Here is a 204,267-nt window from a genome sequence, read left to right on the forward strand (position 1 = left end):
GCAAGAAAAGGTTTTTTTGTTTGTTTTTTTTAAACTGGTGACTGAAGGCTGAAGACACCAGTGGCAAATGAAGCATGACAACCTTGTGTCAAAAATCAGGGGTTCAAACTCTAGACACTACCCATTTTATTTGGGAGGCAAGGCACGATGAGGTATGCAGCTGTCCATCAGAAGGTGCTCTTCTGTATTTATTTTTACCTATCATGGATTTCATCGATAATACAAATAATGAAATAAATACGGTTAAGAGCAAGGCAACACTTTTTATTTTTATTTAAAAAGGCCTTGATGGCAGGAATATAGTGTAAAAATCATTGGAAAAACTAAAAGGCATTGATACATATTAGAATATACACTTTTTACATAAATTACATTTATTTATTTATTCTGTCATTTGAGGTTCTGATTCAGTATTGAGGTCTAATAGTTAATAGGTCCTGGAATCTGGACGTTTAGACCACCATAGTCTAACATGTACATGGGCCATTGCTGAAAGAGAGAGAGAAAGAAAAATGCTGTTAGGACAAAATACTCTGCAAAAACATGCATTGATCAAGTTTCTGTCACACTCACACAAGGGCAAGTCTTCCAATTTCCAAGTAAGATTTTCTTTTTAAATAAAATAAAACACCATAAAACCTACTCAAAATAACTTCTAAATATATTAATATTTTTGCTTTATTTAAAAAAAATTATGCTTGAAATAATAATTGCTAATAAATAACTAAGGCCAGTTCCTTAGCTAGAATAGATCCATGAATCTCCACTGATGTCGGTTCTTGTTTTTACATCTTTGAGTTTCTACTTCAAGGAAATTTTAGCTTCACACCGCTCCCAAAATAGTCACCTTTTCATACATATAAAAAACAAAACAAAGAGCCATCATACAACATAATGGCCAAAGCACATGGAAAGCTGGAGCACATTAACAGCGCTTCCCTGAGTTTGACAGGGCTGGTTTATGAAATAATGCAGCTGGTTATGAGTTGGGGACTTTTTTAGATCTTTCAGATGTGTGTCTGGAACCTGTGAAGTATCTTCACAGGCTGAGTACCCTGCACTCCGTGACATAACCCTTGCCACAGAGTGCTCCTTGCTTGGTGCTGACGGGAGCAGAAGCGTGTGGGACGCATGCAAGGGAGAAAGGGGACTACATTGTAACTTTCTCCTCCCAGAGGCAGATCCTGGAAAGTGCTGCCCTCAAGTCTATTGGAGCCGAAAGGGCTGAGAGTGCTCTGCACCTTGCAGGATTGAGTCACCACCAATGCCAAAAGAAAGCTCCATGCGGTTGCGAGGCGGGTCAGGCATTGGAATGGCTGCTCTCGGTGGTGTGTTCGCCTCTCAGGGCAGGACACTAAGTCATTCCTGCCCTGGCCACCACTACCTTCCCCTCGGCAGCATTGGTATATCGCGGAGAAGGCTTCACTGATTGACACTGGCAGAGGCCAGCCCATGGCAGCCCTGCAGAGCATGCTGAACTGGTGCAGGGGAGATGCCGAGTGGCCTCTCTGCTCTGCTTATGAGCCAGCTCTTCCCAGAGGCAACAGAGGGACAGCGGTTCAAAAGCGAGCGTTCCCCTTCTTTACGAGACTGGGTGTCGTCATTCTAAGTTAGGGGTTTATAGCATTCTAGGGCCAGCGAAGGAAAGAGATGAAGGGTGGTAGGGGAAGAACCCTGAGCTAGACAGAGATGCAGTAACTTGGTTGACGTTTAGAAGGCTTTACCACAAGTGAGATCTGATTTGTTGATGATGTGGACTCCATATTGGAAGAGGAAGAAGAGGAAGAGGACGATGAGGATGATATCAAGTTCCCTTCAGAGATCCTCTTCCGCTTTCGTTTGGGAACACTGTTGTCTTTTTCTGAAGGGGAGGATGGGAAAGAAATGGGTTATCTGAATGGCTGTTTCTCTAGCTTAGGAATGGAAGCAAACACCACACCCAGTCCCTTTCAAGGCCCAGGGCGTAGGGCATACTGGTTTCACACAAAAGACATCTCCAGAGGCTTTTCCCTTGCCTCCACCAGCCAGGAAAAAGAGAACACACCCTTTCCCTCTGCCCCCTGGGCCTAGCTTCCTCGTTCTTATATATCCTGCTCAACCCTGTGATAGGCACGGACTTGTCACCCTTTCCAGGCTGCTGCTTCACCTTGTCATGGTCAGACTTGAGTTCTCTATTCACAGGATACTTCTTAGGGCATTAGAGGTCATTTAGGTCACTGTGCCCCTCTGATCCATCGCCTTCCTGCTTTGAGACTGCCAACCTGGAAGCTAACGCGTGCCAGTCGCGTCGGTGACTTTAGTGAAATGGAGCCGCGTCCAGTAGGACTTGGATTGAGAGCACGGGCTCCTCTCAAGCACAGTACGTGATTTCATCTTTGCATAGTAAAAAAACTACTAGGGCTCAGATTTTCAAAGCCATCTTGAGGGATTTATTCAGCAACAGCCATTAAAATTAATGAGAAGGGCATTCAAATCCCCTCGGCGACTGAAAATCTTAAGTCTAAAACTACAGCCCGTTTCCCTTTCATATACAGCCTCAGGAAAACTGCTGAAGAGAAGCCAAACCTGCGAGTTTTCCTTCCTGGATAAACCCCAGACTTTGTCTCAGGCCCCAGCTGGAGGAGGAGATGGAGAGGATTAAGACGACAAACATCAACCTAACTAGCCTGCTCTATTTCCTTTTAAACCCTGGAGTCTGGTCTCCTGTGTATTTTTGTGCCACAATCTGTATGTTTTGCTTTGCAGTTTGTGCCACTGGAAGGAGAGCTTTCGCATGGAGCTTACCTGTTTGTTTGGCCTCAGTGCAGATTTCAGCAAACGGTCTGTGTAAGAAACAAGGTGGAGATTAGCGATTGTGAACGGTTAGGGCACAGATGTTCTTTATCCCTTACAGATCTAACCATCTCCTAGTGAGGTTTCCTCTGTCTCGTGTGTTTGGAGGCAGACCAGACCTTTGAGACTGTACTAGGGCACGGGACTGTCTCCTCTGGCAGCCAGCCCAGAATGCTCCCCATCTAGGGTGGAGCACACAGCAAACCGAGTCCTCTGCACAGAGCATTATTAGCCTTAGGAAAATGACCTGAAAATTGCTCATCTGGACATCTAAGAAATTCTTTGCTTTGCTCCTTGTTGGGCTCCGGGATCCCACAGCAACCCCTTGGGCACTTATCTTCCCAGTGGCCACCAGAGGGGATAAGGAGAAGAGGTCAAAGTTCAAGGCCAGAGAGTGTATTTCCTGGTCATGCTCCGTCCAGCCCTGCACTGGAGCAGATGCCTGCCATTTTTGCAAGCAGCATCGGGATGAAGGAGCCGAGTCCACGAGAGAAGGCTGGCTCCCCAGGCAGTATTCCTGGGGCGTGCGCCCTCCTGGCATATGGGTAAGGTCCTGGCCAAGTGTGCTGAACAGACCGCAGACTCTGAATCCCTCCCCTTCCCCTTTGGAACAGCAGGTAGGCGAGACGTCGGACTGCAAAACGCACTGTACAGGATGGCGCTCTTGGTACCAGCAGGACTTCAGACCCACTGCTAACAGTGTGTGGATACAGCTTGCAGCTGGCCAGGAGCCTTCAACAATGAACTGGCAGAAACCAGATCCTTCAGCAGCCTTTCCATGCAGCCACCGTCCACTCTCATGTATTCAGCCCCACGGGCATCAGGTCCCCCCACATAGCTCTAGGGTGGCACCAGGCTTCTCAGGGGAGATAAGCAGAACACAGTCCAACCTCCACCCCAGAGTCCTTCCCCACCCCACACAGGTACCAGCAGCAGCTGCATCTCAGAGGACTCCTCTCTGAAAGGAGTTCCCCAACAGCGCCCGGAGTATCTGACATTCTGACAACAGCATCCACCCCAAGAAAGACTCTTCTCAGCCTCTGTGAAAAACACCAGGCAAAAAGGAAACATTTGGAAGCCCATTCGGATTCCTCCTTAGACAACTGGAGCTACAGGTTGCCACAGAAAAAACCCAGAAGGCCAACACAGACCAAAATACTTAACTCAGACTCCCAGACTACCCAGGATCAATCCTCTTTGGATCATCCACCCACAAATCCAGCAATGAAAGAGAGGAGGAATAGATCATCTTTCCCACCCAGCTCCCTAAGGGAGGAGAACCTCCATGGGTGAAACCAGGGCAACCAGAAGAGGAGATACACAAATGTCTGTTTACACACCTCACCTGTTCAATACAATATTAAAGAGAGAACTTAGTACTCTACACATCCAACCTGAAACCACTCCAGAACCAGAGACAGTCAGAAACGTCTGAGGTCTGAGTCCAAGGTTTGGCATGCCTCCCAAGCACCACAAAGACAAAGCAAAGTTCACTGCAAGAACGTTGGGCTTGAAGGGTTCAAGAAAGGAAATTAGCAGGTAAGAGACATATTAGAAACAGGCTCCAAAATTCTTCCAGGATTCGTAATTATGTAGACCAGTGGGGCTCAACCTATGGTACATTTAGCAGAGATTGTACATCAAATGGTTGATCAGAATAAGAATCCACTAACTACTCCGAGTAAAATTGCAACCTTGGCACACTGTTCTTTTGAGTTTTAGATATATGGTAGGGCTGCAAATCTGAGACTTGCCGAGACAATACCAGCTGATTCTAAATGGACCAGCCCAAAGTATTTTCAGTGCTTCGGTCAATCTTTAGCTACAAGGACACGAACAAAATATAACCCTCATCTTCTTTCTGTGATCCAAGACCTCTTGATTCCAAATGGCAGGGGCACAGGGATCCCCTGGGTTCACCCAAAGGGGTCATATAACATCTCTCATGAAATCCTGAGTTACATTGGTCATCATAATCATTGAGAGATGTATGTATGGGAAATATGTGAGCAGTTAGATACAGTATATAGTAAAAATTAGGTTCTGTAGGTTTGTGAGTTAAGGTAGGTTACCAAAGGATGGTCCACATACTCCAGGCAAGCAGGGGGGAAAGAGATGTGTATCTCACTCTGGCTGGTCATATGCAAATTGAGTATTGTATGGTTCATAATGGATGCCCATTTACCATCTGGGCAAAATGCTAATCAATAGGTAAGAGGGGACTGGAGACAAAAACAAAACCAGCAGGATTTATCCTGTTCTGGAGTAAGACAATGAGCTTTTGAAACTCTATCCGAGATGCAGCTGAACCCCAGGAATTCCTTCAGTCTGTCCGGATAACCCACCAGCGGGCTTGGTCTTCTGAGATGGGATCTCAGCCAGACTGGTTGAAAACACTGGGGAAAAGACGTGAGGCAAGCTGTCTTCTAAGAGACAGTGGAATGCCTTGATAGGTAAGTCAAGGCTCTAGAAAACAGGTTATGATTTTGTTTTATATGTAACCACTTGTTTCCAATAGTCTCACTCTCTATCATTTGTATCTCTGTTCTTTACTCGTCAACTTATTCTGGTTATCACTTTCTGTATAACTAAGCACTGCGTGTTAAGTAGAGGGTGATCCTGAGAAGCCGGTGTGTGCTCTTCCTTTAGGAGTAGCGAATCAGAGTTCTGAGAGAGTTCAGGGGAATGGGGTTGAACACTCCAGAGGGATGCTCAGAGGACTCAGGGGTTGGCGTGTGCCTATTGCTAACCAGAGAGGGCGAGGCCTGTGCTGTCAGAGGCTGGTAGTTTCAGGGAGCTGACCCCAGGCAGGCTCACACTAAGGGCAGGTGGTGGCGAGAGGCCTCACAACCCTGACTACCCCTCGGAAGTGTCCCTCTAGCTCAGTGCAGAGGGGCCATATCACCCTAACAAAGCTTTTCATTAACAGTGTTCTTTATACATTACAATGTGATCAACTGCCTAATGAAAACATCAGCAGTCCGTTCATTGGGCCAGATCATCGTGTTAATTGGTATCGCTCCCCTGAAATTTAGCCAGTTGTTTGCTAGAGACGAGGACACGCTGCCTTATCTTGTTTCCTAAGAAGATGAATTGGACCCCAACCATTCCATAGCCTGGCAGGATTCCTCACGTAGCTGAGAGACCTGAACAGTCTTACAAATGTAAACCAGAAGATACTATGGACCAGATCCTCAGCCAGTGTAAACTGTTGCAGCTTCATTGCAACCCATGGAACTATGCCAATTTACGCCAGATGGGGATTCTGGACTTACATGTTTAGAAAAGACCCCGGAAGTACAGGAGCTATTGAGACTTACTGGAGTTGGTTTATAATCACCATCCGGATGTGCTCTCGTGCTTTCAGGATCTTCTCCAGCCGGTGGATGTCATAGGTGTTGGGGTTTCTAAAAGGGATATCATCTGGCAGACCAGTAACTTCAACAGCATCAGGACTATCCCTGATCAATTTGTATGGCACCAAGACTGGCCGGTTCAATCCCAAAGCCTCTCCTGCAACAGCAGAATAGAGGCCAATGTGACAAGTGAACAGTAAGTGGAGGCCTTTGAACCCTGAGGGAGTATTTCAAAAGCAAAATTATGGATTCTCACTGTACTCAGTGCAATTTTCCTAGACATTTCATATTTTGCTTAATAAACTGTTTTCAAAGTGTAAATACCAAACCACTTACTGAAGAGAATGGATTTGCTATTCAAGGAAGGAAAAGACATCCCCTGGGGGAACTTTGAAAGCTTTCCAATGTCTAGGATTGGCAGAATTCGATTTTTATTTTTCATAATTTGATGGATAATAGAAATGTTTGTTTTTAAGCATTTTAAAGATTTTTATTGATTTAGATGTTCAGCTGTTTGAAATTATGGTGGGTATCAGACAACAAATCTTTAATGACAGTAAATACTGAGATTCAAAAGGTTAAAGCTTTATAACCATTAAAACACCAATTGTCAATATCACATGTCAAAATATACAAAATAAATATCCTTCAATCAAACTCAAATAAGTTCTCAAGCAGCCTTTTTCTTACTTTGCTTATCTGTACATTTTGATTATTATTGATGGAAATATTTTTTCTTCTGTGTGTAATGAAATCAACATTTACTGATAAAAATCAAATCTTTGCAAGCGTACCGATGTCTCAGCTTCTTCCCTAGAAGTCAGGAATTCACACAAGGAAAATACACCCAGGGCCTTTTTTTAGGGCTCACTGGCCAAACCAATCAATTGCAGGTTTAAGAGTCAGAGGCACATTATAATGGTAGTGCCTAGAGTTTTGGAAGTCAAGAAGATTGGCTTCACTATGGGATTTCAACATTACTGGGATATTGCTTTAAATGAGCTCCTGGAGAAGTCATACTTCTGAATATCCACACTCAAACTTCTTGCAAGGAGAGAAAAAGAACATTTATTGGCTCTATCAGATTAAGTTACAACCCCTCTTTTCTTTTCACTAACCCAGCCTTAGTAAGGGATACTAATTCCTTACGAGATGATGAAATTGCTTCATGTCTGTCTGTCCTATTTATTGTCAGTTTCCATGGTCCCTGTTAAGCAATCTTGTTATTAGGCACAGTTGGGGCTATTATGAAATACATGTAATAAAGCATTTACATACACATCCCATATCTGTATCTGTAGGTATCATCTAAATACTCACAGTTATAACATAACCTGATGCACCAGGGATGCCCACACCCTCAAAGAATGTGGGTAAGGTGTTCTGGTCCTGATCAAGTTATGTGAAAAGTGACAGCCCACAGTTGCAATATATGCCACCTCATCAGCATTTACTGATAATCCCTCTTATACCTTCTCCATCTCCAGAGACACGAAGAGGTCCCAGGGGAGCACTGGGTGTTTAAAAACCCCAAGGCTATACTTTGACGATGCAAGCGCTGCAGGTTAAAGTTTTGTTTTCTTTTCATGAAGATCATCTTAACCAACTGTTCCAAGTCCCACTGGACATTTGCTGTTGGGTATGGCTTGTTCAGGGAATGCACTAGCTCCTGTATTGAAGGGACTCAGTTACACCGGCTCAGAGCCAACGTCCATCTAGTAGGGAGTTTTGTCCCGGATGCGTCAGAGGAAGATGTAAAACACCAGAGTGGACAGCTATGGAATAATCTGGTAATCTGGGGCTATGCACCGTTTTGTGGCTGGAACTGGATAATACAAAGCAAAACTGGAATTTGGACTCTCTGGCCCTGATTCTGATCCCACATACAACAGTGGTACACCAGCATATTCCCACTGACTCTTGTGGAGTTACTCCTGGATCTACACTTTATTCGGCTGAGCAGAGTCAAGCCCTCTGTCTCTCAATCTAACTCATGCAATAAGCACATTACATAAATGGACGAGGAGCAATAACTATACAGCATAGGTCCTGGAAATTGGGATGCTACTGCACCCCCTGGCTTGAAGTGGTTTCCCTTATATACAGGGTTGATTGTTTGGTTCAATGGCTCTTAGCACCCCCCACTATAAAAATAGTTCCAGCACCCCAACTATGCAGTGGAACAATACTTATTCAGCAAAGAAGTGTTAGTTTTACATCTGGAACTTCTCCAGCAACAGACAGACTGTGTGTGCATGAGAGAGAGGAGGGAGTGGAATGGTGGGGATCACCCACAGCCATTGCAATGAGAGAAGAGTCCCCCTTGCATTCTCTTTTTCATAGGCGGCTGGAGCATTTGTAACATGAACCTCTATGCTCCCTCTCCCTCCCATGACTCAGTAAGGATCACTTCCCCCCCCCACCCCACCCCCAACCCTTCTATGCAGCTGTTGTTCAATAGCTGGTTCTTCCTGCTGGAAACCAACAGACTGACTCAGTAACCTAATATTTTCCTCTACATGGAACATCTGCACAGCTTCTTTATTCCTTGCTGGGATTAGAACAGCTTCTGAGCTTGACACTGAGCAGTTTGCAGAGTGGCAGATGAAGCACGCTGCCGTCATACCATTGGCCAAGCTACAATTCCGCATCCGGCGAACGACCTATACAACTGGGTCACTTGAGTGCGTAACCATTACATTCAGGAACCCGACACCTAAAGCAGACGCGGTCATTAGCTCCGCTGGCCGAGTCCATCTGTGGATCCTGCAGAGTGATAGCTACCGTGGAGCACGGCACAAGGCAACGTGGCTTTTCCAAACTGCTTTGTGCCCACATCGGTTACACTGCAATACTTGTTGTTTCATGCAAAAGGACTAAATATAACAAGATTAAAGTATTATAATTACTTCTAATAACCACATCCTGAACTGAATACATATTGAGGCTAACGGACAAAGGGGAAGCAAGTATCAGAAGTTTCTAACAGGTTTAGGATCACGAGCCCCACTGAAAGTCAAGTCACTTCTACATATTTACAGAAGATAAAACAGTCTGAAAGCCAAGGAACGTGTTAGCCCAGGCCATGGTTATTACTAAGTATAACTCTAAGGCTCTGTACAGAAATACAGGGCTCTTCCGCTGAGTCACCCTAGACACGGGTGCTAACATCCAGCCTTCATAGTCAGGGTAATTACGGCTGAGTCATGCTGGCAGGTGGATCCAATCAGCATTAACCAGGATACAAAGGGGGATAAGGGGTGTGGGGGGAGTATTTTGTTAAGTTCAAGAAAACAAGCCATCTAGTACAGTGGAGGTGCTAGAGGGACCGTTTGGAGCCAGCCAAACTCAGGCGGAGGTTTATGTTGTGCTATATTTAAGTTGGCCATAAAGGCAATCACCAGGTAGGAGGGGAGACTTGGAAACTAGGATGTGTGGCCCAGATCCTCAGAGGTATTTAGGTTCCTGAATTTAGGAACCTAAATACCTTTGAGGCCTGAGCACATGACCTTAGCCCATTCTTATGGCGTTAATCATAAACTGCACTGTCAGTTTGTCACATTGTGATGACCAAGGAATCTGTCTACGTGCAATTTATGGATTCTACGTGATGCTATGAACTCTCTCTGTATGTACCTATGTCAAACTACAAACTCCATTTGAACTGTAAGCTGTGTGCCTTCTGTGCCATCTCTAACTTCAAGGGGTGGTGACAGGGGGCTAACAATGCAGGGTCGTTAAACCTTGATAATGTCCTATTCAAATGGAAGCACTCTTGGACAAAGAGCTGACTACCACCCAGGGCAAACCAGTTTTTCAAGTCTTGGCTCCAGAAGGGTAGTGATTAAGCAACAGATCCCCTGGGGGGGTGAGGGAGGGGGTGAGGGGTTGCAGCTGACCAGAGGGTCACATGGAAAAGGAGACAGGAAGTTATAAAAGGAGCAGGCCTGCTAAGTTGGAGGCAGCACCTTTCTTTCACTGACCAGAATAGGAAAGAAGCATAGGGTAGAGGAGTGTAGTCCAGGAGAGGGACTGACCAAATCCCAAGGAACACTGAAGAGTGGTGAGGAAACTCAGGCATGGAATTACAGGTTTTAGATCTGTATCTCTCTTGGAACGGTGATTGTTTTTTTAGTAAGCCCTTTGCCAAGCCCATGCCTGTTTGCTTCAACTATTGAGACAGGTTTCAGAGTGGTAGCCGTATTAGTCTGTATCAGCAAAAACAAAGTGGGTTTTAGCCCACGAAAGTTTATGCCCAAATAAATTTGTTAGTCTCTAAGGTGCCACAAGGACTCCTCGTTGTTTTTTCAATTAGTATGTGTCCCTGGAGGGATAAACAATCAACCAGAATGCTCACAAGACTGGAGATCTGGGGGTCAGCGCTTGTCCTGGGGGGTCACAGCTAGGTCACAGGGTCCCTCTTCCAGAAGGGGTATCAGAGAGTCTGTCCCTAGGGGGTATACCAGAGAGGCAGGAACCAGAGTTTGTGTCTGAAGCTTATCCAGTGACAAAGGGGTGCTCAAAAACATATTGGCCCAAACACAGCAGCCTGGTAAGTGCCCACCAGGGGGAGCACGATCAGGGCTGTGACACACGTCCTACTGAAATTTTAAATGAAACAATCCAACTACATGGGCCGTTCGACTGCTGCGAGACACATTGTTCTATCAAACTTGAAGGCCCTTTTGGCCCCCTCGTATGGATCTGCAGATTTCTTCTCTGAACATCTGGACTGAATTTTTGTTTACACTGAACGTCAAAACCAAATGGGAAGGGAGGAGCCGGGGTATTCCCCATGTAAACCCAAACACTGGATAGTTCTGGCTTTCCTGGTCTGTAGGGCAGGAACGAGAACATCAAAAGAGGGAAATGTGTTTCGGGCGATTAGCCCTTGCCCTTTCTACTGCTTGGCACTCTCACTTTCTTGGCATTACCGCTGTTATTTTTGTTTCTCTCTTGGGGGATGGGGGGTGGAAGGGAGGCGGGGGATGTTCGGCTCCAGAACAGGAGGTCGAAGCAGCATTTTTGTTGCTGGCAAATAGGCTCCAGGACTGAGCATTTTCAAGCTATCAGAGCAGGCAGGTCATAGCAGACAGCCAGAGTAGGTCTGTTTGCTTGATCACAGCATGGGAGTTGAGAAATCACCATAGCGCGATTCGGTAAATCCCTGCCCTCGATGGGCTAAGAGTTGACACTCAATACAGCGTACAGGGCCTTGCATGATGTTTGAGAAATAACTGTAGAGTGGTTATGCAAATCAGACACCCAGCACCACAGGGGGGGGGGGAATAGCTATTCACGGTTATGCGCCAGTAACTGTACTACATCCCCGCTCTGAGACAATTCCACTGCTGAATGTTGTACAGAAAGCTGCAGGGTTTGGGTTTTTTGTTTATTCCTACTGCATGTTTGCAAGGGATTGAGGTGGAAGTACATGGATTATGGGACACAGACTGTCTGCAAACCGTATGTTCAAATACCATCTTCCGTCAGCTCCTTGGCCTACTTCTCTGCCACTGGTCCACGTGCGTTTTCCCAAAATGTACCTTGGGTCTGGAGTTTTGGCACATCGTGATTGAGCCTTGCTGTGCAGCAAAGGGCAGCAGAGGTGGGGTGCATGTCATGCTCCCAGGAGTTAGGAGACAGGTGCATTTGCTGGGCACCCCACTGTTTATTCCAGCTTGTCACGTCTTAAAAATGCATCAGCGGCTGATGCAAAACTAAAGAAGTTCTATTGCCTGGACATATTTCTCCCCACCCCTTAAAGACTGAGATGTAGGCAAGAAGGTCACAGTCCCCCACAAGTACTCCTGTTCTTTTTGCGGATACAGACTAACATGGCTGCTACTCTGAAAACAGTCCCAGCTGTCAGTCACTGGTGAGATGAGGAATGTCTCTAGAGCTGAGCTGAAACATGGGGCAGTGAGAAGAAACCTGTACCCCAGCAAGCTGCCATGTGCTCGGTCCATAAATAGAGAACTTCAGCCTAATTAATTTTAAACTCTAGCTGCTCTCAGTAAGAAACGGCAAAGAGGCAACTCACCGTATTTTTCATTGAAAAGCTCTTTCACTTGCTCTCGGAGAATCACCTTTTCTCCAAGCCTGTTTGCATCGTCCTCGTCTGCAAAGAGAGCATACAGGGATCAAGTAGCCCACTTAGTTCCCCCCGCCAGCATAATCGATAACAAAGAAAGGTCCAGAGAACATGTAATTTCACTGCCACACAGCTGCTACATCCCAGACGTAACAGATTTCAAACTGCACTGTTCCTTGCCTTGCACCTTGTGTTCTCTTTCATACCTGTGCGGAGTGGGTGTAAAACGCTGTCAAATCTGCATTTGCCACGCACTTACAGGAACAATAGCATTTCACATCCACTTTGCAAGGCTGTAAATGACAACACAGTAAGCAAAGCAATGGAGATGCAGGCCCTTAGAGTCCCAAGTACTCCCACAAGGGATATAAAAGAGTGAGCGCGCACTTTGATAACCAGGCTCTTAAGTACAGGGTTGTTTTATAAATACATCAGATGATCAGCCTGGCCTTTCTAACCTTTTTCAATTATCCTCATCATGCCAAACTTCATTTTTCTTTATTCTTTCATTTTATTGACAGAGTCACTTATTTAGACTTTGCTGCTATTCAGCATCCTTAGGGAGGTTCAGAGAAACACAATTGAATCCAGAATGTGATCTCTGCAATGCTTTCCCAGCCCTGAGACTTACAGGTCCTGGTGATAAATCAGCGGTCTTTTCCATTCCTCTCTATATTCAAACAAACAGTGAATAGTTTCACACAAACACTCTCTCTCTCCCCTCCGCCCCCAAAATCAGAAGATAGTTCTTGCATTTATAAAACCCAGATGATCAATGAACTGGGCTGGGTATCTTTTAAGATTACATAGTCATTTACTTCAGCTGCTTACTTGCTGGCTACCTAGTGGAAAGCATAGTCCAGTATTCCTAATAGAGAGTCATCTTCTTGAAATTAACTTCTCTATCTGTCCACAGTTAAATTACTCCTGGAAGACATTTGCTGTCTCGACAAGTGCAGAATCTGAGGGGAGGACGGCTGGGGATCACAAGGCTAGATGAACATGGTTCAGTGGCACATACATTTCCACACACACAAAGCCTGCTGATGTATGAACCATCCTTTCTGTTTCTAACATGGTTAACAGTTCAGGGTAGGATATGGTGATCTGTGCATGTGATAGAGCCAAGTGGTCCAGGGAGCTGAAGTAGGAAGGGGGGGTTATTTCAAAAACAGTAATATAGACACTGTGTTAGCACAGGAGTGGCCACAGGGCCATCTTCATATTCCCTCTCCCCAAGAGTCCTGTTGTTCTGGCTGAGGTAAGATTTAATACACATTTTAGCCTCATTACTGGATTGTAAAATATGTTTTTTGTTATGGTACTTTGCACAAGGCTGTGTTTGTCTAGGGTTGATAAGTTGGGACAGGGGCTTTCAGTGATATCCAAAGAGAAACAGTACACTTGCAAACAGGACTAGAATACATTCTGGGCTGATCCCGAGGTATAGGAGCAGCCCAACGGCTGGCTGTTACAAAGAGTGGGCAGAGTTTGCTCAACCCTTCATTTCCCTGGCCCACAGAAATGGCATTTTCAGGGTCCGGGAATGAAGCTCCTTTGAAGTACTCTTCTCGAGCAGCCCTTTCTGGCTAATCCAGCTGAATGTGGGGCTGCATGGAAGGGAACAATATCAGAAGACCCTGTTCCCTGTTATCTCCCTCCAATAATATCTTTGTGAAACAGATTCTTCCTAGTTATCAATTAAGATTGGGAATTGCCTTAATATTTAAGCGAGGAGAGTCAGCTTCCTGTTAGTGTCTGAAAGACTGAATACTCTGGTAGGAAAAAAACAAAACAAAAACACAGTATTGAAAGGAAAGCATATTGTGTCCTGCACATGTACATATTCATCTGACTACACAGCCATGGTGCACAGATATTGACAGTTTATTTGATCACTGCTGTTTGTTTAACTTCAGCAGCAATATGCTCGCAGCCTCACTTCAGGAAAGCATTTCAGCACATGTTGAAGTGCTTTATTGAATCAGGGCCTGAGTTGCTTTAGCTTAGCATCGGCTTCAGAGCCCTGGGTTTTGTTCTTGTAGAACTATTGTCCAGTGTGCTTGGCTTTCTCAGTTTGTTTGCCAACCACCTCAGAGTTGGTGTCTTCGATACTGCCAATACCAGACATTCAAAAATCCTGAGTTAGGCCTCCAAAGTCATGAGATTTGCTTAACAACCGTGAGATTATATTTTATTTTTTTGGTTCTTTTTCTTTGTCTTCGGTTTCTGCACCTTTAGGATGCACTTAACCTTGGAAATGCGACCTGAGTGTTCTCTAAAACCAGGAGGGTTAGAAACGTACTTTTTAAATGAAAGCTGAGATTCTCATGCCTCCAGAAGTTGGGGCTTTAAGTAAAACAGAAAATCGCGTGAGATTCGCAACAGAATCTCAAGAGTTAGCAATACAGCATCCTCATTCCTGACTACCTCATGCGGGTAACCTGAAGCCTCAGGGCACAGCCTCATAAAAGCTTCTCCTCTGAGCTGCTGAGATTGGAAGACAATAGCTCTGTATGCCAGACATTGAACTCAGAAAGCAGGAGTTTGTTTTAAAAGAAGCCTGAGGACAAGCAGCAGTTCGTATTCAGTGACCACAATGAAGAAGCTTGAAAGGAACGTGCCAAAAATTGGCCACAAGGAACTGATTTCAAGAAAGAAAATAAGAATTTCTCTTTTGCTCTCCAATTACAGTAGGCATGTGTTTTAGCCAGGGCTGTAGTAGGCTCATCAACGGTAACACCTGCACATCCCTTTCTACTCCCTCTGTGACTTTCCTGTTATTTATGCTGTTTCCTGGGCATACGGATGTATAGATGGTAGCAGACAAAGAAAGAAATATCAAAACCAAGTGGTTTTTTGTTGTCTAACTTTACAGCATTTTGATTTCTCTGGATTTAAAATGCTGAAGCTTTTGCCCTTTCGCTAATCTTCCAAGTGACTATCAAAGGAAAAAGATCTGAACTTGTTGTCTATCCTGGGGCTGCTTTGGTGATGGTGAGAGGCTCCTAAGTTGGTACCAGGTGACTCAAACTAGACTACCACAAGTCGGGGAAATTCAAACTGAGCATGCACAACAGAGAAGCCAGAGAGGAAGTACAGAAGAATGCAGGGCTTTCACTAAACTGTGCTTTCTTTTCGTAAAGTTTCTTTTTACAACATAGAGTCACCAGTACTGGGCTTCGAAGCAATCACTATTTCTCATTCAGGTCTGCAGACGGCTCTAACCGGACATTTTTCAGGGCACAATGTTCATTCTGTAGGTGTAACTGGGCAGGAGAGAACTTGATTTGGCTTTTTACGTATTTGATATTGTAATACACCTCTACCCCGATAGAACGCTGTCCTCGGGAGCCAAAAAATCTTACCGCATTATAGGTGAAACCGCGTAATATCGAACTTGCTTTGATCCACCGGAGCGCGCTGCCCCCGCTCCCCGGAGCGCTGCTTTACCACGTTATATCCGAATTAGTGTTATATCGGGGTAGAGATGTATAATTGACTCAAGAAAACCACTAGCATTACACTCTGATGTACCGATCCTGTACAGCAAAGCATTGTTATACAAACCTTCATGGCACTGCGCTGTACTATTGTTTTTAATGGACTTTTTAAAAATAAAACAAATAAAGATGGTGGCCAAAATATTTCATTCCTCGAGTGGCTGCCTAAGGCTAGGATTCCAAATCTACAGGCAGGCACTGAAATAAAATAGTTATCCAGCTTCATGATGCTTTGTTGATTTGGCCCATGTGCAGACATGGAGAGTCTAATTTTAGTTTTAGTTTAGCCGACTGGATAGAGTAGCTCAGGAGAGGATAATGTAATATGTGAGGGAGCCTTTCACCTCCACTTGACTTGAATTCAACCCAGGTCAGCAGTGAGTACCACCGAATGGTTGTTTGGTGCCCTACATAAAGTGAGTTGATCGGTTCAGGTCCAGTTCCTGGTGCGCAAATGTCTGTGTTATTTACAAATGAACACCCCCACAAGGAGTATCCTGCTTGGTGGGCTCAGCAGAGGACTGAATTGGGCAGGGAGAATAAACTTCCTCTCACACACCTATGGCTGGGTCCCTTCTGGTCGGGGCGGAGGGAGAAGCTTGCCCTGTTGCTTTTTATCGGTCTGTGGAGAAACAGGACTTTCCGTGAAGTGGTGTTAATTTAGCACCTTATACCTGCACTAAATACACCCAAAAAAGGAAGGGAAAAAAGTCTAGAACACAAAGAATACCTATGTGAACTGAGTCAATTATCAACACAATACCACCAGGGTAAGTGGAATCTGCTGGCAAACTTCATTAGGCCCAAATTAACAAACCAATGGAACTTAAAACGCTCTACATATGTTTCCTGAGTGTAATTAGAAATATGTAGGAGCATGTAATTAACATGTAGATGTGTGGGGCCAGATTCCCACTTGGGAAATAAATGTAGCTGCACTGATGCCCATTGAGAAATGCCTTACTGTATAATACACAAAAATTATGCAAGTTCTTGTTTATGGTAGTCCATTATCACATACATTAAGTCAATGGAGCTGTGCCAAATTTATACCAGCTGAGGACATGGCGCAGCATATGCAATCATTTATTTAAGTACATAAGTACTAGCATAATTTGTGTGAGCTGCACAATAAGACTTCTCAATAATTAATCACTTGGATGACATCAATGAGCTAAGCATAGATAAGCCAGGTCAGTTTGCCTAGAGCTGAACTGGCATTGATACCTAGAAACTACAATAACTGGTGCTTGGAAATGCATATCATAATTACAAAATATTTGTTAAATGCATCTTGTATTCGTTCAGCTCTTGGTGCCATGGGGGAAACAGTGCAAGGGAGGGGAAAAAACACCTGCAACTTTGGGGTGTTTTCACAGTTTCGATCCCTTATTAACAACACAAATACATTTCTTGTCTGCTACCATCTACAATACATCAACTGAGCTACGTACCATTCAAAGCAGCGTAAGCTTTTTCCAGTGATGTTATCCGTCTAGGGGCTACAGCACAAGTTAAAAGGAGAGAGAAAGAGAGAGAGAGAGAGCAATGAGTGCTGTTTCTCAGTAGTTCCTTTGCACAATATTCAAAAACAGCACAAATCCCAGTACCGCATTGTAAATGACAATATGAACCTTCTCTGGTCTCTAACCTCATTGGTGGAAAGATCTCATCAGCAGATAAATATTGCTATGAGAACTTCATAAACATGATCAGGTGGCATAAACCAGGCCCCAGTTCAGCACAGTATTTAAGCACGTGAATAGTCCCACTGACTTCAACAGAACTACTCAACTGCATGAAGCAAAGTCTTAAAGACATTGTTGGAATTTGGGCTGTGTTGATTACAGGACCCCTTTCTCAACATGTTTCAGTTGTTTTGATACACTGAAGGAAGAAGCCCTCTAACCCAGGATGCAATTAACTTTAAACATTAAACATATATTCCTTACACTGAATATGCATGGAGTGAAACTGACCCTGTGTGGAGGGCCACCCCAAGGGCTACGGTCTTCAACCTTAGCTTGTGGTCTTGGGTGAGAAATGGTGCCGAGAACTGCACAGGGCTGAATTATACACTGGGTGCACAGTACCCTTATTTGCTCGTTCTCTTTCCGAGCTTAGCCAGGATGGAAGGACTCATTTATATTCCAAGGAAGCCTGCCACAGGCATTCAGGGGAGATATTGCAAACCACTCAATCACCTGCAAACATGCCACATAATCACTTCTGAAGTATATGTGACATCACGTGAAACACATACACAGAGGAAACCAAAATCTCCCTGTATGGGGAGCAGAATGTCCGAAGTCCTTAAATGTAAATATGGCTAAAAAAAGGAGAATAAACGTCATAGGGGGAACTTATACAGGCAAAGGATGAAGGGTGAAAGGAAGATTCTGAGAACTGCCTTTCTTAGCCAGTGCTGTGAAGAGTATAATAGAGAGATTAGAGTCCTGCATGAGCTTTGATTTCCTGCCAGACTCAGCTTCCAGGCTGCAGTGGGGAGAAAAGAGCAGGATAAAGGGGCAAACGTTGTACCTTGCTAGAGAAAAGGGGCTCTGCAGTGCATTTATTAGGTGGCAGGGTGAGAGCGAGACCTGAAATTGACTACTGAAAAAGCAGTGGAGGTTGCAGCGAGGAAAATGCTACGGCTAAAGCTGATGAAAAGTAAACAGGATAATTGTGTTAGTTCTGTAGCAATGGGGAGGAAAAGAGAGAAAAAGGGACCCCTAAGGAGATGCTGGCTCTAGTCACCATCTATGCAATGACAAGTGATATCAAAAAGGAATGAATTTCCTGGGGAAAACCAACAGCAACAGAGCTAGGACCAGAATTCGCATTACGGTACAAACAAAAATGAAGCAGATCATTATGATAAAGCTGACAGTTCCATGGGGAGAGGAATGTGAGGTGCCGTGGCAAACAAGCTAATGAGGAAAGTCTGATCAAGCTATGGTAATCAGAGGCTGGAGGTGATGGTGACTGGAGATGGATAGAGAAGTACCCAGCGTGAATACGGTTACAGAGAAAGACCAGCATTCTGGGCACTGAAGAATTGTGAGAGGCGGGAGGAGACACACACAGAGAGAGAATTCACTAAGGGGAGATACAAATAGTCTGTTAGGTTCTCATAAAAGCAAACATTTCAAACAAAAGCTTAAGAGAACCGGCACTGAAATAAATGAGATAAAACAGAAAACAATAATATTTTTATATTCCTCATACTGAATGCATAAGTCTCTATAATCTTGTGCCCAGCCATTTACAGTACAGACTCTTATTTAGCTCAGTGGAGTCAAATCAAACAGAAAAAGAACGGTTACTCACCTTCTCGTAACTGTTCTTCGAGATGTGTTGCTCATGTCCATTCCAACTAGGAGTGTGTGCGCCGTGTGCACAGTCATCGGAAAGGTTTTTCCCCTGGCAGCACCCGTCGGGTCAGCGGGAGCGGCACCTTCATGGTGCTCAATATATGACCCAGCCGACCCGGCGCGTCCTCAGTTCCTTCTTGCCGGCTACTCCGACAGAGGGGAAGGTGGGCAGGTTTGGAATGGATATGAGCAACACATCTCGAAGAACAGTTACAAGAAGGTGACTAACCGTTCTTTCTTCTTCGAGTGCTTGCTCATATCGATTCCCATTAGGCGACTCCCAAGCCTTACCTAGGTGGTGGGGTCGGAGTTATGGAATCGCTGATTAGAGCACTGCTCTGCTGACAGCTGCATCATCTCTGGTGTGCTGGACGATGGCGTAACGAGAGGTGAACGTATGCACCAAGGACCAAGTTGCTGCCCTGCAGATTTCTTGTATCGGGACCTGGGCCAGGAACGCCGCTGATGAGGCCTGAGCCCTCGTGGAGTGTGCCATAAGTGCCAGAGATGGGATTTTGACTAACTCGCAGCACATGCAGATGCAGGACGTGATCCAGGAAGATATTCTTTGCGATGAGACCGGGAGGCCTTTCATCCAGTTCGCCACCGCTATGAACAACTGGTTAGACTTTCTGAACGAATTCATGTGCTTGATGTAGAAGGCTGGTGCCTGCCGAACATCCAGGGAGTGCAGCCTCTGCTCACGGTTACTGGCATGAGGCTTAGGAAAGAAAAACGGGCAGGTATAGGTCTTAACTCGTGTGAAAAAAATGACACAACTTTAGGAAGAAAGGCCGGGTGAGGCCTAAGTTGCACCTTATCCTTGTGGATGACCGTGTAAGGTGGGTCAGAGGTGAGGGCCTTCAACTCAGACACCCTGCGTGCTGAGGTAATGGCTACCAGAAGAGCTACTCTGTACAATAGATAGAGGAGGGAGCAAGTCGCTTGCTGTTCAAACAGGGGCCCCATTAGTTTGGAGAGGACCAAGTTCAGGTCCCACGCAGGAACTGGCTGTCTAATCTGGGGGTGGAGATATTCCAGGCCCTTGAGAAAATGTCCCACCAGGGGTTGGCAGATACGGCATGTCCGGACGCCCCCTGGGTGGAAGGTCGAGAGAGCAGCGAGGTGTACCTTGATGGACGATGCTGCCAGGCCTTGTTGATTTAGGTGCAGGAGGTACTCTAGGATGAGTGGGATAGGCACCTGTATTGGAAGTGTGTCATGCTGGGCACACCAGCAAGTGAACCTTTTCCACTTAGCTAGATAAGTGGCCCTGACGGATGGTTTCCTGCTGCCAAGTAGGACCTCCCATACAGGTTCCGAGCACAGAAGTTCCATGGGGTTTAACCATGAAGCTTCCAAGCCGTGAGATGGAGGGCCTTGAGGTCTGGGTGGAGCAGGCAACCATGGTCCTGAGTAATCAGGTTGGGGTTGAGTGGCAACGCAATTGGGGCAACCACTGACAGTTCCAAGAGTGTGGTGTACCAGTGTTGTCGAGGCCATGCCGGGGCCACCAGGATTACCTCTACTCTGTCCCTGCGGACCTTGAGAAGAACCTTGTGCACTAGAGGGAACGGGGGAAAGTCATACAACAGGCCGTCTCCTCAGGGTAGCAGAAACACATCCGTGACCGAGCCTGGGCTGTGATTCTGGAAGGAGCAGAACATCGGGCACTTCCTGTTGCTGCAGTTGGCAAACAGGTCGACCTGAGGAAACCCCCACCTTTGGAAAATGAGGTGCATGCGGAAGGACCTGCTAAGGTGGTCTGCTAGGTTGTTCTGAACTCCTGGTAGATAGGACGCTTCCAGGTGAATGGAGGGTGCTATGCAGCCGGAGGGCTTCTCGACACAACGGGGAGGAACGGGCTCCACCCTGCTTGTTGATGTAAAACATGGCAGTGGTGTTGTCCATCCTCACTGCCACGCACTGGCCTTGCAGCCGGGCCATGCTAGGCGTACTGCCCTGAGCTCCCTGATGTTGACATGAAGAGAGAGCTCGTCTCAAGACCATAGGCCCTGAGTTTGCAGATCTCCCAAACGCGCACCCCAACGCAGAGCTGTCGCGTCCATTACTGGGAACAAGGAGGGCTTGCGGGACCGAAGTCAACGGTGCTGGCTCCAAAGTTTTCGGCACTGGGGGTTCCTCCCTGGAACGCGCCCCATTGGCCAGTTCCGAGAGGTTGGGCCCCGAAGTTGGGGAACCACTCCTCCCCTGTTTCCGGTGCTGTTTCTGACCCGGGGAATGGGACTGGTGCCAAGTCGTCTCCGACTGTTTCCGCACCGGAGAGCGGCGGTGCTGCGGGTCTCTTCCAGAGTCCTTCCGCGGTGCCATCTCCGCCGCTGCCAGGACACTACGCACCGATGCACTCGGGGCTGGGTCCTGCCGCGCCGATGCTGATTGCAGTCTAAGTGCCGCCTCCATGAGGAGCTGCTTCAGTCTAAAGTCCTGCTCCTTCTTCATTCTCGAGTGAAACCCTATGCAAATCCTGCACTTATCTGCCTGATGAGTTTCCCCCCAGACACTTTAAGCAAGCGTCGTGGGGGTCACCCGTTGGCATAGGCTTGTTGCAGGACTTGCAAGGTTTGAATGGAACCTCCCACTCTTGACAGTGAACTATTAAGACTATACTAATTAATAACTAACTAAACTAACTAAGGAAAACAAACACTAAGTAAATAGAGCTAGGGAAACATGGAGAGTTTACTGAGCAAGACACCACAGTTCCAACGGCTGTCACTGGCGGTAAAAAGGAACTGAGGAGGCGCCGGGTCGGCAAGGTCATATATAGAGCGCTATGGAGGCGCCACTCCAGGTGGCTCCACAGCCGACCTGATGGGTGCTGCTAGGGGAAAACTTTCCAACGACTGCACGCGGTGCGGGCACGCCTGACTGGAATGGATATGAGCAATCACTCAAAGCAGCTTGGGCTTTGTAACCAGCCGATGCAAATCACAACATTTCTGTGCAGAATGTCTCAGTTTGACGTGAAGCAGGGGACTCCATGTTCACTTTTGCCGATTATGGAGAAACCAGATGCAGATAATTTATCCCCTACTAATATCTGTGTTTATGTTGCCTGGTGCTATACACGGAGGAGGAAGGTGCTACTCCTCAGTGTAAATAATGGATTCACACTCTGGCCCTTCATTTTGTCCCATTTTAATTCCAAACCACTACTTAGTGTTTTACTCCATTAACGAGTTTAAATGACTCCTTGTTGCTGCCGCCCCTATCATGAATGTGTAAACAGTGGCATTACATCATAGAATCGTAGGGCTGGAAGCGACCTCAAAAGGTCATCTAGTCCAGTCCCCTGCACTCAGGGGTTCTCAAACTGGGGGTTGGGAACCCCTGAGGGGGTCGTGAGGTTATTACATGGGGGGGTCAGGAGCTTTCAACCTCCACCTCAAACTCCGCTTTGCTTCCAGCATTTATAATGGTGTTAAATATATAAAAAAGTGTTTTAATTTATAAGGGTGTGGGGGGAGTTGCACTCAGAGACTTGATATGTGAAAGGGGCCACCAGTACAAAAGTTTGAGAACCACTGATATTCTAGACCATCCCTGACAGGTGTTTGTCTAACCTGCTCTTAAAAATCTCCAATGATGGAGATTCTACAACCACCCTAAGCAATTTATTCCAGTGCTTAACCACCCTGACAGTTAGGAAGTTTTTCCTAATGTCCAACCTAAACTGCCTTTGCTGCAATTTAAGCTCATTGCTTCTTGTCCTATCCTCAGAGTTTGAGAACATTTTCTCTCTCTCCTCTTTGTGACAACGTTTTATGTACTTAAAAATGGTTATGTTCCCTCTCAGTCTCCTCTTCTCCAAATTAAATAAACCCAATTTTTTATATCTTCCCTTATAGGTCATGTTTTCTAGACCTTTACTCATTTTTGTTGCTCAGCAAATTAACTCATTTGAACTAAATGGGCTTCCATCCAACTTCTCCCCTACGAACGATGCTTCCTGGGCCCTATATGGCTCATTGCGTTTGTATGGGCAAGGCCAGATTCTGATCTCCGTGACCCCAGTGTAAATCTGAAGTAACTGCACTGAAGTTACCCAACATTTTCACCGGTGTAACCAAGAACAGAATTCAGATCACTGACCCTATACTTCTTGTTTATATATTTTCTCTAGGCTGTACATGGTTTATGTCACATAACTTCTTTTCACAAATTATACTCTCTCTAAACACTTGATAGCTTATTTGGACTCCCTCTTTTCAAATACTGACAAGCCCCCAATTGACAGAGCTCAAAGTGTGGCTTACCCGGGGTCGTATCAAGAGGAATTATTAACCCCGTTCTTACCTGTGAGATTCCTATTTATACAGTCCAACATCACCACTTAATGAGCTCCAATATAATTTGCTACTGATCACCCCCTCCTCGAGCCTTCTCAGTGTTACTAATGGTCGTTGTTTATTAATGGCATCACAACCACACTTTGAGGCCCCAGGTGAGATCGGTGCACCCCACTGTGTTTATGGTGCCAGGCGCTGTGCATGCAGAAAATAAGAGCCAAGTCCCTGCTCCGACGATCGTACCGTGTAACGAGACAAGACAAAGTGTGGGTGGACGGGAGGATCTGCACCCCCATTTTACAGATGGGAACTCAGACACTAGGAGAACAACAAAAGGTGGAAGATTAAGCAGTCCCTCCCACACATCTTTATCTTGAACCGTCCTGCTATTCCTGCTGCACCCTCCCTCCCCCTGCTCAGCAGAATCATCGCACTCGGTTTGCACACCCAATTTACGTGGCTTTCAGACCAGCTCGTAGCACTGTCTAACTTCACCACTGAGTCTGGCCCAGAGGTTTCCATGGGAGTTCGATCTGCTTACACCAGGGCTGCATTTGGCCCAGTACGTGTAGCGAGGTGACAGTGAGAAAACGTTGAGAATTAGAGTGCAAGTAAGCAGAGCAATGAGAAAAAGAGGGGCTAGAGCTTTCAAATTCTACCAAGAAAGCAAAAAGAAAAAGGGAATGAACGTGGTATGGGCCAAGTTACTTGTGCAACTGACAATCAGTCAAGGTAATTGGCCAAGGGACCAGACTTAACCTCCCTACTTGAAGGTAACCAGTCATTGGATCATAGGTAGTTTAGACAGGAGCTAATATGGAGAAATATACAACAGTGTTTTCCCACCTTGGACGTGAATGGATACCCTACCTCACAGCAGCCCCTCATCAGGGGAGCAGAACATCCCCACTTTCAATAAACTAGGGAAGCACTAATAGATGCCAGTGGAAATGGGTTTAGCTGCTCTGAGCACTGAATCCCAATTCAACAATTCATGTAAACCATTCCAGCATGAAAGTTACGACTGAGACACTTAATCATGAGCAGCTAATGTTCAGCCTTGGAAACGAAGCAATGGTTCCCTGGCTAATGCTCCCAGTCCATTTGAAAGGCGAGTGCAGAATGTTAATTATTCCTTGCCCACTAACCCTTAGTTTCTGAACAGTTACAAATTTGATTTGCCCCTCGGTTGTGATTTTCTGCCTATTAAGCTTTCCTCACTGCACTAACTCAAGCAAGATCCTCACGTGCCAGGGGCTACAAAAAAGTCACCCATCATAATCTAGAAGACAGCCTCACGGTTTCGTCCTCTGATGCGAATTTACAGGCACAAGTGAGGGCCTATAATAGGCTAGAAGTGTTGCCTGAAACCTTAGCGGATCTTCAGCCAGCTGACAAAGTGTTATGTGGGTTCTGCTGACTGAACAAGGAAGATGACTCACTAGTCCACCTGCATATAAGGTAGCTGGGAGTGACTCTTGGAGGGAGAGAGGATCTATGGTGTGGACTGAACACTTCTGAGGGAGGAGCCTGTAAGAGCAGCCAACCCTGGCGAGAAGCCTTGAGCTAAACTTTTGTTTATTGCTGAACTCTTTCATTAACAAATCAAAACTCCAGAAAGGCAGTGAATTTCGACTCTGCATACAGATATGCAGCTGTCCAGCTACATGACTATGCCCACAAGACAGGTAGCTGGATGTCTACATACCCTCCTCTGTGCTCACAGTTATTTGCAGGCACAAAAGGGAAGACCCTTTCGAGACCAGGTCAAAGCTTCACAGTAGATACTTTTTCTGCATTGTACATCTGCATAGACTGTAAGTTCCTTTAGGATCATGACTTCATCTCTATCTTGCATAGCATCAGGGACACCATGAGTACTTAACCAATATAATATCAATAATCTTACTATGGTGGAATGTACCACTGGGACATTCTAACCCCTGCTGATTAGGTAGCAACATCTACAACGGACAGCAGAATAAGCTAGAAGGCATTGAATGAGCAGATGGACATAATATTCTAAAGTTAAATGTTACAGCAATGCAAACTGGCAAGTTACATTTAGGGGAAACATTTAATGCATGTTATTCAGAGAAGGTAGCATGGACTCTGCAAGTATCCAGCTTTTTAGGAATACTGATTTCAAAGAAACATAAAAAGGAGGAAGTATTTGTTTTGGTGGAAAGAAAACCAGCCAAAGACACTTCCAACATTTCAGATGAACACTTCATTTTTTGTTTGTTTGATTTGAAAGCTTGATTAAAATAGAAAAAGAAAGATAATTAAGGTCCCGGTCCTACAAACACATATGCTGAACTTCAAGCGTTTGAGTCAGCTCGCTGAAGTCAATGCAACTGCTCTTAAACATATGAACATACACCTCTACCCTGATATAACGCTGTCCTCGGGAGCCAAAAAAATCTTACCGCGTTATAGGTGAAACCATGTTATATCAAACTTGCTTTGATCCGCCGGAGTGCGCAGCCCTGCCCCGCCCCCGGAGCACTGCTTTACCGCATTCTATCCGAATTCATGTTATATCGGGTCGCATTATATTGGGGTAGAGGTGTACAACCCAAAAGGATCTCCTGGCTCATCAAATCCAGCCTGCTCGTGTTGCAAGCAATCCCATTATACAATCTGATTCAGGAATGTATCAAACTCCTTAAAATTAGTTAGGTTGTATGACCCCACTACTTCTAATGCGGGCAGTTGCAGAACCTCATTCCTCTGATGGTTAGAAACCTTCTTCTAATTTCCAGCCTGAATTTATTCGTGACCAGTTCATACCCATTTATTCTTGGGCCAACACTGTCCTTTAGCAAGCTCCTCTCCCCTTGCACAGTTTACCCCCTTGGTTATTTGAAGGTAAGCACGTGTGTAAATGCTTGCAAGACTGGGACCTAGGTGAAAGAATATTTGCTGTGGGGTGACCAGTGATAATGCTGTCACTCTGGAAATAATTGGAGGATTTGTGTTCTCTGAAGAACATGGCAGAATACGAGATTCTGGCAAGGAAAAGGGGAGGTGATCATTGAAACAAGACAAAAGAAAAAATTAACGGAGGGCGTTAGCTGGTAATCACGTTATTACCTTCTGATACTTGTGAGGCCACTGCACATGCAAGTGAAAGAGAAAAGGAAAAACAACAAAGGCAAAAGAAAAGACAAGTTCAACGGGCTGGGATGAAGACTCAGTGTTTAAAAAAGGCTTTGAAGTTGCACAACAATTTACATGATCTGTTTGATTTTCCACCTTCAGACTACATCAGTAATAGCTTTAACATTTTATTATATATATTCATCGGGGGGGGGGGGGGGGGGAGTTAAGATAAGAAAGATTCCTCCTCCTTCTGCTACTCTTCCCGTTCGGTACCAGGACTGGGAGGGTAAGATAGAGCACTTGGGTCTGAACTTCAGACAGCAAAGGGAGAAATAGAAATAAATGTCCCTGAAATATGTTATGGTCGGGTCAATGTAAGATCAAGTGCGTTTCCCTGTTTGTTAGGAGTTTCGAATGGGAAATGTGCCACATCAAAGTCTGGTGGAGGATTGCAAAAAAGGATGCCTGGATGTGTGTTTTTTTTAATTAAAGAACACCGCCTGCCCTACTTTATTAATTGGAATATGGGAAATAATCTGTCAGTATGGTGGGGAGTTTTGGGAATAGGACAGATGGGGCTGGTGTGCATTTTCAATCAAAGCATATAAAAATTAACATACAGAAAGATTTTTTTTTTTTTTGAGCTAGATTACTTACACTTGATTTTTTTTTCAAAGGCTCGAATTAAGCCTGTTTGTATCTCTGTGCCTCAGGAAAGAAGAAAAGAAAGACAATTTATAGTGTTTATAGTGCTGGAATTTCAACCCCCTCCTCTTCCATCTCTTTTTATTTTAATACTGAAAGATCATTCCAGCCTAAAAAGGCCTCCAAAGGACTTTTCTCTGAACAGATAACATCAGCGGATTGAAAAGCAATCAGAAAATTAAAATTAAAAAACCTGAAAGTAAAGTTTGTTATTAAATACTTATTTTGAGGCGCTGCCCATAGGGCTATATCCAGCTAGATGGGATTCCTTTCCAGGGTAGCTATTGAGGTACCAAACCCTACTGCTGATACTGAAGCCCTATTTTGATGGCTTACTTGAGAGTTAAGTAGCATATAAAAGATTTGTGCAGACCTATAGTTACAAGCCAGGACATAGAGACTCAGCCGGTGTCTCTCTACCTCAGTGGCGGTAGAAGACTTCACTATTTTGGAGGTGAGATTTTCAAAAGAGCTGGTCTGACTTTGCTCCTGCAGGTAAAACTCTCAGTGACCTCAAGGGGAGCAGAGACAGGCCAGTCTATCTACGATACTTATTTGACCCATTACCAGAGTAGTTGAGCACCCCCAAATCTTTAATGTATTTATCTTCACACACCCCTGTAGGCAGGGCAGTGCTAATACCCCCATTGTACAGATGGGGAACTGAGGCAAAGCGACTTGCCAAGGTAACACAGGACTCTGGGGCAGAGCAAAGAATTGAATCCAGGTCTCCCAAGTGCCAGGCTGCTGTTCTAACAACTGGACCATCTGTCCAACCTTGTGCCCATTTGAAAATCCCACACTTTGATCACAAGGTTGCTGCAGGAACAACAATAATTAACACTTGTTCATTAGTGCCAAGGTGACTTAGTCCCATTCAGTACATAAGAATGGCCAAACTGGGTCAGACCAATGGTCCATCTAGCCCGGTACCCGGTTTCTAACAGCGGCTAGTGCCAGATTCTATAGAGGGAATGAACAGAACAGGGCAATTATCAAGTGATCCATCCCCCATCGTACAGTCCCAACTTTTGGCAGTCAGAGGTTTAGGAACACACCGAGCATGGGGCTGCAGCTCTGACCATCTTGGCTAATAGTCATTCTTCATATTTGAGTTTCTTCAGAATTCTTGGTTGACTATCATTTGGTCCGATGACTTATTACCATTCATTTATCAATTTGGGACAAAACCTCTTCTAATCACACCTCAATCTGGGACAGTTCCTCAGATCTGTCACCTAAAAAGAATGGCTCAGGTGTGGGAATCTCCCTCACATCCTCTGCAGTGAAGATGAATGTAAAGAATTCATTTAGCTTCTCTGCAACAGCCTGGTCTTCCTTGAGTGCTCCATTAGCACCTTGATCATACAGCGGCGCCAGTGATTGTTTGGCAGGCTTCTTGCTTCTGACTTACTTAAAAAAATTGCTGTTAGTTTGTCTCTCTTCTGCTAGTTTCTCTTTAAATTCTTTTTTGGCCTGCCTAATTATACTTTTACATTTGACTTGCCTGAGTTTAAGCTCCTTTCTATTTCCTCAGTAGGATTTGGCTTCCAATTTTTAAAGGGTGCCTTTTTGCCTCTCACTGTCTGTGTTTACTCTGTTCAGATAGAGAGGCATTTTTGGGTCCTCTGTTTTGTTTTTTTTTAATTTGGGGATATACATTTAGTTTGCACCTCCATTATGGTGTTTTAAAATAGTTTCCATGCAGCTTGCAGGCATTTCACTCTTGTGACTGTTCCTTTGAATTTCCATCGAACTACTGTGGTGTATTTCTTTGCTATTTCCCCCCCTACAAAGATGTTAAATTGAATTACATTATGCTTGCTGTTACTGAGCCATTCAGTAATATTCACGTCTAGGACCAGATCCTGTGCCCCACTTAGGACTAAATCAAGAATTGCCTCTCCCCTTGTGGACTGCAGAACTAAGTGCTCCAAGAAGCAGTCCTTTATGCTGTCTAGAAATTTTATCTCCTGTTACTACTGTCACCCGAAACTATTCAATAAAGAAATAATTTTAGATACGGGTTTCCACCAACCATTTATAGCCTTGGTTTAATTTATGCTCTTCATCTCAGCTGGATGATGAAAACAGGCTACTCAGGGCTTGTCTTCACTACAGGGGTAAGTCGACCTAAGTTATGTAGTTTAGGTCGACTTATCCCGGTGCCTTCACTGCACTGCACTGATGGGAGACGCTCTCCAGTCAACTTCCTTTACTCTTCTCGGAGTGCTGGAGAACCGGGGTCGACTGGAGAGTGCTCTGCTGTTGATTTAGCGGGTCTTCACTAGACCTGCTAAATCCACACCTGTTGCATCGAAGCAGCGTTGATCCTCCTGTAGTGAAGACAAGCCCTCAGTTTCACTTCTGTTTAGAGACAGTTTCACTGGACTTCCTAGCTTTCAGGCACTTCCCCAATGCTGTTGTGTTTGGGGAACAAACACTGAAAAAGGATGTTTAAATAAAAGCAAAAGAAAAACTGATTTTGATTTTTTTTTTTTAAATGTCAAGGAACCATTCTGTTCTTAGCTTTTAATAAAACCTGTTTTTTGTACAAGAAGCTGGGATTAAATGAACGTGACAGTATCCCTTGAATTTTAATTTTTTCTCTATTTTTTTTTTAAAGTTTCCAATTGTATGACAGATGAAAGATGATTAAAGCAAAAGCAATGAATATGCAAATGTGTATGTATGTGTAATAAAAGGGATAACAAAATACAGATTATTACAGTTAGTGCAAAAATACATTTTTCTTTATAAAAAATGCTCTTTTTGATTTAAGAGCTATTTTAGTGAGAAAACTTGCATTTTGGTCAAAAATTTTCAGGTTGTTGAAATAACCGGGTTCCCCCACCCCCCGGTGTCTTTGACAAAAAACACAAAACCTTCTACTACAAAGTCAGACAATAATTAAAAGTGTTATTCAAGGAAACTAACACTTTCTTCCCCCCTCTCCCCAACCTCTACAGAGTACGTAGCATTTCCAATGCGGCCGGCAGGTTGAACTGTTAATACTTCAGCTCTGATCTGCTCCCCACTAATGGTCTGATTTGATTTGAGTCAGAGCTGTTCTAACTGTAAACACACAGGTTTTCCATTAATTTATAGTGTAAAGAAATACTGGGCCAGGATTCACCTCTCAATCTCATGCCAATATTATGTCCCTGCACCTTCATTGAAATTAAGGCCTGTTTCACCAGATCCAGCGACGTGACCGGTCTAGGAACTCAATGCCTGTTACTGCAGTGGAGAGGGTGCTTTATAAGTGATACACTTTTCAATTAAATTAAGGCCTGATGGAAAGGCTATGGAAGTCAATTGTAGCCTTTCCATTGACTTAAGTGGGCCATAGCTTTGGCTCCATTGGATTAAGAGGGTCTTAAGTATTGCACAAGCCTTGTGCTTAGCAAGGGTGTATTTCACCCAGCTACACCAATCGTTAAACTCACGGCTCTCACCTCCTTGCCACTCCCATCACGGGTTCCTAAATGTTTTCCTCTCTATTGCATTTGCCATCTGCAAGCAATGCTGGCCAGGCAGACAGAAAGCAGTCAACAAAGGAGGCAGCATTTTGTCATTTCTATGCATGGCCGATCAGCAGTTGTAAATACTTTTTTAAAAATAAAGTAGCTGGGTGTTTAACTGCAAACTAGGTCTTTCTCCTACTTCTCTGAACTGCGGGTAGTTTAAAAACCGGGCAGGAGACTGAACTATTCCAATAGTGAACAGGAAAGGATTGGGAGAAATTCCTGCAAGATATTTTCTGTGATACCACCTCCCAAGTGCTTTTACATGTGGGCTTTGACTTCTGAAAGTTTGTCACAACTAAAACAAAGCTGGTCCCCAACAGGCCCACCTATGGCCAAGAAGCTACGATATTTTCTACGTCACCACTAGCAGGTGTTGACACCAGAGAGGCAGTGCTGAGAAGTCCAAGGCTGACCTTGAAAAGACAGGAGGATGGGAAATCAACTTGTGCTAAATCAAGAAGGGGCAAAGCTGAGATGGGAACTTCACAGGCGAGCCCATGTGAGTATTAATTCATTACGGGTTCAAATAGAGAAAAGCAACGAACATTGTTTGGGGCGGTGGATTAAATTCTGAAAGACAGAATACAGCTGATGACTTAAAATCAATAAAGCGTAATCTCTGTGTTACAGAAAGCAACTGAGATGATTCCCAGATAGAGTTCCAGAGGATCTTTAATTGCACATACAGCAAACAAATCTCACCTCTTTCTAGTCTCCTTCAAATATATAGTTTGATGTCTGTCCATACTTCCCTTTGACATATTCTAGCTACTTACAAAACAGCTTCATGGAGGAAAAACACCAACACATTCTTCAGTATATAATTCCTCTAGCTGGATGTCATTCTAATTGGAACACTGACTCCAGGATGTTTGAACTACCCACCCATTGCTTTGCATTCATCCATTTCCCACACCACTGTAAAGAAGAGTTGTGACTATGTACTGCAAAGGAGGGAGGAAGTTGGTAGCCAAAAATTAAAGAGATCTGCAGTGAACGCTGGATGTTCGTTACCAAATTCAGCCAAGTCTTTGGGCAGAGTAAAACGCTTCACTTCAGTAAGGACAAAGTTTGAAACCAAGAATCCCCAAATGTTACTCCTTTAGGAGAGGTAATGGGCCGATTGCTCCTTAGGCCAGGTCTTGTCTAGGCTTAGGATTTAGCAAATGATGGCCTGCGATGCAGCCACACCAACCTGCGAGTGCAGGCTTGGAAAGTCCTATTTTGCACCAACTGGGCTCACTGCTGCTTGAAGCCAGTGTAAGCTCAACTAGTACAAACTGCAGCTTTCCTTCTGTACACTTGGGGCTTTTTCACCAGGACAGATTATCCCAGTTGCTGGCCATCAATGGCTGAATCAGGGCCGATGCCAAGTACAGAAAAAGCCCTGCTGTTTGTAAAAAGGCTCTGAGGGAAACTTAAAAAAGGACCAGAACTAGATCCCAAGCAGGGGTTAATAGTCTCCAACTGGGCCTTGTCACAGCTGGGGGGCTAGACAAGTGCCACCCTTGAGAGAACAAAACCCAGTTGTTCCAGGAGAACAACTGAAAAAAAACAGAGGGGCTGTCTTGAAGGTGGAACTTTTTTTTTTTTTTTTTTTTTTAAATAGCTTAAAAATACAAAAGAAGAGACAGTACACAGACCTATTGAGGAGTCAGGTGACAAAGAGTGAAATACCCCCGCTGCACTCATTCAGTTTTACAGCTGGAGCAAGGAGCAGATCTGCCATAGGAACCTGCTCCATTCCTGGCAGATGGTCCCTGGCTTTGAGGTTCAAAGCCCCTCGAACGCTTCCCATCATGGGTGCCTAGGGATTTTTATAACGGGCGCACAGAAAGGGGAGGAATAAGCTTGGTTTCCAAGTTTAACGATCCCTTCATATGGGATTTCCTGTGGCTTGTTTGTTTCTATTTTTCCTTTCAAGTTTCATGCCAAATAACAGAAATAACTGACACACAGTGGTGGGTGAGAAGTGAGCTCTTTCTGGTGCTACGACATCCTCTCTAGACTGGTTAATCCAGCTACTGTTTTATCACACTCGAAGAGTTGCACTTTGTATTCAGCCAGCACAGCACCACCTAGGACACGTCTATCCTGCAATTCGACACCCGTGGCTGGCCTGGGCCAGCTGATTCAGGCTCACGGGGCTAAGGGGCTGTTTAATTGCAAGGTAGCCATTTGGGCTCCGGGATCCTCCCACCTTGCAAGGTTCTACAACCTGGGCTCCAGCCAGAGCCTGAACATCTACACCACAAATAAACAGCTCTTTAGCCCAAGCTCTGCACGTCCGAGTCGGCTGGCCCGGGCCAGCCGCAGGTGTTTAATTGCAGGGGGGAGAAACAGGAACTCTGGGCAATACTCATTATATTAAGTTCCAGTCTTTTGTGGTCTTCCTCCACCATACACACAGTTACTCCACATACGTGTCCATGAACAGGGGATACTCCATTTCCTTTTTGCTGCTTAATGCTTCATGCAAGTAGATAACAGTCCTTCAGACCGTGCAAGCAACCCACAGATGAAGCTAGGACCCTCTTTTGTTTTTATGACAGATCCTGTGTTTATCAAGGAGCAATGATCATTCACTCCCATCCAAGAAACTTCTCTACTGCATCTGCCAGCTAATAGTAACAGATATTTAAGAGGGTCCTTGTGATAACTATAAAGGGAAGGGTAACAGCCCTCCTGTGTACCATACTATAATCCCTCCTGGTCAGAGACACCAAAATCCTTTTACCTGTAAAGGGTTAAAAAGCTCAGGTAACCTGGCTGACACCTGACCCAAAGGACCAATAAGGGGACAAGATACTTTAAAATCTTGGTGGGGGGAAGGCTTTTGTTTGTGCTCTTTGTTTTGGTGGTTGTTCGCTCTTGGGACTAAGAGGGACCAGACATCAATCCATGCTCTCCAAATCTTTCTGAATAAGTCTCTCATATTTCAAACTTGTAAGTAAACAGCCAGGCAAGGTGTGTTAGTTTTATCTTTGTTTTCTCAACTTGTAAATGTACCTTTTGCTAGACTGTTTATCTCTGTTTGCTGTAACTTTGAACCTAAGGCTAGAGGGGGTTCCTTTGGGCTCTTTAAGTTTGATTACCATGTAAAGTTATTTTCCATCCTGATTTTACAGAGATGATTTTTACCTTTCTTTCTTTCTTAGCCTTCCTTTTAAGAACCTGATTGATTTTTCCTTGTTCTAAGATCCAAGGGGATTGATCTGGACTCACTAGGAATTGGTGGGGGGAAAGGAAAGGGGGGGAATGATTAATTCCTCCTTGTTCTAAGATCCAAGGGGTTTTGGATCAGTGTTCACCAGGGAATTGGTGGAAGAGTCTCTCAAGGCTACCCAGGGAAGGGAGCTAGCCCTTGGGAGTGGTGGCAGCAGACCAGATCTAAGCTGGTAGTTAAGCTTAGAAGTTTTCATGAAGGCCCTCACATCTGTACCCTAAAGTTCAGAGTGGGGAAGGAGCCTTGACATCCTAGATCTGCATTTTAAAAATGCAGGAAGTTTCAAGGAAATACCACCAGCATAAATGTGGGAATTAGGAGTCAGCTGTCCTCATCCGGGTGCCATGAATTCCACCAGATTCACCAAACAAGCAAGGCTTGGACCACATTCAATGCGAAATTGGGGCAACAGCAACTTTCTCCACACTGGTGAAGGGAGTGCATTATTAGAGCCATGTAACCTCCGAACTGACAATACACTCTTAGTCATTGCCCTGCTTAGGCAAATGGGCATCTCCTCTTACCAGGTTTGGGGATGAGTCCTTGAAAAGGCCTGGAAAATAGAAGGAGAAAAGAATACTTAGAATGAAGCCAAGCCAGAAAGCAGGCATGCCTACACTGGTGGTTGTTGTGAACAGCAATTATACTTGTTAGTCATTATTTGAGAGTTAGTGACGAGGCCCCAGTGAGGATCAGGGCCCCGTTGCGATGGATGCTGTACAAACATATAAGCTCATCAGAGCAGGGACCATATCTTCCTACTTCATCTGAAGCACAATGCAAGAGAAGCAGTGTGGCCCAATGGAAAAAAAAGCACTGGACTGGGCTTCAGGAGGTTGGGTGCTCTTCCCAGCTCTGTTACCGATGCACTGTGACACACTGGACAAGCTGCTTCTCGTCTCTTTCCACTCCCTCCCTTCATCTGTCTTATCTTTTTAGACAGTGAACTCATCAGGGCCAGGACCGGCTCTCACTATGTGTATGCGCAGGACCTAGCACGATGGGACCCTGGGATCTCAGTTGGGCTTCTGGGCACTACACTCGAAGAGCTTCACAAGGGAGGTCAGCATCATTATCTCCACTTTGCAGATGGGGAAACTGAGACAAAGGGAGGTGAACCAATTTATGCAAGGTCACCCAGTGACAGAGCTGGGAAAAGAACCCAGGGTCTCCCCAGGCCAGTGCCCTAGTCATTAAGCCACCCTGCCTGCACTCTCAGGAGTTAGCCACAGCCCACTGAAGTCAACGTTAATCTTTCCATTGTTTTCTGCAGGCTTTGGATCAGGCCCTTGTTGCACAGTGTCTGACCAACTCATCGGAGAGGGGTTAAAAAAAAAAAACACAAGGAACAAACAAATTCAGTTATACCCTTCCCGAAGCTGCCACTAGCCCCAGCCATTGCCGATTGGCTGATTTCCTGGAAGCCACACAGCTGGAGCAACACAACCCAACTGACCCAGCACAGCTTGTTGTAATAATCCCCCCCCACATGCACACACAACACAGCACAACACTTAAGAGGGAGCACCCCTCAGTGCTTTCTCATTAGAGACTTGGCACCCTGCGGTGACAGGAGACAAAGGGTGACTTTTCATTCCTGTGATATTTACACCCAGGTACTTATTTTTAATATGATCTGCCCCCGCCCTGACAGACAGCAACTGAACAGAAAGGAAGAAGAGGAAAAGGAGGGGAAACCTATATTTTATAGCCCACTTCTTTCCATCAAATTGTTAACTGCCAGCTTAATTGTTGTCTCTCAGCAGGATGGAAGCCTGTGTCATTAGAGTGTATTTATAGCTTTCCCTTGAGGGGGACTGGCAGCACATGTGATGGATTCAGCCTCAGAGACGTAAGCTCAGGCACATGCAGTGGTCACTGGCACTGGGACCATGTTGTGGGTTCCCGCCCCCCCCCCAGGCTGCATGGCAAACAGCCCTTAGGGAAACATACCTTGTCACTGTGAACTTGATTTTGTCAGCCACAGCTAATATTCTCTCCAGGTTCTGAGAACCAAAAGTGCACGGTTTCCTGAACGGAATTCCAGGGGGGAGCCCCTCAATAATCACAGACCCTGGGTTGCTTTTAATCCGTTTGTATGGCACTTGCACTGGGTACTTGATTCCCAAGGCCTCGCCTGGAAGAAAAACAAACCATAGATGCATCTCATATTTAGGATTCAAGCAGGATTTCAGATATCAGGTCCGGCCTCAACTCCTGTTATTCCACACATGTGCAAAATCTCCCCACCTCCCCCCACCCAAAGTGCACGATCGAGTACAGAACCAAATGTGTGAGCTGCTTAATGGAGCATGTCAATCTTTAGATCAAGGACCAACATTTTCAGGGCCATCACCATGGGGACGATCAGAATGGAATGGTCCTGAGGCAAGTAGTGAACGCACAGAGCCGCAGTGAAGAGCTGATGAAGCAAAGGAGAGACAATTAGGGAGCTAAGCTACATTAAAAAAAAAAAAAAGAAGAAGAAAAGGGAAAAAGATAAAGGGCATCCTAAGCTGGTGATCAGCCAGTACGGTAGGAAGGATGGAAAGGTAAGTGCAAGTCACTCAGGGACATTATTTGGGGCAATTTCCATTCCATTTTCCTACCCCCATGTCCATCCGCTGGAGTAAGACCAGCAGCTTCCTCCCAAGAAAATGCGATCACACGTTGGATGGGAGAGAGCGGCTACATTGGGTAGACTCCTTGGACTATGCTCCAAGGGAGGAAGGAAGGCCCAATGGTTAGGGCACTAGCCTGCCACTTGGGAAACCTCCGTTCAGGTCTCTGCTCCACCACAGACCTTCCATGTGGGCTTGGCAATCACTAACTCCTCTGTCTCAGTTCCCAATCTATAGATAATAGCACAGAGGTGTTGGCGGTGGTGCTCAGATAGTCTAGCAAGGGGGGCCAAGTAAGCATCACAGACACATCCCCAAGGAAACACACAGGTAGACAGAAAGGACCTGCCTCCCAAATGCCCTACTCAGTGGCTGATACTCTTCGTTTATAGTCATTCCAGTCCTCCCCTCCCCTACACACTCCTTCCCTCCACCCCTAGCACCAGGAGTTCAGACGCATCTTTCTAGCTCTACAACCCTCTGCTAATGAAATTCCCATCTTCATCCTTCAAGGTGGGGGGGAGTGGGGGTTGAATCTGTCTAGGAACTGCAAGCAGCATTAACAAATGACGCATGCTCCCGATCACACGAATCTTTCCTGCTGAGTAAGTCGTCTACACTACCAAAGCCTTCAACAAAAGCCACTTATCCGCCCCCTCAGAGAACAGAACCACCATTCCGTTTTAATCCATGCGCAAGTGCCATGTCCCACATGTGACCCTCAGAACAACAACTGCTCGAAATGAAAAGGGGGAAGCCGTATGAAACCACCCAGGGAGAGGTGATCAAAACAGAAATTCAGAGGAACAGGGAGATAGGAAAGGGAGAAGACACAGAGAAGGGAAAGATTCAGGGGAAAAAAGAAAATCACCCTGATCTCTCACCGTATTTCTTGTTGAACAGATCTTGGACTTGCTCCCTTAGAGTGTTAGCAATATCTATTCTCGAAAGCCTGGCGTCATAATTTTCTGTAAAGTAAAGAAACAATTATGGACTTTGGCTGTTCAATTAAAAGGCACTCTGTGACTTTTAAGTAATACAATTTTCTAATTATAGGAAAGTTCTCATCTAGCAATTAACCAGTCCCTAGAGTAGGCCATTCACACTCCTTAAAAACCAAAATAGTTTCAACAGAAATAGATATTTTTCTCCTATTCTCTAAGAATGCTGAGCAAGAACTGCATTAAATCCGAGATTCAATCATCGTAATTACTGACATTACACAAAATAACATAAACCTCAAGCCACGCTCTGCAAGAGGCAGGAAGCGTTCTGAACTGGTGCTCTAAGAGGATGCGTTTTGCAGAAAAGATCCTGAAGAAGTGAGGGACCTGGTTACTGCAGTCAGCCATGGTGCTCAGGAATTAGCTAACCAAAGAGGCAGGGATGTTGTGGACAACTCGGACAGATGTCTCCCCTGGAGAGGATGGAGCTGTAGAAAATTTGGATCATGGGTTACACCAATTTACTCCAAATGAGGATCTGGCCCTTGGTGTCCAGGACCCTCTGTACTGCTTCTTACTCATCCTTTATGTGCCATTCGAGCAGGCCTGACATGTCCATAGGAGAATTAGGATGTATTGAAATCTTTACATTAAGACCTAAGTGAGTCTCCCATTCAGGCCACATGCATCTGTTGTGATGATGTGCAAACTGATGGGGACCCTTTTATTAGAGCTGAACAGGCACTGGTGGAGAGCCACTGTCCAGGACAGCAGCCATGTAGGTAACAGCTATTGCTGGTGCAAGAGTCCCCATGGACTGCTCCCCAAACCTCTACCAGACGACTGTGCAGATTTACCAGCATTCCCTTGCACTGGCAATGAGAAACGGACCAATATTGTCAGCAATATCCTAGACACTTTGTCACCTTCTACACTAGCTAACAGGGGAAGAGTTTATCTTGGAGGGTTGACTCTGTTTAGACCAGAGCAGTGATAAGTCAGCCACGGGAAAACTCAGAAAGTCCCAGCACCACCACCAAACAGTTCCTTTGTGAGGGCTGCTCAGGCTGCATCTACACTATGAGCTAGGGGCGTGATTCTCCTGCTCACGCGCACACATACTTGCGGTGGCTCTCATCAAGCTAATGCAACTATAAAGAGCGGCGTGGCCACGATAACACAGGTAGCAGCCGCTACGGCATAGCTTAGGTACGTAGTCGGCACAGCTAAAGCCATGCCTTCCCTGCCACGTCCCTCAATGAGTACCTTGGGTGTCCAAGTGCCAAACCAGACCACCGTAAGGTATACTATTAGCTCCATTCATACTCTGACTACCCCACTAATGCATCCGCCTACTTATACCAAGTCTGAGTTCGGATTGGCACGAAAGATTCAGACAGCATGTTAGAGGGCAGGAATGTTTGGCACTTCTTCTAGGAAAAGCAAATGGGCACACCGGTTGCTTACACTGAGTCTAAATTTGGCTGCGTGTGTATCTAATTCCAAGTCATTCTTCATTCTAGGTCCGCTCCACAGTCAATAGGGGTCTTTCCACTGATTTCAACAACCCCTGGGCCAGGCCCTTCACCTGCAAAGGTCCGTGCGCTTTGCCGAGAAATAACATATAGAGAGTAATAATAAAATAAATAATAATATATGGAGATATCCGATCTCCTAGAACTGGAAGGGACCCTGAAAGGTCATCAAGTCCAGCCCCCTGCCTTCACTAGTAGGACCAAGTACTGATTTTTGCCCCAGATCCCTAAGTGGCCCCCTCAAGGATTGAACTCACAACCCTGGGTTTAGCAGGCCAATGCTCAAACCACTGAGCTATCCCTCCCCATTATGTTCTTATGCCTGCCAAGCCTTTAAATCACACTGCTGCCTGGGACCTTTGCTACATTCATCTCCTCAACGCCAATACTTCCATGCCATTACATGAACCGTGTGTTCTGTCTTCTGCGTGATGGATTGCTAGCGCTCACCGGGGCAGCCAGGAGGAAGAATGCTCTTGTGGTGAAGGTACCACCCTGGGATTCAGTTATCTGCCCCACTGCAGGCTGTGTGTCTGACAAGTCATTGTTATGTCTGGGCCTCATTTTCCACATCTGGGAAATGGGGTGATAACACTTCCCTCCCTCCCGGCAGTGTTGTGCAGATATATACATTAGTGACGGTGGCATGCCCCAATACTGTGCTGATGGGGGCCATACTAGTACCTAGACAGACAGGCATTGGCTATATGCTGTAAATGCCACTATACAAAGATATATTAACAAGAGGTGTAGTACTGCCCTCTCATCTCCCCATAGCCATAGCCAAGTACATTCCAACCCCCCTCTGTGGGTTTATAGAAGACTGACATGGAAAAGCTCTTTTAAATGCACTTCAGACTCAGGAGATCTTTCCAGATGCTGCCCACTCTTACCTTGAAAGCCCTGTCTCTTCACAGCGTCATCGACAAGGGAGTCACTGGAGTCTCTCTCGCTGGCTGCAAAGACAAGGGACACAGCCGGAAGCGTTAGGACTACCTGTGCAACTGAAGCAATAACAAACAAGGCTCTAATTTTCAGAGCGGCTGGGTGTCCACCGCTCCCAGTGCACTGAATGTGTTCACAGCACTCTGAGAAGTCAGGCCTAAAAGACTACAGAGGTAGGGGAAGGAATGCAGTGCTTTGGAAACTGTTCTGATTCCTTTCACGCTTCATTATTGATGCCCGGGTTATCTGTAAGTTTCAGAATCCTACCCATAGCTCCTGGGCTGTCAGAGGTAGTCTCCTTCACTCCCTCAGCAAGAAGCTCTGGTCTGGAAAACATTGAAAAAACAAGATGAAGCGTGAGTGAGGATCCATTCCTGTAAACCTTCGAGTTCTTACTACTACGATCTGTCCCCTAGGATAACACTCGTGCCCACAAACCCAACACACACATCTGGCTAATGCAATTTTAAACCTCTTGCAGTACAACAAGGCAAGCTTAAAAATCATTTTCATGCCAGAAGAGTCTTCAGAGAGCCAGTGTAACACCCTATGGGATAAGATTAAGTTCAGAGCTGCTGAGCATCTTCTATTGCATGCAAGTACAACGCAGTTCCGCTCCGTAGACAATGCAGTGCAGAAAATTTTATTTATAATAAAAAATGAACCAGGATAGGACACTGGTTCCTGTTACAAACCCCACATACAGGTGTTTAGAGTTATACTACAGAGAAGTAGATTTGAAGGAGTGGGACAGGTGATAAGACAAATCACAAATGCCAAACCTGCTGTCAGTTTGCAGATCAAGTATTGGTTGGATGCCTACCAAATTCTGTGCCCAACTTTTATTTTCCATTTCAGCTGCCATCCAGCCTTGCCTCCACTAGTCCCCTCATCTGCGAGGGAGAGGTTGTGCCCAAGAGCAGATTAACACATGTCTAGCAGCCAGAACATAAGCACTAATACCACTTCCTTAGCAAGCCAGAGGCTCCAGAATTTGAAATCATTCTGAGAAAGACAGTAAAAGGTGTTCGAGGCATAAATACCAGACATCTCTTGAACTCTGACCCTAAAAATCTGTAACTGGGCAGGACCAGAGAACGTGTTCCAACATCTCCTCTGTGCCCCCTCTCATCCAGTCAAGCTTAGATGTCTTATCAATTTATTTCATCTGGTTGGGGAAATAAAACACAATCTTCAATTGGATTTCTACAAAGCTAAAGGCCTGCAATTATACCACCTACAGCTGTGATTAAATCAGGTCATCTAAGATAAGAAGAGCTAGGTTGGATTAGCACTTAGATGGGAGACCTCCACCTAGGGGAGTTAGATGCCAGCCTGCTATGGAAATTAATGGGGGTTATAAAATCTAATTCCCCTCGGTGGCTTTGAAAATCTTAGGTGCTGCAGGAAGTTTTGTTGCTGATGCAGTAAAGCGATTTCCTCCATTTAATTCCACACTGCTATAATGTCCTGGCATGGTGTTACGGAGCATTCAATTGCTGGAGGTGCGGCCTGTCACGAGATGTAAAACCAAGCCTCTGCCCATTTGTGGTCACGGACTATCCTGTGGTGCTTTCCTCAGCATTGACCTCAGCATTTATGGACAAAATTATAACTGCAGTTTCTACTGGGTACAGAATTCTTCTCTCCTTCCTGGCCTACGCGGTTGTGCCGTGTTGCTGTTGGCTGCTTTAACAGTTGCTCTATTTTAGTTGTGGCTAAAAACCGATGCATGTGTATGTCACAGTCCCCCCACCCTCAAAACACATCCTTGTTACTAGTGGAGATGGAACCTGGGATGTTCAGCACTAAAAGCAGAGTCTTCTACTGTCAGAGCCAAAGAAACAACTCCATCAGCTGGCAGTAACAGCAGGCCTTTATCCAATATATGCACCAGCCACTAAATGGAAACCTAACATACTCAGCCAGCAGGTTATACATATATACAAATAGTTTTATACGATCAGTCTGTACACGGCTTTGTTGTAATTCTGGAGGAAAGGCCTTATATAAACACAAGACTGTCACATAGCCTCACATCCTACAAATTCAAATGCATCAAGCCACACTTCCAGGGAAGTTCTGCAGTCAGCGCTTCCCTCCAGGCAATGACTTTGGACTCCAATAGCAATGACCTACGTAGCACTTGACCCAGAGACTTGAAGGTGGCAAGTTTGTATCCTATTACAAATCCTCTGAGCCAGGCAGTGCCACCCTTCCCCCCCGCAAAGCGCATGAGGAGGAGGTCAATGATATCATCGCTTCCTTTGAGCAATTGTTCAAACAAAGCAACCATCTGATCGCTTTCATAGGGAACATTCATTGCAGAAGATTAAGCTCCGGATGTGTTCCAGGTAATTTATGGAACACAGGTCTCTTCTTTAGAAGTAAAAGCACAAACAGTAGCATAAGGTGCAGCCTCCCTGAGAGATTTGCAGATACTATACCAATAAGAGGTTAACCAGACTTGCCTTACCTCTTAATGACAAACTGGATGCTGTTGCTAGCTTGCAGTATCTTTTTCAGCTTTGCAATCCCAAAGCAGTTAGGACGCCGGAGTAAGATGCCTTCAGGCAAACCCACCACAAACAGGTCTTCTGGGTACATCAGGAACTTGGCGTAGGGGACTTTGACAGGCTCCGAAATTCCTATGGCTTTAGCTGAGTAAGGATCAAGTCTCATTAGTTCATTTGGCCTTCAAGTTGGGCCCAAGTAAAACTGACATCACACCCTATGTTTTGGGGGGAGATATACACACACACACACTCTCTCTCTCTCTCTCTCTCCCTCCTGGGTGTGTCTTTATGAACCTGAGTCATACAGACTGTAGAGCACCCTATGGAAAGAAGAGAAAAATCTACTAAACGATCCTGGGTTTTCTTCTGAATTTGCTTGTTAAACGTAACATGTAACCTGCCTCTCAACAATGTATTTGTTCCTGAAAACGTTGGGAGACACTCTCTTAAAGCAACAGGGACCCCCATGTCTGTATCCCCATAGCTCTCCCTCTCTCTGCAATTGCCCGATTTCCGGAACAGAAGGAGGAATTGCACACAGAATCACCATATTGTGACAGTTCTGTAGTGCAAATTTAACCCCCTGGAGGGGTGTATTACAGGCCTCTCCCTGGGCCATCTTGACCAACACACTAGCTTTTGAACTGGGGACTGCCACAGCTAAATGCACAAACTGCTACAACTTGAGCTCGAGAGCTCAGGCTCCCCACCTGGGGCTGTCACAGACTCTTATCCTCTGCAGATTAGCACAGAGCTGCCCATATCACATGCACTCACCACTGGGTTACACAGGCCAAGCCATGGCTATACACAGTCAAGAACCAAGTTCTAGAGTGGTCTTAGGTAACTTTCTACTGTTATAGAGGTGGTCTGGGAGAACTTAATGCTGGTGAAAGGCACTGGATTGACAGGCCTGGTGACTGGAATCCTCCGTGTATCTTAAACATGCCCTACCAAGACGCCTTAACTTTGATGTGGAGGGACAACTTTGAAGGGCAAGAGCGCAGCTCCCGGCCACTCCACTGAAGCTAGCACCAAGGGTGGTAGTTAGTGACAACACTTGCAGTGCTTTCGTGATGAGGACACTCGTCCACTAGGAACCAGACTGAGGACACAAGCTCAAGATTCAAAAGCGCTTGGCTCACAGCAGCTCCCCCTCATTGTTCTCTGTGGAGAAAGTGGGGATTTCTCCATTGTATTCATTGGGAGCTCAGCTCTTTTGAAAATCCAGCCAACAGGCTGCTGAACAGCCATCAGAGAGCAACAGCTTTTGGTCAAAAAGAAAAAAAATCAGACCCTGGGCTGAACATGAGCTAGCAATTTGGAGTTGACAGGCTCTGCTCATTGCCAAACCTGGGAGTAATCCAGTTCCCACTGGAAACCTATTGTGAAGTCTAACGCTCTTTAATAAACTAGCATCACCAGGAACAGAACCTCTCTACAGATCAGTTCAGTCTTGCAGAACAATGGCAAACCAATTTGTTTCAACCATCCTAGAAAGCGCTTCCTGTTTTAAAGATGCCTTCTGATCTAGAGCCGCCCACACTTAATGTGGAACTGATATGCTTTCTAAATACGTATGAAAACCCCATTACCCCACCATCACCCACCACAAATAACCCCAACAACCCATTTTAAGATCCTAATTCAATCCACAGAATGGAAGGTTTAGCCTTAACATGACAAATAAGTACGTTTTTAAACACATTTGAAATCCCATTTCCTCTTTCTTTTAACTGCCAAGACCTCAGCTCAGTGAAGGGTGTTTCTCCAGCAAAACTTGCCCGTAGCAGCTTAAGGGTTGCAGCTCCCCTGCTCTGCTTCTGGTGTTTGTGACATCAGCCCTTGTGGGAAGTTCACAAAACCTTGAATTCTGGTTGTGACAGGCCCAGAAAACTTTGTTTATTCTCAAAAGGTTCTTGTAATTTTCCATGTCCCTTTCTGTTCTGCAGTTGTGTGTGCGCGCGTGCGCCCCACGTTCACCCTGAACTCAATCAAGATCCGCAGACCAGGGCCCTATTTTACTGAGTGGGGGACACTGTGGAAGTGAATGCCATTTTCCCAGGAGAAGTGGGAAGCACTTTTGAAAATCTGGACTCAAATGAGTTTCTCAAGGATGCACGGTGTAAGAATGGAATCCAGGTTTCCTGGTCTCAGTCCAGTACACTATCCACTGGACCACCCTGCTGTACTCCACGGATGACCTTTTACAATCCCCCCTGCCCCACAATACCTTGGCACACTCCAGAGCAATCTTATTGAAAAGGCTTCCTAACATTTTCAAACAGAAAAGGAAAATACTCCAGCCCTTTTCCACTGTGGTAGAAAGTCTGTGGGTCACTGAGGCAATTCCTGGGCAGGAAGTAGCCAGCTAGAGAGATTTTTTTCAGGAAATCAAGAGGAAGAGTTGCAATAGCAAGGTCTGGTGAGAATCCCAATGCATTTGTAAGTCCAGCAGATAGCAAATGAACAAATTAGACTTCACGTTCAGTCAACAAGCGGTTTGGAAATAGTAGGTGACAGCTCTGAACAATTAGCTAAATTCTTAGCTCCCTAAGGCAGAGACCGGCGCTCAGCATTAAGAATGATGGCTAATGAACATCTTACCGTATCGCGTGTTGAACAAAGTTTCAACTTGTTTCCTCAAATGACTTAAAACGTCACCTAGGCCATCTGGAAAACAAGAGAAACACACTGACAAATAAACCATCTCTAACCCCAGGGACGTACAGTAAAGCTGTCGGGACAGCCCTATTCTCCACTGACCTGGAGAGGCCCTCTTAAAACCTCTGCTCCTTTAAAGCCAGTGCCATTCCTTGCAGCAGCTGCCACCAAACTCCATCCGCACCAGGAATGGGGGAGCGACATCATGAAGAGTCACTGGCAAGCCCCACAGCTGACAAAAGATCAAGTGACTCTTGTGACCAGTGAAGCTGATCTCAGCTCCCAGGCAAGATGGGTTTTCCCAGTCTCCTTCAGCCCTAAGGCAACATCGGAGACTCGGTGCTATAGGTTGACGGGCCAGATGTTTTTCAGAGGCGGCAGTATTGTGTCAGATCATAGCGTGCATTGCATGATGTGAATGGAATCACAGAGGGGTAGGAAGGATTCCTCAATTCCATTGTTTTGCATCTGTCTCATTCTTGATGGTGATATAATTTATTTCTCCCGTGCGGTTTTATTTATTTTTCTATATATTGATATCCTTTCATCTCCCTGCGTCACACCCAGTGGGAAGTGTCATGATTTTCATTCATATCGGCTCTCTATTTTCACAAGTTTCTTTCCGTACATGCTACTATTCGATCTCGTCATATTTATGTTGTTATCCACTCAGCCCAATACTTTTGGTTCAGCTGAGTTCCTCTTGCTGACTAATGGCAGCAGAACAAAAGTACCATAAGCTCAGGCACAAACACGGGTAATTGTTTGTTTAAAAATGTCTCATCCACACAGTATCAGGTTAAAAATTAAAAAATCAGATAAAAGTCAATTTACCAACAATGTAACTATTTAAGAGAGGTTAAAAGATGGGCTCTGTCCTTTAATTTTTAGCCATATAGTCCACACAGTCAACCTATGGCACTCATTCCCATGGGATGAAAAGTATAACTGGGTTCAAAAAAGAATGAGATAAGCTCATGGAGGATATTAGCCAAGATGGCCAGGGATGCAACCCTATGCTCCAGGTGCCCCTAAACCTCCAACTTCCAGAAGCAGTGACTGGACGACAGGGGATGGATCACTCGAAATTGTCCTATTCTGTTCATTCCCTCTGAAGCATCTGTCACAGGCCACTTTCAAAAGATAGGATACTGGGCTAGATGGACCATTGGTCTGACCCAGTATGGCTGTTCTTATGCAGGAAAACATCAGTTTTGGAGATAATTAGAAAGGAACAATGGGATCAAAATGAACCCATTCAAAAAGATGCAGTGTCATATATTTATTATTCTAGTTTGTATTACAGGTCCCAACTGAGATCAGGGCACCATTGTGCTGGTGCTGTACATACACAGAGCAGACGCAATCTCTGTCCCAGAATGTTTACAATCTAAATAGCCAAGACCGACAAAGGATGGGAGGAGAAGCAGAGGCATGGAGGGGAAGTGGTTTGCCCAAGGTTACACAGTAGGTCAGGGCCAATCCAGGACTAGAACACAGGTCTCCTGACTCACTCATTGGTGCTGTACCTACTAGACGATGCTGCCTCTCTGACAAATAATATTATTATATAGACTAGAATAAACTGTATGGATAATTATCAAGTCCTCAAGAATTAACACCGCCATTATCAGGAAAATAAAAAGGGGTGACCTTCGATACAAGGCACACGTGGCCTGAATCCAAGTTCACACCACTCTCCCATTGTTCTGTAATCTCTCCGTTTTCAATCTCTCTCCCTTCACTCCAACACAACACGACTCATTGTTTGGACCACTTAGAGATAAACAGGCCTATGACACAACACTGAAACAACACTGAGAAATTGTGCTCCGAACCCTGAAGAGTTGTTTCCATTTTTGTTGTTCATTTAGTCTCTGGTCCAGCGGCAGTCAGGAAGGCATTCCCCGCCTTCACTACTAACATCCACGCTACTCTGTGGCCAGATGAACAGCTGACTGGGATGGCCAATATTTCTCACTTTGGGGAGCTGCTAATTCAGGGCTTGCTCCTGCATCATTTAAGTCAACGGGAGCTTTGCTACTAACCTCAGCGAGCACACAATCAAGCTCTTAGTGACATGACTTGGACAGACTACCAATAGTAAAGGATTTAATCATCACTGCAATTTATACTTAAAAAATAACCCCCAAACCTGCAGCTGATACCATAGGCGCTGAGTCCACGAAAAAATATTGATGGGTGCTCAGCACCCACCAGCAGCTCCCTGTGGCCCCGCCCTGCCCCCCTGCTCCAGCTTACCTCCACCTCCGCCGCGAGTGCGCCGCTGCGTCCTGCTTCTCCCCCGTTCCTCCCAGCGCTTGCGCTGCAAAACAGCTGATTCACGGGGTAGGGAGGGAGGGGGGAGGAGGGGGAATGCGGCGCGCTGGGGGAAGAGGCGGGGCCGGGGCGGGGATTTGGGGAAGGGATCCAATAGGGGCAAGGAGGGGGCGGAGTTAGGGTGGGGACCTTGGGTGGGGTTGGAATGGGGGCGGGGCCAGGTACAGAGATGGGGTGGAGTTGGGGCGGGGCCAGGGGCGGGAAAAGGGGTGGGAGGAGCAGGCACCCACCGATACCAGAGAAAGTTGGCGCCTATGGCAAGTAAATTTGCTGGGATCAATTCTCAGCTGGTGCAAACTGAAGCGATTTCACGAACGTCAATGGAGTGATGTTGATATACAACCAATCGGGATAGATCTGATGATCTAGTCATTGAAATACAAAGATGCGCTTCTGAACAGGGTGGCTGGGAAGCTAGTTACCTTGCCAAGAATTTAGATGGTCCACCCAATGCAGTCTGTCTACAGCCATATGTTTTCTCTTGTTTTATACTCAGATTGGGAGCTCGCTGGGGCAGTGACTGTCTTTTTGTTCTGTGTTTGTACAGCACTAGCAAAATAGGGTCCTGGTCCCTGACTGGGCCCTTTGATCATACAAATCATGATAAATAATAAAATAAAATACAGCTGTTTTAATCAGGCTTTAAACAAACCTGAGATTATCAGAGGATAAGCTGGCCCACTTTTATTACAAATTCACTCTTACCTTCCATCGGCTTTTCTTCGTGTCTTAAGTCCTGGCTGGGCTCTTTATCTGAAACTGGAAGGAAAGCAAAGGTTTAGCAGTTTCTCTTGCATAAATCAGTCAACGTTCCCCAAGACGCCTCAAGGAGCAGGCATGAGAATTTGCTTGGGGCTAGAATGAGGGATGAAGATACAGCCAGATGCGCTAGCTAGCTAAATGGAGTATCTTCCTCCTATGCTGGGAAAAACAGTCCAGTGTATAGCCAGCATTTCCCAGAGAACAGAACCCACAAAGCAGAGAAGTTTGGGGACTGCCTCCCCACCCCCACTTCAGTCAACAGAGCACAAAGCGGAGTGACACAGGACATGCCTTCTGGTCCATCTTTCTGACAGTCTGTAAGGGCACTGTCTGGTCCCCAGCGAGCAAGGGGTTTATCTCGGCTCAGATTCACATCTCCTTTCACAGGTCCCCAGAGCAAAGGCTATAAGAGGGGCTATTTAGGCTGTAGGGAGCTGCCTTTGGGGAAGGTCAGAAGAGGTCTAGGTTGAATCCGGGCCACAACCTTTTCTCGTTAGTCTCTCTCGATTACACTAAATGATTCTGCTTTCATGTTACAAACATTAACCCTCAAGGAAAGGCCCTTGCTGACCGTGCTTTTAATTCAACTGTTTTCTCATCTTAGTTTGCCTTTCACACAGTGCTCATTACGATTCCTTCTGGCTTCTGCAAATTGCCAGCCACATGTGCCATGAAAACCAGGGGGCCTTCCCTCCCAGCAGCATGTCTTCTCCACCTAATGGGGCTTATGGCATGGGATCTTACATCCATTTCGCCCCGTGGAATGTCCTTGAACAAAGTCACTTCCCCTCTGTCCCTCTGATTCCTCTCTATCTGTTGCCTATTTCGTTATTACGGTTATTTATTATTGCAGCACCTAGGAGCCCCGTGGTGCTAGGCGCTGTACAACCACCACAAAAAACCATACTCCCTGCTCCAAAGAGCTTACATCTATTTTTAGTTGACGAGTCCACTGGGCAGGAACTGTCCCTTACTCTGTGCAGCACCTAGTACAGTGGGATACCAGTCTTGGCATTATTGTAATATAAATAATAACAATGACAATATTTAAATATGCCATGGGGGGAAAAAAATAAACAAATATTTGACACACTTTGCCTCTGAATTATCAAACGTGTTTTCTATTGGACACAGTTAAGGTGGCTTCAGAGCAACAAGGCTACATGTTTAGGCCAAGACTTAGTGACAGAAGCCTCTTCAGCTCCTATTTCCATATTTGTGCTCCTAAATGAGTGACCCAATTTCAGTAGTGACGACCACCCAGCAGTTCTTACTGGTCAGTAGGAGTTGCTGGGTGCTTGGCAATTTTGAAAGGTCAGAACACTTACTGATGTGTAAAACTGTGGAATTAGGACCCTGACTTTAGGCTCCTATTACTGTAAAGCTTGGCCTGAAATTTGTACTCCATTTCTTTTTGGATGTTTGTAGGATTTCCGAGCTTTCTAATTCCAAGCAGTTTATTATTTTTGTTATTACCTGTTACTGTTTCTAGCATGTAGTTGGAATCGTCTGAAGTCATGCGGCTGGTCACTGGGTCGTGCATTTCATCGGAACCGGGGGATCGGTCTGTGAACAAAGCACCAAAGACAGTTCTGACAGCCCAGTCACTGTCCCTGGAAGCAGACTTCAGAGCTTTATGGTCCATCCACAAGAATTCATGAAAAACTAACCTACCCAACATGAGCCTCTGCATGTTGCTTTGATAAAGGATGCACTTACACAGTCACAAGGGCACATAGGACCAGAAGCAGAACTACTCACACTGGTCCACAACCTCAAAAGTATTTAGGCATCTAATTCCCATTGAAATGGGAGTTAAACGCCTAAATATCTTTGAGGATCTGGGCCACAGTGTCTGGAATGTTTTGATGACACCTCTGCTATCTTTCTCCTATACACTTTAACACTTGTAAGAGGACATCAGAAACATCTATAAAACCCTCTCCACCTTCCCAAATTGGGGAAAATAGCATCATCTGCAAAAGTTTCCTCATAAGCTCACAAAGGGTGAAGACCAAAAATGGCTTCATGATGACTTAATATCTAGACGTCCAATTCTGGCTTAAAAATTTAAGGAGGCATTCTTTTATGGAGTGAGGCAGCGAGTTGGTGGAATGGTCTACCTGAGGAGCGGGCGGTGGAGTCAAGCAGCATTAATTTTTCTTAGACGTATGCCCTCTTAATTTAAGCCTGTCTCCTCTAGTGTTGGCCTCTCCAATGCCCTCAAAGAGACCTCCAAATTTAATTTTAAAATAAACCTTTAGCTACTTTAAATACTTCAGTCACATCACTACTTAATCACCTCCTCTCAGGATAAATAATCCAAATTTCATCAATGTTTCCTCCACCATTTTATTCATCATCTTCCTGGCCCTAAACTGTACTCCCTCTAATTTAACTATACTGGCCTTCCATTTTTATTACCTTATGTGGACTCTGAACTCCAAGTGTCATCTAATCAGGGCTCAAAAACTAGGATAACTCAGTTTCCTTAAATTTATATAAAATACACCTATTAATGCCAGCCATTAGCCTTCTTCTCCTCTTGTTACATGGCAAGCTGAAAATGTTTGCTCTAGCAATATACCCCGGATCCTTTTCCCTTCCTCTCTATTAACTATGGGATAGAGTCCGCTCTCATTAAACTGGTGTAAAATCCAGAGTGACTCCATTAACTTCAATGGCGTTGCATCAGATTAACACAGGTGGCTCTAATTCAGAACCATCTGAAGTACAGCTAGCGTGGGCGTTATTTCTCCCAAGAGCGTCACCTCCCAGTTGGACACATTCAAAGTCATGCTCTTGCTCTAATTCCCTCAAGGTTACTATGTTTAATGTATATTTAATGCTTGTAAAACACATTGAAAGTCCACCTTACTAATCAACTCTTAAGATGTTCCTACCATTTGGTGCACTACCTAGCTAAGGTAACAACTCTATAAATACCAGCCCAAGGAATAGCCTTCCTCAGGAAAGCTTGTAATCTCTCCTCTTTACTCTCCAGAACCCAGTGTTTTCAATGCTGCTGTCCCCATTATGGCCTGTGACCACTGGCTCCTCAACAACTCTAGGACCCAACGCAAGAAAGCACTTGGGCCCAGATCCTCAAAGGTATTTAGGTGCCTATCTCCCACTGAAATTAATCTGCGTTAGGTGCCTAGGATCTGGGCCTTGGGCAAGTGCTTAGGTCCCAGTGATTTCAATGGGATTCAAGCATGTGTTTAGCCGCCCCTCCTGAACAGGGATGCTTTCCTGAACTGGTGCCCTGGTCAGGAATATAAACATTTGAGATTTGAGATCTTCCAACCTTATACAACAGACAGGAAACAAATTAGGTGAAGTTTGTGGTCTTGCCTTCAGAAACTATTTACCCACTTTGCTGTGGAGGATCCCAACACTGACTGTTAGCCCATCAGCTTTTCCGAGTGATCCTCTCCCCAAAGGTCAGTGGCTCATGAATGCACTCTGGGTCCAATCCTGCATGTCTCCTTTCAGCCCGTTCTCCACCGTCTACTCCAAAACGACATGCTTATTGTGCTGGATCACACCTGACCCAACTTGCGTTGTCTACCTGCCCCCTTCCCCTGACCCAACTGATCCATCTAATTCACTCATGCACACGTTCCCCAAAACAACACTCAATAGGCCGGGATAGCCAAACACCAGGGCTAAAGAAAAGATGGGAGACCACGTTCTGCTCTCAGTTCCACAGATATAAATCCATGGTAACCCCCATAAAGCCAAAGGGGTTAATCTGGAATTACAGCTGTGTACCAGATTGCCCCCTTGTGTCAGGACACAGCTTTTCAGGGGTTCTTCCTTTCTAACACCACAATGGTCTGGTACTTCTGTGGCCTAGCCCTCTGGCCAGATCAGCTCTCCATCTAGTCCCCTTCCGGCATTAACAGAAAAGAAGCCATATCTGAACTCAAAATAGCCACTTGGGCATTAAAGACCATAACTATATCTTCACAGAGCAAATCCTATCAAGGAGAGAGGCCTGGTCAGGCCAGGTTACTTGGGTTAGGACAAGGAGAGTGAGCCTTCCCTGTCCCGGGCTTCATCCAGAACTGGACCCTTGGAAAAGCCGCCAGCCTTTTTTATCTGGCCTGATGGGCCCTCATTGACCTCAGTCTGCTGCCAGCCCTGTTAAGTTCCAGAGGACTAAGTCTCACTGGTTCTGCCTGGGGAACCCACTCTAGGTAATCCCTGGAGATCTGAAGTCATTGCTCTTCCCTCCAGCAGGACACCTTCTTAGGGTGGGTCATGGCAAGACAGGGGGCAGCAAATGTGTGGTTCACCCTACCAGAGTGACTGAACAATTCTAGACCCTGCTACGTTTAGTACTGTGTGTGTGTGTGTGTGTGTGTGTGTGTGTGTGTGTGTGTGTGTGTGTGTGTGTGTGTGTGTGAGAGAGACAGAGAGAGAGAAACAAGACTATCTAGCATATGTGCATCACTGATTGCTCACTGGCAGCTTGGTAGCCTTACAACTGGTTGCTTGGAGCTACTATTTATTCACTTGTACAATGATAAGCCCTAGCCAGATGCAGGCTGCAGAGACGTCACCAGTGGTCCTACAGGGCATATCAGCTAATGAGAGACAGAAGCGACGGTAGAACACCAGCTTTTAATAGGCTCATGATCCAATTACACCCTCAGGAGCCAATGCACAGTGCTATAGAAACGCGGAGGCCACAATTTAAAGGGATCAGCCTAACAGCATTTTTTTCACACTGGTGCATCCACCCCATAGGTGTTCATCTCCAGAATAAATCGACAGAGACCATTTAAAGTGAGGTCACTTTAAAATCCCTTCTAGACCCACTCCATATTCTTCTCCAACAGGCTGCAACCACTGTTTCCAATTTGCTCCCTCTAAAAGCAAGGTGGTCTATGGCTTTCTTTGCACAGGGCTGGGAGTCAGAAAATCTGGATTCTACTCTCAGTCCTACCATGGATTTGATACGTGACCTGGGACAAATAATTTAACTTTGTGTGTGTCAGTTCCCACCTTTGTAAATGGGGACAGGGAAACTCACTGGGGCTCGGGTGGAGAGCACAGGGACAGAGGAAGGCAATGGTCACCTATCATCTCAGTGCTTCTGGCTTATCACCTAAAGAGCAGTGTTAGCATCCGCTCCAGAAGAGTCTGTTCCCAGCCTGCCTGGCCAGAGGTGGGACAGGGACAGGGTGAAAGGCATAAAATGAACTGACACAGAACAAGCCCTTGGAAAAACAAAGCCCTGTGTTATCCCAAAGGCCTTCCCAAGAAATCAGCTAACTTCTGATGCACAGCTGGAATTTGACTTTTGAAAGGGATTTGGGGGCGAAATCATCCTAAAAGAAAGTGAGATGAGGAGACATCCCAATTTCCTGCAACCTGCCTTTCCCAAAGCAAAACCTTCACGCAGTGCAATCTAAGGCCAATGTTCTTTGCCTAGATATTTCTGAGCAATTCAAAAGTTTTATATTTTACCTGGAACGGTGATTTGAATGATGTCCAGCTCATCTGGCTCTATTTTGATATGTCTGATCCCACTCAGTTCTGCTGAGGTACCTAGCAAGAGAAAAAAGTAGTCGGAGGCATGAAACACAGTAACTGGCCACTAATTATCAGTGCACGGGAAGGAAAAATCCTCATTGCCCGCATGTTAGATTCTAGACAGTAACCTATGGCTAATAACAATGCTTAGCACTTCACCCATAGGTCTCAAAGCACATTGCACATGTAGGTAACCATCACTAACCCCATTGTATAGATAGGAAAACTGAGGCAGAGAAAGGATAAGGCTTTGTCTATATGAGAAAACTGCACCAGTTTAATTTAAATCACTTTCTAAACTGATTTAGTTAAATGATCAAACCCCTATACAGATGTTCTGATTTCAGTTTAAGAATGGCTTATTTCACTTCATCTTAAACCGATTCCTAATAGATTTAAACCAAAGGCTACGTCCTCACTACGGGGGAGGTCAATTTAAGATATTCAAATTCAGCTACGCGAGTAGCATGGCTGAATTCGACGTATCGGAGCCAACTTACCCCGCTGTGAGGACGGCAGCAAATAGACTTCCGCGGCTCCCTGTCGACGGCGCTTACTCCCACCTCCGCTGGTGGAATAGAAGCGTCGATTCGGGGATCGATTGTCGCGTCCCGACGAGACGCAATAATTCGATCCCCGAGAGATCGATTTCTACCCGCCGATTCAGGCGGGTAGTGTAGACCTGCCCAAACTGAAGTAGGCCTGGTTTAAAACCACAATAAGAGTGTGTTCATAGCCTGTTGCACCAGTTTAACTATTCTGGTTTAAAATGCTACAGGAAACAAACTAGGGCAACTTCTTCTGGTAGAGAAGGCCTCAGTAAATAGGGCTCCAATTCAGCAGCACATTTAAGCACGTGTTTAAGTCCCATTATCGTCAAATTTCAGAGTAGCAGAGTAGCAGCCATGTTAGTCTGTATCCGCAAAAAGAACAGGAGTACTTGTGGCACCTTAGAGACTAACAAATTTATTAGGACTACAGCCCACTTCCGAAGAAGTGGGCTGTAGTCCACGAAAGCTTATGCTCTAATAAATTTGTTAGTCTCTAAGGTGCCACAAGTACTCCTGTTCTATTATCGTCAAAGTGTTCTGTTGCATCAAGGCCTGCCCGAAAGGCCATAGGACGAGTATCTCTGCTTCCCTGTCTGTGAAATGGGGAAAATACTTACTCACTTATCTGCCTCCAAGGGGTATTGTGACGATCAATTCACGTCAAAAAGATTTCAGAGATGTGTCTAAAGGAAGCTCTCTAGAAAGGATCCTTGACTGTAATTCACTCTTCCCACTAGTATATCAGAGCCACAGTCTGTAGGCTGTCAGGGCACAGAACGAGCCTGGTCTATTTTCTCAGGCTTTTTCCCACCTTTATTCAGCTTACTCTCCTGGGTAGGTATTCTTGTTGTTATTATCTTTTGTATTTGTTTTTAAATAATGATGCATTCCCACTCAGATGGGCTCATTTTAAAGAGGGAGTATGTGTGTGTGTGTGTGTGTGTGTGTGTGTGTGCGCGCGCGCGCGTATGTACAAGACACACAACATCCCTCATACAGAGATTCACAGAATTGTTTATTGCACATCAAAATACACAATATAGAAGGCATTGTCCTCCCCATGACATATCTCTTCCTATAAGCTATTCAACAGAAGCATTCAGAGATTCCAAGCCCCACACAATGGAAAGTATAATACACTATGGGGAGCCGTGATAGGCAGCAATGTTTGCTACACTTTTGTCATTTGTATTGAAAGGTTTCATTACAACAGCCATAACTGCAGCACATTGCTGGGAGAGTGTGCACTCAGCAAATGCATTTCATGTGGCATGTCATCATCTCAGCCAAAGAACTGGAGAGTTTATCTGCTTCCCGGGGAAATCTGATATTTATTAGAAGGTACTAGGCCCTTTTTTTTTTTTTTTTTGGTCCCTCACCATTACACTTTTTCAGTAGAAAGCAGCAATTATTTCTTGCTCACCTGGTTCACAGTCTTCAGAAACACTACTCTTCTCAGACCTGACAAGGAGAAGCAGACAGGAGACATGGTAAAGGAACGATCAATGGATAGCTTAAAAAACAAACAAACAAACATGCTTATATACAGTGCAGCAAATAGACAAAAGAGGGGCATTTTCAAGGGACTGATAAAAAAAAATAGCTCCAACTTCAATACTTCCTCTGCATAAGGAAAAAATAAAGATCCCACCCTGACGATCCTAGCAGCAGAGCACTCCCGGGCTCCAGTTGAAAGAATTCATGACAGCTCTCAGGGTTTCTGGTGTCAGTAAACCATTGCAAATTCCCTTCTTTAAGGCTTATACAACTCGCCAGCAAATCAGAACATTAGAATACATTTCATAAGGAAGTGAGACACACCCCAGGATGGCATGGTGTGGCACAGACTGTTTGTCTTGCATGAGTTTTGGATGGGCAATGCCACTTAACTTACCAGTGTGACACGTTTCTGCAGTAGAGATTTTCACTGGAGTAATTACATATGTGCCGCTACTGCAGAGGAAATGTTTGAAAATGTTCTTAAGATAGATGGGTCTCAAATCAAGCTCAGTTTCCCCCCTTAACAGTGCTATTATATATCTGAACTTCTGGGAAGATTCAGGTACCATCCTGCACATCTGAAACCCTGCAAACATTTCAAGCATTGCCATGAATGAGATCAATCTTCTGGCCAGTGACCTACTGGAGGCTAAAGCATGCGTTGTCTTGGGTTTTTAAGTAACCAAGCCCCCCTGGGTTCTGAGTCCCCACTCAGTCACATCAGTGCAAACCAGGAGTAAATCCACAGATGTCAATGAAGTAACATCGATGTAAAGAAAGAGGAGAACCTCACTGAGTTTTAACAACAAACCTCAGGTCTACACCGCAAACTTGCATCAGCACAGCTGTCCCCGTTAGCGATTCTGGTGAAGATGCTTTAAGCTGATGGGAGAGAGTGCTAGGTCTTCTGCCCAGAACTCGTCGTTTGACTGAATCTGCACCGACCGAAGACAACGAGAGTGGCACCATTGACTTCCATGGGAACAGAGTGAAGCCAGCCAGGAATGCTTTTGAAAATCCCTCTCTAAGGATGTAAGGATTTATATGGAGAGCAAGGCTACCCACAGCTATTCGAATACATGCTAAATATTACAAAAACCAAACAAGAGTTTTTGGAAGGGATGTAAACCCTTGGGCTTCAGGGCGTTCGGCAACCTGTTCCCCATCTGTAAAATGGGGATAGCAGCACTGTCCTGCCTCCCTGGGGTGTTGTGAAAATGAACAGTAACAATTTCAGGTACTATCGTAACGAGGGCTGCGTAAGCATCCATCTAGACAGAACAGCCAAACCCTGATTAACATCAGCGGTGCAAGATCAGGTCCTAATTTGCACTACCCATTATGCTCTCATTTAGCAAAGACTATGCATAGTCAAGTAGACAATAGAGCTTTTCCATCTATGCAATATACCTACCTATACAATATACCTATATAATAGTATTCCAATATAAGCAAAGGCCCAATCCAGTGCCCACTGAAGTCAATAAAACCCTTTAATTGACTTTAATGAGTGAGCCCTATATTTATATATCAATTCTTAATTTCAACAACTTATTACCAGTATAATCAATTCATACAGTGTATCACTTCCTTTAGCAATATACATACATTGTGCAATCCAATACCACAACTGAAATTACAGACTCCCCAGTTGCAATTGTTCATCTGAGGCCTGATTCAGCAAAACACTTAAGCATATGTTTAAGTGTTTTACTGAAGAGGAACATGATCGCTCCGAGGCTTAAAGTTCAGCATGTGCCTATATACCTTGATGAATACTTGCCAAAGCGCTGTGACATTGTGATGTTGGATTCTGCTTGTAAGAGGCAACCTTTGCCTGAGCCATATTTCTTAAACCTGGGGCGGCAGTCAAAGAAGTGGACTCCTTTGCAAGTTCTAGCACTTGAACAAGAAGAGCAAAGGCCTGACAATTTTCACAGTTTTTGAAGACTCCCTCTTGCTCCAGAGACTTTTTCCCAAGTTTTTTGCTTGGCTGAGACTAGTGCAAGAGTATCCATCCCACAAATGTATGCGAAATGGCACGATACAGAGCATGAACCAAATTCCACTCTAAGCTCTGTCCGCTTCCCAGCGCTTGTTGCCTTAAAGTCAATATCATCACACAAATCTACTCCTGGTCTCAGGCACTGAAGAATACGGAGAATGTGACTGTCAGGTGTTAAGAATTTTGGATCAATACATTCCTTGTGCTAAAATACTCTGTGATAGTTCCGCGCTCAGCATGTGACAGCCAGCTCTGGACAAAGAGGAATTGATTCAACAGCAGCCTTTTCAGTCACGTGTTCCACATGTTTACTTATTTCCCCATTAGACCCTCACCAAAGCAACAAGTTTATCCATTCTTGGAAAATACAGCCTTGTCCGCATGCGACGGCTGTCAGCTTGACCTATGCACCAGGGGCTGCCGGGCTACAGCATGAACTGCAATTGACCAAGCTAAAAAGCCAAGGGTCTGTAGCCGGGGGCTGTAACAGACTCATATTATTTATGAATCTGTAACACATAGAAGCGGGTGGGTCACATCACACAGTTTAGTAAAAACAATGCAAAAGGCCGTGTCTCTTCTCTCTGTTTTAAGAGAATCTTAATTAGGTTTAGCTTTCATCTGCTCCTAATCAACTTCAGCAAATAAAATAGAATACCACCTAGCTCTTGTATTTAAATAAGCCTGGTTTAAACTAAAATAAGAATGTGGACACAACAGCCTTTGGGGCCAGTTTAAGTGAATTTGATTTTAAAATCCCGCTTTCAGTTAAACTGGATCAACTCAGCATGCCCTAAGTACACCAAGCAGCACTCACTAGTCGAGCGTATGTGTCCTGTACAGGGCATCATCGTTATTACTTGTGACACAGCAATTCACAGGCAGGGCCAGTCCCTGCCCTCAGCCGTAGTTATTTAATCTCAGGATATTTGTAAAGACCTTTTTCCTGTGGGATTCACTATCCATCACAAAATTAAACAGGATGTTGCAACCAGTGCCAAACGCCCCAAGGCCTTCAGGGCTAGAATGGTATTAACCTCAGTGGGTACGTCTACACCACACACTAAGCTCAGGTTTGACCCCCAAGCGCCCCTTCCATGCACACACAAAGCAGTCTGACTCGGGTCAACAAGCACTCAGGGCCTGGTCCTAGAGCAGAGGTGGGCAAACTACCGCCCGTGGGCCACACCCGGCCCGCGGGACCCTCCTACCCAGCCCCCGAGCTCCTGGCCCGGGAGGCTAGCCCCCGGCCCCTCCCACACAGCCTCAGCGCGCCGCACTGCTGGTGCAACGCTCTGGGCAGCGCAGCTGCAGAGCCGCAGCCTGACCCAGTGCTCTGTGCTGCGCAGTGGGGTGGCTGGAGTCGCGCACCAGCCACCGGTGCTCCAGGCAGCGCGGTAAGGGGGCAGGAGGGGTTTGATAGAGGGCCGGGGAGTTTGGGGTGGTGGGCAGGGGTGTGGATAGGGGTCGGGGCGGTCAGAGGGCAGGGAACAGGGGGTTGAATGAGTGTAGGGGTCCCGGGGGGGGGGGCAGTCAGGAAGGAGGGGGGGTTGGATGGGGGAACGGGGGGCAGTCAGGGGCAGGGGTTTCAGGGGCGGTCAGGGGACAGGGAGGGGGGCATGTGTGTAGATGGGGCAGGAGTCCTGGGGGGGGGGGCGTCAGGGGGCGAGAGCAGGGGGCGGGGGCCAGGCCACGCCTGGCTGTTTGGGGTGGCACAGCCTCCCCTAACCGGCCCTCCATACAATTTCCGAAACCCGATGCGGCCCTCAGGCCAAAAAGTTTGCCTGCCCCATCCTAGAGTCTTGCTGGGGGGAGAGCAGAGCCCCACTCCCGCTGAGACTGGGGTCCAAGCCTTATCATGCTGCAGTGCGGATGCAGCTCAAGCTGCAGACCCAAGTCAGGAGGTCTGCATAGTGAAGTATGAACGTGTTGGCATGGAAACACCGCGTCCACCAGCCCAGCTCCCACAGGCCTGGGGTTAGCCCCAGAGCACCATGGGAGTTTTGCCCTGGGCTTCACTGGGACCAGGATTTCACCTGGCAAAGCTGGTTGGGCATGTGGGAGGAGGGAAGTGGGAGTCGGCTGATCCCCCAAACGGGGTGTCACAGAATAGCCCCTATCCCTTGGCACACCCCGGGGGCTGTGGAAGGAATCACACCCCTCTGGGGTAACACCAGCACCCAGAGCGCTGCTCTTCACTCAGGGCTGCAGCTACATACCGCCGTGTACCTGGCGTCTCAGCAACATTAAGCTGGTCACACACCAGAACATCTCTCCCCTTGCCGTCTGTTGTCACACGTCACTACATTTACACTTCGTTCATACAGAGTTAATACCTAATCAATAGGTGTTATAAGAATATCACAGGCATACGTCATGTGTGTTACACGTGGTTACACATGCATCACTTGAAGGCTTGATAGATCGTTATAAACTATTGACCTCACAGACTTTAAGGACAGAATGAACCTCCGTGAACCAATGAACCACCAGGATCATCTAGTCTGACCTCCTGCACATTGCAGGCCACAGATGCTTGCCCACCCACTCCTGGCCTCTTGCTGAGTTACAAGTCCTCAAATCATGATTTAAAGACTTCAAGTCACAGAGAATCCACCATTTACACTAGTTTAAACTTGCAAGTGACCCGTGCCTCATGCTGCAGAGGAAGGTAAAAAATCCCCAGGGTCTCTGCCAATCTGACTTGGGGGGGGGAAACTTCCTTCCCGGCCCCAAATATGGCAATCAGTTGGATCCTGAGTATGTGGGCAATACTCAACAGCCAGACACCTGGGAAAGAATTCTCAGAGCCCTCCTCATCTAGCATCCCATCATCTGCTGGCCTCTATGAATTTGATTAGACATTTGTCAAAACACCTATCACTCAGTTACGAATGTACCCTTCTTATCAAGTGTGACCTGTTAGACTGCAGTCTGATGGTGAATTTTTAGACTTACTTTAGGCATCTTAGATAATTCAGGAAGGAAATCTTCTAGCTTGTTTGCACACAGTCGTGATCTGACCCCTTTTGTTCAAACTCAGTGGTTTTGATCTCTTTTTTTTTTGGTATCAGCTCACAATATCGGGATGTTCTGATTTCTCTAGTGGTTTGCCAACGGCAGTAAGGGTGGGCACACCATCGAAAGTGAAAAATGAGCCCCTTGGTTTTCATTATTGTGCCAAAACAAAGCACTTGCAGTTACCACATTACCAGCAACACCATTTGGTGCCTTCCATCTCACTCCCCTTACTCATGTGCTTTCCAGATTTCAGACAGCTGCTAACAGAGGATTGCAGAGTACGCTCCAAACTCACAGCATGACAAATATACACACACACACACACACACACACACACACACACAGCTTCCACTTGCAGCAACCGCGTCTCTGGAAATAATCTTTCCAGTGACAACAGTGTGCTCAGCACTGCACAAGTGACAAAAGAGGATACAGTCCCTGCCCTGAGGAGTTTGCAATCTAAACAGACAGGCAGCACAAACTGGACACTACACCACACTGAAAGGCTCAGACATGGACCTAATTTGGGGGCAAATCCTGAAGTTCTTATTCAGTTTTCACTCAGGCAAAAAACTCACTTCCTTTGACTCCCACATCTGGTCCTGAGTGCTTACGGTAAGCGATATTAAACCATCTCTCTTATCTTACACAGACACGCACGCGCGGAAGCGCTTGGGCTAACTGAGTGCATACTTTTCACTTTTTGTTTTAATGTTCTCTTCCCCCCTGGATTTCCCAGCATTGCTGTGACTAACAGCGACTCCCTCACTAGCCTCGTGCAGTAAAAGCCTGACAAATGAAGGCCGATTAGACTTTCTCGCTTACAGCTTTAATAGTAACGTCAACCCTACTGCACCAGGTTAAAAAAAAAAAAAAAAAATCCTACGCATTTGAAATGGGAAGGTTTCCAGCTCCCTTGCTGCATAGCATTTGAAACCAATGAAAGACACAATATATATCAGAGAGGCTATGATCAGTGCTTCCACAGAGCAAGACTCTCACCCTCATTGTGAGCAGAACCTCACTCCACCAGCGGTTCAGGTGGACCCCAGTGGGGCTGCACATGGGCTGAGGGGGTCACAATCTAGCCTCTATCATTACGGAGGAAACTGCTTAGGTGGAGATGAAAGCCACATACCTGTTATTAGCCTGAGAAGTCCCTGCCAGGTCTAGCACTGCCATTCTGTGTGGTTCTGGAGAGATTTCCCCCGATGGGCTGGAGGGCTCCAGCTTGGTAGGATCTTTGGTAAATTTACTTCCTGGTCCCAGTTCCGCAGCAAGGTTTGGTAATGAAAAGCACAACCAGAATTAACCACAGAAGAATTTGAATGCTAGCAGCACAGCTCACTAAACTACACGTCGGTCCTTTCCTGGATTACAAAGCTAGTCAGCAGCTTGTGATGCAGAAAGAGTGAGTGCCTGGGTTACGCATAAAGGGTTTGTCAATACAGCAATCAGAGGGTGTGACTTGGACAGAACGAGCTAGCTTTAAGCTAGCTTCAGTCCCGGACCAGAGGGCACTTCAGTGTGGGCTGAACAAGCCTGTCTGGAACCCTGGGTAATTACTCACAGGGCTAGCCTGCACTGAAGCAAGTGCTGCTGGATCTGAGCGGGCCTGATTAAAGTGAGCTCGGGTAGGTCTACTCAAGCAGCAGTCGCCCTGTGACTGCAGTACAGACAACCCAAAGATACAGGGACACCTTCTCTCGGTTACACTGTAGCATTAGTATGATCTAGCACAGGAAATTCTGCTTGGTAATTGCCTTCTCGCCATTCTAGGAGAAAAGTCCTTCCAGCAAGAAGAGATGCAGATGGGCACCTTTGCATTTGAGCCAGACCTCCTCGCACAGGGATGGCTAGTTAGGGTAATACTACTGAATGCAGCGAAAGGCTTGAGGGGAAAAAATCCTCAGGAAACGTTTTATGGAGGCAGTTTCTCTAGTGTTGGCCGGGAGCAGGACGGTTCCGGTGGCGGGGAGGCAGGGGACTGCATTGAGGATGACTGCCATTTACACATGCCTCTCTCGATGGATCTTCTTTTACCAGGCCTTCCTATTGTTTTTGGTCCTCCATGTCTCCTCTTTCAATTCACCGGGATTCCTCACTTCTCCGGGGGCAAGTACCTAGAAGATGAATTCAGTTCCCAGGTGCCGGTATGCTGGGCTCCACCCTCTTCCCTTCCCGGTGAATTGTTTGATATTCTTGTTGCATAGCCTCAGGTGGCCCGAATTCCTGAGCACAGGAGTCAGGTTGGGAGGGGCCCAGTGTGCATTGCGTTGAACAATCTGACACAGTACGGCCAGTTCAGAGCTTAGCACAGATACAAGTGGGCGCCCTGTAGGGAGGCAAGGCACAGAGCAACCACCAGCCACACAAATTGACCTACAGGCCAGTGGTATCCTGTAGGCTGCTACTTGGCCAAAGGCATCACATTCTACTTCGAATAAAAGTGTTTTCTAATCTGTACGTGGTGAGAGAAGAGGCGGCGGGGGGAGGGGGGGCGAAGGGGATCAGCACCATGGCCTGAGCATATAAAATCTGCCCCTTGTGCGTGAGAGAGAAGGGGCGTGACAAATTGAGACAAGGAGAAAAATAAGCATTTAGCGGCCATGAAAACCTTCTCTCTTTGCCCTTCCCCTGCTCCTCAGTAATCAAGCTCCAGCAATGATCTTAGAGATGAAAAGAGCACTACGAAGACAGCAAAGGAAATGAAAATCAGGTGCTAGAGAGCAGGTGAATGGAGACTGGAGGATTAGCTAGATCTGGGGGAAGGAGGGAGCAGAATTATTCTGACAAGCTGCACAAACCAGGCAGGTGTCTCATTATCATCTGTAATACTTGAACTTTACTCAGCTCTAAGTCACATTGCAGCTACCTCCTTTTGAAGCGTGTACAATCGATGGCAATGTAAAGTCCCTTTTCCTTTAGGCTCCGGCATGTAAAGGAGGGCAAGGTTTCGCAACGGGAACACCAAGCAGCATGGAGCATTAAAGATGCTTCCCACAGTTCAACTGGGTCCTTCCCGTGCACCAAAATCTTGCTCTTGTTACAATGAAGCTGCCCAGGGAGCCGCAAAAATAGGTTTCCTAGGAGCGGTGGGTTTTTAATTAAATGTTGAGCAAAACTGCAGTGGAAACCTTGGGATACTTTGTAGATGGTAACTTAAAGTGCAGCTCCGTTCCGACAAAGCGTAAAGTAAAAATGGCACCTCCTTACTCAGCAGACTCAGTTCTTTTGTGTATTCAGATCTGCTAACTTTTTGCTTCTGTTAGCCTTGCAGAGATCACACAGATTGGAGGGAGTAAGCTGGAATGTGTTCCAATCCTGTGCAACAACAATGGAATTGTTTCCTAATTTCCAGTCAGTTACACGTCCGCAAACCCCACTGTAGGCAAAGGGGTTTCGTGGGTGCGAGGGAGGGCTTACCAGCAACATAACAAGGTTGTACAGGTGCCATTGAAGGGTTAATGTGGCTTGTAGAACCTTTATAACTGGCGATAAAAGCACCCAGCTTGACTCTCAGATCCCAGCCTTAGTTAGAGAAAATAAGTTTTCACTTGTAAACTGAGCCCATTGGGTCTGAAATCATTGGCAGACAAACACATGACCAGATGGTGCCATTTTTACAGTAACTTTTCAGATATACATCAGGTTAAGATAGGAAAAAGCCACTGGAGCAATCTTTTGGGTGTCTTTTCATAGTATTTTGAAAGGAGCGCTCAGATCTTACTAATATATGCCTCGTTTTATTTGCTAAAAGTTGCTTGAAATGGTGTCTTTCATATTACACTGTTCGCAGTACAAGTAAAAAGGAGCAAAAGACAAAGCCAAGTAGTTAAATTGAAGTAGTTGGGTATTTATATGCAAGGGAGAGAGAATAACTTATAAATGGGAATCCACAGTGTGTGTCTTCTGCCTTGTAAGTACAATTCAAATATTCCATGGCTTTCTAGGGGTGAAATTTACCTTGTGCACAAAGCCAGTTCATGGCCTATGCACGACTTAAGTCTCACTTCAGCCCTATTTGAAGGGCTAAACTTAGACTTAAGTGGTGCATAGGTCCTATGCATGGAGTGAATTTTCTTCTACTTGTGTATATTATGTAAATAAGGTTTTATCTTTGGTGAACACAACTACATATGCCCTTCACTTATGGCTATTTAAATGATTACATCATTTTTACTCTATTTCTGTGTGTTCTCTTTCACTTCACAGACAATAAATCAAAGAATGTTATTAACATACCTGTAAAAATTCTCTCATCAAACATCCTAGAAGGGGGAAAAGAAAAGAAACAGGAGCATCTAGTGAATGAATTTCAGATATCGTTTATTAACAATATATTGAGTAAGAATCGTGTTGCGTTTATTTGTTCCTTTTCCTTGAAAAAAAACAACCACCCTGTATTTTCTTATGCAAATCGAACAACTAACAACATGTGTCTTTCATCTAAAGCACCTTAACATCTGCTTCTAAGTCATGCTCTCCATTTTACTAACTGTATTAAATAAAACTGTTACTTTCTGGCTTTAGCAGAAGGCTATGGGGCCAAGACAGTTCAAGACGGCTTTTAATTCTGCTATTCAGTCTAGTCCATTTACCATTATGGCAGGAATATTTGCAATCTTGTCCATCTTTTGTAAATATGTAATTTTGGGACCATTGTTAAGTTTCCTATAAAAACTCATCTTAATAAAGTGTTCACTAAGCTCAGTCCAACAGCTCTTATGCGAGCAGAAAGAAAGAAACTTCCATAAGAGCAGCTATCAATAGACCACTAAATGACTAAATTTAGGACTGAAGAATGTTTCTCACTGTCGGCAATTCACCTTATGCCCACGACCTAAAAGAATTTAGGTTTCTCTCTGAATACCAGGATGCTGAGGTTTCTCTCTGAACACTAAGATGCTGACCTAGCAAATCATTTAAGATCGTGCATAACTTTAAGCATGTGAGTAACTACTTACTTACAGGCACGGGGCCTGATTCTTTGTTCTAAGGCTCTGATCCAACAAAGTACCTAAGCATGTGCTTAACTTTAAGCCAACAATGCCAGCCTCCATTGCCCACCTGTTATATTTATATTTTCCAACAAGCACCTTCATGCTTTGTCCCACGTTACCCGCTCACACTTCAGAGCAGCTCCTCCAAAACATCTGCAAAGCCACCTCCCAATCCTCCTTCAAATCCCTCTTTAAAACTCTCCTTTGTCATGATACCCACAATAAAACCTAACAAAGGTTAGGCCACTGGTGTGCTGGGACCACTACCTAGAATGCTGACTAATATGGTGTCATCTTTTCCTTGCACTCTCCCATCCACCTGTAACCATCTGCTGTCTCTTGTCTTAGATGGGAAACGATTTGGGGCAGAAACTGTCTTTTTATTCTCTGTTCGTACAGCATCTTGCACAGTGGGGTCCTGTTCCGTGATTGGGGCTCCTAGGCACTATTGCAATACAAATAAAAGGATAATAAATAAATAAATAAATAAATAAATAAATAAAAGCAGCCTTGCTGGATTGGGGCCTGACTTTGCAGTGTTTTACACCCCATTTGCACTCATTTTGCATTGGTGTAAATGCTACAAGGTGCAAGGCAATGGAGACCCAAGCCCCTTGACTCCATGGGATTACACACACACTTAAAGTTAGGCACGTGTTTAAGAACTTCGTTGAGTCAGGGATGGGATGTTTTGTTTTTCCTTCTTGCTCTAATTTCCAATAGCCTGAGCTTCACTTTCTGTCATTCTTTCAACCTTCTACCAATGCATTGGAAACTACCGGCCTTCGTTCAGAACGACATGTTACGATTAGAGCTGGTTGGAGAAACTTCGATGGAACCTTATTTTATCAGAATACAGAGATCCATCAACACCAAAACACTGTGCTAAATCAGCTCTTTTTCCCTGAGATTTTGTTTTGGAAGAAAAATGAGGAAAAGTTCCAAGCATGTTGAAACATCCCGTTCTGATATTTTCAGAAATGAAACAGTCCGACTTGGTTCATTTTTTTTGAAATTTGGTATATTACACACTACAGAATTTTTAAAAAGTCAAATCTGACAATTAAAATGTTGTCAAAAACCCAATGTTCCAACTGACTTGAAACAAAAATATTTTCTGAATTTTTCTTTGGAAGCATATCACGATTTTCAGCTTCCATTCCACTTCAGCATGAAGCCAAATCTTGGAATCTAAAAATCCGTAGTGAAACAGAACCTCTATCTTCAGCACAGGTCTAGTGACAAACGAGTGGACACACAGCTTTAAACTGGGGTGTCATTATTCACTGCGTCTATTGATTGGGGGAGAGCCAGTGCACTGGAGTGTATCTATTTTCTAAAGGAATCACAATGGGCCACGAGATTAATAAACTATTGCTATGTGCACTGCAAAAGAACTGGGGAGGAGTCCAAACTGCATAATTCAGATTAGAGGGGTTGGCACAAGGCCTCTCTCAAAAAAGGACTAATCTTGCCTCATCTACAGCCCCTCATCCTACATAAGAACAATTTCCCGTGACATAAAATAAACAGGAGTCATCGTACCAGTTGATTAAAGGGAAAGTGGAGAATTCATGACTGGATTCACGGATTTTTCAGCTGGAAATTGAGTGGCAGTAGGTGTCTAGAAATTCAGATCTGGCACTGAGGTCCTATTTCTTTGATGTTTTTATAGCCCTAGCACTAAGGGATTCCAGCCCTGATAGGTGCCTTTGGACACAATAAAGAACACTAATGTAACAACACTGCATTTTGTAGGTTCTAGCAAAGACTTTACTAAGGGAATTATTGAGTTTCCTCAAAATAACTTGTAATTAAAGGTGTGGTTTTTTTCTCCCTCCCCCAATAAAGGGAGCTTTTGTTGATGACAGAAACCAGCAGCTCTGAGTAAGGATGAAAATTATGTTAAGAATTTTCTCTGTTTCAGATGAGCCCAAGAAGGGGGAAACAAAAAAAGACACATCGGGGAGGGAACCTCACAAAATGATGAGGAGAGGAAGGATTGTTAGGGCATCAGCCTGAAACTTGCTCCACCATAAACCTTCGGCAAATCCCTCTGCGCCTCAGTTCCCCACATGTACAATGGGGATAACAGCACTGCCCTGCCCCACGGGCGTGATACACATCATGATTCCGAAGTGCTGAGTACTATGGTGATCAGCTGACCAAGCTAGATAGGAAACAGTGTCCCTGCTGGAGAGATGAGGAGGGATTATATACACTGAAAATGATGAAATAATTGTGCAACTTTCCACCTTATTCCTATTCTAGTGCAAAAAGTAGAAACCACTATAAAAAACTTAACATATCTGTGGTTATCAGGCAAATAGGTAGGGGAAAAATTACCATATATATCTCAATATGCACTCAGCTAGCACAATTTGAATGTCATGTGTCATTTTGACCGCCTACTTAATGTGCAGGCAGATAAAACGCTTGAAAGGTTTAAGCTAATCTAGAGCCATTGTCACTGAAGCATTTGTGACATAACATTCGTGGTTTGTTATTGTAGGGATGATTATAAATACTGGGCAACTGGCATAGATTTGGTTTTTGTTAAAAGCAAAAAAAAAATTGAGCGCGCTGGAAAAACAGTGAATTTGGGGGGAGGGAGGGATATCAAAATCCACATATCTGTTTGCAAAAAACAAAGTAATTATTTACATAGCATGTGGTAAGTCAAGTTTTAGGTCTATTAACCATCACAGTTAGTTTAAAAAAAAACAACAACAACAACCACCACCACCCTCTGTAAAACCATACTGGAAAAATCTTTTCCCAGGTGTTGAATCTGCCCAACGTGCTTACTACTCTTTCATTCCCAAACTGATTCCAGGGGAACCCATCTCTCTGCCTCCAGTGGAAACATTCTTCTGTGTGGAAGTTTGTTTCGAACACAGAGTGGGTGAATAGAAAAAGTGATCCAATATTTGCTGCCATTATGTAAATAAAAAAAAAAAAAAAAAAAAAAAACAACAGAATACAATTTTCTGGTTACTATTTAGGAACTAAATTTAGAACAAAACACTACCTACATACTCACACAAAACAGGCAGACTAAAACATCATCCATGTCACCACTTTGAAATATCTCTGATTAGCGGTGTACCTTTTAATGACAAAGTGGATGTTGTGCCTTTCCTCCAGGATTCGTTTGAGCTTGGGGACACCATAGGTACAGGGTCGTTTGAAGGGTATTTTGTCAGGGATCCCAATTATTTCTACTGCCTCTGGGTCGCAGGCAATCTTCCGGTATGGCACGGGAACCATGTGGTCCAAACCCAAAGCTTCAGCTGAAAGGTTAACAGATGGCTTTAATTTCCAACTGGATTTTTTTGTTTTTTTTAAAGACGACAAAGAGAAGGTGAAGACAACGTAATTCAACAAATTCAAGTAGATCTACAAAACAGGTACAGGTCTGCTGTCCTACTATCCTCCTTTTTCCAGCAACAGAGCCCCGGGCTCCAAGCTTAACTTATCCCTCGCCACTGCCAAAAGTTACCCCTAAGGGAGAAGTTAAACAGAGAAATAAAGCAAAGGACAAACAAAATCTAAACTAAATTTAAAAAATGCTGAGGTACATCTCACGCTACTCAAATCAGGTGACGTACAGAGGTACCTAGAAACAGCAACCACCACCACCCAGGAGAAACCCGTGCAGTCTTATGTATAGAGCTGGGTGGACCCTGTGACAACTTAGATCAAGATACAGAGATGCCTCACGCAAGCTTCAACACTACCCCTATCACAGCCAGCTTTTCTCTGGAGGTCATCCACTTCAGTACTGACCAAGCCCAAGCCTGCTTAGCTTGTGAAATCTGACAAGCCCATGGTACAACAGGGTATAACTATAGTAACAGTTCTTCAATAGAAAGAACTACAGAAAGCACACTCGTTCTTCATGAACTGAGGCCATTGAATCTATTCCATTCATGACTGATTTAGTTTGCTTACAGATGCTCGCCTGGCTAGAAGATTAAGGAAAATAAACCTATGGGTTTATTTAAAAAGGGGGATTCATAATTTAACACCACAAAACAAAGCCATTTATGAGTTCCAAGGATGTTAAAAGCAGCTGGAATAACCAGTATCTTTATTTTTGCACTACGTTTATTTTCCAATAGTCGTGGTTCAGTTGTTCCTCCTAAAACTTTGCTGAAGGTACATAAGACATGCTTTCAAGCTGAGAACCTGTGCATTAAGTTTCAGACTGGGGCCACTTCGCAGCTAAGCTATAAATTCTTTGATATGGGGGATTCGGAATGGAAATATTGACATAACCTTAAATAGAAGCCATGAGCCTAGGAGCTGCCATGCGAGGAGTGTTAAAAAGGGAAGGGAGTTTAGCATATGGCTTCTGCTGCTGTGTTAGGGAACAAAAATGATTGCTACATAATGTTATGCAAACCACAAGCACTGCAGATGCATAATGGAATTTTAACTCCTACTCACCATATCTACTGTTAAACAGAATTTGCACGCACTCCCTAAGGGTGTTGATATCTTCAGTTTCTTTTATAAAACTGTCCCATTTATCTAGCAAAACAAAATATACGAAATAAGGAACTTCCATATGGCACACAGACAGCAGATGCACTTTTCGCTTGCGAGGTGTTAGGAATCGGGAACAAGGCTTGGCTGCCTTATAAACAGTTATTTCCCCTTCCTGAGCAAGTGCTGCCAGCTTGGTTGATAAGGTCTAGGCTTCTCCCATCATCCTGCGGGGTACTCCTCTGCAGCTGCACGTGCGTGAAAAGGACCTCTAAGGAAATGACTCTACATTTCCAACATTCAAATGAAAGAACCTTCAGAACGGAACACGCCCAACCATAAGCCAACCTTTAAAAATCATTACAAGAAGTTTTAAATCTTGTATTAACTTCCCCTTACCGCCCCCCGCCCCATCTACTGAAAATCTAGGAGAGTGAACGCCTAATTGTTTGTTACACTGCACGATACCCAGGCCAGGGATGGGATCTTCCTCTGCATTTGAAATTGCCCAGGGGCACCCATTGTGTGGAAGAGAGAGCCACAGAACTGTTGTGTTTTAATTATTTGGAAACCACATGGGGATTTCAGTCTGTCCTTTCTGTTTGCAAAGCCAGGCAGAGCAGGAAGGATGGTCAGCCACAGCCTTTGGGCACGTTGTGCCTCAATTCCCCATTTATAACATGGGCAGCCTGTCTCCCCACTTCACAGCAGGCGCTCTGAGGAATTCCTGACTCTGCTGCACTCGGGTGAGGAGGCAGGGAGGGAGGTGTGGGTACAGACAGGTACAGAGAGAGTTTCCAGCTGCTACGCTGACACACTGCAACTAAGCGCAACGGAGCTAGGACCAAGTTGTGTTAAAGGGGGTGCAGAGCCCTTGCTCTCTATGGGGCCAGCTTCAGGAGGCAGAAGGGGACAAAGGTCCCGGCAGCTCCTCGTGGAGGATAAGCCAGAAGCATTTGGGGACAGACAGAGCATTGAGCATGGCACCGACCACCGCGAGCCAAATACTTTGGCAGCCATGCTGAGCAGTGGGGAAACAGCAGAAGCGGCCAGGGGCTGGGACTTTTGCCAGAAGCCATTTCCTTCCCTTGTCTCTTTCTGGCAGTGCCCCCCCCCGCCGCCGCCCGGACCCAGCGAGCATCACACCTGTTTTGTCGTGGACGATGGAGAAGAGGATACGCTTTGACGAATGCACATTCTGGATGAGCGGACCACCAGGGACTGCAGATTTCTGTCCTGGACACAAGGAAAAAGGAACTATAAGAGCCCTATCACCTAATACAAGCAGGGGCAAGAGGCCCACCCCAGCAGGCACAGAAGGGTAACCACGGCCTAGACTCTGCCAGACTGAGCACAGGACTGGGAAACAGGGGCTCCTGCATTCTATTCCCAGCTTGGGCACAGACTTGTTGCGTGGCGTTGGGCCAGTCACTGAACCCTTCTCTGGGCAATATTCATCCCTGAGCGAGCGAGGGAGGGAGGGACTGGGGGTGAGCTGTAGGGATGTGTATAATCCCAAAATGCAGGGGGACCCTTTCCGCTTGTGGCAGCAAGAGGAAGGGTGATCTGGTATAGACTGGCCGCTGGTGCTGTAGCCATCATGTCACCTGACCCTGATCAGAGCAGGCCTAGAGGACACAGGGATTAAAAAGCCATTTGGTGGCCCACGTACACTACATTGCTACTACTCTACGGCAAGCCCACAGAGTCACATTCAGAGCTTTTCAATACAGAGCCACGCAAAAGGAAAAAAAGAGCCCTTGAATTCCCTTCAAAACCCTCGGCTGAGTCTCTGACCCCTCAGAACTGGGCTCTCCCCCATCTCAGGTACATAAGGCTCTGCACCAGTTATTTTAAAGGGAAAAAACCCCACATGTTGTTCGTTAGTTCTGTCTGTAGTACACACACACGCGCTGCTCTGCTTTCTGAAATGGCTGGGGTCTGCGCCTTGGGAGGGGGCAGATCACCGGAGCGGTTGCAGAGAAGCCCCATCTCAGAGAGGATTGTACAACTCTAGATCCACACAAGGGAGTGCATGGGGAGCGGGACACAGCAAGTCTTTGTTGTCCCAGGGAATGAGGGTGATGCCCAAATCCAGATTCTGATCCCGCCACCCTACACCCACAGGAATATAGTGGGCTGTCATTAGAAAGCCACAATGGCCCCCGTTGAAAGCGTTTTGTGGTGCTGAGGATTTCAGAATGAGCAGCTAGCAAGTGGCTAGCCGATCCAAAGTCCCCTGAGATCAACTGGAGCCTTTCCATTAGCAATGATGGCCTTCTGATCACACTCCCCACCATCCCAGTGAATGATTTTTCCTCAGTTATACACCGACGATCCACCAGACGCTCTAAACTAAAGGCGCTGGCATGACACAAATGGTTCCCCACTCCCGACGCTAAAACATACCCAAAGGTGACAGGGAGTGCAGTGAAATTCTATGGACCACCTGAGGCAGGCCTAGAGGAATCTGAAGTAACTGTGTTAACCCCCAACACTACTCCTTGTCTCTCAGACCGATCTTGGGCCCGACCCAAAGCCCACCAAAGTCAATGAGAGCCTCTCCATCAACTTCAATGGGCTTTAGGCCAGGCCCTCCTTTGAGAGCAAACACAAGGCTATTACCACAGCAGTCGCTGTACTCCTGTGAGGAAGGCACCTTCAGCTCTCCTGAGGGCCTGGGCATCAGCATCTCGCTGGCTGCATTCACCCCGGGCAGACTGGCAGACATCTCCTGCTTTAGGTCCGTGGCGATCTGCGTAGGCAGCGAGACACCGTATAAGAAATTGGTCATGGCTACAGTGGATGGAGTGTCTTGACTGGCTGGTTTAGTGATGTGGTTATTTGGACCGGAATCCCGGCTGCCCTTGGATACTAGAGAGGTACAATTCAACTCTACATTAGGGTTCGCCTCTCTGCTGGGCTCGTCTGCTGGCCTGAATGGAAAAAAAGAAAGAAGAGGAAAACACAGGTACTTTCAAGATCCATCGTATGGCATCTGACATAGGAACTGCGCGCTACAGCCTGCGTACAGCTAACAACATCAGCAACAAGAACCACCGCTTGGCTCAGCAACACTGCATGCAATCTCAGTCTCATTTGATATTAAATGTCTGCTGAATCAGCCCTATAGGTCAGGGGCACAAGGGTTCCTGGAGCAAGGAAGAAAGGTTTTGCTCATATACCCAAGGCGGGAAAGCGGTTTGCAACAGCTTTAAAGCTGCACGGGTGGGCTTGTGCCCAAGCTGTCCATGTTACATGTCTTAATGGCGCGCATCGGGAGAACAAGCTAAAAAGCAATGGGGAGGAAAGGGAGAGGACAGCTTCCAAACAATCATTTCAAGACAGTCCAGCAGGGTGGAAAGTACAATCTCCACTCTGCTCTAATAACTGGCCCAGCTTCTTCTCTGCTTATCATTTCCAATCTACGGCAGCTGTCAAAGGAGTTGTAAACCTGCCCCAATTTCTCCCTCTGCTAACTCCCTATTTTCGTCTCTTTCCCCTTCTCTCTTCAGAAGGGTGTCAGTCTTTACAATACGTTTTATGAGCCAGATCCACAAGTGGTGAAAACTGGCCTAGTTCCATATCCCAAGCGGGGGAGAGGAATTAGACAGCTCAGTGCAACCTTTAGGGGTGAAACTATGGATAGAATTCACCATCATGCACGGTCAAGGATAAAGCACCACTTAGTTCTACTCAAAATAAGGCTTCAGGCGAACTCAGGTGGTGCATAAGACCTTGTACTGACCCTCTGAACGTGGTGAATTTTACCTCAAGTAACTACACCCGCTTCAGAAGAGAACTGCCCATTTCTCTGATTTTACATGCCCAACTGGACATACCGAGCGATTTCAGAGGTGCTGAGCATCCCCAGGTCTAATTCGTTTCAAATTGGAAACTGTAGGCACAGGGCACTTGTTAAAATCAGGCCCAACGTGCCTCAAGTTTGGCAGGGCCAAAAATGAACAAGACTGAAATTAGAGGCCACTTTTGGAAATGTGGCTATGATAGCATGAAGGGTGCCTAGCCCCTATATCACCCCTTCATGCAAAAATCCTGACCACCTAGCACAGTATAATACTCTCTCTAGACTGGAAAAGAGGTTTAGGAGGTTTACACTGGAACTCCCTTTGGTGAGGCAAGAGCATCCTGCTTATCATACAGACAATTCCTATGTAATGACACGTAGAAGAACGTCATTAAAGCTTGTACGTGTAGGAACACTTAGATATTGTTTTCACTTTTAATAGTGAAGTAAAGATCCCACGGCCCCCCAGACCATGATAAATTAGTCTCTCACACGCGCGCCGAGTCTTTGTACGCCTTGATTTAACATGGCTGCACCTACATTTCAAGGTTCACATGAGAAACCTGTGCTGGGAGCAGCACACCGTATTTAATGAACATCTGCACCTCGCAGACCAGTGGAAAACGGCAGCACGTGATTATTAGTGGTGGCGTCGAGCTGTTAATTAACTCAGCCAGGGCAGCTTTTTATGTGGCTGTCAGAGAGCCCCATAAAGCAGCCAAGCCCATGTGTAATGAGACAAACGACACCATGCTCTGCAGTGTTCCCCCTCACGTGATGCAGCTGCCACACAAAACCCTTCAGAGGCCTAGTTCAGAGCTCGCTGAACTCAAAGGGGAGGGTCCTTCTCTGGACTTGGCTCAGTGTGGACAAGAAGTGAAGACTCCCTGCTCCCACCCTCTCAGGATTTATGAAGTTACCTTTTTAGCCTGAACCGGATACTGTGGCTGTGCTCCAAAATCGCCATCAGGGATTTCACATCGTATTCCGTGGGCTTCCGGAAGCCAAGTCCCTCAGGCAAGCCGGCAACTGCGAGTAATCCTGGCTCTTTCATCAGCTTCTCGTAGGGCAAGGGCACCACGCTGTTCTTCCCTATGGCTTCACCTGGGAAACGGGCACAATTACACATTTGATAAAGTCACTGGCTTTTCCAGGTGGAATTTGCTCACAATTGCAGCTGGTCAGGGCTTTAGCAGAGAGATGCGGAGCAGGACTGAGACTGCAGACACCAGTGCGAACTGGTCAGGATAATTCTTCCCACCCATAATATTGTTATAACAAAACATGGCCATTATCTATGGCAGTATCTATGGCTCTTCAGCCACTTTACAAACATTAATTAATAAAGTCTCACAAAACCCCAATGAAGAGGAGCAGGAACAGTGATGTCGCAAAACACAAAAATTCTTGGAATGTATTGAGGACAACTTTTTGTTTCAGAAAACGGACGAAGGAACAAGGGGACACCTACTTTAGACTTCATTACGAGCAACAGGGAGCAACTGGTTCTGAATCTGAAGGCGGAAGGCAATTTGGGTGAAAGCTATCATGAAATGATAGATTTCATGATTGTAAGGAAAGGAAGGAGTGAGAGCAGCAGAATAAGGACAAGGCACTTCAAAAAAAGTAGATTAACAAACTTCGTGAACTGGTAGGTAAGGTGCCATGGGAAGAAAATACGGGAGGAGCTCAGGAGAGCTGGCAGTTAGTCAAGGACAGTGGCGTAACCTGCTTCTAAGAGGAGAGGGAGCAAACATAAAAAAGGCGCCCCCCCCCCCGGCTCCTCCTCTGGCCATCCCCCCCGGCTCCTCCTCCGGCCGCTCCGCGCCCACCCTGGCTCCTCCGGCTACAACGCCTCCCCCACCACCATGGCTCCTCCGGCCGCCATGCTGCGCCCACTCCCCCTCTTCCTCCGGCCGCGCTGTGGGCCACATGCTGCGCTCCATGCTGGAGCAACCATTGGCTTTGTGCTGTGGGCAGCAGAACAGCGCAAGGGTCTCATCAGTAGCTAGTACAGATGCCTGGCTGGTGAGGCTTGCGCACATGCTCAGAGTCCATCTAATCCCAAGATCTGGGGTCAGGACAGAATTCCCCCCAGGTCAGCTTGGCAGTGTGATGGTTATGTTAAGCAGCAACCCCCCCAGCCCCCACGCTCCCTCGGCCGCGCACCTCATGCCGCGCCCCCCCACCCCTGCTCCTCCGGCCACGCGCCCGCCGCCCGCCCCGCCCCATGGCTGCTGGCTGTGCTGTGGGCGGCCAGCCTACACCCCCCCGCTTGCTCCTCTGGCCGCCTTTGGAAAGGCACCGCTTTTGGCAAATTTGCTGAGGGGAAGCGGCTGCTTCCCCTGCACCCTGCTAGCTACGCTATTGGTCAAGGACACAATATTAAAGGCACAACTGCCAACTACTCCAATGAGAAGGAAAGATAGGAAGACTCCATCAAAAAGTGGAAACACGGACAAATTGCTAAGGAGGCGTACAGAAGAAGAGCACAAGTATGTAGGGACTAAATCAGAAAGGCTAAGGCACAAAATGAATTACACCTAGCAAGGGACATAAAAAGCAGTGAGAAGCGGTTCTTTACATACATTGGGAACAAGAGAATGATGAAGAAAACCTTAGATCGTCTACTTAGTGAGGAAGGAGAGCTAATAACTTATTTTCATTTGCATATTCATTAAAGTACTCCCAGCATTACTTTTTGGCTCAATGTTTATTCATACTTCACCTGCCTGAAAAAGGAAAAAGTGACTCTTTTGCCTACCGCCATTTTGTGTCTTAGTTTCTCATTAAAAAAAAAAAAATCAAAATGAACAAGTAACCCCTTTCTCTCAACAATCTTAATATGTTTTACAAATGTCAATGCACTGAGCCTCACAATACTGCTTGTGACATAAGGAAATACCATGATCCCCATTTTACAGGTAAGCCCAGAAGGGTTCGTTGACTTGCAAATTAGCAGTGATCATGGAACCCATATATCCTGGTCCCATGCTTTACCCACAACACTACTCCTGCTTCAATAGCCAATGTCAAAATAAGAGAATTGCACAAAAATATCCCTGCACCTCTTCCAGCAATATCTCAGTGGGAAGCAGGGAACAAATTGCTCCTCTTTCTCTGCAGGGGAAAACGACCATTGCCACAAGGGTCACCTTAGGCCAGAGATACTCAGCCAGGTACGCATACCCCTGGGGGCACGAAGGTCTTCCAGGGGGTACATCAACTCATCTAGGTATTTGCTTAGTTTTACAACAGGCTACATAAAAAGCACAAGCGAAGTCAGTACAAACTAAAATTGCATACAAACAATGACTTGTTTATACTGCTCTGTATATTATACACTGAAATGCAAGTTCAATATTTATATTCCAATTGATTTATTTGATAATATATGGTAATATGAGAAAGCGAGCAATTTTTCAGTAATAGTGCGCTGTGACACTTTTGTATTTTAATGTCTGATTTTGTAAGCAAGTAGATTTTAAGTGAGATGTAACTTGGGGGTACCCGAGACCAATCAGACTCCTGAAAGGGGTACAGTAGTCTGGAAAGGTTGAGAACCAGGGAGAATGTAGGCACCTTGACCAAGATGTTCAAAAATGACGAGCGAGTCTAGGTGCCCAATCAGAGATGCCTTCCAGGGGCCTGATTTCAAAGGATGAGAGCTCAGCACGGTCTGGAAACCAGGAGCCTCTAAAGGTGTCTCAAGCTGGACAGCCATAAAATGGAGGCACCCCAAATCACTAAACACTTCTCAAAAATCTTGAGCCCCTCTCTCCTGAAAAAATTAAGTTCTGAGCCTGACCCGAACCACAGATACCAATAGATCAGGCACTCATTGCAGGAAGCAGGAGAGAAAAAAAAACAGCAGCGCAAGGACATAAATTACTCAAGAACAGGAGTACTTGTAGCACCTGAGAGACCGCGTATTTGCTTCAGGTTTGAGGGTTGTCTGTAAGCGAGGACTGGCCTGTCTCCCAAAATCGGTGAGAGCGAGATATCATCTTTCAGGATAGGTTGTAGATCTTTGATGATGCGCTGGAGAGGTTTTAATTGGGAGCTGAAGGTGATGGCTAGGTTGCATTCTGTTACTTTCTTTGTTGGGCCTGTCCTGTGGTAGGTGACTTCTGGGTATTCTTCTGGCTCTGTCAATCTGTTTTTTTCACTTCAGCAGGTGGGTATTGTAGTTTTAAGAATGCTTGATAGAGATCTTGTAGGTGTTTGTCTCTATCTGAGGGATTGGAGCAAATGCCTTTGTATCTTAGAGCTTGGCTGTAGATAATGGATCGTGTGGTGTGTCCTGGATGGAAGCTGGAGGCATGTAGGTAAGCATAGCGGTCAGAGTGGCTGGGTCATTACACATATTGAATCTATTTCCCCATGTTAAGTATCCTCACACCTTCTTGTCAACTGTCTAAAATGGGTCATCTTGATTATCACTACAAAAGTTTTTTTTCTCCTGCTGATAATACCTCATCTGAATTAATTAGCCTCTTACAGTTGGTATGGCTACTTCCACCTTTTCATGTTATCTGTATGTATATATTTCTTACTATATGTTCCATTCTATGCATCTGATGAAGTGGGTTTTAGCCCACGAAAGCTTATGCTCAAATAAATTTGTTAGTCTCTAAGGTGCCACAAGTACTCCTGTTCTTTTTGCGGATACAGACAAACACAGCTGCTACTCTGAAACCTTGAAATACTCAGTGACTCAGCATCCAGATGCATGTAAAAGTGCAGCACATCTGGCTGTAAAGCCCACAGTACATTCGTTCATCATTCTTCTTTGTGGTATTTCGATCCATGTCACTGCACTGGCGCAGGGGAAACCCTGATTTAGAAGTCTGTAATTAGTTGTGGGATTTTATGTGATCTATTTCATTTAAATAATTTTTTAACCTGTAGCTGATTTTACAAAATCCTGGAAACCTCGTGGCACTGTCAACGAGTCCTTATTAAAAGTAATTTCTTCAACACAGAGCATTGCTTCAAAGAACACAACTAATGATGTGTGACTTGCTCAAGCAATCAGTGTTCCTTATAGCTTGGATGGATAACATTTTAATTAACTCCATAACAGAAGTTTCAAAACAAACCTTTGAACCACAACATTGTGAGTACACTCTCTGCTCGCTTGAAAAGTACTAATTGATTCCTTGCCTCAGTGCACTGGCTGCAGCAGATTTTCACTTCCCCATATCGCCCCCTCTCCTTCCCCAGGACAGGAAGAAAGAAGCAAATAATGTTGATAGCAACCAATTATTGGCTAGATGCTTGCAGGTGCCTAGACAAGTTTTCGTGGGGAACGTGCTACCTTCAAAGTGACCTTCAGCAGAGGCTCACGCTTTAACTAAAGAGAGACAATAATAATCATTAATGTCTGATTAATAGAACTCCATGGTAATCAGTCATTCTGTTGGTGAAGAGATTACTGGGCTCCAGAGGGAATTTGGGATTCTTTGGAGCGAGCGTTTTCTGTTATTTTTCATCCTCATTGATAGGAGGCAACTTTCTTTAAAGGATAAAAATGGAAGAAAGAGAATTGTTAATTTCAAACAGACCTCTAGATATAGGATACAGAGCCAGGTTCTGCATCCATCTTCAGCATAGTTTACTGTAGTCAATATGGAACTGGACACACCCCAGTTATAGTCTGAAGAAAGGGACATTCACATGGGGCATGAAGATTAGCAGACAGACAGCTGCACACCAGAGATGCGCACAAAAATCTGCAGCTTGATTTTCAGAACAGCCCTCGTTGCCACTGAAGACATTGCAAATTACTGATGCACCCCACTTCTAAACAGTCAGCCAAACATTATTTGCAGTAGGGTAGCACTTAGAGACCCCAATTAAAATTGGCACCTCATTGTGCTAAGTGCTGTACAACCACACGGCAAGGGACAATCTCTGCCCCAAAGATCTTGCAATCTAAAGAAACAAGACAGGCAAAAGGTGGGATGGGGGGGGGGGGAGGGAGAGAGAAACAGGCACAGAGGGGAAGTGACTTGCCCAAGTGACACGGCAGGTCAGTGACCGAGCCAGGAAATCAAACCCAAGTCTTCCAGTTCATTGCCCCAGACACTAATAAATAAATATTAATAATAGCAGCTAGCTCTAACAGTGCTTTGCACCAGTAGATCTCTATGCACTTCACACAAGGAGGTGACTATAACTATCCCATTTTTACAGATAGTAAAACTGAGGTACAGAGCAATGAAATGACTTGTCCAAGGTCAAACCAGCAGACTGGTGGCAGGAACAGAAGCTAGGTTTCTAGAATGCCAGTCTAGTGCCCTTCCCACTAGGCCATACTCCAGTTCCCATTAAGTTTTAAAAAATGTGTGTCCATGCACCACCATGGGTGCTGGATTGAAAACATAAAACATTTCCTCCAAACTGACCCTCAAACAGGTACGTTTTATTATGTACATTCATATTCTCCCTCTTCCCCTCCCCCTCTCTCATCTGGGGATCTAACAAGGCGAGTGCTGACTTTCACTGCTCGTTCACTTGCCTTTCCCTACAGTGTCCATTTGGGCTGCGATCTGAAAGCCGTGGAGAGGATCTGAACACCCATTGTAATGGGATGTGGTATCCAAATCCATTAAGTGATTCCTAAAACCTTGACTTCTAATGATAGGGCACAGAGCAATAAAATGACTTGCCCAAGGTCACCCCAGCAGACGAGTGGCAGAACCCAGGTAACTTGTCTCTTTACTTGGCTACAAAGCACTTAGCACTCTCTGGGTGCTACACAGTAACAAATTTAAAAATTTTATTAAGATGATGTTAAAAAAAAACAGTGAACAGAGTTTGAGCATAGAAGTTTCTGGTTATCAGGGAATAACATACAGATTATCGAGGGTGCAAAGTTTGGTTTAAGATAGTTCAGTCTTGTTATTACTTGATTCTAGATAACGGACTGCAAAACCACCATCGAAATGCCAAGTTATAAACACAACAACAAATCTGACCTTCACTCTTAAAGGCTGAGATTCAGTCCCCTGTTCATCTTCAGGCAAGCAATGCATTTTCTTTGTAAAGCAAGCACTCAAAGGCATGTGAAGTGACACAAAGTGAGTCAATGGATTAGGGATTATCGTTGTTCTTCCAAGACTTAGTGGACTCCCCTGCAAACTCTCAGCTGATTTGGGACCAGTTTCCAATATATACTTGGGCAATATTTGTAATCCCCTGTGCAGAAACCAACTTCCATTTAACCCTGCTTGGGCCGTGGCTGCCTATGGGGCCAGAACTTTCGAACCTGAGACCACACCAGGAAGACAACTATTTCTCAGTGGGTCTAATTTGCCACTGTGCAGAAGGCCAACACACTGTCTAGGCAATATTTCAACCTGACTGAGGATTTAAGTGGGACGAAAGTGGTGTAAGCCCTTGCATTGGCTCTCGGCAAGGGGCAAATTTCACTCTGCGGGAAGATCCTGGGGTGCATTCTCCTTTTGCTAACACAAATGTGTTTTCACTACTGTTGGTCCAACCCGGATTATAGAAAGGTGAGCTGGAAGCCTGTCTGGTTTTGTGCATGTGCAACTGCCACCATCTTGACCAACACTAGGATTTGAACCCGAGACCTCCAGAGCTAAATGCCTATACAGCTACAGCCTGTTACAGCTCCCTAGCTAGGGCTGTAACAACTCCTATGCTCTGCGGATCAGGCACAGCGAGAGACCTCTCACACACACAGTCATCGGTGGGTTACATCAGCAACACTGTGGTCAGCTACATTTTAACTGCGGCATCTTTATTACTGGGGAAGATGTATGAGCTGGAATGAAACTAGATTGCGTCTCGGAGCTCAGGTCGCAGGGCTCTTAGGAAAATCATCTTTTTCCTTCAAAAGTCAAATTTGGCACTAAAACCACCTTAAAAGCCACATTAGGGATAAAGACCACATTTTAAAAATCTGCTGGGAGCACAGCATTGGTTTGAGAATGCTGCAGGGACAGCATTTCTAAGGACGTCCACACACACACACACACACACTAATTTATTCATTGGCACATTTAGCTAACGAGCCGTGGAATAGTCTCTTCTAGGGCCTCTCTGCAGAAGAAAACGTTAACAGTTAGGCCCATTGATTTCAATGGAGTCAACATGATGTACGCTCCATGTCTACAAGGCTATAAAGTTCCCTTCATAATCTCTTAAGGGCCTGATCCTGCACTCACCCAGTGATAAAAGTGCCACTGACTTCAGTGGGGTGCAGGATTGGGCTCTGAGAGCTTCAGTAAAGCACCCAAGCACCTGTTTAAATCTATCCCTACTCACCCCAGCACTTAAGTCAATGGGACTTAAGCAAGTGCTTACAGGGGCAGATTTCTAAAGGGATTAGTTAGTGATCTGCTAAACAAGGATGGACGGACTTAAGCATGTGCTTAAAGTTAAAGCGAAGCATGTGCTAAGTGCTGTGCTGAATCGAGGCCACGAGGGATCACGATGCAATGGCTAGATCAGAGCAGGGTGGAAAGATGTAGCCACAAGTACATACAGGCCCAGTTTCTCAGCGTGTCAGGGTGATAACGGGCCTTCAGCCGTTGGTGAGACCAGTCCCTTCAAAAACAACCCAAATAGAATTGTGAAGATTCTTACTATAAAGCACATCAAACACTTCCTCTACCATCTTCCTGAGTAGGTAAATGTCTGATCCTTGATGCGGGGAGACCCTCGGGATGCTCCGGCCACAGTCCTTTGCCTTCTTCTGGAAGTCTGCATCCTGCTCCTTCCTCTGCTGACCTCCTGCAGGAAAAGAAAAAAGAAAGAAGGAGAAAGTGGAAGTGCCTGGAGGAAGGGGAGGGTTTTGGTCACGGTGGTTCCCCCATCGCCCTAATTTGACCATGACGTGCACTGGATTCAAGGTCACTGGCAGTTTTGGTTGTCAAGCATTCTGCAGCGAGCTCCCAAATGACTCCGCTTTAAAACCACAAGGGCCTGGTTTTCAAAAGCTCAGAGCGCCCGCAATTCCAGCAAAAATCAATGATGGCTGCAGCCGCTCAGCTCCCCGGATGTTCAGCCCCACGGTGTCCCCAGGCCAGAAGGGCTGCTCAATACTCTACACACCACTTAAACCCAGCATTAGTAGTCAAATCCATCCCTGAGCAGAAGGGCAGCAAAATGCAGATGCACCACGTTACTCCTATCTGAGCACAACTATCCGGGGACAATAAGTTACCCATGAAGGATGGGATTTTCCCATCTGCCTAGGGGATTTGGACACCCAGTTCCCATTGTAAATTAACAAGAATTGCGCATCCAGCAGCTTTGGGGAACTTTCCCCACCTTTGCACTATGAGTGCTGGCTGGCTGGTGGTAGCTATGGTGGAAATGCTATGGTGGAGCCTCTCAATGCCCAGTGACAAAGGGTTTACTGTCATGTAACAGCAACTCCTATCGGCCCTGACAAACTCACTACACCTAACACATTGTTGTCACAGTATTTATCCATAAACAATGTCACGTAGAGGGTCAAAAGCTTATCCCCTACTGGCCACCATAAGCGTTGCGGGATGTGCATACACATGTTATTCACGAAATATGTACTTACTAAAAATACACTTAAACTATGTAACCAGGCAGGGCAAATAAACAGATTTTTTCCCAGATAAAGGAATGTCGATTTACCCGTCTGCTGCGTTCTCCAATGTAAATCAGACGTGTAACTCAACACAAAGCAAGTTTCATTCACATATTAACTCAAAAGGAAAAGCAAGTTAAAAGGAGAATGAGAAAGACGATCTGGCATCAGCACCCCAAAGAACATAGAGCAGGAGAAAAGAACTTTGTCTAGGGGTACACGGCAAGGGGATACATTTCAAAGATTGACTGGACTATAAGGAAGAGGAAAGGGAACCCTTGGTGGTCCATGACGGAGGGAACAAAACAGATTGGATCCTGGCCCAGGGGACTGGAGATGCTGAGAGGTCTCTTTAGGTGAGAGATGTAACAGACAAAGATTGCAGCCTGCTAAAGCGATGTTTAGTCTCTTAGAAGCATGTTATAACTTTTGCTTTAGTTGTAATCATACCTGTTTCTACTACTCTTACTCGGGTTTCAGAGTGGTAGCCGTGTTAGTCTGTATCAGCAAAAACAACGAGGAGTCCTTGTGGCACCTTAGAGACGAACAAATTTATTTGGGCATAAGCTTTCGTTGACTAGACCTTTACAGCCCACGAAAGATTATGTCCAAATAAATTTGTTCAGCTCTAAGGTGCCACAAGGACTCCTCGTTGTTTTTACTCGTACTCAGTGTCACTTGAACCTCTATCTTTGTAAATAAACTTAGAATCATAGAAGCATAGAATATTAGGGTTGGAAGGGACCTCAAGAGGTCATCTAGTCCAACCCCCAAACTTTTCTTTGTTTTATCACAAAGTGTGAATTCTTAGTAGAAGCAAGAAAGCTGGTGAGTACAGTGTCTCTTTGGAGGCAGCAGACTTGGTAATTAATGTGTATCCAGGGACTGGATACCGCAAGGTACCGCTCTTCCAGGGGGCTCTGGAACTGGGGTGCACCAAGTGTTACCTGCAAGGCACAGTAAAGGCTGCCAGAGTTCTGAGAAGTTTGTCGGGGTAGCTAGCAGACTGGGGAGACCGGGAGCCATCCCCCAGTTTAGTACCAGCACCTCTCTCTCTCGCTGAAGGAGGGGTTTAACAAGGTGACCCGCACTCCTGGGAGCTCCATGAAAGTGTCACAGCAGGACGCAGGCTTTCGATAACCTTGCTCAGAGCAGGTCTAGAGGACACAGTGGTAAGGTCACCTAAGTCCTATCTACACTAGCCCATCCACCAATGGACAATTAGAGACCCTAGTTGTCAGAGTGTAGACAAGGGCTTGCAAACCACCAAAGCCGCAGCATCAGTCAATAGCATGGCACTTTGAATCAGGACTGCACGAAGGCACCTGCAATGTCACTTTCTACATCACAGAGACCAGGCAGCCTCCTTCATTTATTGCATTAAGGTTTGTTTAAATGATTTTCTCTCCCAATGGATTGGTTTTGTTTTTTGTAAGTGACAGAAAAACCTGCAAATTCCAAAAAGCCACGGAGGAGTTACAAGAGCATAGGAAGCCAGGCAAAGAAACTTCAATACAGAGAAGACAGAGAGCCTCTCAGTGCCATTGACTTAAACAATACCTTACACTGCACAAATATTAAACAGCTCCCACGCCCCTGCTACATCCATTCCCTATCCCACGTCCTCCCCCACTACACTCTTTTCAGGCCTTCTGCCTAGAGTCCAGCCACCATCGTAGGACAGAGCAAGGTTCAGAACTTCAGTGTTCTCCCCCTCCAACTATGAAAGGGCCAGAACTCACCCGCCCAGCCCCAATCCCGGATATGCCAGCCCCTTCTCCTGATTTCACACACACAGCTTCATTGAAACTATTGTGATTAATTGGCCAGTGTCCTTCTTTTCACTGGGTTCAATCTGCTTAGCCCTCAGTTTTTCTGAAAAGCAAATCCCCCTTGCCTGAAAGCGTTCTTACTCCTCAGCGCTGCGCAGCTCTGTAATACCAGCGATTCCCTGCTCATTTCCCCCATTAAACCTCAGCTAAAGCGTATCTACAGCAACAATTTCCTTGCATCTCTCAATGCACAGAAAATTAACCACCACGAGTACATTATTGCCAGTCGTTCTAAACCTATTCACAAGGGATTTTCGGTGGCAAAGGACTAATTCTTTCATCATACTCTGCAGACTCCTGCCAGTGATCTGCCCGGATGCTGTTTGATTGCTTAAGGAGGAACGGATGGATCCCTTCTGCTTTTGTCTGAAACAATACTCTATGCAAATAGGAAACGGAGCTATTGCTTTTTAAACCCAGCTGTGGTTAAACACCAGCCAGATAATGCAGCAGGGCAATAACCAGAATGTATGTTGATGAATGAAGCTCAAGTTATAGCGGGCTGCTTCCGATCCAAGAGTCCCAGATGCTCAGTAACACGCGGAAGGCAACGCAAGTGACAAAGCACAGACAAGCTGGGAGTATGGGGCAGGCAGAGAGAGCAGACCCATGTAAACACATGGAACATCACTATAACAGAGCGTAGGACTCGTCTCAGCATCGGAGGTTCTGCTTTCCTTGGGATCATTAACAATAATAATACATTTACGCTCTGGCCCGGTCAGCACGCAAAAGTTGCACTGGTTTAACGAAAGGTGCGATTCTAAATGGACACAGTTAAATTGGTCCAGAACCGCTCGCCGATTGATTTAAGCCTGAATTACACAGGCTTTTCTAGCACCATTACAGGTAGAGGGACGTACCAACCCAATATAAATCTGTCCACACCAGGCTTGCGCCGATTTAACTAAATTGGTTTTTAAACCCATTTAAGTGGAGCCAGCGTAACTTCCACGTGCAGACAAGGCCTGATACGATACCTCTTCATTTGAGGATTTCAAAGCACTTTGGACACATTAAATAATCCTTGCAACACCCTGGGAAGGATTGGGGAGAGGGGGGAGCATCACTGAGACACTTCAGCAGTGTCTGCATTTTTGGGAAATCTCCTGCTAATTAATTATCCCAGTGCAGCTCCAATGATGGCAACAAGAGAGGACGCAGCAACAGAGACCGGGCGCAGGCAGGTCGGGACAACACAGGGAGAAAAAGGCCACTGAACACTGGAGTACTGAGTGTGCTAGTGCTCACCCCATTGCCCATCACCAGGAGGCCTGGTGGGAACAGTACAGGGTGAGATTGCTAGTGCGGATAAAGCCACTCACCACCCCCTCATTTCAGTAACCAAGGTCAGAGCGGACATCGGACTCTCGGAACACCACCTATTTTCCATTACATGAGCTGGTGCAAGGAGCGTTGTGCTACTGGCTGTGGACTGTGATTCTAGCCAAAGTGGCCGGGTGCCTGGAGTGGTGGGTTTGGGGATCTTACTGATTTGAATCTAAATAAATCCAAACTAATTAAGGTGTCACTCTGGCAACGAGACTATAACAAATGATTATAAGAGGTGGATGCCATTTTGTTTAGCGCACCAAAACAAATGGGAGGTTCACACACACCTGAGCACCATTTGGCTCTGCAGCAGGCATTAGTGTAACATAAGCCTGAGAGATGAGCACATTCCTGCAGACACAGGATCGGAAATAAGAGATACTGGAGGGGAAAAAAAAAAAAAAAAAAAAAACACTTTACACTCAATTAATCCATTCCTCAGCCAAAGCAGAACTGTTCCGTGGAGCGGAAGGATGTTCATGTTATTAGACAAGGGGCTTGGCCACACAAACATTTAGTCTGTGGCAAGCCAGGGTATAAATCTACCCTACCTGTCTACGTGGACTCTATCGCCCAGTTCTCTAGTGTACTCGGATCTACTCTTGTTTCACAGCAACAGGGTCCACATGGGCATTTAGCACACATCGGGCTAGCATGGGGTAGATTTATGCCACAGCTTGCCACTAACTACGTGGTCATGAAGACAAGTCCTAGGACTCGAGACACCTGGGTTCATTCCTGTGTGAGCCTGGGCAAGTCACTTTATTTGTCCATCCCTCAGTTCCACACCTCCTTTCTCTCACCCTTTCCTTATGTTTTGTCTTAGGCAAGCTCTTCGGGGTCAGGACCATCTCTTACTATGTGTGTACACACCTGGCACAATGGGGCCATGATCTCAATGGGGCCTGTATGCACTACCATACTATAAATAATAAATAGTACTAATGATACAGTACCTTCTCCAGTGCGGTCACCCAGGAGACGGACGCACAAAGAGAAGTGACACAAGAAGTGTCTCTGCTCCCCTAAAAACACCAGGGGTGCGAGCATACACATCCGCACACATTAGAAAAACTCAATACTCGTCAAGTGGGAAAAGGATGAAGCCAGTAGGAAAAGAAATGTAATTTTCCATCTTCTTAGAAGATACTAGAATAATAGGAAGTGGGGAGAAGAGAAAGTGAAGCTATATGTGGGGAGAAAGCCAGCAGACAGCAGGACCTTTTCATGTCTTCCTCAGTATTTGATGTTCAAGCCTTTATTGTTTCAAAAAAAGAAGCTTTTCATTAAGTTAACTTAGAACAGACTTTAATGTTTCCAGCTGCATTTTACAGCTCTCTCAAGTTGTCTGCTATCTCTCCGATCAAGCTGTGCCAAGCCTCAAAACACTCCGTAGAAGCCTAGCACAATTCCAAAGTAATCCAACAAAGTACCTCAGTGATGCACATGGGAAGACCAGCTCCTCAGGTCAGCGCCCGCCAGTTTTATTTGCACCGTCTGTCTGGGTCTCTTCCGCCTTCCTGAGCTCAGTGAGGATTCTGCAGCAACCCTGAGTGGTTTTTTCCTCTGAGGCATGGGCTGCCCTTTCTTTGCTGGCAAATACTGCACCTGCTTAACTGCTAAGAAATGCCCCAGCTGCTCATCACAAACTGGAGTACAGGTTCTCTCCTTCTATACCCTTCTCTTCTTTTAGGCTGGCGCCAGTGACTTCGAATGGTGTTGAAGTCCCAGGGTTAACAGCTGCATCATCAAAAGCGAGCACAGAATGCATGCTGGGCTTCCACATTCCACACCAGGATTTGGAACAGACCGATCAGGAGATTTCAGAGTCTTATCTGCTGTTCCCAGTACACCTGCTGCAGTTTTTAGCTGCCAGAGGAATTTCTGACACGAGAAAGCCGTCAGACAGAAATGCAGCCGTACAAATCCAGGAGGCACACACTCACCGTACAGACTGAACGGACAATGCCCCCACCCACAAAAGCACTGTTTTTTTTTCCCCTGCAGTCCTCATCTCAATCAGCTCAAAACTGCTCCAGAAATTCAGCTTGCTCAACCAGCCATCTCATCCCAGGCCAAGCAGAAGACCTGGGGCCCAATCTTCAGCTGGTGTAAATCAGCATGTTTCTCTTTTGACCGCAGTGGAGTTCGGCCTGTTTTCAGCAGTGACCCAAGGAGCCCCTAGTCAGGGGAATGTGGTAATACAGCCTTGCTTGTGCTCCCAGTGAAGTCAGCGGAAAGACTCCCCTTGACTTCAATAATGCAGGTGCAAGGCCTGCATAAAACTAAGACTCGGTTAGTAGAGCTACATGAAAATAGGTGGGGGAGGGGCCTCTCTGAGCCCCAGAACTTTACCTTCACACTCAAGATCCCGCATCACAGTAGCTCTCCTTCCAACCAGGATGTGGGAGAGGCGGATAGAGGCAGCTTCTCTGAAGTCCATCAGCTCTGCTCTAGAAGGTTCAGGCCAGAGTTATCATCAGGCCAAAGAAGCAGATATTGAACAAAGCAAGGTCCTTTAAAGTCTTCCTCCTGCTAGTGAGTACCCCTTCCATGTGCTAAGCCCAGAGCAAAGGGCCATGTCTGAGTCCCCAGTGGGGAGGGCCTCATCCATGGGATGGATTCTGATCTCACCAGCATGTAGTTCCACTGATTATTCCCTGCTTCTATTGCTGTACACAAGAGGAGAACTGGCCCCTTGCTTGTTTCTCTTTCTTCCAGCAACATGTCTCACAAACTCCTTTGGTCTCTGAAGCATGTGTCTGATTTTTCAACGGGAATTTGCCTTTCATTAACTGCTCTGCACTTTAAAGTAAAGTGATGCTGGCGGGGTGTGAGTGGGAAGGGCAACTCCAACTGTCCAATACCACGGCAAACAATGGGCCCCATGCTGGGCGGTGTGAGCACCCACTAGCAAGTGCTGGCCACCTCGGATAGCCACAGCAACATTTACCACTCCATTTACATACACTGAGGAATGAACAACCTTAGTCTGCATTCAGCAGGAGAGACAACAGCCAAGACTCTTGAAGGGCAGAGAGAATGGGAAATAAGGAAGAGAATCTGCCAGTGCCCCTGGGCATCACACCCTGCAATGATGGAAGGGGTGGGCAGTCTGCAGCTCTCCTCAAGACACAAGAAACACCTTTTGTTTACAATACGTTCTAGACAGTTTCATTAGGGCGGGGAAGGATGTGGGGGGAGATGCTCACTTGAAAAGTTTTCGGTTCTTTCTGCTAAGCAGTCATTTAAAGGTCACACCCTTCTAAGGCTCTCCCCTCCCGACTAGACATCAATTCTCTTTTATTGACATTCATCTTTATAATTGCCAATTCCCCTTAGTATTTCAGGAAAGGCCGTGCTAAATGAGCGTGCTCAAGTGAGGTCTGTGTGCTCAGAAACCCTGCTCAGTAGAGAAGAGGCTTCTTATATCTTTCAGTGATGTCTGCTTTAGATTATTTTAGATCCTTTCTAATGGGGCAACTAGACTATAAATCAGAGGCATTTCAGGGATGCTTTACAATGCCTGCCAGCTGGAAGAGCTTTCTCTAGTGGAGAAAAGTCTTGGCCCTTTAAAATTCAAAGCAGTTATCAGATTTCACCCCATCTCAAGCATCTGCCGTGCAGTCAGAACCCCATCATCAAAACTTTGTATTTCGTACCAGTTGTTATGGTTCCATTTTTACAACACAGGAAATTTAACGGAAGGGAGAAAGAGCTTAGATTAAACTTCAGGTGCCTTGGGCTGCCTCTATAAGGTAGATTTCAGTTTGACCTAATACAACAGTAGTTTATTATTTATGATTGATAGACAGATTCACTGGCAGCCTTCAGGCAATGGGAACCACAGAATGACCCATTTGGTCTTTTAATATAGAACATTTAGCTTCCTACTCCAGACCATCCTATTTTTTATACCTTCTACATTACGCTTCACCTCTGAATCGGTCCACATACGTGGTAGACCTGCAACATACGTGTAGACCTGCAACTCTTTCCACATGCCTCAGGCCAGGTGAAGGCTCACTTGCCAAATTAAAAAGCTTGAGACTGATAGTTATCAAAAGGTGGATTTCTCAGATTACAATAAACCAGAGTGAAACAGATCTCAGCCTTCCCACCCCAGAAAGAGAGAATACCAGTAGAGGAAGGGAGAAATCTTCCACAAAGCCAAGTGCGTAAGTTAGATTAGACCCCAGGCACGCTTTGCTGGTACAGCCAGCAGAGATGCAGGGAATAATCCAAGCAGACGCTGACCCTGGCAGCTTTATGAGGCTAATATTTTCACGAGCATGAACTGTTCTTGAGCAATTTCTCCAATGGATTAAGCACAAATACGGTTTCCATCAACATCAGGCACACGCGTGCGCGCACACACACACACAGTTTATTTTTGCCACCTAATTTCTATTACACGAGACTTTAGTATTTAGTGCAGCCAGCACGTGCAAAAAAAAAATCTGCTCTCCATTTGTGTCTGACTTCCTATCTCCCTCTGGAACCATCATTAGTCGTGATACAGCACAGACGCTCATTCCAGACCCAGGCAGGATATGTCCTACTTCAAAAATCCAGCAGCAGAGGGACAAATGGTTTGAGTTGAGCGGCTGGGTGCTGATGGTAGGAACAGATTTCCTCATGTTTCAAGTCCCTTCCTTGCCTCACCACTCAAGATTGCACAAGGAGCACTGGGAACAGAGCATCACGTCAGGGCAGGACACGGCAACATCAGGCTTTGGGTGCATCAGAAGTAGCACAACTGAGACTAGCAGCATCATGGGAGATGGGCAACAGGATGGGGCTGTGCCTTGAGCCACCAAAAGCCAGGAGGTAATGGCTGGTCTCAGTCTTGGGTTGGAACATTCAGCATGGGTGGTGGGATCTTCTCGCAGCTGTGGGAGAGGAAGAGCGACTGACTCTCTAACGAGCGCCCTCACATCACCCTAGTAGCGACCGGAAGGCTTGCCTCACTGACGAACAAGGTGTACGTCATACAGAACGGCGGCCTGTTCTCTTACAATTATGTTCCCTGTAAGGCCACCCTAGGAGATACAAACAAATTGAACTCTTCCCACCATGCATTTCCCTTGTTTTTGCATGGAGATGAGAAAGTGAGAGCAAAGCACTAGCTTGTGCACCACAGACATCCTTGGCCACAGCGATCCTGGGCTCAGAGACAGGAGATTTAGGTTTCCTGTTCATAGGCCTTTCGTCCTAGCAGCAGATGCTGGCCACCAGTACATTCTTTTAAATTGCCTTCCCTCCACAATCCTTGCCCTTTGCATCACCTGCGGCAGCATTTCACCTATAGGTAAAGAATCATAGAATATCAGGGTTGGAAGGGACCTCAGGAGGTCATCTAGTCCAACCCCCTGCTCAAAGCAGGACCAATCCCCAGACAGATTTTTGCCCCAGATCCCTAAATGGCCCCCTCAAGGATTGAACTCACAACCCTGGGTTTAGCAGACTAATGCTCAAACCACTGAGGACAGAGCAGGAGAGCAGCCACGTTTTGAAAAAAGGCCCCTGCAGGAAATGGCACGAGAAAGAGGGCAGGGTGTGGGGAGTTGATCAGCTGGCAAACTGTCCCCTGCAATAAACTGCACTGCCTCTGCAATATGCTTGCACTCCACTGGCTTGAGAAAGGAAAGCATTGACCTTGCTCCTTTACCGACACTGCCTGGCAGTGCATTGCAATTTCATCTTCTCTCTGGCATTGCAAGAGAAAGGGATAATGTCTCTTTCCTGTCAATTTATTTTCTAAGAGATTGTAAATCCACCGATCTGGCATGGATAGGTTGGGTCCCTTCCCTGCAGCGTGCAGAGGCGTACAGAGCCGTCAGTCATGAGCTGCCCTTTGCTACTGGCCTGCCCACTTCCTGTTTGCCAGAGTCCTCCGAAAGCCAAAGTACTGATCATAACATTAAGTGTGAAACTCTAAGGTAATAAACCAGGCACACAACTAAAAACATGATGTCCAATTTAGTCTGATTAGAGAGGCCAACACCCAAAAACTGAAACTGCGGGTGGATCCGGATTAGTGGATTTGCAATCTCTGAAAAAAGAAATTGACTGATAAGAGAAATTTTCCTCTCTGATTTAAGACAGGCCCACTGACCTGACACTGATGGGATGTGACTAGTGGCAAGGAAAATTCTGGTAGGAAGAAGATAATAGTGATAGAGCATAATTCTGTTCTCGCGTCTCCACAGGAGTGAGTCCATTCATGCACCGGAACATGTAGCACACACCTCCTGAAGGCTGCATCTGACAGATCAAAGTTACCATCAGCAGATTGTGGCCACCGTACTGTGGCTCTCAAGGTTCCCAGCTGCAAATGTCTTTGCCTTATAAGTTTCTAAGAAAGCAGCTGCTGAGAATCAAGCTGTGAAATCTTTGAATATTTTCCCCCCTCCAACTTGTGATAGCAAATAGGGAGTTTGGTTTGCTGAATTCTCTGGTCCAATTTGGGTAGATCCTTAGGGCTGTCATTTATGTCCAGGTTTTCTCTTCACTTGTGTTGGCATGGAGCAGAAAGAAGGAAAGGAGAACAATTCTCTGATTCAGTGAGCTCGGCTTTGGTGCGAGCACAGGGGAGGTCCTCAATCCTACTTTGTCTGAATGAAAAGCACAGAATTGTTTTGTGATAAATACGGCACCTAGCCCAGAAATTCTCCTAACTCAAGTCGCTTAGAGCAAAACTATTCTTAGAGACCAGGACAGTGAGGTGGAGCTCTCGCAGCGCTGGCGGCGCGACTACACTCGCACTTCACAGCGCTGCCGCGGCAGCACTGCGAAGTCCCGAGTGTAGCCAAGCCCTTAGAATCGCAGAGCTATTCTTCAGGTCTGGGAAAGGTAACCACAATGTCACAGCTAAACCAAACATGGGACAGAATGTTACGTAGAAAGGGTTAACACATGTTGTAAGAAACCAGTTCAAATGAAGTGGTCAATTAACACCTAGAGGACAGAGGAGGATTAGGAGGTTACAAATTGTTGTGATGAGCCATAAAACCAGAGTCTCTGTTGAAACCAGCAGAGTTATGAATTTAAGTTGCCAGTCTCACTGCAAGCTATTCCTAGTCATTCTTGAAATGGGCTAGTGCCACCAATTGTTTTGCCCATGTGCTTTCTTTCCAAAACCAGGGCTATACATGCAATTAACAGACACCGTCTAGCCCAAAACCTTCCAGCATTCAAAGAAGGATACCTTTTTCTGCTCCTGAGGACAGAGCCTTTCCCTAAGGGCCTTGCACCCTGTGAATGCAGCTCTTGAAACATACAGAGACAAGGCAAGAGGCTTACAGGAAACCTCAGGCCACCCATCTCAGCCAGGCCTCAGTGTTATGGTGACCTCAATCACTTGGGGAGAGACATCGGTGTATAACCCTTACACTGAGCAGGCCTGGAGTGGGCTGCCATTTCTTTAACCTCTGGACCCAAAGATTAGCTCTATTTGACCAGGGTGTCAAAGAAAGAGAAAGGAAAATGAACAGGAGTACTTGTGGCACCTTCGAGACTAACAAAGGAAAATGTCTCTCTTATGAATGTCTCTCTTGAAACAAGTTCCACGGGGGCTGAATCACAACACAACAGGAGTGCTGCCTACACCTTGCTAGAGGGGTTTGTGGAAGGAATTGAGTCTTTAGTGACCTCAGGGGCGGGAAGGAGAGATGGCTGTGGCTGGGTTTGCTGGCTCAGGACTGGGAGGGGTCACCTGCTTTCCCAATGTCCATGTCACCTCTTCAGTTGCTACGGTGGTTTACAAGGACATGCTGGGCCTTGGCACAGATAACACAGACAGAGGAGGATGGCGTAACACTTATCTCCCACTCTCTTCGCCTGGTTCTCCGTTTGCCCGCAGGTTTCCCCTTGCCGATGCTAGTGTCTTGCTGAGCCTCTGGGATGGGGACCAAGACAGCATGCCCAAGAGCGCCTGCATCGTCATTCCACCCGGGGACCTCGCCACTCCGCAGGCCGACTTGCACGGGGTCATGGTGGGGATCGAAAGGGAAGAGAACAAATGTTTCTTCTCATGCCATGCAGGGTAAGTGTTTTGCCAGTGCCCCTAACCAATGAACACCCTTGGGCCTAATTCTCCATTATGCTAAGGGCCCTTTATGGCAGTGTAAACGGGCCTCAAAGAGAGCGTGAACGTAATCGGCATCCACTTGAAGGCCTCTTTACATGGCCAGCATGGCACAAAGAAGCACTTGTGTAAAACAGAATCAAGCTCACAGGGAGCTTACAGTCCTACACCACAGCCACCAATGGAGAAAGCCAAGCCGTGACCAACAGCAGAGTCTGCCTCTGCTGACTACAGAAAAGGGGCCCAAGCTATCCATCAATGGCCTTGCCACATGGAAAACGAATGTCGCACAATGAAGTAGCAAGGAAACCAAACACATCATTTGAGTTTGCCACTAGCATTCTACATTCACCTCAGCATCACGTGAAACGCGTCTTCGTTACCAAGTGTGGACTTGGATTCTAACCCGCACCAGGAGGGTACTTACTGCAGAACTTGTGAAAATCCATTTGCAGTTCTTTCCTTGTGTTCATAAAGATTCTCCCCTTCTCTGTCCCAACCACATAGGTACTTTCATCGTGAACTGCAATGCAGGCTACCTCGGCGTTTAGTTTGGAAAGTGCGGAACACTGGGGAGGTGGGAAAAGCAGTTGGGTTAGAAGAGGGAAAATGGAAAAGCATCTCATGTTCTCACGTGGTCATCTATCAATTTAATGTATATTTACGGAGTTATTTGTATTCCAGATACATATTGTAAGTAGAGCCGGACGTCACTTTTCCCATGAAACATTTTTTTGATGCAAAATGACTTTTCAATCAAAACGAACATTTTCATTTTGGTGTAATACTTTGTTTTTTCAGCAAACCCCCTGAAACACATTATTTTGGCAACAATTTTCAGTTTGGACTTAAAAACATTTTTTTTAACCAAACTTTTTTTTTTTTTTTATTTTTATTTTTAAACCCAAGAACATCAACAGGAATTAAAAAAAAAAAAAAAAAAAAAAAAAAAAAAAAAAAAACACCTGGTTACCTACCTCTCGTAACGGTTGTTCTTCGAAAGGTGTCGCTCGTGTCCATTCCAATAGGTGTGTGCGCACGCCGCATGCACGATCATTGGACGGTTTTCCCCTAGCAATACCCATTGGGTCAGCTGTGGAGGCCCCTGGAATGGTGCCCTCATGGCGGTGTATATAGGACACTGCCGACCCGTCGCCTGCTCCGTTCCTTCTTGCCGGAAGACTCCGACCGAGGGGAGGCGGGTGGGATTTGGAATGGACATGAACAACACATCTCGAAGAACAACAGTTACAAGAGGCAGGTAACCGTTTTTTGTTCGAGTGCTTGCTCATTTCCATTCCAATAGGTGACTCCCAAGCAGTTTCTCTGGAGGAGGGGTCGGAGTTCACCAGGTTGCTGATTGTAGGACTGCCCCGCCGAATGCTGCGTCGTCCCTCGCTTGTTGGGCGATGGCGTAGTGCGACGTGAAGGGGTGGCTGGAGGACCACGTTGCCGCCTTGCATACGTCTTGAACAGGGACGTGCGCGAGGAAAGCTGCGGACGAAGCCGGAGCTCTTGTGGAGTGTGCCGTCAATGGCGGGGGTGGAACCTTGGCCAGGGCGTAGCACGTTCTAATGCAGGATGTGATCCACGACGAAATGAGCTGGGATGAGATGGGAAGCCCTCTCATCCTTTCGGTGATTGCAATAAAAAGCTGTGGTGACTTACGAAATGGCTTTGTGCGTTCAATGTGGAAGGCTAGGGCATGCCTGACCTCCAAGGAATGGAGCATCTGCTCTCTGCCAGTGACATGAGGCTTAGGGAAGACGACCGGTAAAAAGATGTCCTGATTCACATGAAACCGAGAGACCACTTTGGGTAGAAATGCAGGGTGAGGACGTAGCTGAACCTTGTCTTTGTAAAAGTTCAGGGGGGTTCAGACGTAAGCACTTTGAGCTCAGAGACCCTTCTGGCCAATGTTACAGCCACCAGAAAGGCAACCTTCCAAGAGAGGTAGGAGGACGGCAAGTGGCCAGGGGCTCACATGGAGGGTCCATGAGTGTGGACAGGATCAGGTTGAGGTCCCACTGGGGAACGGGCTGCCACACGTGGGAGTAAGCCTGTCCAAGCCCCTGAGGAATCGGCCCACCATGGGGTTTCTGAAGACCGATCTACCTGCTGCCCCTGGTTGGAAGGCCAAGATGGCGACCAGGTGCACTTTTATAGAGGATATTGCCAGCCCTTGTTGCTTCAGGTCCAGTAAGTAGTCCAAAACGAGGGGAATTGGCGATTGCTGCAGTGGGATACCCTTCTGCAGGGACCACACAGAAAACCACTTCCACTTTGCCAGATATGTGGCTCGAATGGAAGGTTTCCAACTTCCCAGGAGAACCTCTCTCACTGAGTCCAAAACATTGGAGCTCCAACGGGTTCAACCATGGAGTTTCCACATCGTGAGGTGGAGGGACTCCAGGTTGGGCTGCTGGAGCTTGCTGTGATGAGGTCCGGGCATAAGGGAAGGGTTACTGGTCTGTCAACCGATAGGCTTAACAGCGTGGTGAGCCAGTGCCGGTGGGACCACGCCGGTGCTATGAGGATCAACAAAGCCCTGTCCTGGCGGACCTTGAGGAGGACTCTGTATGAGAGGGAAGGGCGGGAACGCATAGAGCATGTGACTCATCCATGTGAGGTGAAAAGCGTCCACAATGGAGCCTGGGCTGTGGTTCAGAAAGGAGCAGAACTGCTGGCACGTCCAGCCTGAGGAACGTGGTGCGGGCCAGGGCCACAGGCACCTCTGCTTGTGCTTGCGTCTTGGCCTTGATGAGCCAGTCGTCCAGATACAGAGGAAGGCTGCCACGAGTGCCATGCACTTTGTGAACACCCTGGGGGCCGTCGAGAGCCCAAACAGGAGCACCGTGAACTGGTAGCACTGGCCGCAAAGCGAAGAAACCGTCTGTGGGGCAGGATAATGGAGATATGGAAGTAAGCGTCCTGCATGTCGAGGGCAGAGTACCAGTCCCCCAGATCCAGGGAAGGAATGATAGAGGCTAGGGAGACCAGGCGAAACCTGGCTTTATTGATGAATGCATTGAGGTCTCACAGATCCAGAATAGGTCACAGTCCACCCTTGGCCTTGGGGATAAGGAAATATCGGGAGTAAAATCCCTTGCCCCTAAACTCCTGAGGAACCTCCTCTATCGCCCCTCAGAGCGAGGAGCGATTGCACTTCCTGGAGAAGGAGTTGCTCGTGAGAAGGGTCTCTGAAGAGGGACGGGGAAGGTGGGTGAGAACAGAACTAGATAGAATATCCCACCCCATCATGCTCAGAAGCACGGTAGATGTGGGATGGCTGGTTTACAAAGGGAAGGTAAGGATCCAGACTGAGTCCTGGTGCTCTGTCCTCGTGCGCACCTTCAAAAGTTAGGTGTCGGCCCCGGGGGCTGTTTGGATGAGCCCTGACCTTGGCCAGAGGAGAACTGCGACTGGCGCCTCCTATTATTCCTACCCCTTCTCCTGGGGGGAGTCCTGCCTCGGGGGTCCAGAGTAGAAGCAGGAGGGAGAAGGGAGGGCTGGTGTTTGAAGGGCTTCCTCTGGGGTGTGGAAGTGTCGATTCCCAGGGGCTTCAATGTCGCCCTCGAGTCTTTCAGACTGTGCAAGCGGGTGTCCTTGTTCTCGGCAAACAAGCCCGCACAGTCAAAGGGCAGGTCCTGAATGGTGTTCTGGACCTCCGAGGGTATGCCCGAAACCTGTAATCAGGCGCTCCGTCTCACAACGACTGCTGTGGCCATGGTCCGAGCCGCAGAGTCAGCTGAGTCTAGGGCGGCCTGGAGGGTAGTCCTTGACACCACCTTGCCCTCCTCAAGAAGTGCTGCGAACTCCGGGCATGAGTCTGACGGGAGCAATTCCGGGAACTTAGCTAGCGCTCTCCAGGAATTGAAGGCATAGGGCTGAGCACTGCTTGCTGATTAGCAAGTCGACTTTATGGCCGAAAAAGGTCGAGCTTCTTAGCATCCCGTGACTTTCGGGCAGGACCCGGTTGACCTTGCCACTTTTTGTGGTTTACGCCTCCACCAATGTTCCAGGCTGAGGGTGCGTAAAAAGGTGTCCGTACCCCTTCTGCGGCACAAAATGCTTCCTTTCCACCCCTTTGGCCGTGGAAGGTATGAAGGCCGGGGTCTGCCATAGCACCTTTGTGCTGTTTTGTATGGTCTTCATAAAGGGCAAGGCTACCCTAAAAGGACCCTCCAGGGCAACAATGTCCACCATTGGGGCCGAGTCTTCTGGCACCCCGGAGACGCAAGTTTTGGGCCACCCTCCCAATAGGGTGCACCGGGACCACCTTAGGAGTGTGGTAGTGGAGGTGCCAGCCACCGCCTCATCTGGCGGAGAGGATGCTGAGGCCTGTTGGACCGGGTCCTCCTGACCCTCAGGCTCTCTGGAGGCTGGCTCGGGTACGTCTTCCCTATTTGGGGCAGACTGTGGTGCTGGTACCACATGGGGTGCTGGCTCAAGAGTTCCACCTGCTTGCGAAGACCCAGGGTCCTTGTCACCTGGGGGGGGGTCTTCAGGTGCTGTGGGAGTATGGCACGGCACCGACGTGGCTGAAGGAGGAGCACAGGGTAGGCCCAAGGAGGAGCTCAAACTGATGGAAGGAGTCCAAAAGGGCCACTGTACCGGCCCCTGCCACTGTGGGGGCCAGGATACTGCCGGCACGTCCTGGAAGACCAGTACCGACTATGTCTGCAGATCGACGACTCATTATCAGAGTCCAACGAATAGTCCGAGCCAGACCATGGAGGGGCGGAGCCCAACGGTGCTGGTGAACGGTACTGCGGTGATGGGGAGCGGTGCCGTAGCATCGTTGGTTTGCCCCGGTGTTGAATGAGTGGCAGTGCCGCCATTGGTGCCACAAAAGGTGCCATAGACTGCACCGTCACCATCGCCGGTGCCAGGCCTTGGGCCGCTGCTCACGCCCCGCAGGGCCAGGACTGTGCCATCATGGCAGTAAGATCCCGCGCCGCCTCAAAGGTATCCGGCGTGGAGGGGAGATCAATCTCATCCTCCAACTCCTCCCAAGTCGGGGAGTCCACAAACACCAGACTTGATGGAGCCCCTGGCAGGGCCGGAGTCAACAGTGCCGGGATCTGAGGGCCAGGCTGTGGGTGCCCTGACATAGGATACACCCCACTGGGATCCCTGTGCTGTTTCCTGACGGGAGACCGGCCTCTGTTCACCTTCTTCTTATGCGGCACCGGGGACTGAGAGCAGTGCTGCATGCTCGAACCCGCTTTGTGAGCCGGGCAGTGGTGTCGATGCTCCCTGGAGGAGTCTTTTTTCGGTGTCACGGCGTCCTGCACCAAAGCCAGTGCGCTGCGCACTGATGTCACTGGTGCCGCTTCCGGTGCCGGCTGAGGGCAAAGAGCCACTTCCATTAAAAGGAGCTTGAGGCGATAGTCCTGCTCTCTCTTCGTCCTGGGTCTTAAGCTCCTGCAAATGGAGTACTTCTCTGTTTGCTGGCCCTCACCCAGGCACTTAAGGCACGGTGCGTGCGGCAAGCCCTTGGGCATAGGCTTCCCGCAGCGTTGTCAGGATTTAAACCCCCAGAGAGCAAGGCCGGTCAGGGGAGCTAGGGAGGGCGCCACTCTAGGGTGCTCCACACCCAACCCAGCGGCTACCGCTAGGGGAAAACGTTCCGACAATCATGCACGCGGTGCGCACACACACCTATTGGAATGGACACGAGCAAGCACTTGAAGAACAGAACAAAACATTTGCTAAAATTTCCTGTGAAAAAGAATTAGCATATTTAGTCGGTTCTAATTAAAAAGAAAGAATTGCTGGGAACTTTTAGTTCAATGACAAAATATTTGCTGGCTAGCAGTCAAAGTCTTCATCAGTCAAGACCCTCTCCTTCTGTATTTAATCAAAACAGAAATTATGGGCTATTAGGGTCTCTTATCCACCCATTGTTCCTGACAATATGTTTCCAATGTTGTTGTTAATTATTTGTATTCTTGTGCCATCTAGAAACCTCATTTGAGAGCAGAATCATATTGTGCTGTGCTGAATAAATCCATAGCAACAGATGGCCCCTGCCCCCAAAGAGCTTACAATTTAAATAGACAGAGCGGAAGAACCGAAATTTTATTATCCTCATTTGACAGTGAGGGGAACTAGGGTACAGAAAGACTAAGTGACTCGCTCAAGGGCATGCAGGATATTTTGTGATAGGGCCAGAAGTTAAGCCCTCCTCTTCCAAGTTCTTTCCCCAACACCAGCCTCTCTCTATTGGATTTCGAAGTGACTTGAATGGAGGGGCTTCCACCCCTTCCTTCGGAAGGCCATTCATTATAAATTTAAAACTCACAACCCAGGCCACAGTAGATTTCAAATGGCACGTGAGATTCCAAGGCAGTGGCCATGCACCAATGGATCAGATACAGCACTTCCAGGTTTCCCGGTTTATTAGACCGCTCCTGTTCAGTTACATGGAAATATTTGTTAGAATAAAATTTAATAATCCTGCTAAAAGGCAGTACAAATAATTTCACACATTGGCTTGGCTTCCTCTGAACGGTGCACCTCCGTGGAATGCTGGGGTCATGCTCATGTCCATAACACTTTGAGCTGCACAAACTGTAGGTGTGCACTGGGGACACATCTGGTGCTTTTCTGACTCTATTTAGTGCCAATTATAGCCCACGTATGCTCCTTCACATGGTCTCCTAAGTGAGCCCCACACTCTTGAAGAAATCTTTGATTATTACCATCAAGTCTAAACCCAATACGAGAAGCTAAGAGGCCCCACCACTGTGAAGAGAGACCCTCCTTGTCTTGAGATTAAGGACCAAGTTCAGAGGGAAGTTTAAGGGGATAAAACGCAATCCAGGGAAGTACTCACTGAACGCAAAGGAGTCTCCACTAAGGATTTTGCTTTTGGTCTTGGGAGCCTTACATCTGATCTGACAATGGCTCGGCAGGTGGTGAGCCAAGACCTCCTGTTTATAGTACAATAACTTGATTGCTTTACCATTGCCTCGTCCTATTCCTTCCCTCCCCACCCTGCATCTTGTCATAACCCAGACTGTAAACTTTTAGGGGCCGGGGCCAGGGCCAGTCTTTTTACTGAGCATCTGTACAGCACCTAGCACCATGGCTTTGATCTTTGACTGGCATCTGTAGACATTACAGCAATACAAATAATGCATGGGTTACCCATTCTTCCTTCCTCCTCAGCATTTACACAAATTTAGACTCCCTGAGACTCTCACCCACTTAAACCTCCTATCACACCAGCTCTGAATTTGGCCCAAGGCTAGGGCATTTTTTAGACAGGAGAATTGACATGCTAAGTGGCTGGAAGACATGGGTGTAGCAGGAAAAGCAACTAGAAGAAAGCTAAAGCCCAGCGTAATTAACACCTTCTTCCGGCTCCTCAGAATGTAACTATGCGAGCTTAGATACTCTGAGACCCAACTCGAGTCTTGTACACTTAGTCACACAGCCTCTTATCAACGTGCAACATAGATTGCCTTCTTCATCACCTTTGGACTTGGTTCTCAAAAAGTGGATGGATCCCAAGGAATGGGAAATAATTCCTTTTTGGGGGAGACATGAAGAGGGTAGGATAATGATTTACCATCAGTAAACTAGAAAAAGCTTAGTTGGAAAAAAAAAATCCCTTTCATGAAAACAGCAAGAGGTACATTAGCTCATTCAATCGACTAAACTAAACAACCGTCAAGGGAAAAAAATATAAAATGGAATAATGAGTGGGATGGATATGTATAAACCAAGAATTCAAATAATAATTAACTCCAAGTTCTTTTTTAAATTTTTATATGAAACATACATAGAATCGCACTCAAAAGCCTACGTTAAAAACAACATTATTAAGATTCCAAAGCCAAGCATTCAAAAAAGTTAGGAAATGCCAGAATTAAGGTTACTTGTGCAATTCTTGCACGTGCGTGATCATGTAATGAAAGATAACTATACCTCCTTGTGCATATGCATTAGGCTTTTTGTGTAATATATATAAAAATGGCTAAGCTCTTCAAAAATGCCTAGTGATTTTGAGTGCCTTGGTTTTCCAGGTACCTATATCTTAATGGGGTCTTGAGGAGGATGGTTAGCATTTTCCGGAGGGAAACACAAATATAGATGTATACACACACAATCATAGTTATATAAAAATTAACTATAGTTGGATTTAGATGGGAGGGATATTTAATTCATCACATTTTACTACATGTGTGGGTAAACACACACACACACACACACACACACACACTTTTCAGTTAAAAATAAGATTAGCTCTGGTCCAAGAAACTTATCCAGACAGTTATCTTGTTTATGTAAGCAAGACTGACTTGTGTAAGATTTCTCCAGAGAGTTTTACGTCAATAGACATGAAAGTTATTTTCTTTGTTCTTGGAGATCAAAGCCATTGTTATCATTCCCTTGTTGCATAAAAGCTCACAACAACAGTGGTAAAACATCAAGAAAAAATAAATTCAGTTGGTACCAACATAAATATTAATAGGAAAACAATACACATCGCGAGATTAACTGGAGCTGACTTCATGGCCCCTCTGATTGTCAGGATGGGCATGTGATTTTCATTTCACAGCTCAAACAGCTCGATGGGCTTTACTGCAGCAGAGAACAATTTGATGTATTCAATATCCTTCCCATCTAAATCCACCTCTTATTCAACCCAATTAACCCAATGTAAAATGAGCTGCTTGGTGGCAGAATGGTCTGGCGAAGCTTTCAGATCCGGAGCTTCTCCTGTGATTTCAGGGGCTGTCAAACCCTCTCAGGTTGCTGCAATATCGCTGTTAATCATCACTTGAAACGAATATGCCCCATTTGTTTAGCTAAAGTATTGGGTTTCATATTTGGGTCCCTGTGGCCCATTGGAGAGGACTCTGTGCATCAGCTGATTTCAGAACCTATCCTTCAATGTTCCCTGAACCGTGAACAGATCCTCATGGGTGTATAATCACTATACACACACAGACCCCCCCGCACCCCGCTCCCCCTCCCCCCAAAATCACCTTTGCAAGTAGCCTCACTCACCATTGAATCTAAGGCAGAAACTAAACTGGTGATGATTTCATTTTTCTGATGAAAAACTGTATTCCATTGGTCAGGTCTGGAGTTATTGGGGGACCCATTGGAGGGCTTCCCCGTCAGTGCCATATTCACCTGAAACAATAAAAAACAAGACAAATGTATACCTTACCCACTACTTTTGCAGACGCAGTTGCACCAGCTTGGCTGACACCGAGGTTAACCCACGGATCTCCAGAGCTAAGAGTATGAGTGACTAGCACAGGGGTCGGCAACCTTCCAGAAGTGCTGTGCCGAGTCTCCATTTATTCACGCTAATTTAAGGTTTTGCGTGCCAGTCATACATTTGAACGTTTCTATAAGTCTATAATATATAACTAATCTATGGTCGTATGTAAAGTAAATAAGGTTTTTAAAATGTTTAAGAAGATTAATTTAAAATTAAATTAAAATGCAGAGCCCCCTGGACCGGTGGCCAGGACCCGGGCAGTGTGAGTGCCACTGACAATCGGCACGCGTGCCATAGGTTGCCTACCCTGGACTACAGGCTGAGCTAAAGAGCCAGGGGCAGCAGAGGAACACTGTCAGACACTCACCTTCTCAGTGGATGGGGCACAGAGGGGGATATGTAACATACTGGTCAGCAGGGCTGGATTAACTCTCCTGTAAGGCCAGGACTATTTGATTTTGTGGGGTCCTTGTATACAGGTCTATTTCCTGAGAGGGAGTTTGGTGCAGGTCAGGGCTGGGGCAGGGGTGCAGGGTCTGGGTGCAGGAGGGGGATTCTGATCTGGAGCAGGGAGTTGGGGAGGAGGAGGGGGTACAGGGTCTGGAAGAGAGTTTGGTACAGGAGGGGGCTCCGGGCTGGTGCAGGGCATTTGGGTGCAGGAGGGGGTTCTGACCTGGGGTGGGGGGGGGGTTGCGGGAGGGGGTGCAAGGTGCAGGCTCCAGCCAGGAGGCGCTTACCACAGGCGTCTCCCGGCTGGCAGCGCAGCAGGGCTCAGGCAGGCTGCCTGCATGCTGTGGCCCCACGCCATTCCTGGAAGCGGATAGCTGCTAGCCATCTCTGCAGCCCCTGGGGGGAGGGGGAGTTCCCATTGGATGATCACAATGGTCCCTTCTGGCTTTATAATCTGTGAATTGGGCTGGGTGCTGAACAGACCCATAGCAAGAGAATCGCTGGCCTGAAGAGTTTACAGTCTAAATTGACAAGACAGGCAAACAGAGTAGAAAGGAACACAGAGAAGGAAAGAGACTTGCCCAAGGTCATCCAGCAGGTCAGTGTCAGGCCTAGGAGTAGAACTCAGGTCTTCTGAGTCCCAGTGAAGTCCAGAGCCCCCTCCACTGGGCCACTCTGGCTTGCAGCGAGGCAGCAGGAAATTAGCAAGCTGAATGCTCCTTTTCAGTATAAACCTCGTTACCCGAAATCCCTGAATATTACAGTGCTGTGCTCAACAGCCTTTTTACTATTATTAAAGGGACACAAGGAATCTCTGTGCACGTGACAGAAAGCACAAGTGGGGAAACCAAATGCTGCACTGCCTGAGTCAAGAACACATGAGAACTAGTTATCTAGGGGGGCAGAGAAAAAGCAGACGATTAGCATTTGCGATCCAGAAGCCTGACTTCGATTGAGAAATGCTGATCACCTCCAGTGGAAAGCATTAGCAAGCAGTTCTGTTATTGTGGGATGCAGGCTGTCAGAAGAAACTGAATGAGTCAGTTAAACCAAGCAAAACTGGGTCATCTCACTCCTTGCCGAGGTACAATGTGTCAGGCAATCAAATCTGAACTCCTCACAAGTTCATTCATCTGCTAAAAACCCGCTCGGTGTCTTATTTTCCTGTATGCCGGGCTTACTGTACTGGCCTATATTTTATTTGACTGTACATGGTGAGAACCGGTTCCAGCCACCACTGCATGGAAGCAGGGAAACTGAAAAGAGAAGCAATTAGAAAATTCAACCCATGGGGCAAATGCCCATATGCAAATTATTTTACTTCTATCAGAGACAGAAAACCAAAATCATCACAGAACTTTGCAACCACAATCCAACCCTGACCCCCACATGGTACACCTTCTAGGCACACAGCATTTTTACCAAGCTTAGTTCCGGAGAAAAACCTCCCATCACTTACTGCATTGTCTGCTCAATGCGGCATCACAAGGCCAGGTTCTCTGCTTCATCACGTTCACCCTGGCTGCAGTGGAACACAATGGATATCAGGAAGCCAGATAACAGCTCCTGGATTCTCTGCTCAGCCCACAGTGAAGGTTAGAGAAACCTAGGGGCTGCTCTAACATTTGCCTGCTGGCAAGTCTCCCCCGAGAATAGTCAGGGGATTTTATGCTCCTCTCTCTTTCTCTCCCCACTTTCTGCACCTGAGCTTTGGGTGCATCGCTACCTATACTAGCATTGTGTGGGAGTCCCAGATAGGAAAATGCAGCAACTCTCGGCTCTCTTTTGCATGGCCTGGGTGCATAAAACAAGGGGAAGGTGGAGAGGATTTGCTGCAGAACATCTATCTTCTTGCTGGCCTCACATATACAACACGTAACAGAACCCATGATCGAGGCTTGGATCCATTTAACCAAACATTCCTCGATAAACATGTATCGTGCGATGAAGCTGCATGATGGAAACAGATGAAAGAGAAAGAGGGACAGAGCTTCTCGCTAGACTTCGCTTTTAGACATAGCAATTCTTGCATCGATTTAAGGAACAAATAGTTGCCTCCCACATATCCTTCTAACTACGTGAGTCACCATTACCATATTGAATTATGGAACTAAGAGAACCCTTCTGTGAATCATTAGGTTAATACTCAGCTCTGAAAACCTCATCGGGGGAGTAAGGGAAAGAGAGGGTGGAATAAACATATATTGGCAAATATAACCATGAAGCAATCTGAATTTTAGCACTGAGAATAGAGCATTAGGCTTCCCAGTGGGAGAGAATCTTCCTGTAGGGACTGGGCTGCCATTTGGTTTCTCCTTCCTACTGTTGCCTTCATCATGTGATAAACTTTTCCTGAGGAGGGTCCTAGCAGCAGGGGTCTCTGCCATTTGCTCCCAAAGAAAGGAGGCCCTTATAGAGAGAGACTTTGCAGTAAAATAATTACACACTGCCAGGGCCAATTTCAATATACAACAGGTTCTTTCATTATGAGAGAGGGGATAAAGGGAATTACAACCATGCTCCGAAGTACAGCTGGAACATGCAAAAAGAAAGGGGGGGGGAAATTATTATTTTTTAAAGTGCCACCTTAAAAGAGTCACCACCTTAAAACAGGGCTTTATTGGGACAAGATTTGATTAGAATAGAATAGAATTCCATTCGATTTGCTTTCTCCAAGAAAGCTCCATGACAGCATGAGCAAAATGGAAAGCAGGTGTAAACTCTGGCGGGTGATAAGACCAGAACTCTCCATCAGTCCCACTGGGACAAGGAACACTTACCAATGGGGTCATAGGCTTGACTTTTCAGCAGCAGCACAGGCTGGTTCTTTCGGTTCCATTAGCTAATGTGATGGCACAGAGATTGGGGGGTTATTACCAGGGGCGGTTCTATGTTTTTTGCTGCCCCAAGCACGGCAGTCAGGCGGCCTTCGGTGGCGTTTCTCTGGGTGATCTGCTGGTCTCGCAGCTTCAGCGAACCCACCACCGAATTGCCGCTGAATCCGCAGGACCAGCGGACCTCCCGCAGGCACACCGCCAAAGGCTGCCTGACTGCCGCCTTCACAGCGACCAGCAGGCCGCCCACACGGCTTGCTGCCCCAGGCACGTTGCTTGCTGCCTGGAGCCGCCCCTGGTTATTACTTGAGGGTCACCATAGGATCCAGATTTTTCACAAGAGGTCAGCTTCTATTTAGGCCCCATAGTAAGTGGCTGGATTTCCAGCACGCTTGATGCTTAAGACTTCTGACAACCTGAGCACTCCGGAAAATCTGGCCCTTATCTGGGTCTCTAAAATGGAAGTGAAATTCGTGGTAAAATTCAGCACAGACTATGGTAGGCTGAGCTCTTGACAGTCTGTCTCGAGCTGCGAAGAGGGGCTAAGAAAAATTTAAGTTCTTTCTTTATCAGACTCATCATCAGTGTCCCGCTTCCAGTCAGGTAGAGGTAGCCTATGAAGCAGAAACAAAATCCTGCTCCATAAAAGATACCTGGCAAGCTATAATAATGCTCTGTAGTTCTGTACAGCCTTCTGACCCACTGCTTTGCCAATATTCATCAGCTTGGCCTCACAACATCGCTGGGTGGTATGGAGGCATTTCCATTTAACAGATGCAGAAGTGGTAGAACGGGGTCCAGAGCCCTGAATTCCTGTCTGTTGGTCACACACTAACTGCTAGATAATGCTTCCTACACAGAAACTCCAGTTATATCAATGTGATGTTATTCAAATAAAGCCACAGACAAATTTAACATCCACCTCATCTTGGTAAACTTCAGCAAAACCAGCCCTGAAAATCAGAGACAGTAGCACCCAGACATCTAATTTTAACCTCCCTCTTTCAACCTAAGCAGGTGTGAGTTGCAGTGAGGTTTTGCTACAGAGAGAGAAGTTACTTTAAAGCCCTTTTGTAATACAGACGCTCCCCAGGTTACGCAAACCCGACTTACGCAAATCTGGACATACAATATTTTCTTTATTCCATGCTTTTGATTAAAATCCATATGAAGTTATATCAGTTGTGAACCCAAGAGTCACTTGATCCAAATCCACATGGCTGAACAGTGCTGATCCGACAGCATGGCCTCTCTCTACCAGGGGGGCTGGAACAATTTGTAAAGTGGGGGTGCTGAGAGCCATTGAACCAAAGTGTAAACCCTGTAAGAACTGGAAACCAGGGGTGCGGCAGCACCCACCACACCCCTAGCTCCAGCACCTATGCACTCCACCCTACCAATCATCTCTCATTTGCTATCCAGATGTCAACACTCATCTCCAGATCACCCACTTGTTAACATTCTCAGACAAGACCTTCATGCTTTCTCCCATGCTGCCCTGCATGCTTGGGAGGAGCTCCCCCGACTGCATCCCCGAAGCCACCTCATTATCCTGCTCGGAAACGTTTCCTGACAACGATGCCTACAAAAACATGCCAGCAGTTGGGCCAATGGTGTGCAGAGACCGCTGCCTATCACACTGACCAATATTGTGTCACTGTTTCCTTGTACTCCCTCGTCTATCTGTATCCATCCGTTGTCTCTTGTCAGACCTAGATTGAAAGCTCTTTGGGACAGGGACTGGCTTTGTGTTCTGTGTTTGTACAGCACCTAGCACAATGCGGTCCTGGTCTAGGACTAGAGCGTCTAGGCGCCATGATGATACAAACAAACGAGTTCATGGAGGCAATAAGCACAGCATTACCGACAGATGCAACACTTCCCATACAATCCGCATGGCCATGACGACACAAGCAAATCAGATGTGTTCTGCAATCAAAGCTCCCACTTGGGTTACCACACAACCAACTCAATCCATCTAAAAGTTGTTAAACAGTGTCTGCATAGGAGTCAAATGAAAAATACACATTTATTTTTACCCACATAGGCAAAACCTGTAGACAGACACACCTGGCTCTGCTTTAAAAAACAAACTACCCCCATCACCACAAGCTAAAAAGTGGAGAACTCGCCCTCCTTCAGAAGCAGTAGAAATAAAAATGAAGTACTTCTCCACTACCAGCATTTAGTATATTGGGCCTGATTCTCCTCTCCCTTACACTGGTATAAATCAGTAGTGACTTCATTGGCGTCACTAGAGCAACACCAGTGTAAAACTGGAAAAGGGGAGATAAGAAGCAGGTCAACCATTTGCACTGCAATTTCTCAGGAAGGTCTCCGATATGTACCGTAGGGGTGGCTTCACCGGTTTGGGGAACAAAAGATCACTGCTGACCTTCCACCCCACAACCAAACCAAACTTATTTGGGGTTTGGAAAAGTTTAGTGAATTCTTTTCATTAGTTTCCTATTTGGTGTGTGGCTAAACCACTTCTGGGATAATAGATAGGCCTATAATCAGAAGAGCCGAAATACCACGCACGCATGCCCACAGAAAGACAGTCCTTTGGGTCATTCTGGCACAACCAAAAGCAGGAGGTACCAGAAATCACAAGAGAGGCCTGCTCTTCTAGCCTATATACGTAAGCCCAAGAGCTGATATTGTTGGGTGTTTTTCAGAAACAAAACTTCCCAAGCTTCTGAGGTTGGCCCACCACTAGTTTAAAGTTGAAGAACATCCAAGCTGGGAAGACCATGAAGATGCTGCTTCACCTCTGTCCTGGGTGTGTCATGCCAGTTGCCAGATTTTTGCACCCCAACGTTATAGACAGAAAAGGACTGGTAAAAAGGACTGGCAGAGCTGGGGACAGGAAGGAAGAAAAGGAAAGTAACAGTAGGAAAAGAAGGAAAACAAGAGTCATGGAGGGGCCTGGGCAGTGGACCGATCTGGAGCGCTGAGCCATGTAGGAATACAAAACTGCAACCACATTTTGAATCGCTGGGTAATAATTCCATTTTGGGCTTCGGGCAACGTGTAACAAATCATGACAGCAAAATCCCAGACAGAGTTTCAGCTCCGCAACTCACTTACCCACTCCTCATTCCAGATGCAGTTCCCACTAGGAGCTCTAAGAGGGAGAAGGGAGACTGAAGCAGTAACACAAAAATCAGGAGAGAACAAACTGGGGCAGTTTCCTCCTGTCACCAAGCCCCCAGGATGAAATCACAAACATAAATCTATATTCCCCCCACAGTACTGCTGGATTGCCTGGTTTTACATGTTCTTACATCTCACATCCTCCTCGACTCCCCTTCAGCCCCGTGTGTGTTTCTGAACCCACATGGTCCCAGCACAGAGTTTTCAAAATTAAGTGCAGCTCTAGGGGAAACACTACGAAAACCTTCAGCGCTGACAGTAGCTGGGATATGCTGTAATTGCAGCTAGGCTGACATGCCTTCTCCCATTCTCTCAATGGCCCAACCGTTTGAAATTTCAAAGCCATTTACTCTCCCAAAAAGCCATTCGAGAAGCAGCATCGGGAACCTTTTCTTTAAGCCTCTTCTTTTCATCCTGGCCCCTTGTTTCAGTACCTTTTCAGTACTGAACAATAAAAAAAAAAAGACTCCTGGTGATTATAAGCCTATTATGAGCTCCCTTCTGTTATTACACTGTAAACGCAGTGCTATTGAAACCAGTGTTCTGGGGGTCAGCATTTGGAAGCTATTACAGGAAAAAGGCAGGATATGCCTAGAGACCTCCTCTGCCATGGGAGTGTGTTTCATTCACTCTAAAAATGCCACTAATGACCTCTAAGTCATATGACTTCTCTGCTGATGTAAACTGGCCCTGCATCATGGAAGTCAATAGAATTGGGCCAATTTATACCAGCAGAAAATTTGGTCCCATACATAAAAATTGCATCGTGTCTTACTGTATTTCAGCATCCATGCCATACTCTACGCTCCTTTATCCATCTGCCTTTAGCCACCTGTTGTCTCTTGACTTGCACTTAGATTGGAAGCTCTTTGGGGCAGGTCTCCCCTTTTTATTCTATGTTCGTACAGCACCTAGCGCATTGGGGTCCTGGGCCATGCCTGGGAATCCCAGATGCCAACATGATACAAATAAAGAATACTTGATTCACAATTTACAGAAAGAGCAGACAAAATAGGTCATAAGGTGCTTTTTTAAAATCGGAGCAATATAGAACAATCCTTCTTTTCTCCCAACACTTGTCGGGCTTGTCTATTTCTGCTGTAAGTTCTGCCAGGCAAAGACTTGCCATGTGTCTGTACAGTGGCTAGTGATCTCAGTTGCGGTCTTTAGGTGCCACTGTAATACAGAACACATCAATTTAGATGAAATTTTCCAAAAGCACTCAGCAGCTGGCCTTACTGCTCCTCCAGGAGTCCATGGTAAAACACCTCTAGCGGCAGAGTTAGGCCAAAGTCCCACCCTCGTAGCACACAAACTTTTGGCCCGTCTCAGCCAGCGTCCGTTTTTGCCAAACACAAGTGATTTCCTTTCCTCCCGTCTGGAAAGCTGTAGCTCAAAACAGGAGGACTAGCCTGTCAAGAGGATACAACGGCATGCTGATTTATGAAAACGCTGCTTAAACGCATCAATAGATCAATTACAACTGACACTAAACACCGCTCCTCTGCTCTGCCCCGTTCGCTGGAATATTTACCACATGCATCTGCGCTGCTTTAAAACCTCAGCTCTTCCTTGTCCTCCGCTCCATCTTTCTGTGCTTCTTTCCCCTTCTCCTCCCACGCTTCTGCCTATGCAAAAGGATCTGCATCCAGTGCTTCTGAAGTATTTGCTCTCCAGCCTGACTTGCTGGAAACCGTAGAGCTCTTTGCTGTAAACCTTCCCCTTTTCCCTCGAGGCACACCTCCCCAACACAGAGCCAGGAGTCGACTCAGCCCCTCAAATCCCTGATATTCTCCTTCCAATCTCTACCAGCCATGCCCTGGACTGAGTCCTGCTGCACCCGGAGCCAGCTACTTTCCTGTGCTGGCGACTGCAAGCGCAGCACCGTGCATTTCGAGAGTGTCTTTCGTCCCAGGGTCTCCAAGTGTTTTGCAAACAACTGAACCCCTCAGTGGTACCCTGGCCATATCACATGAGAGTAAAGCGAGGCTCACACGCAAAGCAAGGTGTTCTGTCTTCCCAGTGTCCGTACCAGTCCCAGCCGAGCCCCTCACTGGTCCAAATGGAGTCAACCCACACCCCTCCTAAATAAAACTAAAGGTCAGGGAACTTGTCTTCAGTTCACTCACCCAGCAAGATTCTGAGGCCGGCATCTCTGTGCACACCCTCCTCTCCGCTGGCCCTTCCCCACTGTTAAAGAACCACTGCGATAGTATTGAACACCGGCTGTGGAGGAAATGTGTGGTCAGCTACGGCCCTTCCACCAAATCTTTCAGAAGGGGCAAGAGACGCTTCCAGGCTTTAATTTTGCAAATAAAGGGTGGCAAATTAGACAGTAATGATTCTGAGCCATTCAAACCAGATTGTAAATCATGTGCTTGAAGCTGCAAGCAGATAAAAGGGGGGGCAGAGAATTTCTAATGAAGCAAGATTAGAAAACCAGCTGAGCCTCGGCGCGCCCGCCTGAGGAATAAGAATGAAGCTAGCTGTACTTAACTCGATTTGCTACCCAGACAATAACTGCAAAAGGCAGGAACTCGGGGGCAGCCAAGAGCAGAAACCTGACTGTTTCCCTGCAGGCCCTGGGACCAATCTCACCCTGAAAGGGAACCGAAAAGACAGATCAAAAAAAGGAGACTTGTTTGGAGTGCTGGGATGGGGGTGAGTAAAGGAGGAGCCTTTCATTGCTAGAATGGTGTTTCAGACACCTCCTGAGAGAGGTCCCACGAGAAAGGCATTTAGTGGCTTCAGACTGGCCCTTAGTGGGCAGCAATCCATATTATCCCGTCTCCTCATGCTCCTCTCCTCAGTGACTGACCACGTCTGAGCCAGCGGGAAGACTAAGAGGTGCCTTTCACCATGGAACGTGGCTGCGCAACGGGAGTTTTGGAGAGCGCAAAAAAGCCCTCACAAAGCCTGCTGACCAGCACCAGGCCTTTCCAATAAAGTGTAAGGAAAAAGGAGGCTAGCGGGCAGTGATGATGGAATTGATCCCGACTCCTCCACTAGGAAGCCCTCCTCAAGGATGGGAGCTGTAGGGCCAGATTCAGAGTCATGCTATGGTCCTTTCCCACCAATGGTGGTGGTAGGGCAGGCGCTGGCCACTCCCGAGCCCTTGGGCCACCACCAGCGAAAGGGCCCCCTCCACCAACTCTATGCTGCCTCTCCAAGCACTCCAGGGGTAGGAGTGCAACAGGGGGTGGAAGGATGCTTTAGCCAGGGCACTCTTACACCTCGGCAACACCATTCCCCTGCCTGGCCCATAGGTAGCATGAAAGCAAGGGTGCAAGTTAGAAGCCAGTGCAGCCCCTGGCCCAGGCTCACAGCCTTAAAACAGAGTGTCTCCTTCCTGTCCTCGCATTGGCCCAGAGATGAATTTGGCGCTTCGTGCCTGTGAGGGGCTGGGTGTGATTCTCAGGTGCTGAAACAAGAGGGCACCAGCCCAACCTTCATTTCATGCCCTGAAGAGAGCTCTGGCCCAGTTCTGCAGCCAGCTCTTTGCATTTCAAATCCATCCAGAGTCTGAATAAGAGAGAGCACGTGCGAGCTGGTGAGAAGGTGCCTGATCTAGTGGAGGCAGCTATCTCCAAAGGGAGAGGGCCAGCTGGAAGAAGATTAGGTAGGGCTACCATGCGTCCGGCTTTCCCCGGAGATGTCCGGCTTTTCGCTCTTTAAATAGCTGTCGGGGGGGGGGGGGGGGGGGGATTTCTAAAAACGTCTGGGATTTCCCCCCCGGTCAGCTATTTATGACCGAAAAATGGCTAACAGGGCGGCCGAGCGCCGCTCGCATTGGGGCCTTGGCAGCCAAAGCCCCTTCCCAGTTCCCCCCATCCCCTGCAGCCTTAGCACGCCGCCCGGCAGCGCTGGGGGAGGGGGCTGTGCGCCTGTGAGGGAACGGGGCGGCTTCCCCCCTCCTCCACAGTCTCAGCACGCCGCCCGGCAGCGCTGGGGGAGGGGGCTGTGCGCCTGTGAGGGAACGGGGCGGCTTCCCCCCTCCTCCACAGTCTCAGCACGCCGCTCGGCAGCGCATGGGCGTGGCGGGGCGCTCCTTGGGGCGCGGAGACAGACATCTGTTCTAAGCCGAGCAGCATGGTAAGGGGGCCAGGGAGTTGGAGAAGGGGGGCAGTCAGGGGACAGGGAGCGGGGGGGGTGGGTTGGATGGGTCGAGAGTTCGGGGGGACTGTCGGGGGCAGGGATGTGGAGAGGGGTCGAGGCAGGCAGGGAGCAGAGGAGGTTGGATGGGTCGGGAGTTCTGGGGGTTCTGTCAGTGGGCGGGGAGCAGTTGGATAGGGCATGGGAGTCCCGGGGGTCTGTCTGGGGGTGGGGGTGTGAATATGGGCTGGGGGTGTGGATAAGGGTCAGGGCGGTCAGGGGACAGGTAGGATCCTAGGGGGACAGTTAGGATGGGGGGTTCTCAGGAGGGGGCAGTTAGTGGCAGGGGTCCTAGGAGGGGGCAGTCAGGGGGCGGGAAGTGGGAGGGAGTGGATGGGGGCAGGGCAGGGAGGGGGCGGGGCTCCCCCCCCAGTGTACTCTTTTTTGATTGTGGAAATATGGTAACCCTAAGATTAGGGGACATATAGGATCAGAGAACAGATGCCGACACAAGACTCTAAGGAAGGGGCTGCAGTTTACGAAAGGCGCCAGCCACAGTTTAAGTAAGGGTCAGGAAAGGGAGGATAAAAACTGAAGTCCAGGTTCTACTCTCATTTACATCAGTATAAATGCAAAGTGAACTCACTGCAGTCAAGGCGTGGGTTCTGGATTTGCCAGCAGGTAGCCATACGCAGAGTCTGGCACTGGAGGTCAGGTTACTGACACCTGTGAGTCCTCTGCTGATGAAGTGCCAATTCACACTGCGTGGTGGAGGAGGATTACTCTGTCACCGAAGATCCCACCTAAGCGGGAAGGATGCCCGCGCACTCAGCCTTGCAGAGGCTGGCGGTTACTTGTGCATGAAATAAGTTAATGAGGGTGGAAGCAATTCTTTATTAGATAAAAGAGAATGACTGCATTTCATGAAGTACATCTGCATTCTGTTGCAGAGACCTCCATGCCAGTTCTTCCCATAAGTGGATTGTTAATGCACACACAGGATCTCTACCACGCTCCGCAAAGAGGCATACAGGAAATCTTTCCCCTTCTCTAAGGCTGTTTGCCAGTACTGCAGTCACAGTAAGATAAAAGCCCCCAGGCTGGGATTCTTTGTCTGAAGCTAGCTGGAGCAGCGGCGAATCCATTCCAGCCAGAGGCAGCAACTTGACTAGCTGGGATCAGGTCCACCACAGCACAAGCGGTTGCTGTACAGCTCAGAGGGGAGCATTCAATTTTTTAATTCCCTCTCTACACAACTCTTAACGATCACTTTATTCTTCAGTGCTGATGGGCTGATCTCGCTGGGTGGTGACACGCTACTATGCCCTGCCTCTCTCTTGGGAATCAGCTTGCACTATTCCCTGCTACTCGAGAGGGCTACAGTGAAATATAGGTACCCTTTCTCTCCAGAGCCAGATGTTTGTTCTGGTTGCCTGGAAAAGAAAGCATTAAACACTGTGTCTTGGAATCACTCTCTCTCGTAGCAAAGGATTTTCTTTGGGTTTCACAAGAACAGCTGCGCTCAGCTTGAAATTGGACCAGAATGTTGATGACCCCATTTGCAAGGTTACCAAGGATTTCCTGGCAGAGGGAGAGAGAAGAAATGCCTGCGAACAGGATGGCAGAGGGACGGTGCCTTTCTTGCCCAAGGCAGCAAGGCAAAGAGCTTCCTCTCTCGTTTTGGAAGGCAGAGCGCTCATCATGGTTGCTCCAGCAGCTCTACTGTGCTATGCCAACCCTGACCCAGAAAAATCCTCTTAAAACCATCTGACATTTCTTACCAGCGCTGAGTGCCCAGCATAAGCCGATGGCTGGGTTTTGTTTTTCCCCAGGATGCTCTGGGAAAAGAGCTTATTAGCTCAATGACTTTGTAGAATAAAACAGGAATAATTAAACAAAAAACAAAAAAAACCCTCCTTGGTGATGCCTCCGCTGCGGAGCTGCAGAGGATCTCAGTGACCCAGGCTAGCAAAGCCCCTTGCCAGGATCCCCCTTTGTCACTCTGGGACCACAGGTTAGCAGGGATCTTAATGAAGTCTGCCATTTCCCAGAACACGTCCGCACAGGGCACCGAACTGCAAGGTCAAACCATTTTCATGCGGGCAGGCAGCGTTAAGGATGAAAAATGAAAATGATTCATTTCCATCTCTGGGAAAAATCTGCTCTGCTGGGCACCCTTGTCGTTAACAGGGTTTGCAGAGGTCCCAGCACACAATGTCCCACCTCCATCTACCTTGCGCCCCCTGGAATTAAGGGGGAACATTGTATATGGGCCACAACGCCATTTCATGCCATTAAGGTACAGCCTTTGGGCACCTGCCAACTTGGTCCCACTTGTGCAAAGTGCAGATGCACCTGTTCTGGTTGATGGAAAAAAAAATCTAGACTGTAGCTCAAGTTAGATAATAGATCAATAGTGATGCTACCATGGCAGAGTCAAAGGTTTTGCCTCTGAGTCCCTGGCCATATTCACTGCACCATGTGCCTCCTCTATTTCAAAATAGTAAGAAAACTCAAGATTGTCTAGTTTTCCAGAAGATTCACAACCCTGGTCATAATGGGCAGTGAACTGACCCTACACCACTGAAGTTAATGGGAGTTTTGCCACGGACTTCAATGGAAACAAGTCCAAGTCTCCAAAAGTTAGAAACAGAGGACTTGTCTACACCACAGGGCAAAGCACGCCAGATGGCTGTGATGTGCAAAGCACGCTAACGTGCTGTGGTCTAACCGCCCTTTATGAACCTTGCTGGTGCACTCTAACACACAAAACTAGGTACCTTTTAGAGCGCACTAGCAAAGTCTATGCAGGCAGTTAGGGCGCAACACATTCGTGCAGATTACAAATCACATCCCTCTGGTGTGCTCTACCACCCCACGTAGATAAGCCTCCAGTTATTTTTTAATTGTTTTCTTGAATCAGGGCCTTATTTTGTTACCTTCTTTCTCACATAGATTGCACAGAACCCCTGCCCGGTGGTGGTGATGGTGATGAGGAGGATTTATTTGCATTGCTTTAGCTCCCAGGAGGCCCAGTCATGGACCAGGACCCCATGGTGCTAGGTGCTGTACAAACACAAAACAAGAAGATGGTTGCTGGACCAAATAGCTTCCACTCTCAGTATAAGTCGAAAGACAAAAGGGGGATCCAGACAAGCAGATGCAGAAAGGAGCACAAGAAAACAATGACACAACTTTGGCAGCATGATGGGCAGGGGACTCAGCAGCCGAACCATGGTTTGGTTATTCTGGCTCTACGAGAGATACGTAGCAAAAGCAAATCCCCTTCACCTGACCACCTAATGGGACATAGGGGTTATAACTTAAACAAGATCATGACATGACCCAAGTAATGCAACCAGACTTCCAATACTGAAGAAAAATATTCTATCTCCGTAAAGCTTTTAATCATGAATGGTCACGTATAGCGCCGGCAGCAGATTTAGAAAGAAAAATAAAAAACTTTCTGGCAGGCGATAGGCTTATTCAAATCAAATTAAGACTTACAGCTTGAAGTTGTTTGTCTAATCAAAGGGAAACTAATCTGTAGAAAAACTGGGGTAAACCATTCTTACACTAGTTAGGGCTGGCTCCAAGGAAACACAGCATTTGCAAGGCAGGAATTTATAACCAAATACCCCAAGGCCATTTAATTCCACCTCCTTTCCCCAGGTGTTGCCAAGCCTGCTGCCCCTGCAAGAATATGATGCATGTTTGCCATAAAAACAAAATTAAATGACACTGATTAACCAGTTACCTCCCCCAGGCCTGTTTTGCTGTGAAAAACGTTCTCCCCGACATCCCTAGGACTTCCCAGCCCCACCCTCCTTGTGCATTTCTGGTGGATTCACCACACTCCATGCATCTCAGTTACACAAGCGTCCTGGTTTTCACAGGTGCTGCACCCCTGCTGCTCCTACAGAGGTTGTTCTTTGTTGTTTCCATTGTGGAAGCAGCTAGGAGACCTGCCTGGGGATCGGGGTACACCGAGCTAGACTCTGCATGCACATATGAGAGAGAGAGAGAGAGAGAGAGAGACAGACAGACAGACAGACAGACAGACAGACAGTCAGGCACAGCTCTACCGAGCTATTTCAGCTCCTAACTTCCATTCATTTAGGAGTCTAAATCAGTCTGAAGCGCTGGGCCTCAGCTCTTTGAAGGAGGGACAAGTCAATGGGTGTATCCATCCCATGCATTAGGCTGTAGGTGCCTAGTCTATATGTTGTTTCTGGATGACAGCAGCTATATAAAAACACTCATTGTAAACCCAAGGCAACAGACTGGTCCTTCATCCTACACCCTTCCTTCATTTCTGCCCCCTCCTCTGTGAAAATTCCAGCAGCACTAGAAAACAAGCTGGGGAGAAGTGTCCCCCTCCACAGAAACAGTCTAGTGCTGCTTTATGGGTCGTGCTTCAGCCATTCTGAATGAGCTGCCTCTGCTGTTATGCAACACAACCACCTCCTTTAAAACCCCTCTGAGTCCATTCAGAATTATTTGCATCTCTCCTGCTTATGAGCGAAGAGGAGTTCCCAAAATCCCTGGTGGCCTCCACCTATGGATGTAGTTCTTTACAGTTCATCACCAGCTGCCCTGCCCCGGAAACTTGATAAGCAGGAACAGGCACACACAAAAATTAAAAAATTTATTAGGATGACGTTAAAACAAAAAAAAAAGAAGTGAACGGTACAGAGTTTAAGGGTAGAAGTTTCTGGTTATCAGGGTAGAAGTTTCTGGTTATCAGGGAATAACGTACAGATTATCAAGGGGTGCGAAGTTCGGTTTAAGATCGGATGGCGTAAGGAATATATAATCTGCAATATCCCCGATTGGGGGTAAAAGGTTAACGGGTCAAAGTACAGACGTTGAGATATGAAGGTATGTTGTTCATATGATGGCTATGTTCAGGTGTGGAGTATAATGAGTGGTACTGTACCGTACTTCTCTCTTAAAACACCCATCCCATCCAGACAGCTTTTCCCTCCCTGATCAGTAGCAGCTGAGGATTTGCAAGTGTTTGAAAGCACAAACACCTAAGAACAGAGTTTTCCAGAAAGGTTCTGTTGCATCCACACTCTTGCTAAAAATATTTTCCTAGATCTCTCATCAACTATGATTTTTTTTTTTTTGCCTTGTGACTTCTATGCAATAAATGAAGCTTGCCATAATGATCTACTACCCAGCATAGGGGATGGTGATGGGACCATCACTCCACAGACCTCACAGCACTGGAATGGGCCTTTTCATTTTGGAGCTTGGGTATTTCTTCCATATTTCTGGCGGGTCTTGTCTTGCCAAGTGAGAGATTCTGGCCAGCAGTGGCCTAAACTACAGGAGGTCACTTCCTCCAGCTTTTGCATAAAACTCATCAGCCAAAAAAGCAGCCATGTACAAAGAAGCCCAGTCCTTCCTAGGATGCAATTCAGATTCTCTTCCTGTTACTTTGATCCATACTATTACTCTTTTATTCCCCATCTTCTAGACGGTAGCAGCTGGCACTGCATAGATACCAAGTGAATAGTAGATTATCATGGCACCATAACTCATCCCTGTGCTGGCAATGGCCCCAGAGCAGTGACAAGGGCATTGTGCATTCTCACTCTAAGGGATGCTGGGAGGTGGATCTCATCCCCAGCACAGATTAGGGCAGTTTAACAGCTACCCTACTTTCACACTGCTGGAATGGCCCCCATAAGCCTCTGTAGGGGCATAAGAACACCCCGGCCACGCCTTTTCCCATCCCCACCCCTCACCCTAAAACATCCCACGTGCTGGAGGCTTCTGCAAGGGTGATGTGGAGCCGGCTCTGCTCCCAGCATAGAGGCCTCCTCCCACCCGCTTAGATGGGCCAAAGGGGGAAACAGAGCAACAATGAATCTGTCCCTCCATTGTTAAGGCCGCAGCTTACAACTGTACAGCATCTTCAATGAAGCAGTGGAAAGTGTTGCACTTAGATTGGGGGAGGAGCCATCTCTTTGCTCTGTGTTTGTACAGCGCCTAGCACAACAGGGCCTGGTCCCTGACTGGGACTCCGCGGTGCTATCGCAAAATTATACATAGCAGCAGTTTGGCTTTCCATTCTTAGCCTGAGAGTGGCCATTCCACTCCAATATCCCAACTTTCCAAGGCCGAGGGGGGGAGGGAGGGGGGGGGGGAAGGGAATCTTCTCTGCCTTATGTTTGTCAAGTGTTAATCTAGAGAGGGCAGATTTTCTCTTTTCTCCCTTTCAAACAAAGAAAGTTAGAGGTTGATCAGACAAGGCATTTTGGAAATACAGGACTTTGAAAACTTTGTACTTTTATTTTGGAAAAAAGTCCCGGTTCCGCCCCCAAAGAGATTCCTCAGAAATGACTTGGGCTAGAAGGCTATGGTTGGTTGAATTCCAGTGAATTCGGTCAGTGTTTTTCTGAAGGCAAGGTGCACATGTTAGGCGTCCATCCCTTACAGATGTTTCAACCTATCACAGACAGTCTCTTATCACCTGACTTGATAAAGTCTGGCAAGGATTATAATCTTGGCTCATGGCCTGGTGGCGCTTCAAAGCTACACCGGTGATCTGTTGTGGTCACAGAGAATGAAAACCATCCCAAGCAGAGAGCCAACATAAGAGTTATGCACCAATTAATCACCACTTACATCCTATATTGAGGCCCTTGTGCTGGTTAATTTCACTCAGAGTTTGTGAAGCCCAAACTTCTCCAGATTATTAAAGTTACAAATTCTGCCAGATGATTTGAATAGTGCTAAGTCTGGCATTTCATCGAACAGTATGCATCATCTTTACACCATGTGTATAATTATAGCATACTGGCGTTGCTCGCAGAAATAACCATCTACGCGTTTTCACACACACACTGTCAATATTTTAAATCATTTAGAAACAACAACAGAAAACAAAGAACATTCCCCCAAACTTCCTTAAAGATACAGTCCTAACTGTAAACAGATATCCATTAAATTACAACAAAGTTAGTAGAACTCTGGAGTTATATAAACAAATATTTGAAAAGCAAGAAATTCAAAGTCAAACAACCTGAACTCTTCCCCAGCTATAATGCCAAACTTCTTTCCCTGTAAAGCCAAACACCACACTGCCAAACAGTGATCCCTTGATGATATCTCCAATATGGGCCTCAGTTCCCACCTGTAAAATGGGGATAATAGCCCTGCCCTACCACAAAGAGGTGTTGCAATAATAACGCCAGTAATGATTTCAAGGCACTAAGATACTGTGATGATGGGGGCCATGTTGATACCTAAGATACACACCCTCCAAAATATATAAAGATATACATGTATACGGTCCAGATCTCACTTACATACCACAGGAGAAGGAGGGTGTAGGCAGGAATCTGAAACCTTTGTGAAAGGGTGAATTTGGAGTTCACTTTTTTTTTTTTTAAATGCTGTCACTAAAATTTTAATAATGCCGTTTTTAATTGAATTCATATCTATTTGCCAATTCAGCTGCATCTTACATTTTTTTGCCTGGGAATGTTAACTGCATTAAGGATCTTCTCTAATGCTAATACAAAGCAGACCCCTTTGAAATATTTCTACAGGAAGTAACTGGTCCCTTGTGCTCATTAGCCTATGAAAACTCCGGAGAGACAGCTCAGGTGAGAGTCCAGACTGAATCAGAACAAGACCACACGTTCTAACTCAGTCTTCAAAATCATGCTCAAGTTGCTGGTTAATCAAAGGGGGGGGGGGGGAAATCAATTTCAACCAAGCTTTAAAAAATGGTCTATTCTCTATTTAGTGACAATGGAAATCTTATTACAAAGGCTTCCTTTGAACTTTGAAGTACAGCAAGGCAGCAGTTAGAGGCCAAATCCTGGAACCGCTGGAGTCAGTAGCAAAACTCCTATCCATTTCAATGAGACCAGAAACTGGCCCTCACCGCACAGCTGTTGAGAGCCGTGAGAGAAGTAACATGCAGTTGCCACCATTTTGAACAGTCACCACGTCGCCACCACAAAATGGCACATGTTTATGGCTAACATGCAATTAGCTCTCGTACCAGCGTATAATATAGATGTATGCTTAGCTCTGTGTACATATACTTATACAAATTCACATCATGCTGCAATCAAATTACCTTTCAGAACAACCTCAGAGTCAGAGTGGGAACAGATATGCAGAGCATGTGGGTACTTTACGTTCTTGGTTTCCTTTTTTGTTCGTTTGTCCCCTTTTCCATAGTCATTGCATTGTTTACAAGTTAAATTGGTTGACACGCCAAGGTTTCAGTTACTACACAGCCCATTAATTACAACCCTTTAGATTTACGAAGCTTTAGACACAACCATCTATCTATTCAGGTTCCTACACTGCACCCAACACTGCGGTCTCTGAGTGGCACATTCGACAATGCATGTGAGTGTACTGAATTCAATGAGACTGCTCACATGCTAGAAAGTTAGACATGTGCTTAGGTCGCTTGCTGGACTGGGGTCTACATGAAAGGACATTTACAAAAAGCAGCATTACGGAGGAGCTTGGGAACTTGATTCATATAGCTGTCAGTGCTGAAAGTGCATCACATTTGCACTTTGAAGTTCAAATCCCACAATGCTCAGAGGTGTCCCTTGGTTCAGCAGCAGGCAATACATGCCAGAGCACCTCTGACCCAGGCCAGCCCGCCCCAGGGAAAGTGTGATTTGAACAGAGCAGCCATCAAGCTGGAAGAGACCTTGAGTTGGGCTTATCAACAAAAGTAAAGGGTTTGTGACAGGAAGGAGGGAGAAGCCGTGTGATAGGATTGTATCGGGAGCAGGGAAGGTAAAACAACGAGCAGTGAACGGAGGAGGGAGGAAAAAGACAATGGATAATAATGACTTATAATGTAGTTCCTGTGCAGGTATATAGTGAGAGACAGTCCCTGCCCCAAAGAGCTTGCAATCTGACCAGACAAGACAGAGTACGGCAGGAGGGCAAACAGAGGCAGCATAGAGAAGTGAAGTGATTTGGCCAAGTCAGCTCCATAGCCAGGAGTCCCGGATCCCAGTCCTTTGCTGTACAGCGCAGAACCTTGGGGATGCATTGAAAACGTGGAATCTTCTGAAGTGTCACTAACCAGGGCTCTGATTTGCAGGTAAGGAGAGCTGTGGGTGCTCAGCACGTCTGAAAAGCAGACTCTAAGCTGATTACTCTCTCTCTGGAGAGCTGAGTTGCTTGAAAATTTTCCAGATATCAATTTTACTGTGAAAAATTGCTCACTTTTTCCCACCAGCTCTAATATATTCACAGGCAGGATGAACTCTTGAACGGGTAACTTTCTGGTACTACATTTTAACAAAGTCTCTTCCTGTAAACAACTGTAGTCTTGCCAAAAAAAAAAAAATAAATAAATAAATCACACATTAGGCCACATAAAATATTGAGATTGCCTTAGAAATCATGGGATTTTAAAAATATAATAAACGCTGGGCTCTATTTGCCTTTGGTTTCTGAGCCTTTAAGAGGCACTCAAGTCACATTTTCAAGCTTTTCTTCCCAATGAGGGCTAGAAACTTTTAAAAAAATGAAAGCTAAGATTCTCACCTAATCACATGCCTCCAGGACCTGGGACTTTAAGCAACGCACCAAATATTGTTCGAATTGGGAACACTGCAGCTGTGCTTTTAAGTGGCACCTGTTATATGAAATATACTGTATTGGGCTTCACTTAACAGATTTCATTACTGCTTACCAGTTTCCCCACTACATTCTAACCCTCCTTTAGTGCAACTGGAAGCTGGCTGCCTTCAGCCATAAAGGAAACCTTGGGTCACATAAAGGAGGAAATTGATACTTGGGGGGGGGGGGAAAGAGAGGTGAGCATGAAAAAAATTAATATATCCAAGGAGCATGCTAATGTAGGCCCTGCACAGATTATTCCTACCAAGAACAGGTGCAATCTACAAAACCCTGATCCAAAAATCTGCTGATGTCAATGGGAGTCTTTCCATTGACTTCAATGGATTTGGCATGAGGTCCCAAGAAAAGTGGGACAACTGGCTCAGGTAGAGGACTTATGAAGAAGTGCTAACCACAGCCCTAACCACCTTGAATGTGCCACCAGCAGCTCCAGCTCTGGAGGTTCTCGGGAACATGCTCCATTAGGCAACCTCATTTTCCATATACACCTGCACACCAAAGCAACCTCGACTTGGCCTTTCGTGTTTTCAGCTTGGAAAAGAGACGACTAAGGGTAGTGTGACCAGATAGCAACTGTGAAAAAAACAGGACCGGGGGGGGGTTAATAGGCACCTATATAAAAAAAAGTCCCAAAAAACAGGCCTGTCCCTTTAAAAACAGGACATCTGGTCACCCTACTAAGGGGGATATGATGGAGGTCCATAAAATCATGCACAGTGTTGAGAAAGTGACTAGGGAAGTGTTATTTATCCCTTCACATAACACAAGAACCATGGATCACCCAATGAAAGTAATAGGCAGCAGCAGGTTTAAAATAAACAAAAGGAAGTACTGCTTCACACAACGCAGTCAACCTGTGGAACTCGTTGCCAGGGGATATGGTCAAGATCAAAAACTATAACTGGATTAAAAAAAAGAATTCAATAAGTTCATGGAAGATAGACCTATCAATGGCTCTTCGCCAAGATCATCAGAGATGCAGCCCGATGCTCCGGATGTCCCTAAGCTTCTAACTACCAAAAGCTGGGACTGGATGACAGGGGATGGATGACTTGATGCTTACCTGTTCTGTTCATTCCCTCTGAAGCATCTGGCCCTGGCCACTGTTGGAAGACAGGATACTAGGCTAGAAGGACCATTGGTCTGACCCAGTCTGGCCATTCTGATGTATTTTACCCCCCTGCCCCACACAGCAACTGCCGCAGTAGTGAGAGCAGCTGAAGAAGGAAGAGTCAGGATGGAGGCTTGAAAAGAAAAAACAGGACCACGCCCTTCCTCTCCAAATGATGGGGTTAGTTACTCCTCATGTTGATGTATAAAGGGTGGGGACCCACAAGCCACAGACAAAAAAAAAAAACAGCAAAGCACAAAAACGGTGTGTGTGTGTGTACATACATCTATTTGTGCTCCCATCCAGTCCCATTTTCAGTTGTTTTTGTTGCTCAACGTGCAGCTCAAAGCCATTTCTGGAAACAAGCTTTGTCACCACCACCACTCTGACCCCTGGTAGGGGCACACGTGTTATGCAGCGCAGAGAGGCGCGCCTGCCAGCACGGAGCCTGCATGCCTCTCTCGCAAGTTCTTGGAGATCAATTCTTGAGAGGGGGTGGGTAAAAGCGCTCCTTTGGCTTCCATGCCCTGACACCTAATCTGCATGTCCCAGTTTTAAGGCCTTTTCTTAGTGATCTAACACAGTGGTTCTCAAACTTGGGCCGCTGCTTGTTCAGGAAAAGCCCCTGGCGGGCTGTGCCGGTTTGTTTACCTGCCGCTTCCGCAGGTTCGGCCGATCGCAGCTCCCACTGGCCGCGGTTCGCTGCTCCAGGCCAAAGGGGTCTGTGGGAAGCGGCGCGGGCCGAGGGACGTGCTGGCCGCCCTTTCTGCATCCCCCATTGGCCTGGAGCGGCAGGTAAACAAACCGGCAAGGCCTGCCAGGGGCTTTCCCTGAACAAGCGGCGGCCCAAGTTTGAGAACCACTGAATTCATAGATTCATAGATCATAGGACTGGAAGGGACCTCGAGAGGTCATCGAGTCCAGTCCCCTGCCCGCATGGCAGGACCAAATACTGTCTAGACCATCCCTGATAGACATTTATCTAACCTACTCGTAAATATCTCCAGAGACGGAGATTCCACAACCTCCCTAGGTCCCTAACAGAGACCATGCAAACTCCCAAGCCCTCGCAGCAGGGCCGGCCTTAGACCAAATGGCACCCCAGGAGAGGAGCCTCTTCAGCAACCCCCACTCCATTTGTTAAACTTGTGAATACCTTATTTTTTATTGCATTTGTAGCCCATTTCACGACTTTGATGAATGATTTGTATGCATGATTTATCCCCATGTCATAAGACCATACATTTGCACGCTGGGATCTGTAAATCCGTATTTATACTTGGTAATGACAAAAACAGCACCCGAGCCCAGCGGCCCCCTTGGTCACCTGCCCCTAAATCCGGCCCTGCCTTATAATTTGTTTCAAAGGAGATCCTGATCATTTGTGGTCCTTTACCACTTTCCAGCTTGTCAGCCCCATACTGGGTAACTGCAGTATTGCTAACTTCAGGTGTTCAAAAGTCCTGAGCCAGGTCTTTGGGGCAGACTTTAAAAAAAAAAAAAAAAAAAATCAAGGCACTTTTAAAAAATAACCCATTCTGAGTTTTTTGCTTTGGGGGGGGGGGGGGGGAGTGGGGGTGGCATCTCTTCACTGCAGAGTTATCTTGAGTTCTCTACGCTTCAGTTAACTCCTCTTGAGTTAGCCAAGCTCCAGCGAGAGCACCCACACTGGAGAATAAACACTGGAGCCACACAAAGCGCTTGTATTAGCAGTGCAGATTAGCTGCTTACCCGCTGCAGTACTAGCTTAAGTGTCCTCAGAGCAGTGGTGCTTCAAACTCATACCCACTCAGGGGCCAGCTAGCTGGAGTTTAAAGCACCACTTAGGCTGAGCCACAGATTTGTGCATCTATGGATGCAAGGTTATGGGCAACACTCAAGTTATACCTTGAGTTAACACTGCAGTGAACAAGCCCAGAGGGAAGAACTTAGCCCCTAGGGTTAAATTAATTCTGAATGTATTTTAGGTCACCTACCAATCTTTGGAAGTTTCAACGTACATTCTTCACAGACCACATACGGCGATTAGCTAGCTAATATAACAATGAGGCATCAAACCAACTGGAGTCTCCTGAGGAAACCACATAAAATTGACCAATAAGAAGCTGAGTATTGGAGACCAGACTTGAATTTCAAGCTGTGGCTTTTCTAATCACTTAAGCAAACATTGGTATCAGTAAAGCTGACGGATGCAACTGAACCTGACTCCACTAACAAGTGCTGGAACACCACAACCCAGACAAGCCACAGAAATTCGTTACTGGATGGTTGACGGCGCACCATCGATATAGCATTGTGGTAACCGAAAAACTGGCCCCGGTTTGCTGCTATTACTCCACTGCCCAGCAAAGGAAGAGGCAACATGGATTCCTGCTGAGCACGTTGCATTTCTCTGGAGGCAGAACAACATGGACCAAACAACTGTTTTAAAAGGTGACTGTGGTAAAAGGACTTTAAAACATGAAAATATTACAAGTCCCACATGGGCTGACTTGCGAACAAGTCAGATAACAAAATGTCTGGCATGGCCTAGTGATTCGAAAAGATCCCTGAACCTTCCTGGGATGTTCCAGCGGAAATGTAATCCCTTATGCCTAAATCAAAGTAGTCATCGCCGAACGAGCTAACCGATCCGAGTCACAGAACTTGTGGCTCTTGAAGTCTCTCTTTGTCTTTCCTCAACCTCTCTTTGTTCTTTTCACTGGGTAACATTCAGCGGAACAGGTTCTCATTGCAAGGCACCTATCTTTGTTGTCTTTTACAGGCAGCACAAACAAAACCTAAGCACCTGTTGGAAAGTTGCTCACATAGGTGCTGGTGAGAAAACGAAAATATCCGTAAGCATTATAGTCCGAGTCCTGCTTTTCTAGATAATCCATTTCAAACCTCACTCGGCACAGTTTAGTCCCACTTAGAGAACAAGTAAAGAACAAACCAGGTGCTCTTGCAAAAAGATAAAAATCACACCGTACCCTACCCCATTTGTGTAAGATGAACAAATTCCCAGCACTCCATGGACCTTTCAACTCAGACGACATTTGCACTTTATATTCTTTTGTTGCCCACTAAAGCCTGCTCTACACTTGACAGTTGTACTGGTGCAACTATTTTGGCTAGGGGATTGCTTTTTTACCAGTACAATTGTACTGAGGTGCCTTATATCAGCTAGCTGTACTGGTATAAACATTTTTATACTGGTAAAACTGCATCCATACTGGGGGAGTTGTACAGCTATTATGGTTTATTATTATTTATTTGTATTACCTTAGCACCTGGGAGCTCTAGTCCTGGACCAGGCCTCCATTGTGCTAGGCACCACCCAGACACAGAACAAAAGGACAGGCCCTGTCGCAAAGAACTTACAACCTGCTTTAATACGACCAGGACAGTTAAAGCAGTACAACTTTCTAGTGTAAACAAGGCCTAACACTGCAATGTCTGGAGAGTTAACACAACCACCAGGTTTTAACGGATTAAGAAAATAGGGAACTAAGTACCATTACCACAGGGAAAGGATACTCTGAATATCCTGGACAGGAAACTGCTGTCATGGAGGAAGAGTTTCTTGTACAATAAAGCTGCAGACCCCAGTCACTCATGAGCCGTGCCTCTGTATTTCTCGTCCTTACATATCGTCTCACCATTAGGAGCTGCAGCTCCAACAAAGTGGTAATGGACCTCCCCCAGCGAACAGACCAGCCACGCCAAACATCTTTGCCCAGGGGAACCCAAATTAAAAAGTATCCAATGCTCCAATTCCTTATAAGAACACTTTTTAAACTAGGCACACCACTGAGCCTGGGTATTTCTAACACCCCTATCGCAACAGAATCCAAGCACTCAAGCCTGGGTACAAGTCCAGAAAGGACAACTTTGCGGTACATTAATAAGTTCTGGGCACACACCCGAGTTTGAGGGAGCGCAGGTGGCATCTAGGATTGTTGGATGGTGCATGAAAAGTGCTGCACTCTTAGCATAACTGTAGTATATCCCAAGAACACACTGGGATTTATGATACACAGCCATGGCTAAGCAATGCATAGGCAGGATGCTAGATCCATTGTGCCCCGTTTCCAGCTGTGGCTGGGCCTACGTAAAACATCAGGCCTAGCCTAATGGCTTAGGTCTTCAGATACTGTCGTGATGGGGGTCCACAGAGAGAGACCTAGGAAAGTAAAGCCCACTCCCTTGCTCACCAATGCTCAGGGTTTAAAAGAGGCACAGGCACGTCTGGAGAAAGGACATGAAAATAGGCGCTTAACTAGCTGCTCTCTACTTAGGCATCAATCTGTCAGGCCAGAATAACCTGGGTACATCTACACAGCTTAAAAAAAAAAAAAAAACCACCCCCCCCTGGCAGTGAGTCTCAGAGCCCAGGCCTACAGACCTGGGCTTGCACTACAGCACTAAAAGTTGCTGTGTAGACTTTCCAGCTCAGGCCGGAGCTCAGTTGTGAAGCCGGAGGGGAGGGGAGAGTGCTCAGAGCCCGAGCTCCGGCCTGAGCTGCAACAGCTACACAGATATTTTTAGCACCGTAGCACAAACCCCGCAAGCCTGAGTCTGTAGACCTGGGCTTTGAGACTCGTTGTTGTGGGTTCTGTTTTTGCTGTGTAGACTACGCAGCAGCGCACGCCTCGTCACTCTTTGTCTCGTTCTTTTACAGACAAGGGCCAGATTTAGAGGCAGGCAACCCAGGCGACCACTGGGGGTGCTGAGCTTGGGGTGCTGTTTTTGTTGTTAGCAGCAGAAGGGAAAATAGAATGCTTGAAATAACACGTTTCCGGTATTGTGTAGGTGGATTCATTTTTCACTAACCTCCTAGAATGTTCTGGACCTCTGTAGAATCTTGTGGAACCTTCCAGACTTTGAGATTTTCTGTAAATACAGTTTGACAGATCCTAGCGGGCAAATTTATCATCTTATATGACGGGGATAAATCATGCATGCAAATCGTGCATCAAAGTCACGAAATGGGCTCCAAATCCAATAAAAATAAGGTATTAAAAAGTTTAACAAATGGAGAGGGGGCACCAAAGACGCTGCTCATCTGGGGTGCCATTTGGTCTAGTGCCAGCCCTGATAGAGGCCACATGCTGCACCTGTGCTCAATGGGAGGGAGCCCAGTGCACACCCCACTGACCAGCCAACCTATCTTTCCTCCTCACTGGGTACGTCTACATTGCAATTAAACACCCACAGCTAGCCCGTGTCAGCTGAATCAGGCTCGCAGGGCTGTAAAACTGTGGTGTAGACATTCCAGCTTGGGATGGAGCCTGGGCTTCCGGGACCTTCCTCCCTTGCAAGGTCCCAGTCTGAGCCCAAATGTCTACATCCTAATTTTACAGCCCCAGAGCCTGAGCCCTGCAAGCCCATGTCATCTAACATGGGCCAGCCACAGATGTTTAACTGCAGTGTAGACATAACTTCAGAAGCCTGGATTGAGCTCCACTTTCAGCATGTCCATGAGTCCCATTGACTTTAATGCAACTTGCTTAAGCTCTTTGGCAGAACTGAGGGCAGAGTGAAGAAACCAAGTGCTTGCAAACAGACGGACCTCAACCCACTTCATGCTGCTGTGAGCCACACACATGTGCCTGCAAAAACAACGAGGAGTCCTTGTGGCACCTTAGAGACTAACACATTTATTTGGGCATAAGCTTTCGTGGGCTAAAACCCACTTCATCAGATGCATGGAGTGGAAAATACAGTTGAGAGGTATAAATACACAGCATATGAAAAGATGGGAGTTGCCTTACCAAGTGGAGGAGAGGGGGGTCAGTGCTTACGAGCCAGTTCAATTAAAGGTGGAAGTGGGCTATTCTCAACAGTTGACAAGAAGGGGTGGAAATTACTTTTGTAGTCGGCTACCACACTGAAACCTGTCACACATGTACCCATGAGACACCAGTCAGTGCAGAGGAAGGGAGGATGCCATTGTTCCGGTAGGCGTCTGTCTGCTGGGGGAGGGGAGACCGGATCGAGAGAGGGAGAGGAGCCATCGCCTACAGACTCATGTATAAATCAACTCCCTTCCACTTCCTACCTCTATACCCCCACTCTCCTCCAAAAAGTTATCTTGAGGGGAAAAAAAAGGGGGAGGGGGGAGGGTCTTAACCCATTAATATATGCAACCATAACAAAGGAAAAATCCTTCTTTCTGCCCCACAGAAAAGTCTAGCCCAACGTGGTGTGAGCACGGCAAGACATCAAGGCAAAACACTCTTAACCCTCACACTGTAAAATCTGACCATCAGCATTAGCCCAGACCCTCTATTCCAGGGATAGGCAACCTATGGCACACATGCCGAAGGCAGCACGTGAGCTGATTTTCAGTGGCACTCACACTGCCTGGGTCCTGGCCATCGGTCCAGGGGGCTCCGCAATTTAAATTTAATTTTAAATGAAGCTTCTTAAACATTTTGAAACCTTATTTACTTTACATACAATAGTTTAGTTATATATTATAGACTTATAGAAAGAGACCTTCTAAAACGGTTAAAATGTATTACTGGCACATGAAACCTTAAATTAGAGTGAATAAATGAAGACTCGACACACCACTTCTGAAAGGTTGCCGACCCCTGCTCTATTCAATCCTCCAGCATGAGTGAGGCCTCATTTTGTTTGGAGGGGACAGAACCCCGTAGATTCCCTGTTGTCATCAATGGAATAATTGTCCAATCCATCAAAGCACTTAAGCACGTGGCTAACCTCCCATCCTCACATACTTCAAGTTAAGCACATGCTTAAGTGCTTTGCTGTGCTACTTGTGAACTGATCTTTCATTTGTGTATGAATAAGAATCTGCCGGTTTATAGATTGTACTTCTAAAAAAATAAGGCATATTTGTTAAGGTAAATTGAAAGATAATTGCATGGGGTTGGGGAAAGAACTAACCTGGGGGAATACATGGAAATGCCTATCGCAAAAAAACACTGCTTTTTAATGAAGCACAAATGGGCGGGGTTTATTCACCCATAAAAACGTGCTTTTTGTAATAAACGTGTAACGCGTAACAGAAGATCCACTACAGCTCGCAGCTCAGCGAGTCATCACTTTTCCTGGGTGACCATCTCTTGTACTCCAGACTATAAACCTTCATTTTGAAAAAGGCAGAGACTTTATCCCTCTGGTTTCAGGAAAAAAAAAAAAAAAAAAACCCTTCAAAACGTCAAGTGACCATATACCAATGCGGTTTTGTCTGCTTGAGTCTGCGAACAGCTTGAAATTATAACCATCTACACTACCAGCTTTCAGTGTTGTACCCGGGTCAGGACATAACAGCATGATAGCCAGGTCGCTAGACTCAATTGCAAGTAATCAGGGTCTAAGTGCCAGATTTTCCAAAGAGCTCACGGTCTGATTTTCAACTGCTCAGCAGCCACAACTGGGGCCAGGTTTTCAAAAATACTTCAGCTTCCATTTTAAGCACCTATATAAGGGGCAGATTTCAAAAATACGCAGCACCCAGCAGCTCCCATCGAGGCCCTTATGGCCAGGTTCAAAAAAAGAAAAAAAAAAAAAGTTGAAAATCCAGCCATTTATTTTGGTGCCTAGAAATGGGAGCCGAGCTTTCTTGTTGGCTGGGATTTGTTTGAAAATTGGGCCCCTATTTATGTATGTAATGAGGGAGGGTTTAAAAAGATGGTTATCGGGAGCTACTATAACCGTTTGCAGGCCATTTGGGTTGCATGTTACACAGAAGATTATAACCCTTCGCCCAGAGTTATTACAATCGCACAAAACATAGCAGGTGCTGCATTCGCCCACTACTACACCGTTTTCCTGCTACATCGCCAGTAGAAAATGTAAAATTAAAATAATGACTGCTCACGGGAAGAAACAAACATTTTTACTTTATTTTTTTTTAAACCATTCTGAATTATGGTGCAATTGTTTTTAAGAGTTTGCTTCAAAACCAATACCATATTTAAAATGACAGGAGTGGATCTTTATGGCAGCTTCGCAGCAGTGAGGCGTAACACCACGCGGGAGACCCAGCCTGGAGTCCTAATGGCCCCTGCCTTCCCCAGGGAGTAGAATCCGGGAGAGAAGGGAGCACTTCCCATCAATCCACAGTGAGACACAACATGGCTCCCAAGATATTGCACTGGACTGGGAGTTAGGAAACCTAGGTTCTAGTCCTGACTCTGCCACTGATTGGCTGGGTGACCTTGGGTATGTCACGTCGCCTCTCTCATCCTGTTTGTCTGTGTTGTCTCTTGAGGCAGGGACTGTCTTATTATGTGCCTGCAGAGAGCTGGCACAACTGGGCCCTGCTAGGTGCTACCTTTATTAATACCACCAACTACCACAGCTAGCAGAGGTAGCCATGCTGACTGGCTTCTAAGGGAGTCCCGTCATGACAGATAAAAATCAAACGCATTTACAATCTTACATTTGAACTTACAATATTTGAACTTAGTCTCAAGGACTAAAACATTAAATGAAATTAAACAGGCCAATCAGTTGTGTGTGTTAAATCAATACATACTGATGTCATCGTCACCCTCCTTCACAACACACACAGGGATACTGTAATGTTTAAAGTTGTGTGTCACCAGGTGTTGGACTACAGGATGCCGAAGGAAGAAGTAGAGCCATTCTTCTGACTCACCCCAGTGGCCAGAACAGGAGGCTCTGTAGCTCCAGTTCAGAAATACTTACCTTTTATATGTCTGAGAAGGAAACAAGAGACTTATTATTTGCATGGTCACTGAGCTAGGTCCTGTGTATATATACAGTCAGTGACACTTCCTGCCCCCAGAAACTTTACAATCTAGATAAACAGGGTTCAAAGAGAAAGAGAAGTGAAGTGAAGTGTCTTGCCCGAGGTCACACACAGCAGGTCCGCAGCAGAGCAAGGAACAGAAACCAGGTCTTCCAGTTCCCAGGCCTGCCACTATCCACGGGATCACATGGCCAACATAAACAGCAGAATGGCAATCTCAGCAGAGAAAAGCCCTTTTATATCTGTACATATAATCCTGCTGTAAAGCGCTGCAAGTACATTCCTGTATCCCAGTATAGGGGTGAGCTTTGGCCAATATCCTGCCCAGAAACCGCCTACTGACAGGGTGCCACCTCTGAGCCAGTGGTACGATTGCTCCTACTTAGTATTGCACGCACAACCCTTGCCTCCCTCACGATCTGGATCGTAATAAGGTTTAATAGAGACAAGAGTTTTGTACCAAACACAAATCCTGCTGGCGTTTCACCTGGCCGGGGAGAAGTGGGGGGAGAATACCCCTTCAGCTCACCAGCTGGAGCCCTGAGGAACTCTCAGGGTTGAGAAGGACTCTGTGTCTTACAATGGATCATTCTGCCTCAGCTAAGCCTCAGAGACAGACAGACAGACAGGGCTGGCTCTCATGAGTCAACTTTCATTCCAAGATCTCTCCACTCCTTATGCAAGTGCCTGGCCTCCTTCCCTACTGCAGCTCTCACCAAAGGAGGTGATGTGATTCATTCCACCTGTGAGACCTGCTGCTCAAGAGGTTCTTTGGGGCTTCTCTCACCCCACAGCTCCACCACCTCATCAAAATCCAAAGGCAGATGCTCTGCAGCAGGAGAGTTCTGGTTCTATTTTTGGCAGACCCGGGGAATTCACACAAGCCTTTTATTTCAAAGGAAAAAATCCCCAGAGTTTTGCCTCCCTTTGGCGACTTGGCGGTTTCAGATCATAAACACAGACCTTGAAGTTCAATAGTGGTGAAGCTCCCTCTTCAGACACCTACGCTTCTAACCCACCCTATATGCACCCCAGGGAGGGGGAAAATGAATCTATAAACCATACGATTTAATCATACGAATGAGGATACGTTTTTTCTGTCATTCCCAGAGGAGTGGAAACAATACGGCATTTCACATTTCCTAGTAACAGAGATTGCCAGCAATACCAAAGTCCAGTATTACAGTCCCCTCCACAATGGGAGCAATAAAAAAAAAAATAGTTCTGGCAGTAGGGAGCGATGAAAGGACTCAAATCGCTCTTCTCAGAACCCAAGGGTCCAGAAGACTAAAATTAGTAGCGTGTGTTAAGTGACTAATCCCATCTCCCTGTGGTTTGCTGCCTTTCCCTGTACCATTCTGATCATGAACCAGGAATGTTTATCACTAGCTATCTCAAGAGATGATTAACTACCTACCATGAAAAAGAGGAAAAAAAGTTACCTTCAGAAGTCACAGGACTCTTTCAGGGGTACCAACACTGGTAGGTATTTCAGTTTTGTGTAGGCACAACTAGACAGACCAGCAACAGAAACACAGACAGATCAAACAGCTCATTGTATGGCATCCGGGATAAGCTTTTGTTAGCCATGTGTTCCCGAAAGAGGAATTTTCAAACAAAGATTTTTTTGAGAAATATAGTGCCAAATTCTGCATGTGCGTTATCCCCGAATACCCCACTGGCTTCAGCTAAATGACACGGATTAACATCGGTGTAAATGAAAGCAGAATTTGATCCATTGTGCTGTGGGTTACAGAGAAATGTGCTACTGTATTAGTGATGCAGCAAATCATATCCCTCATGTACAGTTTGTAATAGAATGTTTTTAAAAGGAGTACAAAGACCCTGCTACTACACTTGGAAATAACAATTTCTCCCCTAAGTAATACACTCACAGGCGCCATATTTTACCAGGGCCAACAACAGCCCTTATTTTTCCACCAACTGTTACACAAAAATTGGTTGTAAATAAGACCAGGGTTGATCCTGCTGGAAACTGCTTGCAAAATGGAATGCCTTCAACTCCCACTCAAGTCAGGGTTGAGGTGTTGTCCAGCACCTTATGGGATTGGGACCAAATGCTTCTGGTTCAGGGGTTCTCAAACTGGAGATGAGCACCCCTCTGCCCTTCTCATATTTCTGAATAGGAAGGAGCTCCTAGATAGTTCCTGCCTACATGGGAGGTCATAGACGAGATTGACAAGTCTTGTTCTAGTTTATTTCCCCTTTGGGATAAAGTCTCACATTAAAATGTATCAAGCGTCTGTATCAGTCAAAGGGCTTTGCAGGGCTTCAAAAATAAAAGCCTCCGCTCTCTGCTGTGCTACAGCCAGACACCGGCTAATGGCTCCGAGGTGGGGTGCAGTTTTGAAACTCAAGTTCTTTGCCAGCCCACATCCCCCATATTGATGGGCAAAATGAAAATGCCCCAGGGGTGACCTCTCTGCTATTTATGTAACTTCATGTTCACAGAGCAAGGGCAAGCGGGTCAGGGGGATCAGGAGTGTTTTAGCTCTGAAATGGAGCTGTATTTCTTAATTTACCAAGGCAGGAGGGAAAGGGAAGCCTCACCGAGAAAGCAAGGTGAGTGACTCTTCTGGCAACAGGGACCGAAACGGGAAATTAACACTCTCAGTGGCATGGGGAAAGGGGGCTATTTTTATTTTTAAAATGTTGATTTACTACATTTGTGGAGCAGAGTTCAAGCCAAGATTCATCAAAAAGAAACCAGGGCGGTGGGAAAAAAAGAAAAAAAAAAAAGTTTCCAGAGTCTGGTTTCTTGGTATGTAAGCTAACACTCATGTTATTTAAAGCCAGAGTTTTAACAGCGTTCAGCTACTGTTTGCGTGATCAGGATAAAAAAAATCGCAATCCTAATTCCTGGCCCCCTGGTGCCTATGACAACTGGTATCTGTCTCCTTGGAAACTAATCTCGTGGTATTTGAACAATGTAACAAGGGCCTTTAATCTCCCAAACACTGTAAATCTTTATTCTAGCCTGCTTTTCTAGTACCAGAAGAGCCAACATAAAAAGCTTGTTGTTTTCTGCGCAGTTAGGGAGATCCTAACTGCAATTTTCTATTACACACACACACTTCTTTAAATTAAAAGGGGGTCTAGGTCTCTTGTGTTCAGGAGCCCTACAGGTAAATAATTGCTCATGCTTCACATAACTTAAGAATCTGTTCCTTAGGCATGGAGAACTCACACTGACAATTACAGACAAAGCTTTTTCACCCAGATGAAAGGAAAAGAGATGCATCCATCACCCCCCCGCTCCTCCCCCCTAAAAAAAGCCACACAAAGGATGGCTACATTTGTAATATCAGCTCGCTAAAAACAAGTCTGGTGAGCAGAAATGCTTTTGTGCCTGATCCAAATCAAAGCAAGTCGGTTTCCAGGTGTCCCAAGGCTACAGAGCCTGGCATGTTCCGCCCTCATGCTTTTGCACCCTGAAATGACATCAGACAGCTGCGCTGGACACAGTTTAAAATAGGTTTCTTGGTAAAATTGGCAGAAAACCCCCCCACCAGTAACTGGTTTATAAACTGCATCCAAAACTCAATCAAAAGCTATTAGCAGAGAAAAAGGGAAAGGTATTTTGCATGCTGCAGCGTGACTAGCATTACGAATGAAGAAGCGGTATCAGATCTCAATGTTACTGGGAAATCATAATACAGTAGCTATAGGGACTGGCAGAGGGGGGGAAAATATTGTTGCTAGTCAGAGCGTAGAGGTGTTTCAAAGAAGCACTAGCTCGGACACTGCCTGACATTGTACGTTGTTGTCCAGCAGTGGAGTTTTATTATTTCATTATTTTGTTATGAACTGATGCTACGGCTTAGCACTTACCTTGCACAGCACCTTCCAGCCCAGGATCTCTCAGGCCTCACTCTACAGATACTAATGGATTGAACCTCCCAAACCCTGTGCCAGCGGGTATGGTAGGACTAGCCTCGTTTTACAGAAGGGGAAACCAACGCACAGAGTAATTCAGTGACTTGCCCCACAGTAACTCGGTGTCAGAAATGGGAACAGAACCCAGGAGTCTTGTCTCTCAGGCCAGGTCTACACTGCAAGAGAAGTGTGTTTGCAGCACTGGTAGGCATACCCCTGCGAGCTTTCATCTAGCCAGCGTGAGTAACAATAGCAGTACACATGTGGTGGCATGGGCTTCAGCATGGGCTCGCCACCCGAGTGCGAGCCCTCCAGGGACCCCGGGTATGTATGCAAGTTGCCTGTGCTATCATGTCTACACAGCTATTGTTACTCATGCGAGCTAGATTAAAGCTCTCATGGCGTGGGAGGAAGCATTCTTAAGGACACTGCTTCCTGTGAGGGGACAGGGAAGTGTTCTTACATTAGCAAATGCAGAGAAGATGCCAGGGTGAAATGGGCTCTCCTACGCGTGGGGTTTGGCTCTGTGACCCCATCAGCTTTCTAGCACCCACCTCTCCCCCCCAACACAACCTCTCCTCATCTGGCTGACTCCGCTTGCCTCTTTCCCTTCTCTGTCCCCCTTCCCCACCCCACTCAAGACTGGCACCTTGTCAGGCCTGCTGCCCCTCCCTCTCACTCACCCACACAGCTTTAGCAAGAGAAGAGGATGCACAATGCTCAGTTATGCACCCAGCCTGCTGCAGATCCTCTCTGCTTGGAGCTTGAAACAGCCTGCAAGGGGAGCAGCGAAGACTGAGACCAGCCCACCCCCCTTCTCCCTCCACGCCCCCAGGAGGCATCGTGACCTAGTGGATCAAGCACCAGGCTGGGACTCAGAAAACCTTGGTTCTATGCCTAGCTCTACCACTGACCTTTTTTGTTCCTGCTCAGTGCCTCAGTTTCCCTGGCTGTAAAATGGAGATGATACTGACCTCATTTATAAAGTGCTTTGAGATCTACTGAGGAAAAATGCTATATAATCATGTATTATTATTGTTGCTCACAGCAGTCCCCAGGACTGTAAAACCTAGAACAGTCTGGTCCAAAGCACACCATTATACTCTACTATTCTATATTAGGCAATATCAGAGAGCTAAAGGCCAAGCATAATATTTTCAATGGAACAGTTTCCGGTTGAAAAATGCTGTTTTGTCAAAATACAAATATTTCATGGCAATGTGTCAATTTCAACAACAACAAAAATCTCAAACAAGAATGGTTAGAAGCGGAAGAGCAACTGAAAATGAAACCGAGCATTTGATTTAGTTTTGATTTTCATTTCGTTTCAACTTGATGTGGAAAAATGGTTTCAATGCCCCGTGCGCTGTGGTTGGACAGTGTTGTCACATGTTACCTTGTGTGTTCTTTCATTGGATGAGAGCGTCTGGAGGAGAGCAACAGAAATGATAAGAGGTTTGGAAAACCACTTCGGAGGAAAGGTTGAAAGAATTGGGCATGTTTAGTCTACAGAAGAGAAGGCTGAGGAGGGTTATTACAACAACCTTTTACAAATTTGAAAACTGTTAAGAGGACGGTGATGAATTGTTCTCCATGACCACCAAGGGTAGGACAAGAAATAATCGACTTCATTTGCAGCAAGGGAGATTCAGGTTAGATATTCGGAAAAACGTTCTAACCATAAGGATAATTAAGCACTGGAATAGGTTACCTGAGGAGGTTCTGGAATCCCGGTCATTGAAGGTTTAAGAGCAAGTTAGATAAACCCAGTCAGGGATGGCCTAGGTAGAATGAAACCTGGAATCCACATGGGGGGGCTGGATTAGAGGACATGGAGGTCTTCCAGCCCTCCAGTTCTGCGATTCTATGAAATGTTCATTTTCTGACCGGCTCTAATTGAAGCTAGGCTACATATCCCGTTCCCTGGGGGTGTGCGGAACAGGGGGGCAGAAGCAACGGTCTCCTGGATTGAAAATTCTGTTTATCCCGTTCAAATTGATCTGAGGAGTTGGGGGATTCGCTGCCCCTAAAGGAATTCAGCCACTCTCTGGAGACTCCAGAGTCATCCCCAGCTCATAAAGATGTTTTCTGAGGCGCAAACCTATGCCTTTGCATTGCACCAGGTGGCATGAGTTTTTTTGTTTTTATAAATTTCCTAGAGAAGATGCCCAGATCCCCCTTTGCCAATACTCCAGCTGAACACTGCTAGGATGGATGGATAGATTTAGGGCGGCAAGTGCATGGAAAGGAGAATTTCCTTCACCGGTGAATACAAATACGTACATCTTCCCTTTGGGGGAAAAAACCCAAACAAATCACTGATTCCATTCCCCAGCCCTTCATTCCTCTTCTCTGCTATGCATGCACCTCTAATTCCATGTACTGAGCACCCCGGTACAACTGTCCCTCCTTTCAAAAAAATCAAGACTGCTTCAAAAGCAAAGACTGAAGCGGGGGGGCCTTCCCTCCCAACCAGCCCCTACCTGCATCATATCTCTAGTTTTGTCAGGACAGAGTTTAGTTTAAAAGACTTAAAACTTTACATTTGCAAAGAAAAAAAAAAAAAAAAAAGATGTAATTTGCTTGTATGTTACTGGAGAAGTGTCAGGGGACTGGAGAGGCCCTGAAAACAATTCTCAACTGTATACAGAAAAGTAATACAGACCCTCTCTCTCTGCACCCCTTTCCCAGGCCCTGCTCCGTCCATTCATACAACTGGCACAAGTCCCTTTTTCTCTGCAGCTGTTGCCCCCTGAGCATCCTTCCTGCATTCTTCCGTCTCATCATCTCTCTTTCTTTTCCATGCTGATATTCCTCTCAATGCAGTTCTCAGCCACTGCACTGCATTGGGTGTGATGTAGGACAGTATTCTTTAAGTATTTCTCTCTTCACCTAGTCTTATTTAATTCTTTAAGGCTCGATCCTGCAATCTTTATTCAGGCAAAGTCAACATGGATAGCAGAATCGGGTCCCAAATTAAGGCCAGACTTTTTACCCCCTAATTCTCATTGGTCGTGGGCCATACTGAAATCAATAGGAAAATAGGGTACAAGTATGGGTGGTACAGTCTGGTCCTTAGATAATTATATCCACTCAGCTAGGGCTGCCAACAATTCCCTATTACAAGGGCTGTCCATTATTTAAATAGAAAAGGGACTGTCCCGTACTTCATCTCTGTACAACAAGATCAAGAGTTGCTGAGTGATGCAAAAAGTAGCAAGAAATATCACAGCAAATGTAGGTGAGTACTACTTAATAAATAATAATACTGGGAGGTGGGATAGGATAGGGGTGCTAAAAAAAAAGAGTCCCTTATTTTTGAAATACAATGTTGGCAACACTGCACTCATTACCGTGATGCATTTCCATCTAGTCAGCCCTCTTAGGGATTTTTCTGAATAGCACCATTAGTGTCGCAGCGTAGGCCCCAGTTCAGGAGAGCATCCCTACTCAGGACAGCACTTACCGCAAACTCTTAAGGGCAGGGATAATCTTTTTGGTCTGTTTGTACAGCACCTAGCATAATACGGTCCTGGTCCATGACAGGAGTTCCTGGGCACTACTGCAATATAAATAAATAAATAAATAAATAAATAAATAAAATCATCAAGTGCTTTCCAGGTAAATTAGAGCTGCATAACGAGGTCTCTAAACAAAAAGAAACCATGACTTAATGTTTTTACTATGGTTTAATCATCTCTCTAACATTTGTCTGGTCTCAGCACAGTAGATGTGTGATTCTGGGACATCACTATGTTATAAGTACTATTCATTGAACTGAACCGTGACTGTTTCGAGCCCACATGAAGTCCTCTACCCAAAGATTTCTAAAGCAATTAAACAAAGCCGAACAGCTCCGTGACTCCCACGCATGGCCACCAGCATAATCATAATGCAAAGGACACATTTAAAAGCAATATGCTTGGCTAGGGCTACGCCCCAGACGCAGACAATAAAGGTCTACAACAACTCGCCCCAAAGCCAAGCCGAGCACCCTAGAACCAGGAGAGGAGGAAGAGCTCAAGTTTCCATGCAGTCCACTGGGGATCTTGGTACAGGTTCAGTCTTGCAAGGCGCTGAGCACTCCAATCCAACAGCGCTCTCAAGCATATGCTTAGCTCGGAGCATGTGTGATGGGGTTTACAGACCCCACACTGAGGTACAAGGAGTGGTGGAACACTGTTGGGCCAGGAAGGCCCTACCTCCCTCAGCAGCTGCCGGGATGCTCCCTGTGGAGGACCTGTTTAGAAGAGAGCTCTGGCAGTCTGGCAGAGGATGCATGGTGTTCAAGCAGACAGACAGACTGCAGCCGCCAAGGTAGAAACACTGCACAGGCGAAATACAGGGAATGCGAGTAAGACTCGACTGGGATCCCTTGATTAAGGAGAGGGCAACTGGACTGAGCATGAGCTAGGAAGTGTTCTCTCCCTTCCCCCCCCCCCCCCCCCCAGTAGCTGGGGCCATGCCCCAAAGGCAAGGCAGGAAGCACCCCAGGGGAGGCGGACCTGGAGAAGCAGCCAAAAGGGACTGAGCCACGCCTTGTCTCTCCACCAGGTCCTGCCCAGGGCCCCAGGGGAGAGAGGGAGGACCTGGGTCCTGCTATCCTTCCCTCTTCCCCCTTGCTGCCTGAGAGAGCCAAGGGTACTCAGGGCTGAGGGATGGGTGCTGGAACGCACGGTGGTTTGGCTGCCAGGCCCCCAGACTGCCCAAAAGCGCCACCTCAAGGCTTGGAGAGACTGTTTGGCTGCAGCCTGACCACTAGGCCTGCTGCACTTCAGTGTAAACACTCTGAATATTAGGAGCTGCACCAGTGTCACATTTGCATAAGAAATGCAGCCTGTGTTACTCCCTCTGTAGCTTCTTTTTTCCATCCAATCAATCCATCTAGGTCACTGTTCCAAGATATGGGGGAGTATGTAAATCATGAAACCTAAAACCAGAGCAGTTCAAGAAGCAAATAACTGATTAGGTTTTGTTTTGGGAGCAAAACGTTACTTGAAAACTATATAATGGACTGATACAAACACGCCCTAATCTTGGCCAAAAAACTAAACCGCTTCAAATTCTCAATGATATGCATATCTTATCGAGTCTGATTTGCATATTGTATAAATATTTATTTGCTTTTAATCCTGCAAAGCAAACCTGCCTTGTGGCACATTTCTTTTTAGGCAGCAACTGCACAGTTTTAATCGGGCGTTTTAGACTCTGAGAAAGTGAAAACAGAAATGACATCTCACACTCAGTGCCTCCTTAAGGGGGAAGGGTGAGATCAGATCAATTGCAGACTAGTACCCACTACTGTATATTAAACAGCGCATGCTGAAAATAGGGATGCAGCATGGTCTAGTGGACAGGGCACTGAACTGGGAGGCAGGAGTCCTAGGCTCTGTTTCTGGCTCTGTCACTGTCCTGCTGGGTGACCTTGGGCACATCACTTTGCCTCTGTGTCTTTGTTTCTCCTCCCACTGTTTGTGTGTCACATGGTTAGACTGCAAGATCTTCAGGGCAGGGATTGTCTCTTACTGTGTGTGTGTGCACGCACGCGCGCGCACATGCTTAACACATGGGGCCTCGAACAGTTACCATAATATAAATGGCTCTCCCCATGTTGAATAACCAGGCATGAAGAACTACAAGTAACTTAATTTCTTGGTAAATGCAAAATAGAAAGAACAGAGTAATGATCCAACTCCTTATCAGTTATTCCGTGCCTACATCTCCCAGGGATGCTAGAGAAATGAGACTGCTGCTAACCTGAGAAGATTACAGTAGGTCACCATCTCAAAGAAACAGACTGCGATTAAAGAGAAGCAGTGTGGCTGAGTGGACAGAGCACTGGACTGGAACTCAGGAGACCTGCGTTCTGTTCCCAGCTCTGTTGCTGGACTGGTAGGTGACCTCGGGTAAGGCACTTTTCCTCTCTATGCCTGTTTCCCCATCCTAAAATGGGGATAATGATTCTAACCTCCTTTGTGAAGTGCTTTGAGATCTAGTGCTGAAAAGTATTAGACAGGGTATTTTACACATATGTGCTTGCCATGTTGAACAAAAGAAACTGACATTTCCTCATCTACTAAGAGATGTAAATAATAGAGTATTCAATGACGGATCATAATTCTAGTAAAATTAAAATTACTAGCAACACAGCTTGGTTAACTATTCAGATTTGGACCCTCCATTCACTGTATTGTCACACTACCAGGACTCTTGTTTTCACTGTTTTACTTTGTTATTTCCAAAAAGCGAAAAAAGAAAATGAAATGGGCATCTTAGATCAGCAGGTAAACTTTCAATCGGAGGTCTCCCCACCCTATTTGGTACAGATACACTGAATGAGCAAAATTACCTCTCAGATGCAAACCAGAGTACTTGGATCTCTAACTACCTGAGCCGTACCTGCAATTCGCTTGTGAATGCAGATGGAAAAAGGCAAGTGCAAACATTACCGACACATATGGCACGGCCAAGGGAGGCAGTCCTTTCAAACATTTGGCCTTATTATTTTTGTACCCATAAGCAGAATAGAATAGAAAAGAAAAAGAAAGCCGGACTGTTTTTTCCATTTACTGTCCCCCATCCCTGTAAACCAGGAGTATGTCCATTTTACTTCCTTTTTAACACAATGGCACAAAACCAATATTGGGGTAGAATGCAACCGCTGAGCACATAGCGCCTTTCAACCCACAGACTCCCAGTGCACCAAAGACTGGTGTTTGCTCAACTGCTGAGATTAAGAGCAGACATTCAAGTGTTTGTGGTCGCTGCTGAGATCCCACTGTTTGCAACGGACCTGTCTCATTGTTTGTTTTGCCTTCAGTGCCTCACTAGAGGAGCAGAGTTCAGGTGGACTGGAGGCCTGCACGGTGCATTTCCATTTGGGTTTCTTCTTGCGTTAGTCTTAATTCTGAATTTGCTGGACGTCTACAGCTTGTTTGTGCAGAACTACCTCATTCTTGTCAGCAGAAGCAGCAGGGTTTAAAAAAAAACAAAAAACCAAACCTCAAGACAGTGAACATTTGACATAAATGACAGACTTGTACATGACATTTTTGATCAAGCTTAGGCTGAGTTTTGCCAAAGGTAACAATAAAGGCAAATCACTGAACGATTGGATACTAAATTTGTACTGTGTGTGCATGTACACACACATGCTGCATTGACCGGCAGCATTGTCTGACAGGGCACTGGAGTGGGACTCCAGAGACCTGGGTTTTATTCCTGGCTCTGCCACCGACCTGCTGGGTGATCCCAGCCAACTCACTTCACCTCCCAGTGCCTCTGTTTCCCCGTTCGCGGTCTCCTCTATTTAGATTGTAAGCTCTTTGACACTTTTATTATGCATCTGTGCAGCACCTAGCACAACGGGGGTCTAGTCTCAGTAAGTCCCTCTGTATACGGAGAGGGATTTTTGTAATACAAATAGTCCCAGAGAAAACAAGGCTCTGGCCATTCACGAGCAGCCCTGTGGGAAAGTTCTACAGAATCTTAGAGAGATGAAACCGGTAGCTTTCTAGAGAAATTTGGATATGGCTCCATATAAATTATTCCAAAAACCTACAGAATTTATAGACAATAAAGAGATTCTTTCCATAGGGTTTAAGATCCCTAATAGAATTCTAGAGCATGGCTGTAACTCTGTTAAATCTGCAGGATAGTACAAAGCTCTATAGTCAGGTTATCACTTTCTATCACCTTCTACAGGACCTATAAGGGCACAAACATTTGGGCCTTTATGTTGTGGCAATGAAAATGTCGTTAGGCACTCAGCCGCTGTGTGAGGAGCATGGAATTAGACAGATTAGGTTAGATTCAATGAGCTGAAGGAAAAGACCTTGCCCGAAGGCTCGAAAACAATGAGGAGAACCTGGAAAATATCACCAGAGAAGGCATTCCTGAACCAAGAACGTCCTCTACCACCGGTCTGATCAGATTTGAACCTTGGGCAAGAATCACAGCTGCCGTGGAGGGGAGAACAGTGATACTGTGGCAGGTTATATCTTTCGCTGAGGGCTCACCTAAACTAGAACTGAAGGTGTCTCCAATCCATTTCTAGAGGGAATCCAGTCCAAAGGGGACAACCTAAATGTAAATGTGTCTGCCTCTATCTATGTAAAACTGAACACTCGAGTCTTGATCATCCGAACATCAGAAGCACCTTAATTACCCCTTGCTTCCGACAGATGGATGGAAAGTGACATTTGCCTGTATCCCTTCCTATTCCGCTGTGATCAAAGCATTCAAATCTGGATCTATGTAGCCTAAGATTGTGAATTAATTTCTTAATCAGCTCCCCCTAAATGGGTTGCAAGCAATTAGGTAATCTGAGCGAGTCACCCATCAGCGACATTGCCAATCTGCTTTCAAACCCAAGATACTGCAGCGGGAGCCTCAGGGAGTCATTCCAAAGGAAGCTAGAGAGCTCTTTGCTAAGCTCTTCACACAGAACACAGAGCCTCAAAGTGGGTAAACACAAAGCTACTTTATAATGTAAAAGTAAATATTTAAAGAGTCATTTATTTCATCTACTCAGCTGCAACACCTTGTCCGCTTTAGAAACCTCGGGAGCAGGCGAGGCAACCGACTAGCTGTCCTGCTATTATCGGTCTTCGGTGAAAACCCACATGGGGCTTGCATTCATGCATCATCGCTCCGTTGTTTGCATCTCTGGCATTCGTTAAACAACCTGACCTGGTCCATCAATGGCTATTAGCCAGGATGATGTCCCCAGCGTCTGTTTGCCAGAAGCTGGGAATGGGTGACAGCGGATGATGGCTCACTAGATCGTTACCTGTTCCGTTAATTTCCTCTGAAGCACCAGACATTGGCCATTGTCAAAAGACAGGATCCTGGGCTAGATGGACCTTTGGTCTAACTCAGTATGGCTGTTCTTATGTAAAACAACCTGACCTTGGAAAGATGGAGATGGGGAGATGAGAGAGCAGCCCAAAACCCAAATTACAACCAAAGCACCTTTAAACAAGTAGCCTAGCCCATGTAGATGTGAGCTCAGTATCTTTCAGGCCAGTGCTTCGTTGGACGGGTCCCTGCCCTGGGAAGGATCAGACCAAGGCTCTCCCAAGTGGCAGAGGACAGGAATCCAAGCAGAGATCTGGAATTGAATTGAGTCCAAAATACAGTGGTTAGGACTTATTACTAAAAATATATTCTCACAGATATGAGAGCAGGACCCTGCTAATTACTAATGCAACAGGTGCTCTAGGGACTGATGGGATAGATGCACAAGATCCCCCTGCCAGCGAAGGATTGTTCCCTGCAGCCCAATTTTAAATGACCCAAGTGACAGGGCCTCCATCACTTTTCTTGGAGGACCACTGCAATCCAAAAGAGGTCATTGTGAGTAGTTCTTCCCTGATATTCAGGTTAAGTTTTCCTTGGTTTAATGTCATTCTGTTATATTCCCCCTATCTCTCTCAGGGGGTGGGGGAGGAGAGATAGAGATCTCCATGGTCCTATTTTTTCTGCTCTTACAAAATGAGTTTTGGCTTCCCCTTCCCTCCGCAGCAGAGACGACAGGACATTATTGCACATCGCAAGTCTCAACACCTAAACACAAGCTGCCCCAGTGACCAGTCCTCCTCCATTCTCTCTGCCCCCCCCACAAGCATCAGTTGCTGACAACACCATAGTAAGAATTAAGCACATGTAGGGCCTGATTTTCAAGCCATCTCAGCTCCCATTTAGGTACCAAAGTAAGTGGCAGTGTTTTCAAAACAAAGCCACTGCTCACCAAATTGGGTGACCAGCTCTTCTGAACATCCGGCCATAGGAGTCACAATGGGAGCTGCTGCTGCGCATTTTGGAAAAAGTTTAGCCACCATTATGGGCGCTGAGCCTTGGAATATCTCACCCTGAGCTTTTTGTACATCTGGCTCCAAGTACTAACTCTCAAAGTTAACCAAAGAACTAAGCCACGGTTCCAGACAGCACCACACACAGGCCAGCGACACTCAGCTCATACAGACGCACCCATTAAAGTCTAGTCCTCCCCATTCCCTTTTCAAACACACGCAAGAGAGCGAGGGCAACACGTTCAAGCGAGACAGAAAAATCAATACCCAGAGTGAATGTTCTGGCCTTAAATGCTTTTTGGAACATCGCTAGCTAAGAGCGGGTTAGTGGAGGGGGGGGGGGGGGCGGAAAAACACTCCCACAACACACAGCAGTTTAAGAACTGCATTTGCTGTTAGGCTTTTCAGAGATATAGCTACAAATTTACAGCCTAGGAACAGGGAGGGGACTTCAGACACTCTGCACATTTGTCATTCAAAGTCTCCCAACGTCTTGCCATTCCCTTCTGAATGAGATACAGTCATTACTGATTAGCTACAGGGGAAGCAGGGAGCCAGGCAAGCATGTTCTTTGTTTCCGCTCATGCTCACTTCTGTGTTCATGAACCAGACCCCCCACCACCACCACACACACCCCACTCCTCCCAGCAGCAAGATTTTCAGGAGGGGAGCTTCCCACCCCCTTTCCACACCCAACCCCTGCTCTCTGGGCCCGCCATCCGGTAGATATTTTCTTTCCTGTTCCTCTAATCTCCCCTGCCCCCCGCTGCGTCTTTTCACGTCCTTAAACGACTCCCTCCAATTGCTGATGGACACTCGCACGGCTGCTCGAATAACTGGCTACACGAGTGCAGTGTTTCCTGCCTAGCAAAATAACCGGGCTTTGCTCCACGGTGGGGCTGCAAATACAGAACTGCAGCAGGGCAAACCAGTGAAAGCACTTTCCCCGATGGCAAAGGAAAAGGGATGGAATTTAAAAAAAAAAAAAAAAAAAAAAAAAAAAGGAGGATGGCTTGAGCCATTATGGCCAGAATTGTGAAAAAAGGCTACAAATGGGGCTGGGTCAGTGGTTCTTAGGGTGACCAGAGAGTAAGTGTGAAAAATCGGGATGGGGGGTGGGGGGAAGGGGTAATAGGAGCCTATATAAGAAAAAGACCCAAAAATCGGGACTGTCCCTATAAAATCAGAACATCTGGTCACCCTAGTGGTTCTTAACCTACAGTAACTTCTCGCTTAACGCTGTAGTTATGTTCCTGAAAAATGCGACTTGAAGCGAAACAATGTTAAGCGAATCCAATTTCCCCATAAGAACTAATGTAAATGGGGGTGGGGGAGTTAGGGTTAGGTTCCAGGGAAATTTTTTTCGCCAGACAAAAAAGACAGGATATACAGTATACACCATTGTGGGATGCATATGCAACTCTCTCGGTTACATTACCTGCATGGCCCTGTGGAGGTCACGTGGGCCACAGCGCTATGCTGATGGGGCCGTGGGTTGAGAACCACGGGGTTAGATTTTCAAAAGAGCTCCCAGTGCTGAACGTACAAAACGCTGGCTGCAGAGCTCTTTTGAGAAGATAAGATTGTGTCTACTCTGCACACAAACCATGGGCTCTGACTCAGGTTTGAGCCTCTTCCGTACCGTATGTCCACACGCAAACCTGTCTAAGATCAGCAAGCACTCAAGGCCTGCGTTGTATGACCCTGCTAAGGGGATGGGTCAGAGCTGAAGTCCCACGCTGAACAGGGTGCAAGCCCTGTCATTCTGCAATGTGGATGCAGGTCAAGCTGCAGACCCAAGTCAGAAGGTCTGCCTGGTGGAGCATGGACGCAGGATGCAATGTGGACACTCAAGCACAGAGCCTACAAGCGTGGGTCCGGCCGTGTAGACATACTCTGAGTGCCCAGAGGGAGCTGCTGGAGGGTGGGTGCTTTGGAAAACCCGACACTTATGTCTAAATGGGAGCCGAGTCCCAGATCCTCAAAGGGACGTAGGCTCCTAACTCCCATTGGATTTCAGTGGCAGTTAGGAACCTAAATACCTTTGAAGATCTGGGTTCAAGTTCTTTGGAAAAACTGGCCTGCCATCGCATCAAAACAATGACCAACCAAAGGAGCTAAGATCATCAGGTTATTTATTTTCTATTTATTTACTGAGATTTAAAATAGATGCCTAGCCAAGGTTCTAGGTGCCCTAACACATCACTGATGAATGTTGCTGGGATTTTATTGCTTTGAGTACAAATACACTCCTCTCCTCCCCTTCATTGTTACGGGATGCGTATCCTCAGCGCTCGCCAAAAATCCTATCAAACAAGGTCTTCTGCAGTGTGCCCGGAAGGTCACCAAACTCAGGCAAAAATAAATAAATAAAAATCATAAAATCAACTGGTAACAAAATATTGACTAGTCGTAACAACAACGATCTTGGCGGGGGTGGGGGGGGAAAACCACTAGGAAACAAAAAATAAAAACATCTTAATGGCACTGAGATAATGAAGCATCCCCATCTGCTTTCAAAGAGCCCTTGAGGACCAGGTATTTGTACACTCCAAAGCATGGAGTAGAGGAGATCTCCAGTCTAGTTGGCAGCTAAGGCAGAATAAATTTTTGTACCGCTGCAATGGCAGCGAAGGCTGCTTTTATCGTGAAGTGCCTTGCGCGTGTATCCATTGATACCTCTATATTTAGGCAGGTGTAATTCCCACAGAGATAAAGACCTTGTTTTTCAAACAAGCAGCAGCATCACACATACGTTACAATAGCAAACATCAGAAAACAAAGACATTTTCGAGAGAGTGCTTAATCCTTGGGGTAGCTGCCTGGTAAATCAGAACCTCAAGGACGGCACTGACTGTGAGGAGGCTGACAGCAGAGAACACAGAAAGGAAGCAGGCAGTTTGCCTATGACCAAGGAATGCTCTTCAATCTCCCCCCTCTTGCACACAATCCTAGGGTTGGAAAAATATTGCTGGGGTAGCCACAACATGCATTTGAGTCTGAGCCATTTCCCCGGGCCCCTCACTGTGCCTTTCGATGGCAGAGCCAGGGAATTCCCATTTCCTGAACAGACTCATACATGGTGCCTGATCTTTCTACCCCTGCGCTGCCTCTTGCTTTCCTCCCTCTTCGTTTCCAGCACAGGAGGAGAGGGCTAAGGGGTGGGAACCCCAACTCAAAGTCTAGCCAACGCATGGGGTGACGTGGTCATCCCTCAGAGCTGGACTTCAGCTCCGTCTGGGGTCTGCAAAAGGCGCAGCAGCAGGGTCAACCAAATACAATTCCCGTCTGCTTAACTGGGCCCAAGCCCAACCTATAATAGGAGACAGCACCAGAGCAGCCCACTCTCCCTTTAGTGCAGGGCTTCACACGATCTCTCACAGCGTGGAAACACGAGCTCCCGGACAGATTGTCTGCTGGACAACCCAGCTCCCATCCGGGCTTGTGCAAACCACTTCCCCTCCCCTTTAGTGAGTTTGCACTAAGCGTACGACATCCTCGTTGCACCAACAACCCTGTTGCACCAACAGCCATTGGTTCCGTGAGGCACAAGTGCCATGCGCAAAGTGCTGCATGTCGTTTCAGCTGCTTTTAATGTGACTGTGCAGCAGGGAGCAAGGAGGAGCCAGCACCACGTGGCCAGCCATTTCTCCATGGGCAGCGTGTAAGTACTCTACCGACCACAGAGCGTGAGAAGCACTGCTTGGTCCAGATTCACTTCCTCTTACCTCATCGGAGCAGCGTATGCAGACAGTCTCTGAGCGCTGCTCACTATGGATATGCCTACAGAGCGATCACAGGCTGGGATTGTGGCTAGTGGAGACGGACCCAAGCTAGCTTTAATCCAGCTGGCTTGGGTACTGGAATAGTGAAGCCAGAGAATCATGGGTTTCAGCGTGGGCTGGATAATTACCCTGGGTAATTACTTGGGCGAGTAGCTCGCACTGCCGCAGGTGCCCTGCTGCTCTACCCAAGGCAGGAAGATTCAAGCTAGCTCAGTATGTCTACACAAGCTGCAGGTAAAAAAACTCCACATGGCAGCAAGTCTCGTAACCTGGGCCTACAGACTTGAGCACTTAGCGCTTGGGCTATGGTGCTAAACATAGCAGTATGGACGTCCCTGCTGAGGCTCTGAAACCCAGTGATGGGGGTGGGTCTCGGAGCCCAAGCGGGAATGTCTACACGGACAGTTTTAGCACCGAAGCACGAGCCTGCATCTGTGGACCTGGTCTCAGAGACTCACGGCCAGCCGCAGGGTTGGGTTTTTTTGTGCAGTTTAGCTGTACCCTACGAGCCAAGGGACTGGTTTGTTACAACAGCCTGGCCAGCAGATGCAGCATTACCAACCACAAGCGTTCGAAATTCAGTTTGGAGTCACGTCTCCAGAAGTTAGGAGAGGGCTTAAAAATCCTGAGATTTTACAAAAACAAACAATAAATTTTGGATTTTTGTTATTTGTTTTTTATAGGGGGTACCGAGCCTTTAGGGAGCACTCACATCATGCTATCAAGCTTTTCTCTGCAACCACAAAACTAGAAAACTTAATAAAACAAAAGCAAGCAGAGATTGTCACGTATTCACAGGACTCCTGAAGCTAGGGCTTGACGAGAAACTTCCAAGTACCGTGACAAACTCACGAGGGCCTGGCAACATGGAGATGGTTGCTAGAAAGTGCGAAGAGACCCCTGGTGTAGACGCAGCCTACTCTGTCAGTGTGGGAACATCCTCTCCCTGAACGACATTAGCTACGTCAATGGAAGCCCTCTTCCATCTATACTGGGGTTCTGTCGGCATAGTGTGACAGGCAGGGGTGTGTTTTTTTCACACCCCTGACATGAGTAGCTATGTCGACGTAACTTCTCTGTGCTTCAGGCTCAGTCTGCACTGAGAGGTGAAATGGCTTACCCAAGGTCACCCAGCAAACCAGTAGCAGAACCCAGGTCTCCTGAGTCAGTCCTCTATCCACTAGGCCACACTGCCTCCTAAAAGCCCACAGCCACACTCCAGAGCAGAGCTTCAAGGTGTGGCCGGGTGAGTGAATCCACTAACTCTTCCTCTCTGTGGAGGAGGGCTGTGCCACAAGTGGAGTCAAAGGCCATGGAGTACCCAGGAGGAAAGATGCCTGCCTGCCTCTTCCCCCCAACCCCCAATCTTGTAGCACCAATGCACTGAGCCCACATGCTCAGATTCAGTGCAGGAGATAGGATTTACCTTATCTATGAAAGCACAGTAGGTTAATGAGTCATGCTTTTCAAAACACCTCCGCCCCCAGGGTGTTATTTATTCCCTTAATGCGTGTGGCCATTTTAAACTGGCAGTGTATTTTTTGGTATTCAATATTATTGTGCAGGGACCAAGTCAGGTGTTATTTGTACAGGGCTTATCTAACAGGCTAGGCCAGCCCCCAGCTCAGAGGAACATTGCCCAGCCCCACTCCAGTGATCTCAGATAGGGAGGCCTGCAGAGCCAGCCGCTGCACTAAGCAAACAGCAGCTTTGGTTGCTGCAGCACAGTGACCTGCGGGCAGGAGTTTTTTTAGCAATCCAGGCCCTAGATCAGTGGATTTGAGCATCCTTGAGCTATTCCAGGTTACGCCCAGTGTTTTCTACAGCCGGTCTGTGCACCGACCCAAAAACCAGAGCTGGAAAAGGCCTAGTTCATCTTCAAATTGATCCCCACGCTGCCAGGGAAAAGCCGTTCCCTGCAACGCATGTTCGGATGCATTTTCTCCTCCCATGTCGAGACCAGAAGGAAGTTCTCCCAACTGCCAGCAACGTTGTGCAACAGAAGGGGGTGAAGAGAATGCTGCTCACAGTTGTGTTTTCCCATCCTGCCTTTCCACTGAGAAGCTGCGGCACCCGAGAAGCATGTTCCTTCTGCAAATATAATCAGGGGTGGGGGGGGGGGGAACAATATCAACATCAGATTCTGCAGAGCTAATTTTCAGGGGTGCTGAGTGCTTGTCAATACCACTGACAGCTGCTGGAGCCTGGGTTCTCTGCACTTCTGACAATCACGCGCCCAGGTCAAAAGACAGGCGCAAGAGAATCGCCTCCAACCTGGGCACTTCCCTATGGAATTGCAAGGCCCAGTCCTGTGAGGTGCTGCTGACCCCCGTCCATTTCAGTGAGACGCTCAGCCGTCTTCGTGAGGCGCTCAGCTTCTTCTAGGATTGGGCTCGTTATTAACGAGAAGCCATCCAGCACTGTGCCAATTTACCCATTGGAGATTGGCAGGTCGCCGGGCCGGCTGTGTGCCTAGGACGCGGGCGGGGAACTAAACTAAACCAGTTCAAGCTTCTTTCAAGACTGTCATTTCACACTCATGTTTCTGTGCGAGCTGAGTCGACTTTTTTAAATAAATACAACCTGACACTAATTCTAATGGTTTTAATAAATGTTTAATGTCTTGTTAAAGGTCGCCCGCCTACTGTTCTCACTGCAGATTTGTATTAATAGCACATGGGCCACTTGGTTTTAACTGTGTTGTTTCATCAGGATTTCAAATGTTTGGCAGACACTTCTCCCAAGTGATGTATTTAAAGAAGAAACACACAATGCACTACATAATAAACTGTCAAGGAGAACAATGGCAAACAGCCAGTTAGCGCAACGGCAGGGGAAACATACAGATTAACATGGACACAAAGAAAAAAGATGGACTATTTGGTGCATGCATTAGAGAGTTAATAAGCCCATACAGATTCTTACTAAAAAAACAGCAATAAATCCAAACAAATCCTGCTTTTAGCATCACAGTTTACACAGTGGTTTTAACACTGCCGTAGCAAGTGCCTACCAATTCCTGTAACCAGTTTGTTTTATATAAAGGCTAAAACCGGATAGTAATAATAAAATATACATCAGAACAAAACACCCCCTTCAGGGAGGCTGGATGTTGGACGTAATTTCATCCAGGGTTTTTTTTAGGTGTTCATCCCCAGAAACTCAAGGTGAAATTACAGCTTGTGATACCCCTGAAGGGTGCAGAGTAATTTATTTTCAGCAAGCCTCCTCTGATGAAGCTAATCGGTAACCTTGTCAATGTGTGCACTCAGGGCACCGATACAGTCGCACCCCCGATCTGCATTGTGCGGGATGCAAAGCCCAGGCCCCAATAAGGATGTTTATTTAAAGGCCCAATGCCAGAAGGCTCCTTAAAGTTCCTACCATATTTTACAAACTGAAAGGCCATTTTTCACACAGGCTTCTAACAGGGCCCTTTCAGCGGATACAGCATCTGCCTCAGGCAGCGTAGGGAAGCAGAGCTCCTGATTTTTCCCAGACTGGCTCCCCTCCTGTCTTTCCTTCCATGCTCATCACCCGATGTAATTATCTGGAAGAGGGATGGATTCCTTCAGAACCACTCCCATATGCTGGGATGCTGCTGGTCCTGCAGGCAGTCCCTTGTCCTCTTGCTCAGAGTGGCTCCCATTTTCAGTACACCATGCAAGGGCACCAGAAAGGGCCCAATCGGGGGGGAGACGATCATCTCCAAACCTAAGGCAGGATTTGAAGAGAAGGGCTGACAAAGCAGAGTTTGAAATCAGCCCTGCCCTGCTTTACTAGAAACGTTGATTGCTAGAAACTGAAATCCACACATCTGACAGCCCTCTGGGGTGAGGGCTGCCAGGTAAAGATGGGGGAAGGAGAAGTGACCACTGTGTCCAATTTTGGTAACCGCTGTATAAAAAGGATGCAGAGAAACTGGAAAGGATCCAGAGGCGTGTGACAAAGATGATCAACGGGATGGAATGCACGTCATGTGAGCAGAGGCTGAAGGAACTGGGTATGTTTAGTTTGGAAAAGAGGAGATTAAGGGGCGGGAATACGATAGCAGTCTTCAAATACTTGAAAGGCTGCCATAAGAGGGAGAAAAATTGTCCTGTCCACCGTGGTGAGAGACAACAAGAGGCAATGGGTTCGAACTACAGCCTAGCGGTTTTAGATTAAATCTTAGGGAAAACTTCTTAACTGTAAGAACAGCAAGACAATGGAACAAACTGCCTGGGGAAGTCCTGGAAGCTCCTTCACTGGACACTGCTGGATAGCCATCTGTCTGGGACGGTTAACGTTTAGACACAACACACTCTGCATCTTGGCAGGGGGGTTAGACCAGATGACCCTTAGGGTCCCTTCCAACCCTATCATTCTGTGAGCCTCTCCCGCCTACACCATCCACCCCGTCTTAGAAGAATTTACCAAATGGGTGCAACCCAGCTCATTCCATAGATTACAATGCAAGTTGATTCAGGCCCTACGTGAGTACCGGTTTACAAATGGTTAATGTTACATTATAGCACATACAGGAACAAACCCAAAATAGTAGGAAAGGGAGTATGGACTTATGGTTAGAGCTGAGTCAGCCTCTCTGGATTCTACTCCAGGCTCTGCCACCGACTCACTCTGACTTTTGACAAGTCACTTGGGGCCGGATTTGTAGAGGAACTGAGCACCGTTGACTTCTATTGGAGCTACAGCTGCTCAGAGGTTCTGACAAATCCTCTGTGCCTCAGTTTCCCCTTCTATATAATGAGGATAATGCCACTTCTCTGCAGCACGGGAGCTTGTAAGGCTTCATTCATTAATGCACAAAAGGATCTTGGAGACCCTTGGCTCTCAGTATTGTAAGAGTGCACCCTGTGCTACTGGATTTTGTGTACAGAACAGTATATGTCAACTGGTCATCAATGAGCGCCTCTTCCACACACCCCAGGCCACAGCTGCATTGTGATTTCTTCTTGTACCAATCTGCCAGACATGTCCATAAATAAGTAAAGCAGTGGATTTATCTATCTCACAAAACGAATGAGGTGTAGCTCTCCCCTGCATCTGCTCTCCAGTGATCACCAGGACCTAGGCCTGCTCCACACTAGAAAATTAGGTCAGTTTAACATTTGTCAGGGGTGTGAAAAATCCTCCAACCCCTCCCCTTCCCCCCCACCCTCCGGGTGATGTAGTTAAACCGACCTAATTCCCCCATGTAGACAGTGTCAAGTCGACAGAGCTCCTGCCTCTCAGGGAGGTGGATTACCTACAACAGTGACAAGAGAATACCTCCCCATCGGGTCTACACAAAAGCGCTACAGCTGTGCTTCTGTAGCATTTTAAGTGTAGACAAGCCCTTAATTGGTAGCTAAGGTAAAGGAATAAACTTGCAGGTCTGCCTATTGTCAACACCAGCAGGTGGTAGAGTAGTTGTGAAGGGGGTAACTGGGTGGGGTTTAATGGCCTGTGATAGGCAGAAGGCCAGACTAGATGAACTGCAGGTCCCTTCTGACCTGAAATTCTATGACAACACACAGTACAGTAGCATTCCTGACAGGTTTCAGAGTGGTGGCCGTGTTAGTCTGTATCAGCAAAAAGAATGTGGCACCTTAGAGACTAATACATTTATTTGGGCATAAGCTTTCGTGGGCTAAAACCCGCTTCATCGGATGCATGCAGTGGAAAATACAGTAGGAAGATATAGATACACACAGAGAACTTGAAAAAATTAATTCATTGATTAGTCTCATTAGAGCTGGTATGGCAACACCCATTTTTTCATGTTCTTTGTGTATCTATATCTTCCTACTGTGTTTTCCACTGCATGCATCCGATGAAGCGGGTTTTAGCCCACGAAAGCTTATGCCCAAATAAATGTATTAGTCTCTAAGGTGCCACCAGTAGCATTCCTGTCACTCTTTGTGTTCTCACCGATGGCCACAGGAAAAAGGCCAGTTCTACCCCAGCACATGTGATCAAACAGGTATCCTGGATAGCCAGCTGGGTGCGCCCAAGTCCATGGGCCTGGGTTCTTTTCTTACAGAATTTGTACGCTGATTTCACTCCACTGACCTCCAGGGAGTCAGGCTCAGCGTACACCAGTAAAAGCAAGATCAGGCACCGTGTCTCCAGACCACCCCCGTGAGTCTGGTTACTTTTCATTACCATAAACAAAGCAGTTATTGAGAAATGGCACAGCCTAGCCAATCACCATCACTCAGTGCACTGATTGTATTAACTCTGCGTTCAGGAGCGCTTTAACAGAGGGTATATTATAGTGTCATTATTTATAATTTACCTCGCAAGTATCCCACTATGAGACAGTACTCCAAAGACAGTAGCCACTTCCTGTGCTTCAACAATCCAGTAGTCAAAAATCAAATGAGATGCAGCAGGAGAGGGATGATTTTAAGTTATACCTGGATAGATCACGTTAACGCAGCTAATTTCTTTTACACTTTAAAAATCATGTGAATTATATACATCCCTGAAAGTCTACATACATCCTCATTCACCGCTAAGCCCTAAAACACAGAAGGCTGCAAGTCAGCTAACATAGTTATGAGCATGGTATGGATACATAAGAGTTTCTCAATTACAGTGGCCAGGGCCTTAGTGTAGGTGCATTTATACCTAAAAGCTTGGAGGCAGGGACTGTCTTTTTGTTCTGTGCTTGTATTCCTGATTCATGACTGGGGATCCCAGGAAGAGCTGCAACGTGTGTAATTTCCTCACCCTTAAAAGGCCACGTTACACTGCCGGATCAACATGAAGGGACTTTATACTGTACATTTAGTGCAAATGGGAATCAGGCCATTAGAAATTAGATGGGGAAACGTTATCTTTTATTGTCTACACTCACTGCCATCCCTGAAACCGCCCCCACCCTGCCCAGTTATTTACCACAGAATATTATAACCACCTCGCAAAATTCTGTCCACCCGCTCGCCCAGGGTAAGTCATTTTCTTTGACAAGTATGTAAACTATTACTTATTCCATCATAGCAGTAGGGCGGCCGGTCGATTCTGTGCCTGGAGAATCCTGCATTAAAAATGGTACTAGGTTGCCCTGTTATTCAAGTAACACCCCTGGTGGGAATTGTGCAAAGCTCCTGCCCCCAAGGGCTTACAAGATACATGTCAACCTTGCAAAGACTTGTGCACATGCTTAACTTCAAACTCACAAGTAGTCCCACAGGCTTCAGTGGGACTATGCACACACTTAAAGGTAAGTATGTGTGTAAATTTTTTTGCAGGACTAGTATGTAACTTACTCTCCTCTGTGTCTGTTTCTTCTCCCAATCTTTCTCTCTCGACTATATAGATGGTAAGCTTTTTAGGGCAAGGACTGTCTCTTACTATCTGTATGTAAAGCCCCTAGCACAACGAGGCCCAGATCTCAGTTGGGTTCTCTGGCTGTTCCTGTAATACAAATAATAATTAAGTAATAGATGCCATTTACCCAGGTCAAGTTAGAACTTGGTTTGGCCACCACCAAATTGAAACTGTGCTTAAGTTGTTAAATTCCACTATAAGACCTGCGTATTAATAGCAACACACACTATTTAATATGCATTTCTTCCCACCGCCATGCAATTTCCAGATGGTATTTATGATGCAAGACCTCAGCACAGAAGCTAAATTTAGGGCCTGATCCAAAACCTATTAAAGTGAACTGGAGGTTTTCCATGGACTCCAGGAGTCATTGTATTAGGGTCTTTAAAAGGCAGGGAGAGGGAACAGAGAAGACCTAAAGTTGTGAACCAGTGAATGGGAATCAATGCTCCTAAATGCAGCCATCAATGCTGTGTGTCATGGGCTCTCAAGACTTTAGAAGTCTCTGGCTGCAGGGACCTTACATATCCTGAAATTTGTACGGGACTTTAATATCTGTCTGGGCATGATTTCAACATCCAAGGCTACAATTAATTAGAAAAGTTCAGAAACAGACTTCAAAGAGAAACAGCAGAACTAAAATTCATTTGCAAATTTAACACCATTAATCTGGGCTTGAATAGGGACTGGTTGGCTCATTACAGAAGCAGCTTTTCCTCTCCTAGAATTGACACCTCCTCATCCATTATTGGGAGTGGACTACATCCACCCTGATTGAATTGGCCCTGTCAACACTGGTTCTCCACGTGCGAAGTAACTCCCTGCTCTCCATGTGTCAGTATATAATGCCTGCATCTGTAACTTTCACACTATGCATCTGAAGAAGTGAGGTTTTTACCCACGAAAGCTTATGCCCAAATAAATCTGTTAGTCTTTAAGGTGCCACCTTGTTGTTGTTTTAATTAATTAGACTCCTTGTTGTTTTAATTAATTAGAAACAAAACCTCATTTTCATCTTTCATCTGTGCATAACTTTGCACCAATATGCAAACCCAGCCATGATCAGCACTCCCTTGACTGCCCTAAAACAGCTCACCTTTGGCCCCTCCCATAAATCAGCTTCCCACACAGCGAACAGTGCAGAGCCTTTCCTGAGTTATGGACTTTAAGCCTTGTCCTCACTGGTGAGCGCCAAAGGGCCACTCCTTAAATGCAACAATGACCAGTTTTGACGCCACAAACAAGTGACTGATTGTTCACTCGTACGGGATCACAATGCGAGTCTTCCACGAAATGGAAGGACTTGGTCACTAAACAGTAAAAACGTGAATGGATTGTGGCAGAGCAAATTCACTGGGTAAGGTCAGAGATACCTATAATTAAAAGAAAGTTTTTCCAAGACACACACACACACACACACACACCCATTTAAACTATTAGGATCATTCAACGGCATATACCAGGGGTGGCCACATGCGGCTCTTTAACTGTAAAGTGCGGCTCACGGAGGCCCCCACGCCTCCCTCCCATTCTCCACCTACCAGACTGGGGCGGGGTGAGCTCAGGACTTCTGCCCCATGGCAGGGTGATGGGGCTAGGAGTTTCTGCCCTGTGGGGAGGGGGCTCTCAGGGCTTCAGCCCTATAGGAGGTGACTGCTGGGGCTCAGGGCTTCAGTAGGAGTGGGGCTGAAGCCCCGAGCCCCAGCAGGTATGCCTGGTTCCTGAACTTCTGAAGATTATCATACGTGACGATTAGTAAGTTTGGCCACCCCGGCATATATACCCAATGCAACCACCACAAAACCAGAAAGTCCCCACCTATCCCTTGTAATCTACAACCACCATGATATTGTCTTCCTCAGATTATCTCACCCACAATACACACACCCTGCCACACTTCCCTTCCTCTCCATGCAAAACATACAACCTTTAACTCTGACTGTGTGGAACAGTTAGAAGTGGATGTTTTAAACAACATGAACCAGTTGTAGGTTGCGGTAGGTGGACAAGTGTGTAGGGCGGTGTAGATTTTTAGAGAACGTGTGTGGGTGTGGTGTCAGAGGATTATTAATAGACGGAATGGTTTGGGTTTGTGTAGGGTTGGTTTTTTTAAGTGGAAATAGTTTGCAATGGAGTTTATCATTTCGGGGCGCCATTCTTGGTCAGAGTTATTTAGAAGATGGAATGAGGAAGTGTGGTGCTGTTTTGTTTTTTCAATAGAGGTTTGCAGTTACAATCAGATCCACTCTGCCCCTTTCTCTGTTGGAGGAAGAATCTTAGAGATAAAGGAAAAAATTCTTCTCGCTTCCCTTTTGTAGGGAGCTGAATAAATAGTCTCCAAAACTCTCTTTTCTGTTTCAAAGATAGAACTCAGCCTCTTTAAAATGAACCCATTTGTTAAAATTAACACAGCTAGTGAGTTCTACTGCTGTAGTATCTAGGAGCCCCAGACCCTGCATTAAGCAGTGTACAGCTACAAAACAGAAAGATGGTACCCACCCAAAAGAAATTATCTTGAAATGTTGAACGTCCCTGCTCCAAAGCATTCGAGTGGGAACATTATTTTCCTAGAAAGACAGGACCATAACAGTCCCATGGCCAATCTAGCCTCTGACAGCAGCTGGTACCAGCTGCTACAGAGAAAGGCACATGGAACACTGTATAATGTAGTTATGGAATAACTTCCCCATAGGAAAAGGGTCTTCCTAACCTTCATCTGCTATAGATTCATTCATGCCCTGAAGAATCAGGGTTGGTAACCCTTCCAAACATTTTGGGGGAAGGGGGGGGGGGGAAAGAGTTTAATCCTTACTAATGTAGCTCTGGCTGTCCTAAACAAGGGCCAGATTTTCAGAAGAGCCCATGCACCCAACCCAGAACTTTTCTTAAAAAAAAACACCACTGGCCTAAATGGGAACGGAGTTCTTTTGCAAATCTGGCCCATGATGCCAATTCCACTGGCCGACCCAGCTGGACAAAGACACAGAGGGTAAGGAGGGGGGAAAATAAAGGGAGGTTGATTTTGTCCTTCATAAACTTCTGTGGTAAAGCGTGAAGAGGTTATTGGGAAGACCAAAGAGAGTGAAAATTGCGAGGGGTCTTCATTAAATATTTATTTTTTAAAAACGACACACCTCACTCAGTCCCGGCCTGGTTTGTATAAGCCTGTGAGTGAAAAGATATTTTCTCCTTATGATGTTGCGGGTCTGGAGAAAATAAAGATAAAGTAGCCTCAGGATTCAAGCGAAGGGCACAGATTACCTTGATGAAGCGAGGGAAAGGATCACTTTACCTTTGTGAATTAGCACAGGCAGGAGAATGGTGCTTAATGCCCTGTGGTCCCCTATTCATCTGGCTGAAAGTTAATTTTCTTTTTCAAATGGGCTCAGTAGGATTTTAGCCCCAAGCAGAGACAAAACAACAGACTATTAGAAAGTTTGATCAGTGGCTGCTTGTCGAAATAACTGTAAATCCCAGTCTGATGCAGCCAGCTTTTGGAAAGGTGTTTCCTGCACTAGTGATATTTTTACTGAAGGGGAAAAAAACCTTTATTGCTGGAGTTTGTAAGATCCCTTGGAAATGACTGCAGCATCTGGATGTCCTCTTCGAAATACGGCTGCAACGACTCTTGCGAGAGAGTGGAGACTTCCTGCCTTAGAACAACCCTGATGTAAAGGCTTTCCAAACCGTAAGCTACACATTTCTCTCTCGGTTTGCGCGTTAGCAAGCTACTTAAGCAAGTGACCCTGCTTCAACCATGTGATGGTCCAACGTCAGTCAACGGGACTATTCGCACAGTCAAAGCTAGCCACATGCCTAAGTATCCCACTGAATGAGAACCACAGTATATAGCTGTAGAGACTTGGACACCAATGAGACTTACCCCAGTTTTGCACGGCCTAACCAGTCACCATGCTGCGAAGTCTTAGGGCTGATGGGATGGACTGGATCCTACTGTAAGACACAGGGAGGAGTAGAAGCAAGGGTCACTTGCTTCTACAAGGCACAGGAGCTGTTCAAACCTCCTCTTCCATCGGCCATCAAAAAAGCTGCGGCCTAATGGATTATTTGTTTCCAGTAGTGCCCACAATGTACTAGGGCACTGCCGGATGATCCAGGGCGACCTGCTTGATTTTCTGAATTACTCCTACCGCCAGATCATCCAAAGAGCTCAGCACCCAATAGGCAGAGCTCTTCTGAAACATCTGGGCCTGGCTGCGGGTGAAGAGCCCTTCTGAAAATGCTGGTTCTCAGGGCGAAGGAAGAGGCGTCCGAGCCAAAGCCTAGCGAAGTCAATGGGAGCGGGCACGAGGCGGTAAAACGTAGGAAAGATCAGAACCTCAGCAGGTTCTGCGCGACGCAGCCCAGACGTCGAACATGGTGCTCACGCAGTAGCTTGGAATTCTCTTTGGAGGCTGCAAGCGAACAGAGTCAGCCAGATGGAGCCCGTATGTTGAGTGGTGTGGAGAAAGAAACTGGGGGAAAACCACGGTCTATAAATTCCATCCAGCTATTTATCTTGCGCCCACCACTGTGGTATCTGGAGTCAAGACGGAGTTCAGGTCACGCTTTGTCTAGTTTAGAAGAGCATTTACGCTTCCTGCCAACAGGGCTATTGGCAGGCTGCCCTTCCCAACAGCCCCTTGTGGGGTGGCATGGGCTCCTGCTGTTCTGGGTCACCAACTGCTTGGTGGCCATTAAGGACAGCCTACGGCCTTTCTACAGCTTTCAGCTGGGATTCTTCAAGCACTGGCTTCCCTTTGCTCCCACTGAGCGGTAAAGCTCCCACTGATTTCAATCGAGTACAGTGAGGCCAACACAGAGTGCTTCTGAAAGCCCCATCCTTCACGTTCGACACAGAGACTTCCAACGTAAATAGCCCTTTGTAAGCATGTCCCCTGCACCCTGCCTGGTGGAATCTGTCACACTGACAATTCTGGTAGCTTGAAAACCCAACCTCTGCACTGCTTTTCACCTAAAAGGAGAACATTCTCCTTGAAGTTTCAGAAAGTGGGTTAGCACTGGAAAAGGACACTAATACATAGAGGTGCTTGAGAAATCTCACACACACATGCACCCCACACACAGGGCCTTGTAGCAACTGTTATGACATATTTCTAAACTGCAGCATGCGTGGGTGTAACCAAGTGACCTGTAGTTTGAACCTTTCCCAGAAGGTAGCACAGGACACTTGGCCAGTGGCCCCATTAGCTGTGCTAACAGCAATCAGCATTTCTCCACACCCATAATCAATCGGCTTTGCAGAAAAATGTAACAATATTTCCACACCCCGTTTGATTGGATACCGTCTTCCCTGAGCAAGGGGAATAAACTCATTTAGACATGGAAAACCTTGGAGTCTGCTTTCCACGCTGGCTACTGATCTCCAAGCAGTCCACTGCTAGCACTAAGAATTTTGTGAATGCTTTGGGCCAACTTCTGTACTCAGTTTCACAGGTGTAAATCCACTGGTTTTGACGAAGTTACTCCAGATTTTACTACAGTGTCACAGAGCAGTATGTGTCCCTCTGGATTCAACTGACAAGATTCCCAAAGGAAGTACACTGTATTGATAAGGGCCTACATTTTTTTTTAGCTATTTCCTGTGGGAACAGCATGTTGGGATATGGAGAAAAACCCCATTAGCTCCAACAATAACAATTTGTTTTTTAGATTTAAATGAGCAGTAGCTATATTAACAATGACATTTAATGAGGAATTTGGCTGAGGGGTCGATTCAGGAGCGAGTCTAGGCTTGTGTCTTTTCAGTGCTGCAAAACAGGTGAAATAAAAATCTTTGCCTCGTGAATAGGAACATGAGAACCAAAACAGTTTTAGACTAAACTTTGGATCCAGATTCATGCTACCATCGTTTAGCACAGCATCAAAGAATTCTTCCCCTTCAGATGCAGAGTTCAGCCTGGACAACGCAATTTTGTAGCTATAAATGTTCAGAAGCCTCTAAACTGGACTATGACCCCAGCCGAACGGAAATGTCCAAATCAGTATGGCACTAGTGAAGAGTGCAGAATTAACAGTATTGTCAGAGAGCTCAGATGAAGGTGCAGAGTGAGGAGGGGTAAGATTGAATAGTATTTTTGCCCCAGGTCCTTTTGAAGAGATTTCATTGCATAATGCTGAATATATATAGGATGCTTTCAAGGATAAGCAGCTGGCTTCAAAAAAATTTCTAAGCGTGAGTTGTGTGTGTAATCTGACAAAAGTTTCCACTGGAAGAGCAACTTTCCGTATTAGTGCTGCAACACACAAGCCTGTCCTATGGGCTAGGCAGCAAGCATATTCCTTACAAGTGGAGGAACACAAACACTTTTGCAGAAGCCCTATGTGGTCTCGCTCTTCTTGACCCATAGCTGGACTGCATGCTTGAGCAGTCCAGAGTTTGTATGAATTCGGATTAAACCAACAGGGATACTTGGGAGATGGGGTGGCAGAGCTATTTCTAGTGGATGATTGCACGATCATATAGACCAGTGGTCTCCAAACTTTTTTGATTGCGCACTCCATCAGTAAAAAATTTTTGAGCACGCACCTCCGCCTGACGAAGTAAAAAAAACAAACAAAAAAAGCACTCCTCCTGCCGTGCACCCCCCAAAGACCACTGATATAGACCAGCAGATGGTTCCAGTCTAAGGCCCCAGTCACGCAAGGAGTTGCACATGGGTGAGGCTCTATGATTTCATCAAGCTCCACTCATACAGAGCTCTTTATTTCTCCAAATCCAGGAGAGGAGTTAAACATGTTTCCTCCCTCCTACTCTGACTCTGGTCTAGGCCAATCTAAGTGAAGAAGGGTATGAGATCCTCTGAATTGGAGGTAAACCCTAGCAGGGAAGGCTGCAGCAAAGACGACGAAAGAGGAGGCACAAACACAGGACTCTATTCCTAGGGACAAGCTGGCACCCAAAGGCAATATGAGGGATGGGGAGGGGAAGACGAGAATCCATGGGACAAGGATTGCATCCACAAATGCACCTAGCCTCGTCATCTTGTGGGGAAACTTGGTCAAGCGTTCTGGTCGAGGGCAGTCTGGAAGTGGCGTGTGCTTTAATTTAAATATTCCATTTTTTTGCTTTAACCTCAGTAGGATTACAGATCTTCCAACCCTGGGATGCAACCTGTGTAGTATCATGATTTTCAACTGTATTAAATAGGCTACAATACATTTAAAAACATTAGCAAACTGTACCAAGCTGCAAGAGGGCAGGAGACCCATAAATGATTCTACGAGGGAGTCTAACTGCAAGGGGTAAGGATTTCTACTTACACAGCGAACCCAGAAGTGCTAGCCTTGGGAAGCCAAGGCCCAGCTCACAGCAGGAGAGTTTTACAGAGTCCTTCCAATAGTGCTAAATGGAGGAGGATCCTAGCTAGATGAGTTGGGGAAAAAGATCGAGAACCACTGCTGTAGAAGAACAACTGGCACTGGGAGCTCTCAGAGCCAGGATAGGGGACTAGCTGGACCATTGACTGATTCCTTTCAGTGGGACTTGCCATGTCGTAAGGTACAATTTTTACATGCCTCAGTCTCCCCAGACAACAGCCCTGAGGTTCAGTGGGGCTATCGCTGAGACAATGTTCTGGGATTGATTCTGCTGCTCACAAGGATGAGTATCACCCCACTGCAGACTTTCCTGCTTTAATCAATAGTAAGATGAAGCAGTAGGCTACCCCCCGCCAACAACGAAACAATAGTCCAGAAACAGAACATCTGAAACTGGAGATGGGTACCCTGGTTCCACTAGGAGTCTCCAGGAAAATTTCCCCCAGGTGGACTGAGCATCCCAGCAGCTCCTGTCATGTATAAATACATGGGAAAAGTCAGTCTTGGTGCTCAGTACCCCCAAGACTTCCCAGCAATGCCTCACAGCTAAATTTCACCTGGAATCCTTGCACCAACAGAACTAAAGGCTCAACCCGGCAGATAAGCAAGGACTTAGCCAAATTATAAACATGAAGTCAGCCTGCGACGAGTCTCAAACACTTTTGGCCTCTCCCACTAAGGCCCCCAAGTTGGCAAAGACTTAAGTCCAGAAACAACTTTACACACGTATCAGAGGGGTGGCCGTGTTAGTCTGGATCTGTAAAAAGCAACAAAGAGTCCTGTGGCACCTTATAGACTAACAGACGTATTGGAGCATAAGCTTTCGTGGGTGAATACCCACTTCGTCAGACGCACTTTACACACAAATAGCCTCACTGCAGTCAAGACATACAGTAACACTCACACTCGGTCTCTGCAGGATTGAGACCCAAGCAATCAGTGTCTTAGGGAAGAAGGGAAAGAAAAGTAACAGGTAACATGTACAGTAGCTACAGACCCACACACTGTGTAGCACTCTTGGCCAGCTTTCTGTGGCAAATTCCCCCTTCTCAGTGGTATTCCATGGCAAACTGAGGCAGCGTGCAGGAAACACTGTGGCAGGTTTATGTAAAAAGTTTTTAAAACTGGGGCTCTCTTGGAATTAACTATGAATCAGTAATGTAATCCGTACATTATGCCTGGTGTTAAATTTCATATTAACTTAAGTTTACTTTGCATTGTCCCTAATAAGGCAATTGTCCATGTCCTGCATAACTGTATCACAGACATTATCAGAAGCAGATGCTTGAAGTTTTGGCAGCTGGATAAGGGACAGTTAGGGCTTTCAGAAACTGGAGAGGAATGGGGGGTAATTTGATATTGTGGGATAAACACATTAGCAGAGGTTTTGCTAAAAGATTCATCAGGGAAATACGTAACAGCGTTGATATCATTAGGCTTCAGAGTCCACATGTTACCGATATAAACAGGACAGTTCATGACTCTCAGAGCTATTGTTTTAGGCTCTCTGAAAACTCATCAAGACAAGACTACATCATCTGACACTGTGATCTCAGCTGGAATGTCTCCTTCCCAACCATAAAGGATTAAGCTCCGGATCATTTTTAAAATGGAAACTAAGAATCTAGAGCACAATTCTGTAGCAAAAGGCAAACGTCGCAGCAGATTTCACAGGGCTACGGAGTACGAGGTGAGTCAAAGCTGTCCTAACTGGCCCAGCAACGACAGGTCAGATTTTAAAGTTTTGGGATCCTTCCTGATTAAAGGTATGATATGCAATAAGATGTCAGTTTCCCCCAGAAGGTGTCAGTTCCCCCTAGAGTACTTACATGTGGTTCATCTGCTATTATTGGTAGGAGTAGAATGGTCACACCTAGAGGCCTCAACCAAGCTCAGGAACCCCACTGTACGAGGCACCGTACAGACATCTTAAGAGGAAGTAGAGTTTGTTTTCTAAATAGACAAAGACAGACAAGGGATGGAAGAGGAAGGAACAGAGAAATGAAGGGACTCATTGAGGTCATGCAGCAGGTCAGTAGCAGAGCCAGAAACAGACTCCAGGTCTCCTGACTCTCCATCCAGTGCCCTCTCCCCCAGACTACCTTGTCTCTCCAACACAGATTCTCAATTCCACAATGCATCCACCTTGCATTCAATTCCTGGATCCTCCAATCAATCCTGCCTTACAGCCACAGAGAAATGCCACCTCCGTGCTTCCCGACTGCAAGTCCACAGTCCACCAACAAACAACTCGACCCAGAGGGGGAATTACTCGGGAGACTTCCAACACCAGCAAGAGTCACCACACCATGCACACGCGAAGCCAGCCGGCTCCAGCACAAGACCAATCAATAGGAGCACTCAGATGTTTAGCTTATCCGGAGTAGATTCCTCTCTGTCCCCATGAACTGGAGGGACAGGGTACCAGTCTCCCCAACAGAAAACACTCTATCCCGCACCTTTCCCCCTGCACATGCAGAGAGAACACCTTTCCCCTGCTTCATGCAGCAAGGCCAAGGGAGCTCACTGGTCATTTCACCTGGAAAGGGTAAAAGCCTCTTCTATACGTGTATCTGCGTTCGGTTCCTGGCTTTGCCAAAGCCTGGCGTTTGTAGCCAGGTAACCCCGGGGGGGCATTTCTATTTTAAACTGTGCTGCTGCTTTTCACAGCGCGGAGGGTGGGCAAATGCCACCCTCCGCTGGCGGATCAGTCCCCGTTTAACAGCTGCCTCTCTTGGCAAGCCCAACAGCCCCCGCCACCTCCCGGCAGGCCAAACCTACCTGGTCCCATCAGCATCTGCACATCTTTCTGCCCAGGGCCGGGTGAGAACTCCGGCTTCAAAGGCCCAGCTCTGACAGGCGCCAAGCCAGCCCGTGTAAACGCCAGTTCGAAGCAGACGGGAGTAAAGACAACACTCCCCCCCCCCTAAAAAAAATAAAACCGATCCCCCGGGAGATTGTGTGTCCCCAACTCCGGCCATCCAAGGGGATGGGAGGAAGGGGAGGGGTCCCTGCGTGACCCCCCCAGCAGAGGGAGAAAGGCGGGGAGGGGGGAGCAGGCGCTGCAAGGAGCCGGGGGGGGGGGGGGTGGCGAGTGGCCTGTAGCGGGACCAGCAACCCGCCCCCGTTCACTAACCTCATTCCCGGCAGCGGCAGGTCCCGGCACACGCCCCGCCGCGACTCCTAATCCCACCTGCCCCGGCTCACCCCGCGCCCCGAGACAATGGAGCCCGCGCCCCACGCGCGACCCACGCGGGGCGAAAGTTTCTCGCTTACCGCAGGGCTCCGGCGCGCCCGCAGCCCGGCTCCTGCCGCCCGGGGTGGCGGGGCTCAGCCTCGCCCGCAGCCCGGCTCCTGCCGCCCCTGGATTAATCGGCGAGCCGCGGAGGAAGCGGGCGGCGGCAGGGGGGGGGAGGACGGGGGAGGGGTGATTCCCTCCCGGCCTGGCTGGGCAGGGAGGGGCGGGCTGGCCGGCCGGGGCCCCCTGCTCCCGGGGGCTGCCGAGAGAGGCTCTTTGTTCTGTAATCCCAGTAAGATTGCCAGCCATTCGCCCCGGCGCTAATCCCAGCCCCGCTCAACAGCAGCATCCATTGGCTGCCATTTACATACAGGATTAGCCAGCCCGCAGCCCGGCCGGGGGGGGCCTGGGCATGGCCCGGCGCCACGGGGAGGGGCAGCGGGCGGGCCCCGGGGCGCGGAGAACAGGGCCATGGGGGAGCCGGGCGGAGAACAGGACCGTGGTTCTCCAACTTTGGTACGGGTGACCCCGTTCCCCCGGAAAGCCTCGCAGAGCGACCCCCCTTCTACATGAAAACCGCATTTTTAAAAAAAGATTTCCCACGATTCTAAATGCTGGAGGTGACCTGGGGTGTGGAGGCTCTAGGGTGAGCAGACAGCAAGTGTGAAAAATCGGGACAGCGGGTGGGGGGTAATAGGAGCCTAGAAAGGAAAAAGACCCAAAAAATCAGGACTGTCCCTATAAAATCGGGACATCTTGTCACCCTATGTGACCCCCCTTTTGAGGGACCTCTGGAAGGGGGACAGTGGGTAGAGTGACCAGATGTCCCAATTTTATAGGGACAGTCCCGATATTCGGGGCTTTTTCTTATATAGGTGCCAATTACCCCTTGTCCCGATTTTTCGTGCTTGCTATCTGGTCACTCTAGCAGTGGGGCAAGGGTGGGAGGCCTGGCGGAGAAGAGGAGCAGAGGCACTGAGGGGAGGGGGAGGGACGTGTTGAGAAAAGCCAGGAGGACAGGTCATGGGGTGGGGGTGGGAGCTGTGAGCACAGGGTGGGGGTGTCAGAAGGCTGCAGGTGGTCTTTGGCACCTTGGAAGGGTGCTTGCTGGTCTCCCTGCCTCTTCCCCCTTGCCCAGCCCGGCGGCATGGGGGTGCACCGATTTGCAAAGAGAAACGGGGAGACGTGGGGGCGGTGCTTTGGGTATAAGCCTGAAGCAGGCTCAGCTATAGGGACTCCCAGTTTTCCTGGGCATCAGGTCACCCTGCTGTTTTAGGGGGGAGGGATGTGCTTTGGGGGGGCTGGCAGGGATCCCTGAGGCACCTCTGCACTCAGCCAGCCTCTAGCCACTGCCAACAGTCCAGCTAGCCGCCCCCTCCTGCCGGCAGTCAGGTGTTCTGCAGGAGTGGTGGCTTGTAACTCCAACAGGGACCCCCAGCTGGCCCTGAAAACAGGGAGACGCGGGCACCCAGCCTCAACAGCGGGAGGGGAGGGATTTACAGTGCAGGCTTCCCTCCTCTCCCTGGCCTGGGGGAGCAGGGCTCCCCCGCAGCTGGGGTGTGTCCACCATCTCCTTGGTCAGTCTGCTTTAACCTCTGGGAAAGGAGTCAGTTGGGTAGAAAAGGAACGCGGGGGAGTTGTTCTGCAGCCTCAGCCAGGCCTCTGGGTGCCTTCCCCTGGAGGGACGCCGTCATGGCCACAGCTGTTCTGCCTCCACTGGGAGCAGGGCTACCTCTCCAGATTAGAGACGGCAGAGCAGCGCCTAGGGAACATACCAACCCTTCCCCAGATTGCAGGGTATGGGCACAGGGAGTGGCTCCAGATCTTGCCTCCCTTTCCCGGGGGAGCGTCTCTGCCTGCAGTGGAATCCAAGCAGCGACCACAGAGGGCACGGCCCTGGGTTTGTACAGCAGCGACGGGCTGAAGCAGCTGTGCGCCAACTCTGCCTGTGCAGGGAAAGCAGATGTCTGTGAAGTGATGGGCAGCAGGGTAGCTGGAGTGCTTTGGTGCAAGTGCACGTATCTATTTATTGTTTCACAGTGTGTCTATCGCCACCTCTTGGTACATTTACACAGTCCTTAAAAATCATATAAGACATCTAGCTTGACACAGCAACTCATCCCGAGACCTCAGGAAGCAATCTCCCCACAAACCCATACAGTCGGTACTCCATCCCTCCTGCAAACAGCCTTCTCTGTCCAACAGGGAGAGAATAAGTCAACAGGGAAGTCTGGAACAGTTCTTGCAGATGAGTGAAATCAGGCTAACACAGGAAAAAATTTCAAGTCCAGAGGCTCCTGCTCTCCCACCAAAGGCCCTGCAGCTCCAGTATTGGGGTATCAAAAGGAACCATTAGCAACAGTTCAGCTGATCGCAGCTGGAAAAGGAGGATAGGCAGGTATTTCAAGTAGCCTGGCCTTAAAGTTGTTTGATGTTTGAGATTGAAGACATCACTTTCTATTACACCCAGAAGCCAGTGCATGCTAAAACACACAGGTGCAAGAAACATCTTGGAGCAAGCAAGCTGCCACATTCTGTACTAACTTCCAAGTTATCTTGAAGCATAGCCCCATATGGTATTATTTTAGGAATGGATTACGGCAAAGGCTTGAATAACTCCCGCATGATCCACACTCAGAGAGGAGGCCCCAGCATCCATCTAAGGTTTACTCTAGTGCAAATATATTTGACTGCCGGGATATATCTTGGAAACAACTCTGCACCTTACAAGGAATTATTCTGGTCAGACACTGTGGCCATGAACAAACTTTTGCTGGTTTCAAAGCTGGTACAAGCGTCTCATGAATATTACATCACAACTAAACACCCTATCATTTCCTAAGATTAACTACCTGAATACCAGCTCCTCAGGTTGGGCAGAGATGCTGCTGTGCTTCCCAGTCACGGGAAAGGTAGCATTTCTTAGTCACTGTAGCTCCAAGGGATGACCATAACAGTCCACTCCAAGTCTGTAGTGTCATTATCCAGCGTGTAAAGGCCTGAAAGCTGGCAAGCAAGATGCCAGATTGTGAAAGACCACCAGCTCCTTACAGCTCCCCCATGCAACCCGAGACACTTCCATTTGTATATTCACAGCAGCTCAAACCAGCCGTTCTCCAACGCCGCATGCTTACACTTCTCTGTTTCCATGTGCCCTGGATGATACTAGCCATCTCGCAGCTCAGGGGCCATGGGATCACAAGTCTTTTACCTTTCAAGATCAGAATAGGCATAACCATTGACTCCCTTGGGATGTTTGGGTTCTGTCTCAAATGACAGATCTTTCACTTGGCCAACCAGCAATAAGGCATTTCCAGCAAGGTGGGTAACTAGAGATGTTGCTCAGATACAGCCCTCACTTTTACACAGGTAAATTGGAGAGGGGTCTATAAACCTGTGCCTTAAACAGGTTCCTTCCCCCAAGGTTAGGGGGTTTGCTGACAGAGGATCATTACCTAGAAAGGAGACACCACCAGATCAGGGAGCAGCTGCACACACAGCTCCAGAAAACCCAAGGGGAAGGAAATTTAACTGAGCCCTAAACTGAAACTACCCCCATCATTAGCATTGGAGAGAGAGACAATAATGACATAGTGAAACCCTCAAGAGCACCGTGGGTAGGACCAGTGGCTGGGAGGCAGAGAACGAATTGCTCCATGTAGTCACTACAGGTCTCTTTGTAGGGGGCCAACATCAGTTAGTCTGTTCCTGGCGTCCATTTACTGATAGGAAGTCATATTACATAAACATGACCATCCTATGGTGCCGGAGGGGAACACACACCTAGCGGAGATGGGGAGGAGCTAGGGTGAAAACAAAATGCCAACTAGTCACCTCTTCGTGGGAAGTAGGAGCTGGAAGAAGCTAAGATCGGGCAAGAAGTGACTCCTTGAAGTGAAAAATGACCGCCGCCGGGGTAGCGTGGCATATTAGGGAGGGAGTGGATAGGGCACAGGACAAGAAGTCAGGACATTTTTAACAGTGAGGGGAATGATGGGAACAACTGATTCAGGGCCGTGATGAATTCTCCATCACTTGCAGTCTTTACATCAAGCCTGGGTAGATTTCTAAAGGAGACGCTATAGAATTTACTGGCTTGTTACAGAAGTTACTGGGTGAGGTCCTTTGGCCTGGGCTGTAGGAACATAATAGTCCCTCCTGATCTTAAAATCTAGGAATCTGTACCTGCCTCTACCACTGACCTGCTGGGTGACCCTGGACAAGTCTTGTCCCCTCATTGCACCTCTGTTCCCCTCCCATTTTTTGTCTGTCTTGTCTATTCAGATTGCATGCTCTTCCAGGCAGGGACTCTCTCTTACTGTGTGTGTGTACAGCGCCTAGCACAATGGGGCCTCAGGGTGCTAGTGCAGTACAAATATTGAGAGGCTTGGAATGGAAGCTGCTAATTCCTATTAAGTGATGCTTATTCAGATCAGCGAGGAGTGGGAAGGTGTGATTTGTTTTGTAATGCCCTAGGGAGGTCCTCGGAGTTCCTCTTTGATCCAATGCCATGTTCCTTTTGGAAAAAAAAAATAAAAAAAAACCACAAGAAAAAATAAGTCCGTGTTTGCCAAATGGGAAAGGACTCTCTGTTGGGGGAAAAATTACTATTTTCAAGCTTCTCACTGGGCATTAAGTGATGGGAAGTTAAAACAAATCAAAAACTATTTAAAAAAATAACTCGACAGCATTTTAACCTCTAAAGTTTAAAAACTGCTGACATCTTTTTCTTGCAAACATATATTATGCAGCTGCTCCATTAGCTGGATTTTGTTTTAAATACGTGATGATTTATTACTGCTCCAGGGCCAAAGGGAGGGAAAAAAACGTTTTAAGAGAAATGAATTTAAGTTTCTGAAGCATGGAAGGTTTTTTAGTCTCCACCAAGCTGTTAACAACACTGCCTGGAGTGCAGTTCCATCAGCTCAAAGAAATACTCCAGCAATCCAACCCCACTCGCCCTGTGCAAACCCAACTAGAATACGCAAACAGCTTTGCTGTGCAAACCCAGTGAGACAAGATTTTTCACCAGGAACCCTCAAGAGTTGCAGGGTCGAGGGGCACCGTGCGATCCAGTCTTTTTGCAATTTACCAGAACATGCTCAAGAGTTTTTTGCCAGTAAGTAAGCAGCCTCTCCCACCAAGAGGAGCCGGTGGAGGGTCTGTCTAAAGTGGGATAAGATGGGAGGGATGTTGCTGTCTTGTGGGGAGCAGCCTAGAGCCAGGGAGCAGATTATCTCTGGCCCTTGTATAGAGCAGTGTGTGTTACCTGTTACAGTCGTTCAAAGTACAGCAGCAGCCAGGGTAGTTTTCCCCTCGCCATCCCCATCTACAGCTGGCCAGGAAGCTGACATTAAACTACTGCAATACATTCTAGGGAGAGCCGCACCTCAACTCCATTCCGAGCCTGAAGCTGGTGCAGAGCATAGCAGCCCGCTTGCTTTGAGAGGCATCCGACAGGGAGCGCCCGACACCAGAGCTTCAATTCTCAGCCGCCTTCCGCTCTGCCTTCTTCTCATTGCGAGCCACACAGTGAGAGTGTCAAGCCCCAACACTTTGCACAGGTGTCCACACCAGGCGCATCAGGCCCCTTATCCACCCCAGCAGCCTACAGGTTTCAGGAGGGTGTTTATGGAATTGCAGGTTTGTCAGTCCAAGGGTTTGAAAATCATGAGATTAAAATAAAAATAGACATTTGGTCCTTTTGATTTGCCTTTGGGGTTTTGGAGCCTATGTCGCTCTGCAACCAGGAGGTCTAGAAATGTGAAGTGAGCGCTGCAATTCTCACCTAGTCCCGGCCCTCCAAGGGGTGGGGGCTTTAAGGAGGACCCCTGAAGTCATGAGAGTTGGCCGTGCTGGTGTTGGCTTTGTACACTACAGCCCTGCCTGGCCTGGGACTCACCTGCCAACCCCACCACCCTCCCCCCTGTGCCATGCTGCCAGAGCTGTGGTCGGCAGAACCTCCTGAGCTGCAACTGCCCTTGGGATCGGAGGAAGGTGGCTCATGCGAGAGCATTTTCGAGGCCCCCTGGCCTTGAATTCACCTGCCCACTACCACTGCCTCTGTCTGAACGAGCCCTTATGCTACGTATTGACCCCGAGGACACGCTGCAGTGCCTGTGCACTTCCTGAGTGTGGGAGAGTGATGACAGGGAGGGATTTGGGCGAGGGTGGGTTTTGTTATTTTCAACTCTCTGCTTGGTTCATTGTGGCCCCAAGGGTGAATCCAGGCGCCGGGATTCACAGCTGTTCACAAGGACCGTGATTGAGACGTTTGCCCAAGGTGCCTAAGGAATAGGTGATTTTTAAAGGTGGCATAAAACCACACACCAATAAACTGCCATTCACACAGGGTGACCAATGTGCCGTTAGAAACAGCAGGACAAGCTAGCAAGGGTCATGCACACACGGCTCTCCCGCACAGTGCCCGGGCCCAGCGCATAGTGTTAAGAGCTGCATTAAGGAAGCCATCTACGGGTCCTAGGGACTATGCTCCACATAAGGTGCCGGTAGATGGTGCTTGATCTGTTAACTAACTCTACATGTATAAAGACATAGAGCATACCTGTTAAGAGGGAAAGCCTCATTTCTGCCTCCACACATATGGTCCTTGCTCTCTGAGTGCTCCAAGGCTACCATGGGGAATAACTTCTCCAAAGCTCAGAAGAAAGAGCGATTGCTCCCCTTTTTCTTGGCATCAGACAAGGGAAACTATGCGCTGCCCCCTTTCAAAGGTTGTACAGGATCCCCTCTGGCCCATGACAGAAGCATGATGACAGCTGAGGAACAAAGCAGCCAGGAGTGCCCGCTGGGTTTGCCCCATTTTAGAGATCACTTGGTGACAATCTGCCTGGAGATGGCTGCATTTCAGGGGCAGGGGGGAAGCTGTCTCACTAGCTACACTCACTGGGATCCTTCAGGATGCTCTAGACATGGGGAGCGGTGATTAGATAGAACGGATCATTTGCTGCTGTTTTATTGTACTCCATCTTTTCCATTGTTTTGAAACACACGCTGCTTGATCTCTTCTCCGTTGCTTATGGTTTAGCTAATGGCTTCTCTATTACCAAAAAAATCAGTTACAATCACCATTCAGACAGGAAAATCATGCACACAGTTGCACCATTTCATTAGTGCCCCATCTGATGGCCAGTTATTCACAGTACAAGCGGCTACATGCTAGGTGTTTTCCATGCATTCAGGAGCGGTGGTGCTCTCCCCACACTAAAGAGCTCAGACCCTTAAGGATAGACACATAGACAGAAGCTAGGTGGCTGGGGAATGGTAGTCACCTTCTGGAACTGGATTCACTGTGAGCAGCACAGCAGAAGTGGGTCGTTAAGAGGTACTGTCAGATGGACCCAGCAGCCAAATTCTCCTGTCTCAATAGCTCTTGCATAAGTCTCCTGCCTGGCACAACTGAGCTTCTCTCTATCTCTGCAGAAATAAGGTGAGGGTCCATCCTGCCACTCCAGCTCTTATTTCATACTACTTCAGTGGTAACTGGGCCCATTCGTGCTGTCAGGGTAAGTTATGCCATTTGGCCAAGAAAGCACCGATAACATTTTTAAAAGGACAGTGGCGTCTAGGCAGGACTAGGCCCGAGACAAGGACAACCTAGTAATGAAGAACGATTGTAAACAGGAAAGGGTAACTTACGCCCATCGAGAAACAGGACAGGGAGAAGTGAGTTGTCAGGGAAAGTATGGGTGTAGGAGAAGGAAATAGGAAAAAGTCTCTGTCTGAGAGGCAGTGTGGTGTAGCGGATAGGGCGATGAACTATAACTCAGGAGACCTGAGTTCTGCCACTATTTGCTATGTTACCTTCAGCAAGTCGCTTTGCCGCCTTCTGCCTCTTCTGTAAAGGGAGGCCAGTGATACTTGCCTTCTTTTGTAAAGGGACTTGAGGTGTGTGGGTGAAAAGTGCTACACATTACAATTATTTTTTTTAAATAGCAAACGTCATTGAGAATTGTATCCATTTGATTATATCCCTCCCTCCACAGCATTTCACGTCACTTTTCTTAGGGCAGGTTACACTGAAAACGCTGCACCGATGCGCTGCTGTAGCGCTTACGTGAAGACGCTCCTGTGCTGATAGAAGAGCGTCTCCCGCCGGCGTAGTTAATCCACCTCCCCAAGAGGTGATAGCTACATCGATGGGAGATGCTCTCCCATCAACATGGCGCTGTCTGCACGGGGGCTTTGGTCATAATTATGTCGCTTAGAGGTGTGGATTTTTCACATCCGAGCCACGTAGTTAAACCGATCTAGGTTTGTAGTGTAAACCTGGCCTTAGACTGTAAGTGCTCTGAGGCAGCAACGGTACCTTTGTTTGGACAGTCCCAGGCACAACAGGGCCCTGATACTGACTGACCCAATCTTCTGGTGCAGCATCGTTTAAACGTTATGCCCCACTTGGTTTTTATTCCTTAAAAAAAAGGTAAGGGATTTTCTGCTCCAATGCTGTTGTTCAGACTTTCTGATTGTGCGCTCGATCACCACTACCAAGCTCCTTCTTTTCCTCTCTCCGCACATGCCTGCCTGCTGCCTCTTCAGCGTCAGCTTTGCTGTTCCTCGTTCTCCACGGGAGTCCTGGGCAACCCACAAACAACACAATCGGTCATCAGGAAAACTGATGGTTCCTAGCGTGCTGTCTGCTACTCAGAGGAAATTGGGAAAGAGCAAATCTACTTTTCTCTCATCTTCATCCATTCTGGTAATTTTTAGGGATTGTGTGTAGCAGATGCAACGTTTTCAGATGGAAATGGGATTCTCAAGTGGATGCTGTGTTAAGAATAATAAATAAATACAAGGAGTTTTCAGCTTTGGTGCCCATGTGTGGCTAGTTTGCTTGAGTGGCCTTTTCCGCACCACCTTCCGCACCTGTCACCTTCTCCTTTCAACGCTTTCATGACTGCCTAAACTCTTGCTCCTTTCGTCTTGCTTTCCATCACTAATCTCCGCTTCAGGATCATCTTCCTCCCTCCTCATGTTAAAAAAAAAAAAAAAAAAAAATCAAGCGCTAACAATGACAGCATGAAACAGATGCCAGTCAAGAGACTGGAATTCATTTCCTTCACAAAAGCACTTTTCCTTGCTTTCTCACCATCTTTCCTGCCTTCCTGGTCTGTTGTATTTTCTCGGGAAGTTCTCTCCCTAGGTTAGATTGCAAGAGACTGGGCTTTGAGAGCTCACCCACTGACTTGTCAGCAGAGCACCATGCATACAACTGGTGCTACTGATGGTGATTTCCCCAGGGTCACATAGCAAGTCACTGGCAGAGCCAGTGTTATTATTTGCATACAGTATTAGAAAAGTAAGGAGCAGAGAGGTTAAGGAACTTGCCTGAGGTCACACAGCAAGTCAGTGGCAGGGGCAGGATCATAATATAGAAGATTCTGACCTATAATCCTGTGTTCATTTTCTCTAGACACATGGGTGAGCTAACATGAGTCCTGCTTCGGAAGGATCTGTGAAAGAGACAGAGGAGGGGTAGCAATTCTTCATCAAAACACATCTTCAGCTCTCCTATAGTCATAGCTGAAACCTTCCACTCTCTTCAGATCAGCAGCATTAGTTGTAAAAGTGTAGATTTCCATTCACAGCTCAGATAAAGGTAGTGCACAGGTTGAAACTACAAGGTCAGAGACCTTTTCATGCGTGACATTTCCATCCCATCTGATGGCTCACATGTCTTTCAAAGACATTGCAAGTCAGCTAGAAAGCCATGAGGAAACCCAGGCGTTGTCATGGGTAGATAGATGCTTCCCTGGGGTACTGTATCCAGTAAGGGACAGATATTCAAAAGCAAGTGTCAGGCTTCTGAGATCGCCTGTGATGATTGTGAACAGCCTAATGCAAATCTCTCAGACCCAACAGATCACTGATCCCATAAGGAAGGGAAATCCTGTTGCTCCCGCTCCTTATCATACACTAGGGCTACTTCTGAATACATATCTCATATCTCTTACCAGCTGCGTCCAGCCAGTCTACTTCACTACAATTGCCAGGAACCCTGTTCAGAAGATGGAAATTCAATGTTGGTAACCAGGATCAATTTGCATGGGCCCTTCGGTCTGCCCAGAGTCCTACTGAAGTCACTCGAACTCTGCAGGATCTTAAGGGACAAAATGATTTAGGCCAAGATTTTCACAAGTGACTCATGATTTTGGGTGCCCAGCTTGAGACACCTTTAAGGTTCTGGTTTTCTGAATGGACTGAGTACCCGCCTTCTAGATGCAAGGCCCCGTAAGCTGTCTCAACTTGGGTCCCCCCCCTAAAAAATCACTTCTGAAAATTGTGCCCTCTTAGGCTCTTGCAATTGGATCTGCAAAGGCAGACCCCTGAATAGATCTGCATCAGGCTTCAGGGGTCTGCCTCAGTGAAGGATTGGCCCCCACATTTCCCCCCCCACCCTCCCTGACTCCCTCCCCATGAGATCACCAAGTAGGTTTTTTAGCACAATTTGGAATGCTCTTTAGATCGCCGAGAACGGGAGAGGAACAACAGAACACATCTAGTGGGACTAATTCATGGAGGGTGTAGCGCCGTTCAAACCAATGGACTATAATGAAGTATATAACCTAGAACGAGAAATCTGAAGCCAGGAATGTGAATGTACGTATAAGGCTGGGAGATTAACACAGTACAGTACAAAGATGGCTGCTACCCATAAGCTCTAATTACAATATGAAGTGGAAAGGCGAGTGTCTGCATAATGAAATGAAAGATCTTACTCAGAAGGAAGAAACCAGGGCATCTTTTGGACTAATTATCTTAAAGCCAGAGCAAAAAAACAAATTTAATTTAATTAGGTCATCTGAACATGGGAATCTAACGACACAGAGAGACATCTGCAAAGGGCTTCAAAGCTGTTCCTTTCTTGGACTTCCTCCATTAATTCCTTTGAATCTCTGAAGCTGTTGAAGAATATTACACTCCTTAGCACATTGGTGTGACTTAATGGTCCCATCTTAGCTCTGTCTGCCTAAAACAAAAAGCGGCTGGCCAGGGAAGGCTGCTGCAGGGAACAACAGTGCCGATACAATAGTTGGACAATTTCACTTTGCCAGAACACGTCTTTCAGAGGAGCCCTTGAAAACGGAGAGCCTGACTTTCAGAGGTGCAGAGCTAGTATTATTTATTGTTTGCCTTACAGCATTTGGGAGCCCCAGACATGGCCTAGGACCCAGTCGTGTGAGGTGCTAACACAGTAAGAAGTTTACAATCCAAGGACATCAGTCGGATTGGTGGGTGCTCAGCACTTCTGAAAACCAGACTTGTTTTTCATGGACATTGGGGAACTCGTGTCAATTTTTATTTTTTGGTAACTGTCGGGATTTGTCCCCATGTCCTTAGTTAAAATTCCCATTCCCCACCACCCACAGTTGGATAATGTACCGGGTGCTAATTGGCTGCTCTTCAGCATCCCGGAAGGGGCTGCATTTCAAGGGGGTGTTTTGTTATGGACAAGGTGGTGTTGTCACAAGCACCTCTAAGTAACGTAAGAGCACGAGTCATATTGAAAGTGGAGCTCCTGAGTCACTAAGAGGTGCTTTTGAAAAACCCGACCCATCGTTTTTAAACCGTGCTGCTGGGTCCCATCATGGGTTTGCACGACCTTTGCTTCTGAACGGCAGGTTAGCTCCACTAGTATTAACAGCATTGCTAGAACATTTAGCAATAGGAGATATATATTTCTAAGCAAACATTTACATACTAGTAACAAACGAGAAGGTATCGATATTCTTGGTATTAAACAAACTCTCATATGTATTTGATTCAGCATCAGTGTAAATATCTTGCAGCATCAACACTTTTCTGAGGTTCTTTTAAGAACACTAGCATTTAGAAAGGCACATTGCCCAGCCACGGGACCAAAATTTGACCTACCTTTAAAATTGTTCTGTTCTGCAGTGGGGACTCCTCTTATGCCCTGATTCTGCAGAGACCCAATGAACTCATTGCAGAATTGAGGCCTTAGATTGTAAGCGCCTTGGGGCAGGTCCCATGTCATCTGATGTATTTGTCACCATTGTTCAAAAGGAGCCCCTGAGCCTGACTGACACCTCTGGGTGTGGCCTAGTGAATAGAGTACTGGCCTGGCATGCAGGAGAGAGGGCTTTTTTGTCAGGCTCTCCCATTGGCCTACTGGGTGACCTTGGGCAAGTCACTTTCTGCTCCGTGCCTCAGTTTCCCCATCTATAGAATGGGGATAATGATCTTGACCTCCTTTGTACAGCACTTTGAGATCCATGGATGAAACGTGCAGTGGCAGAGCTAGATATTTGGCACTGCTCTGATACAAATATTTAATAATGAACCTCTTTACATTTATGACATGAAGAGAAACCACTAACCACGAGTCGTGGAAACCACACAAAATAGAGAAGTCAATGCTTTTTTTGCTCCCATTGGTGGCTCTGCTACAGACACCAATATGCAAATGCAGTTCCCGGAGCTGTGCTGAAATCATTCATTACATTAAATGCCTTATCATGATTCTGGTGCTATATACAACAAGTAGATATTAAAAACATCCTTATTATTGTTTGTTATTTATGTATCACAATAGAACCTGGAGGCCTCAGCCAAGATCAGGGCCCTGTTGTGTTAAGCTCTTTATACACACATAGTAAGAAACTGTCCCTGCCCTGCAGAATGAACAACTTATATAGACAAGTTAGATGGGAAGTATTATTACCTTGGAACTGAGGCCCTGTGAAATTAAGTGACTTGGCCAAGATCAGACAGGACCTCTGTAGCAGAGCTGAGAGTTTAATCCAGAGCTGGGCAAACGGCTAATTTTTCAGTTTGCTGGCAGTTCGGATAAAAGAAAAAAAATTCATTTGGGGCTGATCCGATTCCAAATATCCCCTCCTCCCCAACAAAAATACCAGTGAATTGAACAAGTCCATACAAAGTACACCTTGGGCCAGACAGTACCACTACTTCCTCCTCTTCCAACCATTTTGCGAATGGCACCTGAGTCCCCCAATTTTTTTTTTTTTGGTTGAAACTATTTGCAAATAGGTTTGGGTCAACCAAAACTGCATTTTTCAGCTAATAAACTGTATCCCCCCCCAAACTTCACTCTGGTCCTGAGTCCCAGGCTGGTGTCTTAACCACAAGAGCATCTTTCCTTTGTTTAAATGTCATGTTTGTAACCAATACACCAGGAGGATGTGCTAGGTGGCTCAGGCAGTCGCTTGCAATTCTACTATCTACAGCGAGAAGTACCGAAGGGTTGCCAAATGCAGTGAGACAAATGGGTGTGGGCAGGGGCTTTTATTTAGGGTCTGAAACAATGAGTGGTCTACTTGAGAGTGCTGTCTTAATCTGGTCTATCTGTAAAATTAAAGAATTTCCTTGTCACAATGCTGACAAAAGGCAACATAGCCAGAAAACAATTATATCTGCATGGAGATTTTTTTTTTTAAACAATTTGTTAATTAGTGACTGCTGGGCATCACAAGGATAGTTGTTTTCTCTGATATGCTGATTTATTCTGTCTCTCAGCGGAATCTGAGATCATAAAAAAGCTGCGTCTTTAGAACAGGGAATAGGGGGAAAGTTTTAGTAAGTTCGTGAGGAATTTAATTAAAAGAGTGAGGGTTTTATTCTTCTAGAAAAGGGAGCAGTGTTCTTTTTCTATAGCAGGTTGCTGGCCAACGTCATCAGCTTGAAACAAAATGGTGTCTCAGTTATACACCGAACTCCTTAAGGCCTTTCTAAAAAGACCTGTGAACCTCACCACACTGGATACGAGTGAGGCAAATAGTTTTAAAGGAAGAGGCAAGCGCTGCAGTGTGGGCTCCATTTTCCCAGGAGCTCAGTAGGCAGGATCAAGGGCACGTTTTCACTAAAGCTCAGCAGACTTCGCTATTGCTGCCATTTTCACCGGGAACAGGCTCCGAGGCAGCAGAATAAAACCCATCGGGGACAGCTACACTGCAAAAAATGACCCACGGCAGCAAGCCTCAGCGCTCGGGGCGACTCAGCTCACGCGGCTCACGCGACGGGGCTAAAAATAGGGCATGGACCTTCAGGCACGGGGCAGAGCCCGGGTGGGGGGAAGGGTCTCCGAGCTCGGGGGCCAGCCCAAATGGGAACATCTACACTGCTAGGTTAGCTCCGGAGCGCAAGCCCAAGTCAACCGATGCAGACCGAGACTCGCTGCCGTGGCCTTTTTCTTGGCCTCCTCAGCTCTTTTTAAGGTCTAGCCATAGCCGTCACAGTGGGACCGGCCGGCTGCTCGGCCCCTTTGAATATCAGGCTCTCTGAGACTAGGAACAGGGAGTGTAGTTATTCCTTGCAAAGGGGATTACATTCCCAGGGCGATCAATCCTCCTAGTTCAGGACATGCTGAGCTCAAGCAGGGAAAGGATTCACTCTCCATCAACAGTAACTGCAAAATGATTCACAGTTTAGAAACAGGAGCCACCGGGCTCTGAGACAAACCAACCCTGCGGCCATGGCCAAGTTACCCTGCCCTCATTTCTACTGGAGAGAGCACCGAGCTCCCCGGGTGTGAGGCTTAGTCAGTAGCACAGATAAGTGCTCAATCGGAGATCTTTTGGAAGATCTTCTGAAGCAGCCAGTCCGCTCAGACTCAAGACACTAGGCAGGATTGGCCAATGGCCTGTTGCCAGGCAGCAACGCCGGTGTTTTTACGGAACAAACCATGCCAGGGTGGAATGAAACATGGAGGAGCCATGTGATTTTAAGTCAGTCACTTCACAAATCCCTGCCCAGGGCATGGAAGGCTGCAAAAACCCTGTTGTGACAGCGCAAGGAGGCAGGTGCTATTTTCTACCTGCTTCTCTTGGGCCACTGAAGGAAGCTGCGCCCAGTGGTTTTTGCGAGCTGGAAAGCATTTTAGCTGGGAATGTGCATCTGCGAAGGGTCAGCGTGCTCGCTAGGGACCACATCCCTCCTGGAGGCGAGGGTGGGAATGGCTGAGCCTCTCACATAATCTCTTCCTGCCACCCCACTCCCTGCTGAGCCGGTCTGACATACAGAACTTCGGCAAGTGCCATTCCTACCTATACATATCTGACCCCACTTCGGCTGTCAGTGAGGTTAGAACCCAGGACCTTTGTGCCTAAGAAGTAAGGGGACAAGTAGGAAATAGCTCAACAATAGCTGTGTTCTTGCTATTGCTTGAGCTAAAAGGACTAACTCCCTTAGCGGGTTCATTACAGAGGCACCAGTTGCAGTTCCATAGCTGAAGCTTACTTGAGTGTTGCATTTAAAGCAGGGGATTCGGCCTCCTTGTTACACATGAAAAAAAACCAGGTATCCCCTCCAAAGTTACAGCAGTTCCTGAGTATAGAATGAATTGTCTGAAAAATGAACAAGGACGGCTGCTTGTTTATTAGTTAAAATTAAAAACGATCTCCTTTAAGAAATTTAGCAACCGTGTCAACCCTTTTTTATCTTTAATGAGCTTAATAAGAGAATAGTCTCTTCAAACTGCCCAACTAGTTAAAACCCCCTGAAATCTTGTGCACAGGCTACATTTGATTTTTTTTGTTTATTTTTATTAATGGACTTTTTTCAGTTATTCTCCATAACTGAAAGTTTATCCTTCAGCAGAATCACGTTCTTCCGATGATTCCATGAAGAAATGTCCTCCTTCAAAATGGCTGCATCTCCTCTGTATCTTTGAAAATCAGTTTCCCCCTCGCCCACAAACAGAGATCTCTTAATCGTGGCCCTATGGCTATTGCATGGTGTCATACCAAAAGGCATCCGGCCTGAGGCCCAGAGCCAGAGATTTGCCTGAGGTTGCGACTACAGATAGACCCAGCAATAAACCTTGGCTCTAAACCCAGCTGAGTTTAGGAGGAGTGCCAATTTGGCTTTTCCAGTCTCTCTTGCCAAGATGCAAATCACCAACAGCCAAACAATTCCTACTTCAGGCTGATATACTCGCCTCTGCTGCATCTTGGGGCCAGATTCTCTGCTCAGTCATAGCGGGGGATCCTCACTGCCTGGCTATAACCAATTGGCTGTGCTGGGTTTGAATATACAGGGCAGCTGAAGACCAAGGCACCTGCCGAATTCCCGGTTGAGCATCACGCTGTGTTGACGTTGTTGCTGGCTTGCCTCCCGACCGTCCCATTCCTCGACTTGCCTGGTAACGCTGGCTAGTTGGGTCACGGCTCCTGCCCCACGCTCAACTCCACAGGCAACTCAGCTTCCCGCAATCCGTATGCTAGACAAGGAAAGCCACACCGGCGGCTCCAACGGTTGTCGTCGTCAAGGGAGCTGCGGTCAGAAGTCTGCACATCTGGTTTCAACTTGTCCATGCGCAGGAGTTCAGAGTGATGGTAAGAGCATAGCCCCAAGCTCCCAAAATAGTATTTCGATACCAAGCTGGAGACTAGTTCTCCCTCCCCTGCCCCGCCCACTTCTGCCTCAGGGAGTTTTCTGCACTAGACGAAGCAGCCAGTTGGCACTGGGATCTGTAACTTTCACACAGGATTAGCAGAGCTTTGCTGGTGTGGTGTTGGCTGATTTGCTTTTGCGTAAAAAGAAGAAGAAAAAATCAAAATGATCTTCGTGGCTAAAGCGACTTGGGTCACGGCTGGTCCGGGCTACAGCTGAACCACCAGCCCGGAAGAACCCTCAGCCAGATCCAGTGAGGTGCACAGGTTGGCAGACAGCACGCTTGGAAGTTTGGTCTCTTTCCCAAAGCTTGGTTTGTGGATGCAGGGAAATGCTTGTGTGTTTTTTTTTTTCCTTAATGCACTTAGGATGCTTAAAAACCCTGCAAGGGCCCTCCGAGCCATCCCTACTGCCAGTCGCATCGCTTATATCAGAATGCGGATTGCAGCTGTCACGCCGGCAGGCTAGAGACCGGTTATTGGAAGAGAATCCATCTCGCTGGAGGAGCGGGGCCCGTTCCTGGGAACGGAGATGCTCAAGCTAAAGGGAAGTTGGGTGGGACACTGGCTGCAGTTTAAGTCACTGCTGGAGACAGGCTCTCCTAAGAGAGGCCACTGAAAAGCTGTCCAGCACCAGTCGCCGCCTTACCAAGGAACCTCAGTGCAAGCTTTTACTCCCACCCGAATGGAGTGGATCAGCCATTCCACGCCTGCAGCTTAGGACAGGGATGTTGACTTTAACCACAGCAAGGTCAGGACTCGGCCAGCCTGGGCAGCTTCTTTCACCCCGCTCTTCACTCTCCCTGCCCTCTGGCCCCCAGTCACAGTGGATGCCGCTGGAGAGTGAAAACTACATGGCAGAATGCGTCTCCCCTCTAGAGGTCCCAAGGGTGCACGCCCAAGCCAAGAAGCAGCCGGAAGGAGAGGGGATGGAGGTTCTTCCCATTTTGTGCCCTGAACTCTGCCGCATTCAACTCAATGGCAAAACTCCTTGTGATCCAGGTTCTAATCCAGAGTCCAGACACTGGCTTTTCTCTGCAGCTGGCTCATACCACGTGCCTGTCCCATTTCAAGACAAGGGGCTGCTGTACATGCAGAAAGGTGAGATGATTGGGCTGGCCACCCCTTAAAAGTTCAAAGACAGGTTAACACCATCTGCATTTGAAGAGGTGACTCTACCTTCCTGCATTGGAATGTCAGTTCACAGCTTGCTCATCTTATCCATTGCTTTTCTAGAGGCCTTAGTGTGTCAATGAAGGGCAGGATGACCAGACAGCAAGTGGGAAAAATTGGGACAGCGGGTGGGGGGTAAGAGGAGCCTATAGAAGAAAAAGACCCAAAAATCAGGACTGTCCCTATAAAATCGGGACATCTGGTCACGCTAATGAAGGGGTCAAAGTAATGTCATGAAGATTTCTTCTCTCTCTTACAGTGGAACGCCACACAGATACATGCTACGCCTTGGGTATGGGCCGAGGTCAGAACGGTGGTTGACATTACATGTGCTTTCTCCTTGGCACTTGTCCACAAAGAAAGAGTGCTTGGATGCACCGCATGGAGTCTGTCAAGATGATAGGATATATTTCTTTCCAGCATCGCATTTGCAATGCTTTCCGTATGCTGTCAACATCTCCAATAGGGGCGCCTCATTGCTGTGATTTATAACCCCAGCAAAAGGAGAATAATTTGGGGCCGACAGATTTTTTTTTAATGCAATCAAGCAAAATTAGCAAGAAAAACCTCCCCAACGACAGAACAGCTCTTCACTTTTGAACGCACTGGGAGTTCGGGGAAATAAGGGATCAGAAAAGGCCCCTCAATTCCACTGCCTGCCGCCTTCCTGGGCTGCCTCCATTTAATCCTTGGCATCTCTATTTGCACCGCCACCTGTCGCAGTGCTAGGCTCTTTGAACACTACCATGCAAAGTTAGTTTCTTATGGATAAATGTTTTCTTCCACACTGTGCTGCATTAACTTGGCTGAATTATTTCCATGCTAATGAGGTCCCTACAGAAACAACAGAGCAGCTTTAGGGCACCTAGGAAGATAGATTCATGGAGACTGATGCATTAGCAGTCAGATTTCAGTTTTTCTTAAGTTGCCATCATTTGGAGATTACCTTTGGAACGTAGTGAGATTCTCATCATCCAGCACTAGGGAGGGTGTCTTCTGTTCTAAGCAAGATGATTCTCTCTCTGTTTGCTGGCCAGGGACTTAGAAAGCAGGCAGCACTCATGCTGTTACCCCATCACGAGCAATTATTTTAAAGAAAGGTCTTCATCCTCAGTTTACCTGTGTAGAGCGCTGTCTATCCTGTCAGGTAACTAGGATCCCATTCTTCTTGCTTTGACTTCTGCAAAGGACCCATTTGTATGCAGCCCGTTTCTCTCAGAGAGAGAGAGAAAAAAAAAGTCTAAAACGGTCCTGAGCCACGTGAGGTGCCAGCAATGAATTCTCCGCATATTGAAATAGGCTGGTGAATAATTCAGCGTGAGCCATTTCTCAACACAAGCAGATAAACCTGCAGGAAAAGCTGCCGAAGCCCTTTGCCTTCCGAGCCAGCCCCGGGGTTTCACGGGAGTTGCATCCTGAGATGCTTTGGAACGTCAGCTTACAACCAAGGCAACTGATCATGCCCCAACTTTAAATCCCCCAGATACAAGAGTAATTCCGCGAGATAAGGCAGGAGAGCAGATGCTAACTCTGTAACTGGGGTACCAGTGCGAGACGAAAGAGGCAAACTGAAAGCCAGACAACGGGGGAAGCAGGCTTGGCATTTACAAACTTACAATACTTTGCACATTTCTAAAGCACCTTCCGCCTGAGACTCCCCGAGCCGTTTACACCGGCTCAGCCATCAGGAGTCACGCCGCCCCTTGCGTGAGCGAGACAGTCCCCAAGGGAAAGCAAAGCATGGGGAGGCAGAGGCAAGTGGCCTCTCATTTTGAATGCTTCAGATTTTGGGGCACTTGAGCCTGGTTTCCAGAAGTGGTGAGCCCCCGCGACTTCAGCTCCAGTCCTTAGCTGCTGCAGGGGTTCAGTTCTTCTGAACGATCAGACCCAGAGCATCTCAAGCAGAACCGAGACACTCCATTTCAGGAGGCATTTTGAAAACTTGGGCTTAACTGCAGGTAGCCTACTGGGCTTGTCTGCGTAGGGCAAGCGTTGGGGAATGGGATAGAGGGACTGTGTTTTTTTCTGCTTCTTTAGGATATGAATGCATGGGGGTCATTTCCCCTTTAAGTATCAGAAACATCATATCTGCTTTGTCCTACTTTTGCTGGAAGATTCCCGTGGACGTTTCAGAGCGTGCGTCTTGTGAGCTCTCACATCTTTATTGAAAGGACGGGGCAGGGGGAGGCTTGACTCTTTCACAAAGACCTTCCTTTCGCCCACGTTTGTAGTAGAGGGAGAGTTAAATACTATCGTTATTAGCCAGGAACCACAAGAGTTTTAAACGGGCTGACAAACCTGTCCATCACTCGGCTTACAGTCACTAACAACGTTGATTTGTCCTGTTCTCCAGCTGCCACCGAGTTCTCCAGGTGACCTAAGACCTTCCCCTTCAGGCCTCCTTTAGCCATCCTGAGGAAGCAGAAATTGAGCTTGGCGCTCTTACCAGCGGAGCTTGAGCGTGACCCATCTACCTGGGGTTGAGAAGGCCACTGAGCTCTGGTGGGGACGGGAGGCTATTCCAAGGGCAGTGCTGTCTTGCAACAGGAAGTGGGGGAGAGGAAGGAAGCATGTGGGCTAAAGACAGAGACTTTACCTCATCGCCCCACTAAAAAAACCCAGGCAAGCTGGCGGTGAGGGGGAAGGGGCAGGGGAGATTCTAGCTCTGCAAACCCAGCTTGGAAGTAGGCCTCTTTTGAAATACAACAAACAGAGAATGAAGCTGCAGTCAGGATTTTTCTCGAAATGGCGGCTTGAGCAAAGACACCGGGTTTTTGCTGAAGGTGGCTTTTACTTCCAGATGGCAAAGCCTTGATGATGAGACTCTGGAATTTAAAAAAAAAAAAAAAAGCACCCAAGGTCGGCATGATATTGATACATTTTTAATAAAGCCTGCGGTTAAGGTTACAGCTGAAGTTTCCTTCGCTCCTTTAAAATCTCCATGTAATTAACAGCCACATCCTAGAGGGAAGGCAGGAGATTTGCCAAAATTGACCATAAACAAGACAGGGGGGTTCCCCTCCCTTCCCCCTGACTGGAGCAATTTATGAAGGTACAATTCACATGCCTCCTTGTGACTCTGTGCTATTTAAAGCTGCCATAAAGGGTTAGCGATTGGATAGGGAAGATACAGAAGGACCCGCTATACTGTGGTATCAGAGATGGAAGGGAAGGGCACCCCGGCACCCCTAACATTTCTTCTGCTTTCCTACTCCTTCGCTCAGGAGCTTTCCTGAGCACAATTCCCTTCTTGGAGCTTTCATTGCCAGGTTCTATTTTGTGGGTCCTTGTTAACAGCAGGAATAAAGGACTGAGTTATCAGGGTCTTACCCAACATGAATGAAACCAAAGGCAGCAGGACAGGGCCAGACTTTTCAAGATATTTAGACACTAAATGCCCATTGATTTCAATGTGACTTAGACACCTAAATACCTTTATGAAATCTGTCGCTGGGTGCTGGTGAAAGAAACCGGCTTAGACAACAATAGCCAAGTTTTCAGAGCTGCTGAACCCTGGCAACTCCCATTGGCTTCTCCTGGAGTTGTGGACACTCACCACCAGTGAAGATCAGCTCCCAGGGTTTCCTTCTGATCCACCTAGCAGGGACAGAACAGGCCATGCAGTACAAGCTTCCCCCACGTTGCTCCACCAATATGCCTCAAGCCCTATTTTGTCCCGCCCCCACTGCTCACCCTCTGTGACCCATCTAATTTTTGGCCTCTGCATTGTGACTGCCAGCCAGGATGACGGTTAGATGTGGACACTTGTGCCCTAGGTTCATTGTCTACCTTACTGACCATCAAGTGCCCGTCGGGTGGTGATGGTCTAGGCCGGACTTGAACTGGTGACTCCAAGGTGAAAAGCTTCACTAGCCTTTATGCAGCCAACCAAAAGCTGCTTGAAGTCTTCCGAAGGACATTTCTACCCCTGCTTGTGCCCTCGCAAAGGGGTAGGGACTGAGCGGCCACGGTTCGAAAGCGGCACATTGATATTCCGATCGGATCTTCACAATACCAAAAGTAAACACCATGTCTGTATCAGTTCAGTCTGGTCATTAATACCCTGGATGCTTTTCATTAGCATGAGACGGGACCAGGGCATGCCTTGGGTTTTAATAAATAGCCAGCCCCATCAGCGTGCGGGAAGACGCTGGCTACAGAGAGCATGTGCTTAAAGAGCATCCGGTGTGAGAATGTGGCTTGCCCTGTGAAAGCAGATCAAGGGACGCACTGGGTGTCCCCTTCTGCACAGCTACACGTGGGTGGGGAAGCAGCCAGTCCAATCCATGTGCAGCCAGCAGGCGCCTTCACAAAGAGGAGCTCTCTAGATACTGAGGTTTCTTTGAAACGACGAAAGTCACGGACTGGGTCTTCTCCCCACAGTTATTGAGAGCAGTAAGACTGGACTGAGCCATTTGCACAGGCCAATGGAAAAGCTGATGAGCTTTACCCACAATGCCCTGCTAATGCACCTCAGCCTTGCTTTGGAAGGACACCTCAAGGACCAGTGGGTAGTTCATTCTCCATGCAGTCCCAAGGAGGCGGCCAGCTGTGACATGGACGCCATGGAGCAGCCTATGTGAAATAAGCTGATGTTCTCGAGGAACAGGGCTGAGACTGGCTCCCTGACTGCATGCTGCTCTGTGCGGGCAGAGTCCCACTGGGGTCAGCAGGGTTCTGTGGGTAAACCGGACTCCACGGGCATGAAGCAGCTCAGAGGACCGGGGCCCAGATCTCAGCCTGATTCCTAGAGGTCAACAACTCACTTCACATAGGCCACTCAATGTCCTTCAATGGTCTCTACCTCTGCTAGATTTGAACCTTCGACCTATAGAGGAGAGGCTCCAGCCCCCATTCTCCCCCTACTCACACTCCTGTGAATCAAGGGTCGTTCCACTGGAGCTACACACTAGTCTAAGAGGGTGTGATGAATAGAAAGCCAGGCCCTTTGCAGCTGTCTATTAATTCCATGACCCATCTCCAGTCCCACGGGGTCGTCTAAATGAACCCCTGTCAAGTTCTTTAAATATTAGGGGCGAATAGTGTTGGTTTTTTTCAGACCCTCAATATGCTGCATTTCAAAACTTTCAACTGTGTTGTGTGCCTCACAAAGGAGAGGGCAAAATGTAGTATGGCCAGTCCACCTTGGTTCCCTTGCACACGGCAGTCTACCTACACCAGCTTTGTATATTATATCGAATGGAGAGAGAAGCTATTTCCCATGTTTTTATTTTATTATAAAATGGCTGTATCTCTAGTTGATCCCATTGCTATTTTTAATAGATGCCTTATTGAGATTCAAATGAATGTTTCAAATCCTGGCTTCTTTGCATAATTCTTTTTAATTAACACTTCAAAGGTTTAAATACAAGATCTGTGCTATTTCCCTAAGGAAGTTCTACTGAACCTCACTTACCCCAAAGCTTCCCCTCTACAGTTCTGGGGGCTAGAGCAACATAAGTGTCTTGCAACACCCTCCCCACACACGCACACACACACTCTACATGGTGTGATCTGGATTTTACACTTCTCTTCACAATCAGCAAGTCAATAGCATGACAATACAAAGCAAGAGGTGTGAAAAATCTCTTTGTGTGAACAGAGCTTGTCATATTTAGCAAAGCTCCGTTGTCTCTCTCTCTCTCTCTCTCCTTCCATATATATATAGAGAGAGATAGATAAGCACTCAGAATGGTAACATCAGGAATGTTTCTTGTCTTCAGACATGGAGAAGCTAGAACATTACCCACACCCACATATGTTCAGCGATTGCATAAGAGTTAGAATTAGGAGCAGTTCATTATCTATTCACCTTGGGGGGGAGGACGGGGTAATTAGAAGAGGCTAACGTCTGACCAAATACTCGGCAGATGCATAGTGCTTTCATCCACAGCTCAGTAAGCACTTTACAAAAGAAGGTTAGTATCAATATTCCTGTTTTAAGAGGTGGGGAAACCGAGGCACCAGGCAGCAAACATAAGGTGATACAGTGATTCTATAGCAAAACCAAAAACTGAACCCAGCTCTCCTGACTCCTGAATGCAGGGTGATGGGCCCAGCTGGTCAAAAGTATTTAGGCTCCTAACTTGCATGGAGCCGAACTCCTGTTAAGAATTGTTTCATTGGGTTTGTTACTGCGCGACAGGTTTCGCTTTAGGAAAAGGAACTAGGTCCTTCCAAGGAGCAGAGTCTATGTTTGTTCAGTAGTTCATGACCAAGGCAGTAATTCCATGAAGGGCCCAATGAAATAATATACAGTAATATCTATCCCAATATAAGTTTCAGAGTAACAGCCGTGTTAGTCTGTATCCGCAAAAAGAAGAACAGGAGTACTTGTGGCACCTTAGAGACTAACAAATTTATTAGAGCATAAGCTTTCGTGGACTACAGCCCACTTGCATCCGAAGAAGTGGGCTGTAGTCCACGAAAGCTTATGCTCTAATAAATTTGTTAGTCTCTAAGGTGCCACAAGTACTCCTGTTCTTCTTATCCCAATATAAAATACTCACGCCTCAGTTTACAGTGGAGAAGCAGGAGCCCTCAGCTAACACAGAAGGTGGGGTATGAATTATGATAGACATTGGTAATAACGTTTAGCAATGAGTCACACTTTTCTAGCAACTTGCAGCAAAAGATTTCAAGCTGCGCTACAAATATTAACTCTGTAAATCTCTCAAACGTTCCTGTGGACCCAGGGAACTGTCACCCCCCATAACAGAGTGGGAAAACTGAGGCACAAGGTGGTTAAAAGACTTGTTCCAGGTTACACATCAGGTTTATGGCAGTCTGCAATAATGCAGATTTAGGCTGGATATTTATTAGGAGAAACTTTCAAGCTATAAGGAGAGTTAAGCACTGGAAGAAGTAACCTAGGGAGGTCGTGAAATCCCATCAGTGGAGGTTTTGAAGAGCAGATTAGACAAACTCCTCTCAGGGACAGTCTGGGGGGAGGGATAGCTCAGTGGTTTGAGCATTGGCCTGCTAAACCCAGGGTTGCGAGTTCAATCCTTGAGGGGGCCACTTAGGGTTCTGGGGCAAAATCAGTATTTGGTCCTGCTAGTGAAGGCAGGGGGCTGGACTCGATGACCTTTCAAGGTCCCTTCCAGTTCTAGGAGATGGGATATCTCCATTAATTTTTTTTTTTTTTTTAGGTCAGCGATTCTCAAACTGTGGGTTAGGACTCCAAAGTGGGTCGCGACCAGGGCCAGCTCCAGGCACCAGCTAAAGAAGCAGGTGCTTGGGGCGGCCAGTACCAAGGGGTGGCACTCTGGCCGCTGTTGGGGCGGCACGTCCGGGGTCTTCGGCAGCAATTCAGCGGCGAGCCCCTCTGTCCCTCTTGGAGCAAAGGACCAGCCGCCGAATTGCCGCTGAAGAGTGGAGCGGCGATCACGCTGCTGCGGCTTTTTTTTTTTTTTTGCCGCTTGGGGCGGCAGAAAACCTGGTGCCAGCCCTGGTCGCAACCTCATTTTAATGGGGTCACCAGGGCTGGTGTTAGACTTGCTGGGGCCGAAGCCCAAACCCACCGCCTGGGGCTGAAGCCGAAGACCAAGTGTTTCAGCCTTGGGGGTGGGGCTCAGATTACAGGCCTCCCGCCTGGGGCTGAAGCCCTTGAGTTTCAGCTTTGCCCCCCCAGGGGGGTGGTGCTCGGGCTTTGGCTTTCGGCAGCGGGGCTCAGGCGGGCTCAAGCTTCAGTCCCCCCTCCTGGGATCGTGTAGTAATTTTTGTTGACAGAAGGTGCAAGGAAGTTTGAGAATCCCGGGCCTAGGTATACTTAATCCAGCCTCAGCACACGTGGATAGACTAGCTGACCTCCTGAGGTCCCTTCCAGCTCTCCATTGCTATGATTCTATGACACGACACAGAAACTAGATGTCAAATCAAAATATCGGCCCCACTCCTGCAGTGAGTTCAGCCCGTGCAGATCCCTGCATACCCTGGAGCCCCAATGACTTAAATGGGCTCAGGTTCTCAGAGACCTCCAGCCTGATGTTGTGCAACACGCATGGAAATAAATCTCAATTTTAATTCTTCCCAATGCAGAAATGAGGAGACACAACAAAACTGTATAATTACGGTTTAATTAGAGAAAGTCCCAGACATGTAAAACAGGTAGTTTGACAGTGGCTTTTGTTCAGCTACAAAAGGCATTAATTTGCAAATACACTTAATATTCATTTTTTTTTTGTTATTCAGAGTGATATTTTAGAAGTCCTCCATACAATGAGAAATCCGGACTAAGTATTCCAGCAGCATTTCCAAGCACAGGAATCTAGCTTTGATGTTCCCCTTGATAACATCTTTTGGAGCCCTGACTGCATCAAATTAAATTCTGATTACTCTGATAGTGCAACGCAGCTTCCAAATGTATTCAGGCGACTTTTTTGTTCTGCAAGGAAATGAGCTCTTTTGGCGCGGATGCTCATTAGAGAGCGGGGGACGGGGACGGGGGGGGGGAAGAAATATACTCACAATGGTGAGGGTAGGTCTTCGTGCTGTGATTTAAGTATTAGGCCCTAAATTCTGCTGTGCTGAATCAAGCCAAACTCCTCAACCCTTGGGTTTTCAATATATAGCCATGGGATGTCAAACTCAGTCTGTGGAGAGGCCTGAACTGTACTTTTAATTCTGGTCCATGGCCCTAGAAATATATTTAGGGCTCCATACAACTCTCCCTCCACACCAAACAAAGCGTTGATCAAGGGGAGAATATGGCCTTTCTGTGGTCACTACATCTGTGTTTTATCTGTTATCAGAGTTAACACCCTAGTGAGATAAACAGTAGTGGGGGGGGAGTTCACACCTCAGCAAGTCATTGCTTCAGGCTGCCTGCAGACTCAGGCTTGGTCCTATCCGGGGGCTCTTTGCACTGGCATAGCTACACCAGTGCAAACCCCTAGTGCAGGTATCAGAAGTGACCAGCACCATTATCAGTGTGGCTCACATAAATGGCACTTGTGCAAGTCACTTTTTGCACAGTGCAGGGCCTCTACACTAGGAGTTTCATTGGTGCAGCTAGATTAGCACAGCTACATCAGTGCAAAAATTCCCTGGGTAGGCAGGGCCTCACTGCATCAGTTAGGCCTGGGTCACATTTGGAAGGTTTTCTTGGCAACCCTGAAAGTAGATTCTGCAAAATCCAGCTGGCTCGTGAGGGCCACATCAGTGTGTCAGTTAGGCTGATGTTTGATACCCCTGATGCAGACTCATGGTCTAGAGGCACAGACCTGGCCAGGGTATCAGGGACCTCTGAGGGGCTCAGCGCTCAGCCCGAAGCAGCGCTTTCAGAATGGAAAAAGGGGTACGCCATTGCCACCCCGCCCTGGAATATTCTCCCCTAATTCCCTGCTCTTTCCACGATGTGATGCCACGTGCACCGGCACCGTAGTGCACAGGTAGGGCACCGCTAATGGGTCATGTGTGCGTTCCAGGCAGGAAACTCCTCTTGGGTTGGTCTGGATATGTCTCCTGCTTGTCCACACTTGTGCCATGCCTCTGACAGGAGACCACTGAGTACATTGCCACCTCCCCAGGGCAGTGCCTCACAGACTCCGCTGTGTCTATGCTCTAGGCCCCTTTCCACTAGGTCTCTCTCTGGGCAGGTGCAGGCACCCCCACATGGCCACTTCACCTCGCCCTCTGCTTCCTCATCCACCTCTAGTCCCGACCTGAACCTTGTGCTCTGAGCGAATGCGATTCCATTGCTCGGACTGACAGCCCTGGCTCGCCGGGTGAGCATAGCTGGGTGTGCGTTTGACAGTGTCCGAGTCGCTGCCATGTCACAAGCCAGCCAGCTCTTGGTCACCAAGTGGTATCCGGGAAAGAGAAGGCAGGGCAGCCCCTGGCACTTTGGCTAAGCCAGCCTGACGGCTCAGAGGAATGCCAACACCTCCACGCAGATAAAGCTAGGGTGACCAGACAGCAAATGTGAAAAATCGGGATGGGGGACGGGGGGTAATAGGAGCCTATATAAGAAAAAGACCCCAAAATCAGGACTATCCCTATAAAATCGGGACATCTGGTCACCCTGCATAGCGCTCGCATCCAGAACAGGACTTCACCCTGTCAGCTATGAGGCACTGACCTTTTACAGGAGCTGTTTCTCAGCTAGCAGGCGCTGGGCAGTTCAGGTTAGAATGGACAGCAGCCACTAACCCCCATTAATGGATCTGGAATGGGACTTGACCAGTTTAATCTCATTGAAAACACTGGGCCTCATTCTGATCCCACATACCCCAGTATAAATCAGAAGTAACTTCACCAGTCAGTAGAGTTACACTGAGGGAAACCAACGTGGGTGAGATCAGAATTAGGCCCATTGCTTTTAGATGCATCCAATCATCCCTTTTTGTTCCGGGTGTCCCTTTAAACTATTTTAATAATAATAATACTTGCCCCTTACCCCCAAACCGCTGCAGAAACATGAGCTGCCCTCGCAATTTATGTAGAGTGGAAGCTGTTTGGGGCAGGCACCATCTTTTTTTTGTGTGTATTTGTACAGCGCCTAGCGCAACAGGGTCCTGGGCCATGTTGGGGCTCCTAGAAGCGACCACAACACAAATAATAAATCGCAATAATAATGCCCAGGCACAGCAGACAAGTTCTGATGCATCGTCACAGATAGAAGAACCAAGACGGCAAGACTGTGTCTTTACACCCACCAAGCCGTAAGGCAGCTATAGCACCAATGACTGGCATAGCAGCAACTTATCGCAACTGCCTTTTTATCTTCTCTCTAGTGCCACCTATCTGCACCACTGCTAGGGGAGGAGAACAAACCCAGTGCAGGCTCATTATCCCCATTTTAAAGAGGGTTAAGGCCTGGATCTGTGTTTAGGGGTTGCTGCATTCAGCATTGCAACACCCGATTTAGGAGCCTAAATCTCATTTTTCCAAAGGGGATTTCAGGACTTAAGAGCCAAAGTCCCCTTGGCAGTCAGTGGGATTCAGACTCGTAAATGCCACGCAGTGAGTTAGCAGCAGAGCTGGGATTAGAACTCAGGAAGTCATGGTGACTGGTCCTGTGCTCACTCCACTAGATCACTCTGCCTCTTTATTAACAGTATTTTTGCTGTAAAATTCATGTGCTTCAAGCTATGTATTTTAACTGTAACTTTAGTGCCCCCATGGCCAAGATGGAGTCTGCTCAGCAGGCAGCTCTGGCCAAGAAAAGGTGTGTGCGCAGGAAGGCAGCAGTGGAAGTCCCGCCCACTCCAGGGGCACCTGTTCCAAACCCCTCAGAACGAACAAACGACCACACTCTCTCTCGCTCTCTCTCTCTCTCTCTCTCTCATTCACAGAGGGATGAGAGGGGAATCTAGGGGGAGCAGCAGAACAGGGTTGCATTCAACACAAGGCCCAGGGTACCGTAGTCTGACAGGGCAGACACCGAGCAATGTGCCTGCACACAGAGTTCAGGAGTCCCAGGCAGAGTTCCAGGCCAGTGGGGAGTCTTGGGTGCTCCCGGTCATCTTCAGCACCAGTGAACTTTCCCCAACAAACCCCTCCGGAGCCCTCTTCTGCCGCTCTCTGCAAAGCCCCACCGAGCGACCACCTCCCCACTTAACTGGCTAGCAGCCTCCCTCCTTATTCCCAATGCAAGGTCACAAGCGCCAGGACTCCCAGCCCCATGCAGCTCTGGGCAGTTGTGATACTGGGTTCCGCTCCGGTTTGTCCTGCTCAGGCGATTCCTCCCTGGCCCAGGGCCCCTCCTGGCAGCCGCTCTGTCCCTCCCAGGCCTTGGGAAGGTTCTCGCTCCTTCACTTTGTGAGGGCCTGCTTGCTGCAGCCCTTCTGTCTGCAGCTCTGGCCACACACCCTATCACTTCCCCCTCTCTCTCTGTCTTCCCCCACTCCTGCCAGCACGTCCTGCTTCTGTAACAATCAGCACTGCCTCCCACTCAGGAAAAAGATTTAAAGTGGCCGTGCTCTCTAAACCCCAAAGCGGTTACATAAAAAGCCCATGGACTCTAGTGGCTCTCTGGTCTAATGCTCCTTATTTAATGTAACAATAGTGCAGCTCTTACCTACACTCTCCGGTACAACCCCCTGGGCCAAACAACGTCTCACTATAGGGGTCAGTCTGGGGTGGTTTGGTCCTGGTGGGTGGCAGCTGAGCAGGGCCTGTGCCGTTTCACCCTGCGACAGCGACAGTGGGAATCCACGGACCTGCGAATCCCAGAGCTGGCCTTTGCACGGCGCCGCCGACCCAAGGGGACTGCCAGTGAGGGCTGGGACAGATCAGACTCCTATCGGCTAGAGGCTCTCCTTGTTCATGGTACCATGCAGAGGAGTGTTGGCAAAGCTCTAGTGGCTTATGGAGTCCGTGCCCCTGCGAAGGAGCAGAATATGGCTCTCTCTCGACCCCCATAGCAGCCGTATCTGCTAGTCAACAACAAACTGGGCTCCTGAACCAGCCGCTTCACAGCCTGATCCTAGCAGGGTGCTAAACTCATTCCCAAGCAGAGTCCGAGGGCCCATTGACCTTCCCCAGCATGATTGATCCAGGGCGGGGCATGGCTGCAGAGGGGCCCGATCCTGCAAAGGCTGCTAAACCAGGGGCAGGAACGTACCTTTGTGCTGGGACGATTTTAAAAGGGGCCCTTTTACGGAGCACTGATTATGAAACGCGCCCTGGTCCCGCCCGGCCCTGCACCCTAGCCCTTGCACCTCATTCTCGTGCCCAAGCAGAGGTGGTTTGGGAATGGTTATAGGCACTGCAGCAGAGTTCTCTAGCAAAGAGCCATCCCATATACATCTACCCCATGCTGTCGTCTGCCGTAGGGCTTTGCATTGCTGCCCAACACTGCAGTATCTGCAGCCTCTTTAGCCATGGGAACGTGCCATTGTTGACGTGCACTTGGGCCCTGAAGCATTAAACTGGGCATCCCTAATGCCGTACTCATCCGAACAGGCGGACGGCTCGAGCTCCTTGGCTTGATGCAAAGGAAAATGGAAATAAAATGAAATAGTTTTGGTTGAAGAGCTTATCAACTCCCCCACTGTGATTTAGGCATCTTTAAACCTCGTGTTTTATTAACTGTCCCTGTTTGATGAACAGCACTGAAATGCATGTCTGCAAACAAGGGCTTGTGTTGCAGTATTATGCGTAAGGACTGCCACGTGCACGGGCCCTGGATGGTAAATATGCACTTGATGAACTGCAACGTGGAGTGAAATAAAGGATGAGATTTTAAGTCACTTTCCCCGGAGCAGGGAGTTAGTGATTCTTGTCCTTTGCTATTCTGACCTCCTGTAGTCCTGTCCCCTGAAGTCTGGCTGTAGAGCTGCCAAACCTGTTCACACCTAGCTATCCAGAGACATTGGGGAGGTCACATAATAGCCCTGCCCTGCTCTGGGGAGCACTGATGGCTGTTTGATGCAGGAAAAGGGAAATTAATTGGTGATGTCACGTCTACGTAGGGGACAGCTGTCCACACGAGGGAGAACCTCCATCAGTATTCTCCAGTGAACCCTACCCCACCATGTCAGCAGCCCCAGCAGGGACGCCAGGGGCTGAATGGGGCCTGAAGGGCGAGCACCCATGGTGCCCCCAGCCGTTGTTCCAACGTGGGGCAGAGGCAGAGAGACAGGGTAACGAGGTGGCAGTTACCCCCGTGCTTCTCATGCTGTAGCTGTTTTACGAAGAGAAGTTTTCCTGCTCCAGGGTTCCTGCTCCAGGATCCTTCCCAGATTAATATAACGGAAGAGCAAGTCTTTCCAGACTCAAGTGTATGGAAAGGTTCTGCTAGTAACGACGTAATCAGCTTCCTTCTAAGGATATAGCAGCATGGGCTGAGATTTTACTCTCTGAAAGACACATATGGGGCTGCCCTGTTATCCCTTAGAAAACAAGGGCTCTATTTTATGAAGGGCCACAGCGCCCCCCAGTGGCTCTTCAGAGCATTGGCAAGCCGAAGTTTCTAAAGGGCGCATTAGGCTGCACAGAGGAGGTTGAGTCACAACTGGATGCCTGGTTCCCCGACGAGCCTGTGGTTAGATGGGGAGGGGGTTGCTGATGTTTGAACGCGACAGATTTTCTCCTGGGCGTTCTTTGCTGACGGCTCGTTCTTCACAGCGAGCGTAAGAAACGGTCACAGCTCACAGGCGTTTCCCCTCCCTTGGCATTCCCGCGAGCGCCGTCGTGACGTACACAGGCCCGAGCCCAGGGCAGTGCCCGTGGGGCTCACGGCAGAGGCCTTCAGCTCATTATTAGAACAGGGGCAATTGGAGTCACGGGGGAAGCGGGCCGGCAGCACCGAAGTGCCGTGTGAGGGAGGAAGGCTGGTCCAGTGCTCAGGGCTCGAGCCTCGGACTTGGAAAACCCAGGTGCAATTCTTTGCTCCCTACGTCCACGCATGCCTCAGTTTCCCTGCAGGATATGATTCCTCAGTATGGTGAGGCTCGGGAGGTGCTCCCCTGCTCCGGGAATGGGGGTGCTGGAAATGTCGTCAGTCGATTGCTGTGTCCGCTCCTGCGAGAGAACTGGAGCTGAAATCCCCCTCGGTCAGGTTTACTTCGGCGCTGGCAGCAACAGGCTCCTGAAGGCAGGGCTCAGTCTTCCCTCCCACCATGGCTGATCCTCTGTTTCTGCTGTGGGTGGCCGGGGAGGCCTGGCTGACTTCACCCGGCCCGCAGCACCTACTGAACCAGCGCTCCAACGCCCGCCGCACAGAGAGGCTGCACCACGGCCGCCATCCTCTAATCTCCATTTCCCTGACCCCCTCCCTGATATCCCGTGGGCGGCAGAGCCAGGGCAGCGCTGAGGCCAGTGGGAGAGCCTGCACTCAAGCCTGGAGGCGAGATAAACTGAACCCACCACTGACACCAACACAGGAGTGAAAACCTTCCTCATTCTGGGCATCTCGGGCCCCGGAGCAGCCAGTTGCACTGAACGCTCAGACACACGATAGATCAGTCAGAAGAACGGCCAGACTGGGTCAGACCAAGGGTCCATCTAGCCCAGGAGCCTGTCTCCCACCAGCGGCCAGTGCCAGATGCTTCAGAGGGAATGAACAGAACAGGGCGATTTTGAGTGATCCCTCCCGTCAGCCAGTCCCAGCTTCTAGGTCCAGTGGGTGACTTTACCCAGACCGGGCCAGATGTTAGAAGAGCTCGGTCTCCGGCAGCTCCATTGCAATGCTCCACTGAGCTCAGCGTCCTCAGCCCTTCTGCAAACGCCGGCCTGATCCTCTGGGAGCTGTTCCAGCCCGGCCCGGGGTTCCAGCAGACGGGTTAATTGAAGCTGGTGGGCTGGGGAAATCCCACTGGTGCTCAGGTCTCTCAGCCCAATCATCCTTCCGTGGTCACTCAAGAGAACAAGCTGGAGGTTTTTGCAGTAAGATGCCCGCCCAGTGAGCGGCACCGCACCACCGAGCCAACACACTCACCTGAGAAGCTGGCAGCACTCTCACCAACCTACAAGCTGTGCAAGCCCCTCTTCCTTCCCGTTAGGGCCAAATCCCGAAAGCGTTAGCCGTGTGCTTTGGTTCACTGACCACAATGGGGTGATGGGCGGGAGTGCTGCAACACTGGGGCTGGGCAGCCAATTGTAGAGGCTCGGGAGGGCTGTTAGCACCAGACCCCTCAGGGGAGTCGCTGCCCGTGCGGAGGCAGCACCCTGACGTATTGTGCAGAGGCCTGTTGATTTGGCCTTTTCCAAAGATGCAGTGGGCCTTCCCCGCCCTGCATTGGGGAAATGGCTCCTGCAGACCCTCTTTGGGGAGTCTGCGCTGTGGGTGATGCCTGGGCCCCGTTCAGAAGTGCAGACCCGGGGGAGCAATGCGGCTAGGCACCTTCCCCTGTTCTGTAGCACGCGTGTCCCCCTTTCACAGCTGGCCATGTGAGCTGGGCTTGTGGCCCAGTGGGCGGGACGTTAGAAGTGAACTCAGGGTACCTGGGTTCCATTCCCAGCTCTGCCGAGTCACATTGTCTCTGTGTACCTGTTTCCTCTCTCACCTTTGTCTGCCTCGTCTAGGTGTGCATGCAGCTCCTAGCACAATGGGATCCCAGGCTTGCTTGGAGCCGCTAGGTGCTACAGGAATATAAAGAAGAGCTTCAGTGACCTAAAATAACAATCTTTGCAGCCCGTTAAACTGATTATTAACTAGGACTTTACTCCCTACCCCGCAGCAAAGTCACTCCAGCCCAGATCCTCAAAGGTATATAGGCACCTAACGCCCGTGGAGGAGCTGGGCTAAGCACAGAGGTAAAGTGAGCAAATCGGGTACCATTGCCTGGAAAACAGCAACAATCCTCTTGACACTTTGTCCCCCAGAAAATGAGGTCTCTCTCTCTGCTCCTCCAAAGCCACCCAGTCCTTTCTGGGATTTCCAACAAAGAGCTGAGCATTTTCGTCCTAGTTTTTCCATCTGAGGTGCCTTCCCATGCACCTTTCGATGTAACTTTACATTTGCATCCTCGACTGAATTACAGTCCCTGCTCCGTAGCAATCGCAATGCATTTATTCCTACACTTCGCTCCCAGATAGGCATTTGATTAAACATATATTAACATGACCATTAGCATCCACAAAGAACCAGTGTCAATCAGCTCCTTGACACCCATTAAGGCTGATTTTCAGAAGAAGCAATGCCAGATTGCTGACAGGTGGTGGTTGCAATTCATTTCCCGCCCTCCTCATGCATATTTTAAGACCCCTGAAGAACTGAAAGTGAATTGAGTGCTTGGGCAAGGTGCTGAATTGACAGCTCTGGTAACCAAAGGCCTCAGTGCACAGAGCAAGACAGCAACTGCACAAGCACACACTGCATTCGAACCCCGACCTCTAAGGGGCAGAGCAGAGTTCAGCCTTCAGCTTCTCGGCTGAGACTGCCAGCTAGAGGCTGGGGCCAGCTGGGGGTCTGCAACACCGGAAACTGGACTGAGATCACCAGATCACACCTCTTCT

At 47.0% G+C, this 204,267-nt stretch overlaps 1 protein-coding gene across 6 annotated transcripts; it reads right to left on the reverse strand.

Annotated features, from left to right (window-relative positions):
* Positions 1-243: 243 nt before the first annotated feature.
* On the reverse strand, positions 244-170,110 carry GTF2IRD1 (GTF2I repeat domain containing 1). Of its 6 annotated transcripts, XM_054008425.1 has the most exons (29): positions 169,834-170,110; positions 141,769-141,864; positions 104,164-104,292; positions 95,567-95,708; positions 82,905-83,051; positions 75,206-75,389; positions 73,103-73,413; positions 71,624-71,713; positions 70,439-70,522; positions 69,096-69,279; positions 65,229-65,254; positions 62,122-62,242; positions 55,881-55,918; positions 53,841-53,921; positions 49,839-49,928; positions 48,306-48,359; positions 45,204-45,269; positions 42,557-42,740; positions 40,348-40,406; positions 40,029-40,091; positions 37,541-37,624; positions 35,989-36,172; positions 34,560-34,588; positions 17,240-17,287; positions 12,232-12,309; positions 6,153-6,345; positions 2,785-2,822; positions 1,725-1,861; positions 244-489 (listed from the first exon to the last, which is right to left on the reverse strand). In XM_054008425.1, the coding sequence occupies exons 3-29, from the start codon at positions 104,284-104,286 to the stop codon at positions 421-423; spliced, it is 2,907 nt and encodes a 968-aa protein (XP_053864400.1). In that variant the 5' UTR covers positions 104,287-104,292; positions 141,769-141,864; positions 169,834-170,110; the 3' UTR covers positions 244-420. The 6 variants fall into 6 exon arrangements, with proteins under 6 accessions (XP_053864400.1, XP_053864401.1, XP_053864404.1 ...); XM_054008426.1 differs by lacking the exon at positions 141,769-141,864; XM_054008429.1 differs by lacking the exon at positions 17,240-17,287.
* Between the last annotated feature and the right edge of the window lie 34,157 nt (positions 170,111-204,267).

Source organism: Malaclemys terrapin, chromosome 18 (assembly GCF_027887155.1).
Source record: "Malaclemys terrapin pileata isolate rMalTer1 chromosome 18, rMalTer1.hap1, whole genome shotgun sequence".
Lineage (NCBI taxonomy): Eukaryota > Metazoa > Chordata > Testudines > Emydidae > Malaclemys > Malaclemys terrapin.

Coding starts and splice junctions, on each gene's coding strand:
- GTF2IRD1 (XM_054008426.1), bottom strand. CDS start 104,286: ATGGCACTGACGGGGAAGCCCTCCAATGGGTCCCCCAATAACTCCAGA. Junction 53,922..55,880: donor TTCTGAAGACTGTGAACCAG/GTGAGCAAGAAA, acceptor TTCTCTTGCTAG/GTACCTCAGCAGAACTGAGT. Junction 48,360..49,838: donor CATGCTAGAAACAGTAACAG/GTAATAACAAAA, acceptor CTTTCCTTCCAG/TTTCAGATAAAGAGCCCAGC.